The sequence below is a fragment of the Nipponia nippon genome, unplaced genomic scaffold, assembly GCF_047370975.1.
Source record: "Nipponia nippon isolate SJK-2023a ecotype South Korea unplaced genomic scaffold, ASM4737097v1 scaffold_2, whole genome shotgun sequence".
Lineage (NCBI taxonomy): Eukaryota > Metazoa > Chordata > Aves > Pelecaniformes > Threskiornithidae > Nipponia > Nipponia nippon.
The window spans coordinates 111,289,667-111,518,439 of NW_028262336.1; the positions used below are offsets into that span (position 1 = coordinate 111,289,667).

At 40.6% G+C, this 228,773-nt stretch overlaps 2 protein-coding genes and 1 long non-coding RNA gene across 4 annotated transcripts; 1 reads left to right on the forward strand and 2 right to left on the reverse strand.

Annotated features, from left to right (window-relative positions):
- Positions 1–4,834: 4,834 nt before the first annotated feature.
- On the reverse strand, positions 4,835–36,625 carry FGF9 (fibroblast growth factor 9). 2 transcript variants are annotated; one of them, XM_087758740.1, is made up of 4 exons: positions 35,543–36,625; positions 34,723–35,008; positions 28,149–28,252; positions 4,835–8,206 (listed from the first exon to the last, which is right to left on the reverse strand). In XM_087758740.1, exons 2-4 carry the CDS (start codon positions 34,997–34,999, stop codon positions 7,961–7,963), a joined length of 627 nt encoding a protein of 208 aa, XP_087614866.1. In that variant the 5' UTR covers positions 35,000–35,008; positions 35,543–36,625; the 3' UTR covers positions 4,835–7,960. The 2 variants fall into 2 exon arrangements, with proteins under 2 accessions (XP_087614866.1, XP_009475089.1); XM_009476814.2 differs by having other exon boundaries at positions 34,723–36,625.
- Positions 36,626–54,169: 17,544 nt separating this feature from the next.
- LOC148055922 (uncharacterized) lies at positions 54,170–63,304 on the reverse strand. The gene is made up of 5 exons (XR_015704625.1): positions 63,168–63,304; positions 60,907–60,990; positions 59,785–59,891; positions 55,640–55,754; positions 54,170–55,013 (listed from the first exon to the last, which is right to left on the reverse strand). It is a non-coding gene; the product is annotated as an uncharacterized LOC148055922 (long non-coding RNA).
- Positions 63,174–221,544, forward strand: MICU2 (mitochondrial calcium uptake 2). Its single transcript, XM_087756865.1, has 12 exons — positions 63,174–63,584; positions 148,851–148,998; positions 176,183–176,214; positions 176,323–176,398; positions 181,116–181,163; positions 185,262–185,344; positions 191,585–191,647; positions 200,613–200,710; positions 213,566–213,737; positions 214,027–214,135; positions 217,879–218,036; positions 218,323–221,544. The coding sequence occupies exons 1-12, from the start codon at positions 63,303–63,305 to the stop codon at positions 218,425–218,427; spliced, it is 1,374 nt and encodes a 457-aa protein (XP_087612991.1). The 5' UTR covers positions 63,174–63,302; the 3' UTR covers positions 218,428–221,544.
- Positions 221,545–228,773: the final 7,229 nt, after the last annotated feature.

Consider the following 228,773-nt stretch of genomic DNA (forward strand, 5'->3'; position numbering starts at 1 on the left):
ACAACTGAAACTATGACTACAAGTAACACGTCTTTGAATTCAAAATTTCAGCTCAAGAGTATCTCAGCTGATTTTTAATTGGTTATTTAAGTAATGCAAGAGAGGAACTGGAAATAAACTGGTTCGCATGTACTCTCAAGCCTGTTGTCCACCTAGATCTTTTTTTTTTTTAACATGTCACAGCCACCAAGTATATGTAGGGAAGAGAGTTACTGACCACTGAGACAAGAACTTTGCCTGTTTTCCACGACGCTGCTGCAGGAGAGTGGGGATACTCCCAGCCTGGAGTTTCCCACCTTAATCTAACCAAGCAGGCCTGTTTGTCTTAAAGAGAAGGCAGGCTACAAGATGCTTCTAGCCATCCTTAGGAGAAGATGCAGTGTACCTGTGTGTGTATGTACTGATACGAAGACAGTCCAGGAGGAAAACACCAGTCTGCTCACAACAGCTTTCTGGCATACACCAGCAGTGCAGTTTTCAGATAGATAATAAGGCCATAAAAATGGAAACATTAATTAAGTGCATGGAATATGGGCCGGGGTGGGAAAGATAAGAAGTGCAAATTCTACTGAAGCCAAATATGAGTTCCTTCATGTGGACCTGGAACGACCAAGGTGGTCTTTTTCTGAGGAAACCCCTACAAGAAACCAAGAGAAAGCATCTTCCTTTCTATACCAAGCAGCAGCCTGGCAGGAACACTGTTACAGAGGTTGAAACAAGCAGGAGAAATTCAGCTTGGAAAAGAGCAGGTTGATCTCAAGAAACAGAAATTGGCTGTGGCCACGGCAGTGTGTGGGAACAGCCCCTTAGCAGAGCATTCAGGGAGTTCATTGTACACAAACTTTATAGATATTGAAAAAAGCTTTTGATAGGATGGCAGAGAATGGCATTTGGAAAATAATGGGACATTACAGAACCCCAGAAAAACAATGAAGAGTATGGAAATCTCTTAAGAGGGATCTTGGCATGAGCAAGTTCACATTAGCTCTTCTTCAAACCCACTTGAGATAAAGGGTAGCATCATGGTTTTTTTCCCTTCACTGTTTCTTCCAGGATTTTTACTGGATAAAGACTGACCTGATTAGGAATGAGAGTACACTGGACCCAATCACAGCAATTACAAAATACAAGTTTCGTTGACAGTATCTGCCTCAACACCCAAGTACCACAAAATGATATTAGGAAGACTAAGGTGATAGGAAGAAGCAGCTAAAAAAAACTGTTTGGAAGACAATAAAAAGGAAAAGAGCTAATACAGGAAAGCGGGTGACACAGCAGGCCATTTGGAGTGATTTACATGCACCTTGAGGAGGCCAAAAGAACTGCTTTCCTCTGAAGGACAGCAGGGTGGACTGGCACCAGTGAGGAAAATATCATTACTGGAACTGAGGACATGTATGTGACTTTCATTCTTCAGAAAACTGTTCAGGTCTTACAACAAAAGTGACTGACAACCAAACTTTGCATCTTTAACACACATGTCAAATCATTATGATTAAATGAGTTGCAAACATGAAGTCATACAAAGCAGCTGATGAAGGTATTTCAAGCTAATAAGGTGATGTCTACAATGGACTTTAGATATTAGCTGATCTTAATGGATAATAAACAAGGGCTTACACAGAGCACTCTGTAGAGGGAGAAATGGAAATGGATACACCACATCTGAATAAACTGACATTATATATGGAACAACCTTCTAACAGGGGAGATAAAGACCCAAACCATCCTAAAGAGGAAGATACGAGCACTGATTCCATCTGGAGTCAAACCAAACAATGTCTCAAGGATGAAAATGCACAGAGGATCGTTACCAGCAAGTCTTCTGCTGCCCTGGAATGAAAAGACAGGACTCACAGTCTTACCATGGAGATTCTTTGTGAAGGTTTGTGAAACTAACTACAGTCCATGAATAAAAAAGACTGATTGTAGCAGGAAGAAGAGAAAAGAAAAAATAAGAGTCCTAGCTGAGAAGTTACTGCCTTGCCTGCCAAAACATAAGAGGACCAGAAAGAGAAAATTGGCTTAACCAAAGAAGACAGAGGCACATAATTTGGCTGTAACTAAGTCAATGTGTGTAGGACATTCATAACAAGCATGAAGGTTTCTAAGAAGCAATAGAAATTATATTACATAAGAAATATAAAAGAAAAGTATGCATTCAAGAGCACAGCTGTGAGGGAGTATTTCAAGACACTGTTTCAATGTTTATATCTACTCTCCCAACAAGGGTAGGAATAATTATAATTTTAATTAAAGCTACACTTTGTGGGAGGAGGGAGGAGATTGTCAATAAAATGAATGAGTTACAACATTACAGAAATGCTCTTTTCACCTAGACTTACAGCCTCCATCAGTAAGATATATGTAAATCCAGGCCCTCTGGACATGGAAAAAAAATCTACAGGGCATATTTTGCATATCACCATAATTTGATGGTCTGTGATTTCTCAAGAAAACAGAAATGTGAGAAACATGTTGACAGTTCAGTCTAATTCCAGAATTCTTTTGACTATGCTGTATTTGCTACTTGTGAGTACTGCACATAAAAATAACTTCCCTCGACGTAAAGAAAAAAGGAATTTTTTTTTTTTTTTGCTGTGAGGTGAAACCCCTCTGCATCACTAAGCAATATGGACCTAAATTCTACTTTCTACACTGCTCTCCATGACAGGATATTTGTGAGTGTGTGTTCAAGAGACAGATATGGGTTTAATAAAGCCTGCATGACTTGAGGATCATTTGAAAAGCTCTCTCCTATGATAACAACAGCATAAAATGTATTAAGGAACAAATAATGTTGTAGCTCTCTGTGTGATAGTTACAATAAGACAAGGTGATCCTATGGACTATACCAGCTACTCTGAGCGCAACAGCAGCATCTTTGTAATGCATGTGATCCCCTGTCCTAACCCAGGATCACATGGTGACTTTCCTGCCCTGGGGTTCAGACCAGAATAGCTCTGAAAAATTATACAAAGACAGCTGGACTTCAGAAGTAATGAATGAAAAATAAAAGAGTCTTTTCCAATATCATCAGGTAGAAGAAAATGCACACAAGCTATTGAAGATACATAGCCACTGGGGAAAAAGGCAACAAGACTGGGTTTTATAAACTTCTTTGCAGGTGGAACTTGATTATTATTCTCATTTTAAATTTCCTGACCATTAAAAAAAGCATTTTCTGCTTTCAAACTTCATGTCAAGCACACAACTGAGCTGACAAGACACCTTGCGCAATAGCATTTCTTTGTTTTTAATCACTGCCTGCCTTTTTTATCCTTGATGGCTAAATTTTATAAATCCTAAATTTTAGATGCTAATTAGCCATGCCCTGCTCACTTCACAATGTCAAGCTGTTCAGCAGCAACTCTAGGGCAAGGCAGTCCAGCTTCTTGACAAAAGGAGATAAGGTTATACTACAGGTACTTATTTAGGGGCCAGATGGCAAAACTACTTTTTAGTGTTATGGTAGGTGAAAGGTAACACCAAGGCAGGACAGAATTGACCTGTGAGAAACCCACGGAGAGCTCACAGTTCTCAGAGATAAAAGTCTGGAAAACAGAAGTCTTCTGGTTTCTATTCTCAGATCGGTAAATGGTATGCCGTGTGGAAAAAAACATTGAGGACGATTTTGTTGGTTACTTCTTCCCCCAGACTCCCTGCCACCAAATACGGCTGCCTACACATACACAGCTACAGGAGCAGTGGCTGAGTTTCCAAGATTTTGTCAAAATTTCAAAGAATCCGGAACCTTGCATTTCTGCAAAACAAACCGCAGTTGTAAGGAGTTGGCCATATCCCTGTCTCCATGTTTGCTAATGTTTGCTAATGTACCTCACAGGGACCTTGTGAGAATTCATTAGCTGGGACAGGAATTCACACAAAAAGGTATTCAGCATGACTCACAGCCCACCTCTTTCTACTCCTCTATAATCATGGCTAACAGAGCTAGACCTTATATTTGCTTCTTTATTTGATAGAAGAGTATGCAGAGAAGAGCATAAGCTAAGAAGATGATGCAAGGGACTCTGAAAGACATGCTGCAGATGCATCTTCTCTTACCTCCTGCCATATTCTGTCTCCAGAGAAACTTAGAGACTGCCTTGGGAGCAGACTCTTCAACTCCCTCATATTTGTGTGTTTATTAAATACACATTTATCTTTTTCCAGGGGGACAATAGCAATGCTTGACTTTTTACACCACAGAGTCCCATCTCCAGCCTCCACATGTTACACCCAGTCATTTAGGAAAGGTGTCTTTTTTCCCTCCAGTTTGTAGGCCGTTAAAGTTCTGCACTGATTGGTGACAATTTAAGACAATTTGCCTCTGATTTTTCTCTTTCCATTCTCTCCACTGCCCAGATCTGCTAGGTTTCATCCACTCCACTTAAGTTTGGGAGCGCTGCCTGACACGTTAGTAGATGCAGCCCAAAATCAGCCCATACAATAACATTGCTCTGGATCTCCACCACCTTTTTGCCCATGTTGCTCACCCAGATAGACGTGCTTCAGGTGAAATGCTAATGCAATTCTTGCCGAAAAGATACCCTCCCGCTTTTTTCCAATTTAGCAAAAAGATGTAGAAAATATTGACTGTTTTGGTCTTCCTGGAATTTTCTCACGCCCTTTCTAGGAATAAGAAAGGACATCTTTTTGCCATCCCATTATTACACATGTGTATGGTTATAAGAAAATGCTCTGAAGGGACATCAAGCAAATAATACCAATTTTCAAAATTCTATAGCAATGTATTTATACAAATTACAGAATTCTGTATGTATTTACACACCATTACAGAATATCAAGTAAATAACACCAATTGTTCTTTTGTTTTTCCCTCAGATTTTTCTTCAAGTGAATTTTAGTGCTCAAGAAAGGTGCCAGATGGACAGCACTAGAAAATGAAGACTTCTGTTTGTCCACGGCACAGGAGGAGCAGCACTGCAAGCCTCCCCACTTTGCCATGTCAGCTCTCTCCAGCCCTGTTTTAGCAGGATCACGTAAGGAGTGGGAGGGCATGCATACCCCTTCACGCCTTGGCAAAGGAGCTAAGCAGCACCCAGGTGACAATGGTTTTGCCCATCCCCCGCCAGAAAACAAACAGAAATAACTCATTTTACACAAGTGACTGAACAGAATCTGTTGTTTGCTACCCAAAACAGGCTGAATTTGACCCAGTGAACCCGCAGGGAGTGGCAAACTGCCAGCTCCTGGACCATCCAGTCTCGCAATAATGCCTATGTTAAATTACATGGTTTTGTATTTACATAAAGTCAGTATTTACACACCATTATGGGTTATTCGAGTAAATTGGTTACAGTTTATTTATATGGACTGCCATAAACTCATAACATTTTTCTTGGGTTTAATCCTTTCTTTAGAAAAATACAAAAAAATAAATTAAATAAAACATATTAACTAGTAGTAATGATTTGCCTATGACTAAAAATCCAAGTTGATTTAACATTAAGACTGAAACCGTGGCCTAATATTGTGGCTTCAACTCATAGTATTTTTAACCTTTGCAGTTAATTTCCCGGAGTATGTCAGATTTACTGAAAAAGCAGAGAGTTGTAACCTCCCTTCCTTGTGGTAGAATTGATTTGGTTAACACTGAGCAACAAACCCTAGTCCTCCCCAGAAGCTCGTTTTCTCGTCCTATGGTCCCGCATGGCTTTGCACTGCCTGGATTCAGTGATTCAGCACCTGGTTAACCCACAGCAGCCAAACTGCCTGCAGGGCTCAGCAGCTCCAAAGGGTTAAAAATAAATGCGTGGGCTGCAGTCAAAGGCTGTAAATTCCCAGGCAATAACAGTCCCTAGACAAGTATGTCTAATTGTACCCTACAAATCAACTAACATAATTTACATATCTTTATCATTCAAGAACAATTATAATAAAACGTCACATTTTATTTAAGGTTACTGATATCGCCAGTTGAGATGTGGCCCCTCCTACCTGTTCAAGTACAGAAAGGTCACATTCGTTCAGGACACCAAGCCAGAGGTTATTCCAAAACAGAATTACGTTTCAAATAATATATATCACATGGACAAGAGTGCCTTAGAGCAAAAATTACTTAATTACTAATAGCCTACAAACTTATGTATAGCTCCTCCAAAGTACATCTCCGCTCAGCCTCTGTGCCTCTGCGGACAGCCAGGGGTGTCAGGACCAGCCTCGCTCCCGACAGATCCAATGGCAAAGGTTACACTCAACTTAATAGCACCAGATTCAAATCCTAAGGGATACACCAACTACAAAATGCATTTGTCATATGGACCTTACGTGATTTTTCTCTCTTTTTTTTTTCCTTCAGGGTACTGGGGAATAAATGCTTCTTCCTAAGGGTTAATTCCCAAGTGGTAACTGCTTATCAACATGTTTGTGTGCTTAACAAAAAATGCTGCAATTCCTTAAATATTACATACTGTAAGCTCACTCACAGTTCATGAATATTTGAACATATTTTAGGAAAAAAAAAAAACAAGTCTAATACTGTCCCCCTCATTGTCATTATTGATAGAGATTTATTAGTTTCATTTTGCAAGTTTTACTTTAGGAAGGGTGCTAATATCATGTACTATGACAGTTCACACTGAAAGCAATTTTCCATAAAAGATGTTACAATGACCCCTATGGAACTTGTATAATTTCATAGTAGATAGTCAAGTGCACAAATAAACATGTTTACAAGAGTGATCCTGTTAACCTGGTTCTTGCCCTCTGAAACCATTATGTGCTATTTGAGGAATCTTAAAATTAGTACAATTGTTGATATTACTTATGTTGTTTCTGGCATTCTGCTTTAGGGGAAAAAAAAAAAGCATATTTATCATTTAGCTTTGGTATAATCTGCAATAGGTTTTAACAACTAGAATATATTCCAACCCCTATATTTTCCACAGCTGTGAAGTTTACAACGATGTAAGAAGTCACTTTATCAGAGAGGAAATATTACAGACACAGAAAAAAAGTTGAAGACCCAGTTTTCTCTTTAATCCTCTGGGGGTAAGCTATGAAACAAGCAGTCAGAAGAGTGAGGACTCAGTGTCATGAGTGGTGTGCATACTTGTACAATAATATGGGCACAAAAGAGATTGTCGCCTTTCGTACATGAGGGTCACTAGAATTTATTATTATTATTACCTTTTTATTGGTTTTTTTTTTCATCCATGCACCTTTATATTTACTTGCATGAATTTACCACAGGTTCATAGTGGCCTTTGCCATTTTAATGCTTACAGAGCCTAAAGCTTCCAAAATGCCTATCTGGCCTGTACATATTTCATTAAAAATAAACTCTATATAATAAATAAATATATAAAATAAATAAAATGTTGCCTTTGGAATTTCTATAAATAAATTTAACTTTTTATTTTTATTTTTTTTTACTAAGAGGTCTTTGCTTTAAACTCAGTAGGGTGAGACCCAGAGAGCGATTAACTGAAAAGTCTCTTGTTTAAGTAAGACTGCACCCTCCATGCCTTTGTAAAATGCAGCGTACACTTGAGCAGGCCACCAGCCAAAAATCCTGATGAATCAAAGTATGGCAGCTATGCTGATATATGACGAAGTACAACTGATCAAAAATTTAAAAGCGTGTCTATTCCCCAGCATGCATCAGGCCTTCCTCCTCCTCCCCTTGGCTCCTCTCTCTCACGCTCTCACTCCCATTCATCCTCTCCCTTTCTCTCTCTCTCTCGCACTCACTCTCTCGCGCTCCCTCTCGTACTAAATCAAGCGAGTGGGCATAGGCTCTCCTCCAGGAGGACAAACCTTTAAGTGCAGAACAAAATCAGCATGTTCCATCCAAGCCTCCATCATACATTATGCATGCGACAAAGTTTGGCAACAGTGGAGCTGATGTGATGACACAGCTAATCAATAAGAACCCACCGCATGAAACCTTTATAGTGGTTACTTTTTAAGGGCTCAAGTGAAGGAATTGTCTTTGTCAACTTTGGCTTAAAATATCCTTATATAGTTCCGGTACTTTCTCAGGGTCCACTGGTCTAGGTAAAAAATGTGTAAATTTTTGATGCCGTTTAGTCCTAGTCCCTTCTCTTGGAGTCCCATCTTTATTTAACGCAACGTAGTATCGTCTTCCAGTGTCCACGTGTTTATATAGATTTGACGAATATGTGTTATACCAGTTTTCTTCAAACTGCTCTCTGAATACACACTCCTGGGTTAATTTTTCCTATGGAAAGAAAAGAAAAGCAGTAAGGAGATAGATAGCCACAAAAATAAACTATTTTTAAAAGAATTACTATTTTCACGGCTTGAAATCAGTACCTCCTTGCTCAATTTGCAAAATGAACCATGTCAATAGTCCCAGTTTTAGCTAAGTAAAGCTGTATGGCTGGGTATTTTATTAAGCAGTCACAAGGGTGGATAACTCTATGTGAAGCAAAAATGGTTCTCCAAAAGCCTCATTGCCCAAATCAAAACAGCAACAACAAAACTGAAAACAGGTATTTTAATTTCTGATCATTCCCAAGCAGCTCACAAGATGCTACTGGACTTGTATAACTAATTGCTTCAATTGTGAGTGCAGGCATTCAAACAAACAGAGATAAATAAAGAAAACTAGAACTGGTTTGCAGGACTATAACACAATTTAGAGCCTTAAAATCTCTGTGTCCTTTCATTGCATGAAGAACTTGATGCATTTCATTAATTTAAAAAGATACAATTTACTACCCTTCATTTGATTTATTATTTGTATCACAGAACCACAACCCAAGACAGCTTCAAACAGGAGCACAAACCCCATGTGCTGAGATGAAGTTAGGTGAGGAAACTCCTCCAGGCTTGCTTTACTAGGGTTGTCCTCATGTCCTGTCCTACTGACGGGACCCACTGAAGACATCAACCATTCATCAGATCCCCCTGCCACAGACTCCCACTCCTTCCAGTTCACCCACTTATTCAGCCTGTGCGTGCCCCTCTACATCCTTTTGGTCTAAACAGATGGGGTTTGCTTAAAAAGCAGCCACCTGATAACTGGATTCCTTTTAGGGAGGACTCACACAAGTGACTGGGCAAGAAGACTGGAAAAGAGGTGATGAGCTCTAGCATGGCAGAGCTGATGGAAAGCTGGGAAACATAAGCCTGGAAATAGCTGGCACAAAAAATATAATAATGATAATTTAATGCATTTTTTTGTAACAAGAGTTCTCACTTGAATAGCACTCACATCTACCAAACTCAGCTTCCAGCTGAGGATCAATTTCTAATTATTACAAAGCTCCACGTGACACAGACTTCTGTGCATGTGTTTTACAGACATTAAATCTTAAAACAGTCCTTTTAGATAGATACACAGAGAAGGGAAAATGGAGACCAAGGCCCAGATGCAGCAAAGCATTTACGGCACCTAAGCTGTAAACGTGTTCCTGAACACAACCAAGAACCCACAGCTCAAGCTCCAGTGCCCCCCCAAGAAGCCACCATCCATGGCTTAATCCAGGAGCTTCCCAAAACCCACGATCACCAAAACCTGCAGCTTGCCCTGAGGTTGCAGGCACCCATGGGGCCACCTCTGCTGCTTGGGACTCAACTCACAGCCCTTTCCCAAAGTGATGTGCTTCAGCCAAGATGTTTTGCTGCTGCTTTGCATGGCAAGCATGCTGCTCCCAGGGTAGAGCTCCGCAGTCAGCCAGGGTTGGGGACCGGGGTCCCAGCCAGGTCCAAGGAGCCCTACGCACCTTACAGGAGTCACCCAGGAACCATCCCACATGGGGAGACCAACCCCTGCACATGTGGGGAGAGCAAGCCAGCACCCCTCTGCACCCCTACGAACTGGGTACTGGGCTGCAAAGCCAGAGTCCTCCTCAGTGCTTAAAGGTTTGGGATTTGGAGGTTTCTTCTGAATTCAATCTGTGGCAACTCCAATGGGCAAGAAAGGCGGCAAGCAAGCAGCTTCTGACTTTCTCTCTGATGGGCATTGGGAACCTCTTCACCCTTCAGGAAGGAGAAATGCACACAGGACCAGGTGTGGGACGTTAAACACCTGAGTATTCACTACAGCAGTGGCCGTGTCCCTATGTGGCCCCGGGTGGCTGCGGCTTGCACAGTCGCAGGAGCAGCCTGCGGTGGAGCAGAAGATGGCAGTCCCATCCCTCGCACCCTCTCCTGCAGTTCAACCAGGAGACTCCCCTCCCTGCAGGTCCAGCTGAGCAGTGTGTGCCAAAACACGAGTGTGTGCGTAGGCCAGCTGTATATAACAATTTATTTTAGAGGTGTTTCTGACTATAACATTTTTAATGTGCAAAGTAGCTCAAACACAGCAACACTCCATACTGGTTATAGGGAAAAGAAGCACAAATCTGTTTACATTAAATCCCTATCTATGGGTCAGATCCTGCAACCTCCTATTGATAATTGCCTTTATGTCCTTTGACAGCTAGAACCTGCAGCAGTAATGAATATTACTGGACCTCAGCACCAGCTGAAAGTTAGACACATTGCAGTAGCCCCCTTGTACAGCCCCAGCCTCCAAACTATTATAAAAATTATTCAGCTGCTATAAAGATTATCTTTAAGTAGAGCTTTCCTTAGTGTTTTATTTTGCATGAGGTTTAAAATCACTTTGTTTGCTTTAAGGCAGAAGCAGATGCTAAGGGGTATTATATGGTGGGCCTATAGGTCCATGGGGAAAGGGAAACTAATTCAAATTGTTTTCCTGCTCTCAGAAGGCAATAGGATCACATGACAAGCACTGCAGAAGCACTCCCTGCTAAAAATAGCAACATTTTAGGAAGATATTTCAGTCTTGTCTTGAATTCATTAATTATTCACTTCATCTGCATTTTTTTTAGCATCATCATAAATTTCTGTCTTCGCAAGAACAGTACTTCCCCGTGCCCTGAAGGAGAAATTTTAAAATAGCCTCTCTTTATCTGGCAGGTTTGATGGATCATGACAGTGCTGTGGTACACTTAACTAGCAGACCTTGAATAAGGGGGTTTGCATTGCACTGTGCTCTGGGTGAGTTCAATGGATTTCAAGCTTACAAATTCAATCTTTATTTTACAAGCTTATCCTGTTTTCACTTTTCATCCTCTTACAACACAGCTACATCTCTTTTGTCCTTCAGAAATTCATGTATAGACAATAGGCAAATACTTCAACATGAACTTGACAGAGCAATCGGGATGTAGGTTCAGATTTGTAGGGACACTAATAATCACACTTTCAGAGAAGTGAGATCATTTCTTTATGAATTTATCAAACCATTTCCTTCTAGGACACCTAGAAATTCTCGTTGTAGTCAGAGACCACTGGAGTGGTCAAAAGTCACCGGTGTCAGTGACTTTGGATCAGGCCCTGTAAATAATGTGGGGACAAAAATCCCAGTACATCCTTCTTCCCATGCCCTGGGAGATCCTTACGATAATGGCTCATCTAGTACCACGATACACAGAAACCAACATCCACTAGGATGGTCATCTATGTACTACCACAACACTACTTAACACTAGCTTACATTCACGTTTTGAGCACACATGCCTTTATTCAAGCCAGAAATTAGCATAACACAGGGGTGAGGCTGGTCCGTCCTGCCAACAAGCACATTCTTGCCTCACCAGCTTAGAATGGCAAGTCTTGCTGAAAGCCAGCTCTCCCAGTATGGGAAGGAGATGGTGTTCCCTGATCACAAGTGGCTTTCATTTCCCCTTCTGGCTGTGACTTCTAGAAGGTCCCTGTATGCACAGTTGAAAAACAAGATTTAGCCCTAGAATACAGCAATTTTTCCATACTGTTATTCTAGCAACTTTCTTTATCATTTTTCCTTGCACCATACATAATGTGACCAGACATCTTTGTCAAAGGCTGACACAAATACCAAACATACCCAATTGGAACAGTTGTGGAAAGTAACCTGCATTCCTGTGAAAGGGGAGGCTGCCTGCCTTGATCAGATCATTTAATTCAGGGGCCAAAAAAGGAGGTGACCTCAAAATTATATAAATCATATGTTGCACCACATACCACATGTTTTCTATGAGGACTGTTCATAGACTATTCCACTACAAAGTGATTGATTCTCATTTTACTACATTTCCACACTTTACCTGGGTTTTTTTAACCTGTTATTTAACTCAGAATGTTCAAATTGGACCTTGCAAGGTCCTGCACCTGGGTTGGGGCAACCCCTGGTATCAATACAGGCTGGGGGATGAAGGGACTGAGAGCAGCCCTGCAGAGAAGGACTTGGGGGTACTGGTGGATGAAAAGCTGGACATGACCCAGCAACGTGCTCTCGCAGCCCAGAAAGCCAACCGTATCCTGGGCTGCATCAAAAGAAGCGTGGCCAGCAGGGCGAGGGAGGTGATTCTGCCCCTCTACTCTGCTCTGGTGAGACCCCACCTGCAGTACTGTGTCCAGCTCTGGGGTCCCCAGCACAGGAAGGACATGGACCTGTTGGAGCGGGTCCAGAGGAGGGCCACAAAAACGATCAGAGGGATGGAGCACCTCTGCTATGAGGAAAGGCTGAAAGAGCTGGGGTTGTTCAGCCTGAAGAAGAGAAGGCTGCGGGGAGACCTTATTGCAGCCTTTCAATACTTAAAGGGGTCTTATAGGAAAGATGGGGACAAACTTTTTAGTAGGACCTGTAGCAGTAGGCCAAGAGGTGATGGTTTTAAACTATAAGAGGGTAGATTCAGACTAGATATAAGGAAGAAATTTTTTATGATGAGGGTGGTGAAACACTGGACCAGGTTGCCCAGAGAGGCAGTAGATGCCTCATCCCTGGAAACATTCAAGGACAGGCTGGACGGGGCTCTGAGCAACCTGATCAAGTTGAAGATGTCCCTGCTCATTGCAGGGGGGATGGACTAGATAATCTTTAAAGGTCCCTTCCAACCCAAACCATTCTATGATTCTATTCTATGATTCGAAATAATTGAATTGTGCAAAGATGCACATATCACAAGGGTGGAAACCCAAGGCAGATTTAATTCAGAAGTCTGCTAACACCTGGTCAGTATTAGCAAGCCCAGAATCCCTTTCCCTTCCTACATTCTCCACCATCTAACCAGGGAGAAAAATAATTATGTTATCCTATTTGCAGGTAGATTGATTGAATGTGAGATTGTAAATTAATAAAGTAGATAGTTACAGCCGTCACAATGAAAGATTTGGCAGCTTGTTTAAAAATAGATACCCCTGTGAAGCAGCTAATTGGAAATAAGTGGAAATAGGCAAAACACATGTACACTGCTCAGAGAATGGTTTCATGACTCTAAAGAATTGTAACACATTTAGTAGTTGAAAGCACAGACAGGGTCCTGTATAAAACATATCAATATTTTTTTTTAATAACCTTACGGAGCTAAAACTCCAATTTATTTTGTAACCTGACAAAAGGAAACCTCTTCAGACCATCATTCCTAAAATCACAACAAATACATTTCATGTCTAGCAAACTATTCTGTTCTATGCCACAGATAGTTTTCCCTTTTTCAGACTGCTACACTGATTCAACAGAGTCACTTCACAAGAAAACACCTAATCCAGAAGTCCAAACAACTATTAACAAGAAGTATATCTGATGTAGCCAGCACTTGTTACGTACCTGCTGCACGTTATCACCATGTTATTCCACCCTGTCTTAATAAAATCATGTTTAAATACATAGTCTCCTAAATAAGTTCATGCAAACCCCTCATTACGGCTACATGACATTAATAAAAACTGCATATGTAGTGAAGAGAAACAATAAAACACACCCCTATTCTCTTCTGAGGTGGTTTTCTTTGCGTTCTGCCTACAAACACACATTTTACATGCAGTTGGCCCTTCCCATGCTGTAATGCAAACAGCCTCTAGAACATACTACGTTCAGCTAATAATTAACACTCATCCAGAGTTGTCATAAATAAAGGTGTAGTTTAGCATTTGCCGTGGTGCTGTCTGATCTCCCATGCTAAGCCTGTTAGTCTCTGGCTGAGTGGACAACCTCCAGCCAACAACCAGAAGCCAAATACCGGTGTCTGAGCAGCGCCACTTTCCTTTCCAAGTTAGACAGCAGTGCAAGGCAAGCCCTGCACATTGAGTGTCTGACTTGGTGAATGTCACAGAGTTTTATTTCAACGGTTTCTCCAAGCAGTGTTTTTTTCAGAATGCTGTTTGTTTAATAATTTGACAGAACATGGGAAAAAAGAAGGAAAAAAAAGTCTGCAAAAAGGACTAGCAGACTTTTTTTTGTGTGTTTGTGTCAGTGCTTCTCCATGAGCACTTCAGAAAGACAGCTGGAAACCCTGCAGGGCCAGAAGAGAGACCAAGCAAATAGCCAGGCACCCACGCTGCCACTCACACGCATTTCATATTCCATGGCACTTTTTATAAGGTGAAGGAAATTAGACAAGGTGTCCTGGCAAAATCACAGTTGGGCAATTGCATTCTCTCTACCTGAGGTCACCTTGTACTTTCACAGAGATGGGGTATTCATCTTAGTTTCTCCTCCTAAACTTCTAATTAATTTGCATAAAGTTTTGATTATACATAAATCCCCACTTAACAAGAAAAAGTGTGACTGTTCTGTACTGCTGCCATGGAGCAGTTATGAGAGTGCTTAAAGATTAGTGTCTTTCATACAAAAAGCTTGTAAAGTTCCCAAGACCCAGCAGAACCTGGTCCCCTTGGGAGTGTTATCATCAAAAGCCACAGTAGCTACACAGATACAGACACCGTGGTGCTTCCACGTCCCGATAAAGGCGACAGAAAAGCAGAGCTTCCTGAACAAAGCAAAGGACTTCAGCATCAACAATAAAATCCCCAGAGACAGTGCAGCAGGGATTTCATTGCTTCTCCCTTTTGCCCCATTGCCCCTCTTTTCCCACTCCCATACCCTCCTCCACACCATCATGGACCTCCTCTGGAGGGACGAGACTGGGATCCAGCACTACGCTATCCCAGCGTTGTTTACAGAGCTCTTGTGACAGGAGCTGCAGGAGGATGAGATGCCAATTAGGCCTCCACCCATTTTTGCCATTGCCAAATCCACAGCTCTTGCTTTTACTGATATCCACTCCTTTGAGATTTCAAGTTTGCAGCATCTGTCAAGCTTTAAGCATGCCCTCCCTGGACATGAAATCATTATAGGAAGAGCAACCCCACTGTGTCTGAGCTCGCATCTGCCAGCACAAGCTGCCTACCAGCAGCCATGCTTCTGTCCATAAAGGTTTGATTTAGATCTGCCCAGCCAAGTGCATTAGATGAAAACTCATTTTCACCTAAACACCCAGGGTCTGCCCGTGCTGCTGTTGGAAGTCATGACAAAGCTGCAGGGACAGGCCTCGGGCCACGTAAGCTGTCACAGCACCATTTTTCTGGAAGCTGAAGAGCTTCCTTCTCCATGCCACAACGGACGAGGATTGTGTGGTGGTGCGGGATGAAGTCAACTCTTAAAAAGCAAACAAACAAGAGGTGTGTTCCCTGTTCCCCTTCCTTCCACAACAGCAGGACTGGGCCCACACTGTGCCATTTACTAGTCACACTTCTGACCTCTATTTTATTTTTGGTTTCCCTGGCACTATCAAGAATTGCAGTCATCAATGTTATCTAAGCATCTAATTCATAACGCTTGGCTGAACCCTTCCAAGAATCAGCAAGCAAGGTGGTATGCAATCTGATACGGAGGCCCGAGCCAATTTTTAAAGAAGACAGGATAAAAGTTCCCATCAGCTTAAATGGAACTTGGATCAGGCTTGCAATGATAAAAAGGCAACAAATATTTTAAAACACTAAAAGAACCATTTCAGGCATGCTCAGATTTACTGAAAGCTGTAACTTGACCTACCACGGCTCCTCACTCCACAAATTCTCTTCTATCAAAAGACAACCTGTATGTCAAACCAGGGCTGTTATCCTACAGCTACACACACACTCTTTAGCCTGAAATACTAGTTAAGCTTTTAACCGAATAGAGATTTTTAACTAAAACATGTTTTCCTTAAATACAACTAAGATGGAGCATAGCATCAAAGTGTTTTGGTTTTTACTTTATTTTGTGGTTCTCTAAGCACAGAACGACAGGTTAAAGGAAAGATAGCCCTCCTTTAGCAGAAAGTGCTGCCTTTTGCAGGAGCAGTGTCGTGATTTAACCCAGCAGACAGCTAAACACCGCACAGCCGTCCGCTCCCTACCCCCCCAGTGGGATGGGGGAGAGAATTGGAAAAAAAGTAAAACTCATGGGCTGAGATAAAGACAATTTAATAGGACAGAAAAGGAAGGGAAAATAATAATAATGATAAAAGAATAGATGAAAACAAGTGATGCACAATGCAACTGCTCACGACGCACTGACCGATGCCTAGCCAATTCCCGAGCAGAGGCCGCGCCCCCCTGGCCAACTCCCCTCAGGTTTTTTGTTCAGCATGATGTCATATGGTGTGGAATATCCCTTCAGCCAGTTTGGATCAGCTGTCCTGGCTGTGTCCCCTCCCAGCTTCTTGTGCACCTCCAGCCTCCTCGCTAGCAGGGCAGTATGAGAAGCTAAAAAGTCCTTGACTTAGTGTAAGCACTGCTCAGCAACAACTAAAATATCAGCGTGTTATCAACATTATTCTCATCCTAAATCCAAAACACAGCACTATACCAGCTACTAGGAAGAAAATGAACTCTATTCCATCTGAAACCAGGACAAACAGCTGAACTCACACACTGAAAGCGATAAAAGTACTTAACCTGCATGAGTCTCTACACTCAGTGAGTACCACGCAAACTGGATTTATCCATTGCTAAAGAAGCACCTTATCCCTCAGCTACAAGGTGTCACAAAAACAGCAGAACGCTCAAGGCCCTTCATAAAACACTTTGCCACAGGGACCAAATAATTATAATGCTTATATAGTGATGTATGCTAGAAAATTACTTCATGTTTTATTCTTTCAGCAAGATGATTTGGTCAAGGACTGATGAACAAAAGTCCATCTCTATATTTTGTTATTGATTTTATGCAAAGCTACCTGCTAGGTTCTAGCTCAGAGGACAGGGACATTACTGACCACAGTGTCATTCTGGATGGGGATCGTCAAATAAACAAAGCATCACAGGCTATCGCATTTTGGAAAGATCCAGTCCTCCTCACTGAAATGCCAAACATCCACTGGAGTCTTGGAAACCAATAAATTTGCCAGAGAGATTTTAAAAATCTACAGTGCTTTGGTGGGCAGTGCCACAAAGGGCTTTACCAGCCAAAGTCAATTGCATATTCGTTTTAAGTTGTTTAAAAATGAGGCCTTTCAATTTCTCACCTTTTTTGGACACAAAGGAAGGCCAGCATTTCAAAGAGCTGCTGCTGAAGAAAATATGTCACGTTTTCCCTTTTAGACAGCAGTGCTCCCCCATTGGCAAACATTTCTCATAAGCAGTCTCTCCAGAGATGACTCTTTGGACACCTCCCCCATTTCTTTTCCTAGAGGCAATCCCACCATAAACTAATGGACCTAGATACACAATTTTTAGTATTTCACTTTCTAAGTAGGACAAAAAATATTTCCCTAAGATTTCTCAGAAAATCCACGTATCTTTGGTGCTGCTATGCCCTGCCTTAGGTTCTCAGTGATACAGCTGACCCAGCCTTTGGGAAACACTGGAGGAAGTTGGGTGGCTCTGCTCCTCCATGAGCCCTCTACTTCTCACACACACATCAGTGAAGCCTGTCTTTCAATGGGTCAAACTTTAGCCATGCAGTTAATTTCAGCTTTGATGAAAGAAGTTGTCAATCTGTCTGAAAAAAAAAAATAGATATATATAATAACTTCAACAGAATTGGTGATTGAAGAGCTCAAAGACCAGGCAGCTGGTCTACCAGGTACCACCAGCACACAGACCTTCCAAAGAATTCAAAATTTTAAAGTATAAAGGAAAAAAAAACTGATTATTTGGTTTAAGCTTTACTACATTTGTATATTCTAAAATTACTTAAAGGGTTTTCCTGAAGTCTTCCGCATAAGTTTCCTGTTCTGAGTCCAGATTATATACTAGATGCTGTCCTAACGAAGGCATCAGCAGGCCAAAATTCCCTTGCTATTCAAAGGCAATAAACATTTACATGTTAAAAGACTGTCTTTAGATTGCAGACTCTTACAGGCAGGAACCCTGTCTAGATTAAGGTTTTAAAATGAGGAATACAGTAGAGCTCTTACCTTGATCAGGGTCTGCTGACACAACCATAAAATTTATCGGTGGTTTTACAGGAGCAGGTCCAATCCTGCTTCAATTAAAGTCAGTGGCATTTCAACCCTAACAGAATCAAGTCAAAATTTCTCCTGAGTCACAGTTACAGTGCCTCCATAATTGTGTTAAATTTGAAGAGCAAAGTTTAGCAGATTAAAGATGCGCAGCCTGGGCCAGACCTCAAAAGCACGCAGCATCCACACCAGAAGCCAAGTTTTTCCTCAGCAGCAGTCGTGGAACATGGATATAAAATCTGATCTTCCAATCAAAAGTAATGGCAGAGGTCTGCCTTTATGAAAGGAATGGAAAAGAAACCAAAGGGCTTTATAAAAGGGAAAAAAAATGGATTTTCACTGTAACAAGCTTTATTTCTTAAGCTTTTTGAATGTGACACAAACGAACTGCGTTACCGCACATCACCAAATCAGCCTGAGCACATTCAAACTGCAAAGCAAATCTCAACCTAGACAAAATCCCTAATGAAGTCCCTGCAGGGCAGACTTTTTCTACTCTGTCTTTGAAAATGATGAATGGTAAAGTGGGAAAGAGTGCCACATTCACATCCCACTGGCTCCTGAGTCAGAAACAGAGCATATCAGATCTTTATCTGATGCAGCGAATAATCCCCAAGCGTATCTCAGTATGTCACTGCTGATGATGCTCTTTTAGCATGTCACTTCAACATAGTATTCTCAGATCAACTGAAGACTCTGAACCTTTTCACACCTCTGTATTGTTAACACAGTTGGCTCCAGAAACACTCAGGGCTGCAGCAACTGGGGAGCTACGCAACTGCAAAGAAGTGAACCTGAAGATATTCAAACTGAACATGCCCAGCACTTGCTCACTGGGTAGGATCCGGGTTTGCGATGCAGTTATGCCACTCTAACAACTACCCGCTGCCAACAGCACCGTACTCAGCCCCTCTCCCATCCCACACTGCACCCGATTCCTCCACTGAGCGCTTGTCCTTTCCGAAACAGACAACAAGCCAGTTCAGGGAGCTAAACCAGCAGAGAAGCAACCCTACAAAAAAAAAGACAAGCTTTCTTCTGTGTCTTTAGATCCCTAAATTAGCCTCCTGACAGGTCAGATGAGTGCTGGTGTCGGGGCAAGGAAGGAAGGAAGCAGAAGCATGCAGTGGAGGCAGGGAACCAGGACTACCCTTTCTGGAATGGGGTATCTGCAAGGTGTTAGATCGCCTTGGCTGCATCCTCAAGCAGCACCTCTCATCTCCTGTTTTTGTAAGAATACAAAATTCCAGACATCTTTAATTAGGCAAAAGCAAATCATTAAATTAAGGTTCAAATAGGATCTTGCTTTACCAAACTTAGCTTTGTACACACACACACACACATATCTATATATCATTTACGTAGGAGATATTATAACACTTTCCTGTCCCAGGCATATAGTAAGAATCCAAGTTCAGCACAGAATTGCAGACCAAGGTAAGGACATCACTGAGGGGTTTCTCGCATATGAAATTATCCTCAGACCTCGTAAGCATCTGGAATGAAGTTCTCTGAGGAAAATCAAAGACCTGAGGAAAAGTGTAGTATCTATCCCACAGGGCACTACTAGCAGGTATCCCTTTTTGGTGACACGTGTTATAATTTGCGAAATTCTGATTTAAAAAACAAACTGAAATCTTAGTTTAGTAAGAACCACAGTCATTTCAGTTTCACACAGAGCTTCCTCCTAGATTAAGCTCCCAGAGCTTTCTCTCCAGTGTTAAGTGTATGGATTCACCTACCAATTCCTCCTGTACCAGTACCCACATCTCAAAAGACCTTTCTTTTCTACAGAGTCCTTGATACCTTGCTATCATTTTGCTGACTGGGTTGCAGTTTCTGGTACCTGTGAGGATCACCATTTAACAGTACCCAGCTTTCAGCAAAGCTGCCCATCCAAGTTCAGAGAGAGGCTATCTACAATGGTGAAGTAGATGAGGTTGTAGACAAATCTTCCCAAGTAACTAAAGCTTCAGGGTTTTTCTCAGACCTACATCTTCCACAAAGAGAATATCCACAATTACAAAGCTGTTTCCTACTGTACAGTGCAGAGAGAAAGCAGTTTATGCTTTATCTTCCACCTCCCTGCAAAAATTCCTCAGGCCAGCTCAAAATCTCACTTCCTCATGACCTGAAACTTCCTTACTATCCAGCCTAAGCTTTCTTGTGACCCATTCAAACCAATTTGTTCTTGTCCTCTATTTCAAGGCATTTTTTTCTCTCCTTAGCATTAAACTCCAGTGTATTTACAGAGGCCAAGAGCGTACCCTCTCAGTTTTCATTCTGCAGGCTAAATAAGCCAAGATCTTTAGACTCTACCATTTGATAGTCTTTTCATCCCTCGATCATCTCAGTAAGCCCTTTCTGCACCTGTTCCAGTTTCAGTTCATAATCTTTAACACACGTAACCATAACTGCACTTTGCATTTAGAATAGATCCTATCAGTGCCATATGCAGTGGCACCGATAGAGCTCTCCATTGAGCCTGACGTGTAAATATTTTGGGCACTTTAGGTCACCAAGTCCCTCCTGCAAGGCAGCCTTCTGTGCTGAAAATACTTCCCAACTTTGCAACATCTGCAAATTTCAATAACACGCTACTATTTTTTTATTACAAGATGTTTAATGTCCGTAATAAAAACAGGGAATAAAACCAGCCCAAGGACCAATCCATAAAAACTCCACTAATAGCTTCACTCCAGTCTGATACTTTTCAACATGCCCCACTGCTGTCTTCTCTTCAGTTCTTTCACTGTCTATCATACAAGTCTCCTAACACCCATTTTACCCACTGTCGTAAATGCTCTCTTCTGCTGGGTCATACCTAACACAGCCCTGCAGATCAGCGCAACCATAATTCCCATTTCTAGAAAAAGAAATTCCTACCACAAGTGAAATACTAGGCTTGCCTGAAACTATTCATCCAACTTCAGTACACTCATCTTACCTGTACTTTCAGGCCCTACTCTATTACTTCATTCAAAAGTGCGTTCCTACCCTCCAAGCACAACCCGGGTCAGACTGACAGCCCTGCAGCTTCCTAGGTCATGGCTCCAGCCAAACACAAACCACACGGCCAGAGGTCCACAAACACTCGAGGCTGGCAAACACCTGCATTGCCTCAGAAAGAAGCAATCCCTTCCTCACCTGGGCTTGCTCCCATCTTTACACCACATCCTGCAGTGACCTGGAGGGGAACCACTGTGGCTAAAGACAGCCCTTCTGCTTGGCCAGATTGCTTTCCAGTTCCCCGCTTCAATTCACCCGGCAGCAACAGAAACGCTTGTGCCAGCAAAAGGGAGGGGATGGACAGTTGGAGGGAAAATAGCCACTTCTTTTAGCAGTGGTGTCAGCTGCCCCCGCTCCCTTTGTTCATCTCACGACAGGGAATCCCCCAGCCCCGTGATACCACCCCACGAGTCTATCAGAGATACTGGCTAGCCCAGTTAGCAGCCACATTGAAACTATATTGCATTTACACTCCCGCCTGAATACACCGTGTTTGTAAAGACTCCTGTTCCCTTTTCATTTATATAGCTTAAAAAGCTTTGCCTTGTATTTTAGTATATGTTTCAGGGCCCCAGTCAGCTTTATTGCAGCAATTTTCATTTTATCACCGTGCTTCTACACCTCTAAGACACATGCTTTTCTGCAACCTGCCCTTCTCCCATTCCTTGCAGACAAGTGCCCACAGCCTATTAGTCTCCAAATCCTTTCCAGCAGTTTCACCCTTGCTGGGATACTGTTTCCACAGGATTTCTGCAGCTCTGACAAAGTTTCAAGTTTCCTTCAGAGCCATAAGCACCTTTTTGAACTGGTCCTCTTCAGATCACAAAGTTTGCCCTTTCAAATCAGCTCCAGGCTTGCTTCTTGCAACTCTTCTGCTTAAAGCGGATTTACTCAGGAAGACATGAGTTGCTGTGACTGCTAAAAGACACCACAGGGTTTTTGATCATGGGAGTGCCAGGTTTTCCTGAACAATGCTGCTCATGAGGAAAGCCTGACCACTCCTTGCAACTCAGCTGGCCCAGGAACTGTCCTCTGCCTCTCCACCATTTGTACTATTTACCAAAAGGCACCTTATTATTTTACACACAAGCAGAAGAGTGTTAAACCTGCTGCCATAGCCATTATCCCTCCTGGGATTTGACCACTGTCAGCCTAGAAGTCTGCGCCTTCACTCAGAGAAATTGCATTTAAATCTCCCTCCAAAAATTGTTGTGCGCTGCAACTGTCCTGTGAGTTTCCAGGCTCACCTCAGCCACAGGCACCTGCGTGTACACTGATGGACAGATAATCCAGATTACTAAAAAAAAAGATCAATCTGAAGCATATGGAATCACTTCAGATTGGAAGTGTTTAACACTAACAGGAAAGTGTGAATGATACTGCAGGGTAATTTATTTACCTATCCTATTCTTAGATATCTGTAGTGACCATATACTTGGCCCAAATGCTGTTCCGAACATGCACCTTCAACCTGTTTTTTTCTTCATGTTGTTTCCGTGCACCTTGACCTACCATTTGAAGGGCTGAACAATTCCCTTCCCTTATTTGCATGAGAACATAAAAGATATTTTTAGAATGCAGCAGAACAAATCGTTACCTACACCAAGAAATTTTCAGTAAACTCTGAAAAAGTATCCCTTTTTTGTCAAAAAAATTTCTGTTCACCCATATTTGTAGCTGCATAGTCCTTCCAGGACTGTGGGGACCCAAACAAAAGCACAAAACACTGCAGGTGCAGCCCTGCTGGGACAATAAAGAGGCATATCGTCACCTCCCCACACACTTACTGGGAAAACATGTTTCTTCAAGGACAGTTCTCTCCCTCTCTCCTCCTCCACCCTCTCTCCAGTAGATTCAGGAGCAAAAGGCAGGTTTATGTCCCAAAAACATTGGGACAAACAGGTTTTCAGTTAATTTTTTGAAGGACAGCAATTGATTACCCTGTTATAAGCAGTCCTAAATCTGACTTTGCTGCACACACCCTGTAAGTCTGAAACCCAGACGTGAGGAGCCTCCCTCCCTGGCTCCAGATCTGGCTCTTTGGCTCTGTCCCAGCTGCTCTGTGGGCACATGAAGCCTCTCTCTCTCTACTCTCCCCTCCCCTCTCCTTCCAAGCACTCTACCCCTTCCCCAACAACTCCACCATCTCCACTCTTGCCTTCCTCCTCCCCCCGCATGTCTCCCCTTGTAGCTGCCCCAGATCTTCCAACTCCCAGTTTTCCTCCTGAGCTGCCTTTTGCCACCTGCCAAAAACAAGGAGCAATGGAGACACCAGCATTTCATAGAATCATAGAATGGTTTGGGTTCGAAGGGACCTTTAAAGGTCATCTAGTCCAACCCCCCTGCAATAAGCAGGGACATCTTCAACTAGATCAGGTTGCTCAGAGCCCCGTCCAACCTAACCTTGAATGTTTCCAGGGATGGGGCATCTACCACCTTTATGGGCAACCTGGTCCAGTGTTTCACCACCCTCATCATAAAAAATTTCTTCCTTATATGTAGTCCGAGAAGAGGAGTGGGGCGGGTCCATGTCCATGGGAGATCGGTGGGGCAGGGATGCCCGCAGTGGGATGTAGCACAGCTCTCTACTGCAGGAGAGCCCGGGACAGCGAGGGCAGCTGAGGTGAGGGTGTCCCATGGTCCTGCTGTGCTCGAGGTAGCACAGGACTGCCTCAGAGGACAGCCTGCAGTGCGAACGATGGGCATCCTGTGGTGTGGGTGCTCATCACTGCCTGCCATGTGAGTGCCAACTGTTGATATTCCCAAGGGCAGCAGTGCAGGGCAGCGTGAGGATGGGGACAGCCCATGAAGGCGTGAAGGTCATGGGACTGATCAGAAAGACCTCCCTCGCTCCATGGCATGGCACTAAGGAGCACAGCTAAGACACATTTGCTAACACTCTTGCCAGAGGTGTTGGCAAGAGCCGTTTGGTACTCAGGAAGGAAAAAGGTCTTCATGTCTCCTCTTAACAGCCTTTGGGTCCTATCTGTAGTTTGGATTTTTCCTCCTCTCCAGTGACAAGCACAGAAGCTGTGGTGAAACATGATGAGTCATAGCTGCAGGCTGCAAGGGGAAGGCAAGGTAAAGGGAGAGCAGGAACAGAGTGAGATGGGAGGAAAAGCTGCTGCCACTAACCAGCCTCCAAGTCATCGCTATGTGGCTACCACTGGCTTCCCTGCAGTACCACATACTTATATCTTCAGCTTTCCCTGGCTAAATCCGTGGGATGAGGAGGAACTTGAAAACAGCCACCCTATGTTATACATTGCTGCCTGAGAGCAGCATGAGAGTCACTGTGCTCTCTTAACCAGAAGATGCAGTAGGAACTGCCCCCTGTAACAGTGGCAAGTTGGGAAAAGTTTGTCAGGCAGCTAATCTAGGAGGAAAGCAGCACTTTGAGAACACCAAGAGGAACATGTCTGGATCAAGATATGCTGAAACTGCCTTTCCTGTTGCCTTTCATGAAAATTGGCAGCGATCACCCATCCTGGCTGCTCTGCTTTGCCATATGTCCCATCTCCAGTGGCACCACAAATAGGTGCCAAATGTTTCAAACACAAATATAGAAGGATAGAAGTCTTTTAGGTTACTAATTTGATTCACACCTAATATATTTTTCATGAAGTAATTTGAATATAAATATGATAGTGTCATAGACACAGGGCATCTATTCCGGCAGTGTCAAGTGCCGCAGTATTAAATGCCTGCAGAAAGACACCTGCTTAGATCCACAATGCTGATGTAGAGCAGGATCAGGTATTTCTTAGGTTGCTATTCAGTTGTGCATGGGAAACAGTTTTTCCACCTTAGAAAACACATTCACAGCCTCATAAGTGTACCTGCTCCATGACAAAGCTGATGCTATTCACGGCCCTTAGTGAAGAAACCAAGACAGAGGGACCCACCTCCCAGCACAGGCAGCACAAGGACAACTTGCTGGTGCTACAGAACACTTCAACTCAAGTGACCGCTCCGCTTAATTCAGGTGAAAAACCTGAACCTCAGTCTATCATGTATCAGTCTCAAAATTAATTTCAGTTAAACTGATCTTCTTTTTTTCCAGAAAGATAATTCTGTGCTGGATTGTGCCTTGCTTCTGACTCAAACTGCAACGTTTATTCCCATCAGATAACTTCATTTTCGATTAATCGCATTTTTTGACCAAAACCAAAAGCAAAACACTGTCACTTAAAAATGTCCAGCCAATTTGACACGAAAATCTGCTCTGAGGCCTGCTTATCTCAGTGTTTCTATGAGAGCTGACAGTTGCTGAAATATAGGCACTAGGATTGCTAGTGTTGACAAAGCTTTAAAGCATCATCACACTGAGTAGCCATTAGAGGTTATATTTCATTGGAAGTAATGTCATTCAATTACCATCACTCTTTAGTATGTCCCATCTCTGGAAGCTGACAATAAGCCATATCATCCATCAGATTTTAACCTGAACTTTGCATTCTGGCCCTATAGATTGCCAGTTCTCCATTATGAATGGCTCCATATTTTTAGCGTCACTTCTTAGGGAAAAGAGGTTATCCAATTATATTGTACATCCATCTGCCTGCCTGTCTGTCCTTCCTTAGCTTCTCAACCAGTTTCAATCAGGAGGCAAAGGTCTTCAAGAAAATTAAGTTCCTACCAGTTTTGCGACTAATCAGAGGCAGGGTAAAGAAGAGAAAGCATTTGCACGTCCCACTTGGGAGTGGTAAACTATGTAATCCCTGCAAACTGAAAATCCGGTGAGCATGGACAGCTAACTCTCTCTCTTTCTCCATGCAAGAAACACAAAAGGCTGGGGAATTTGTGTTACTGCAGGGACAGAAGGTCAGGGAGACCCATGTCTTGGGCTGTGAGACACAAACCCCCTAGGAAAGCAGGCTCCTTTAGAACTGCTGTTCATAGAACAACTATTTTATTAACGCAGTGAGCTTAATAATGTACAAAGAATTTCTTGTGCATATTTCTTCAGCAAAGAATGTTTTGAGTAATTCACTCTGACAATCAAACATATTGCAAACACAAAATAAAAATTGCACAGAAAAGTGATGTAACATTTGCCTTCCCAAGTCTGTGCATTTAAGCTCTATCAATAACCACATATTCTTCTTATGAGTATCTAAAGTGTAGAGTAACTGATTCACTATGTTTATTTGTTTAAACGATTACTCTTACTGATGATTATCAACATTACTGATTCATATTACTGTTGTTGTTCTGCCTTTTTGCTGCCTAACTGAACCATAAAAGTACTCATGACTTCACCAGTTCTTTATCCCATTCATCAGCTGCACAAAGATTGTGACTTACGACAACTTACTCACTCCTCACAGGCAACTTGTTTACATCTGTCATTGCATCCATTCCCCTTCTCTCTTCCTCTCCATCCTTCCAACCTTCTCCTCCTCCATACTGCCATTTATGCTAAATCCCTTTTCTTTGGCCTTTCCCACTCACTGGTTCTCACCACCTCTGCATCTCCCCTTCTTCCATGTCCACACATTCTCCATGCCAGCCTTGCCCCTCATTCTACCACCTCTTTTTCTGCCTCCCATATACACTGCCATGATCTGTACCTCCTGACTTCCTCCCCTAGCCTGCTCTTTGCTCAGAAGACAGTCCCCTCCCCTTCTCTACCTTCCCTCTCTCACACAAAATGTTACTAGAAAGGGATCAGTGAACCTGGACACTCCCATAAAAACACTTCTGCTGGATCTTCCTGGTCTGGCTTCCTCACATTCCTCCATGGATCATGTATATGGAAGCTGGACTTCCCTCTCACTCCTGTGTTCACCTGCCCACTCATCACCATCTTCTCATGTTTCCTCCCACTCCCACTGCTGTCCCAGTCAGTTCCCTCCCCACCCTTTTCCCAGTTACCCTTACTCCCCTCTGACACAGGTATCTTCAGCTACACCCAAAGCCACTCTCTATCACTTTGTGATTGATAAACTAACTAACTAAACTGACTCTAACTCCTTTTTGAGTGTCTCTCTGCGAGGTTTACACCATCAGCCGACCTTTGTCACCTTCTCCTCCGTGCTTCTAATGAACCCCAGTGAATACGCAGCCTCCCTTCACTTCAGACATTTGCTTACCCTTCAAACCTGCCATCCTCTTCCTCAAATACAACTGCTTCTCTAGCCCTTGTCAACTTCGGAGGTTGATACTTTACTGCTAGAAGAGGTTGCCTTCTACTCTTTGAGGAGTTACCTGCTCGATTTCAGATCCCCCCTGCCCACGATCTACCCAGGGCACAAACCCCAGTGTACATGAGATGTCTCAAGTATTCCCAGGTAATGGTCACATTGCACACACACACACATACACACACAGGTAGGCTGGTTTGCCAGTCTAACCCACACCTGAAATACCAAATTTTACTCCTGCCTCACACCCGTTACTCACTCCTGCTGCCATCCCGCAGGGAGCACCAGCTGAAGTTTCAGGACAAGACCACCAAGCTTCTTGCCCTCGTTCCTCTACTTTTTATAACTTTTATCCACTCCTGTTTCTCATTTTCTCATCCACATATGCCACCCTTTACCTCCCCCTCTACTTTCTTTTGTCAACTCCTAGAAAGCTCTCTGCCTACATGCAAAAGAAAGCAACTTTGTCTCATTGTAGGTCCCTACTGAAAGGACAGTTTTACAAATCGTACAGTACATCCTTTAGTCTTCAGTGACCAGCTCTGGCCATCAGTCTCCATTGCTTGTATCTAAATTGTCATCCGTCCGCATTATTACTCGTTCCTGATTTTGACGCCTTTTCCCTCTCCCGTATTCATTATACCACCCACAGGGTCTTGTTTCTAATTAGACTGCAAGACACTTAAAGCACAGCACCTAGTGCAACAGGGGCTTGTAGGAGCTATCAAGTATTTTTCCCACAAAACGTCAGGATCATGACTGCCCAAGACAAGCGGGAACTTACCGAGCCATACAGTTCCCCTTTCTCATTCATTCCAAGGTAGAGTCCACTGTCGACTCCTCGGATGCTGACCAAGCCCACTGCTATACTGATAAATTCCAGTATACCTATAAAATGCAGGAAAAAACAAACAATGTACATGTTGTTTCCATTGAAAGGGTTTTTTTTTCAGATGTGACTGATCCTGGAGTAACAAGCAGCTATTTTCAAAGGTGTTATCCCATTTTCAGAGTTGTTTGGAGGAAGATGAGGAAACAAATGAATATATCTTAAAGCACGATACGTGGACAGTAATGTCCTTTGAGTCTCTGCTAGAATGATGTACTGCAGACAGCATTAACATACCAAATTAAAAGATTAATCTCAATATTTCTCATAATTTCTAAACACAAATCTAAAGCTCAGTCATATTCTGATTTGCACAACAAATAATACATTCAAAGAAAAAAAAACCAAGTTTTTAGATTGCCAAAATTAGCAGTATTAAAGAACCTATGAAATTTGTCTTGCAAAATAAATTCTGAAAAAATACATTTGAATCAGGATTGTGAGATGAAAACAATGTTACACATGGAACCAAAAGATTTACTTTCAGGCATCAATGAATCAGGAATACGTCGAAGGATTTACTCACAGTATGATCTTCCAGAAGCTTGAGAAATGAAAATCCTTAGTATAGTCCAGAGTCTCACACATTTCTGTCTAGATATTAACCATCTCTCTGGTGTGTTATTTTTTACTCAGCTCAAATTTGAAAATGAAAATATTCTAAACCTAAGTAATAGTGTATAAATGATTCTGTGCACGTAACAGCAAGTTCACACAGACATTTGTGCACTAGAGCTAAGAACATTTAGCAGAGAAGCACTGCTCCTGCAAAGCTCCTAGGTTCAGCATCGATGTGCACGGTACAGCAAGTGTCTGTATCAAATATCAGCTCATCTGGTTCTGAGGGTTTGGGGGGTTTTTTGGCAGCCTTCCCTGCAAATTGCTTACCTCCTTCAATGAGGATGCTACCAGCCAAACCTTGCATAAACCTAGAAGTCCTGTGGAAAAAAATGGAAATTGCTTCCTATTTGGGAGCGTTCGCGTAAGACAGTAATGATCTCACAGGAGGTATCCAGCAACGTTCAGAAGCACACTGCCACGTTACGCTACTTTCTGAGCCACAAAATAAAGCACAGAGTAGCATTTTCAAGGTCTTTTGTGAATTTTCATGTCAAAGCACACCACATAACTATTTTTAAACCTTATTGGAAACTATATTTAAATGAAATAATAAAATAACAGTATAGTAGGTGTTGAGCCTCACACGGCCAATAAAAAAGCACTTTCATGGATTTTTTGAACAATTAATTTGGCATCTCCCACAAAATAGTTGAGCACTAATCAGTAACAGGCATGAATCACATAAATCTAACACAGCACAAGTTGAAGCCAATAGGGAAAATTTATAGCCAAGCTAATGTAAAGATGAAATGTATTCCCTGTAAGGGACTATTGATCATTACCTTATATATTATTCAGTACTACAAACACCATAGTCTTATTGTTTTGATAACCCTGTTTTAAGGCCTAGGCATCTTAAATTATTCTCTACATATGCACAAATCAAAAATACTGGGAGGAAATATTTAGTAATTTTGGAATTTTTTTAAGTAATAAAAAGTGGTAGCATACTCTTTATCTGGTATATGTAGTATCTCAGATACAATTGATCCATTGAAACAATTTAAACATTCCATTATATCTGGACATGAAATACTTCCAGATTTCTTACTAAGGCTTCTTCTGTAAAGCTTTTACCAAACTATCATATCACCTGACACATATTGCCAAGCAATTTTAACTGAGGTTAAATATTACGTTAAGTGTGTAATATGCCATACTACAGCGAAGTTAGTAAGTCTGGCATCTTTCTCATCGGTATAAATGTAGATTTTAATTGCTGTCCTCATTTCCAATATTTGGGTGCATGCTGCTTAGCATGTCAAAAGAACAAAAAAGCACTGTCACATCCTATTGTAAGTGCAGAAGATGAATTTAAGGTACTTGGCAAAGCGCATCCACATATTTGAGATCAGAATAGAGACTTGTTCATTTGAAATAATCAAAAGCCTATTCACAGCAAGTTTTATGTGCCATGCTGTTAAGTCCTTCAAGAGATTATTTGGGGCCAAGCACACAGTCTTACACGAGTCTGGCCAGTTTAAGGACTGCATGATTTGGCCCAACACTCCTGCGGATATTTTAACTGTATAGTTTCTATAATATACAGAGAGTACTTAGGACCTGAACCAGATATTAAAATAGGTATTCCTCTTCAGAATGAGGCTGGACCAAACGAAAATCAGGACAGCTCCAAACTTTAAAAGCTAGAGCCCTATTTATAGCTAAAAAGGGGGGGGGGGGGGAGAAGGAAAGGAGAGAGGCAATAACTGTCTCAGCACATGGGATGCTGAATCTCTCTTGTCAGACACTGAACATTTTCTTTAATGAAATCACTTCAAGGCACTCCTCCACAAAGAGGTTAGGAAGAAAGTTTGGGGGAAAGTTATTCCTTACACATCCACATCAGCCCTTCACGCACCTTTTTCCACATGATCCAACTTTGACCATGCCAAACGGCAGGAGGACACCAGCGAGACCGTGAAGGCCAGCCCTGCTCTCCTGCCAGGCTCACAGGAGAGAGGAGGTGGGTCATTCACACTACGTGAAATTTTAACTTTCATCTAGTTTAGCTCTAGTGAAGAACAGACTTACAGAAGCGTTTGCCTTGGCTTTAAGCAATGAACATCTTTGCAACTACAGATCTTTTTGTTGCCGGTGTTCCGCCCTTTGCACATTTTTGTCTTCAGCTATATATAGGCTCTCTTTGTATTGCTGGATTGAAGGAGTTTGGCTTCCACTTAGCACCCTAACGCACCATCAATGAATACGATAAACAAGCATCTCTGCCAGCCACTTCTTCGCACGACTTCCCGGGGAAGCAGAGAGAAGGGAAGCGGCGGAGGAGCGCAGGCAGAGCGCAGGTCGCTGGAGCGGTGCTGCCCTGCATTTAGCAAGCAATCATTCACCCAGGGAAGAGCAGAGGGGCGAAGAAAGCAGAGCCCTTCATGGCTAAGAAGCTGCCGGGGGGTCAGCCCGGCGGTGGGGCGAGGGCAGGGGCTTCCCCGGCGCCCCCCAGCCGCCGAGGCCGCCCGCCCGCTCCGCGGGGCCGCGTCCCGCCTGCGGCAGCTGTCACCGCTCCGCCCGCTCCCCCGCATGATGCCAATTAAGAGACGGGAGCGCAGACAGCCACAGCCCCCCAGGAGCCAGCAGGGCCCTGCTTCAGTTTCAGGCTCTCCCAGCGCCCTCGCCCCCCGCATCCCCTCCCCTCCGCAACGCTCAATAGCGAGGGAGACTGCGGGGGCTGCTCGGGGCCCTTCCCTCCCCCTAAAACCTGCCCCCCAGTTTCCACTCCCGGGAGCCAGAGCCCTCGGCAGGCATCACCCCCCCGGCCCGGCCTGCCGGCTCTCCCCGCAGACAGCAGCCGAAGCGGCGGGCAGGGTCCCCCCCCCCCGGCCGGAGCCGCCCCCCGCGCCCTCCCCGGCGCTGAACCCGCCTCGCCAGCCCGGGAGCCGGAGCAGGCAGGGCGAGTTGGAGAGGCGGGAGGGCGGGCGGCTGCGCGGCTCCCGCAGATGATGAACGCAGCGGTTCCTTGTAGCAGCAGGTCCCGGGGAGCGGAGGTCACCTGCTGACAAGCTTTTTTTTTTTTCCTTTTCCTGCATGCTCCTATTTTTTTAATGCTGTGCATGCAGTACTTGTGCTGACGCACAGAGGCACGCCTCTCCGCTGTTACAGAGTTCCTGAATTTACAATGACTCCACTGTCTAGCAAATGCCCTAGACTAAAGGAGACTGCATCAAAAAAAAAAAATTTCTTTTGTCACCCAGGAGAGATAAGGCTTTGATCACCTGAGATCGCATTACGGGGGGGACCGAGCCGGGCTCTCCCGGGGAGCTTTTCTTTTAGAGATGGACATCTTGCTGCAGGAATTGCGAAATGCCAGGGCTCCCAGAACCGGGCGAGTATAGACACACAATATGGCTCGGTTTATTGTATGCAATAGGCACACATCCAACATAGCATCACAAAAGAATTACTCTTATCTGATGTCTCTCCAGAGGTGTGTGCGTGTGTGTGTGTGTGTGCGGGGAGGGGGATTCCCACAGGGCAGAGCCCAGCGAGGAGTTTACGCGCGGCCCCCGGGGTTTTCTCTTTGTCCTCCTTATTCCTGGAGGAAAACTTCCTTCTGACTCGTCCCCCCGCATCCACGCACACGCACACGCAGGCTTCCCTCACACGCTCAGAGGAGACCAAGTTAGCCCCCTCTCCCCCGGGCAGCTCCCGAGTTCGGATGCAGACCTTCCCAGGATAATCAAAAGACTTTCCAATCACCAGAACCCAAATAGCATCTGCTATTCGGTGACCTCCCGACAAACACAACAGCAATGTCACGGCACCGATACAAAAGCACCAAGATCCCTTCCCCGCCCCCAAAAAAGCCGGGAGCCCCGACGCATCCCACGGCTCTGCCGTGCCCGCTCCGCCCGACACCCGCCCGAGCAGGGGCATCGCCGGCGCACGCCATGGGAGAAGAGGGATCAGAAGGGTGCATCCTGGGGAGGAGAGGGCGATCAAACCGAGAAGGAAAAAATAAATCTATTTAAAGCCAAGGCGCTGCAAGGGCTGGAAGAGCTGCCCCTCGGAATCGTCAGCTTCCTACAACTGCGGCTGGAAAGCCATTTTTAAAAATAGACGCCGTGAATAATGTGGTCACCGCCGCCTTTCGAAGGGAACAGCTGGCGGCCCTCCTCCGGGGGCGGCGGGGCCCCGCGGGGTGCCGGCCCCCCGCGGCCCCGGCTGCCGGTGCGCCCAGCGGCGCGGCCGCCCTACACCTGCTGCCGGCGCCGCACCGCGACCCCCCGCCCCGCACCGCGGCCCCCCGCCCCGCACCGCGGCCCCCCGCCCCGCACGGCCCCCGCCTCTCTGTGCCCGCACCCGCAGGGGGAGACCTGCGGCTGCAGTTCAGCAGCTTATGCGCGGCGCCTGCCCGTGTCAAGGCCAATGCCCCGATGCACAACTCCCCCGCTCCCCTCCGCCTCAAACACTTTCCGCACTTTTTCTCGCCAGCAAGCGGGGATGTTGCGCCCCCGGGAGAGCCGCCACGCTCCCACCCCCCCACCCCGGGGACCCCGGGCGGCGTGGGAGGGAGGCAGAGCCTGGAAGCAGCGTGAGAGCGTCAGGGAGCAGCGGCTGAGCGGGGGATGGAGGAGAAACCTGCGACCATGCGAGCCTCGGCCCTCTCCCTTCCCCTCCCCTCCGCCCCTTCCCTTCTGCGCCCTTTGGAGATCATCTCCTACAACACCGGTATTATCTCAACAGCTTCACAAAGCAATAAAATACAGTTTAGATATGGTTCAACATCTGGCATTAAAATACGAAGAGAGAAAAAAAAATCACCACAGGACTTTGTTTTTACGACCGAATTTAAGTGCTGTCAGGTTGGTTCACTCACAAGTTAACTCCTTCCAACAGCTGGGAGCGTGGCGAGCTAACCTGGCATCTTTTCCTCACCCCTCCTTAAAAAAAAAACGAAGAATCAGCTCATCCAGGCTGTTTTAGTTACTTTCACACATTCAATCTGCCGGGCCTTTAACAGCAAAGAGGCTGCAGGCCCACTCACTCGACTCGCGTGTGCATGTGTGCGTGTGTGCATGCGTGCATGCACGGGCGCCGAAGAGCGGCCGAAGCCGTGAGCCCTCCAGCCCTCGCTGCTGAGTCACAAATTGCGTCCCCTGGAAATGAAATCCAGGGAATGCTCTTTCAAATTCCCTGCCAGCTTGACACGCCGCATAGCCGGGGAAGGGCAGGCTCTGGTGCAGGCTCCCCGGCGGGTTACGGGCGAGCACGGCCCCCACCTGCGCTCCCTCCCTCCCGGGGCGTCGGGCACCGGCAGCGCCGCACGGCTGCGGGGTGCGGGGTGCGGGGCCCGGCTCAGCCCCGCTGCCGGCCTCAGCCCCGCTCTGCCGGTGAATCCTCGCCGAGAAGCTTTGCAATTCAGGCAGTTACTAGGGCAGGTAATCGGCAGAGAAAACGAAAGAAAAGCCCTCGTTAATTTGCGTACAGGGCGACAGCCACTCCCTTCAGGAAACTCGGTGAATTTTAAATTGTGGTGGTTAATGATTAAAAGCCCTTTAAACTCGCGAAATCAAATCATTCCGCAGAAACGTCCTGAGCAAAAATTCCACCCCCGCCGCCGCCACCTCCCAGGACGTATCTGCGCTTAAGCAGAACTTGGGGCCGCACAAACACCGCTACCAAACCCCCGGCGACTTCGGCGAGGGCTCCTGCTCCGCTGCGGTGCTGCCGCTTGTCTGCATCTGCAAGCCCGGACGCTCATTTTCTCCCTCGGCGGCTCGGCCATCGGCACAAACCCCCTCCCCGCCCGCCTCGCACCCCCCCGCCCCCCCGCCCGCAGTTCTGCCCCATTATTTCATCACATGACCACTAAAGGGTTAAGGATAATACCTACCAAATCTGCTGTGGTCTTGCCTGGTTCCCTGGATAGTACCATTGGGGAAGATTTCTAAATGAAATCCAGTCCTGCAGTATAGCTGCCTCCGCCTGAGGATCCCCTTTAAATGGTCCAAGTCCGTGACCGCAGGCCCCCTGGGTAGCCCACCTGCCTCAGACTGACCCAGGTGGTCACTTAACAAAACCGGACTATCCACCGGCAAAACGGGCACATTCCCAAAGGGTACTGCATCCTGCACACCGAAATAGTTCCCAACTTCACCTAAGGGAGCCATCAGAAGATTCTGCTTTTAGAGAATAAGAATAAACAATAATGATGGTGCCAAACCCAGGAGATATAAGATTAGGTATATTCCACTCCTCTCCCCTCCCTAGCGCAGTTACAGAGAAAATGTTCTTTCTTCAATCCATTAAATGCATAAATAAAAGTAATATTCTGTTTTGACTGGTACAGGTTCAAGGTCAAACCAGTTAGTCTAAGAAACCACCACTTTATACTCACACACTGACATATTTATAAACATATAGATGTGTATATCTATATAAATGCATATATCCCCAGCTCTTAGCAAGCAATACGGTCTTCAGCCCATCCAACTGTAATAAAGAAAAAAATCCGTAGTTTCTCCATTTGGTTTAAGGTAAGAATGACCATAGCAACTTAAATACCTAGGCGTTATAGGGATTTTTTTTTAAGATGCACAGGCTACGTCAGGATTTATGGATTCTGACTCCAGAAAGGCATGCGCTGTTTTTACTCTATAACAGACTGCATACATCAGCATGAATCCTGCAAAGGGGGAGGGGGGAAATCTCACGTTGTTGGCTGAGATAAATCCAAAAAAAAAAAAAAAGAGGAAAAAAGAAAAAGGAAAAAAAAAACTTTTGACGTCCAAATCTATTATCCAGAATTCTCAGGAGGCTCAGCAGATGTCCACTGGTTTGGGATTTTTGACGATCCACAAGCAAAGCAGCAACATACAAGTGCTTGTGTCTTTCTTGGCTGGCTCGAAACAGGTGTTGCTTCTGCAGGGCTCCCTGTGAAATGTTGTACTCCAGCACTGAGCTGCAGCTCTTGACTGTGGATCTCCATCCAGCACGCAGAGTGGCGCAGGAAGAGGCATTGGGCTGGGTTTAAGGTAGTCCTGATTGCTGCTGGAAGGATTCTCCGAGGTCCTAGCGCTCCGCCCTACCTGCTGCAATACAGAGCCGCTTCCAACGCCAGGCACGGCGCGGAGCGGCTCTTACTGCTCTGCGGCAGCGCGGCGCACGCAGGCAAATAAATAAATAAGTGGGCGAAACTTTGGGGGAGGAAAAAAAAAGCGGCGCGATGCTAATTATACCGAGCCCGCCCGCTGCGGGAAGCGGGCTCCTCGGGAGATGCCCGCATAGCCCGAGTCCCCCTTGACATTGGCGGGGGAGGCAGGGAGGGCAGCGCCCCGCCAGCGGAGCCCGGCCCCGGCCCCGCCGCTCTGCCCCGCCGCAGGGGAGGCGGAGGCGCGGCCGCCCCGCAGCGCGGCCCCGGCCCCGGCCCCGGCCGGACCGCGCCTCAGGTAACCGGGCTGCCGCTGTCCCAAGCGGGGTTGAAACTCAGCTCCGGAAGGCGAGCCGGCGGGGGCGCGGGAAGTTTGGGACCCGGGGGGGGGGGGTCGTTATCGCCCACGCCGCATTTTTTTATTCCTGCTCCCTCCGGCCCCCCGCCCCGGCAGCCCGCAGCTCTCCCGCTCTGCCCCTGCGCTGCCGGGCGCCGGGCCGCAGCCGGCTGCCGGGGGGGCGGTTTCGGGGATGCCGCCGAGGGAGCGGGCAGCGCCGGGGCCCCGCCGCCGCCTCCGCCGCCGCTCCGGGGGCGAACCGCGGCTCCCCGACCCCGGCCCGAGTTTTCACGAGCGCGGTGGAGGGAAGGGAGAGGCGGGCAGCAGGTGGCATAGGGGGAGGCGGGGGTGCCGATGCTTAAGTACGTGTTCTCCTCCCCCCCCCGCCCCCCCCAAAAAAAAAAAAAAGAAGTTATTTAAAACCGCCAGGAGAGACCCGGCCAGGGGGAGAGGATTTCTGTTTCTTCTTACGATGCCGAGGATTGATGTGATTATGGTTTTGCCGCGCTCCGATATAGCTGCATTATTTAGCAAAGGGACAGAAAGGTCTCCTGCCGTTGCGGAAGGGTTGCTTGGGCAGAGCTCAAGGACCGGGCACGATGCGGAGGCTTGCATGAGGGAGAGGACAGCTCCAGCAGCCCTTTGAATTAAATGCAAAACCTGAAGACAGGCTCTTTTGGGGGTGGTGGGGGCAGAGAGGCAGGGAGAAAAGAAGAAACATAATATCTTGGGGGCTGGGGGGAAGAGATTGCAGGGTGTGAATGATGATGTGCATCGCTGAGGTGGTGGGGCCCAGGAAGGTCACTGGTGGAGGCTGGAAACAGAGCTCCGGAGAAGGAGAATTTTGCAAGGGGGTTAATTAAAAATAATTGACTCTCTGGATGTCCCCCTTCTCGGTGGGCATGGGGTGGAGGGGGCGGCTCTCCTTGCCTTCCCCACCACAAAAGCCAGCAGCCCAGCTCTGACTGGTGCAGCCTTTCTGCATCCCTCCACTTGCCACCGTGACTTAACACTTGAGAGGAGGGAAAGAGACTTCTAGTCTCCACGTCTACTGGGGAAACTGCAGCAGGGAAAGGCTGTGTCCTGAATCCCCACGGACCTTTAGGGAACTGACACGCTCCATGGCCGTGATGCACCAGCCACCTCCCTTCCATTTGACTCCATCGGTCTTTATTACTATTTGAAGGAAGGGATGCAGAAGCTTCAGAGCAGGGTCCCATCACACTAGTTCAGTGCAAACCCACAAAAAGAAACAGTTGCTGCGTGTCACTCCATGCATTTCGATGTGCACGAGCAGACGAGCCCCCCAGCCCCAAAGGAGGAAAGTCAGCGCTCCCCAGTAAACAGTTCCAAGCATTTACCCTGTGTATCGGGTTTAAGGACACTGCTCACACGTGCACGCTGGTTATATCAGCGTGAACAACTGCAGAATGACTTGGGGAAAAACTGCAGAACTCACCATGTCAAAAATCATTATTCTTTATCAACTGGATCATGGCAGTACCCGGAGGCCCCGTTGAGGGCTCCCAGTCCCATTGTGTCGGATACTGTAGACACATGTAATAAGAGAGATGGTCTATGCCCAAAGAGCTTATGATCTTAACCCATGATGAAAGACAACAGGTGTATACTACAGACCCATGGGGGAAGGAGAAGGGAAAAGCAGCCTGGAGAATAAAAAGCAACAGGCCTGGCCAATGACAAGTGTTTGGTGTCAGAAGGAAGTTTTAAGGAGATTTGAAGGAGAACAATAAAGGAGCTTTATGGTTATTAATGGGAAGGTTTTTCCATGCGTAATGGCTAACTTGGAAGAGAACATAAAATTGCTTGTTAGGAAATTGGACTGCTGAAAAGTGAAGGTTTGTGCTACTGGCAAAGCAGAGGGAATATTGCAGAGACTGAAGGGCCTGGCATCTGGCGTGCTCTCAATCTAGAAACAACTGGGAAAGAGGCTCCCAGCTCCTTTCCAGTGCTTTAAAATTTACATTTGCAGTCCCAGTGAAGAGTATTATATGGAATTTTAATTGTTTCTCTAGTCCAGGCTTCAGTATTTTCTATCTTGTACTTCACACCAACATACCTTATGAAAAATATCTGAAGGGAAAGAAGAAAGTATTGGTATAGTTGCTTTTTTTAAAGGAACTTAAATGAAAGCCCACAGATTATTGGCTATAGGAAGTTTAGTGTTACAAAAGTGTTATCTAAGTTGAGGCTTTGATGTCTGAATTACTCATAAGTATCAAAGCCACACATGAATTATGCAGGACATCCCCAAAATTATACCCATCTGTGAGTAGGTGGTGTTCCAACCCCGCTTCACATAAAATCTATGTGTGATGTGTAATGTCAAACTTACCCCTTACACAAGTTTGGCTTTACCGATAGCTGGGGCTGTATTGAAAACCTACACTTTTATCCCCAAGACACTGAGGCAGGAACATCCCTACCCCAAGCTCCCCTCTACTCGAGATTCACACCCACTTCCCTTATACCCTCCTGGAATTAAAGACTGCATCTGCCACAGTGAGTCATGACGAGCTTACTCATCAGCTTTATGCAGGATTTTAACTCCTGCGAGCAGAGCTGGTCAGAAGGATCCTGCATTTCTTGAGGAGTTCCTGGCACACGTTCTCCTCACAAGTACCACGCTAATGGGACACCTCTGGCAAGTTTTAGACATTAAGACTTTTTTTTAAAAAAAAACCTGTTTCACCTATACTCTGCCAACCAGTTCAGCTTTACGTGAACTTTTCACATATCAATTTTTGAGTGTCGTTTAAAAAAAATAAATCAGCTTGCCATAAAAAAAGTTTGTTTGGTTGGTTTTTTTTCATTCCTCCAGATATTGCATAATTTCACCACAAGTACAGGATCCTATTCTGGACCTACAATGTATCTAACTCATTTATTTCCCAGCCTTGCAGATGGAGAACTGGAAGACTTATATTATTAGAAAGAGAGGTGCTATGACTTTCCCATGAAACACATAGCATTTGCCATTTTTACTAAAATGTCTTGAGTCAGCAAACTTTTAAAAGCTGCTTTTTTATAAACCGAGAATAATATAGAAAGTAATGCTATTTTCAGTTTTCTTTACAAATAAGAATTTTAGGGTACTTTGAAGCATGATATAAACCTGGATATGAGTATTAATTTGTCTCACCTCACTTGAGGCTGCTACAATGGAGAAATGGAGATCTAAACTACTTCTTTAACACAGAGAAATAGGAGCAATTTTAGGGCACAAATCATCTGATCTATTCTAGGCGTCTACTTTAGGATGACATGACTCATGCTCTAAAGATGCTTAATTCTTCCTCGTGTATGAAGGGAGCCTATATTAGATGTAGACCTCTACATGACAGAGGTCTAGATAGGACTGGATGGATCCCACCTGCTGTGCTATACATGTGATTCAGCATTTCCCCAGAATGGCTGGTGAGGGCACTAAACTATTAATATAGCTGCACAAATTAATCCTCCAAAGAAAACTCATGGCATCTCAGTAACAAAAAGTTTTTGAAAGTCATGATTACAAAACATTAGATTGCCTGGAAATAAATAACACATTTGTGAAAACCTATGTGATTCAGGTTAACTGGATTAACATAAGAAGTGCCTACAAATTTAGAAAACATGAGCGAGAGGAATGTATTTGCTTTCTCACTTCAGAAACTGTAGAAAAAATAATAGTATTTATGACAAAAAAAATTACCTATAAGAATCCCAGAAGACAACATGAAAGGGCCTGTTTTCAGACCAGAGGAGTGTAAAACATGCAGTTTAGATGGAAAACTAGAAAACACAAGCATCAGTGTCGCCATGCGATACACAGCCACAGCAGGATATCTGACATGGATTTCTTATGGTGTTATGGTATTTTGCCGCATCCAGGAATTTTAGTGAATCTACATTAAATAGGCACTGGCAGAATATGATCTTTGTGACCGTCCTAGGGACGGAGTTACCAGGTTACATGTTTTAAGATACTTTAATTTAAGTACAAAAGTAATAATGCCATTATCGGTCAGATAGTCGAGTGCATTGACACAGGTGTTGATACAGTCTTTTGGAATGTGTGTCCTTGCTGGGGACACTTGAAGGTAGATAGGGTGATGTAAGTGTGAAAGCTGCCAAATATGTTTAAAATTTCTCTGATGTGTGTTTTTGTACATGGCTTGTATCTGCTGTTTTTAGTAATGAATTGATTGTCCATGATGTTGCAAGTCCCTCCAGCTCAAGAGCCAAAGTGCCATTGATTGGAAGGAGAAAAGGGGAAGAAATCAGAGTTGCCACGTGTGCAGGTGACCGCACGGGCCTCCGCATGGCAAGCGATTTGTGTGGCACGGCTGACCCGACTGCTCACTGCGAGAAGGGGTCTGCCGCTGCCCACCCTTTGCCTTGTGCACCTTTCCTGCCCAAGCACACACGGTGTCTAATCAAAGAGGTGTCTCCTGTCTTCATGCTCCCAAACCGTTGGCGCTCATCTGCGACTGCAGGCTCGGCAGGGTTTGCCAGCGGGCTGCAGGGTGTCCCTGAGGTTCCTCCTTTGCCTGAAATGCTTCCTTTGGAGATGGTTCACTACCTGACAGATGCGGTGGCATTTGTATGCCAACCAAGGCACAGACCCAGACCGTCAGCTGGACGCTACTTACCAGTGCTAGATGGAAGCTGCAGCCAGCAACCGCTCCTCGTCACCTCCCTGGGGGCAGGGAGAAGGTGCCTCCCAGTGCTTGCCCAGCTCGGCCGGAGCTGGGTGCGTGCCCCCACTTACTGCTCTGCGTGCGCTGCGGCAGGCGCAGCAGCCCGGTGTGCCTTCGCCCCGAGGGACAAGGTGGTCCACGCCAGCTCCATGATGGCTCCACGCCCGCTTGCTGGAATGGCCAAAGGCCTCGCTAGCTTTCTCGATGGAAGTGATTACCTCTCCATCTACGGCACCGTGGCCATCCGGGACGTTTCCTCCCGCATCGCCCACGGGAAGGCCTCAGGCCCGCCGGCTCTCACCTCCGCGGGGGCTCCTGGCCCGAGGAGCGGGCGGCGGGGCGCTCCCGGTTGCCGGCAGCCGCCACCCCGGGGCGGCTCCCCGCGGGGCCGCGGCGCGGACACCCCGGGCAGGAGCGGGGCAGGAGCGGGGCTGGGCGGGCGGGCGCGGAGGGCTGCGGGGCAGGGCAGGGGCAGCCGCCCCGCCGCGCTTGTGCGGGGCTCTCTTGCCCTCTAGCGGGCAAAGCCAGCGGGGCGGCCCCGCCGTGCCCCCCCGCCGCCGCCGCCGCCACCCCGGGCCAGCGCTCCCCGGGCCACGCCAGCGCCCGGGGCCCGCCCCGGAGCCCCGCTCCTGCACCGGGGACAGCCCGGCCACCGCACCGCGGCGAGCGGGCGGAGGGGGGCAGGAGGCCGGGGCCGAGCCCAGCCCCGGGCGCGCTGGTCCCCTGGCTGATGGGCGGTTGTGGTGCGGGCGGCGGGCAGCCGGGCTGGGGAGCGCAGCCAGAGGAGCGCACCGTGGAGAGCGCCTGTCCAAGATGCCACCACCACCGCTCGGCCAGCAGCGGGGAGAGGGACCCAGCGCCACGGCCCCAACGAGCGGCACGAAGAGCTGATGAGCAAGACCATGATGGGGCAGTCGGAGGCACCGTTGGTCTTTGATGGCTGTGATCCCCTCAGCCGGCCGTGGTGGCTGAGCGTGTCCCCATTGCTAGGACCAGAGCCGGCCGAGCAACGGATGGGCCCCGGGGAGCACAGGGCTGTGCACCCCCAGCTGCTGGGCAGACATCGGGTGCTGCTGCTGCTGAGGAAGGGAGCAGTTGCTGAGGTCAGGGGTGCCCCAGGCATGGCCCTGCCACCAGGGACCTGGAGGCAGGGAAGTGGAGCTGGAGGCTGTGTGTGGGGAAGGGAGGACGTCCGTGCTCGTGTGGGGTGTTCTGGCATACCATAGGAAGATCAGTTCTTTAAGTTGTCTAGCCTGTGTTTACTGAAAATTCTTTTTTGCTAATGAATTAGAAAATATTTCAGTATCGCCATCTCCATCGTCTTCTTCCTTCCCAGATCCAAGTCAGTAAAAACTTTGTCCTTTCCTACATTATTTTATATGTACTATCACCATCTAACAAAAGATCTTACACCATCACTAGGAATTCTTGCTTTACAAATATGTTTTAGAAAATTTGCATTTCTTTTTAAACCTGTCAGTGACTGACTTTCTTCCTGCAGTCTTCAGCTTGACTTTATCACTTTTCCCCGTTTTGTAAATCAATTTCATACTTTTGCTCCCACCCCATTTTAAAAATTATTTTCAATATTATATATTGCGTTTTTGCTCTGCTGTTGTAACCACTGAACCACAACAGGCTTAAAAGTTATGCTTTTTATGGAATACGGCTTGTTAGCCACCTAACAGAATTCAGAATTTGAGTTTGTCTTCTTCCTCTCTAAAGCTTTCCTTCTCTCACTCTCATTTATAATTTCTCATTCTTTGGGAAACCCTGATACCTCTGGGGTGACCGTCCCCTCTCGTTGTGGTTCCTTGAGGCAGGGTAGTGATGAGAAAGTCCTCCGTTTGCCGGTAGTGAATGTAGTTGGGTCACTTGGAATGCAGTCACTTGGAAACCTCCACTCTCTGCTACAGTTATTATAATCCTTTGTAATATTTTGCATGCCTGTGTCTGTTTCATTTGCTTAAACGCTATCCAATTACTTTGTTGATAACTAACATATTTTGCGGGGTTTTGCCTGTTGATTTCCTTAATCATTCTGCTGCTATTTCACCAATAACTCAACAGTATGTAACTGCACTCTGATTCAGTGATGTGAAGGGACAGAAGAGAATATAACCATATTTACCCTGGGTATGTACTAATGTTTTCCTTTTGACTGGCCAAGACAAAAGCATCTCTGACTAGAATCTCGGCTTGTTTCTCCTGAACTTCGTGCTTTTACAGCCAGACCAGAGACCCTTCCCTCTTGTACGGGGAGGAAAGGGCCTGCTCTGGAGAAGTCAGTAGTCGTGGGGAGCTGAGGGACTCTCAGATTACGAAGCCATTCCCCATAGAGGACTGCCATCTTCTGTTTAAGCTATTTCTGTTTGCCCAGTCTGAAGAAGTTTACAAAGGAACTGGGCAAAAGTATGAGAATGAATGCTTTACATTTCGGAGAGAGTGGAAGGTCATGGAAAATGCATGCCGTCTTTTGGGTTTGAGAGAAAGTGTCTGACCTGTTTGATTCTCCAGTTAACGTAAGAACATAAGAACATGGTTATAGCAGACTGGGGTACTACCTTCTCTGTAACAGTGGCAGTGGGAAACACCATTTAGGGAGTACATGTGTTGCTGGCCACTTTGTGCAGTCTGATCCCCTTGTTCTCCCCCAGCAACCACAATCACTGGATTAGGGATGTTAGAAGGTACTACCCGGCATACTGCCTTTAGTATCTGCTTGTAGACCTGCTGTCCCTGAATTTGCCTAACCCTGCTTTGACCCTGCCTCCATAGTCTCCTATGACAACAAACTCTCGAAGTTCATTACTCTCTGTGTAAAAAAGAACTTTCTTCTATCAATCAGTTTCAAACCAATCTCCTATCAGTTTTGTTGAACACCTCCTAATCCTTGTGCTGTAACTGTTGAGTAACAGGTGAATAATAGTTACTCATTCACCTGATACATTCCCTTCATGATTTTGTAAACCTTACTCTTTGCTCTCAGCCTTCTGCTCTCCGAACTGCAGAGTCCCTGTCTGTGTAGCCTCTCATCAGGCACCCAGGAGGTGCAAGGGTCTTATTTTCCCTTGAGGAGACAATAAACATTATAAACATTACTGAAAACTTAGGCAGTATCAAGCCAAACTAAGGGATGATAGAAAATGGGCTCAGTGAGTGGGCTTGTGTGATGTGTTATGTGCAGCTCACATGAGGCAGATTATCAAAATCATTTCAGCCAGAAGAATCCCAGGGACATGCTTTTATTTGCTCACTGTCAGGTCAGTTCTCCAGGAACTGGTCAAGGAACCTAAGTTTTGTGTCCAGTATGTCAAATGTTTTGTGGAACCAATCAGTGCTAAATTCCTTAACAATATCCACAATGTGACCATCATCACAGATACAGCAAGCAGTGGACCTTTCATATAATGGATCTTGTAGTGTATCAGAGAAGCATCCAGGTGTTGACCATTATATAGCTCTGGTGAATATAGTTTTAATCATGGAGACAGTTTCACAAGCTTATCTCAAGTCTTGATTGCTTGGCTAACTGTGCTAATGCTGAGTGCAACTAAAAATGTTTAAGTTTGACCCTAGTAGAAAATTCAGTGGTGGTCAAGACATTAACATGGCGGAGGGCTGATCTTCAGACAACAGCAACATCACACGCCATTAAATGATATCATTGGTTAGACTTTTTACGTTTGATGGTATTCACCATCTTAAGGCATTCAGTGCTCTTTCATCAGTGGCCAGACTATAGTCCTAACACTGCCAACTGCTAGCGAACTACTACACTGACAAGGTGAAGGGGGAGAAAAAGGGACTCTACAAACTGCCATCAGTGTAATCTTTTCACATGCTGTTGTGAGCTACCAGAAGCATTTTATATATTATCCCATGTGCTGGTGAAGAACTGGAAATGCCTGTGACCTAGCAACTACTAAGGTGTTTCAGATAAGCTGTTTTTCTCCTCCAGATCTTTGCCATGTACAGCTGCAACCTATGTTTGATATTACACAGGGAGTTAACCAACGGTAACAGTGGTCTCTTCCAGGTTTAAAATATGTGAAAAACAGGCTTTCGAGAAAAGGAAAAAGAAACCAACAACAGTGGTTCTGAGCTACTACACAGCCCTCAGTGTGACTCTCCCTCCCTCTCTGGCTCTCAAGGCACTGCTTTTATGAGGGTCACCAACACAATTCTGAGTACCAGGCTGTATCTTTATCCCTACCTGGGATACCTCCCTACGGAGGAGCTGAACAGAAAAGTCTCTACTCCTCTGCCCCCACCCCTCAAAATTCATACTGGGTTTCCACATCCTACCCTTCATTTCTCAGAAAAATGAGAGAAGGAGATGAAAAGCTCTTTACTGACAAAAGTTTGCTTCTCTGCCTTCATAGCTGCTCTTGATAAAAAACAGCTTTCCCACCCTATTGTTTAAAGATTTCATCAAAGTCTGTGAACCTGAAATCCACCGTGGGGATTCCAGTCCCCTCCCAGCAGCTGTTATTCCAAGAAAGCTTAGAAATTCACCAGAGGGTCTGAAAAATACATCAGCACTGGGAATCCACAACTAGGATTTCACACCAGAAATAGATCCTGTCTGAACTGCTTTGCTTTTTCTAGGCATTGCAGTGAAATCACTGACAGGCAACGGGGGAAGAAACCGTTCAGGAGGTTCCTGTGCTTCCTCCGCTTTAAACATTGCTCTAGGTTTGAGGAGAAGAATTACAATTACCGTCAGGGATTTTCAGGGACTGGCTTTATAGCACAACCAAGCACTGAGAACTCACTTCTGCAGATACAGACAAATTGGCTCTGACTACCTTGCCCTTACTGCAGTAGCACTGCAGCCAAGAGAACTATGCATGCAAATGGTGAGACATCAGGCAGACCTCTAGTATTAGGTATCCTGCTTTTTTTAATGGGGGATAGGCTTGTGAAGAAACACATGGCAAAACCGAAGGAAAATTATTTTGCCAAGCCTCGTGTTATGCTATTTGTGTAAATCTTGATATGAACAAGCAGAAGGAATTTGCTTGAACTTTCTGGAATTCATGCCTTGTCTTGTAATCATCTGATCGTTCCAGCTCTGTATCTGGGAACCTGGTTCTGCTGCCCTGCGGAGGGCTGCTAAGGAGAGCTCCGGCATACAGAGCTTGTTAGCTTGCTCCCTTCTTTAGAGTACGTGTTTTCTGGCTGTGTCTTCCAGTGGGGTAATGGTGACGATACTGCAAACCCCATTCCTCAAAAAAACTGGAGCAGATTCTCAGCTTAGGTAAACTGTCACAGCACCACCCTGTTGCTGGGGCTCTGACAATTCATATGAACAGAAGATAAGCACATTTGGGTCTTTTATTCCCTCAGGTAAAAAACCCTCTTACAGTTCTTCATTGCAAACCCTCAGAATTTGTGGGCCATTCTTGGCCACAGCTTCCATAATTATGGAAAACTGTGGAAGTCACCACAGAAGGATAAAGGAAAGCAAAGCCTGGGTACACCAAGCACAGAGAAATGAGTAAAAGATCGAAGAACTGCTTAAACATTTACAGAGTCACTCACTGAATTTCTGGAAAGACTGTTTGCAGTCCAGCTGCTCAAAATACTTGACTCTCAACTGTAAAAGTGTGAGGACTGAGTCCTTAGTAAACGTTCTTGAATAATCCTCTCTGACTGTCACTAAGTTTTTCCTGCATGCAGATTTTGGTCCAGTAGGCACCATATTTTATTTATAATTTGAGTCATATGCTGCTTTCATAATTTTTTGTCTAGTCATTTTAAACATCTTTGTACGGTATTCGGACAAGAGTGAACCTTGTAGCTATTATTATATTTGCCATTACCCTTGGGTGTAAGCAAAGTCTATATAACGCAGAGTCTATCAAATATTTCAAATTTATTGCATTCCAAAGCTATTAAAAAGTTGAGGCATTAGAGATGTCTATTAACTTAACAGTGAGAATGAAGCTTATTTCTTAGCATTTCTGAAAGGTAAAAATAAATCTGTAAGACACACAAATGCCACACTTGAAAAATAACAGCATACTAGTGATATGCTTGAAAAGAGTCGGTCATTTATAAGGATGTTTTACAAGTGGAGTCTCTCTTCGGCAACAGAGACTCAAATAACTTCCATTACTGGAATTTGAAATTATGCGTTTTATAAGGCCAAGGGCAAATATTCAAAAAACAGAGCCTAAGTTAAGACTGAAAGGCTAAGATTCTCAGAATTGCTCTTTGGTGTCTCTTTTTGGGCAATTACATTCAAAAACTCTGAAGATGCCTCATATGACTGCTCAGTAAGTGAACTTCAGAAAGTACATCCAGGAAATTAGGTCCATTAAGATCTCTTCAATGTCTTTAACTATTTACTTACTTATATCCTAAGTAAGGATAAGCATTTCAGTGCCTGATTTTAATCTCACACTGTTTTAAATTCTTTCTGTAGTGAGATTACACTTTCATTAATCTGCGGCATTTTTTTCACATGCGAAAATTTAAAATACTTGTTTTACATTACTTCATACCTCCTTAGCCCTTCTGAAAATTATGTCAACAAGTCTAAATCACTAAAGGTTTCCTATTTCATAGGATATATAGAAATCACTAAAGGTTTCCTATTTCATAGGATATACAGCTATGATCTTTGCTTTAGAGTTTTTGGGTAGTCACCGGGATAGTCCTGCCAGGTTATGGAGAACAGACATGAGCTGCCAAGAAGGCTGTTAAGCATGGTACCTTTTTATTCATGGTACCTTTTTATTCACGTGATTCTTCTTAAGCAAACTGAGAAGAAAAGCTGGTGCAGGCAACAAGACAGCAGCAAGCCTGTATGCAATATACACCACAAGACAAAGAACATTAATACTAAATTCTGCCTGTAACTGGTCTTGCAGCCTGACCTTACTAGCAATTCCTTTCAAGAGTAGTCCTTAGATAAACTACTTCTGAGTAGAAGGCTGTAAGATGACATTTTTTTTTGCATCTTTTGAACAGCATTTAAGCAGAGAGATCACAGACTTTACTCCTTTCCCTATTAAACACAGAACAGTCTGCCTCCTCCCCCCTCACTTTAGATGGGCAGCATGGGCATAAAGCTCGCAGCTATTGCGTGTTCAGGGACTCTTCCTGACTGGGGCTGAATGTGGGTGCTTTGACCCTCAGGACTTCAGCCACCCTTAGCAGCCTGCAAATTTAAATCCTGCTTCTGTCCACTGGGCAAATATTAGGCAGCAACCTCAAACCTCCTGGAGGGAAGCTTCACACAAGTGGCTCCAGTTGCAAGTGCTCGATGGTGTAGAATTGCATGAGCTTAACCAATTTCCAGTCTTACTCCAAAGGAGAATAAACAGCTCAACTCAAGGTCAGTTATGCCTGAGCTGGAGAGGAACTGTTCCTGACATTGCACTCCTTGAATATATTCACAAATGCAGGCACCCCTGCTAATCCTAATGCTGATATTTAGAACATATGTAACTGCTGAAAATTAATATCCATTAGGCTGCATTTACAAAAAAGACTGTTCCAGCTTCACTGAGGACCAGACTGGGTATCTATTGATGCATAAGAAGAGAAAAGCTAAAATTCCTGTCTAATGAGAGATACATGTCCCAGTCCACAAAACAAACCACCAGTTTAGACTGACAGGGAAGGATTTCTCTCACATTGGAGATTGCTGTCTCATGCTCTTCTGAGGACATCTGTTCCCAGTCACTACAGCCTAGTTGGTTCCCATCAGTTCCAGCATTTCAATAGTACCAACTGCTGCCACATGGCAATTACTGTTGAGTCTGCAGAAATCCATCCAATCTCTTTTTGCTGACAGCATAAGCTGTAAGATTGCAATGTCATGTGAGCTGTTTCCACGTCTTGTCCTCTGGATTTTGTTTTTTACCTCTGATTTCTTATAATTATTGAAAAGTTCTGACCCTTCCCTTCTTCTTTACCTCTTTAGGAAGGTGCAATCAATCAACTCAATTCAGTCATCTTTGATTTCATCTCCAGTTCTGCTCTCGGTATGGAGCTATCTATCTCATCAGCTCCACATTCCACTGCAGCCTTGCCTTTCATCTTAGTCATGCTTTGGTGTGGCTGTTTGATGACTGGAGCAAGAAATACTCATTCATGTATGCAGTCCTTAAGCTCTTAGTCACTGAGCATTTTTAGAGCAGAAATTGTAGTATTTTGCCGTTAATAAGTGACCTTGCACTAGGTATTACAACATTTCATCTTGTTCCTATCCTTCTGCTAAAAGTTCATGTAGTTCTTGTGTAACAATCTGATCTTCCATTTTTCGTATCAAATTTGTCATCCTCAAACTATGAGATTCCTGTGTATGTAAAACACACAGAACTATGTGTGTAAAACAGAGACTAAACAAATATGGCATTCTAGAACAAGACCCTGTATCTTTGTACCAGTTATGGCCCCTGTGCCATAACCTCTTTATCAGAGCTACCTTCACCACCAAGGGCTCTGCATTGTAGCATACACATCTTCTGAAATGCCAGAAGGAGTTAATGCATCCTCCTCCTCCCCTTCCTGATATGAACATTCCCAGCTATGGAGGGTTAGAGCTACAGCAGACCCAGGCTGACTTACCCTGTCCTGCCAATGATGTGCCACATCCATACAGAGACAATCCCCTTTGTGCAAAGAGCTCACTAGGAATGCTCAAACCTCAAGCTCTTTCTTCAATTAAGCTTTTCAAAGTCAAGCAACATCTCCTAGGCCTTTTGGATTTTCTTTTTTCTATTTGTGTGACCATTATTCCCAGTGTTTGCTAGGTGGCAACGTACCTTCAGGAAAGAAACACTTTATGGTATCCTGGTTCTCCGGAATACTGCTTTTTTAGTCTTCTTTAAGCCCTTTGCTAGTTTTAGTACAGCGAACATTCTTTAATAGACAATGAATCAAAGAAAACCACAACTTCATATTTTGAATATATGAAAGTCAGTAGAAGTCCTTGGGAAAAACAAAAACTCTGCTTAAATTGTGTACACAAAAGCTGGCAGCACCTTTTGGAATTAAAGATCTCCACAGTACAAATGCAACTAAAATGATCACAAAATAACAGGCTGCATTAACATATATCTGTAAATAAAATATGATCTATGTCACAGACTTGGTTAAGGGGGTTGGGAGACTGAGACTCAGAGAAGACTGATGTCAGCAACAGGAAAAGACTGCTTTTTGTGGGTTTTTTGTTTTTGAACAGGCCTTTTATTGAGCTCTTTGTGACATGAAAACCTTGATCCGGAAGCCTTCCAAGCACAAACCTCACCCAGCATTCAGCAGAAATTCTGTGGATGCAGAACTCACGGGATGACATCCAGTACACAGTGTACAGTGGCAAGTGCTCATATATGCACATAAACAACAGCATCTACTTCTCTAGCAGTAACTTACAGATTTGTAGGCAGAATTGCAGTGCTAGGTTATAAAGGCACACTGCAAGTCACAGAAAAATCTAAAAAGAGGACACTCCCCTCAACTGAAGCTTTGGGCTGAGGTTCTAGCCTTCATTTCAGCTTGTACAACATGTAAAAGATACAGAGAAAGACAAACAGAATTCCTCTTCCTCTTTCTCTCATCATCATAACACTCTTGATCACATTATTAGACATTTTTCAGGCTGCTAATTCAATGCCCACTGGCAATTCTGCTCTTTCCTCTTCAAGTACATTTTAATGGTATCTCATCTGAAATTCAAGTCTGGTAAATATAATAAATTTGACTGTAACTTAGATTCCCTAGTTATTAAATTAGCTTCTTTTCAGAAAGAGTGCTGAATCTAAAGGAGAAAAAGCTGCAAATTATACCTGACAGCTTTAATGCTCTTATAACTATGTTAATAAAAGATGTTGTGATTCATCATAGATAATATGTCTTGCGAAAAAAATTTGGGTGAGCTGAGAAAATAATGCTAACAGCTTTGCAAAACTACTTACAATTTAAAATAATTTGGGTGGCGGGGAAAATGTGGCTGATTCTGAAGACTACAAAGTGTTCCAAATTACATTAAATTTTCTCTTGCAGAATCTCTGGTTTTGTGTAGAACAATAGGAGTAATTTCTACTTTCATAACTGCCGAGGTAATATCAAATATGGAGAAACCAGACAAAACACCTTTTGTGAGTAAACATCTTACCATTTTTCTGGTTTGCTAGAATGAAAGATGTGGTTGACAGTAAACCCTTACTTCGTATTCATAAGCCTAACATATATTATTACCTATATGACAATAGGGTTGTGTATTGTACAGTATCGATATTATAACTCCAGGATTCATAGGAGAAGGCAGGGCAGATGATTTTAATGACATATTAAAGGACTCAGAGAAACCAGTGGAAATGTAAAGTACAAATAATGGCATTCCTGTCCTTTGGCCCAGAACTCAGTCACCTGAACCGAGCTGCATCACTTCTGTTTATGGATGTCCTGGAATTACTTACAGCACATCTAGGGGGAGCAACTTTTTATTTATGCCAATTAGATAGAAAGCTTGAGATAAAAAAAAAAAATCATTTGTAACTAGCAACAAAAAATTTATTAATATTATAATCTTCATACTTCCAAGATTTAATATAAGAAATTAAACTAAGGGCTAGACTCTATCATCCAGAACTTTTCCATTCCATTTTCATAGGGGAAGAAATCTTTAAAAATCCATTTTGTATCATTTGCACATCTATGTACAGACTTCATAGAATCACAGAAATTTAGGGCTGGAAGGATCTCAAGAAATCACTTTCTCAAACTACAGCACTGGGGCAGAATGAAATATGTAAAGAACAGTCCCAAGAGATAGTTAATTTGTCCAGAAAAAAAATTTCCCATGAAGGGTATTCTGCAGCCCTTCTACATAGCTTGTTCCACTGCTTCCCTATATTCATAACAAAAAGGATTTTTCTAACCTGGAAATTAAGCTGATTCTCCTTGCTTTTCCCTAAATGGCCACTGAAGAACAACTGATCACTGTTCTTAAAAAACTCTTTGCCATACTGGGAGATGTCAGCACTTCCCTCCTCTATTTTCCACTTTCTAGACTAAACTAAATTGCAGTTTTTCCTTTTGTCTTATACTGCTGCACTTTGCTGAACTCACTTCTATTTATTTATATTTTTTAAAGTTTAATGTCCCAAACTGGATACAGTAAACCAGTTCAGGCCTCTGCAAAGCATCTCATCTAGGCTTCCTTTCCTACGAAACGTTGGACCAGATGATCTTTCAAGGTCCCTTCCTACCTGAGCTGTTCTATCATTTGTAGTGGAGTATTCAATCTTTCTGTCTCCCTGACAGTACATATCATATATGAGAACTGACTCCAGGTCACACGATTGCATTTATGGATCTCATTTCATTTGTAAGTTTCTTCAGATCTATGGAGTCTTCTTTGCAGTCTTCCTGTCCCATCTGGGTTTGTTTTTGTCTCTTTTGCTTTTGTGCAATTGAGTCCTCCTTCACCAGTGTAAGAACCTGTATTTATTGCACTTGTTGATTTTAAGCCATGTCTGCAACTTGCAGCATTTTACCATTCTGATCCCTTTTCCCAGTGTATTTCCAAATTCTTCCAGCTTAACATAAACTTTGAAATTTATAAGCATATAGTCTAGTCACTCATCCCATCACATTGAAGAGAACTGTCCCTGAATTCCTAAAGCCTACATGAAATGCCATCTCAAATTGACTGTAAGCCACCAATAACCACTTTTCCAATGCAGTATTTTTTGATCAATTGCCCTCATCCATCCTTACTGTCTAGTGATTTCATCTAGGCCATACTTCTTTAGTACTTATAAAAAACAACAGGGAACAGAGTCAGAAGTCTTACTAAAATCTACGTAAGTAATTGTTCCTGCTTTATATGTATCTACTTGGCAATATACTGAAGAAGAAAATTAGTTTGGTTTGATATGGTATGTTCTTGACAGGGGCATGTCAGCAAGTTTTTATCACCTTATCATGTTCTAGGCCTTTAGAAACTGCTTATTTAATAATTTGTTCCAGAATCCAGGGGTGGAAGTTAGTTAGGCTACCTAGCTACCTTGGATTGTCTTCTCTCTCTTTTTCTAAAAACTGTTGTTTCCGTTTTTGAGTCTACTCTCCTCTGTCCTCCATGAGTTTTCAAAGATACCTAAAATACCTAGAAACAATTCAGTGCTTACTTGGGCTAGTTCCTGAATTATGTCAGAAGGTAGATGCAGGAAATGTGAATGTATCTATCTTACCCAAGTATCTTCTCTTTCTTAAAAATTATTTTGTTAAATATCCAGACAGCAGTAATCTTTCTGAGTTTTGAAGACTATCTGACGTTGGAGAAGTGTTAGATACTTTGGCTTGTCTGCATGATATCCATAATATTTATTACATGTGGACATCCAGATTAGCCAGATATGTGGTATGCTGGCTAATGAACAAGTTTACAGCTTTCAAAAAAGTAAGTTACCAAAGGAAGTGCTAACTAATTAAAATGTTCAACATAATCCTTAAGAGGCAATTGCAACCTAGTAATTTTTTCTAATACTACTACATAATGATCTGGGGTTTTGCTAGTTTGGGGTCAAAACATGATTCAGATCATGACGGGATGATACTGTTTTTGCAGAAAGGACAGAATAACTTTATGGAATCTAAAACCACTTCTGCAGGACATTCACTGTTTGTTCTGGCTAAGCTATTTCTAAGGCTAGGGGAAAAGCAAAGATAATGAATAAGGCAGGTTAAGTTTTAGGCTATTAAGTATATGTACAAGTACAAAAGATAAGTTCTGGACCGAAGCCCAGAATAGTTTTGCCAGTGACTTCAAGTAGATTAAAATCTTAGAGATTGTCTCAGTCTTAGGGAATATAAGGGACTTTTAACTTGCGTCATTTAGATACCAAGGAACTAGAACAAGGTGCACTAAATAAGGCATAAAGTTAATGGTAGAGGTTCCCACCATGCTTTAGCCATTGCTTTCTTACATCTTCTCGTTACTTGCTTTCACTGGACCATAGTCTGTCCTGTCTCTTCAGAATCTAAGTTACAACAAATTAGAATCAGTGGAGTTATAGCTAGGAAAATTTAAGAACTATGTGTAAGGTGGATTAAGACAGTAGAGGAGTAGTAGCATAAGACAGACACAGACATCCTTGGATTTAAAATCAAATGTGGACCCCAAAAGTTCAGTAATGCAGAAATTTTATTTTTTTTTTAATTTGCAATAATCAACTGGAAGCCATCCAAATAATGCAATATTTGCAGAAAATATGTTACAAATAGCTTTTGCCTTCAGGGATTATTTCCAGCTCTGTCACTGCCTTGCTTTAAGATCTTAAGACAAGTCATTTCAGCCTACTGTGCTTCACGGTACCAAAAGAAGGCAATTAACCTCTAGTGACCCTCCACAGATGCTGTAATACCTAGTTCTTGATGAGGTACCCTAACCCTTCAGAGTAGCAGAGTCCCCTGTTGCTCTCCCTGTAGGGAGTCTGGTACCTCCCCAACCACCAGCAATAGTTGAGTTTCTGGTGATCAGCAAGTAAACCTAGTTGCTGAATACACACAATATGACTTATAATAAAATAGAAATTATATAGAAAGAGATTAAGGGGCAAAGTAGACTAAAAAGAGGAGAAGAGAACAGATACAGATTGCATGGGCATTAAGTCATTTAGATCCTACCTAGTCTGTTACAGCAACTGCTAACATACTATTTATTCAATATAAAAACGCAATACTTATTCCTCAAACTTGCCTTCCACTTCGTCCATCCAGGTCTGGTAAGAGTAGTGGGCTGTTTTGGGTGCTGGGATGTTATCAGGTGTAACAGACAGCTGTCACGGATAGATTTGGGGTAAGATCACACCATGGATGGTCCCTGGTTTCCAGCAGGTGGCCTATAGGCTCTGCTGGTCCTCAGTCCTCCACTGCTGCCACAGCTTCCTGGAGCTTCTCAGGTCTTATGGAGTGGGAGGCTCCAGGCTGACCTCAGGTCTTGTGAGTCAAAATGGCAGTCTCTCTTGCTGCTGTGGAGAACAATAAACAGCTTGCTTCATCAGTCGTCCTCTCCCTGCTCAGAGAGCCCCACCCAGCTAAGCTCAGGGTCAGCCTAGCACGGTAAGCCTAGCACTCCTAAGTGCTTTCAGCTACCACAGACCAGTAGGCAAGTAGCCTCTGCAACAGTGGATCATCTGCCTTTGTGGGCTCTCTCTGACCTCTCTCTGTAGCAGATGATAGGAGTGATGTCTGAGCTGACAGAGGATACGCATATTTTTCATACAAGGCAAGACACAAAAGAAACGTAAATTCCAGTTTTCCCAAATAGAGATGTTCATAAGCCTAGTAACAAGTTAGTACTTAGGTAGGGTATCACCACTTCTCCATGCAACAGCAATAAGACATTCTTCCCTCAGCTGCACCTTGAAGTAACACATTCATGCTTCCGCCTGTCATCAGGGTGGCACCCCATAATCAAACCATGTCTGACTACCTCCTTTCCTGCCAACCCGACAGCATATGGGCCCAACAAGTTTGATATCCAGATCTGCAAGAGTTCCTTTTCAAGAATATCTGCAGCAACAGTAAGCAGTAAGTAAATAAAAGCAGCTTACAGTATTTACTGCTGAACTAAAATAATCTCAGTTCCCCTTACAGCCAGGAAGAGTGAAATGGGTACTTCTTTGGTTGAGATTCATCTGAGCCACTTCAAACATCTCTCTTAGGATGCGATGAATCATGATGCAGAGATGCATACTTCTCCCCATTGACTATAACAAAAGCATAAGGCCATTAATGCAGGTGCAGACACTACTATGTAGACATGTATTTTTAGCCAGACAAATTGTAGCCATGTCTTACATACCCTTGCCATTCTGCACAAACCTATGTTACACATGGCTTAGTCTCAACCAGTCCCCTTTCCTTAGAAATTAAGTTACAGCTGATTTGCTGTGGATCCTGACTAATACTGTATGGGTACATCTTCTGTGCTACATAAAAGACAGAGAGGGACTGAGCTCAGGGACCGGAACCAGCACCATACAGGTGTCCTGGCTGTGCTCTGGGCTGCTCCAACTCAATCTCTGTGTTACAGACCAGGTACAGAGAGGCCATACCTAGGCTGTGTGAACATGAAGACCCATGAGTGCCGTGCATGGGAACAGGAGACCCCCTAAGCCTTATGAACATGAGCCAGTCTCTGTATCTTGACTTTCTGCTCTTGGTATAGCTTATGCCTCCTTGGACACATGCAATTCAGATATTGCAGAGCACCAACTCCCTCAAGACCCTTGTCTTTTCTAGAGGAGGGTCCTGTAATGGACTGGAAAACCTCTCTGGGTGTACTCAGCCAACAGCTCCTGCCTGAATGGTGCCAAGTGGGGACCGTTCCCCAAAGAGCAGCTTTGTCCACAATTTCTTCAGGGATTTTTATTAATGCCATTATTACTATGCCTTTGTGAGTGGCTCCCACAGTCCCTTTTGATGTAGCTACAGACTAAGGAACTCCTCACTAGCAAATATACCAAGACTGCCCACAATATTTACACAAACAGTATAACTATTTTTCAGCTCTGTCAGAGCCAAAAGCAGACATCAATGGAAACAGAAAGACTCTGCTGACCACGATGAACTTTGTGTTAGGGCTTTCAACTTTTTAATGAAAGGATCGCAGAACCTTTTATAGAGAAGGTATGTGTCTACCACACACTCGTGCTATTAGCTTAGATCAGACCTTATACTAATTTTAGTTACTAAACACACATATTTGGAAAATAATTATGCCTTCCCCTGCTTATACAAAAATAGGTGCAATCAAAGATCATAAATGGTATTCTGAGCAAAAGAAGTAAACACTACTTAAAATAATGGAATACATTACAGAAAACAGTAATTTAGAGTTTTATAATTCCTTTCTTTTTCAAAGAAATAATTATATGCACTTCACCATCTTCAGTAGTATTAAAGATGCTATAATTTAAGATAACTTTCATTAATAATCACAGTAGTACTACAAAGTGTTATTAATAGTAGCTTTAGACAGCGATCTGGGAAAAGAAACAAGAAAGAAGCTATACGATGCTTATTCTACTTCAACATTTCCAGAAAACATATATTTTAAAAATATTTTACAGGTTAAAATACTGATAATTCTATATTTGTTTCTTTAGTAATACTGTAAAGTAATGTCTTTGCCATCTTTATTGTATTTTTTGAACTACATAACAATAATTATTTAAAATTATATCAGTCACATTGCATTTAAAAATATAGAGTCTGAGTCCCTAATAAATCTGTCTGGTTTTTCAAGTAACACAGATAAAACTAACTTTGCTAATCTTAACTTGTTTTATTGTACCCTTATGTACAATTTCTATCCCTCTCTCTTTTTAAGTACAGAATCTATGCAGTGAAAAGTGTTAGGCAACCTTAACTATAGTTATTGCTGCCAACTCTTCCTATAAAACTTAGGGTGAAATACTGGTATAATTAAAATTGATGGCAATGCTCACACTGGTTTCAGAGAATGAAAGAAAAGAGAAGAAACGCTCCCTGAAATACATTAACACACACAATATGGAATTTTATATTTACATGTGAAGCACTAGTAATAAGATTTCAGGAAATCCTACAATTAATATATTATAGGCAAAATAAATATATAAATGTATATATATGTGTGTATATAAAGATATAAGTAAAAAGTCAAAATGACAGGATTTCACTTAGATATGGGTCTATCTTTCTAATCAGTGCTAGTAACACTACAGAAGAATGTTTGGAAGGGAAGAAAAATGAAGTATAACTTATTCAGCTGGAACCATAAGGAAAATATTAACCACTAAAGCACATAATGTAATTCCATTACTTAAAATGTTTTCAGGGGACCGTGGGACCTCTATTATTGTTACAAAAGTGCCATGGGATCTTATCATTAAAAGATAAAACAGCAGTGGAACCACAGTTCTCGTCTAATAGCAAGCAAGTCCTCAGTCTTCAAAGATTTATGTATACAGTTAATTTTATGCAGTAGGAGTAGGCTTGCTTCAAACCACAGAACTTTTCAAAATGCTTAGAATTAGGCATAATATATGTAACTCCTCACAGAACTGAGACCTACAGCCTAACTTGGAGAGCCATAACGAATATACTTTTCAAATTAAAAAAAATGCATGTTCCTTCACAAGAGAGTATCAGTTTTGACCTGCATTTTTTTATTCACATAAAAGCAGCATCTCAACAGTCTGCGTACCATTTCTTTTATGAATCAAATATTTATCACAAAAAGGTCACTGCCATCTTAGAAACTGTATTTTAAAATCTTTCCAATTACATTACTAGTATCTTCAATTCTCATTTTTATTTATTTTTAAATAAGAATTTTGCTTTCAACTTTTCTCTCTGATTTTTCAAGTTGACTTAAAAAAGCAATTCTTCTGAAGTCTGAGGGAACTTGTTACATATGCCAGAAAGGTGTTTTTCAGCTAACTGCATAGGAACAGTGTGGGAAGACAGTTAGTGTGTTAGAAAGGTCAATATAAATTAATGCTATGAGAGGTATTTGGGGACACATATCTTAGATAAATTTTAATTCTTTTCCTTTTAAATGGACTCTATCATGGTAAGCTTTCAAGTAACTTTAGCAAGTTGAAAATATTTGAAGATAAGCTATATTTATGGCCTAGATCCTAAATGCAAAGATTGCTGTGAACTCTTATTTATGAGCTGAACAGTGTTATCTAGCCACAAAATGTTCACATTTATTTTCAGTCTTACTAGTGGATTAATGTTGACTGTCTGGTAATTAGTTCCATTTCCATCATCTCCAAAGCCTATAAAATAACTGGACTTTCTGTAAAAACAGCACATTGTCATCTTAAGGCTTCTTCTTCAGAGGAACGTATTTCAGCATCCTTGAAACTGATCTCTCATCTGTTTGTTGTTTGTTTTTTTTCTTGTGGAGGAGGGATGGGTAGAAATTATGGAAACATTCAAGGTCAGGTTGGATGAGGCGCTGAGCAACCTGATCTAGTTGAAGACGTCCCTGCTCATTGCAAGGGGGCTGGACTAGATGACCTTTAAAGGTTCCTTCCAACCCAAACGACTCTACGATTCTATGAATAATAAATAGTCTCTCTAGCATACAAAGCAGCTTTGGAAATCCCTGAAGTCAGCTCCCAGCCTTCACCATAAACAACCTTGGTACAGGACTTTTAAGACTCTGGACAGAGATCAAGATATCAGCTGGCCAACTTTAACGATTGTCCAGTTTTATCCAATCACCCTGTACTTTTCAAAGTGCACTAGGATTATTTCGGTTTATCACTTTTAACAAAACTTGTCCTCCTTGTGCTTGTATCCTTATCTGCTTCAGAGTGTTTTGCTTGTAATCATAGGCAGACAGATTGCTCTCATGTCTGTTAAATACAAGTGATATTCTTAAGAGGACCAATGCAATTTTGAAGGGGCTGAAGAAGGCTTGGTTTTGTGAGACCTTCCGTTTCAGTCTTCTGTCTGACCTTGGGCAGAATTTAATCTATGGCCCAGTTCTTGAACTACAAAACCAAGCAGCGATATTTCGATTAGCTTGTCTGTTCAGCTCCTCCAGGAAAGTATCCAAAGTATTGTTAGCACACTGCCTAGCCCACTAAAATCTTAATTTTGGTTGGAGCTTACTGTCAAATGTACATAGGGTAAATAAGTCAGACCACCCCCATGCTACATCTCGTGAAATGGGGTCATGTATATAAAACGTGGCTTGCCAGTCCCTCCCTCAATTCACAACTGGCTGGTCGTTACCTTCCCCAATCCAGTTTCCACAGTATTTGAGGTCCTGAAAGACAGATGAGCACGATGGGTGGCCCTCAGACTGGATGACTGAATCCATCTCTCAACTCTTATTCTATCTAAAACAGTAAGAAAGGGTTTAGACTGAATGTAACAGGAGTTAATTTAAGCTGTTACAAGAGTAAATGAATGCTGACACTAAGCCTAATGCTCTTGAGGGGACTGGAGTTCTAGCAGAGAGTGAATCCCTGTTGGAACTTGGCCTAATACTCTTAAAAGACACTGAAACGTGGAAGTGGACCTTCAGGCATATGGAGCTGTAGGTTTATTTGGTTTTGACTTTGTGACAAAACTTGGAAGAAATTAAGTTTCTGCCAAACATGATTTCCTAAGAATCACAGGAGTCACAAGGGTTTTATTTCATGATAGTGTGTTTTCATCTTTTGATGTGACTTCACATTATGTTCATTATGCCTAACAAGAAATGACTGCATTTAAGTATTGTTATGAAACAGTTCAGTGGAACATTGAATCTTACAGGAAAATTACATTCCTAACCATTTAAGAAAACATTTTCTTAGGCTTTTTATTTGCTTTTGCAAATTTTCAGCAATGCAGACATCTCTAGAACAAAGTCTGAAGTCAACACGTAGAAAACATTTGTTAAAAAAACAGGTATGTCAGCTTGATAAATGTAATGATTTCTGCTTACAAGAGCCACGAAAGAGCAAACTGCAGGATGGGAAAGGGAGCCTCTGAACTAACATTTTAGTGCCACGGGGAATAGTAGTTGACGACATTTGTCACCATGTAGCTCAATTTTTCTGATGAAACTCCTGTTATATTTACCAGACTCTCAGTGTCATTTACTATAGACTACAGTGATCTTTGCTTTCTATCATAAACTACCCTGCAGTGACACTGCGTGAGGCGAAACAGGGCTATGTCTTAATAGCCAAGAGTTTTCTAGCTACTTAGGCATACGTTCTAGCACCCACACACATAGCAGCCTGGTTACTGCAACACAGGTGTGAGCCACGCTAGCGCAGCAGTAGCTTTGCACTCCTGGACACTGCACACATGGGGTGAATTTACTGCAGGGAGAGAAGGGGTGGCTAAGGACACTTAACTTGCCCATCAGCATTGCGTGCTTGCAGTCATATGAGAACAGTTCTCCATTCACACTGCAGCTGTATCTGTTCCCATCAGGAATGTCATCTGAGGAAAGACAAATGACCTACTTATTCATTCTTACTCAAAGAAAAACTGAAAATGCCTGGCAGAGCACTGAACCAAACCTGCTTACCTGTGTTGTGGTCGTGTGTTCAACATCAAGGGATCTGGCATTCAGAATTCAAATCTCTCAGTCATCCTTTACAATGTTTCTGGGACGTTGCCAGCATTGATGAAGTGCTTGTTATTGGCTGACACAGAAAGAGAAGTACTCTTAATGTGTTTGTGCAAATATTCTGTGTGAAACTATAAGACTGGGATGGAAAATGTTTTGTTTGTCTAGAGGGAAGTAGAAATAGGGGACGGGAATTTGCTGCAAGTTTTACATCTCTACAGCAGAAGTGGGATTTTGCAGTGTGTGTTTGCATATGACGACAGAGGGATTTTGCCGCTATGTTTCCCCTCTATCTGCGGATTAGAAAGGATCTTCCTGTATGAGTTACTTTCTAGGCCTCTAGGGATAGGAAAAAGATTTTGCAATGTACATTAGTCTGTGGAGATGGAAATTGTTCACCCTGCATGTTGCACTATTGGGTGATTATGCAATGAGCAGCCATTTGTGTTCCCCAGAGAAGGTGTTTTTGAAGGGTTTGTATCCTGCTAAGGACTCAGGTGGCACATTCCTGAAGATGTCCCAAACACTCAACAGAATGACAGTGAACAACACATGCTAATGGAAGACTGGATAAATTCTGAGATGCCATTAGTTAGATGACTGAAATTACCATCTATGAAACTGAATTCATGACTCTGAATTCAGGTCAGGGAAGGAGAGTAAACTAAAATTACTTTAGTGGCACTGACAGATGATCCCTGTTTGTCAGTGGATAGAGGGGAAAAAAGGCATTTGCGTGTTTCAGAGCCTGTACCACAGCATTTGTAATGTTGACAACACAGTACTGGCTGTCATATCAGAAAGAGGTGAAAGATACAGTTTGCTAAAATGGACTGAGTACTTTCTGAAGGCCTTTAACCAAAGACCAAAATAATGGGAAATTGCATGCAGCAGTTCTTTCCCCAGTCTCCATTCACATGGAGCCACTAGGTGAAGTACTCTGGAAACATGGATACTGGCACTGCCAACCTGCAAATGACATTTAGCTTCCTCTCTGTGTCACTTCATGTGACCATTATTATTAATTCCCAGATGGCCCAATGTTTGAACGTGATCAACTAACTAATGTTTGAGTGTGATCAACTAACTCAATCTAGCCAAGGCCTAGAGAGCTTTGTTAAAACTATGGTAGTGGTCAAAAAAAAGCACTTTGAAGCATTCTCAGTGAATACTTGTCTTTGACACAAGTGATTACTGCTGGTCAAGTCAATCTGTAGTGCTTTTTGGTTATCACCTCTGCCATGATGGGTTCTGTAACCAATATCTTGTGTAATCTGTATTTCCTGAGAAACTCTACTCTGCCTTTGAAAAGGATGTTCTAAACCTATTCATGCTTTTGTTGTTCCTCGTCTGGAACATACGCAGAGCAACGCATCCATATACAACGTCTCCAACACTTAGAAAACCGCAGCTGCACAGCACATGGCGCCCGGCCAGCCCTGCTAGCGCAAGCTCACTAAACCTGCCTCGCTCTGTACACCCGGCTTCCCGCAGGGTTTCAAACCCAGTTCATGACCCATTGCTCTTCACGTACTCAGCAGTGGCTTAAAGCTCTGGAAGAGTCGTCACATCAGTGACTAACATGAAGCTGAGCTCTGCAGGTAGCGAGGGGCACCCCTGGGACTGGAGGACTGTTACAAGCGTCGCCTCTTTTCACTCCCCACCGCACAGGCAAGGCCTTCGGTGGTCCCTTCCCTGACACACAAGAGAACGCCTGACCCCCGGCCACCGCCTTCCCTCTCCACCAGCAACCCGCCGGGGGAGCCCGATCCTCGGCCAGGCCCTCTCCCCTGCCCGGGGGAGGGCCAGGGGCAGCTACAGCCCCCCGCTGCCCGGGCCGGCCGCGCAGGGACTCTGCCCGCCGACCGGCCCCTCCATTTGAGCTGTTTTCAGCGAAACGCTTGAAGCGGGGGCCCTGCCGCCGCCCCTCACCCCTGAGGGGACTGCCCGGCCCGCGACCGGGAGCCGGGCGCGTTTCCAAGACGGGAAGGCGGCCCTGCGGCGCCGGTCACTGCTGCGAGACCCTGCGCACCTCTGCCTGCGTTACCTCTCTGCCAGGACCGTCCCCTCCGACTTGCGGGCAGCTTCCCTCCCGCTGGCGGAGCGGGGCCAGCGCAGGGGACAACGCGATCGGGCCCGGCGGGCAGCGAGCGGCCCCGCGGCCTCGGCCCCGGCGCTGCGCATGCGCCCCGCGGCGCCCCGCGGCCGGCGGCTGCGACGGTGGAGGGGCCGGTTCGATGTCGGCGGCGCCACGGCGGCTTCCGGGAAAATGGCGGCGTGGAGAGCGGTGCTGGCGGCGGGCGCCCGCGCTCCGCTGAGGGGGCGGCTCGCCGGGCTGCGGCCCCCTCGGAGCCAGCGGCGCCCGCCCAGCTGGAGGGTCGTCGCCGCCGCCCTGGTCGGGGGAGGCTCCCTGGCGGCGTGTTACAGCGGGCGGCCGGGCGTGTTCCCGACGGTCCTGGCTCAGGTAAGGCGGCAGCTTTCCCACTCCGGCAGCCTCGCCTCCCGCCGGCGGGCAGGGCCGGGCGGGCCGCGGGGGAGGGCCGGGGCCTGGCGCCGGGGGCGGGCGCGGGTCTGCGCGTCCCGGGGGCGGCTGTTGGCGGGCGCGGAGGAGCGGCCCGCGGGCGGGCCGGGGTCCGTGGCGGTCAGACCTCGTCTGCCTCGACGCCGTGAGGCAGGACCCGGCCGCGGGAGCCCGCATCCCTCAGGTCGTCCAGCAGGTAATGCGCGTCCCCGGCCGCCTTGGCAGCAGCCGGGGTCAGCGCTGTGTCGCTTAAACTAATCCTGCCTCACCTCAGTGACAGGAACTTTGCCGTTTTCTTCAGTGGAAGAAGGCAGGGGGTTGCCTTAGCACCGAGCGTTTCCCTAGTTCGTTTGACAGCCCTGGTCGTGCAGCCTGGTCAACGTGTGTGGTTTGCACAAGCACACGGCCTGTACAGAGCTCCTCGTCTTGCCGGTAACTTTCAGAGCTTGTCTTCCTTCCGCGATGCCTGGTCTACATGTCAGGTGCTGTTAGGCAGTCGTGCGCCTTTTTTCCCCTTAAAAAAGCATGTTTCACAAAAATAGTGCTTTTATATCTCATACTTTGTCTGAAATGCATCACACGTAACAGTTAGGAAGATGTCCTCTTAGTACGTTCAAAATGTGTGCTATGGATGTTAAAATGTAGTTTGCCTTGGAGCATCAGTGTGCACTCAGAAGGTTATGTTCAAGGACAGATAGTCATTATTTACAAAATAATCTTTGCAAGTTCCAAAATAGAGTTATGCTTCCCAGCTTTATTCTTTTTATGGAGGTAGTGAACCTTTTTCCGTTCTTCCTTTGAAGAAGTTGTTACTGGCAGTTAGAGTTGGTTAGGTGTTTCAAGGGTGGAAGACCTAAATGTTTTTTAGGCTAGAGGGTTTAGGTGGGATGGGGGAGGAGGTCAGTGTATGCTTGCAGTGCTGTTCATCTACTTATATCTAGGAAGTTTGGGAAGTGTTCAACAGTTAGTACGTTTCGATGTCTTGTCTCTTAACAGATTTTGAACAGACTGAACTGCAGGCAGGTAAATAGCAACCTTTATTCTTGAGTCAGGAACAAAGAATGTTGGTTGTTGGTTTTTTTTTTTTTACATTACAGTCTTAATTGTGGAGAATTTCTAAGCTGCATCTCCCTAGGAAAATCCATTTTTTTTAAATAAGCATGTTTCTAAATAGATTAACTATTAGCCCTCATCCCTTGGACAGCACATGTTAAAACTTTGGTTTTCTGTATACAGCTCCTAGTGAGGAAGGCACCTGTTATTGCACTAGAAATGCTACTGGAAGTGTATCTCCTTGTAGTAAAGAGCCAATAGAATATGATTTTACATTTAGTTATGTGACATTTTTCACCAGCATTGCATTGTGTTTAAAAAGTCCTGTCGTTGAGACCAATTTCATCTATGTATGGGACTCTTGCGTAAGTAGACATGTATGTAGTTATATATAAAAAGTGTTAAATGCAGGAAGTAATCACTTTTAAAGGGTGTTGAGTGAAGTGATCTAGTTCTGGTGCTGATGTGTTCATGGAATAGCTTCCATGTAATGCACAGACAGTCCTACAAGTACACTTTTTAATTCTCTGGAGAAACTCAAAAAGTCTACAGCTTATTTAATTGGTTCATTTTTGGACTCTGCAAATGTTAAGTAGTTTATTCAATTTAAACTTTTCAGTTTTCCAGTAAAAAGACTGCTGGAGAGGCTATCGTAGTTACAGGCAAAAGTTCTCCATGTGTCTTGTACTCCATGTTGCTGCAATTAATGTACTGAGCTTTTTAAAACTACCTAAGAACTGGCCATGCCGAGCATGACACTAAGACCAATAAACTGAAAGTGGAACTGGATTGTAAAAGCTACAAGGAGCAGAGTGATAGAGCCAAAGTAGCATGCTGCGAGCCTTCTAAGCAGTTTAGATACTTGTGGCTTCTGATTGACAGAAATAGGAAATACTCAAAAGCTGATTGACAGAAATAGGAAATACTCAAAAGCTGATTGACAGAAATAGGAAATACTCAAAAGCAAAACAGAGTGTTGAAACAAGTATATCACCTTTATTTTATGTTTTGGAATGAACTTTTTTCAGTTCAGAGCTTGTGCTGTCCTGTTAAATGGAGCTACTTTTCATTCTAACAGTGGATAACTTTACTTTGTATTGTTATTCCTTTTCATTATAATTGATCTTAAGCAACCTTGCTTGAGATGGTGCTGGCAAACAATTCTGAACTGTTTGTTCATGTTGCAGTATGTTATGTAGTGGAAATGTTTGCAGCATAGTTATGTGAAATATTACAGATTAAGGCAAGTATTTGACATTAAACAGCATGATTTTCATTATCATTGTGGTAATAAAGGAATACGTAGTGGAAATGTTTATATTTGTCTCATCAACCAGGCCTAGCATTTGCTGTTGAGAATGCAGTGAGATTATGCTATAGTGCTTCCCAGTTTTCCTTGGTAATATAGTCTTTACTGTTGAATCACAAGAATGAATTGCTGCAAAACGGGAGTTAGTTATTTAAAATACTTGACAAAGTGAAGCTGACAAAGTGACAATGTATCTCCATGCTGTAAAGAGCCAACAGAATATGATTTTATGTTTAGTTATGTGACATTTTTCAGCAGCATTGCATTATGTTTAAAAAGTCCTGTTGGTAAGACCAATTTCATGTATGTATGGGACTCTGGTGGAAGCATAATACGAGCCACTGAGTAAATTCTCATTCTTGTCTTAAGTGAGGTGTAACAACCATTAATAGCTTTGTTGCAGAATGAAAGTCTTCATTGCAAATACTTGCTGTTTGTTTAGTTTAAGTAGTTGAAGTTGATAACTATTTAGATTTTCCATTAGTCTCAATAAAACTAGTCTCTATCAAACTAGTCAGAAATTTTTCAGCTATACCTTGTTCTAGACAACTTCAGAGATACAAGTTACTGTTGAAGCTGGCAAAGAACACGTCAAAGCTAAAGTTCTGTAAATTCAGTATTTATTCTTTTTTTCTTCTAAAGCTATTCGTTATTTTAAAATCAAAGACTGATACCTTTGGCACCTAGTTTCTTAAATCTTTATTCAATTTCAGTCCCTGTGTGCTGCTGCAGTGGGTTTAATCTTACTCATGTTGGTTGTTGGCACTTCTGACTTCTGCTCAGAGTGAATGAAATGAAGCCTGTCTACAAGTCTTTGCAGAATCAAAGGTCCTCCAGGGTCAGTCAATCTGTTTTCCTTTTGTGAGCAGTATGGGTAGTGTCTGTTTTATTTTATAGTGGCTTATGTTTGGCTATTGTGTTCTAATATAATTGTTGTTTATTCTGGCAATACATTTTCAGTTTGGGTTTGGTTTTTTTTTTTAGTCTTTTTTGGCCCATTTTTTTCTCAGCATTTTCACTGCCACTTACCTGATCTGACAGCTTACATTAAGTGGGTAGCATATTAATAATAAAACTTTCTATATTTAATGTAAGATTACCTCAGATGTAATCTTTTATACTGTCTCTTTAGAGCTTCAGTAAGTGATTTATGAGTGATTTTCATTCTCTGTCTTCATTTGCTGACCTACTGTTTAGAAACGTACAACTAATATACATTGGAATAAATCCTTAGTGCTGATTTTAGATCTCTACTGTACAAATATTTTTATAGCAAAATTAACATAATCTTCTGTTATTTTTTATAGATACCAGGTTTTAGTTCTATCTGAACTTGTTATTTACCAGTGAAGCTACACTGACAATATCCGAGACCAGATATAGCCTGTGCTGGGAAAAACTAGATAATTTTTTTCAAATGAAATGAGCTAGTCATCTTGTATAAAGGGGGGAAAAAAGCTGGGGGGGGAGTAAGAGCTTTTGTTCTACCAGTGTAACTTAGAATGGGGATTTATGCTGAAGTTCACTAAAAGCGTTTCTTCTCCTATCCAAACCAACACAGCCAGGTCAAAAATGTACACACTGCAGTGATACTATACAGGCTGCTTTTCTTCTTTAGTAGTGTAATTCAAATGACACAATGGTATATAATTTGTAACCTCGATCAGACTTGCAGTATTGTCTACCGTGTCTTTATTATCTCAGAGCTTGCAGTTTGCAGTACTAATGTGGCATTATATGGCCTAAAGCTGTTGGAATTCTTTGGTTAAAGTGTGCTGTTGATCGGAGTCAGCTTTGCAGTCAGTTAGGTTACCTTTATCAGGGTCAAGAATCAAGTCTGTGATAGCCAAAGAGCCTGCAAGTGAATGTGGAATGGCACACATCGGGAGGCTGTAGCATTTTGTGAGAGGCAATGACTCCTGCCTCCCCACTCCAACTAAATTTGGAACTTGCCAAGTGACTGTAGCGTTCATCTCGTACGCGCACAAACTGCAAATGATAAGAAAACTTTAAGAAGCAGCAAGCTGCGAGAGGCAGCATCTCCTGCCCCTGCTGAGTTTTTTATGGACATATTTAGTCACTAGCTTCAGAAAGAAGAATATAATTTGATTCACCCTTGAAAAGTTGCCATCCCTGCAGAATGTCACACTTTGTGCTGAGTCTAAGTCACTGTTTTCCAAATGAGACTGACTGGAGTTGTTACTAGCACATATATGAAGTTATACATGTGCAAAGCCCTGTCTCTTTGGTGCCGATACACGTGACTTTGTTTCAGCGTTCTTTTTCTAGGATTGTGGGAGCATTAGGTGGTGCTTAAATATTTGATACTGCTTACTTGAGGTAAAGAGGAAAACACAACTTACTAAACAGCATTTTTTTTTTGTCTGTTCCTATTAACACTTTCTGTTAGTGATTGTAGTCTAATTGGTTCTCTTTATCTTACCTTTTCTACTACTGCTTGTGTTGTATCAGCAACGTGCTACAATTCTTCCAGGTAAGAAGAGACTAGGTTTCTGTCCTGGAGGTCTTAAACAAATACATAAATTGTATTTTATCATACTGAAAATATTAAGATAATGCTTATAACAATGGTTAACAAACCATTTGTGCCGTTTTTTTGTGTGTCTGATATTTCTGCAATTCTTGTTTTATTTAAAATATGTTTTATTGAAACAGTCCTCTTTTGGACTGTGTTAAATGTTTTATTTCACCTTGAACTACATTGAGTGTTTCACCCTTTTCCAGTTTTCCAATGTTAACGATTCTTAAGAGAAGCAAAGATAGCCACACATGGTAGTGGTGACTTTTTGTGTTGCAATGATATGAAACCTGTTATTCTAAGCAACTGTATGTAAAATAAATCTAATGATCAAAACTGGAGCTTAAATTCATTTTCTGCGGTTACATGTGAAACCATCACAAAAATTTCTTTTAAAAATGTAAAATTTTGGAACTGATGCCTAACACTGTTTAAAGAACCCAGAATGCTGTAAAGGTTTCCCTGAACACCAGATTTGTTCAGGGAAAACCCTTTTGGTTCTGGCACTACAGAACAGGCAAAATAATCTGCTGGAGGACCTCTTCACAAATCCTAGGGGTAGAGAGAACTCGGGAAGTGCCATGGTTTTAGTAGAAGTCTCTGGACTCCCAGACTTGGAAGCTGATAAAAATGGTTTTAAAAGTTCTGAAGTTCTGTCTGTGTTTCTTAGTGACGCTTTGGGATGTGCACTGTATCTCCAAAGAGGGGAATGTTGAGTTAGAGTTGTTTTAGGCAAGTTCCGATGCATTGTGCATGGTTTTCATTCAGGTAAAATTTCCAACCCAAATCAACAGATGATTTGCAAAATAACGTCTACTGTAAGGGTGTTACCTGTTTAGCGTATTTTTACTTGATTGGTAACTCTTGGCATAAACGTGTAAAATATATTCGTGGTGTTGTCAGTGGCCTTCATTATATGCTTCCAAAACAAATGTAATCAGTTGCATGCATGTCAAAAGCAGCTTTTGTTTAAATCATTTGAAGTAATTTCTTCAGAGTGGTGGAAGGAAGAGGTGCATAGTTCTGGGATTTTGATCATTTTTTACACATCCCTTGTATCCAGGACCAGTTTATGACTTAAGTTGTGCTCACACTACTTGCAGCCCACACTTTCTCATGCAGTATATGTCTGAATATTTTTTTGTAATAGATGATGTTATTTAGGAAGTTAAGCTGTGCATATTAACTGCATGTGAGGGATTTTTGGTATTGGCAGATAAAAAGTATGTATGTGGCATTTGAATTTGGTCACCAAATAGGAAAAAAAAAAATTGCGTCTTTCTTTGTAGGAACCATTGTTTAACTATAAGTTACATGTAAGTGCTTTAAATTGTGAGATATTGCTGAATCTTGTTAGAATGGCAATTTTTGTGCGGGTTTCTTTGCAATCTGTTTTAAAAGCCTGGTTCATGCTGATGGAAGAACATTGCTGTTAAGATGAGGTGTCTTGATAAATATAGAACCCGGGATAAAATTGCATAAGGATTTGTAGTGATGTATGGAATCGCCTGGAGGGAGGAATGTGGTTCTAAAATAAAACCAGAAAGAATATGTGCAGTCTAATCTGAGAAATATACAGGAAGATTCTTGTGCTTACTCTGTCATAAAAAGAAAAAAGTTACCCACTTTTGTTGGATCAAAAATCCTAGAATAGTTTGTGTGTCCTAAGTAATATTTTAAAGTGTTTATCTCTGAGTCTTTATTTGATTAGAAATTAATTGAGAATATAAATGTAGCAGCACATATAATAGATTACTAGGATGCTCACAAAGTAAAATTAAGCATGTATAAAATAAGTCTGCAGCATAATGCTTTAACAGGCTTTTGAAACTTAATGCAAATGTTTCAAATCCACATCAAACATGCTACTCAGTGGTAGCTTGCAGGCCTCAGAGAAGCCTCATATTTGAATTCAGCTGGTGCAAACCTGACCACATGGTCAGATCATTAATGCTTAAAATCTATGCAATAAAACAAGACCATGTAAAAATCATTACAATTACAATTGCTGTTGTGGGTTGGAGCATCTTTAAGTAAGGATTATAATTTAAAAAAAATCTCTTCCCTGCTTTACCTTGTCCTTTCCTGAAAATGTTGACCTTCCCTTTTTTGCATCTTATTTTGCTCCTGACCATTGTTCTCGCTGCATACAGAACATATTACGCTGTATGGAGTGGACAGGGACGCAACACACAGAGCCAGGCAGTGGTCCCTGCCCAGCGCTACATTTCTGTTCTGGTTGTAGCACGGTTGGAGAGGTGTTTAGAGGATTCCTTACTGCATCTTCAGGCTGAGTCCTTGAACCATCTGCAAGATGGTGCCTTTAAATCTTCTTCCTGCTGAAGAATCTGCAAAACTGGCAGCCTTTGGAGGGGGGCCAGTTTGATTCCAAGATGCTTTGAACCCGTGACATTTCTGTACAGCAGGGCCCAGCGCAGGAGAGGCTCGTTGTTGAGGTACAGTGAGCCACAGGCAGTGCTCTTGTCACCGTGTGGTAGCATCCCTCTGCCAACTTCGTGTATTACTTTCCACTGTATCTTTACTGCTATATTTGCTGTCTCGATAAATATTACAAAAAAATGTTGTCTTAGATCATGACAAGGCAGTCAACTTTGTAGGTAAATTCATTAAATAATTCCTATTTTTGAACAGGAAATGAGTAGTCAATTTTTTATTTCATGACTGAGATATCAATAGTCTATGGCTATATAAGAGAGTTTAACACAATTCATGCGTATGCCTTCTAACTCTGGTGTATTGTGTGAATATATTCCTATTAAGTTTTTTCTTTATCGTGGACCTAGAAGTAAACTACAATATAATTGCATTTAAATGCCTTAATAACATTGTTGCCTCCTAATTCATCAAGAATGAAAGAGTTTCGGTTAGTAGTCCCAAAATATTATGAAAATAGTATGTGTTCAAAAAATGCATTTTAAAACAATATTCCTCCAGTTTTTAAGCATCAATAAATATGAATCTCTTCTGCAAGAAGAGCTCTTTGGAATTAGATTGCTAGCTCAGCCTACCCTTATCTTTTTTCTTAAATATACTTAAGTCTTTCTGAAACTGTTCTTCTTGCGCAGCCAACCAGGGTAACCTTAGCTACCTCTTGTTTAATTCTGTATTTCACTGTGTTATGGAAATACTGTATGTATCAGGTATCCACCAAGCAGTCTAAATCAATAACTGAGATAGTAAATATATCACAAACATCATTCTTAGCATTAGTGACATACAGACATTGTCATGTTGTGTGCCTAAAATAGAATGTGGTATAGAGAATATGGAATCTGTAGGACCATGATGTTAAAATTAATTACAGACTTAAATATTACTTATGGATGGGCATTTGTTTCTCAACTTTAAATATACGGTATCCTTTTCAGCTTTTTGAATGTGAGATATTTATATCCTGAAGTTTTTGGCTTTGAAAATATTTACATTTATTCCCTTCTCTGTGTGCATGCAGATTCTTTGTGCAGGTGTCTTCACTGATACTAAAACAACACGATGTCAAATGTAATCTTAGGGGTCGAGGTTAAAATTTAACTATCTTTCATCTGACCTGTCACCTTTTACTTGAATTTACTCTTGCTATATGACTTCAGTGATTAAATAAAGTCTAACTAACAGTCTTTCTAGGCACTTTGATACATGTGGGCAGATGGGGTGAGTTAAACCGCATGGTTTTGTTATGGTTTTAGCTACTGTTTTAACTGCAATGTAATAAAAGGCTAGTGTTTGAGAGTCTTTGGCTGTTTATGTTAGTGGACAAACATAAACAGATAAGAAAATAGCTTGCCTGAAAATCAAAAAAATACTCTTTTGAATAGAAAGAATTGCACAAAATAACATTCTGATTTTTAACAAAGATCCCAGAGAAGAAACTAATATTTATTTACTGAGGATACAAGACTTTTCATCCAGTAAATACTCTAGATGGTTTCAAAATAGATATTATAATGTTTCTTTTTTATCTGCTTTCTTAGATGCAAGCTGTGTTGGTTTTTTTCCTAAAAACTTTGAATATAGTGATAATTAGCTTTTTTTTTTTTAAAGAAATAATCTGTCGTGTACAAGCAGTAGCATCTATTCTCCTGTTGATGCTGTTTTGTACTGTTTTTCACATGTGTTTGCTGGATTAGCGCAAGAGCTCTGTATTGCACTTCCTTGCAGACCTTTGTGTAAAGACTATGGCTGGCTAAATATGGCTATTCCTAACAAGCGAGTCAGCAGCTTGGAAACATAAGGTAGCCAGAAAAAGAAGAAATAACTCAGAATCTAGTTGTAGTTGTGCTGTGGAGAAACTTCTATAGACTTCACTGGTGATAGCTGTAACAATAGCATGAAGGCTATTTATTCCGTCTCCTGCTTTTCTGTGTTGGGTACTTTTACGTCACTAAATTTTGGTACATTGTAATGTTGTCTAATTTTCTTTTTACTATGGTTCTTATAATAAGGCTACTTAACACAACTAGGCTTAATTTTGTTTGAATAAGATTCCAGAAAGACAATAGCGAAAATAATCATCAAAGATAAATGACAGATAAAACTGTGTGAAATGCTCGTTCAGAACACGTCTCCTTGCCGCTACTCCTGAAGGTTTTAATTACACTATGAACTGAAAGACAAGAGAAGGGAGTCTTGTCACCTTTAAACACCAAATAGGATTTAAAGTAGTTCTTCAAGGTTTGTGTCCCTTTCAGGGTAGGAGAAATTTCAAGAGTGACTGTCTGTCTTGCACTGATGGAGTCTATAAAAAGCAGTTATAGCAGATGTAGCTAATAAATATTATCTTATCAGCACTGATACCTTCCCTGCTCCTTTGCCAAATCAGCAGAGAAACTCTGTCGTCTGCCTCCAAAAACTACAGAGACTAACTCTGGCATAGATGAAAAATTTGCATGAAATGAAGGAAATCAGTGTTTCCAGAAATAATTTTTTTTTTCTTTCTTTTTTTTAAAAGTAGACATTTTCTTTGATAATGCCTGTTACTGGAGATACTGCCATTAATAATCTATGAACAAATTATAATGCAATATTAAAATAAAAGACATTGAACTGCATATAAAGCTATATACATGTATATTTATAATGTAAATTTATACTTTATATAAGCAAGCATATAATAGTATGCATATATAAAATATACTTAAAATACAGACTGTTTGAATGCAGTAATAAAATATAATACTTTGTTAATAATGAAGTTATGGGATTTATTTTGAAAGTTTCTAATCTAAATTGTCAGATATGCCCAGCATTAAAGGATGGATTCTGCCTGAAGTTCCGTCAGAGGCTCCTTCTGGTGGCCCTGTAAGAGGCAGACAGCTGCACGCTGCCAAGTCAGGCCGGGCTTTGAACTTGACTGCGTGCGCATGCCGATGTGAAATCTTGCCAAGGAGAAAAGTGGAAAGTTCTAAGCTGTCATATTGCTCACCATGGTGAAACGGACTTGGTAATAGTATTATATTCTCTCAGAAAGTTGCCAAAACTAACTTTATTTTTCAGTACAAAAGTCTTAACCATTACGTATTGACCACATTATTTGGTGGTCTGCCTCTCCTTTTTTAAAACTTTGAAAATTAGAAGACCACCAGAGCTTAATGCCATAACTGACAGAAGAATTGGTTTGGGGCTGCAGTACAGCTTCTGTACCAGTTCTCTCTAGGTTTGTTTTTGAAGAAACTGCGGACTTGTCTGGTAATTTGGTGGTTTTTAAGGAAATGCAAAATAAAAACCATACTTGGTGTGGAGACGAAGATGCTGCTTTTTAGCTTTACTTTATAACCTTAAATTGTTTAAGTGCAAAGTGACAGTGGTCTCAGTAGTCTGGAATTGTCACAAAATGAAATGTTTTCCCTTGCTCATTTACCTGAAGGGAAAGCATGAGAGTATGGTTCTTACTTAGGAATGCAGTAAAGCTGATTGATAAAACATCTGGCACCCTTTTGTACTGAAAAATACGCTTGATGGTCTTAGGCGTAAGGGAATACAGTAGTATCACTGCTATATTTGGGAATAAGTAAAAAATGACAGGCTTCTGCTGAAGATGTGAAACAGCAGGAATAACTATTGTAATCTCCAAAAGACCAAAAAAACAATACAAAACATGCATCAATTTAAAACCAGGGTTTCCCAGAGGAATTTAGATGCTTTTATCTAATGTAAATCATTAACATAAAATCTGTACTTTTCAATAGGGAACAAATGAGAATTGATACTTGATTTAGTTGTTCACATTAGATGGACTTCTGGTTCTTAATGCATAACTGTTCTTCATGAGATCCATCTCCACTGAAGAGTAACTTTTCTAATTTCTGCAGTGAGTTGTGTCCACAGTAGAACCCATATCCTGGGGAGTTGTTTCTGTTTGGGTTTTTTTTGGTGTTTTTTTTTTTTTTTTTAATGAGTTGTGGTACTAACATGCATAGATCAGAGAAAACATTTTTTCAGTGCTTCAGACAAATGCAAGATCTGGTTTGTCTTCCTGAAATTTTTGTGTCACTAATGTAATTTAGAGGAAGACTTTTTTTTTTTTAATGGTGCAGTTCAGCAGCTACTTAGAAATATGGACAAGTTTTAGTAAGTTTACAATCAGAGAAATGTCGTCTTTCATATTCTGATTCTACAGAAATCCTGTGGTTAGGCCAGGGATGTTTTAAGCACGTGAGAACCGAGTGATGGAAATAGAGCTACGTAAACAATATGCAGATTCTATTTGTTTGAGTTCAGTTGGGTGAGCTGTACAACACGCAGATGCTTTTCTTGTGCTGTGACTTATTTTGTCTGAAATTATTTTCTTCTAGCCCTCCACCAGATTATCTGACAGTGCATGCTGCTGTTTTTTCTTTACTTAAGTGACAATTTTTTTAAGCTTTGCAAACTCTTTTCATTTAAATTGGATGTAGCCAGACCTTCCCATATGGAAACTTCTCAATAAAATCTTAAAATATGTTGGGATTAATTTATAATAGCTAAACGTGCTCTCTTTTGTCATATACAGTTAAAATGTGTATTTTAATTTGCCATTCAAAGTAAATCAATTCCTGTATTATATCAGAGCTGGAGTTTGTTTTCATAGCTTCGTGGTTGTTGCATGTGTGTGTGTTACTGCTGCAGTATTTCTCCTTCTGGAAAAAAATAATTGTTCATTTTTTCACATAGGGCTGTAATTAAGCACTTCCATAAAGAAATTTGTGCTTGTCTGTCTTGAGCTTTCTCCCGCAACTTTCCTGAAAAGAGTACTAAAGACCTGAAGGTCATAAGTAACAGTATTGAGGCTGTGACCTACGGGAAGGACTCAACATGGAGAACAAAACCAGCAAAAACTAAAGCAGCTCTTCTGCTGGATTTTTAAAAAATCCATTAAAACTTTAAATATTCAGCTTAGCTGAAGAAACATCATGGACAATAAAGAGTGTAAAGTGTACAAAATTACTTTTCCTAGAACACAGTGTTTTCTTTTATTCTGAATATGCCTGTTGTATGGAATGTTCCTACTCAATCTCCCAGAAAAACATTGTAGGAAATTGCTGACATACTTTTTTTCCCAGCTGCTGTTAAATTTGGACAACTGACAATGTCATATTGCCAAATGGTGTTGCATTGTTACTCTTCAAGATTAATGTTCTTACTTCAGACTCAAAAGTGGAAAATGTAAAGAAAAATCTCAAGATTTAGGTATACCAGAAATGTTGCATGTGTTAATTGAGCAGACTTTGTATAGCAATAAATACTGCATTCTTTGTGTGAACACCTCTATAAAAAATGATGCGCTTTCATCTGTTAATATGCCATCTGTTTACTGAATGTTTATCATGGGTACCTCATTTTATAATTTGTGATGAAGAGGCCCCTTGACAGTACTGCTTCTTGAAATGCCAGCAATGCGATCAAGATGCATTGTCAGAAATAGCGATTCGTAGTCAGATTCCTTGGTGTAGAACTCTTAAAGCGGTATATAATGTTCCACTACAGATAGATTTTTCTTTGCACTGTACACTCATGCTCTGTGGCAGTGGTAGGAGGTACCACTTCCAGTATTGCAGAGCACTCGCACTGATAGCAAACGGGATGATTATCCTGAGAGTCATCACATGGCTGAATCCTTTGGGGGAAGGATTTGTGAGACTCTAGTTGTGGGAGTAATGGGGCATCTTTCTTGCTTCTTCATGCCCTAACTGCTTCTTAATTAGATCTTTGGGGGGATCTGGGGGTCTTCCCTGCAGGACTCCTTCCTCATGGCAGACGCTGCAGGGTGAAGTCGTGCAGAGTCCTGGGTCCTCTCTCCTTCGCGCAGCCTGCGGGTTAAGTCACTCTCCCTCCGTCTCTTCCAGGACCAGCAGACCTCACGTGTGGGGCTGCTCGGCACTGCCGCTTGCCAGCAGGAAGCAGTGCTTGCTCCTGCTCCCTCCCTTGCTGAAGCAGAGGGCTTGGGCTGGGCTGGGCTTTGAATACAGAGTTAGAAGGTGGCGGGTAATGGGAAGTAGACACGGTGGCTCTGGGCCAGGCTGTGTAGGGATTAAATTCTGGATGTGGTGTTAATATGATGGAATCAGACCCTTCCGTATAGTTCAGTAGAGCGTGTCTGTGATTACGTATCACCTCTATAAATTCATGTTATGTACATCTGCTTCTGGCCATCAGAAATACCCGATTGATCTGACTAGACCACCGCAAGTAAAGTTGCTCGCAGTTCTTTGAAGTGCATTACACTTCATGCATACAGTGTTCCTTGTCATCCTGGAGGTCATATCTGGGCTGTTATTTTGCCACTTCAGACCTGGAGATTGTCAAGCTTCCCATCACTGTGTGCTTGAGGGACCCTTCTAGCCCATTTGGTGTCCCTGTGAATGTGTTTGGCAAAACAAAGTTGATAGAGACAATATCCTTTATTAGACCAGCTGCTGTAACTGGGAAGATTACACGAGCTTTTGGTCACCACACCAAGCTGTAGAATGTGTCTTCTCTGTCAGTAAACTTTGAATAGACAGATAATGAGTCACTGATGATGATCAAGTTATGTTGAGGTAGCCATGAGACAATAGTGGTGTGCTTTTGACTGTGGATAGGGTATTGGTCCTAGAGGCCATACTTTGCAAAGAACAGAGTCCATGAACAGATTCATAAGAATTTAAACTTAACATGCTAGCAACACTCATGCCTGTACATCAGCTGAATAATTTTTCATATCAGATATTTTGCTGAATGTGAGACACTTCCCCTATAGACAGTCCATAAAAGGAGTAGTTCTGCTTTTCCAGTAAAAATGTCTTTTATTCAGTTTTGGTCCTGCAATCTTTCTATTTAATATAATACTTTTATAGTAGGGGATGCAGAGGAGGAGAAAGTGGATCTGCTCTCCTCCAGAGTTTGCTGTACTATATTTTTGGAACTTATGTATGCATAAGGCACCGAGTAAAACGCCCTGTGTTATTGTAGTTGTCTCAAAAATGCAATAAGTATATACAATAGCATAATTAATTTTCTTTTATTCATAAAATAAGTGTCCATGAAATGTCTGACATTCAAAGAAATGAAATTGCTGTTACATATATATTTGTAAGCAATTTTCCTACCACATAACCAACCTGTTAATGGTAAAACAATGCTTTGACAAGAGACCAAGTTGAACTTCATGGTAGGGTGATGTAGTAGTCATAAGTGTTCAAAAATCATAAATCAAGCCTTAAAATTGAACTGGCTGAAAATGTAAGGTTTTTATTTAAGATCATGTAGATTTTTTATTGGTTTTGAACCTCCAGGCTTGAAACTTCTGAACGGTAAGGGCTAGAAGTTTTTCAGTGAAAGCTGAGATACTTTCTCAGTATTATGCATAATAATGTGACTTTAATGATATCAAATGCTTTGCTGGTATTCATGACGAAACTAAGTGGCAGGATCAATGTATATACACACTTTGTATACCCTTGACTTGAGAATGAAGAGTAGCAAGAGTCTTGACTAGTTCTTTGGCATTTCTTAAATCTCAAGGTGAAAAACTTCATTGAAGTGCCAAGTTGCACTACTTACCACAGTGAAAAACAAGCCTTTAATAATAGAAAAGAGCTGTAAAAACTGATGACTGCTTTCATCTTGTGGAATTCCTAGTAGGTTATCCATGTCATATCCTATCTCCTTTCCTTATACTATAAGTTTGCTCCATATGGCTTATTTTCTTGGTTTGTTGAGGGCTAGTGACCTTCAAGTTCCTCCAGATGGAAACGGGGAAAGGATCACTTCCCACACAGAAGAAACTTGAGAAAATTCTAAGTTTAAAAAAAAGGGGGGGGGGGGGATTTTTCATTACATGGAAATAATTTATCAAACAAATCTAACCTTGGATTATCTTTGTGTCTGTTGTTTTTGTAGTCTTGTATGTTGAGATTGTTAATGACAGGGTTCTCATGCACTGCAGCAGAACAGATATAAGCGTATGTTACCTGAGCCATGAATTCTGGGTTGAATTTTGCTGGGGGAGTAAAAGCTCACCCCTTTTTTTTTGCCGGGGTGTAGCATTGCAATTCATTTTTCTCCAATTCTCTCCTCCTTATCAGCCTCGGAATAGCTGTGTTCATAATGTCAAGTTTGGTGTGGAATTTTAGCGGCCTTGTGTTAAAAGTAACAAGGCCACACTTGAGCATAATGATAACTATGCTAGGAAATCCTGGGCATCTGCATTTGAATACAGAAAGCTTCAGACTTCCTGTGGTAGTAAGTTTGCTGGAGAACTGACAGAGGGGTTTTTTCCAATTTTTTTTTTTTTCCCCACTGAAAACAAAGCAGGTTGTTGTAGTCTACATCATAGGAATATGTCTCTTTTGACAATATTAGAAAGATTTCTGCTGCTTAAGACAAGAAGAGAGAGGAGAGGTAATTTTTCAGAATAAGGAGAGTCTGAAGGTTGGGGTATGAAATATTTAGGCTCAAATCCATGATCTGGATAGAGCACAACACAAAGCTCAATTTGCATCTTTCATATCACAGGTAAGTGTCTTATCAACCAACTTATTAGGTGTTCTAGGACGATTTTTCTTTTTTTTGAAGTTGAACAATAACAAAAAAAAATCTCAGATGTACTGAAACTGTGATCCTCTTTTCCTGCCAGTCCAGATACTTCAGGACTTAAAACCAGTCTTATATTAAGTATATATAAGGCCAATTTATAAAAAGAAAAAGTTTTCTGGAGAGTTGTCTTGTTTTGTTTTTTTTAAAGTAAAAATATTTAGATTCTTATGGTATTGTTTAATCTGTGATAAAAATATTATTCTTTTAGGGCCAGAGTGAAAGTGAGGCACAGAATTTCAAAGGTACACTATTTCTCAACCAGATTTGGATATAATTGGATACAGCAAATACTTGCAACTGAAGAAAAAACAAATCAGTTTTGAAAGGAAATGTATCATCAACTTTTCTCTATCCTCTCAGTTTACCAAGAACTTCCTGAAGAGCAACTAAGTTTTTTCTGAGGCTTAGAGTCAAAATAACTGTTTTTATGAGTCAAAATAATTGTTTTTATGGAGCATTTAAAAGGTTCACGCACCAGATAACTTGGTATTCAAAGTACAGTTGGTTCAATGTAACTCATGTAAGCATCTGTGTGAACTGTGTCATTAGTTTATTTTGCCCGTTTTAAAAACAGTATTAGATTAGAGTTGGAAAGATAACGAATAATTTACCAAGTGCTAAACTGGGTTTAAAATCCTCCTTAATGGTATAGCCTGAAGTATGTATCTCAGTTGCGTTAAAGATATAAAAGTTAAAAATAAAGGGGAGGAGGAAAGGCATATCTGTGGTGTCAGCGAGGCATGTGGTAAGCTGATGTATAAAGGGAAGGTAATGGATCTGCTTGGATTCCAGCCAGCGGTGCCGGACGCGGGCATTCTGCCGAGGCACATTCCGGGGCATTAAGTGCAATCCCTTCTCCGAGCCTGCTGAGCCCTCTGCGTAATTCATCTTCCCTGCGGTCCACTCTGCCGTGGGCCGGACATACAGCTTAGCCAGTTTCATTACCAAGGCAACTTCTTGGTAGTCACTTTTTCAATTCAGGGCCGTGTTTGACTTCTGAAGACTTAGACGTGGGTAGCTCCGTTTGAATCTACTCTGCAGGCACTATCTTTCAACTTGCTGTTACTTTGAATAGGGTATTGGAATCTTGTTTCTGCTCTAAATTTCTGGTTGTAAGCAAATCGTCTTAAGAAGATGGCATTTTAATCTATGTTTTTTAATTTATAAGCACTGTTGGTGTTAGCATGCAAAATTAAGTATTTCCTTTTAACCTCTCTGTCATGTTAGCAACTTGTCCTGATACTACAGCTGTTTGCTACCTTATAGCAACACTGGAGGAAAAAAAACCTGTATGATCCATTTTTGTGAACACAAAGAGGAAGAACAGAAGGAAGAAGGAATTCTTCATCAGTGGAAGGCACCTGTATATTTTAACAAGTAATCAAGCGCTGCAGTAAAACTGACTGCCTAAAGGTGTCCAAGATGGAACTTTACATCCTCCAACCTTTGAGAAGCATCATTCCCATTCTCCCCACCAGCCTAATTTTCCACCTTCTTCCATTTTCTTGGCCATTTAAAAACAAGATGAAGTAGGCATACAACTCCCTGTTATGTCTCCTAGAGTAAAAACTTTAAAGACATTCAGAAATGTTTGCAGGATTGGCCTCCTGCTCCTTCCTGTGCTCAGAGGGATGGGTCACCTCAGATCTCCCTGATGACAAGCATACACCATTTTGTGAAATGAATTAGTCCGAGGTTGTCTTTTGACTACCAGGATTATTTGGCTGCTTGTTTTCCAGAATGACCAGAATGAGCCTGAATGTATAGACTGTAGCTTTGTATGTTTGATTGTGTGCAACCTGTTTATAAAAAAGAAATGTTACGAAAGCAGTTAAAATATAAATATTTATAATATTATAGCTTTTAATATCAACTTTTTGTGCTAATGGCTATGATTACTTTTCATTGTTATTAAAAAGCTGTTTTGTAACAAGAAGTTTCACATAAATATTTAATGACAAAATGGGCTGAAATTAATCTAAAGATATTAATATGCCCAAGGTAACTGTGACCTGCTTCATTGAGATGCTGTGCCTTGAAAATATAAAATGACCTGCATTTCTAGCACGAGTGTTTATATTCACTTTTTAAGATCCTAATGGCCAAAATCTGTTTTTAAAATAGCTTGTTTTTCTGACATTTTGGTAGCAATTAATCCTTATTCAAAGATGTACTATTACAAGCTAAGCTTGTTAAATTAAACTGTTTGATTTGCCTTTCACTTCTCCTGCCGCCTTAGAAAATCTTCCTACTTTAAGTGCTACATAATATTGTTTATAGTTGTGGGTGCAAAGAACTAGAAACACTGGACAGTGGAAAGCATATAGGAAGGGATGGCATTTTCCTTCTCTACCATTGGGAACATAGTGCACTGACGTCTGTCTTCCTCCATTCCCACAGCCTTGCTTGAAAAGAAGCCAAGGTCCAAAAAACTTGTGTTTAATTTGATGCTGTCATTTAACATTCTCCATGCTTCTGGAACAAAGCTATTTACACATGGGACCTAAATAGCCATTCACAGCTGCTGCCAGCTTATACCCTGGTGATGGTTATAGCTCCTCACCGTAACACTGGAGAGACTTCTTTTAAATATAGTATTTTGATGAACACTGTGTTTCTTGGTTAGAGCCCTTGTCTAACCCTGTTCATGTTTCACACATTTAGGAGAACTGACATTAAGCTCGTACCTGTTAAATGTGGGGAGCCATAAGCACTTGAGAAGACAAAGAGTTTTTAAGAACAAATAGATGTAATTCAGCAATAGTAGTGTGAAATGGTATAAAATATGCCTTACACTAGATAGTCTATTGTGCAAACAGGAGAGGCATGCTTCATTTTTGGCAAGTTTCTCTGGTTCTGATAGTAGACATTTTTTGTTATTGTAGTTGAACTACTCTGTGGCAGCTGTTTAACTGTACTTTTCTAGTAACTTTTACTGAGCTTTCCCAAGCATTTAGAGTATTGGGTATCTAAAGCTAATCCAAAGGCAGTAGTGTTTACATTAAGGGGGGGGAAAAAAAAAGTAACATTGAGAAATAGCTTGTCATCTCTTTCTCGACTCTGTTATCTATTCATTCCATAATCCTATATAAAAAAAAAAAAGATAAGAAAATAAATATCTGAATCTTATGTTGGTGTTCTTGTGTAGTGTAGATTGGGAAAACGGCCCACTGGAACTTCTGACCTACTGTTCTCTCTTCCCAGGTAAGAATTTTCTAATTCTTTTTTCCAGTTGGCTTTTGTGTTGCCGTCCTCTTGCCTCTAAAGAGCATCCTCAGCTGCCTTCTCCCCACTTTGAACTTCCAGTCTCTCTGTGCATTTTGATTTAAAACAAGCATTTATTTGAGGAAGAATGAAGAGCGGTATCCTATTCTGAAACTAAAAAATACCTATGAAAATTGAGTTAGAGAAAATGGAATTGTTTTCTTTCTACAGAAAGTAGTATAGCTGAGTATCATTTTAAAGAGCCAAAATATGTGCTTCAAGTTGTCCATGTAGTAACAAAAGCAATTAACTTCTTAAAAATCCTTGCAACTAATTTGTACAGATATTGCTGTACCAACCAAAATGCAGCGTTATGTGATTTGCAGGTCGGAAAGTATACGGAACCATAAACTTCAAACTTCTTTTATGATAGAATGAATAATGAGGGCTTGTGTATCTTAGTAAATAGGTACAAAATGTTTTAAATATAAATAATGAAAATATGCAGAAAATATTAATTGGAAAGGAGTGTTATTTTTTTAAGAATTACTTTGTGTTGACACTGAAAGTAATTATATACATTCTGTTTAGTTGCCTTCTGTAATGCGTTAGGGTTTTTAGGTGCCGTATAGTTTGGGCTTACCTCAATAGAAGCTTTAATGACTAGCTTGAAGCCATTTTCTTTTAAGGAATTAATATTTAGACATAACATTAGCTATGGGGTTAATTTAACAGGTTTAGAATAATTAATGAATAAAATTGCAAGGACTGTAATTTACATTGCCTAATATCAACTTTTAAAGCCTTCTTTAAAGGTTTTTGCTAATTAAAATGCTAAATTGCTTTTATTTCATGAACAGGATATGGAAAAATATTGGTGTCATTTCTTTGTAGGCTCCATTTGGCCTGACACTTCATTGAAATCAAGCCTGGATTAATAATTTACTACTTTCTCTAAGCAGATACACTAGAGGTTAAAAAAACCTCATTTGGTATTGCTTATTTAAAAACCTCTGAAATTTCATTTTATTTTGTGTTTGGATTTGCTTGGTTTTATAAGAAATAAATATTTCACCTTTTTAGTATGTATTGATGGGGAGTAGGGGAAGGAGAGAGAGATGGGCTTTTTGATGGGCATTTGAGTTCAGTTTTGTGCTGAAACCAGTTCCTCACAAGGGTGGAAGAAAGCCCTTTAGCTGGAACATCAGATGCTTGCATCATGGTTGGCACACTCCGTTGAGGTTCGAATTGAACTAAGTTGATAACATCATACCTGAGAAAAACTAGAAGCACAACAGATATTTTAAGCATGCGCATTGTACCTAACTTTCTGTAGTTTGTTATTCCTCCAAATTCATAATTGTTACTTAGGAAGTTCCCTTCTGGTCTTCCAAATCGTTATAAAAAATGGACATTGCTAACTGACGTGGGAGTGGCATCCCAAAGCTTCTGATCTCTGGTGTTAAATCTTTTGAAGTGGAAAAAATAATAGCTTAGAAAAACTTGATTGAAGATTACTTCAAGAAAAATGGATTTAGTAAGTGGTTGCTTAATTGACATGTGACCTGTAGGGTTAGAGATGCCAGACAGCAAAACTACAGTGAAAGAGCTGGGCTAAACGTTATTTAAATAATGTTTTCAGATGCTATTATACATACAGATTGTAATCAAAATGGCTATTTTATCTAAAGCCCAGGTAGAGACCATAAGAATTGGTACTTTATCATTATCAGTAAATTGCCTAGGCTACTGGTCAGCCCAGCTAATTGCTTTCCTTTCTATGCTTTCTTCTAATCAAAGAGGAAGCAAAACTATGACCTAGCTTAGTAATGGCCAACATTGTGTAGTAGGAGCTGTCACGCTCACTGGTGTTTCACCAGCAAAGCAAGTTTTGTGCTACCTGTCTGAATGAGGTGCTTTTGGTTATAAGGCAGTTATGCTCCTTGAATACTGCTGGGTATGGCAGGCCCGTGAGTGTTTATTTGGGGGATACCTCTTTCCCATCCCTAGCAATATATTGACCATTTGAAGTTGCTTCATTTGTAGAATGCCTTTAATTTCTGTGTATAAATGAAGTAAATTATGGGGGGGGGGGGGGGGTTGGGGGCGGGGCAGGGGGTGTTCAATCTTTTAAATATTGTCGTGCTTCTAAAAAAAAATTAGTGAGTTTTTACGATGTCATTCATGTTTTTACTTCAGGGATAAACTAAAAGTTCTTGCTGTTCTTGAATTACTCTGTCCATATGTGTCTGTACTTGATGCCTGCATCTTAAAAAGGATAAGGCTTGATGATTGCTAACATTTTATTAGCATTGTTGTGTGATGTGATGGCATGTAGCAGTTGTGAGAGAAGATACTGTTCTCTGACACATTAATCCTGTGTTATGTTGGGCCATTCACAGACCATTCACATAGTCTTCATTACTTACCATTAATCTTCCATGTCATACTTTCTTCAAATCTTTTGCCTGTGATCATTCCTTACTTGGAGTCCATATTTAAATATATGGAACATGGAATTTGTGAGTAATGTGGTGCCCAGGGAGGATTAATGCAGCACTCTTGGTTCCTCTTGATCTGGGTTTTCATCTTAATCATTTGATTGTTTTTTCAGACCAGACGGTCAAATTCTGTTTCCTAGTTTTTCACATAAAGTCACAAATAATTGCGGGCTTTCCAGACATCACCTATAAAATTATTTATGAAAGTACAGTGATTCTTACCAGGTTTGTGTGTATTTAAAAAAAAAATCCCAAACCTACATTGTTTTTACAATCACTTGTTCTACTTCACTCTCCTACCAACAGTTAATGGATTTAACTGGAATCTGTGAATTGATTTGTAATTTTTCTGTGTCTGTTCCTCATCCATTCAAAACCACTAGAAGATGGGGAAAAAAAATTGTGTTTATGATTAAATATGGAAGAAGTAATATGTATTATATCAATATCTGTATTGTATCATTAATACTGTGATTCTTTGGTGTTCCTTGATCAAATACCTCTTGCTGTGTTAGAAGACAAGAAATTGTTTTCTGTGTAATAGTGCTTTTATGAAAAGATTAATTTTCGTTGTAGCACATGCTTTTTTCAGTACCTTTAAATAACAGTGTAGATTGTTTTCTTAAGCTGTTAGTAGCTTAAATAATTGAAATAAAGAGTAACATGTAGGTGGTTTCATTTTAATTACCAGGAAAATTACAGTGCTTTCAACTGGTATGGGAGAAGGATGGCCAAAATTGGTGCTGCATGTCATTCCAAAGGACAAGAAGAAGCATTGATGCTGCTGTGTTGTGTTGTGTGCGCTTGGGAGTGAGCAAGACCTTTCTTACGCAGAGCACAGAATATGAAACTGGGGTTGTCCTTGTGTTGTGGAATAGGGGGGGGCAAGTTAGTGTTTGCATGGTGTGTGGGTTGGGTTTGTTTTATTGTTTGGGTTTTTGGTTGTTTTTTTTTTTAAATGCAAGGGCTTTTACTCCTGGTTTTACTCTTAGGAAGCAGTTTCAGTCATATCTTTTCTGATTGACAAAAAAAGACTTGTACTTGATTAGCATCTGTAAAAATTAGATGCAGAGATTTCAGAGGACTTAACCAAGTTGCTTGCTACTAAAGGCGTATTTAATTTTGCTAGTAACATTTCTAGGTATTTATAATTTTTGCAGATGTAATAAAATACGTAGATAATTTAAAAATAAAAATGATTCCTGTTGTATATACATAGAGACTTGTTATTGGTAAAGTACCAATGGTAAGTACCATTGATTAATAAGTTCAAAGCAAGCTATGGAGCAGACCAAAAAGTAAATGGTATGGATAATAAAATAATAAAATAATAGCAGTCTTGAGGTCTGTAATTCTTTCATGGATTAGATACATGATATTTTGCTGGCATTGAGTTCAAAAACCTGTTCCTTTACTATTTGTAATTTGACTTCAGTCATGCATAGACTTGTTGACAGCTATTTACTAGAAGTCTACCTTTGCAAGAGACTAGTACCCTGCTGTGTAGCAATAAAGATACCAACATACCAGCTGCAAGAACTATTTTTCAGCTGTATTAATATGTAAGCATTAGAAAATGGGAAAGACTTAGACCTTGAGCAGAAGTGTGCAAATGCACTTAATTTCTCATATTAATTGCTTGGCTGCCTGATGATGCTGTTTTCATTAGAATTGTGCTTTATCTTGCATACCTTTATTAAATATCAATATTCAAATTACTTTTTCAAGTTATCTATATTAAAAAAAATGTTCCTGCCTAACAAGTCCTAAGCTGTGTTTAGAGCCTGTTGTGTATTAAATGCTTTTGTTAGTAACTTGAAAAGACACAGTTTTGCCTGTCCACAGAGATAGATGTTAGTGTATTTGACACAGTGCAACTCATGGTATATACCAGACAATGCCATTTTGTAAAAGATGTTAGCAAAACTCTTGAGTTGGCATTAAATAAATGAAAATATTTGTTTATAAACTTTGAAAAGTTGTAATGTCACCATTAGGAGAAAGCTGTGCTTTTCTTACCTTCTGCCACACATATTTTGAGGCTACACTGATAACTGGGTTCACTTTCTCTGGCTTTCTGCTCCGTGGACTTAAAATATTAACCTTTCCTCTGAGCACGTCCGTCCAGTCTCTCTTGCTGTACTGCTAAAGTGGGAGACATGTCTGATCTGATGATTTCTTTTTTGGCATTTCCAGTTGAATTGGTTTTGGTAATTAGTAGAAGTTAATGTTCTCATTTTGAGGCTGCAACTTTTAAAAGTTTACTCATACTTTTCATCATAGGTTCAGAGCTAGGAACAGTAAACCTAGTTAACCTAACTGTTTCTGTTGCGTTGCTCTATGTGGTTTATTTGTTCTGTATCTAGAAGCTGACCCATACCTGTAATAGGCTTTGTCTTCTCTGTATCTTGTCTGGCTCTGCATTCACATTTTTAAGTTGTTGAAGAAGAATGATGAGAATTGCATACAGTATTCAGAAGTGTGGGTACACTAGTGACACAGTGACTTTCTTCTTTTTTCTTATTCTTTCATCATTTCCTGATGATCCTAGCCTTAGATTTGTCCTTTTGATGACTATTGGGATTTTAGCTGGTGTATTCAGAGAACCATGTATGATGATTCCATTTCCCCCCCCCAACTGCTAACAGAACTGGTATCATCCACCATGTGTAATTTCTTTTTCTATGTGCTTTCTTTTGCATTTACACGGAATTTTATCCTTCAATCATTTATACCTTTTGATCAGATTTTTTTTTATTACACCAAAAGATTTTGTACAATTAATAAGCCTTTTGACTTTTTTTTTTTTTTTTTTTTTTTAAAACCAGCTTTCTAGATCTTAGCTGTGCTGAACCACATTGACCCTTTAGGAGCTCTACTGGAAAAATCTCTCATATGAAAAACTGTTTATTTCCACTCTTGCTTTGCTTTGTTTTAATGAATTATTTAATTCTGTGAGGACCTTCCCTTTTGTCCTGTGTTAGCATGGTTTGTTTAGGAGTTTCCTTACCTTTTGTTGGGTAGCTTGCCCAAACTTCTTGAAAACTCAAATCTGTTCTGTCACTAAAATCACACCTAGGCAGCTGCTTATCAATCCTTCAAGTACTTCTAGTAGTAATGACTTCTGTCTACAAAAGTTGTTGACTCTTCCCACATATTTATCCATATGCTTAGTCTTGCTAGTTTTGTTATAATTTAAACTGTTTGCTTTGGTGCAGGCCTGACTTATCTGTACCACAATTCCCTGGCTGCTCCCAGAAAGCTGATTTTTTTGTTTAAATGCTACAATATTTGACTCTGTCATTGCTGTCTTATAGTGTAGTTTTAAGGAATAAATTTCACACCACAGTGGTTAGATAGTCGGTTTCATATTTTACTTTGGAAATTTTGGGTAAATACTGTCTGATTCTGATGACCTGTTGTTAATGGCTTTATCTTCTGCTGATGATTGCTTAAAATGCTTTCTCTGTTCTACCCCGCTGGAGAAAGACTCTGTTGCGGCAACTTACATCAGCTCATCTGTAGTGAGCATCAGGACAAAAAAAAAAAAAAAATCATCAATGTAGCTTTTCTGGTACTGTTGCTTGAGCTCTTCCTTCATGTCTCAATCACATATTTACCCTACTGATTCTTTCTTACCTTCGTGCTTGTTCTTGGAACACGTTTTAATTGTGAATTGAGAGAGTTAGTAGAACGTTGTGTTTAAAACTTATTTTTGTTCTGCTTTTTTACAATTTCTAGTTAACTAGCTGAAGTTTATGAGGAGTCCTCCCCCACCCCATTTTCATGGTTTAGGAGCAACATCCACTTTTTAAAAGATGCTTTTCTACCTAAAATAGCCTTCTCCAATGTTGTTTTTAATCAGGCTGGCTTTTCTGAGGCTTTTTTGTTATTTTTGCTGGCTTGTTTTTAATAAGTGATGTGTGTTTACTGGGAGCTTCTAACCATTTTGCAGATGATCCCTGTCACATGCAAGCATTTACCCTTTGAGGTGCTCCTTTTAACTAGCCTCTTCATTTTCATGTAGCTTGGTTTTGTGAAATTTAACTTTATAAGAATGGATATATTTTTTTTGTTATTCCGAAGAGGTTTAATATGAATATATTACAGTTACTATTAGCGGCTCTTTGATTCAAGATGTAACTGGCTTTGTGAACTGTTTGCTCCTGCATCAAAAGTTGTTTCTAGTTTTTATGACAGCTTGCAGAAGGAATAATTTATGGTGTTTAAAATACTACAGTTCTCACAGTTGTGTCGTATTTACATATCTAACAGTGAGAGATTTCAGCTACTGAGTAATTGCTTTTCTGCTTTCATAACTTCTGCAGTTTTCAGTAGTGTGTACTATTATATTAACTCTTAGCCACATGGTTTATAGTAGAGCTCTTAATTTTATGCTTGGAGGATGCTGTGCTTACAGACCTGTTGGCTTTCCTGTGGATTTGTGGATAGGGGAGAACAGGGGGAGCCATTTACTTCAAATTTTTGTGAGGCCTTCGGCACCGTCTCTTACAATATTCTTGCCTTCAAGTTAAGATACTAGAGTTTGGATGGGTGGACAAGATGAGTGAAAAAATGGTTGAATGATCAACCTCAGAGGGCAATGGTTAATGACTCATGCTTGACCTGGAGGCCAGTGAAAATGGAGTACTGTAGAGGTCTGTCCTGGGACCTGTCCTGCTTAATATCTTTACCAATGAACCAGAGGAGGTGACAGGATTCACTTGTCAAGTTTGCAGACAACACCAAATTGAGGGGAACCAGTTGATATAGAGAGCTGCCGTTTGGAGAGACCTAGATAGGCTGGAGGAATGGGACAACAGGAACCTCATGAAATTCTAAAGACAAACGCGAAGAAGAATTCCTTGCAGCAATACTGTCTGAGGAGCAGCTCTATGGAAAGGGATCCAAGGGTTTTGGTGGACAGCAAACAACATAAATTAGCAGTGTGCCCTGGCTGCAAAGAGGGCGAAATGTCCTGGGCTGTATTAACAGTAGATTGAGGGAAGGAAAAAGATTATCCTCCTCAACTCGGCATTCTTTAGACCATATCTAGAACACCACTTCTAGTCTTGGACTCTTCAGTACAAGAAAGGCATCAACAAGCTGGAGTGAGTTCAGTAGAGAGCCACCAAGATGGCTGGGGGCTGGAACACTTGCTCTGTGAAGAGACGCTGAGGGATGTGGCCTTCTTAAACCTGGAGAAGAGGCAGTCTCAAGAGAACCTGATAGCATCCTTCCAGTGCCTAGGAGAAGGTCATAAGAAGGTAGAGCCAGGTTCTTTCACAATGGTGAATGGTGGAGAGGACAAGACACAGTGGGCATAAACTGAAATAAAGAGGATTTAGCCAGATATTAAAAAAAGAAAAAAAATATAAATGTAACAAGTATGGTGGAGGTACACAGTGGGATTTTTATGGCTCTTGCATTAATGTTGAATATTTGGCCCCTTTACCTTTGAACTGGTTGACATGGTAATTCTAACATTCTTTTAACATTGTATTTCCTGAAATAAAAGGAACGGGTACTGGGAAAAGATAGGAATGTTTTGGGCTGCTGCTGTTGCAATTAGCTGGTGTTCCCATTCCATAGTACTTGGGTTAGAATGCTGTTCAAGATGTACAATCTAATAGTCGTGTTGGACTGTGTCTGGTCCTGTGGTTTTGGGGTTTGGTTTTTGCAACTTATCTGTCTTGATGCAGAGTAATAACATTTAGAATTATGGAATCCACAGGTAGTCATTATTTCAGCGTTAATGTTCCAGCTATTCAGAAAACAGATTTAGAGAGGGAGTTATGAATACAGACATGAAAACAGAATCTTAACAGAAAATATGTATAGGTAAAAACAATTCCTTTCAGGCACTTCCAGACTTGCAAAAGTGATGAAAAATATCATTAGATCTCAGTAAGTAACTTGGAGACGTCAAATACACAGGAGCCCTACCTTTATTTGTTGTGGAAAATCACACAATATTTAATCTTTCGTTTAATACAGAAACTTTATCCAGACTGTTCGTGAAAACTTGCTGTTGTCTGAACTGTTCTTAACTTGCAGAGGCGGTATTATTTCCTCCATTATATCCTCAAACACGTTTTTTAATGGGAATTTGGTACTATATGATAGAGCCTCCTGAGGAAGCTCTCTTAACTTCTGATTATAGTTGCACTAGATGGTAGCCTTCTTTTCTTAAACTTAATAAATAAGTAAGATGGGTTTCAGTGTTGTTCTTGGTTGCCTTAACAATAGTCTATCTCCTGAAATTATCTGCAAGGCATATTTTGGTTATTGGTAATTTTAAGAAAGTGACTCATATAGCTAAACTGTATCAAAGCTTTTTTTAATTTGTGCTCTGCTAGCTGAACTCCCTCACATTTCTGATTTCACAGTTGAGAAGTGATCTTTTTCTCATAAAAACATGAGAACAGCCATACAGGTTCAGCCAAGGAAGAACAGAGGAATTGGGCAAGTGTATATGGCACTTTTTCTAGTATTCTGGCTACTTGTGGTTTGGCAGCCTAAGAAGAAACCATCTTTGGCTCAGGATTTACTGGCTTTCAGGGTTTTTTTTCTTTTCAATGAACATATCCAGATTTCACTTGAATGCAAAAATTTTTAGTGTCTACAGCATAAAATAGCAGCATTTAACAGCTGGTTATGTCATGAACCATCTCTTATTGGTTTTGAGCATTTGGTATCCAAGACAGCTACCTCTTTTTAATGTTTCAAGTATAAGTCAAAATAGGAGCCAGAAACAGACTTTAATGTTTTATCCAAATTCTCTATTTGCAATTGAATACAGTGCGAAGTATCTGAAGGGTATGAGTATAAAGTTAAATTAAAAGCTTGTTTGTAACAGGAATGTTACCTTTCATAATGAATCCTATTTGTAGTAACTAATGGAATTGTGAATACAGAAATCTTTCAGAAATCTAGCACAACTGATTGCAGAAATATGCAACAGCAGATGTTTATGCAGCCTTCCTTTCTGCTTGTGAATGTACTTGTTCCATACAGGTTGGTTGAACATAACGATGTGTGTAGTCATTTCATCCTATCTTCAGCAGTTTTCTTAGAGCAAGAAATAACGCAGATTGCCATTGCAAGACAAGGTCACTTCTTGTGTTCTTTACACAACGTAGAGAAAATGATGGATTTCTTGAGGTTGGTCTACATTGTGATCCCAAAATTGCAGACTAATCAAGAGATGCAGAAGCGAAGTTTCAACTGGCTTTCTGGTGGCCCAGAATCAGTAGCATGTTTATCATCATAGCGTGACTGGTCCTGCTGAGAACCTTCAGCAAAAGATGGACTAGGGGGAAGTTTGATTTGTCTTTAATTGCATTTAACAAATGAAGAAACAGCTGCACTGGAATTGGGGAGTACTGTATGCTGTGCTGAAAACCTTTTTCTCTTTCTTTATATGGGTTAAAGGATCTTTTGTCCATCTGTAAGCTTTAGACAGCACTTGCCAATTTTGGCTCCAGCCGTGAATGTCGAAAGTGCAATAGCCAACATATTCTCCTTTTAAAAGCAGGTAATACGTTCCAGTTAGGCTCTACACTACCAGGATTCTGGTAGTTTCTAAGAGCATAAGTGTTATGCTTACTTTCAATTGTAATTTCAACAGAAATGTTCAAATAATTCTTAAATTTGGTAAAGATTTCAAAGCCAGGAAGGACTGCAGGTACCTGCAGTAGAGCACAGTTCACCTAGTTGTTTGTTAAAGTCAAGTTAACCAAACCTAAACAGTAAGCTTTCTCAGCTAAGTTGTAGCCTTGCTAATATATCTGCATTTGTAGGGGAAGCAAATATTATCATTTCTGTGTTGTCAGGTGAACAAGGATATATTATAAATTCTAGTCCTATTTTGAACATGTATGTGGCCCATGATCTGCTGCCTTCCTGCATCTGAGGGGTCCCTAGGAAAAGGGACAGCAGCGAGCACACTACACTGAGTGTAGTGATGTAGTCTGCCAAGTTGTGCTGGGCATTAGGTAATATATTCTTAAGGGTGTCTTAGAATTTGAGCTTTCTCTGTTGAGTGTAATGTTCTTACGTTGGTAAGTGTCAGTAATGGTTTCATGTTGTTGAATGAATGGTCTTTCTTCATAAATTTCTGTGAGCAATTTTCTCATGTTGTTAAGAAAGGAACGTTCTCTAATGTTAAAAGTGATGTTGTGATGCTGAGATTTCCTCTTTTCCCCAGTTTGTCACTATCTATATTTAAAAAAAAAAAAGTACTTATAGGGATTAGGGCCACCAGTATGCTAGAAAATTATTACATTAATGAAAAAAATCCCTGCCTTTAAACAGCTTTTCTACTAGATGAACTTATCTGTCATTGTCTATAGACCCAATTATAAACTTAGCTGCCCTTACTTCAATACCCAGCAATCTTAGTGCTTTTGCAGAACGCATTCTTTTTTTTTTTTTTTTTTCTCCAGCCCGTGCATTCTCTTTTTTGTTTTTTAAAGTGTCTTTTCTGTGTCCTGAAGCATGCTTTTTGCATTGCTCTTGTTTCCCCTTTCAGTGGCACTCCTTGGTCTGGCATTTGCTGATTATCAGTCACATTCCAAGGCATAACTTGTGAAGGGAAAGAAATACACTTAAGCTTACCTCTCTAGCACTGTGCATGATTCTGTGCAGTTTCTTCCATGTAATTTGCCTGGATTTTTTTTTTCTTTTCTTTTGTCAGTGATATTTAAAAGCAGGCTGTTGCTTGCACTGTTTTGTTGAATGTCAAAGCTATGAGGCTGCTGCTGCTATGCTACAGTTTCTGGTGACTAAAACCTGAAGCTCTTCAAAACCAGATATGTCTTGGGATGATTTGTTTCAATTAGGGGGTCGTTTGATCAGAAGTGCGGAAAGGAATCGCAGCTCACTGTGAAGCAATCAGCTCCTGAGGTGGCTGCATGGCTGTGCTGTAGTAGTTCTGGTCAGTTTGAGAATAGCGTACCTTTGTGGATCTTGATTAGCTGGTAGCGTACAACTTTCATAATGTATCGCATCTCTATTCTGTTTAAATAGAGGAGTAAACAAATGAATTGAATTTTCTACCTGTATTAAATTTTTGAGTTAAAATCAGTCCTTGGGTACATTGTTTAGCAATTCGTATTATTGGTAACCGCTAGTGAACCTTCTCTTTGTTCTTTCAGATCACTTAGCATCTCCTTTTCTTTGCTCTTTTTTACTTCTGTCTGCTTTGATGCATGACTTCCTTCCACCCTCCTTGGTTAATTTATATTGAGCTTATTTACATTGGATTTCAGCTGTTATAAACTTTTTCTTTTCCTTGATGTACAGTTAGCCCTAGCTTGTGGGAGGCATTAGAAAATTCATGTCTCTCACCTTATTGCAGTTTGGCATGGAGCTTATTTTTTGCCAAAATTATCTGAGTTGAAGAACCTGGCTTACATTGCTGGTAAGGGTTATGACCTGTGAAATTTCAGACATTTACATCTCTAGTCACATTCTTTAACCACCCGCTACCTACAAATTCTCTGTTTCTGGTATCCCTCTTGTGCTATACAATGTTTTGTTGCAGTTGTGTTTTTTATTTATTGTTTAAAACTATTGTGTTTAAAATTTTTATGCACAAATGTGTATCAGTGTTCATGTATTTCTCTACTATTTTTCTACCTATATAGAATCTTACTGTTCACTTATTCCGACTACTCGTATTACTTCGGATGTCTAATTAATTGATTTCCCCCTCATATTTCCCTCAAGATCTGTCCTAACACTTCTGAAGATCTGTTCTGATATTTTGGCATATTTCGTTCCTCAATGACTTCTAGTTTTTCCACTTGTCTTCTCTTTCTAGTATTGTTTGGTCTGATTTACTGCTTTTCTTTATAGCTTTTGGAATTGTTATTGCCATCGTTAATTCTGTGCTCCAGCAGTTCCCACTCAACAATGACAATGGTGTAATCAAATTAGAGTGGATAACGTTAATAGATGCACTCCCATTGTTAGAAGCCAAAGAAACAAAATTCAGTTTAGTGTCTTCATTAAATATTTTATGGTCCTTAAGTACATTTAGTCTGTCGTTGTTACTGTGGTTGTTTTCCAGACCCTCATCTGTTGTGAACAGATGACGCAGCAAAAATAATGTTTCAAACATATTTTCTTGCACATTTGCTATTTTTAGTGTATGTATCTTTGGAGAAAATTATATGTAAGTCTATAGTTTGGGATGTAAGATTATAGCAGTTTTATAGCAGTTAAAATATATAAGTTGCCTGGTCCTACAGTGAAGCGGAGAAGACAAAACAGATAAACTATACAGGGAGATCTCCAGGTTAGTGTTTTCTGTGGGATGAGTGTATGCTGGTGCTTGGATATATGTTGCTGTTCTACGCTTGAAATATTCTCAAACACAAATTCTCTGGGAGTAAGAAATCGCTGGTTCCCTTGAACAAAAGGGTGAAAAAACTTCTGCAATTTGCTTGTCGATGTATGCTACAGCAATATACATAGAGTCCATTTAAAATTCAAGTGATGTTTTGCGAAATGTCAGTTATAAAGAAATAGTATCAATATAACCTCTCTCTGCACTTTATTCTACAATTTTTATTTCTAATAGAATTTTACTTCTCTGTTTCAAGGGGTAGTTAGAAGGCAGGCAGATATTTTTAAATATCAGGGGGTTTAATTTTCCATGGTATGGAGGAAAAACCACACACGCACAAATACTTAACACGATGTACTTCATAAGCTGCTCATTTATACCAGTGTCGTCATTTTCCAGTTAACAGCATGCTGTGTACAGCTGTTTATATATAGCTCTTTGTCTAAGTGCGCTTGTGTTTGTGCATGTACACACACGCACACACAGAGTATCTGGCTGTATTTAAGTCCTCAAAAATAAGATAATAGTGATTTTTATCACAAAAGAATCCCTCACGCACTGTTTGTGAGGGGTATATGAGACCTCTCACAAGAGAGGCCTACTCCCAGGTAGGGTAGTTCACGGCTTAAGGCAGCTGCCTGGTGTGGTTCCAGCTGTGTGTGGTCAGCCTTTAGGCTGCCTGTGCCATAGTGCATCCAACATCACCGTTATGTGCAGTGATCGGCTCAGGCGCGTGAAGCTTGATGTTTCAGGCTCCTGGTCCTGGGCAGCTAGTCTGCATTAGCCTTCTAGATTTACAGGAATTTTAGCTCTTCAACCAGTTCCAGTGATGATCTTTTCCAGCATTACCTGTCTTAAATTATTTCTGCAAGGCATGAAAGAGCAGAGCAAGGTATATATTGCCATCTTAAACACCTTGTCATTTTTACTTGCTTGTTGTAGAGCCCGAGAAAGCCGTCTTCATTGCTCTTACAGATATCGTCAGTTCACCTGTTTAGTTGTTTATGCTCCCTCCCCAATCTGAAACCTGCATCTTTTTGTTGTTTAGTCTTGTTATGCCTGTAGATTATGCATGTCAAAACAAAGAAGCTTTAATATTTTTCTAGGTAAGAAAACACTAAAATAAATTGCCCTCTGATCTTTTCAGGTGGGAGAAATAGATTCAGCTCTAGATGTGTTTTACAAGATCGAATCATTCTTGTAGCTCATCTTTGAACCTTATCAGCTGCCCTTTTTTTTTTTTTTTTTTTTTTTTAATGAGTTCCAAAACGACACTCGAGTGTTTGTGGCTTCATGAGCTCATGTGTGAAGGCAACATGATATCCATATGCATAGTCGGGATTTTTCTTCTTTAATTCCCATTGGCAGAAAATCTTAAATTTATAATGTTTAGCAAAATATCTATAATAAGCCCTGAATCAAAATGTCAGATCCTGGCCAGGAAACTTTTCAATGCAAGATATGAAGAAGTGAATGAATCTAAAACTTAAAATCAGAAAGGTATAGTGTTTGTGCAGAATGAGAATAGTATATGTGGACACAATATGAAAAGAAGCGTTGTACTATGTGTGTGAGGTGGAAGTCTCTTAGTTACTTTTTGCGGTGCCAGATGACACTGTCAAATTTCTGCTGAAGTGATGAAGCAAGTCTAGTGCAAGTTGTGGACGATGGTCAGAGGCTCAGTTCTGGTGACTTTCTGTCCTCCTCCTACATCTTAGAGAAGGAAGGTAAAGATGCAACAAAATTAGGAAGTCATTGGTGGTAATGATGAAGATTTGGGGCTCTTCAGTGATTGGAAAGCAGTTGGAGGAAGATGACTCTTTGATGGTTGTGTCCCAACTAAATGCCTGAGGCAAATTGCTTCTGGATTCCAGGACAGAAGGTCCAATATAAACTAAGAGCAAGGAAGAACTTGAAAGTTTGAGAGAATGACATAGAAATTTCTTTGCCTGGTTTTTGTACCCTGGAGGAAGGAGTAAAACAAATGAGAATATAGCTGTAAAGGAAGAGATGAGAGTAGGACACACATGGCAGAAAGGAAGGAAAATATAGAAGCAATAGGTAGGTAAGATTTACTTCATGGGCAGACTTTCTCTTCGGTACTAAGTTTGTTGGAAATGTGGCCACCTCTAATGATTTTTTTCACCATTCGTCAGCTGGCAATTGCTCTCCCCACAGCTAAACTGTGTGAGCATTCCCCATCCTGCTTCAGGCAAAATTGACTACGTTAGCACATATCACTCGTGATAAAACAGTGATGAACAGTGGAACAGAGGGAAGGAAAATAGCCTCCTTAAGCTGAAACATCTGTTTGCAGAGTGGATGTCTGTGATCTTAATGAAAGGGCACTGTATCAGTTTCAAAAGAGAGACCTGCAATATCCATAGGCCAAAGCACAGAGTCAAGAAAATAGAACTAGATCTACTGGACCAGGTAAAGAAAGAGGTGCTAACGATACACAGTGAATTTATCTTTTGTGTATGAGGCACAAACTGGGGAGAGGGAAAGGGAATGGTAGAAAAAGTGAAACAATTTGGAAAGATCAGTAGATCTTTAGGAACCTGTAAGTTGGGTAGGGTCCCTTGGGACCTCAAATCTAAAACCCTCCTGTAGCAGGTAAGAGTATCCTATATAATTCAAGTCACAAATTGTTCAGCCTTCTTTTTAACTCATTATGGCTTGTAGCTTTTATTTTCTTAACCTTTTAATTGGAAGACTGTTCTAGAATTTCATGTTGTTTGGGACCATCTTATTTTTAAGCTACCTTTATTTCTCGTCAGTGTTTTGCCCTCACAGTAGCATTTTTTAAAACTATAGTGATTCTTCTTAATAACTGATACCTTTCTCTCAGTACTTCATATTTTTATATGGAATAGTTTTCTCTCTTTTAGCTTTCATTTTGCTAGGCTGAGGAAGCCAAACTTCTCTAATGTATTTCTCTCTCAATACATTCTTTGTTCTCCTGATCATAGTAATAGCTTAGCTCATCACATATAATATTAGAGAGTCTGCATTAGACCTTCAGGATTTATTTGGATTTGAATGGAAATAGCTCTTTGAGAAAGAGATACTAACAGAAATCACGATAGAATCATTTTCCCCAATTATAAACTGGCAAGCAAATGCTAATAATAATGGTAAAGCCTGTGTGTTCCTGGATGTAACAGCTGCCACGTTTTTTCACAGCGTAGCTGTGTGCCTGCAAAGGAATATGCTAATTGTAGACTAGATCTTGTTCAGTGAGGACATTGTAGAAGCTTGACTAACATTATATAGATGTAAAAATAAATTTGAATGGAAAATAATAATAAAATAAAAAATGCATAAGAGTTTTGGTTTGATTTAGTTTGAAATTCAAATACAAACTGTGAGAAATTAAATAAAGGTGTGATTTAAGAGCATAGAAGCTCAGTTATGGAGAAAGCACAGAAAATAATGGGAATTTTAATACCAAACATGAAAGAGAAACTTCCAGGGAAGGACTCCAAACATAAGGGAAAATATAAGCACCTCAAAAACCAGAGGACTAGAGCAGGAGCTTGACTACATAGAAGGTCAGAGGGGATAGTGAGACATGCCAGAAGTCAAGCAAATTAAGCTTTATGAAAAGTATTAAAGATCCTCCTGTCTGAAGCCAATGAAAAGGCTGGTGTTAGATATTTATAATGTTGAAATGAAACACTTGGCTAAAACTGAAGTGAAAATTTTTGTCTCAATTTTAGATTAGAAAAATACAGTCAGATGTGATAGAAAAAGCAGAAGGTCTCTATATGTATTAGCACTTTCAAAGTGGAAGCAAAGTTCAGATCTCAATCTGTCTCCGAATGCCCTGTTACCTGACTGTATGCTCCTAATGCTGGAACGTAAGGGGGAAAGTGGTGCAGATGGTTATAATCCTATTGGATTTACCTCACCACTTTATGATTTTCGGAAGATACTTAAGTGGAAAAAAGTCATTAAGAATATAAGTGCAGGTGAGACACATGACAAAACACAAGGAACTTACTGTGTTTGGATGACTTCAGACTAATGCAGTATTTTTACAGTGGTTTTACTGGGGGTACGGAGGCAAATAGACTGCTCCTTGGAAAAGTTCTGGCTTCCAAATTCCCTTTCTTGAGATTTTTTCCAGTTGGTGCCTAGATAGGAAATATGAGAAGGAAGGATAAAGCCATATTAACTCATCTGGGGGCAGTGCTGCCAACATTCGCTACTTGAGTTAACCAGATCACCTCCTAAGTCATCTAACAGCAGCCTTATCTTTGAGAAATGGCTCAGGATGGATTAAATACTGGAGGACTGGAAAGGATAAATGTACCAGTTGTCAAAGGGGGGAGAGGAGTCAAGGAGAGAGAGTGCAGTCATCTTAATATTGACATCCTCCCTCCAAAAAAAAAAAATTATCAAACTGTTTTTATTTATGTGCAAGGTAATGAAGAGATGAATAATTGTCAGGATGGGCTTATCAAGAATAAAAAACGTCAAACTAGTTTAACTTCTGTCTATGATGAAACAGTTGAACCTGTGAATAGAAACAAAGCAGTAGCTGTCATATATTTTGACTTTATTTAAAGGCTTTCATAAGTCTGTCTTTTGTGACATTTTCATAAGTAATAGAGAGAAATGTGATCTGGGGAAGAACTAGTGTACAGTAAGTGCAAAATTGATTGGATTAGTATTGCTATTGATTAACTGTCAATGAATTGTTCTCAAAATGAAAAGGTATACTGAGCAGGGTTTCTTTAGAGACCTGCTCAGAGTCTGGCTCTTCTTTCTGTTTTTTACCTAGTGAACTGAATGATAAAATAGAGAGTAACTGGAGTCCTTCTGCAGATGGCACAAAAGAAAGACTCAAAGGAGATATTAGAGAAACCTTTCTAAATGTCAGATTAATGAAGTAATAAAGCAGATTGCATGAGATGGCTTTGAATTTTTATCATTGCTAGGCTTTGAAGAGCTGGTTGAAGATGTGTAGTTATAGGTTTCCCCACTTTTGACAGTAAGGTGGAAATGCATTTTAAAAAAAAAAATTGTTTCCTTAACCTGTATTTTTCTAAAAGTTTCTGACTGAATGACTGCCTGGAACAGAAGTATTCAAGTTGAGGCAGGATAACATCAGCAGTTACATTTACATGGCCCCTTGCTTGAATTCACCTTCTTTGAGAAGGAAAGTGGGGAAGCCTTTTCTTCATTGAGGGGGAAGGGGGGAATTTAAAAACAAAAAATTGCTCCAAACTGTAGAAATCTTTCTTTCGGGAAGATTCTTATTCATATTGGCCAGTCAAACTGATGAACTTTTCTCTTTATTCAAACATAATATATTTGATTCAAGAGACATTTTATTTTGAAATATCCTTTTAATGCTCTAGTAGGAATTTGAATTCTAGCAGTTGATATCTTCAGATTAGCTTTAGACAATATATTAGTGTTTGTATAATCATAGCTTTCAGAGAGAAGTCTGTCCCTCACCTTTCTCTGATTTGAGTTTGAGAGGAATCTCTTCAACATGACTGTCAAGATTATTTTAGCCTTCTAAAACTAACTTTACTTTCTCCATTTCTTCAAGGATGGTCATCTACGTGGGTTTTTTTCTGTAATCTGTATATACAGAAGCAGCCTTGTATAGCTTAATTAAAAATTCATTACCATTTTATGTTTGACAAAAAGCTAAACAATGCATTAGACTAAATTGTCCATTACACTTTTATGCAAGACAGTGTAATTACGTGAAAAATAGCCTTAACATTAAGAATAAAATTTATCATAGGATAGTACTAATGCATTTGTATGCAATGAGAGTAGGTTAATTATAGTGCATTTAAGATTGGTATGCCAAGGGCAATAAACTTTACAACAACATATGAAAGTTTAATAAGCGTGAAACATCATAAGAACAATGCAGACTAAACCTTCCTTGCATCCGAAAAGCTGAAATGCAAAGAAGTTTTTATTTATTGCCTCAGGTTAAAAAGTCTGTAGAAACAGATAAGTGATGACAAAGCTTTGATGTTAATAAACCCAAATGGAAGTCAAAAATCAAAGTGTGTAAACGGCTAGGTTATAAAAAGAAAGATGACAGAGTTATACCCTGTAATTAGGTGTAATTTGTGCTTTTGGCACAGCTATTTGTCCTGCGTGAATGAGAGGTTGTCTTATGTTTTCTTGTCCCTGTATAATAGAATTGCAGTACGGGCACGTCCCACTTCAAACCTCCCTAGGTTTTTTTTTCAAGAAGTACTTGAAAGCAGCATGCATATTGATCCCCTCTTACATGAGTACTATAGTCGGTTCGCCCTTCCTAGTACTTGAAAATAATCATAAGCTGAGTGTTTATAAAACACTTACAGCTAGAAACAAAGTAATAATTCTAGAAAAATGCAACCAAATCGCAAAATTAGTTTCTACCTTGAGTATAAATCACAGACTTATATGTCATACAAGTAAATCACATCAAAACTAGAAAATTAATAATCCAATTAAATTATTTAATGAGTTGTTCTGTTTAGCAGCTGCATAATTGGCTGTCTCATCCATATTTTAAAATGTTGTAGAACAAATTGCTATTAATTAAATAATTTAATTTAATTGATTCCTGTCTTTGTTTTATGGTATCTCTGCATGAGACATCAGATTTTCAGTGCTGAAACCTATTTTACAACCATCTCTTTCTGCCATGCACTGTGAAAATTTAAAAGAAATATTTTTCTTCTACTTTCTATGTTGCAAAGAAACTGAAAAAGTCTATTGATTCAGGGAAAACTGCAGGTTTTACTAATTTCTATATATCTATACAGGTATCAGTTTTTAAACTTCTGTTTAGGAATAATTACTGGCTTTTTAGACACGCTGAATTCTGTGTCTTTATGAAACTGCCACAAGGTTTGATAGTGATGTGTGGTTTTAATCTCTCTGATGTGAAGTTCACAGCTCTCATTTGGTGGGATGTGAAATACCCTTGTAGAGCACCTTTCGATTAGCTGTGTTACATGTTTAAGGTTGTAAATCCATGATACGCAATGCAAGAATTGACTGCTCTGGCACTGCAAAGCCACTTGCTGAGGTTTATATTTCTCTTATACATGAAAACACGTGAAACAAAATGAAAAATGTGTATGCTTCTTTTTTATCTTGACCTAAATATATTTTTGCTTTTTTTTCAATGTCTCCTTTTTTATTTGAAATTCGAGTCTGACATGTTAAGAAGTTCTCAAGTGCTGCAGCGTGGTTGCATGTCAGTGTTCGCTGGTGGCATGAGGTGGCCCTCCACCTCATGTGGGTGTCCTCTGTCATCTTGAAAAGGTTTTTTTTAAATCCTTGAAAGGGTATGTGCTTGTACTGCAGTGCATAAATCTACCCCTTTCTTTCCAGTTGTCTGTCTTTTTCAAGAACTGAGGTTCTTGCTCTCTCTGGACTATCCCAAGCCAGGTTCAATTTTTACCTGAACCATCTCCAACGCCAGCCAACAGGGGTGGGGATATGAGGCAGGCAGTACATGGACCTCTTCTGAGCCTGGACAAAGCGATGATACCCCGGTCATGCCAACTGCCACCTTTGTGTCGAGACGGTCTGGTTTGCAGAAGGACAGAAATGCAGGAAGCGTGTGTGGTGGTGCATCCCCCCCCGCCCTTTCCTCTGGACCACCATACGACCACAGGGACCCCTGCCAAGGCTTGGCCTCTGAGCAATGAGTCTGGTGATCAGGCGCCCCTTGGTCGTACCAGGCACTCTTGCGTGGTTGAGCTGGGGAACAAGAATGCCTTGATCCCACCTGGCATAATCAGTTACCCCTTGACAGCTTGGGAACACCTCATTGTGGATCGTAACTCAGGCGGATCAGTATGAGAGGATCGTACCTGCCTTGCTGAGATTAATGAGAACTCAGCAATAACTGACCACACCTGTGGCCAGAATGGAAATTTACTGATGCCTGAAGTCAGTCATCTCACAACCCTATAAACAGTGGTACCACAGGAGACCCTTTGAGCTCTTCTGGACCGCAGCGGGCTGCAGCAGTATCTCCCTCAGTGTAGGACGCCTCTCAGAGCTGCGAACTCTTAAGTTTGCATATGGAGGCCTGGCAACAGGACCTGGGCTGATCTCCAGTGCCCTTTGCTCCTTGAGGTTCAACCCTTCTCCTATTGAGACAGTCATTGAAGTGAGTATTTCACTGAACTCGAGGCGAATTTTTGATGGGTATCTTTATCTGCACATATCAAACTCATGAGGAATTTTAAGATGTATTCTTTTATTAGGCCTATTGTGTGATTGTGTGTATATTATCCAAATACTGTAGTAAGCTTTATTTAATCACTTTGTAGATGCTAGAGTAACCAATGATTAGTTACTGCTAAATTCTTGTGATTCTCTCCTTATTGTGAATAAACCTAAATTGCTGCTAAATACATATAATCCTTAGACATAAACCGTTGACCAGGTCTGAGCCTAGGATTGGATCCAGCCGCACCTAGGCTCCTCTCTGAGAAGAAGTTTAGAAAGCAAGGGGGTCCATTTTGAACCTCGTAACTCAACGGGAGGGCCTCCTTTACCGCCCCCCCGTATTCCCCCCCCCCATATATTCCATTCATTTAATAAGTAATAGAGTGAACCTTGCCATTGAACTCTGTTAAATCACCCTTTTATAAATTTCTGTTAAAATCACTATTTACAAATATCTGTGGCGGTGATTATTAAGCGACCTAACCGCTCATTTGTGACAGCGCGGCTTCCTAGCCAGACACCATTGTTCTGCAGCTCTTCAAGTCAAACCCAACAAGCCTGTATGACTTTGGAGGAATGAATAATAATTTATTTGGGACTTCCAAGTAGTCTTACTGTAGAGAATTTGATTTGCCTGTCAATTGCCTGAATTCATTATGTTTTTTTCTAAGTTTTCTGTCTGTTTTGAGTTTGTGAGATTTCTCCCTTAAGTCCAATATATAAAACAGACCTTCTTTGCTTGTTTTTGAGTGGAGCCATTTCAAATTAAAGCATAATTAATTTTGACTTAAGAGTTGTTTTCTTTCAAAAATGAGTGTGTGGAATGGGAATTTAGAAGCATGCTTTAGTATGACTTCTGCTGCTTGGAAAAAATGCTAGTATGTACACCTGAAGTGTTGGTATTTGACAGCTGTGAAATTTTCATGTGCTTTCTTCCTAAATTGCTATATACACAGTATGATAGTAATGTACTCTGTTAAAACGGATTCTTTCCATTGTCCTCTTACTCTGTTGAGGTGCTGCTACTTGTTGAGAACTGGGAAGGTGCCTTAAGGTGAAGGGAGAATTGGGCTCCCTGTGTGCAGAATAGTAGCTTTGCTTAGAGACTTATGTTAATGTTTTATTAAAAAAAAAATTATAAGATTAATCTAGATATGTGGTTACAAAGATTTTTTTTACAGTGATTGGAAGAAGTGTATGTAGATTAAAATTAGGATAATGGATAAATTATCCTTTTTCAAATATTTAACTAATTACGTTAGATTTATGGATAGGAGAATCTTTCTACTTGTCCTCTCTCTGGAGCCTACATCAGTTCTAGAGTTCTTTGTGTCTTTTTGGTGGTCTGGTTTTTTTGAGTCATTAATTTGATGGATGTCAAAGCCTTGCTTCTGTTTAAAGTGTAATAACATCTTTATTTGAGAACATATGGGGATGTTATCATCTGGAAATGACGGAAGACAGATTTGTGTTCTTTAAAGCACTTTTGTTCCAGATGATAATGACTTTTGTTCTGAATGGTACTTTCAGAGTGCGGTTAGGTCAGTGGCTGCAGTCGTCATAGCAAATCAGTTCCCTCCAAAAGATGATGATTGCTGTAAATCAGACCTGCTTAGGTCATCATATCGAATAGATGGGGACTGCAGTCCCTGGCCCAGTGTAAGGGATTAAGTTATTCTTTGCCAGGGAAGCCTTAATTGGTTTAGGCCCAAGAATGGAAGGTGTGTACTTGAGGACACTAGCAGGAGTTGCTTACTAAGTGGTTGACTTACTAATTGTGACTCAGTGGTAACTTATTTTTACCACTTCAGATAGCTGTGGATTTGATGAGTAAAATTTGATTTCTACAGATGAAATTCAGATTTTTTTTTTAGGATAATTTCATGTGTTTTTTCTTTTCACTTTATCTTCTTTTCTGTAATGCTAGGTGTGCATTTGCATTACAGATTAAATAGTAGAGAAAGTGCAGTAAAAGTTTATTTGAGTAAGGATGCATTTGATAGTTTTAAAGTTCTAGATACGGAGTTTTACAGTTGAGATATAGTTTAGTTTTTCTGAAGTGTGCTGATAAAAAAATTAAAATTCTTGCTCTGAAGCAGATAAGCATTTTTGAAACCAGCTAGCAAATACAATTGAGAATTTTGGGTTATGTGAAGGATTCTTCCAAAATGTGTTGCAGTTTTTGAATTTTTTAATAAAATTAGAGATTTGAAATGAAATTGTGCAAAACGAAGTTGTGATTTATTTCAGAACATTCATATACTAAAGTGTTTGAGTACTATATAGACAATTCAGCAAAATCAATAAATATATATATATACACACACACACATGTATGTCTACGTATGTATCTGCTGATGCTTTCACATCAAAACCTGCTGAGAAAAAAGACAAGAAACTTGCCATGACATTTTTGTGTTGTCCCAGTAATATGCCTGCCATGGAGGAAGCACCTACCTAGTTGAGGATAGGTCAGTATGGTTGTCTTACCTGCTCCGTCTCCACCTTTCCTGTTGAGAAAGGTAACAAAAGGGCTAGGTTTTCTTTGTTTAAATAAAAATCCTGTCCTGTTTTAGAAACATAAACTTTTGTATGAAAGTTGTACCGTGTTTTTTTTTCGGTAGGCTATAACTTGGCTTTCTCATGCTTTGATGTCAGTGTTTTCCGCTTCCAGACTGTGACCCTGAATACAGTAAAAAGTACCGATAATAGTCCTTTCAGAGAGCCTTTTATTTGTTTTGGTTATGAGAAATTTTTTTTCACCGTTCCCAAAAGAAAGCACCTCTATTCATCTCTGTCATTTCACCTGTTCCTGTAGTTCTGTAATGTGTATATTCCAGTGTCTTTGGATAGAATCCTGGTGAGTTCTCATGAGACTTGTGCATCTGAGGTTATGATATCTAGGTCTTTTTAAAATCAGCTTTCAGAATTGGCATTTTACTGAGTTACTTGTATCTGCCAGTGTTAAGTAGGCCATAAGTATTCTATTCTGCTTTTAAAAACAATAACAAATTTTGTCCCTTTAAATGGAAATGAGAAAGGCATTATATAATTGCTGTTGTTTTTAGCTCAAATTTCTGGAGTGCACCACAAATAAAATCCTAGCTTTTCTGTGACCGTTGAAAGTGTCGAGGAAAATGTAACGACCGTGATGATTTCTGACAAACAAATGAGGATTACTTATGGCAAGCCAGCATTGTTGAACTAGAAGCTATATTCCAAGCCCGCTTGTAAGTCTTTACAAATCCTATCACAATGGAAGCCATGGAGTAACAAAAATATTGTGAAACAAATGCCTCCTGGGTGGCTAATTATTGGCATTCTTTCCTTTTTACTCAAAGGGAAGCTCTGTGTCTTCCCTGTAAAATGCTGTCTGACTCGAGAGCAAGAATGCTTTGGGGTGGGGAGCTGGAATCTCTTCAGTGGCTTATTTGTGAAGGATTTCTTATTTATGCTCTTACTTTATCGAAAAAAAATAGTTCTTAAAAGGAAGTGCATTAAATCCTTACTGTCACAAAAGACTGTTAATACCTTGGCTTTCTCCATTAAAATATCATGTAAACAATTATTGCATTATTTGTACTGGTTCATGGATGTTGTTCCAGTTTGAAATAAATGTTGAATTCAGAAGAACAGTTAATACACAATCTTAATTTAACATATTTTGTTTAGATGAACTAATGGAGTGAGAGGGCTTTTCAATTTATTATACTTTCTTTTTAAGTGAATGCCAAAGCTTTTCTGCTGACTTGAAGTAAGAACTGACAATCATATTACTGTTTGTCATGCACTGTAGAGGTTGCAATTATTTCCTTTCTCTGAGCATTCCTGTATCAGCTTGATTATTAAAAGCTTTAGATGCCATAATGTTAATTAGAAAATGGCAGTGGTGTAATTGCATTCTCATCTTCATGGAAAAGTGGCAGTTCTCAGAGGAGGAAAGAATAAAAGGCCAATATATGCCTTCCGATGTCTGCCTGGAGGTGGTTCATCTTATAGAAGTTTCTTGATGAGCATGAAAAATTAGAGCCTCGAAGTTGAGACAAATTTAGAAACATTATACAAAATAAACTCTCTCTAGGAAGTCTAAATTTGACAGAAGAAAAATAAGTTTCCCAAATTATGCTTTTATATTGGCCATGCAAGCCACTAAGCCCTTTCTTATTTAGTTATTTTTAATTTAATAGGCAATCGCTTGTGTTCCATTAACTTCAGTCCTTTACAGAATCTGGGGAAAGATTGCTGTAAATGTGAACAATAACCATCTCTGGTGATACCTTGATGGCCTGACTTTCTATTTTTGGCTTTCTTCAGTTGTGTTGTGCTTCCTAGGAGATTAGAAATTCATTATTGTGCATCTGTTCTTCCTTCTTTGTGAAAACTGTCAGTCCAATATTTTGATTAGGGTTATGATTTGTGGGAAGAGAGGATTTATTGTTAGGGAAGAGAGAATCTATTCTCTTCTGACCATGCTGCAAACAGGTTTTGTTACAGCATTTTTCTGTCATGATTTTCCAGCCCCCCCTGGAGAACTAACGCAAAAAAGACAGAGATCCAGCGTCTCTGACATTAGAGATGTGAAGTTTGTCTGTGTTTCATATAGCTTTGATACGTATTTTCAGCTTTCAGGGAGCCTTTCGTTGTGTTGCTTTTCTTAGTCCTAATGAGGAAGGGTAGAAGAGTTTTTTACTGCATGGTAACAAGTGTTTTTCTTGTTCCATGAATGTGCAATACTTGTCCTAAATCTATTTTAAACAAAAAAAGAAAACCCTCATGTGTTTCACAAGAAAAGCTTAGTGACACAAGTCTGATCACATCTCTGGCTTGTTCAAAACTGCAGCAAGGGCAGAGAATTTAGTTGTAACTTCACAGGGTGACGTAGCTCGCCTCAGCAGCAGAAAGCTCTCATACAGCAACAAAAACCTATGGCAGACAGCTATGAAAAAATGTTGCCGTTTCTTCCATGTTTTTGACATTAATGAAGTACCGGGTTTATAATTTAGAGGTAGTTGAATAGTTTAATCATGGAATATATAAGCAAAAACCCCCTCCTTAATTCAAACAATGGCTTACAGTATTTATTTTAAAATCCACAATTAGTTTACCATGTGTTCATTTTTCAAGACTATTAGGATTATTTTTCTCTCTTCCCTTAATAGTGTGTATCTATATATGTGTGTGTATATATATTAAAATAAAAGCAGCATTGCTTGTCCAAATATGTATGTTGTAGCTAAGGCTGGCACTTAGTAATCTCAGAGTACTAGTTCAAAATGAGTCAGGCTTGTAATTTTTTTATACATTAATAAAAACAAAATAGATTCTCTGATCTCTAATCAGGATAAATCCACTGACTTCATCTGAGTTTTCTGATTTATGCTAGCTTCATCTGGTTTACTGAAGAGAAAAATTGAGCAGAGACTAGATAGCAAAAAGTGGAAGAATGCAGATAGGACAAAATGAAAATGTCCTACAGTCACTTTGAAGATCAAATATAAAAAAGCAGAAAGTTGAGTCGGGAAATCGTGCTCCCTGACCCAACCTTGGAATGCAGAATATGGGGAAAATGCAAAAGTGGCCTAGGAATTTCTCTGGGCTATGTCATTTAGAGAGACCAATATGTGTGTATACACAGAGTATAGTTTTTATACTTCGTTTTCAAATGTGGTAAAACAACTCAGCTAAGAAAGCAGGCCAAAAGACTTTTTTGAAAAACAGTTCTTCAAATTATGCTTAATCCCTGTTTGCTTAAGTCTTGGTTAAACTAACTGAGCATAAATATGTCCATAAAGCCGAGCACAGATGTAAGTGTTTTGTCAAATGGAAGGAGACTTAAACAAGTTTTGTAGGTATTTAAATGTTCTGAGCTGCTGTGATCTACTGAGTACTCTTACCTGTATTCCTGAGTCTAATAAAAACACGTTCTGTTAGGTTAGAGGTGTAGGGTCAAAGATGTTTGGCTTTAATGTCTCATGTTCTCCTCACAACCTGTAGCAATAGGCTGCCTTTGTAGTATTAAAAAAGCGCAGAAATAGAAACCTGGCGAAGTGTGTGGTATTCCTATAAGCTGCTGTCCTCGACTCTTGTCAACTAAATTATCATCACCAAACATCAGTATTTACGGAGCTAAGTACAAAATAAGTTATTGAGTGAAAATTTTAATATCCATTTTCAGCTTCTTTGGCATTTAAATTCTTCTCTAAAAGAAAATTTAGGGAGCTGTGATTGCACACAAGCATTAGAGTTGTTGGTGAAGCCTGACGTGGGCAAACAGTCCGACTGAATTGCTTAGAGAGACGAGGTGAAGGGTTGGCATGGAGTTGGGAGCACATTCACAAGAAACTTGAAAAACTGTAATAATTTGAAGTTCAGGTAAATCATACTATTCCTTCAAATATTAAACCGATAAAATGATACCCTGTATTGGATGTTCCCCCTCTTTCTTTATCTGTACATGCGTGTGTATATACATATGTAAAATTCAGTACACATGTAGTAGTGTGTGTGTGTATATACACACACATATATGAGAATCCCAAACTGGATGTGTGTGGGTTTTCTTCCAGTAATTAAAATTCACCCTTCTGAGTCCATTTAATCTCCTTCTTGCCTCCCCCACCAAGTGTTTTCGTGCTTCAGTGTCACCAAATGAAATGTATCTAATCCAGGAAAGGGCAAGTACTGAAACCAATGATGATTGCTTCACAAAGTAACGTAACTGTCAAAAGTATTAATAATTTGTGGAGTATATCAGTTAGTTATTTATTTAGTTTCGACCTTTGGAAGTAAGAAATGGTGGTTATTCTGAAGAAGCATGTCTTTTTATTTTTAATGGTAGCATTTTCCAGACTCAATAGGAGCAAAAGCTCAGTTAGGAGCAAGACATTTAGAATATTTTAGTAGAAGTAACCGATTCAAGTGGATACATACTGTGAAACGTGGTGGTTTCACTGCCTCCCAGTCCTGCTTGTAGCTGCTGTTGATCATTAAAATTTATAACAAATTTCACAGCTGCTGTTGATGAGTTAACTAAGGTAATAGCCTGTGTTAAGCTGTAATTGGACTCTCCCTGTCATCTTCACTTGCAGCATTCTGAATTCTGTTAAACATTATTAAACTTGTGACACCCTGTGGCAGTGGTGAGCCATTGCATATCATGTATTGCTGCAAAAGATGTATTTTGGACACCCTTTTGGGGTAGAGGCTTCGCTTTTCAAAGCTAGACCAACTGCAAACTACTATTAGCCTCCCAGAACAGGCACTCCCCTGAGAGACAAGGGTAGAAATCCTGCTTATTTTGAGCATTCTGTGTTTTACAAATAAACTTATTTGCTGGACCAAGTAAACTTATTTTGAAACTGCCTATTTATCAGTGATGTTTCTGAAACAGCCTTCTGTCTGTGTGCACAGCAGCAGTCCAAGAAACAGCAAGGGCAAGCAAATGCTTCTAAGAGACACAGTCTCCATTGACGTTATTTTGTAAAGCAGCTGTTAGCAATAGTTGTATTATCAGCTAATCAAGTAAGGTAGCTAAGACACTGTTGTATGGACTTTTAAATCATTACACTTGCAGTGCTCTTCGGAGATTCCTGAAAGAGATTGTAATAACCACTTATGTCATGTGTTGGCAGACACTAGAGAATGAGTCCGTGTGGACAACTCTTACCACATCTTGAAATGTTCACCATAATGTTTGCACCTCTCCACTATAAAGAAGTGTTTCCCCACAAAACCATGTTCTTCTGAAGCAAGAAGTTAGTTTGTCAAAGCATTGTATCCTCATCTGCTGGTAACTATTTACTGGTAATTTAATGATTTTGCTTTATATCAAACCCAACAGAAAAGGGAATGGGATGTGCTTTTAGTGCCTCCGTGGTTAAACCCTGGTGTTCTGATACAACGTGGTAAAATACTTGACATTTTTTGCCAATAAATATTTAGCTTGGACAGAGGACAAGATAAATTGTGAAATTTTATTTATGTATCTACCCGCACACAGATGCTTACAGACACATATATGCGTGCTTTTAGGAGCTGGGGCAACAGTTGTGCCCCAACACTTGTATGGGGCAACGTAAAAGTTAATGGGCTTCTGAAGTTGCAGATGCTTACAGTTTCCAGGTAGCTCGAGTGGCTTTGCTGATAGATAAGATTACTCAATCTTTTTCTTTACAAGCCTGTTTCCAGTTGTTCACAAGTGTCAAAATTTCACTGCTCACTCTGAATTTCTCTGCGCCAGGAGTCAGGCTTAGGCTGAATTTTTCTGAAACTGTTCAGTGAAGATGAAATGGAAGGTACAGGCACTTTCAGGGAAGTGTCTTAGGTGCAGGAGACAGGAATGGGGCAGACTTGCATCAGGAGATGGAAGGATAAACCCATCTGCTGAGGTGGTAGCTGCAGGGTTGGTAGAGGGATCAGCAAAGGGGAAACTGAACAGCTGAGGGATGGGGCAGTGGGGATGGGGCAGTGAGGCAGGGCAGTCTCTGCCGAGTATGGGTTCTGGGAAGTCTGGTCTTGGTACGTTCCTTTGCTGTCTGTAAAATATGAGGGGTGGGGTTTTATTCCCCTCAGTCAATCAAGATAAGATCCTATTGAATCTACCAGTTACTCCCTCAGCTCAAATGGTGGAGGCACATGGTGAGGTGAGACTAAGTGCAGTTACAGAGTAAAGATGGTGCTATATAACAGAACTTGGGGGGTTTATTGTGTGTTTTAGAGTCATGAAACAACTGAAAGAACTTTCAGAGTCATATCAGTGCATTATATACCTAAGTACATATATATACATTGTATATATAACACTGCAGGCTTGGGGAAGAGTGGCTGGAGAGCTGCCTGGCGGAAAAGGACCTGGGGGTATTGGTCAACAGCCGGCTGAATATGAGCCAGCAGTGTGCTCAGGTGGCCAAGAAGACCAATAGCATCCTGGCTTGCATCAGAAATAGTGTGGCCAGCAGGACTAGAGAAGTGTACTTGGCATTGGTCAGGCCGCACCTCGAATGCTGTGTTCAGTTTTGGGCCCCTCACTACAAGAAGGACATCGAGGTGCTGGAGCGTGTCCAGAGAAGGGCAACAAAGTTGGTGAAGGGTCTGGAGCACAAGTCTTATGAGGAGCGGCTGAGGGAGCTGGGGTTGTTTAGTCTGGAGAAGAGGAGGCTGAGGGGAGACCTTCTTGCTCTCTACAACTGCCTGAAAGGAGGTTGTAGCGAGGTGGGGGTCGGTCTCTTCTCCCAAGTAACAAGTGACAGGACAAGAGGAAACGGCCTCAAGCTGCGCCAGGGGAGGTTTAGGTTGGATATTAGGAAGAACTTCTTCACCGAAAGGGTAGTCAGGCACTGGAACAGGCTACGCAGGGAAGTGGTTGAGTCCCCATCCCTGGAGGTATTTGAAAGATGGGTAGACGTGGTGCTTGAGGACATGGTTTAGTGGTGGACTTGGCAGTGCTAGGTTAATGGTTGGACTTGATGATCTTAAGGATCTTTTCCAACCTAAACGATTCTATGAATTCTAAGAGGGAAGGCTAAGTTGTGACTGAACTAGTAGTTATAATTAAGGCAATTTTTTGAGTCTTTAATTTTGTGACTTTGATGTTCAACAAACTGGACTGTTTGAGAATAGCGCCACTGGAAGGATGAAAAACAGTTACACTGTAAAATGTAGTTATTAGAAAGGTGAAGTAGCCCAGATGCTAGAAATTGAGAAAGCCGAAGAGTTGAGGAGATGACACTAAACAAAACATTCAGCGCAGATTCATGATCTTAGCTGTCATTTTCCTGGAGGGAAGTTGGGCAGCTCTGAATGTTAAAGGATAAAGTCCTTCCTAAACTGTGTCTATATAAAAAGAAAAAAAAGAAGTAGTAAAGGTAGTTGCCTGACATGAAAGACGGGTCTAGAGGATGTCTCCTCATTTGCAAATTTGAACAATGGGATTGATAACGAATGATGTAGGGAGTAGAATTCATCTTCTTATGCCTGAAATGACTCGGACCCAGCTCCTTCTCTACAAAAAGAGAGAATCTTCTTCAGGCATAAGAAGATGGGTAGACATCCAAGAGTGTCTATCAGAGGGATAGCCACTGAGCTGTGGATTGAATTAGTCAAGGTTAGTGGCAGAAAAGTAATTTATGCATCATCAGCATATGATGATACTTGAAGACACAATAGACAAAGAGCAGCTCAAGCATTTAACAAAAAAAGAGTGGAGGGACGTGGTAATTCTGTAGTGACAGAGGAGAGGAAGTGTCCGCCCTGCCTGTAGCGGACAGACCTCACCCAGCGGGCGGCAGGCAGTAGCCTGCTCACTGCCTACAACTAATACTGCAGGGAGTACTGAGCCAGGCATCTCGAACTCTGGGACTTTTCCAAGCTCCCCAACTTGACCTTTGCTTACAGAACAGCCATTATATACATAGCTTTTTATTGCTTTGTACCTTGTCCACCTATCCTGCTTTGTCAAAAATGTTAATACATCATGGATATGAAAATAATTGTGTGGTAAAAACAGTGTTTAGGAACAAAGGCCAGTTCACATTGAGATATAATTAAGAACACCTTGTAGGTGGTTGTGTGTCTTGCTGCCTTTTGGGATATGATTTAAATCTCCAAAGAGTAACCAGTCTGTTAAAACCCACATTTTTCTTTCAAGAATACTTTATTATGATAATTACATTCTGTTTCTAGTTTCAGCAGCTTAATGCTTTTTATTGAAGCATCACGCTACAAACCTGTATTTTCCATGTGTTAGTACACTGTTTTAGACAAAAGACAATTTCAGGCTATGATCCTTGCATAAGAGAATCTGAGTGTTCAAATAAAATGAGAAGACAGACTCCAGTTGTTACATACTATACTTACAAATCCTTTGTTCTGTTGTTAGCTGTGTTTGGTCCCTACTCTCATTTGGTCCTTCCAGTTAAAGACCTGGGACCAACTCCGTCAGGTTGTTGATTCTCCTTGTTCCTAAAGCAAAAGTTGTAGGTTAGGCCTGCTATACTAAAAGAAGACTTTTGGGAACCTCATTTGTTGCTTTTTCATCCTGATTGTAGATTGATTTAATTATCTTTAGGATTACTTTCGTCTCATGAGCAGAGGAGCATATTCTGTGTATGAGCGTATACAGCGACGTTTTCATGTTACATGGTTAACGCAATTGATGAACAGTTTTTCTGTTGACAAGTACAGAAAGATTTTACCATTTTTCTCCCTAAATATCATTTTGCCTATGATAGTAGGTACTTACAGGTGCATTAGCTGATGGTATAGCTGTGGTTTTGTCCACTTTTTCATATGACATGTTGATCACACAAGGCGTTCTTCAGATCTCATGAAAATGAAGGACGACTGAAGAGCAGTTGCTCTGAATGTAATATTAAAATGTCAGTTAGACAAATTAAGATAAAAGGGTGATTGGTACCTGCAGGGCAGAGGGACATGTTGACAGGGAGAGTGTTACTGGCTAGCTTTGAACAGGGAAGCAAGCAGTGAGTTACACTTGTGGTTAACACAACCGTAGGTGTGTGGAGGACTGTAAGTCATAAGACCAATGTTGATATTAACCTTGTTCTATTTAGTGTACAGTAAAAGTATAAATTTTAATTTGCAAGCTCATTTTCTGGAAATATTTTGTAAGTCTCCTTTGAAAGTCAAGACTGAAAGGTCAGAGACGGAGGGGTTCTGGTTTGAGGCTTTTTTTTTGTTTTGAGAAATGGTCTGCTGGCAACTGGCTGTTTCTGGTTTCATTTGTGTGAGTTTGTTCTGCTGTGCATTGGTTAGTGGGTTTATTTTATGGTCTCCATGAAGAGAGAAAGCATCTCTGTTGCATCTGGTGTGTACTCGTCTAGGAAATGTGAACTATGAATCTGTATTGGGAGGCATTTGTAGTGATTATTGTGGAGGCAGTGACAAAGATGGTTAATTCTTGCAAGATTTTGTTCTGTTCCACAAACCGTTGGAGATTTGATACTGATAATGAGTTCGGTGAGGCTGGAGAAGTCATAAGAATGGGGTTTGGAAAACAGCTTCCATCATACACCCTTTTGCAAGTATGTATTGGTTGTTCTCTGATACTTTTTGCCCGGTATGGTTTCCAGCATGGAGCAGTTTGACAGGCAGGGACACGTTTGCAGGAAGGATGTGAGGCAGAAATCTTCTTGTACTGCAGGAGGTTACTATGCAGTATCTGTGTCCTGTTCGAAGACAAGATCTTTTCCTGCTGGGATTATTTTTGTTGGGCAGAGCTTATCCTTAGGCTGGTTAGGGTGCAGTGAGTGGTTCTACTCAGAGCAGAAGTGATAAAGTTGCTGGTTTTATGTAGGCAAGTGTGTTGGGCTGTGGGCTCTTTGCTTGTAGTAGCAAGGTGTTGTATTTTGCGTGTCTGTTTTGGTGCCTAGGAAGCTGACCTTAGAGCAGGAGTGTATCAGAGGGTGTCCTGGTGAAGGGAGGAGGTTAATGTCTGCAGTAGGAATCATAGAATCATAGAACGTGTTGGGATGGAAGGGACCTTTAAAGGCCATCTAATCCATCCGCCCTGCAATTGGCAGGGACATCTACAACTAGATCAGGATGTTCAGAGCCCCACCCAGCCTGTCCTTGAATGTTTCCAAGGATGGGGCATCTACCACCTCTCTGGGCAACCTGTTCCAGTGTTTCACCACCCTCATTGTAAAAAATTTCTTCCTTATATCCAGTCTGAATCTACCCTCTTTTAGTTTAAAACCATTACCCCTTGTCCTATCGCTACTGGCCCTGCTAAAAAGTCTGTCCCCATCTTTCTTATAAGCCCCCTTTAAGTACTGGAAGGCTGAAATAAGGTCTCCCCGCAGCCTTCTCTTCTCCACGCTGAACAACCCCAGCTCTCCCAGCCTTTCCTCATAGCAGAGGTGCTCCAGCCCTCTGCTCATTTTTGTGGCCCTCCTCTGGACCCGCTCCAACAGGTCCATGTCCTTCCTGTCCTGAGGACCCCAGAGCTGGACGCAGTACTGCAGGTGGGCTCTCACCAGAGCAGAGTAGAGGGGCAGAATCACCTCCCTCGCCCTGCTGGCCATGCTTCTTTTGATGCAGCCCAGGATACGGTTGGCTTTCTGGGCTGCGAGAGCACATTGCCGGCTCATGTCCAATGAGGAAGTTTGTGGTTTTGATTCAGATGATGGAGAAGGTAATTTTGTGTGTTCTGGTTATAGCATAGTTTTGCTAGTGCAGTTACCTAGAAAGTCATTCTTGAGGTGGTCCATCAAGAAATGGCATATTGCAGGTTTGTTCAGGGGTCTGTGGTCTGAAGAAAAAGACCCTGGTTAATCTTTGATTGGATTACTGATTTCCATGCCTTAGGATGTGTGAAAAATGGCTTTTGCAGATGTGATAATAGAAGAGGACGACTGCTTGGCAGTAAGTCTTGGATGCCAAGAAAGTGACTCCCACCTATGAGTTGCACTCATGTACTGATGCAGTGGAAACCATAAAATAACTCTGATTTTCTGAGCTCTGCTGGAGATAAGCTGTATAGTGGTTCATTTTATTAAAATCTGAAATTACAAAGAAAAAATTACTAATAAACTGCAATGTATTACCCATCAGTTGCATACTCTGTTCTTGTTTGAAGTATCTTTAGCATAATTCCTTTCTTGCTAACTCTTAAGATTTATCTTTTGCTTCCTGTCTATTCAGGGAAGGTTAGGTTAAGTCACAAGGCTTCTCTTAGTTCCAGCATTGCTTTCCGATTAATCAGTATTCAACAAGATTACAGGCACTGATTCTGCTCTTGTATAGTTTCAGGCATGAAGTAACCTCTAATAAAGATTTAAATACTGATAACTATGAAGCTCAGAACAGGTGAACATTATTAACTGATACTTTACTTTTTTCAGCTATCAAATTGGATTTGTGCCTATGGTTTTAGATCAAGTACTGATTATTTTTTTAATTACTTTGTAAATAGTTGTTAGAGTTGAGCTTTTCTGAAGCCTTTTGTGAGTGTCTAAAGATTAATAATCACAGAAATTTTTAAAATAGCTAGCTGGCTTGTTTCTAGCATGCTTTCTTTTGCAGATGGCTTTTGAAAGCACTCTGTATTTAAAACCCTAGCATGGATTTAGAATGACTTTGAAATAGTTTTCAAGGTGGTAGAATAGAAGGAGTGTGACATGACTACTTAATCTCTAGCTGGGGCCAAGGGTTCTTTTTACATAATCCCATCATTCTTACAATATGTTAATGCAATGGATGGAGTAACTGACCAACGGTTGAAAAAAAAATTTACAATAAACCAATCCTCCATAATTTGGGACCGTAGTATACAAGTTGTTTTTGAGGAGCCTTGTTATTGGTGAATTTAAATGTGCTTGTCCTTTTTTTATTATTACTATTTCCTTTTTTTGTTACAGATGGCAATTAGGCTAACATTGTCTTAAAGGTGAAATATATATGTATAGCATTCATGTTCCTTCCACTAATTTTTACAACCTAGTAGCATGAACTGAGTCATCAACAGACTGTAAAATCAGAATACATATTTCTTTAAATAGTGTGTTGCATCTGCTATTCCATCACAAACATAACAAAATATTTATTTTCTAATGTAATTGTGACTATAAACTGAAATGTTAAATACTTAATTTTACAAATTTGTGCATTGGCATTCAGTTTAGTTGTGTTTCATAAATGTTTGGTTTGGCACAAAGGTCTACGTTGCAATTTTCGCCACACCTCAATCTTGACTAACTTTTATTAAAGTTTGTTTTGCCAGATCATTTCTGTGAATCTAGGTCAAGATTGGTAGGTTGAAAATTGTCTAAAGAAAAGAAATCCACCCGAACCTTAAAAATCAATTCTACAAAGGTGATTGAGTTTGTGCTTTTCCTTTAAAGATCAAACTTCCTGTAATAATTCCCATATAATCCCTATGTAGTTAAATAGCACAGTAGTCATAACATGCTTGAAATGTATGCAAGGCATCAGCCAAAAAGTTTAACTCTTAATAACAAAAGGATCAAAGAACTTCACTGACACAATTTTATTTTAAAATAAAACATGATACAGACATAAATGTTAGTCTGAGTAAAAGGCTTTTATAGCATGCATTTTGGATATTTTATATTGTAGATTAAAACCAGTTCTCCTTGTCTCAGCCACAGACAGAAATCTCGCACACCTTCATCGTCCTAAAACAAATGTTGTCGTTTCGGTTTGTTCACCAGTTGATGGGTCTGTGCTGGAGAATGATGCTTCTGAGAAAAGGGAGGCGATCTGTGACATGCAGCTTCTTTGCCTCTGTACAAAAATAAAGAGTGTATGTTTGAAAATGTGCTTTGATGTCTTAAAAAAATACTCTTAACGGAGGGATCTTGTGTGTTTTTAACTTGTCGTGGAACTCAATAATTAAGTAAACTTCCTTTGAAAGTAACTATGTTGCTGTAGGGTACTGAAAATAATGGAAGCTACAATATCCCATTAGTAATTTGAGTGAATTATAAGACAGCTCAATGGCTTTTTCCTGTACTGAAATTTGTCTTTAGAGAGCCAGTTGTGTGGGCTTACACAGTTGGCCTCTGGTCTTTAGACAACTCCTGCTAAGATGAAGTAAATCACAAATCTACTTAAACTGACTTTAACCAGTGTCCTTTTTTTGTTCATTAAAAGTGAGATGCTACATTTGTAGGAAGTTTGCATCCACTTCTCACAAGCTGGTGTACCAAGATGTCAAATTATGAAATAGCTTCTGCTGTGGTGAGGCGTATTTTGTCCCTATTGTTAGAGATATTAAATTTCTAGAAGTGTTCTACATCATTAGGCATTCTTTTTTTTTTTTCCAAGCTAATGCAGGGTCAGGTGTACATTTTAATATTTAAATTAAATACTTCTTATCAAACATTCAGAAAGCCAACTTTCAATATTGAAAGTGGGAACTGATTAATCAGTGTGGAGATTCACTTTACTGTTGATGACAAGCAGAATGGGTTTTTTTCTCTGTTTTACAAAAGAATATATTGTATATACACTATGATTAATTGCCAGGTTTTGTAGTTTAGTAAGTTTTTATTCTGCTAGAGCACAGTGTATTATTCTTATAAATAGTGGTTGTGTATGAAAAGAGTCCTAACAATTCCCAGGTACAAAATTATTTGCAAGGAAGGGTGGAAAGGATGTGAGTCGCTTGGAGTTCTTTATTTGAAATGATGCTATGTTTTTTGATACATACAAGGAAACACAGTGGTGTCTGACAGGCACATGAGTCTGATTTTTATTTTTATTTTTTAATTTTCCAAGCTGAGGCTTTATCTGCCTGTCAATTTTCTTCTCATAGTGTGTTTGAAAAATAGCTATTATTCTTCACTCAACTTAGCTTCCTGTGTTCTTCAGAGGCAGGGACACTGGTATGTGTTCATCAGAACTCATTTTTTAAGTAATCTTTTTTCCGCTTGCAGGAGATTAAAAATGTGTCGAGCTCATTTGGGGGAGGCACTGTGCCTGTGAGGTGTGCTGCTTCTCTGGCTCCTCTTCTCCTGAGCCCTTTTCGACACAGAGCCCTTCTCCCCCACCTCAGGCAGTTAGCCTCGCGCGTCTGCCCATCCTCGTTGCCTCCTTCCACGTAAGACCATCTCCTGCCTGACTCTGATCCAGGATTTGGAAAGCCTTAAGATAAGTGTGCAAGAAGAAGGACCTTTTCAGTTCTTACAGTATCTCTTACTAGTGGGGTTGAAGCCTGGCTCAGTCCATCCCTGAGAGGTTTTTTTTTTCCCCCCTTGTTTTATAAACAAAACGTTCTGTCTTGGGATGTTACAAGAATAACTTTTTATATGCCTGTTCACAAATTTAGGAGAAACTGCAAATGTCATGAGGCCTTCAGTTATAGATGGGAAAGCCTATAGATGGGAAAGTAATTGCTTGGGAGGAATGGAATTCATAAAACAGAAAAAATATGTTACAGTGTTTCTGATATGCAGTATTTGCCTGCGTCTTCTGTGAGCCCCTGGTAGACTGGGATCAGTTTCCTCTCACAGGACAGGAGAAGGATCAAAGCAGGGCCTGCGGTGCTTGTAAAATCTGCTGTCCTGCCACAGCTGAAACCACTGGCACGAGAAGGTTGGGGTGAGCTCTCGCTGATCAGCTGCACAGGCAGGTTTCCGTATTTCCACCAGGCCCATGGAGGTGTGCTGCTCAAAATCAAACTCTTGTTTGCAAGCAATGCCTTCTTTACTGTGCCACTATGTGTGAAGTTCACTTACTTGAATTTTTTAAAAATGAATCTTAGGGTATTACCCTGGTTTGATAGTTTTTTTTAAAATCATTCAAATTTTAATTAGTCAAACTATACAGTCATTTGGAGAGTAATTCACAGTCGGTGATGGGGCCCTTAGAAGCTAGTAAAACGTGCTGGCTCTTCTGTAATGTAACTGTTAGTAATGGAAACTAAATTAATGCAGAAAAATGGATTTTCATTTTTTAATTTGATATTTAACATACAAGATAAAAAGAGATTCTGTGTTCAGTATAACAGATATATATAAATTTATCTTCTTTTCTCTTGAGTAAAGGGGACTCTCTTTAGTATCGCAGCATAGTGTGTTCCTGTTTTTCTAGTAGGTCAAAAAAAAGGTGCAGCAACTTTTTCATAGTTAACAGAAATTACACAGATAAGGTGTTTTGTAATAGGGGAGTTGAGATAAAGCTTTAGAAAACACCACAGAGAAACCCTGCTTGGAGAAGTCAGATGACAGGATAGGTCCCTTCATTTCCTAAGCAGGAAGACAGATAGAGAAAAAACTCAGCATAGCACAGGGTCTGGGCATTTTAAAGGATTGTGCAGATAATGTGTAACATGAAACTGTTTCATTTGTATTCTCAGAGAAATCCAGAGGTAATCAAAACTGCTAACACAATGAGTTTTGTTAAATTTATTAGAAAAAAAAAGAGTAAAGAGCCCTTAAGACTGCTTTGAAGTTTTGCTCGCACACAGGATAGCATCGTGATAGCCATCAGGTGTAATTGGGACAAAAGGGACTTTGATCTTCTTGTCTTTCCAGAGCAGACCACCTTTTGAGGCAGAATCTCAGCTCTTCTAGCTTAACAGATGCTCAGAGAAGGGATTAGCTTCAAATTTATTTCCAGATTATACTGTCTTATTTCAGACTTTGTGCATTGTAACTGCATTGTCAGTTTTGTAATTGAAGACTTAGCTCTTTGCTACAATAAAATTTATGGTTTTCTGCTTTGGTTGCACAATAATAAAGACACTGTTCTTAGAGAAACATAATGTATGTATGACTGATGATATAGCAGAATCTCTCCAGTATAGAAAAGCTGAAATAGCTGCCTGACACATTATGTGTCCACTCTCAAAGTACTAGATGCAAAACTCAGCAAAATTCATTTTCACATTCTCAGCACTCATGCTCAGGGTGATGTCTATCACAAATGGTCTGTTGTTAGCTTTCCTATCACAGAGTGGAATTTCACTCATTGCAGTGTATGAGAAATGTTTAGTTTCCTTTTTGCTGCAATAAAATATTCAAATAACGACCTGCCACTGTCTTATAATATATACTCCACTACATGAAGGGTTCCCAAAATTGATACTAGTGAAAACTCAGATACCAGTGGCCTTAGGAGGAGTTTCTGGCTTTGTGCTACTTCGTGGGCATCCGCAGGAGGGACTCGTTGCTCCATGTCATCAGCACCCTGCTCTTCCAATTCAGGCCTACAAACTCATGCACCTGTACTTACCCTGATTTGTTAATGGGTGGTAGCTGCCAGTGTGAAAAAAGCTTCACCTATGCACTTCAACTGGTCCAGCTACCACTCGTGCGGTACGTCTGTCAGGTTGGGCCTGTGTTGAGGTAGTTGAGTTAATTCAGCATTTAAAGATTCTACCTTGATGCCAACAATTTTCAAATATATAGCTCACTGTTTCTGTTAAAAGTCTTACTCCCTAGCACTGCCCTAAGTTGTAAGTGGACGCAGACAGAGAGGCTTATCTTAGTACATCTCGTTCTGAAATTGTCCCCTGATACCACTTCTGGTAGCTGATCTTTATTTCCTCCTCGGCGTGTTTCCTTTAACCTGGTAGTTTCTTGCATCTTATATTGTGAGGGTTATCTGAGATTTATTTTCAAGTACTGATACCATTAGAGTTTGTATTGTTTACTCCTCCAGATAAAGTTCTTCGAAATGAAGTTTGAAAGCTGTATTGTCATGGCTTGTTAGTGTGTTCAAATAGTAAAACGTTCATTACATTTTAAGTAGCAATTTGTTGCAAAAGATGTGATGTAACACCATCTCTATCTTTTCAGCTGAAGAGTCAAAGCACCTTCCTCGTAGATCATGCTCTATAATATTCATTTCTATCTCCTATGACTGTGAAGAAAACCTCCAAGTATAAACATAAGCAATGCTCTGCTTATATCTTTCATTTTCCTAGATTTTCTGAAACCATAAATCTGCAGGAATGGTTGTTCTTTGTCATTTAAATGAAGTGCTGAATGCTGAAAATGCAAGTGTGGGTGATAACTATGTGGTTGCTGATCAAAGCGACTAGAAAGGAGTGCAAGTCCTATAATGACTCAGGTGATATTTTTTTGTTATGAAGTCACCAGGAGCCCCAGGCTTAGTCGTGCAAGATAACTGTACTTTGAACAAATGTAAACTCACCCGGTGTTTTCCATTTTGACTTTTTTTTCAGATGCACCTAGTGGTACATGAAAAGATAAGCAAAGGACTAGACTTGGTAATCTAAGAGGTCCTTTCCAGGCCTGTATGTTCCTAATTTTTCTATTTCTCTCCACTGTTAGATTTTTCTTCTTTTTCTCCTTTTGCTAGAAATGCTTCAGATGGAATGGAGATTCCCCTCCCTCTCCCTGATCGTACTTTACTTTGCTCCTTGGGTTCTTTGGGGGTTTTTTGGGTTTTTTTAAGACAGAAATGCACTTGCAAGTCGTCATGCTAAACAAAGAAGGAGTTCCTCTCCAGTTTTTCACCCGTTATAAAATGTTAATTGGCTACAGAAAAGAATTTAAACACAACGAGTAAGTCAATCTTAGCTCTGTCCCTTGGGACTTTGGAGGACAGCAATGCTTTCTGCACTATGCACAGTCTGTCAGATTTTAAAATGCGAAAATGCATTGTCATTATTAAAGATTAACTAGAAAGGAAACAAAATACACTATTCAAAATAATCATTATGGTGTATCCTAATACATGTTCTCCAATGAAAAAAACACATAGTAAGTATGCTTTGATGAAGTTGGGTATACTTTTAGAGGCTTGGTAGAGGGCAATGTCCTGCTAAGTGAGGTGTTTCAAAGCCATTTTTTTGCTTTCAACAGCATCCTATTTAAAGCAGTCGATTCCTTACTGAATAAGCTGTAAGTGCATCTATTTTGATAATGCCATAGGTGTAACAGCAGAATATTGTCACTGCATTTCCAGATACCATTGGAGCAATCTCACTCAATAGCTGGACCTGAAAAATCCCTGAAGTCAGTCATACGTGAAGCTTGAAATCTGTACAGCTACTTTGTTCATAGTTACAAAACCACAGTGTGAAACAGCGGGTACAACCCAGTGTCTGCAGTTTGCATGGTGTCTACTACAGCTAAGACGGGGATAAGTCCCGTTGCACAGTGAGCAGTGGTACCACCCATCTGTCAGTGGGTCTCTCTTCCTTTCATTACCTGGGTCCCTGGGGTGGTAGTACTCAGCGGGGTGCAGTGATCTTGTGTGCACTGTCAGGCTGTAATTGTGTCAGTCCGCTGACATCTTCAAGTTTGGAAAGACAATCATCATCTGCATATTCTGCTGAGATGTGTTTTACAGGGTCTTGTTCAGACTTCCAGCTATGCAGTCAAAACCAAGCATGTTGCTTGGAGTTGCAACTGATGGCCATGATAGAGAGTTGTGTTTACTCTGAGTTCCAGACAAATAGGGTCAAATAATGAAAATGAAGACAACATTTTAGTCCAAGACATAGGGAACATTTATGAGCAAGCATCTGAGAGAAAAGAATTACAAAAGAGCAAATGACCCAGTATTTCATTTTAAGGAAAAAAAAAAAAATTATGTTGACCACTATGATTTATTTTAGACTTTTAGAAAATATATGCATGTATATGACCTTAAAAATAATAGTGTAAAAAAAACACCACCCCCCCAAAAAAAAAACAAACCAACAAAAAAAACCCCCACAACTTTCAGAAAAATCAAAACTTTCTGTTTTTCTCTGCATAATGATGTAGGAGTTGATGCAAGATTTTCTGGTGGGTTTTGTTAACTTTGAGATTCGAAAAGTAGAGGACAACATTCATTCCTGATATTATTCCTTTGGTTTTTGAGTAGTGCTTGCTTCTAGAATGAGTCCTCAGTTTACACTTCCATAAAGAAAAGCAAAACTAATTTTTAATGCAGGAACAGGTTGGAATAGGCATTTCTCATTTTCTTCTCTGCCCGCAGAGCTACAACTGCTGTGATTGCTCTGAGCCAGGTATTCTAGTCTTTTTCCTGAGTTATGTCAAGGAAATGATAGTGCTTGTGATTTTTATTTTCCTCAACAAAGGTTTCCTGCCTTTCCCATCGGTTGGAGTTATTCATGTGATCCATAGGCTACATATGAATGTTATTGCTGACTTCTGTGCTCTGTCCCATTTTTTACTACACCTGGTTAGCAAGGAGTTAAGTCAGACATAGATTTATTGGAGGATAAATCAAATTTTAGGTGTCTGAATACTATGAGGAGACACACATCTTTCTCTGCTGAAGCCGAGAGGAGTCTAAGGTAACAGAGTTCTCACTCTTCAGGCTGGATCTGGGAATGTCATGAGCATGTGGACAGTGATCTGTGAACGGTGTTCTGGGGTCTGTGAGCTTAGGACCTGTCTGTCATCCCAGACATACCTTGCTTAACTGCTGTTCAACATCCAAAGAGAAATTTAATATAATCTCGAACTAATTAATTTCTCCTTGTTTGCTGCAGTAGCCAGAAATGACTGGCTCTACCTCCTCCCCTTATACTGGGGAAAACTGTTTCATCAACTATCAGACAATTGACTAGAATTATAGTCAGATGGCTCAGATTCTATAGCCTTAATGGATTTCTGGCAGAAACCATAAGTAATAATTAAAGAAACTAACCTCTAAAGTATCTTTTTCAGTCTGTTTAAGCACAGACTGCTATTTCGTATTTCTATAAATAAATAGCAGAGCACATTTGATTTGGGAGTTGAAGATCACTATTCTGCAGCATTTCTGTAGCATAGGTAGAACTAGCATGTTGCCAAGTACTGATGCTCCACTGCAAAATACTGATGCTCCACTGCATGCAGTCTTCAAAGCTAATTCATATCCCACACCATTTTTGTCAGCAAAGCAGTACAAGTTTATATCAGGTTTTAGATTTACCTAGTATTTGTTCTTTTAAAATAATTTTCTTGTAATGCCACAGGAATAGCATTGGAGACATATCATTTATGGTTCTTTAAAACATGTCTTTGATAGTCTCAAGTGTAAAACTACAACAGCGATGTTGTTTTATGAAAGAGGAATTAATGGCAAAGAACAGGGATTGGATGGAAGAAATCATGGAAACCTGCAAGTTCCGTTAAAGCTTTCTCTGAGCTGATAGCACGGCAAGTAACAGGCGCTGTAGTACCGGTAAAATGTTCCTTGACTTCATAGCCTGAAGAGTAGCAGGTGCTTCAACTTTGTTCTTTCATGCTGGAAGAAAAGGGTGATTATATAGTGATGCTGGAGGCTTTCAGCTACTAGGTAAGTTCAGTAGACTTGCCCAGCCCATTGAGGTAGAAGGTGGTAGAGCATCATTTAAAATATGAGTTGTAACACCACAAGCTTTGACGTGGAAATATTTGTTGCACTAATGCAGTGCAGAGTTCTGCATCAAGCTTCCAGAGTTTGAAATTCATGAGGAAGTGGCAATTTAGGACTTTCTTTAGAGGAGGAGCAAATGTACGGAAGGGCCAGGCTGTACGAGTGCTAGCAATTTAAGTGATTTTCTACCCTCCCCACATACACACACTGAGTTGGTCAATGTTCTGAGTTAATGGTGTGAGATGAGCAGAGACTCCATCAGTAGTATAATTAGGAAGGAAAATTAAAATCTTCTAAGTATTGCTAAAAATTGTCTTATAACACACAGTATTGTTGTTTTAAATTCTGGTAGTTTTCTTGCAACTAGAATCTGGAAACAGCTGTTGGGTGTCTCTTAAATAGGCAGAGTTTGTGGATGTTTGGTGAACCTAGTTCCCACCTCCATGCTCAAGGGTTCACAAGAACAAGCCATGAATCTGTCACAGATCCCAGACAGAATATCGCAGACTGTTCAAGACTGAATATTGAACTTCAGGTAAGTGTGATTTGAAGTGGTGGGATTATATTTGGGAATATAAAAGGGGTTTTTTTTGTGGCAGGTTTTTTTCATGGCAGCTGTATGAAGCTGCTCAGAAGTGTGGAGTGCTCGAAGTACTCCCAGCAGAGATGGATTATTGGAAAAATGCAAGTGCGGTGGGCAAAGCTGCCTGATGGATTGCAAAACCATATGATAAATTATACTGATCACATGCATATGGCCCCCATATAAGTAATGTATATTTGTGCACAGAGATTTATCCTCCCCACCACCTTTTTTTTGTAGTAAAATTCAGACCGGTGAATTAGGAACGATACAATCAGATATAAAAGGATTTGGAACTGTTTAGGTGACTGGGCCAACAGCTGGCAAACGCAGTTCACTGTGGAAAAATGTAAAATAATTAGTCTGGGAGCAAGAAACCAAAGGAAACATAGTGTGTGCTGCAATGGAACAATCATTCAGCATGCTGACTAGGAAAGGATTTGAAGGTTATTGTGGAAAAATCATTGAAACCATGAGGCTTGTGCACAGCTGCAAGAAAGTAAGTTACTAGGTTGTATCAGAGGGATAAAATACAAAATAAGAGGCGATACAGTTACAGGAGTGTTAGGCTCCATCTGGAATACTGTATATAGTATTGGTCACTGTGCCACACAAGGAAGATATTGTCTGGGAAAGAGTGCAAAAGGAGTAACAAAGCTAAGTATTTTATGTGTAAAGATTAGGGAAGATGATCTAGTAGAACAGATACGTACATCATTTTCTCTGTATGAGATTAAAAATTAGGAGTAATCTTAAAAATGGGGAAATAGAAATGGACAGCTTAGAACTGCACAGAGTGAGTGATAAGGACCTGGAATAAATTATTTCAGAAAGTCTGTTGGTATACCGAATTTACATAAATTCTTTGTAAAGATAATTAAAGGGAATGACAAACAGTGATAAAGCTGTGATTGAGTTTTTAAATTTGAAGCAGGCACGTTAAGCTGTTTTTTCTTCCCTCCCTTCTTAAAGGTTCGTGACTTGGATGACCATAGTTTTCAGACTTACTACAGCTTGTAACTGGGAGGGGGGCACACAGTTTCTGTCTATGAATTATGCTTCTCTGTCTGCTAAGACTGTTTTTAAGTACACTGGGGAGCACCCAAATTCTTCATGCTGTGTGTTAGCAAGAACATGTTCATTCCGCCTGTGCTTTTCTGTATTCCAAAGTCCTGCAATTAGAAGTTAAGGCTGACTGTTTAGTGCCTCTGTAATGCCGTTTCAGGATAATGATGCACTTAATACAGTATGCCATAGGTTTGGAAGTGTGTTTTAGAGTGTGTGCTGTTTTGTCAACCTTGGTTCTTCCATTAAAAAAATTGGGGGTGAGAAAGCCAAGCATATTAAAGAATATGGCATTCAGAGTTTATGTAAGTGGTAAAATTATAGTTAAGATGAGAAAATATGCTAAAGCAATTAAACTATTTTAAGTAATAAAACTCCAACTTTTTTTTCAGGATTCAGCAGTTGGCTGGGTGGGATGCTTAGCTCCCCTCCCCCCCCCCCCCCCCCCAATGCCTAGCTAGCTGTTGCAAGAGCAGTAAGACAGTATGTGAATAATATAAGGGATAACTCCATAGACTTCAGTTCTGTGGAGAAAATTGCTGCATAGATTTGAACTTAGCTATCTGCATCTTTGGATCCAAACCAAATGCAGTGGGTCACTGGACAGATGTTTGAGAAAGCAACTTGTCAAAGTTAGTGTAAATTGTTAACTCCTCCTGGGAACCTTTTCCATTTTGGTATCCTGCTTTGAAAATTTTGGAGTTATTTGGTCCCAGCTGCTTCTCTGTTGTCACAGGACTGTGGTGATGAGGACGGTTCTGCTGTAGTCTTTGTGTTCAGCGTGCTGCGGCCATTTCTCTTTCAGGACTTCTCTGGAGGTGCACAACAGAGCCCAGCACTCAATATTTAATGTTGTTATTCTACTTTTTAGGTAGATACTCATGCGACTGGAATAGACTACCTCTGAGGCAGGCACCCAAATTCCATATACATTACATATACGTTACCAAGGGAGTGGAGGACCTCAGAAGGAGAGTAACGAAGCCCGCAAGCTTTGTAGACAGCAAAATGAAACCAGTGTGAATGGCAGTAGTGCTTCTGCTGTTAATTCTGAAGGATAGTTTGCTGCAAGTTGGAAGGTAGCCTCTCATTAAAGCAAGTTGCTGAGTGCTGACCTGTTCTTCTCAGCTCCCACTGACTTCCAGACCACCAAAGAGCCTGCCGTACACATACTGCTGACATATAGCAGTATGTGTATGCATGTTAAAAGAGGTCTTGTGGGGTCACAGAGCTGCTTCATCTCACAGCTCTATGCAAGTCCTGCCGTGTGTCAGCAAAAATCTGATCGGGTGCTGCTCTGATTGCTGGGGTGTGACATTGCCTCTTCACTCATCTTGGCTGGGGTGGAGTGGCATAGTCACAGACACTGATTTGCTTATGGATGCTGGGTGGCTCCTGGCAGCATGCAGAAACAGAACTTGAAGGACTTCAAAAATTAAACAGCAACCTTGCTATCTACAGTGTAAAGGCCTCTTCAGCTTTTCCTCACAGATCATGGTTTCTAGACATGCTTATTACTTTCAGTTTTATTTCCCTTTTGGTTTCCGTCATCCAAGTCACTAATGAAAATATTGGTTAGAAGAGGGCTTAGGGCATTTATGTGACGGCTCCTAAACTGCCAGTGAAGTCCTCAAAAATAACCCAAATATATTGCCTTTCCGTGCTTAATGCTGACATAGACTTACATGTCACGAAGAAGGTTCTTTGTGATGTTGTCATCTGTATCATAAGCAAGGTGTCACTTTTGCAGTAAAAAGCTGCTGTTGACTTCTCTGTAGGCTGAGCGGTTTGCTTCCCAGTGTTGTTCCTCTGCCATGTCAGAAATCTGCTTTTAGTCATCTGACCAGGAACTGTCAGCAGATTAATTTGTCAATGGGAAAAACTTGGTGCTGCATATTAAGACAGTCTTGGCAACCAGATCGTATTTACAGTAGCTTCATATATACAAATGTTCGATTTTAGGATTGAGGATAAAGTTAATGTAAACTGAATTCCTGTTACATTTTTTCCTCTTTATTTTTTAAACTAGCAACTTTTACAATATGGATTTCTAAATACAGGTAGAATCACTTTAAAGCAGGTCATTAAAAACTTTGTGACTTGCCAGAAGCAAAGTCGAGCCAGTAGTACCTTTGTTTAATTATTCTGTATCTTTAATGGTATGTAATGATGGGACAGCAAGTCAAGCATGGTCTGAGAGGGAACCATCTGCAACATCTCCTGTAGGAGGCTCCACAAAAAGAGCAAACTGACTTTATTTGAATAAAAGCTAGAAACTTAAACAGAGAAAATTCAAGCAACTAGGGGAGACAAAACAAAGATACTTGCACACAGATCTCCTTTGTCTTCTGGGTCCTTGCAAATGGGGTCCTAGCTTTCAGCAAGCTTGATTACCAAGAAGCAGCAAGCTCTGCCTCTTCCCTGCTTAGTCCTGAGGAAGGTCTATCCAAATGGCCATATCTGTGCTGTTTTGCACTACTCTGACTATACTTTAAAACATCTCTGGCCAACAAGAATTTCCAACATGAAGTCTTGAGCCCTTCTGGGAACGTGTTATTATGTTCATGCCATTGCAGGCACAGTGCTGAATTAGAACTGCTTCTTTACCTAAGGTTCCCCTGGTGAATGTGTCTTGATACCCCAGAGTGCAGTCAAAGCCTTGCAGAAGTTTACTATAAACTGGTAGTGTGTGAGAGATTCATACTACTTTACTCATCTGCATTTATATACCTTTAGATACCTAACTGAGGAACTTGGTCTTTAAGTCACTCTGGAATCAGTGGGAAGAAGCAGTCTCCTGCTGAGGATCTCTGCAGTTTAGATACCAAAAATGTATTCTGTTATTAACACCCCTCCCAATTAATGGTTGAATTCAGGAACAAATCTAAATCAAAGATATCTTTTAAAATGTTAATCTTGAATAATTAAATACAAGAAAACCTGTTTTTCAACCACATTGCTTTTGACCCACTTTTGAAAGCATTTCAGGCTGTTTCCAAGAGCAATAGAAGAGTGGCATATATAATCATTAGACTCAGGTCTGAAGAGCTTCAGAAGTTGCTTTAAAAATCATTCAGCAATCATAAAACTGCTCTACCTGAATCAATGACACCAATGAAGTGTGAAAAAATAGATCAGTTTTGAGTAAAACCATGTATAGTTTAATTTTAAGTGTGCAGCTGCAGTTTTGCAGAAAACAAAATATATAGCAAGCACAATGCTTTTATTCAGCTTAAAGTTCAAGCATTTTTTTCCAGCTATCAATTTACAGCTTAAGATAATGGATTTTGGCAGTGTGCAGAGCTATTAAGTAATGTTTATTAAAATGGATAAGAAAGGACTTAAGAGGTGGCCTGTAAAAGAGAATTTTTAAAGGACTGGTTAGTGGAATAAAGAAATAGCATTTTCTCCTAGAAGTAAAGTTCTATGTCCCTGGGTAGGTCATTAATGAAAAAGATTGTGGTGATATCATCTTATTATTTAGTACAGTTTGTGAAGTGATATGGAAACTGTACTTATGGAGGTTTTTTTCACCTCTACTGTGAGGCTGAAAAACTTGAGTGTTAAATATCTGTCCTGGAGAGAGAAATAATCAACTATATTTAAGTTTGCCTCAGTCACAAAACTAGCATATAATTTGACATGAACTTGACATTCACAGGGTCTATTATCCATTGTGCAGTTCTTCACAATAGGCAATAGATGTGTGAAACTCCATGCCAGAAGTCATTAAAGTCACTAAAAGTTTGCATGGACTCAAGGAGATGTTGGGTAAATGCCAGAAAGTGATATAACCAAGGGTAGTTAAATACATAGAAACCACATCCAGCTCAGGATGTCCCTGAGCTCAAAATAGATTAATACTGAGAGAATATTTTTATTCCTTCCTAAGCATTTGCTTATGGCCAGTGCTTGAATTGATGCAGACACACTGCTATTGGATCTTAAGTAAAACATCTGACTCATTCAGATGCTCTGACCTTGCAGCCACAGACCATAAGGAAGGGGAAAGAATGTTGGATGAGGAGGACTTTGGTCTGGCCCAGTGCAGTCATTCCTCCATTCTTCTGAGACCATCTCTGACCAAAATCAGGAAGATACTTAAATCTTTTCTAAATACTTTCAAGATAGGGCTAGGCATATGCGTGAATTCAGCTCTGAGCATGAGCTTAAGTCCTACTGTATATGTGTGCATTTATTTTTCTGAATGGAAGTGCTTTTGAAATCTGTATATCTGCTAACAGGTCACAAAACTGAAATATCCTGACTGGCAAGTCGAGGCTATGGAGCACTACAGAGCCTTGGACAAAGGGGTGCTAACTTTCTGCAGTTAAAACAGGGCATCTGTGTAACTACTTTAAATGAATATTTTATAATGGAATAAGCTTTAATGTCATATATATCCTCCAAAGATTTCCCCATTAAAAAAGTCTAAATATTACTGAATTTACCAACCGATTTTTATTTGGACTGACTTTTATTTTCACTCTAATTTTCATGAGCAATAAAATCTCAAGACATGATGCCATCCAAGCTAGCTATGGAGTTTATGCAACCCGCTATGCCTGTTTGCAGTAAGGGGTACCCTGGGACCCTGTTCTTCCTTGCAGATCTTCCCCAGAGGTCACCTGCCTCAATGCAGGTGCTGGCAAGGAGACTTTGAGCTTGACTGAGACCATGCCCTAGATACAAACCTAAGCAATGTGCATTTCTCTTTCATTGTCATTGAAAATGAAAAAGGTGTTTCCTAAGCACAGCAAGAGCAACTCTGTAACTAGTTTCTACCCATCTCACTACTGGCTTCAGTGCTAATTTTTCCCCCCTGGAACTGTTTTCAAGTTTGGTGGTTACAGAATAAATAGCATCTCCCTATTCTTGACAAATATGGGGCACCTGTGATCTTCTGACATCAAGAAGCAGGAGTCTTAGATGTGCAGAGAATGGGGCGGTGGGGGGGGACATGACACGACTAGGTATATTGTCCTCTTTTTCCTTTCTTCTTCCATTCAGTTGCCTGGCAAATGTGGCAGACTGGCAGATTTAACAGAATGAGCATCTCTGACAGTTGGTCTCAAGAGCCCAGTGTTTGATTTCTCTGCAAAGTTTCTCTGCAAACTGAGACTGTATTTACTGAAGATCTTAATGTAGGAACGTTTGGCTTCCTATTTTAAATCTTAAAAAGCTGAAGCTGTTGTGCAATGTGAGATTGAGCACCAGTTAGCCTTACCTCCTTTCTTTTTTTCTTTCCAGTAAGGAGATGGTGGGGAAACCATGGAAAAGAGGGGCTCAGAGAAATAAACTTACTTAAGTGAGTTGCATTGTAAAACCTTTAGCTGAGCTGTTCTGTCTGTCCAGAAGTAATTCCTCTCTTAGTAATAAGCCAATTAACAAAGGCCAGAGTTGGATTTGAAGAGCTGTTTGGTGGTGTTGCTAATAACATACTGATTGCATTGTCACATTTTAGTATTGTAAAAAAGAAATGGTATTACTATCTCAGATGCTATAGATAAATACATAATACCCCTATTTTTAAAATTAAACCAATTCTGCATTTTTATGGTTGGTCCAACTAGCCTGGTCTTTGCTCTTAACCTGTTCTGGGCTCTTTGTCTGTCATCCTGAAATTTTGTGGCAAATGAATTAGCACACAAAAGTCATTCTCTCTGAAAAGATATTGTGGAGAATTTCAGCAGCGTCTTGAATTAGAAAATATGTTTAGCATGGTAAACATTCTGGCTTCATTGGTTGTGTGAGATATTTCCAGCGTAAGTTTTATAAGACTGAAAAAATCAGTGGAAGATTCAGTATGTTCTTTTACTTAATGCATGTTGGAATAGGTGTCCAGCTACAGATCGAGAATGAATCTGGTTTTCGAGAATGATGGTTAGTACTAGCTAGAAATCAAGTCATCAATTTGTACTTGGAAATTATGAAATTATAGTGCTGGCTAGTGAATCTTCTCAAGCAGAGCAGGGGAAAACTAACTTGCATTATTTTTAGTTACTACTGTAAACATTTACAAATAAGCAGTCTGTCTTTGAAAAATGTAGGCATGCCTGAGTTCTTAGGATGTCTGAGAAATTGTTTTTTATTAAAAGAGGTTGGACTCTAGCATTAGAGTTGGAATTTGACTCAGTCTGAGTTTTACACAATTTCGTCCCTCTTGAATTAAATGCTGTAGTCAAAAAATTTCACAAAAGAAGTCTGAGAGAAAGATAATCTTAAAAACTTTGAAGAGGAGGAGAAGAGAAAATTGCATCAGATGGAGTTCTGGACCTCCCAAAGAAATGTAATGTTTGTGCTAATAGTCTGCTTCCAAGAATATGGCAGCTTTGATAAATGAAGCAACACTGATAACCACGGAGGTCTTGAAAAAGAAAATCAGCAGATACTTGATGACCTGCTTAAATGGTACTACAACCCCTGCAAAAGCCGTTTAAGGTGTAGCCAGGGTGACTGAAAACAACTTTATCTCCAGTACAGAGGAATGTAGCACAGAAAAATGGATGACCTACCACGGACAGGTTTTTGCTAGATTCAAATGCTGCAGAGAAGAAAATTGTAGTGCTGCTCTGTGACCTTGCAGTCTCACTGAAGGTGCAGCAGTGATGGGCTTTTGAAGGGAGGATTGAGAAAACATACTTGAACTTTCATTGTAGAAGGGAAGTTCAAAATTAGAGGATGGAATTTATAAACACTAGTAAAAAATGAAGGGTTATAACAACTCTGCTGTAATCAGGAATACACTGGTTTTACACTCTGCAATGGCTCCAATTAAAATAAATATCTGTCAGCGTTACCGTATTCACAGTGTTTCATACTGAATTGATTTCAACTTTCAGGATAACTGTTATTGAAATGACTGAATGTAAAAGGGATTTTTTTAAATTTCTCTGATGTAAATCTAATGTCCTGGACAATCAGCTCCTTCATGCCCAGTTTAGAGGTAGTAAGACATTTTCTCTTTGCAAATAAAGTGTGTGTATAAATTAATGAATGCGAGCTTCTGTTACCTGCTGTTGGTGCCCTTAGCTTTTTCTCATCTGTTCAATTTTCTGTGGTTTTTCTGTTAGAGGTTGTTAAAAACTTATTTTAAAAGTTCTGATCTACACAGCAATCTGCTGGAACTTTTAAGATCATTCTTACTAATTTTGAGTATGGTACGTTTTACAGTCCATTGAAAACTTAAAATACTACACAAATTTTTGAGTAAATAATGCATGCTTGGTTCAAAGTAAATATATCTATTTGAACAAGCAGAATTCTAAATTTCTGAATTCTTGTTTGGAGTATTTTGAGTTTATTGTGAACGTTTTAGTTTTGGAAAAGGATGTTGATGAAAATGTTCAATTAGAAAATGAGAACATCAGAATTTAGGTAAAACTTTCACTGTGGCTTCTGTTTTTCTGGACAATGAGTGGCACAGCAGAACCGTGCGTCATGTGGGTTTCCTAGCTGTCTCTCTTCATCCAGTCTTTCCATGTGTAATCTCTGTGTCAAATGAAAATGCTTTAGAAGAAAAATTCTGCATAGGTAGAAAGTTTAAAAAAATAAGCAGGACTAGGAAAAATATGTCTGGTCATTGGTAAATATAGTGTGTTTTAAGACATGCAAGTTTTACACATAACATTGTCACAAGATCATGGACTCCTACAGAAAACAAATCATTTGTTTAGAAGTGAAGTCAGCAGCTTTATGGAGAAATAAATATAATTTTACAACTTAATTACAGTATAAACATTTCTTGTGCTTACAATGACTTTGTTGTTATTGTTGTATTAATCTTACAGGACATGTGGATATTTGTTTCGGGTCCCTTCTGGGACCTGCTAAATCCTCTGAGCATAACTCTGACCCCTCTTCCAAAGATCTTAACTTGTTAGCCATTTTTCATCTATGTGACTAAACCGTTAATAAAAAAAAAAAAAAAAAAAGAAAGAAAGGAAAGCTTTAAAGAGATTCTGTTTTCTTTCTTTTACATGTTGTTATTGTCTGATTAATTTATCTCTGTGGAAGTTTTATCTAATACTGTTAGTTCACTGTATTTAAAGTGAAGAATTTCACACTTCCCAGATGCTGTTGAATGCTTTGGGAGGTTTGGTGGTGGTAGTCTTTTTCTATGGCAACCTAATCAGTCAACTCCCCATCACTTATGGCACCTTTTTAAGTACCAGGCTCTCTGAGAACTGAGAAAACGTCTTGGTGTAACATAGGTAATAATGAGGTTTAAAATCTGATAGACTTGTTGTAAAGAGTGTATTGTGACAGATTCAGCTAAGTATTTGTTTTCAGTGTGGTTGCTTATGCAGAAGAACCTGGAGCATATCTGGCTGCCTCCCTCTCCCCTGCCCCTGTTTCTTTTTGCCATTTGAATGTGTCTTTAACTTGGAAAATTTCGTTATAAAAGGGCTGGAGAAAAGCTTAGAAAACATTCCGCCCCCCGGAAATTTTCAAGCTTCTGGGGGAGCAGTAACGTGATGTAATGTTCACGTTACGTCCAGATCTGTAATGTTCACGTTATCGCTGAAGGGAATTCTTACTCTTTCTGAACACAGTTTTCCTGTCTTTCCAGAAATCTGTCACATCTAGGATTCTTACATATTTGTTCTTAAAGGAGTATTTTTTGAGTATTGCTTACTGTTTGGGCTCTTCTTTATTTTAAATAGTGAATTTTTTATTTTTTTGAATTTCAGAATATTTATAGCAAGTACTTGTGTAGTTGCATGCCCTCTTCTCTTTTGTTGTGTTTTGTTTTTTGTTTGATTTTGTTTTTTTTATTATTATTATTATTATTATTAAAAAAAAAAAAAACCACCCCAGCAAACCACAAACTGTAAAATTCCTAATTCCTTTACCAGTGAATGTTTTTATGTAGCTTTGCTGTGTAAAGGCATCATACCAGTGTACAACTGGTATGTGCACTGGTAAGATGTACCGTGACCTGTGATACCATTAAATACACCTGTGGATTAAAACAAGAGCCTTAAAACACCACCTTGTAGATCTTGTAAACCAAGGAAAGATCTCTTTCCATGAAGAATAAATTCAGGGCTCCTGTCTCAGTTGAGCACCAGCCAATGGAACTTTCTTCCAAGATTCACCACGCTTTTGAACTATCTGAGTTTTCTTTATGTCAAAGCCTTTAAAAAAGGAGACACTGAAATTTGAATAAATTCATAACAGCTACAAGTTTCTGTTAAAGTATTTGCAGGCTGACTCAATAGAAGCACTCATTTACAGAGACCGCTGACAGCTAGCATGTATGATGCTTTCATATTTAAGATTGTCATCTTTTTTTTCATTCTCTGATAGCATAATATAAACATTTTTAAGCCTTGTGTAGGCATCCTGTTTGGTTTGGTTTGAGTTGTATTTACTCTTCTATACAGAAACACAGTTCTTTGTTCAGGAGGATGAAATCACGGGATATTTCTGCTTTGGGCGTTCTTGTCCTTGGTAAAGAAGTAGTTTTAAGTCCATAGGTTCTGCAGCTGCCAGATTGGTTTTGATCAGTGCTGCATTCGCCTGGTCAGCAACTGCAACACAGGGTGTATTTCCTGTAATGAAATCCCAGTGTTGTGATGAAAATTCCCTGGGACGGCAAGTCCAAAGTACCTAGGTTAAAAATTAACAGGATTCGCATTTTAATGCGTAATTATATTTGGCACATGGCACGTTTCAGTGAGTGATACGACAATCTAAGGCTGTTCTACATCTACTATTATGGAAGGCACTGTGCGTTCAGCCACTGTTTAAAACATTTTGGATGTGCAAACATGTTAACAGCAGCGCTTAAACAAGATTGGCATTCTGAAACGTGTTTCTAAAACATGCGAGCGACAGTCTTTGATGACAGGGAGGCAGTTTCTTTCACAGTGTTTTCTCTGAAGCGCATACATTGTAATATATCATGGTGGTGTAATGCCTTTATGGGAATGCTTTTGGCACGTTGGTGCAAATGTGGGGTGTACAGAACTATTGGAAGTGTGTATCACCATTGACAGAGGCAGTTTGAAGCTGCTTTGAAAAGCTTATAAGACCAATTCTGGTACATTTCTGGTGGTTTTTTTTTTGTTTTGTTTTGTTGTTGTTTTTTTTAACTTGTCTCCTCCCATTATCACTAAACTCTCTGCTATCTTAATTCTCATTCCGTTGTATTTACCACTTCTTGCTCAGCCCTTACACAGGTTGTGGTAGCCATCTTTCTAGTCTCTTTTATTCATACATGGACACGGATGTATTTAAATCTGCACAACCATTAAATGCTAACACAATGCATCTGTTCAATTACAAAAAAAATTCTTGAAAATTTAACCACTTTGGATTTTTGTTATGCAACTCTTGACTGTCTTCTTACATACTGCTGCATCAAACCTAGGTCCCTGATCCTCAGCTTTTCATCTCTAATTTTCGTTTGAACCTGTATTGCTTACTTTACCTATTGGAAAGTCATCTTCCCTTTTTCTCTTCTTCTCCCAGTCTTGGTTTTGGATATGTATTCTCTTAGGTCCTTGTGCTTAGGTCTGTCTACTACATCTATCATTAAAGTTTATTTTCTCCTTTAAATTTTTACTTATAAGCAGAGAGTCCAGAATTCATTTTTCCTCTGGTTCAGAAGAAAAACTGCTCTGGCATTCAACTACCTGCTATTAAAGCTGTTAACTTTTTTCCTGTCTGTACAGTTGTTACAGGACCACGCACTATGACAGTACAAAGCTTTTAAAGCTGTAAAGCATCAGGTAAATATAGAGCACCATGCAGTTGGCGTGAGTTGGACTGCAAAAATTCCCACAGTTTGAAGTTGTACTTCTCAAACTCAGACATGTATAGTTCCATTTTGAAGGGCATGCAGTTAAACTGAACTGCCATGTAATAAATGGATTATCTCTTGACATAGTTCAGAACAGATCAAGTAGACCTACTATCTGAGGTACCCAAACAAAGCAAAAAGCTATTTGAAAAGGGCATATGGTTTCCTTCTACAGCACAAGCACACGTAAGAGGTAAACTCCTATTAACAAGAAAAGTCCTAAAGATCTGCAAGCCCAGGGTAAGCAAAAAGTTCAGATGGCTTAGAGACTCACCCAGCTCCTCCTGAGAAGGTGTGCCAAGAGACACTCCATCTATCACTTGAATTGAGAAGGAGGAGGAAAAATGAAGATGATACGGCATTTTGGAGGCAAATAATTAAGCTCCATATATTGATGACACATCTGCACATAGCATCTTTCAAAAATATCTAGCTCTTCTTACCTTTACAGGTAAATGTATTTGTGTCTTCTCATTTTAACTGCACTTTAATGTGCAGTTAATGTGCAGTGATTGACTGAAAAAGATCAGTGAGAAGTAAGTACAACACATTTTTCACTTAAATCCACTGACTGACAATAGCAGTGCAATGAGCCTTCAGAGAAAGCTGTATGAACGTGGTTCCTGGGCGTGTTGCCTTTGAGGTGTCTATGTGGTCGCCCTGCTGCTCAGTAGGTATTTAGTACTTCTGCCCCGGTGTGTTCGGGCAGTGTGTCAGCCTTGGTAGAGGAACGTGTAAGCAGGGCGGTGTGATAATTTGCAAGTTGAGGTGTAAATGTATGGTTTGTCAAATGAACTGGTTCTCTGGCTTGTTAGTGCTTGGGCACCTTATCTGCCTTCGTTATATTCTGTTAGTGGAAATGTGTTGGTTTCTGACCTCTTTTTAAGTTTATGTTTAAAAACGAGCTCTGCTACGGCTGAAATTTCTGGAATTGAATAGTGAAATTAATAAACCTTACAAACTGTTTTCTATATTATCCTTACATTTGGTTTAATTCTCCATTTGGTATGGGTTCTAGTAACAGTGGAAGACCTGCTCTGTGTGCACCAGTTTAGTCAGAACTCAGTGAAATACAGAATGGGAGAGAAAAATTAAAACCAAAAATGTCAGGGGTTTAGGTGCAAATAAACTGTTCAGCTGCTGCTTCAAATGTAACCGTCACTAATTAGTACTAGCAGAGCAGAACTGTCTGAACAGCTATTTGAAAGAAAGAAGGGGAGTGGCACCTGTTAGCGCATAGAAAGGGCTTCATCTAATTTTGGCGTATTTATATTCAGCAGCGTTAAGAGCAGCCAGACATAAGGCTAGTGCATTCTCATTCTCCTCTTGTCCTTCTTTTAACAGTCTGTTCTGTCTCAGAAGTAACTTCTGAAAAGGCATTTTAATCTTTCGTCCGTTTCAAATTTAGGGATTTCAAGGCTGTTAGAGCTTTTAGTAACCTAGTTTATTTAGTTTTGCATTGCTAAACAGTCCTTCAAATACTTAGAACTTCTTTCCAAACAGAAATCAGTAGGTTTTTTCCCCCTTCTTAGAAATCAAGTAGGTTTTTTTCCCCCCTTCTTTCCTGGCTTACTTTATGTCCAGGCTTGCAGTTTGATCTGCAAGGTCAAAAAATACAATGTTGAAAAAAGTAATACAGATCAATTCACTTCATAAGAACATTTTGCTTCTGATCTTATGTCTTCAACTTGGTGCTGGTAACTAGTGCATTTGATCAAGACTCTGCGTAATACATGGCTGACGTTCTTTATTGTGAAAGCACAAGCTACTTTTGTAAATACTCATACAAGCTTTCTTAAATATTACAATCTTGAGCTTTCTGTAAGTCATATATTTCTATTAAATGGATTTCTTGTCAAAACCCTTTTTCATCTGTAAATTATTGCATCATATGAAACTTTCAAACCTTGAGCTCCAAGCGTTATCCTCGTGCATTCAGCATGCATGCTGGGTATGTTAACATGTGCAGCAGGGTTTGAGGTTAAGTTACATTTTCTGTTATTTTGATCATTTCAAATTGGATTGAGTTGAAATTGAGATACAATAATGACACAAGTTAACTGAAAAGTTTTCATCAGTCTTACAGACATCTGATACAGAGTTGCTAAATCCATCTGTAGATCTAGTGTGAATTAATGGATCCAAACCTAAGGCTCCCAGAGAGCCTGCTGGCACCAACTGGATTTTAATTACACACATTGGTTTAGTTATCCTTGTAGCAGGTAAAATGAGTGGTGCAAGTTAACTCTTCCAGATCAGGGAAGGAAAAAAAAAAAAAAGCATTGATCCCTCTTTTCAGAGGTGGAAAAAAAGAAGTTTTATAGCTTAATTGTTTTTCCAAGGGAAAGTTGAAGAAGGTGTCTAGATGATGGATGAAAGAAAGGCAATGAAAGGATACAAAGAGGCAAAATAAGTAAATTATGTAGAAAGGAGTAGAGTGAAGAAAGAAAAATTATATTGGGAAAAATTAACTGAAGAATGTAGACTATTTTATAAGCAGAAAAAATTAAGATGGAAAACATATAAAAGGTCGAGGCATATCAAACCACCAAATTCTGTGCAAAGGGAGAAAAAGTAAAATGAAAGAAAGTGGAAGGCATAATTTTAAATTTAAGGGAGAGATAAGTGTATATGCTTATTTTAAATAATTTCTGACTCATAATCAGCTGCAAATATTTGAGTTTGTACACAAGTATTTAAGTTTTGAATGGATGCAGAATTTGCTTAGCAGTGTTACCAAAATCACATCACAGTGATCAGCAGTGTTACAAAAAATCACAGGTAAGGGTTATCAAGGTTTTATTTATGTAACTTTTCATTTTTATTTAATGTATTTTTTAAAAAAAAGTTCAAAGATACAGTAAATATAAGGTTTTTACTTGACTTAAGCTTGCTATTTTTCATAAAAAAAAAAAAAAAAAAAGCCAAAAATTGAACACCATGAATCAGCATCCTAAATGAAGAGACTGGTAAACAGATTCATTACATCAATCTGAAAATTAATTGTAAGAAGTAATGTTGTTGCCTTTAGGCATTTCCAGTGCAGGAAGCCAAGAAGGAAACCATAGTCTTCGGTAATGCTTGCAGACGCCAGTGGCTGGTCAGCCGCTAATCCCTTGCCATGTCGACTGCAGAGGAAAACACTTGCATCCTTCTAGAACCCTTTTTATGTCATTCAATTCTAATTTACCATCAACTATCATAGCTTTACCATGGACATGCTCAAATTGGCATTGGAGGCTTGACATAAAACCACAAAGGCAACTAAATTCCAAGTTAAAGCTGAAACTTCATTCTTAATTCACTCGGTTGTGCAGGAGTGCTTTGGAGTATGTGGGAACACCCAGTGTTTGAAGCCCTGGCTGTACCCACACACAATAGAACAAGTTAAGGATGGAATTTCAGCCCGAGCCTTAACGTTAACGCAGCATAGCTCTTTCTGGTTTGATTTCTTCTTATATGGCACTGTTAAAGACAAAAATAAGCCCAAGTCAATCTCAGAGTCATTTTAAATTATGCTTACAAGAATCTTGTGCAAGCAATAGTAATAGATTCTTCTCACCCATTGCCTCACAGTAAATTTGAATTTTTGTATCCTGCTTGCTTTGAGTGTGCACTGTTGGAAACTGCTGAGGTGTTAGATTACAGATACTTTAATATCTGAAGTCCAGCCTTAAATACGTAATTGTTCCCTACAGTATACCTGTCTTTACTTGAAACTCATTTTGTGGAATAGAATTAAAGAGGAAAACTCTGCTTTTTGCCCTGTACATGCATTTTTATGAGCAAAATGAGCTTTGACAGTGTTTTTAGAAACGTCAGGAATGTCAAATCTTTTTTATCTGAAGCACTCCTTGGATGACTCAGGAAAAAGTACTTGGAAATTACTCAGGACTTAATTGAAGTGGGAAGGATACTGAATTGTTGAGAGAGAGCTGGCTGCCCTATGCATGCTTTAGAATGGTACTTTAAAAGAAGATCAATCTTAAAATTAAGTGATTGAATCAGCCTTTTCTTCAAAACATAATTTTTATTCAATCTTTGGTTAGGTGTTTGGAATAGTGATTAGAATAGTTATTTGGTCATTTATCCCTTCTCAGAGCAAATGAGAGTTATGCTTCTAATCTTTTTTCAAAAATCCGTAGCGCTCTACTTCTTCCCATGTATTTCCATCCTTTACCAACTGTCTTCAGCGGGTCCGGCGTCCCTGCTTGCTGAAGACATGGAGAGATATGTATTGGTGAAGAGAACAACGGTGAAGGAGGGGGATACAGCTTTTAAAAGTACATGTAAGCTGCTATTGTAAACTTGTCTGCATTTTACGCTTAGCCACAAGCCATGGCCTGTACCTACCTCAGGATGCCCGTGGCCCCTTTTCAGAGACAGTAGATCTGCTTTTGCTCAGGATTAGGGACTGTCCTAAACCACAGTTTCAGGAATAACTTGATCACTGGCAAGAACAGTCCAGAAACAGCAAATAATTTGGTGGAAAGAAGTGATACAGTTAAAGGAAAGAGCTTGGTAATTGTGCTCCAGAACACCTTCTGAAATCACTATTTTGATTTGGAGAATAATCATAGTAAAGTGTTACGCTCATATTGTTTATTTAAGTTATGAGAGTGGTTTTGTGTGGTGAAACGGAGAAGAACTGACGCAGTATGAGGGTCGTAGTTGGCAGTGTGGCTAATGAAAGTGTGATGACCAAAATATGAGAAAGACGTCCCTCAAAGCTTAATTAAATGCTGGCAGTATGTTTAAGGAAGAAATTAAGAACAGTAAGAATAAAATCATCAGTACTGATCTTTAAAGGGCAAACATCCAGCTACGTTCAATTTAATTAAAATTGCGGTAATAATTGTATTGAATATTTTTGACAAATTGTAAATTATATAGCTTACACCTGAAGAGTCATCATTTTTTCAATGTCGTTACAACTTGATTGTGAATTTCTAGTGTCTCCTGTGAACTGCAGCAGGTTCAAGTCCTTAATTGATATTAAACCAATTTGAACATTATTGTTGGTTTTGGAAAACACTGTGAGAAAGATGGCAATTAAAAGGCCTTGCATCATCATGATGTGCTATTTGGGTATGCGACCACTGTTCCTTCACTCTGGACAATAAAAATCTCCATGTTCCTTACACACTTTCTATTCTAGCTGAAGTGTGTAACACCCCTGCTGCCACCTCTTCTCCTCTGAGCTTCCACCTTCCGATACCTTTGCCCAGATTTTCAGTCTCTTATGCAATGAAATTGTGCAAATGTGTTTGGTGGGAAGGAAGATCAACTTTTTTTGTGGTGTTTGATCCCTCCCTACATCTTCTGAACTGTCTGTCCAGACAGCTAAAAAAAGTCCCTGTAATTGCACTGCAGAATTGCCATTCTTGCCACTTGTTATAAAGGGGGCCTGGATTAACCGCGTTTAATGGAGGTGCTGATGGTTCAGCTGTATGAAGCTCCACTGGAAAGCCCAGCTCAGTCATCTTGAGAACTTCTGCATAGGCGCTGGGGGGTTGCTATTAGGTCCCCCTGAAGCTTTCTCTTCTCCCGGTTGAAAACGCCCGGTTCCATCAGCTTCCAGATGTTCTGTAGTAAAAAGGATCTTAAAAAAAACTTGCAGGTTATTTTCTTCTTAGGTTTTGTGCAGATTGCAGAGTCACTTGTGAAAACGTCAGTCTTTATTCTCATAGCTGTAGAGGGGGTAAAACTTCTTCAGCGTTTTTGAAATATTTTTTATTTTTTCTGTACATGTTTCTCTCCCAGACCTTCACTGAGGTCTGCCTTGTGCTCCTCCATAAATTAAAGTGCAAAATAATGGGATATGACATAATTGCAAACATTTTGCTTTCGTATTATGCTTCTGCACTCCTGATTGTTGCACAGTCTTTTTTTTTTTCCTTTAACATACTTGGAGTACGCTGTAGAGACTGTCACAGTAACTGTACTAAAACGTGGGGGGAAAGCAGAAATAAAGATACCTTGTCATCATAAAGGTGGCGGGTCAGCTTTGTAGCTGGTATAAATTGTTTTACTGCCATGAATTTTCAGTCTGAGGGCCACATGCTGTTCAGAAGTAGTAAGCAGTTACACATGAGCAGTTGAGCTCTAGCGTAGCTCGTGCTGAGCTCGTGCTGGTGTCCAGAGGGGTCTGAGTGCTTTTAGCAGATGCTGAGCTTCTCATATAGTGACAGGATGTCAGGAGTTTTGCACAAGCTTTGAAAACAAAGTAGGAGGTGGCACAGTTGATGCATTTCATCCCATAAGGTTTGCTTATCTCATTTGTGCTAGTTTTTGAAGTTGACTTTCATAAGAAATGACCTATGTTCCCAAGGCTGTTTTGCAAATCAGGGATGCTTGTTTCCTGAAAAGAAAGGGAGTCAATGAATCTCTAGTCACGCATTATTGTAATTCGGATGGGAATACATTCTCTTCCAAATACAAGGCACTCTTCAGAGTTAATATGTGAACTTGTACCTATCTATTTCAGTTAAAATTGTGGATTGCTGAAATTCAATGCTGTGATATCACTAACAAGTTTAGCTTTAGACAGAATTCAGACAAATACTGCAAGACTTAAGAAACTTGAAAATCCAGTTGGTTTGAAGAAGTAGGATTAGCTCTTCTTGTCTAAACTTCTTTGGTTTGTATTTGTGCAGAAAGATTGCTTTTCATTCCATAATTTTAGTTATAGAACAACTGTGAAGCAATTTTCCATTTTTTTTTTAATTTGCCATCAGGCAAAAATTGCTCATGTTATTATGTGAAGGAGATGATTTTAATAAGAATGCTGCATGTTAATACCCAGCAACTATGAACTATACATTTGATATCTGCAATGTTTGTTGAATCTTGTTAACTACGGAATTACAGAGTCATTTGTCCCCCAAAGTTTTAAAAAGAATAACGCTAAAGTTCTCATTATATTAGATTTATTTTTAAACAGTGTTTTCCAGAACATACAGATCTGAATTACAGAACAGCAGCAGTGCAGCTTGTCTTGTAGACCGTGATGAAGCTCCATGGCATGTAAGAAGCTTAAAGCAGTGATATTGATACGAAATGGTCGTATCTAAAACAAAGGAAACCTTGGCTTCAGATACTTAGAAGTAGCCCTCATTCTCCTTGCATATCAGAATATAACTGTTTTAATTCTAAATTATGAGTATTTAGGGGTTTTCTTGTTGGTCCCCTCCCCGCTGCCTTCATCAAAACCCGAGGTTTGAGGGAAGCAAACATGCTACAAGGGGAAACTAAAATTGACTATAACAAGGTGCTTGTATCATTCAGTGAAGTATTTTAACAAGTGCTTAATGCTAATACAGAGGTGCAAGGCATGGGATTAAATGGCAAGTTGCAGCCTTCTATTTACAACTATAATTAAGTATAATACAATTATTACCATCATATATATTATATCCAAGCTACGGCTATACATTTGCCAGTTATACCCCTTGTCTTGAGATCCCCAAATTGTACAAACATATGGTCCCTATATCCAGTTAGGGACCATGGTGGGTAGAGGAAACGGAAACCCAATGACACAACGTTGAAGCGTTTCATCCTCTTTCTGATGTCTCATCGTCCACTGAACTGTTTTTTTCACGCTTTCTTCGATGGACTGGTTATTGGCTTGAGGTCCATCCTCCTGTTCCCAGTGTGCTTCACTTCGAAGGAGTTGGTCATTACTGTCAGACCACACTGGGTCATGTTATTTGGAGCTGCCTGTATCAATATCAGTCCTCCATCTCTTTCTTCTACCTCATAAGCCTGACACTAAACCTAATGTTTTTTATTTTAACTTCAGAGCCCTGTCTGAGAGCTAGAAGCTATCGTCTCAAAACAGCTTGTATGTTCATCGTATCAGCTAGCTCCCCTGCTGTCTTTGCCACTTCATACCAAAGTCCTGGCATGTTGTCAGCTGGGTGGAGGAAATGTAACTGCTAGCGCTCGTTTCTGCAATTGTTTGAACTCAGCAGAGACTGAATTAGCAGTCCCCATCCTGGAGGAACAGCAAGTTAAAACTAAGGTGTCAGAAATCTGATCACAGCTTTTAAGTGGTTCAGAGTCCCATTCGCTTCTCGCTCGCCCACTCCCTGGATGTGTGCACACAAACACACAGGCACCCCATTGCCTGCTACGCAATTTGCAATTATCCGTGAACGTTCCAGGTTTTCCTAACAACCTCCCATGCAACTGGGTGCCTGTTACCTTGCCTGTCGCTATAACCAGTGCTGGCTTCAGCAAAACCAAGCGAGGTGTTCCCGCTGGTCTCCCCCCTCCTCCATTCTCATACTGTCTGCCTGTCTGTGTCCCACAGTTGGCCCCATGAACACACTCAGCACAGCAGACCTTGTGTTTTAACACCAACTGGTGAGACCTTTGCTGCACCTGCAGCTGGTCTGAGTGTAACCAGGAGCCGTTTACACTGCCCTGTCTCAGGAGTAAGCCAATTAGCAAAATGCAGCTTACACCAGCGCTATACTGTACTGCTCACATGCCAAGCAGTCCATAGGAATGATCCAGAAACTGAAAACTGCATAAACAAATAGTGATTGTTTGCTGGAAGATGTGATGCAGCACCTTGGTAGACCATGCCCTAGGTGGTACCCACTCATCTGCATCACCCGCTGAGTAATGCCATGGGCACTGACCCTGCTGCAGATTCGTCTTGCTGCTTACTGACTTGTTTCAAGTATGTTCAAGTTGGGATCTTGGTACTTAGCCTTGGATTTTCTTGCTTTTCCTTCACTTTCTCACATCTTTGAACAGTCCTAAAATTGAGTGATGCTGCTGGTGGAAAAATTGTTCCGTGGTTAATGTTCAAACACACACAGTGTGTTCTGAATTTTAGAGTGTCTCATTTTCCTGTTGTCACTTACTATCTCTGAAATCCTAAAATGTAAACGTCTCTGTTTCACTGTGTCTGTGTCCTCTCTTGCTGCCAGTAAGTGCTGTTACTACTCATCAGAGTGTTGTCAACTTGTATGATTTCAGTCATGAGTCTGTCAATATTTAAGGGCGGGGGGGGAGTCAGAAGTTTTTTGTTTGCTTGACTAGCTGAATCTTTGGGTTTGGTGATACCATGTCTGACTCTTTTGTTGGTGTTTTCATTGCTTTTCTAACTTCTCTGAAAGATAGGCCCATACTTAAAACTAGAGCATCGTTATTCTCCCATCTTAGGAGTTGGTCCACAACTTGATACGTAACTTCAGGAGTGGGTCATTTGCGCGGATGCAGAGCTCGTTTCAACCTTTGATGAGCCAGTCACTAACCTGCCAAAATACTATTTGCTGTTTGGTCAGTTTAGATTTTGTTGAGTTAGCGAGCTGAACTTAGCTCAGCAAGGGTCCAACAAGTAGCAGAGCTGGCATATGAGGAGGTGCAGGACCATATGGCCAAGAGCAGGAGAGTGGGAAGCAAGGGCAGCCTTTGGTGACAGCAAGCCATTAATTTGGCTCAGCTGTGTTGTTAAGGCATGCTCTCAGTGAAGCCAAAAAATACTTCGAATGTCATATAAGCAAGACATTCATTAAGACTGTGCCATAAAAGCTTTGATTCCTGGTAGTCTCTTCTTGTGGCTACCCACAAAATATTGAGGTTAATCAAGATCTGGGTATAGGATTCTTTCTAATTACAGAGTTGGTCTACAAATGCAACCATCTTTTTGCATGGATTTTTTTTTTCTGTTTCAGAAGGAAGACATCATTAATGCAGAAAGGGACGAAAGACTGTCTCTTCGGAAGCATCGCTTCATGCATTTTGCATCATTGGAATATGAAGGAGAATATTACATGACACCAAGAGATTTCTTGTTCTCAGTAATGTTTGATCAAGTTGAACGTAAGTTGTTTTCTCATCGTTGTATTTGTGAAGGAAAAGAAACTTGCAGGTCCCCTTAAAGATGTAATTTGCAAATCACTGGGATAAGATCCTTTATCTGACATAAATCAGCAGAAGCCAATTTATAAATGTTGTGCGTATGGAGTCTCACAGGCACCACAACTCTTTACACCAGTGAAGTGAGGCTGATGATTTAGAAATCTGGTGACTTGATGATGACATCTCTGCATAATTTGCATGTCTGATCAGTATGTAGTTCCTCAATTACTTACATTCCACAGAAAATAGTAGGACTGTAATATAATAGTGTTCATACCATTTGTGGCCCTGTTACGCATCTATCCACTTCACCAGTAAGTACTCTGTGACCTTTTTACTTGGAAGAGGCAGTGATGAGAGTGACATGAATGGCTGTAATGAAGCATTGAGCTCAGCTCTAGGTTTCTGGTTTCAAATCTCCTCTGGTTTATACAAAACCTAATTAAGAACAAATCAAAATTGTATGCATGTTTTTAAAAAAGTACTTCTAAAAGCATGCTTTCTGAGGAGAAGATAGGACCCACACACAAATAAAAAGTGCGTAGGTTGTTGTCCTCCTTTCTTTCTGGTTTTCTGGCCTCATTAGCTCTGCCCCATTCCTTAAGCTTCTTTTATCTGTCTTTCTATCATCTTCTGTAATTTCCACGTTACAGTAATCTTTTAAAATTATATATGTTTTTTCTCCAAAAATTTGGCTTTTACAACTTTCCCAAGAATTTTTTTGCTTTAGAAAGTTCTCCAAGTTTCAGAGAGGATCATCACTCAGAGGACAAATACTCTGTTAGTACATCTGCTGAGGGAAAGAGGGGGAAATCCCAACTTTAATCAGTTTGCTGCAGTCTGCACATATTAACCAGGGGAACATGTTGTCTTGCAAAAGCCGTTCGTAGCCTGGGATGCTCTGCCCAGCTAGCAGCGAGTGTCCAAGTGACTTGGGGGTATTGAACAGGAAATACAGAAGGGAATTAAAGGTACTGTGGAAAGGCTTGAGACACAGGGAGGAAGAAGGAGACCTGAACGCACTTTGATTCAAGCCTGTGGGAAACCTGGGGCAGAGCAGAGTTTACTGAGCTGCAAGTGGTCAAAGAACAGGACACAAGAATCTGTAATAAAAGAAGTTTTCTTGTGTTTGCCAAAAATCTATAGGTGATAAGGATACATGGCTTCACTGCTGACACACAACTTCTAATATTATACAAAGCTGAATATAAATCCTTAGAAGGACTTTATGACCTTGATGGTCATGGAGACTCTCAAAATAACTTTTTTTTTTTTAATATATGACTAACAGAAAGAGTTCTTTCCCTTTCAAAACTTAGGTCATTAAGTTAAAAACCTAGAAGGGATTTTCTTTCCAGTTTTCCAGCCTGAAACACTGAAAGACAGTGAATACTGAAATTTTCCGTTTTGAAGGTGTGGGTTTCAGACAGTTGTCTGTGAAAGCAACGTTAGAGAAATAAGTGTTTTTCAGTCTTAGCAGTTCATACATATTAATTGGTTGCTCCAACTATAATAGTACACATGCAGATTTTTAATGAAGTGGTATGTGGATAAGATTTATTTGTAATGCAGCCAAGTTAATTTCAGTCACTTTGCTAATATGAGTAGGAAACAGTATTAAACAGAAAAGGAAAAATAATGACAAGAAGAAACACGTGAACAAAAAAAATCTTTGCACTAATGCATATTTAGCATTTCAAAATGAGGTCAGGCTTACAACAATAGCATCATAGACAATTCATAGGACAATGTTAATGCTTGAATCTAATGCTCCTAAACGTTTTTTAACCATCATTGATGTGGGTTCTTTGGCCAGTAGCATAAACACAATGGTGAGCAATTCTCTTCAAGTCATATTGCTTGGGATTTTAGGTTTTCTTGTAACTGCAAACAGACATAGTATTTGTTAGCAGAGAAATATGGTGGTTTAAGTATTTTAAAGGCAGTGGTTTGTTCATTGTGTTTAGAAGAGTTTCATATGAGGAAAACAAGCAGACCTATCTCAAGTGTCTGTCCAGGTATATTCAGAGTAGGTCAAGATGGTGAACTTCATAGCAAAGCAGCGATTACTTTTGGAAACTTTCTGCTTATATCATAAAATTAATTCTCTTTCACCCTGAACCGTGGTTTTAGAAAGGAAAACAGGCATGCCACCACTAATCCTAGAAAGCCTTTCACTTACTGGCATACTGAGATGCAATTTTAACATGTGATACTGCATACAAATGATATCTTATAATGCTGAACTTAAAGCTGTAATGATTTGGTTATTCTCTACCTATTTTTGATAAATCACTAATTAAAAAAAAAAAAAACCAAACAACCTCTCAGAAAAATTTGAAGGACCCTGGCAGTAACCATTCATCTTCATAAATATATGCTTGGAGTTTGCCAATTGGTTGCTCTGTATAATATGGAAGGCTTAGGGCTGTACTAAAGTTTTGTTTCTGCTGTCTTTTTAACAGATAATAGGCAGGAACATATGACCAGCCTCACGAGCAATTTAGCTGTGTACACCAAAAAGTATTGCTGAGGTTGATCACAACATTCTGTTGCTTTGTTCCTATTCAGAGATAAACACTCCCAAAGGGGAAAAAGGCAAGTGAAAAGAGAGGATGAGAAGCAGTTATGGGTTGGGAATAGGGGTCCTTGTCCAACAGCCTTGGGGTTTTTTGCTCACTGGTGATTGTCATTGGAGAATTACTTTGAAATCTCCTGTTAGTTTTTAAGCATAATGAAATTTAGAAGAAAGTAAATGTGGTGTTGTGTAAACCAGATGAGTTGTTGGTGCTAGATCAAAAGTGCTGATGTTAGAAAATACCAAAATATTTTAGCTATGTCCAGATTGTCAAGTGAATTCCTGTACAGTTGGGTGGAATTTATTACTGAAGGAAAAATCTTAGGTGTGCCCTTTGACAAGGTTGCAAAACATGCAATAAATTATGATTTATTACAGAACACTTTCCCAGATAAGAAAACAGATGAACTGTAGTGCAAATATATCAACTGTCATCCAACCCAAGTGATCTTGAACCCTGGTTGATAGACCTTAGTTCACTAGTTCCGCTCCTTCGTTTCCTGGTGCATGGGTTTCTCTATTACTCATTTTCTTTAAGGTAGGCCAAAAATTGTGAAATCATGGCATTCCTGTTGATTAAATCACACCTGCAAAGTTATTTACTGTCAGGGTGATAATGAAGAAAAATATTTACAGTCCTGCCATCTAAGGAGAGTGAGCTGATAACAAATGCAGAGTTTCCTGACAGACTTATTTTGTTCTGCATATTGACAAAGCAAAGAGCTCTATAAAGGAAGAAAGGCACCGTCCAAAAAAATTTGCTTGCTTTTAGATGCAGTGTTTCATACTGGATTACCTGTGTAAATATTTGCCTCATTCTATTACTGTTAGTTATTTTATGGAGGGAAGCAGCCACCTCTTCATAAACAGTGGCAAACAGCAAATGAGACGTGGCAGTGTGGCACAGCATTTGTGCTGGTACGAAACACCTGCAACAGTGTTTTGTACCAGTTAACTCAGCGCATACTGAATGCACCATTGGGGTTTTTTGATTCATGGCTGTATGCCATGTAATCTCGTGTTAAAACAGTGTTTCCGCACGGATGTGTGGCAAACCATTGCAAAACCAGCCCAGTTCTTCTGGGTAATCTGTGGGATGTTCATGTAAACTGTCATATCTGATGCAATGATAGTTTAGTGGAAGAGTGTTTTCTGTTACTCTACTTATTGTGATGTAAAAACTTCTCAATGCCTGGTAATATCTAATAAGAATAATATGAACTTGCCGTGTTGCATTAGAAATTCTAGCATTTTTAAGATAACAGGTATAAGAAGGATAAAGCTTAGCTGACTTACACTGAATTTTCATTGCAATGCAGGAGTATTTTTAAAAGACCCTTCCGGCTTCCTGTAGAACTTGTGTTTTAAATAGTTGTGCATACTTAGGTTCATATTCCAGATCATACAGCCAATATTGTGTTAGAGCTTCGCCGTGGAAATATCATCTCTGGTGTGCTGTTGTTGTAGAACATATAAGAAAATCTGTATTAAATTTTGAAAAGGACTATGGATACAAGAATCCTTCAGAAAATTAAGATTTTGCAGTACATTAAATCTGGACTGTGCTTATATTCATTTTTCTGGAGAAGATTATTCTATTCCAGAAGTATCTTCCTCTTTCAGGTAGAAGACAAACGTTCAGGTTAGCTTGTCTGATAACGATTGACACTTGGTAAATAAAGATCTTGATCCTTCTGTATATACGCAGTCCAGATTTAATGTATCATAGCACCTTCACATCCCAAACCACTCCTTTATCGGCAGTAAAAAAGATTTTCCTGTGTTCTATAGCACCAGGGTGCCAGAGGCAGTATTTCCACAGAGTAGAGTCCTGTCTGTCAGTGAGTATTAGTGTGTTGTAAGTTTGCTGGGAGAAGTTGTTTGAGTTAGTTAAGCTTTCTGTGAAAACATGTTTGGCGCAAGGTTGTGGTATGTTTGCAGGTTTGACATGATGGGTGGCTTCATGTTGTCACAGCATCAGCGTGGTCATGACTGTGAATGAATCTGAGGAAAGGGCACAGTGCAAGGCTGCGATGGCTAGAAAATTGAGTTCTCCGTTGTCCTTAGTGGAGATCAGTGCTGGTGCAGTGCGTGGGGTTTGGAGAGCCCACAGGGACCAGCCAGTAGATGGGCACTTCAGAACAAGCTGAGTCAGTATTTTTGTTTCTGGACCTTGAGTTTTTGCCTCTAGTGGGAGTTCAGATGCCTATACTTCAGTGTCTTCCTGTTGACCTGAATTTCATATACAATAACTAATCAGACTGATATGAGTCATGCAGATCTAAAACCTAGGATTCGGAGTCAAAGACTAAGATTTAAGCTTGTGTAAGTGGTGAAGCTCCATATGGGAAGTGAGGATTGAAATGTTATGTGGGGAGCCATTGGCACAGCTGGGAAATGAATTTAGTTCTTCTGAATTTCTAATGTGTTAACAAAGGGATCGTTTTCTCTCTGTCTCTGCATTTAGTATTTTTTAGCACTGTTAGACTGTTGTTGCTCAAATCCTCCAAACACAGCAGAGAACTCTGCAAGCTGGGATATGCAGGACAGAGACGACCCCTTGCCCAGTGCTAGATGAAGGAAGGTAAAGCAAAGCAAAGGCGAAGAAGCAGCATGATGGTTTAAGGTCATTATATGAATCTCTTCTGAGTTTTAGAAAAATGAGACAAAATCAGCCATTTCTAGCCAAAGCTTCGTAGTCATCGTTTATTCATTTCTTAAAGTGGGGTTCTGAGTGAAGGGAAGTAATGTTCCTATTGAGGAATTTGCACACATAAGCCAAGATAAGCAGATTGCTGAAAATTTCTGCTTCTGTAACCAAACCAAATCAGCATTAGGAAATCCTACCACAGCCCTAAGAAAGTCCTTAAAGTAACATATTGTACACATTCGACCTTTTACTTTTCCTTAAGTGTCCAAATACAACAATAAAATTGATGTTCTGGATAAAATACTAGATTGTTTTGGATAAAATGTTGTATCTCAGCCAATTGTTGGTAAATAGATGAGCTAAATAAGGTGGGTTTTTTTCTTCTTTTCTCCTCGGCAATAGTGTGTTAACATTGATAACTTAGTTACATAGGCTGTTTGATGCAACACCGATGATTTTCATGGGATTGGTTTATCTAAAAATTAATTTGAAGGGCAACAGTTATTTATCTAGAAACAGTAGAAATACTGCAGAAATTCCTGTCATCTTGATAATGTGTATTTATGTCTGGACATAAGCTTCCTGGTGAAATCAAAATAAAGACTAATGCAATTTCATAGAAGTTGCATCATGAGGTACTACGTAACAGAATCAGAGATGGGATTGTTGAGGGGAAATAGGGTCTTCCACCCCACAGCAATCAAATCTGGTCTGTTGGCCAGGCTGCTTTTTTGGTGTATTAACCACTGGCCGCTGCACTGACTTATTTGTTTGCTCTCATTTTTCAGAAAAACTTGTTAGGTTGAGAGTCTGAAAAATAGATGCCAGAGGTGCTGCGATTAGAGTAGAGGTGTCAGGTGAGAGCTGGCTTCCCGCGCTGTAGCCCCTGCAGCTGCAGCAGCAAGGAATTGTGCACGGTCGGATGGGGCGGCAGGAGGAAGGGCTGAGCGGTGGTGTTCGGAGGAAGGGGAACCATGGAGCAAAATCACTTAAGAAGCAGCAGGTTTTAGCATATCATTGCACAGGGAGAAGGTGTCCTTTATATTCCCCTGTTCCATTTCTATGCCTTGAACCATGTTACGAGACAGTGCTGAAGGTACCTGGGATACATTCCTTGTAAGGTCAAATAGGAAAATATATTTTTGATCCTTAAAATTATACTGACATTGTATTAAATACATTTGTATTTTTGTCATTATGTCTGCATGAGATGACAGTAAGGTTATAATAAGCTCATGGCTCTGTTGTGAATAATTCTTATTTTTCCCTTTGTGGCACTGCTGACTAGCTGGAGAATGACGCAGAATCAGAGTTCTTATCTCAATTGACTGCAGCACTTAATGATTAGGTAAAACCTTTGGCAAGATGTTATGTTTTGAAAATACATTACTAGCTATTTAGCTTTCTGAAAATCAACTGTTGATGATATATTGCAACTTCTCAATGAATGAAAGCAATTTTTTGAAACTCAGCACAAAAATAGTACCAATAATAAAACTGGTCAGGCTTCAGCAGAGTGGTGAGCAAGAGGCAAGTGGTCTCAACACGCATCTTGAAGGATTTTGTTATTTAAAGTGTGAAAGTTATTGGTTATTTAATGGCATCTGAATGGAAAACAGATTCCTTGAAATGAATGAAAATATATTGTGTGCATACAGAATACTTGTAGTACAAGTAATGGAAAGATCTGGTTATTAATAACAGGAGTCTGCTTGTTGTATAAACATCGGCTGCCTTAGAATTTCAGAAGTCTTGCAACAGTTTCTGCTTTAGTCAAGTGTTTCAGTTTTGTGACATGCTACTGTGATATTTAAAATACTTAACAGAGAAGTCACTTTTCTTTTTTTTATACATATGAGCAAATTTCAAGAACTCGTACAATCATTCTTGGTCTCTGAATATTTTTCCTATTTGTAAAGGGTTTTTATTTTTGTAGAACACCACACACTATTTCAACTACATTTGTAACATACTGTCGGCATACCACAGAAAATATCTCTGGAATTTTTTCTTCCACGGGTTCTGAATACTTTTTGACAGACTACTTCAGTATTATTTTTTAAATAAATTCAGTGGAACTTAATCAGTTCTGAAACATCCTGCTTAACTGACAATTAAGTCTTAACAGATGTAGCGTGAAAATCAGACTCAATGAATTTTTATCACTCTTAAATGTATTTTAATTTCTTGCAACATATGTCCTTAACACAGACAGGTATTGGTTTGTACCTAAGAAGTACAATCTGTTTTTAAAATTCCTTGGGTTGCATTCAGATATTTAGAACTGATGGGGATCTGGCGGACCCTTGGTGGAGGATAGCAGGTGCCAGGAGTGCAGGTCAGGCTCCTGCCAAAATCTAGCATGCATTCTAGCCTCACATTTTCTGTTGCTTGTAGCTCTTTCAGTGTTGATGGTTCTGTGCTTTTCCTTAGGCCAACGCTGAATTTTTATTATATTAAGTCATATGATTTGTCCTTTTTTGCGTAATCTTGATATAGACTGATTTTTTTTCCCCTGCATGTTCTCATAAGAAAGGTTACATTATGGTGTTTTTTTAAATATCTAAGGTAGAACCAGCGAGTATCAATCACTTTCCTTCTAGGCAATAATAGCAGCGTAGGTGTGCAGCCTGCTTTGGTAGATGAGAGGAGCTGTCCTTACTTGCCAAACGGCTGGGATCTCCAGGGAGACCTTTGAGAAGTTCCACTGTTCCCTGTTTGGAAAACACTGGCATTGATTTCCTAAGGGAGAAACTTATCCGGGTTATGCTCTCTTTTTTTACTCCCCAGCCCTGCACCTGCAGTGGGTTATAGCACAGATTGCGTTCAGTAGCCTTTCTCATCTGCTGTGAAACAAAAGCAAACACCGAGCTCAAAGACTTTTTTCCATGTGTAAAACATACAGGTTTCTCTTGTTAGAGCCACCTGCTTACATGGCAGTGCTCTCTCTTGGGCTTACCAGCTTCGTTACTGCAGAAGAGAATACAGCCAACAGCCAACTTGTAGTAATCTAATCCATCTTCTAGCATTGTCCAGTCCATCAGAGAGCTCTGATCCTCACACCACCATCCATAATGCTGGTGAGCACCTGGTCATTCTGCTGGCTACATCTTTAGTTAAATATCTTTCTTCTCAGGCATGGAAAAGACTTGTGCACCAAAAAGCATAAGGATTTTTCAGCCATAGCTAACAAAAGATACACTGTTTTCCAACAAATCCTGCCTTGCTTCCTACCAGATGGAAGGTAGTTCAGCATCATTACTAGGTCCAAATGCATCCTAATTGGCCATTCTTGGTTTTTCTAGTTAGCTTATCACTATACAGAAAATGCCAGTATCCTGGGACTTTGTTCACCAAGAGCTGCAATCCTACCTGGCTTAATAAAAATTTTAAAATGGGCTCCTTGTATGGAATTTGAATATAAAACATGGCCAAGCCAGCTGCCGTTTGACTTCATCCAGACTATTTCCATTGTCTGTCAGAAAAGCTGACATTTGAAGCCTTCAGTATGACACAGGTCATTTTCCCAAGTGCTAGCTTTCTTCTCAAGCCTTGAATTCATGTCCTTTGCACCAATACCTCTGGTACTGCTGGAACCACTGGGACAGTGGAGTCTTGCTGCTGCACTGGTATTGGCAAGCTCCAGGTCAGTCACGCATCCCACCGGAGAAACTGCCAGTTCTAGAAAACAGACGACTTCTGTCTTTTTTTTGTTCCTCTCCAAATGTTTTTGGTTTTGTTTTTTGTTTTGCCTGGGGAAGAGTGAGATGTGTTTGTTCTTACCTGTGGACCGGATCCAAACAGTTGTGAGCCTGGCAGAGCAGATTCTTATAATAGAGAATACTAAAATTAGTCATTTTGTCTCATGTGGATGGACATCTGCTTTTCCATTGGGACTGTATTTATTTACTGTGTCTGACAACTTCTAAACAGTCACCCACATCCTGACATAGCAATTATTTCTTCTCTGGGGATTTTTTTAGTGATAGGGAATGTGAGAGCTCACTTCTCTTTTGCTCTCCTTTTCTTGGGAGAAAATATAAAACCTAATGTTCAAAAATTTCATCTGCTTCTTTGGCTTTGTTCGAATTGGCAAAAGAGAGCAACTATTTAGCAGAAAAGAGCAACGATTTTTGTGATGTGTATGGTGGTAAAGGCAGTCTCTGCTGTTGAAAAAGTAAGAGGGGCTTTTAAACCAGTATGGTCAATTTAGAAGTACAGTGGGCAACATAAAATGACTTCACTCTTTCACTAAAAGAAAGCCATCTATTGTTTGCTTTTCATTTGCACTCACTTTGAGAATTGTAAAAAGCCTGCTTAAAATTCGATGCAAATTTTAATGCATTCTCTTTCCTCTGCAGCTAAAATAAATACTCATTTCAGGAGGACAGTCCTTATTCTTTATGTCCAGTACTGCTGTAAGGAGGACAAAGGATGTCTGCTTAGCTGTACCATTGTAAGAACAATTGTATTTATTGCCACAGCTCACCTAAGTTAACGCGTAATACCTTGTAATGTGTTTTTAAGGATTTGTATCCTCTGTTAGGGTGATACATAATGGCACTTGGTTTTAGCATTTCATGGCCAAGTATGTCAAAATTTATCTCATATATACTAAAAGTCAGCTCCTGTTTTAGCAGTTTAAAAACTTAAAATATAGACCTTTTATAAATTTTTCATGCTCAATTTAAAATCATTTGTAACCACTGCTTATATTGGAAGATGGTGAAACAGCATCTCCTGTGTTGCTTGAAAACTCTTCTGATATCCAACGTAAAATTAATCACTAGTCTGTTTAAACCTGCTTGCTCTTGTCCAACATTTCCCATTACCTAAAATAGGTTGTTTTTTTTTCTTTTCAATCTTAATCCCATGATGCATTATAGATAATTATATTGCCACTCAGCACTGGTCTTGTTGGGTTAAGCAAACCCAAGCTTATTTTTATCTCCTCTGGCTGGGTGAGGCCATGCCTTCCACAGCTTCATGTAGGTAGCTTTATTCCATGCTTCTCTGAATTTGATTTCTTTTTATAAAGCCAGCTTCATTCCCTGGCTCACAGCACAATCTGCTAGCAATCATTATGGCCTAAGGGATGGAACAAGGATTGAAGTCAGGAACTTTTAAAATTAATACTGTTGCTGAAACATCTGAATTGTCAAACTGCAGCTTCAGTCAAGGAGAAAAGTGGTACAAAGCAATGCTCACTAGAGCAAAACACTTAAACTCGTTTAGCCTGTGCTTTACTCACAGTTGCTACATGCAGAACAGCTTCCAGCACCGTGAGTGCTTTGGTCCTCATTTGTAGCTCCACGTGTCTGCTAGGCTGAGGGTAGTACAGTAGAGCAAATTATCTTCTGTGTTCTTAGGTGAAGAAAGTTTTCATGTACTCACGGAATCGTGATTAAGACAAAAAAGGAGAGATCTGGCAAAGAACATCCTTTTGGGAGGTTAAGGGCTTGATGCCCCCAGGTAATGTACACCTTTGCACAGGAACAGGAAAATTTTTTCATTTTTTCAGTCCAAGGTTGCTCTTGGAGGAGCAATTAGTTTTGTCAGAGAAGCTGAGTATGGCAGGAAGGAGACCATGCAAGGATAATTAGAGGCAGCAGTCACAGAAGCCCAGTATACCGAAGGCTGATACAAGTTAAATGAGAAGATGTTAGTGGAAATTTTGATATAAAGTGTATTAATGCTTTTAGATTTGTGTCCTCCGTTATCTTGACTGAACAAATATTTCCACTTCTGTTGTGACAGACTGTCGTGGTTTAACCCCAGCCAGCAACTAAGCACCACATGGCCGCTCGCTCACTCCCCCCCGGTGGGATGGGGGAGAGAATTGGAAGAGTAAAAGTGAGAAAACTTATGGGTTGAGATAAGAACAGTTTAATGGGTAAAGCAAGAGCCCGCACGCACAAGCAAAGCAAAGCAAGGAATTCATTCACTGCTTCCCATGGGCAGGCAGGTGTTCAGCCATCCTCAGGAAAGCAGGGCTCCATCACGCGTAACGGTTACTTGGGAAGACAGACGCCATCACACCCAATGTCCCCCCCTTCCTTCTTCTTCCCACAGCTTATATACTGAGCATGACGTCATATGGTATGGAATAGTCCTTTGGCCAGTCTGGGTCAGCTGTCCTGGCTGGGTCCCCTCCCAGCTTCTTATGCACCTGGCAGAGCACAAGAAGCTGAAAAGTCCCTGACCAGTGTAAACTCTGCTCAGCAAGAACCAAAACATCAGTGTGTTATCAACATTATTCTCATCCTAAATCCAAAACACAGACCTCTACCAGCTACTAAGAAGAAAACTAACTCTATCCCAGCTGAAACCAGGACACGGACTTAATACAGTGTTTTCTCTGGTGCTTAATAAGATCAGAATTCTTTAGAAAATCTGAATATAAAATTAAAGCTATTTAATGGTTTCAGTGTAAAGCCAAATGTCTTTTTGAGGTTTGCTTCATCAGATGATTTGAATTCAGGGGAGGGAGCTTTTTTCACTGGGGAAATAAGACAATTCTAGAAAACAATAACTTCTTTTTTTTGAAAGAGACTATTGATCTTTGTCTAGATTTTTTTTTTTCTTTCTGCCAAACTTTTTTCTTTAGAATGGGTGGAGTTTGAAGTCACAGGGTCAAGAGATGGCTTATATTTGCTTCTCTTATTCAGTCTCCAAAGTTCACCCCTTAGAGCAGAGGAGGTGTTCCAGTTGGTGCACAAGACTTTTTTTTCTACTAGTAGGGAAGGCTGGTGGACATTGTGTCAGTAATTTATTATTAAATGTACTATTGGCAGCATTTATTTTTTTCTAACTTGCAAATTAACCAGACTGTTTTAGCCACTGTAATAAGGCACGATTAACATCTGTTTTTAAGCTCTTCTATGATTTCTTATTACTTTAGTTCTCTCTGATCTTTTAGGGGAGTTCTCAGACTTTTCATGATTCTGCTTCTCTTTCCGTTACCACCTTATCTCCTGAATAAAGACAACGTTTCAAATTAGGTTTATGTAACTAACTTCATTCTGATACTCTCAGAAACTAGCCAAAACTAGATTGCTCCAGTAGTCTTTTTGTGTGGCAAAAATAGGATAAACCTTTCTTAGCTTAAAATACAGGAACATTCTGTTATCACTTACATACCCTTGGAGCCCCTGCTGTAGGAAAACTTCCCAAACATCTGTTAATTGCTGTGTGACAGATGTTAATGATGTATAAACAAGTCAGACTCAGCAGGGGCTGATACTGGTTTGCTCAGAGCTTCTGTATTTGCTAATAACAGAATGAGCTAATCTTAGAAGTAGAAAGAAACTCCTGGCTAATTTAAAGGTAAAAGCGAGAATGACGTAGACTGTCAACTGAAGGAAAGCAAGTCAGCCACTGAAAGGAACTCTGATTAAGCATGAGAAGGAAGGAAGGAAGGAAGAAAGAAAGAAAAGCTAGAGATTGCAATAATGCCTGAACCTGGGGAGTTATGGAAATAATGAAGTAGGGCTGTGCAGGATCAGTAAAATGCCCAAAGCAGTGGTCATTAGAATGTCGTTATCTTCTCACGGTGGCAATTGGAAAAAGTACTGTCATCACTGGGGTCATCTGCATTAAAATGGCCTTCCTAAAATTTTCATGTAAGGTTGCACTTCAGAGCCTTATAAAGGCAAAAGGTTCCTCTGGAAATTCTGACATGACAGGATCAGCTTAATTCAGCTCTGAATAGCAATTCCCTTTATCACTAGTCATCCTTGTAATCTCCAGGAATCTAAAATATCTGAAGTTAAGTGCTGCAGTACTGCACCTATGCCAAAAGCCTCTTCCCCTAAAATAGCACTTTTATTCTTCTTTTTTTTTTCCCTTATGCTGATTCACTAATCACTAATGGGAATTAGTTGCAATTATTACAATTCTGCTGAAAAAGTAAGTGATGCATTAGGTTCTATTAGAATAGACATCCGGTAATTCAGTTCATCCTTTTAATAAAACTAATTGCAAAATGGATGTGTTTCTTTGGTGAGTGTTTATTCACCCTTTTCTTTCAATGGATGATGGCCGGAGAGCTTGGGAGGATGAAGAACAGATGGATAATATCACCAATTGCAAAAATACAAGTATCTTGAGTAAAACCATAGAATACTAGCGAGTGGATCCAAAACAATCCTGTGAACTTTCTTTTGTTTAGATTTGTCCTATGTTTTAGAAGTTCTACTTACCCACATTCAACACAGGTGGTAATTAATTTACTAAAGCATTTCCAAATTTCTAGTACAGAGGGTGATTTCATCCCTTTTTGTCCTCTTATACAAATGTATTTGTTGTTTCTTCAAGAAAAGTCTGCTGCAAAGCAGAGGTGAATAGGAGCTAGAGCTGTAACTAGCCCAGGTCACGCCATACAGTAACTGAACACCATCTAGTGGGTGTTCACTTAATCCTGTCATTCCTAAGCGGAATTTATATTGGTTATAATTTACAAATTAACTGTTCTGTAAACTCAATAGCAATGCCTTCAGACATCTAGTCACTGTAAATTGCATGTTCATGAATGGGGCTTCTGTTCTGGAAGATAAGCATAATAAGGTTCTGAATTTTTTTGGTGTTTACTGTGCTTTGGACAGAAGACAAAATGTCCCAGGCCTTGAGCTTAAACACAGAGCTCTCATTAATGAAATTACCAACATAGAATTATTTCCTTTCAATAAAATGCTGAAATTTGCTGTTAAATCCAGTACTTAGTGCTCTCATGTCTTGACAAATAAGGCAAAAATGCTGTCTCTTCCTTCATAGGTCATCGGTGAGAAATGAAGTCAGCATAGTCTTCAACTGCATGAGAATGTTGTTGCCTTTGATATAAGAAAGGGGGAAAAATCCTAAAACTCCGTGTGGAACCTAACAACTGCTGCTTGTATTTCGTGTTGGTGTAGATTACAAAAACACCTAAACTGATACTTTCCTATTTTGAAGTTGGTCAGGTGACTGTATTAAATTAGAGAGATGTCTTATGTTCATAACCCTTCTAGAAACAAATGTCTGCAAGCATATTCAAAACCCAATGGGACGTGGTCTTGGGCAACCTGCTCTGACTGACCCAGCTTTGAGCTTTTTCTAGTTGTCACTGTGAGATCATAAAATCAGAGAATCATTAAGGTTGGAAAAGACCCTTAAGATCATCAAGTCCAACCGTTAACCTAGCACTGCCAAGTCCACCAATAAACCATGTCCTCAAGCACCATGTCTACCCATCTTTCAAATACCTCCAGGGATGGAGACTCAACCACTTCCCTGGGCAGCCTGGTCCAATGCCTGACTACCCTTCTGATGAAGAAGTTTTTCCTAATATCCAACCTAAACTTCCCCTGGCGCAGCTTGAGACCGTTTCCTCTCATCCTGTCGCTTGTTACTAGGGAGAAGAGACTGACCCCCACCTCGCTACAACCTCCTTTCAGGTAGTTGTAGAGAGCAAGAAGGTCTCCCCTCAGCCTCCTCTTCTCCAGACTAAACACCCCAGCTCCCTCAGCCGCTCCTCATAAGACCTGTTCTCTAGACCCTTCACCAACTTCATTGCCCTTCTCTGGACACGCTCCAGCACCTCGATGTCCTTCTTGTAGTGAGGGGCCCAAAACTGAACACAGCATTCGAGGTGCGGCCTCAGCAGTGCTGAGTACAGGGGCACTCTCACCTCCCTGGTCCTGCTGGCCACACTATTCCTGATGCAAGCCAGGATGCCATTGGCCCTCTTGGCCACCTGGGCACACTGCTGGCTCGTGTTCAGGCGGCTGTCAGCCAACACCCCCAGGTCCCTTTCTGCCAGGCAGCTCTCCAGCCACTCTTTCCCAAGCCTGTAGCGTTGCATGGGGTTGTTGTGACCCAAGTGCAGGACCTGGCACTAAGCCTTGTTGAATCTTATACAGTTGGCCTTCGCCCATCGATCCAGCCTGTCCATGTCCCTCTGTAGGGCCTTCCTACCCTCCAGCAGATTGACACTTCCACCCAATTTGGTGTCATCTGCAAAATTACTGAGGGTGCACTCGATCCCCTCATCCAGATGATCAATGAAGATGTTGAACAGGACCGGCCCCAGTACTGAGCCCTGGGGAACACCACTCGTGACCAGCCACCAACTGGATTTGACTCTGTTAACCACCACTCTCTGGGCTCAGCCATGCAGCCAGTTTTTAACCCAGCGCAGAGTGCACTTATCCAAGCCATGAGCAGCCAACTTCTCCAGGAGAATGCTGTGGGAGACAGTATCAAAGGCCTTACTAAAGTCCAGGTAGACAACATGCACAGCCTTCCCCTCATCCACTAAGCGGGTCACCTTGTCATAGAAGGAGACCAGGTTAGTGAAGCAGGACCTCCCTTTCATAAACCCATGCTGGCTGGGCCTGATCCCCCAGTTGTCCCACACGTGCCGTGTAATGGCACTCAAGATGATCTGCTCCATGACCTTTCCCGGCACCAAGGTCAGGCTGACAGGTCTGTAGTTCCCCAGATCCTCCTTCCGACCCTTCTTGTAGAGGGGCGTCACATTTGCTAGCTTCCAGTCATCTAGGACCTCCCCGGTTGACCAGGACTGCTGATAAATGATGGAGAGTGGCTTTGCAAGCTCCTCAGCCAGCTCCCTCAGTATCCTCGGGTGAATCCCATCTGGCCCCATGGACTTGTGCACATCCAGGTGGAGGAGCAGGTCAGTGACTGCCACCTCTTCAACAACTGGGACTTCACTCTGCATCCTATCTCCATCTCCCAGCTCAGGGGCCTGAAAACCCCGAGGATGACCAGTCTGACTATTAAAGACTGAGGCAAAGAAGGCATTAAGTACCTCTGCCTTCTCCTCATCCTTCGTGGCAAGATTCTCCCTGGCCCTCCTTTTGTCGCTGATATATTTGTAAAAACATTTTTTGTTGTCTTTAACGGCGGTGGCCAGTTTAAGTTCTAGCTGGGCCTTCGCCTTTCTAATCTCCCTGCATAACCTCACAACATCCTTGTAGTCCTCCTGAGTCACCTGCCCCTTCTTCTAAAGGTGGTAAGCTCTCCTTTTTTTCTTGAGTTCTAGCCAAAGCTCTCTGTTCAGCCAGGCCGATCTTCTCCCCTGCCTGCTCGACTTATGGCACATGGGGACGGCCTGCTCCTGTGCCTTTGAGATTTCCTTCTTGAATAACACCCAGCCTTCCTGGACTCCTTTGCCCTTCAGGACTGCCTCCCAAGGGACTGTTAATCAGGCTCCTAAACAATCCAAAGTCTGCCCTTCTAAAATTCAGGGTAGCCGTTTTGCTGGCCCCCCTCCTTACTTCTCCCAAGAATCAAAAACTCTATCATGTCATGGTCACTGAGCCCAAGATAGCCTCCGATCACCACATCGCCCACCAGGCCTTCTCTGTTTGTAAACAGCAGGTCCAGCAGGGCACCTCCCCTGGTTGGCTCACTTACCAGCTGCGTTAGACAGTTATCTTCCACGCACTCCAGGAACCTCCGAGACTGCTTTCTCTCTGCTGTGTTGTATTTCCAGCAGAGATCTGGTAAGTTGAAGTCTCCCACAAGAGCAAGGGCTAGAGATTGTGAGACTTCAGCCAACCGCTTGTAGAATACTTCGTCTGTTTCCTCATCCTGGTTGAGTGCTCTATAACAGACTCCCACCAGGATATCTGCCTTATTAGCCTTCCCTCTGATCTTTACCCATAAGTACTCAACCTTGTCATTACATTCGTTGAACTCTAGACAATCAAAACACTCTCTGATGTACAAGGCTACCCCACCGCCTCTCCTTCCTTGCGTATCCCTTCTAAAGAGCTTGTAGCTGTCCATTGCAGCACTCCAGCTGTGTAAGTCATCCCACCATGTTTCCGTGATGGAGACTGTGTCATAGTTTTCCTGCTGTTCAATGTCTTCCAGCTCCTCCTGCTTATTGCCCATGCTGCGTGCATTGGTGTAAATGCACTTCAGCTGAGCTGTTGATCTCTTCTCCAACACAGGCATGCCACCCCTAGGCTCATCCCTTATCCGTAGATGATAAGGACATTCTAATTACCATGATGATCTCCAGAGCTCCCTTCCAACTTCTGCTGTTCTGTGAATGAGGCAATTTCCCTTACCTATGGGGGAGCCCAACTTCATTCTCACAAGCTTCTCTGAAACTCCTGAGACCATCTTTCACAGTCACCCAGAAGGTGCTCTTTGTGCTATATTCCCTAGAATTGTTACTACTGGGAAGGAAATAAGAACAATAAGGTGTTGGAAAGGATGTGTGTAGTCTGTGGAGGATGTAGGGCAGCCCTAAAGGAGTCAAATTCTAGACATTTGATGGAAGGACAAGGCAGTAGGAGAATGAAACAGGAGCAACGATTGCCACCATCATTAGGATAGTGCAGTAATAGAAATCAGGCATCCCGCTAATGAGATTTCCAGATTTCACAATAGCAGTGCAGAAGGACATCAGACATCTCTCTTCCTTTTTATTTTTTTTCCCCTTCCAGAGGTCTGACTAGGGGTTGCTGGGATATGATGAACGGAAGTTTCCCAAGCTGATACTTCTAGCAAAATTCCATTGTACTTTTTCAATCAGCTGTCACCTCTGGAAGATTTTTTGCAATATTTCTAAGAACTTTTACTGCATGTTGCTGTAGTGGAAGTAAATTAACCTTTAAAAGAAAAATACTGTTTTAACAAAAAAGAAAGCATTAAGGATGGTGTAAATAATTTTGATATGCGATAGGGTGAAACAGGAAAAAAAGTGAGCTACTATATAAATTGGATCTAAATAGCTTTTTATATTTACAGGACTCTTGAGAATCCACTCAATTTATGTGAAATGTCAGTGCTCCCAGATACTTACCCACTGCAGTAATTTAAATTGGCTTGATGCACTAATATGTCAGCTATTTACTGCTTGGACACAAGTGCTATAAATGCCCTACATCTGAACAGAATTATGGTAAGAGCACTGCATTTTTCATGCTGATACCACGAATAACTTCAATTTTTCAAAATATTTCCAGTTTTGCTTTTTAAATTATATCAAGTTATTAAATTTTATTTTTTTCTGTTCCACTAGGAATAAGCAGTATCAATAGTACACTGGAGTTTGTATTTGGATGAGTAAGTTTAAGAAAAAGCAAACTATTTTATAAAAAAAGCAGTTGAAGTAATGTCACTGTTGTCTTTTGAACCCCAAACTACAGTTTAGCATTAATACTATCTTTCGAATGTGCAAACATGTATTTGTGTGCATGAGCAAAAGTCTGTTGGGAGCAACAGGACAAAGTAGGTGACCCACGTGATCGTTTCTGGCCTCGTTATCTGTAATTCTTGCATGTTGGAGTGTTTGTTACATATCAAAGTGCAATAAATGAACCATACAGTTACTTCATATAACTTGACACAGTTTGATATGATGTGCAGTTCCTGCTTAGGGGGTAAAAGCAAGAAGGTGAAAAAGATAGTCCTCTCTGAAACATGCCTGCTTTTTCCTTATTCCAGGGTTCGTAAGGTAGCTTTGTGCTAGTGATAAATTCCCACACAAAGGATGAATTCTTCACCTGGCACCTCAGTTATGTTTGCCAGCAAGTGAATCCAATTTGTAATCATTAACAGCCTTTAATATTCTTGTCCTTAAGTCTTTAACTGTATTACATTTTTTTACATTTTTAAGATGCATGTGAAAAGTAACAGTTTGTCATTGTACGGAAGATCTTCAGATATATGGAAGAACACAAATTGTAAAGGAAGTGGCTGAATGAGATATGATAGGGATAGTTGCTACAGTGGTGATGGTGGCTTTATATTGAGCACATAAGCTTAAATCAAGTCTTACACAGTGAGGTAAGAATGAATTTCTGGTGCTGTTAAGGTGTTGACCTTTTCCTTCATTTTGATTGTGGGACAATTAATTTGTACACATTTTCGTTCTGAATTTAAATTAATCTCTGCTTACAATTAAGAGGCAATTTGCTCCAGTTGTGCATGCAGTTAGATTTTTAACTGTGTCATTTCATTGTTGTTGTTCTTATCCTACTTTTTTTGTTCTTCTAATTTTTGTTATACTTATCTTCTCTAGCCGTAAAGTAGATTACAGAGCCCTTAGGCCAGGGATCATGACTTCTAACACCGTCGAGCAGAGGAACAGAATTAAACCTCTAGTGCTACAAGGCTATCATAATAGTTTATCTTCATCTGTTGTTAGTACCTTAACCTAGCATGTGCTCCAGCACTATAGTATTTAAAAAACTAGTCTTTCTTAGCAATGGGAGATGGCAACATAAAGCATAACGATGCTACAGAAATCATCTCTTCTTTATTACTGGGTAGGATCAAAGTTCATTAATTTAGTCTTCTTGAAGGCTTAGTCTAGCTTATGCTGTTCTCTTTGCTAGATGAGACTGACTACCATCTCAAGCCTAATACTAGGAATTTTTCTTGAGTTGAGGCTCTGCCTGCCTGCTCTTTGTGGAAGGTCCATGGTTTTGTGCAGATTCAGGAGATGACATCCATCCCAGAAGTCTGAACTGCATCATGTTCTCTGTAGGTTGGCAGGAGTCGTTCTCCACCCTTCTGGTTTCAGAAACACATATTATGGATACAGCTCCTTCCAGGTAATCTTAATTGTCCTTTATAATACTGTATTGCTCCAATTATGCAGCCACTCTGCCTCTTGAACTGTAGTACACTTTGCCCTTGTATCTGATCAAGTTCTTAATAAAACAAAGAATACATGCCCTTAGCACTGCTAACATTGGGCTGATAGATAGGAGGTTGGAAAAAAGAGATTACAAATATAACAAACACAAAAAGCGGTCATGGTGTGAGTTACCTGGTTGCATGCAGAACGATTTACCTACTCAATTTAGATACATAAAAGCTGAATGTCAGGTCAGACCGAGTGATTGTAGCATCTCTTTAAAGTTAATGGAAGGAAACAGGTAAGTCCAGGGCCTGTATTAGACACCTATCTCAACCTGGAATAAATTGCGCTTTTCTGGTGTCTGTTTCTCTCTCTTGACTATAAGGGGAGCCTGGGGTCATTAGTCAGGATGATGTTTGTAGACAGAGATAGTATCTTTTATTAGATCAGTTGCTATAAGTTGGAAAAATTAGACAAGCTTTTGGGCATATGAGCTCTTCTTCAGATCTGAAATAGGAGCAGCAGATTTCAGAGTTAATTATAAACCCTTTTCTACGTATGTCCTTACACCATCATAGTTTCAGCAAAGCACCATAGAGATCACTAACTCAGATTTAGGCATCTAATTTTTAGATATCTAAATGAAGCCAGAGGAGCAAAGCATGAGGTGCTTATTTGGAAGTTTGAGGACTTGCATTTCACATGACACATTTTTCCTCTGGATGCTCCCTCCAGTCCTGAGCTCTGAACCAGCCCAGAGGGCTGGCAGCCTCTCCTGCTGGGGAGATGCTCATCTGCAATTGCACTCTCTGCTGGGCTTCTTGCTGCTTGTGTGTTACACATGAAGTCTGAACTCACATCACATGCTCCTTTTGCAGCCAAGGGCTGCCATTACACACCTGTTAGACTTTTGTGGTGGTTTGGAAGAAATAACTTTCTGTATGCTGTATATCATTGCAAGTCTTGTGGTAAGCTTGGAAGTTTGAACCTATTCTCAGCTTTTCCTATCTTCAGTTTGTATATGTTATTAGAAAGAGAGCAGATCTGGGAGCAAGTCACTTTCCCTGGATAATACCTAAAGAAAAGTTGTTCCCCTGCTCTCCCTACCATCCCCACAGACTCCTGCTACAGTCCCAGTGAGGACTGAGCTGCTTGCATGCTCTGTAGCAAGCACCACAAAATCTGCTTTTACCCTGATGCCTGTGGTTATTTTGGAACTCCTGGCACCGCTGGTAACTCGGTGCCACTGTCTCTTTAACAGTTTTTGAAAAGTGGCTTATCTTAATTTTTCAGTCTGTTTCAATTTCCTAAAAGACTGTGTCATCCTTTGATGTTCTCTCCTTACATCAGCATCCCACCCTTTTTACCCCGGGCTGCCTTACTCACAGAGAAACCTTCCGGTATTGACTGGCTCTGATGCAACTGCTCTTCTGAAATGGAGATTTGCCAGTGCTGGCATCAGCCCAGGACTGTATATTTCTTGTTTCCTCAGAGGAACGATTGCTCTAAATAAAGAAGGACAGATGCAAAGCTTGTTTTGTAAAGCTTATCAGAAGCTCCTATTATTGCAAATTGCCTTTTCCACTGGGCATACTTGGATTTTAATTCAGGTGGTTCAATTCACTAATTTATGTGATTGAAATGACTTTTATCAATTATCTTTCAATGGAGCAATGCACTAGTTCAGTAAAAGCTTTCTAGCTGAAGTGGATTCTTAATTCATTTAAATGGCACGTTCATTTATTATTCAGATATTGGTTTGCCAGGAGCTATCATAGGAATCTGACCGCGTGGTTTGTCATGCTTTCAAAAAGCTTTAATTTTTTTGCGGCCCTTGTTTTATCTCCAATATCACCAATATTTCAAAAGGAGGCCTTAAAGAACTAATTACTGGCTTGAATTTTTGCCTGTTATGTTATTGGTTTCATTAGCAGTAAGTACTTTATAAATGCATAGAAGAGCTTTAAAGAGCTGAGAATGTAAATAAGGTGGGTAAACAAAGGACACCTTGTTGAGATAAGGTAACTTGTCCAGTATCATAGAAAATATCTGAGAGAGAGCTGGGAGTGAAATACAAGCTGTTGGATTTCAATGATCTTCTACTTCAGGGTAATTTAAACAAAAATTTTAACAGGGTCTCCCCAAGGAAATCGACATACACGATTCTTATCTAACACGGCTCGCCAGGGCGCAGGGGCAGGATTCTCAGAGTTCAGCTTGTGTGAAAGCTGGCAGTTGGCTAAAAGGGAGAAATACAAATTTTTGTTCCCACGGCAGGCAAGGCTTGCAGGGTGGGCTCTGCTGTATAGGCCACAGCATCAGCTGCGCACAGTGGGTTTAGTTTTTAAAATGCCCTGATCCTCAGATTACGACTGTGCTGAAATCGCGTCCAGTTTAAAAGGTTCTTTTCACTCATCATTTTGCGGAATCAGAATTTCATTGAATTGTAGCATACCTAATGCTGTTCTCTCCTTAATTTTTCAGGGAAAAAAAATTGGTTTCCTAGTACCCCAGTATGACTTTGAACCTGCCAAGCTTCAGCAAAGATAGCAATGACTGGCATCTAAAATTAAAAAACTGGGAGGACAATTTTTTTTTTTTAATTGTTTATCACTGTGTCTATCTGAAATGGAGCTAAAAGGAGATCCTGGTCAAACCATCTCAGTGACTTTGCTGATAAAAGGGACAGGAGTTTGTTGTCCTCCTAGGAAGAGATAGCTATTTTATACTGTTATCATTTGAAGCTAAGGCTGTGGAGAAAGATTGTTTCAAAAATTAATTTTCATTTCCATGTTAAAAAAATAGAGCAATCTTGCAGACATGTAAAATTATGCTTTCTGGCAGATAGTAGTAACTTCTCTACTTTTGCTTTGGCATTTGATTATTGTTGTTATAAGAGTGACATTAGTTAGTGATTTTGTTCATTCTTTGGCTCTAAACGTCTTTTATCAGATCTAAGCTTTTCCTTAGCTATACAGGTGTAAATGGGTGTTCCTGAGTGCAAGTGGGTACTTGTTTAATTCAGCCCTTTCCTAATGTTAATCCTAACATTGATGTCGAGTCCATTCTACATCTTAGTGTAAAAAACTGATAGATGATGGAAACACTTCTATTGTAAGAAATGTATGTGACAAAATACCCAGGTTTGCCGAGGGCAAATTAAAGCTGACGTAGCTGCTCTTGGCAGTGTTTTCTTAATTACAGTTGTCAGCCAACTTTCTTGGCTAACGGCACAGAATTTGTCTGCTTCTAAGTAGACTCTCTATTCATTCAACTTTAAAAGCTAAAATGGCTTTTTGTCCGTGAAAGGTGTGTCTGTACCTCGCTGTTGTTTCATGGATCCGCTATAGATGGTGAAAATTAGATGATAGCATCTGTAAAATATGTAAAGACCCTTGAAAATACTTGTTGTCCTTTAAGCCAGAATTCCATCACAGTCTTGGCAGGTCTGTAGGAAAAAAAAAGTTGTTTTTCTTCTCATTCATTCACATTCAAAACAATAAATATTCCAAGTTTCTTTTTCTGATACCAAAGTAAGAGTGTTACTACTACAAACAAGTTTTCTAATATGTCATTAGTTTACCTATTAGTAAGAGTCTATGAAAGTAAAAGAATAAAACTATAGAAAAGTGCATCATACTGATCTTTTACTTATTAGATGAAATAGTTCCTAATAATTATAACCATTGCCTGTATTCCTCAGAGAGAGAATTAGATCCTGATATATTTGTAGTCATGTGTCAGGAATGACAGCACGAAGATTTAATTGATAGAAAGGAAGAGGCTTCTTTTTTTTCAGTGTCTGAACTGGCTAAGAAAACTGTTCATACCTTTGGAGTGCATCTTCTGCAAAGAGGAGTTAACCTTCTTTTCCTAATTATTGTAGACAAGGCCTTAAAGGATGTGGTTCCTCAGAGGGCTGCACATTTGATATGGTAGTGTGCGCTATTAACATAGCTTTCCTTGTTGGTGTTTAAAGGGATCTCATTGTTAGGAAGTGAATAAATGGAGAGAAGAAGCACCAAGAGCTAAATTAGTATACAAGGAATATTTTGAGTACTCAATAAAAGTAGCTAATGTTTCCAAGTGAAAACCGAGATTTGAGTCTTCACAGATGATTTTATATGGTGACAGTACCAATAGAACATAACTGGATTTAATTCTTAGAAAATATTCAAATAATTATCAGAGGGAACTCCTTCTACAGTTTAAATTATTACATTATTATAAGATTGTATTCTAATATTTTACACAAATAGCAATGTGAAAAATAACACTAGTCTCCCAAGTGTCTTTTTTTTTTCAAAAAAGTTCCTGGCCTAGCAGTACGCGCGCTTGCTGACATCTGTATGCAATTTTCATTTGACTAGGTTATTAAATCTTTTGATTTTGAAGCCCATTTGAGAAGAGCACCATTAAAGGCTCCACATTTATTACTCTTATTTACTACTTAGAAAAGTAGAAACGCCTTTGAATGTCTTAGAAATGTCTTAGAAATGTCTGTCCCTTTCCTCACTGCCTTTTTTTCTCTTTTGTTGTAGCAGCAGCCCCTTGTGCAGTCAGCCGTGGTAGGGACTGACTCTCACCCACCTCGTTCTGCCCCTCACCACATCCTGGGGTGATGCGACTGTCCTCCTCCTCTTCCGCCCCGCAGCAAAGGCTTCCTCTCCTCCGCTAGTCCTTTCACCCATGCCAAGATTCCCCACTCAAGGGTAGCATGAGCACCTCTGTGTTGTTGTTGTTACTGCCTTTTCATCTCTGACACAGGTCAGTTAGCATGTCAGCATCTTAAACGTCCTCTGGAGGGTGGCCATAGCTGAATGCGAGAGGGCAGATGTTGATGGCTGCTGCAGCTATTTGCATGAGCTCTAGGCAGCTGCAGTTGTGACTGCAGGCTGGTGAAAAGAGGGTTCACATGTCTGCAACAGATTTTCCTTCCCTTTCTTAATTTTTATCACGCTAGGGTAATTTTCATTGAGGATATGTTCCCAAAAACCGGGTAACTGAAGTGTTTCAGAGTTACTGTGCTGAATACAATATGAAGAAGAGAAACACAGACCTAACCAAGTGTAGAGCCTCACAAACTTGGCCAGTTAGTGTCTCAGCTGTAGCTCCCAGTGCTTTCTCCTTACCTTGCATCAATTATTCATGCCTTTGCAGTTCCAGCTCGCAGAGTTCAGCTTGTCTCCCTTCATCATCCTCCTACATGCTGGCAAAAGGCTACTGCCCAGTACACTGCTGCGGTAGCAGTTGCTGTGCCAGAGGTGATGCTCTTGGGATCACCAGGAGAAAGGAATGAGTGAAGCCGCTGTTAACCAAATAAGAGTGCATGGCTGACTTCAAAACAGACAAGGAGAGCATTTACAGTGAAAATCACTGCAGGGTGGTTTTCCCTTTTTTCTTTCAGAGACTTTTTTGCAGACCTACAGCCTGACTCATTCCCTCTTGTAAGGCTTCTCGCCATGTGGGTCTCCCAGAGCCGAAAGAGCTGCTGTAGTTTAATTCCACGTTGAAATGCGCTGTACAGAGATGACATTTCAAAGCTGAGATCTGAATCACTTAATTTCCTAAATAGCCATTCATTAAAATGCTCTGCAGCAGTGAACAGTGTTGAACCGTGGTGTTACATCAGCTGCTCAGGACTCAGCCTTGCTGGATATAGGGATTTTTACTTGCTCTCCCAGACTGTTATTAGTCTGACTTCTTTTATCTCAAATGAGGCAAAGCAGAGGATTTCATACTTCCTTTGAGCTAGAAGGTATCTATCTGTGTAGCTTTATATATATATGTGTGTGTGTGTGTGTGTGAATATATGTACACGCACTGCACAAAAATGTATTCATCCACAGTAACAGGTGGTGCTGGCAACACCTGTTGCTGGGGTCACTCAACACTCCAGTATTAAAACCCTAATTTTAGTTGCTTATAACTTTTGTCAAACATTTGGGTTGCAATGTTATGTGCCAGGTGTCTGCCTTAGGCTGATTTGGGGGAGCAGGGTGGGGAGAGGAATTTATCAGCAAAACCATTACTGCCAGTTCAGGGAGCAGAGGCCAGGGCACTGGTTTGCCTGTGCTGAAAAATGAACTGTTGCTGGTTGAGGTGTTCCGGCAGCTTCCCTCATCCGAAGCCAAAAGTTGCCAGTGGAGACCCCTTGCAGCTGGGCACATCTTTTGCCAGCATTACAGAAATTCGCTGGTTTACTGAGAATGCCTCTGTCTGGCTAAATCATGGGCCTGTGAAAATGCTTGGTAGAAGTTTGTTGACAGCTGCCCACCAGGCTGCCTCCATCCTGTCCGTTTCCAAACAGCCATGCTGTGCTGGTGACCCTTTGGATGCAAGATGCCCATGAAGCAGTAGAGTAAGCCTTGGAGTCTGAGCATGGAACAAAGCAGGCTGCTGCGCACAAGGACACCGGTCCTCAGAGCAAATGCAAGCATCTTGGCTTGTCCTTACACAGCGTGAATAAATAGGAGGGAATGGCTGGCTGGAATCCAGAGGAACTGGTGATGAAGGAAGGGAGTGATCGGCTGAGAGTGGCAGCAAGAGTGAAGGACACAGGGTTTTAAGAACTGTATGAGGAGAAATGCTGAGGAGACAGACTGGTGTGGTAGGGCAGATAGACTGAGAAAGGACGGAGTAGAGCTCCTGCCTGTCCATGACTGCAGGATTTCCATGGTCCTTGCCTACCCAGCTGAAACGTTCCACTGATAATACATCGCAGCTCCTCAGATGGGTGATTTACACAGGAATACAACCTATACTGCTGCCAGTGGCTCCCCTATTTGAGTGTACACACTTGAACCTACTAATAAACACTTAGGACTTTGCACAGTTTCATCTGATGCTGTTTCAGGAGTTGTTCAGTTTATTTCTGCTTAATAGAAACATCAACGTTTTCATTCTTTTTTCTCTTTTTTAGTATTTCTTAGCTTTTGCATACTCAACCAGCACTTGAAGGATTATTATGTGTGCATGCAAATCCCTTTGTAAATACTACAGTTGTTTCTTACTGTATAATCTTGCTTTGGAATCTGTACTACATTTGCAGCTCACACTATGCAAAATCACACTAGTAAGTCAGTCATAGATACCAAAGTGGTCTGTGGTTGCAAGAACATTTGAACAGACTGCTCATATTATTTTTAAATGTTGTCCTTTCTTGATCATTGTGGGAATTAGAAACAAACTGTTGCAAAATACTCTGTTTCATATTACTTAGCATTTTCCCATAAAAATGTGAAGAAATGCCTCAGAACCTGATCAAAATTTAAAGTCAGTTTGTTATTGAATGATAATGATTTTTTTGTTATAGGTAAAGCCTCAGCCAAGAAACTGACAAAAAAGGTAAGCAAAATGTTCCTTTCCTTCTTCAAAAGAACTTGTGTTCTTTCTGTCGCTCAACCAATAGACTTCTCTTTCAAAACTTGTATTTTCTTGTTTATGTCTTTAAAGGAGGTAGATGCTGCACTCCTGTGTGTTGCCAAAGCTAAACCAGGACCGACCTTTTTTAGAGAGCTTGGTGATAAAGGTAATGAGCACTTCTGATACTGAAAAATACATCTTGCTTTTTATCTCATTATATGGTATGAATTGAGTGCATTTTTAAAGAAGATTTCATGGATTTGACTTCATCCCCATCTAGCCAGTAGCTGCCTCCTTGGCAAATCTCTCGGTTATGCAAGAGAGAGTAAAGAAGCAGGGCTGGGAATTGAAAGCCTTCTGAGGTGCGGGAGGAGACGTGAAAGAAATCGGAAAGCCTACTTGGAGAAGAGAAAGGGGCTAGAGGGATGACTTCCACACAAAATGGACTTTTAAGACTTGTTGTTAATAAGCTGCTATTTCATTATATAACTTAAATGCGCGGAAACTAAGAATAAAAATAAAATTTGTATCTGCTTATGTAAAGTGACATCCCCGATTCCAAGAGCAGTTGAACTTATTTCTCTCTCCAGGAGGTCGGTGGCCCTTCACAGCACTGATGTGCTTCAGTTTCTTTTCACCCAGCATTTTCACCTTATATCAGGCTACATAAAGAGAAGACTCTGGGATATTGTTTGTATAACAACAGGGAATTAAAGAACACTAAATAAACACCTTGTTAGCATAAACTAATTGAAGGGAGAAAACAAACAAGAGCACGAAGGCAACCAAATAGATGAGTAATTAACCATTTTACCAGTAACAAAGACTGAAATCCCCAAACTAATGAGAAAGACCAACAGCATCTATTCACAAACATTCTGTATCATAGACTCCAGACCAAATCCCTTCTCCTGTGGACGTTTCTGGAAAATAAAGCTGCCTTTGCACTGCTGCAGTTCCTTGGCAGGCGCGAGCCACGCTCTCTCCATGCGCAGCAGATCCCCAGCCACGGCTGGCAGCTTGTGCAGGAGAGCAGCCCTCGATCTCAGCCTGCAGCGTTTCGCCTGCCCTTTGGCCTCATGGCCTCTTCTGCGTGCGGTTCATTTCTTGCATCCTTGTGCAGATGTGGAGGGGTCTTCAGCTGGGTGCCTTGCTTGTCAGTCCACTCCTGCAAGGCTCAGCATACCCCAGCAGCCCTGAAACATCTCTGAACAAGCTGAACAATTTTTTCCTATTATAGGGAAGTCTTGATTTTGTATTGAATAGTCATTCCCTGCCTTTTCAAATTACTAATCATAATGTGCTTTCCCAGGATAGGGTTTAAAGGATTCCCAGTCTTTAATTCTTGGATATTCTTTCTCTATCCCTGCTTTTTTAGAGCCTTTCTTTATCTAGTGGTTGACACTGCAAATCCCCAAAGCACTCTGCCTGGGAAAACCGGGAATCCACCAACAGAAAGTGAAAACATAGCAAATCAGCACAGCCTCCTTTTCCTGCACCTCTCCCAGCTGACTGCTTGGCAGAAAGTGGCTCCGTGATATGCTCAGCCTGGCATCTTTTGCATTCTAGACAAGGCATTGGGACTGTGGGTCCATATACTCTGTCCTTCAAAGGTCAGGTAGGAGTTTGAGATGGTGCAGGAACATTGAGTGCAGTCATCCATATGTCTCTACAATACACAGAGTTTTTACAGTTTTTGGTCATGATGCCTCTTTAGTGACTTACATGCTTTTGCTTTAAAGATACATGATTATTATATTTTTAAAATGTCAATATTTATGTATTAAATACCGCTTTTACAAGTACCAGAATAATAAATCTACACCTGTTCCACTGTTTAGCCGAGATTATTTTAACTACCTTCAAATTGTTATTTAAATATTGAGTAGAAGGGAAAACTGTCATCAGTCCAGTTTGTAAAACATAACGCTAGGGAATTCTGCCTTCTAGTGGGCAGTTTTAAAATTCATGTCATATTTTGTGGGTATACTTATGATTTATTCAGCAATAAGAATATTGTGCTGTCAGCATTTGCTATAAAGTTTGAGGGTAGACATTTCCAGGGAGGGATAGGGAAGGCTTATTTAGTGTTAGAAAATGACAGTATTTTGCCAACACTAACTGCAAATACTTGGCTGCAAGTATGCTGAGTCATTCAACAGTATATGAAGCTTTTATCTTTTAAAATTTGCTTGGACATGAATGAAATTTTCTATGGTTTGGTTTTTTGTTTTTCTTTTTTTTTAATTTGTTGCATTGCATCTTTTAATTTGAGTAACTTTGTAATGAGTACTGTAGAATAAAAATAAAATTACCAAAATATTTAATTTACTTTATAGATAAGGTAAATTGGCCATTCACTACAGGTAGTAAAAGGACAATAAAATTAAAAGAAGAATTTTTATGGAAATGAGGCCACAATTTAAAAAAATCTTATCTCCAATTATTTTAGTATAATCAGTCTGCCAGAAAATGTCAGACAGGCTGTGGATTTGCTTTAAGGCACTGAGACAGATTTTAAAGTACAATCAAGAATTTTTTTTACGTATTTTTATTATATTTACCTTTTTGCCTGTTTCACTGTAGTGACTTTTCAATCAGCTTACGATCAGATGACGATGAAAACAGAGTCTGTGCCTCGCCCCTGCCACTTCTTGCAAGGCTGCTCTTTCCAGCCCTCTGCAATTTGAGGGAATAGAGCCATCGTGCTTCTCCCTTGAGCCAGTAAGCAGGGTGTTGTCTTTAAATTGGTCTTTTCTTTACATCCTACCATCTCTGTATAAATTTTGCAGATTCTTTCTGCGAAATTTTATAAGGTACAATGTTCCTTGTCTACCCCTATAGCTAAAACTCTTCAGGCACTCAGGATTTTGTATCGCAATTATTATGACCTTTTTTTTTTTCTCTGACTTTAACAAACATAATCTGCCATGTTAATATCCTTTCAAATGCTTTGATAAAGATGTTTTTCTTACATAATCCTTTGAGTGTGTCCTGTCTTCTTTTGTATCCCAACACTGGGTTCTCCTTGTTCTGTTTTATCCAGCATAAGCTGCTTGTCTTCACCTTCCAGGTCTCCCCTAGACTATCCCTGTGCAGCACATCTCCAGACAGCTGAGAGGCAGACTCCCATTTCTCCTTGGCCAGGGATGCTGGCCTTCATCATTTGCTGGTTAGATTTTCAGGCAAGGATCTTTGTGCTGATACCATTGCAGTGCACAACTGGGAGGTGTTTTGTATATAGAGTTGAAAAGTTACCTCCTTGTCTGTCTTTATATTCTTTCTTTAAACATTCTTTTGCAGTGACACACACAAAACAAAATTAGGGAGCAGGAATCTTGATCACTGCCCATCACATTATTTGCTTGATTTCTTTTCCTCCCCTATTTGTTTCTATCATTTTTTTAAATTTTATCTTATATTTAGGTGTATAAGCTAAAAAAATGGGGTAGGAGTTCTTTCTCTGTTTGGTTTTCAATTTGTAGAAATCGTGGACTCTTTGTCTAGGAACATGATTCCAAGTTTTACAGCAATGCAAATAATAATTTACGTTCTTGCAATGGCAGTACCCCTAAAACTTGTAAGCAAAACTAAATCTTTGAGATGAAAGTATTTTTTATTTCCACAGTGTATTGTATGACTCTAGTACTGTGCTGATTTACACATGATGCATGCTGGATGATAGGGTGAATAGCCCTATTTTGATGGAGAAGAAAACTGAGATATGGAGAGTGAGTTGGCAACAGGATCAGCATTAGACCTGTCTTTAGCTAAGACTTGTTCTCAGATTTTCAGACTCTTACATTCAGCAATTTAGTATTTCTAAACTCTGGTATTTCAAACTTAAAAGTGTTAAGTCACTGTCTGGGGTCAAATACAAATGCTGTTGGCTCTGCATAGTAATTTATCAGAAGTTAATTGTTTATCACTGAAGCTTAAGTGGATTCCTTATCTATCAATTAACTAAATATAAATTATAAAAAATAGTTTATCTTTGCACAGATAGGCATGTCTGAACTTCATTACTTTAAGCAGCTTCAGCATTATACAATGTTTAGCTCACAAGTTAAAAGTAGCACAGTTATTTTGAAAAGTGATTTATAAAAAAGCCCTTTACATTTTTTCTCCAAACATTATTGCAGGGCAGATGGTTCAGATTCTGTTGTTTAACCACCCTTGTTATGCTCTCTCTATCTTTAGCTCGTACGCTCTATTTTGACGCTATCACATCTTTTTGTTTGTTCAGGCTTTTCACTTAAGGCGGTATTTCAAAGGAAAACACTGGAATTTTCCTTCAAAAGGGGGGAAAATACTTTCACCTTGTAGAAAGGACATGTTCCTATTTTAAAAAAAAATAGAAGCCTCCTCTTGGCATGCGGCCCAGCAGTACTATCAGCACAATCTAGCAGCTTGGCAGCTTTGCATGTTGCCATGTTCCCCTTGAGAATTAGAGGGAAGCTGTTCTCCGCCTTCGCAAGCCTGCCAAAGGATGGAGGACTTTGATCCTTCAGGGTAACGTTAGAGTGGTTCTCCTCCCAGGTACTAAATGTGACAAAACGCATGTAATTTATTTGCCTTTTATATAAACAGTGAATGTTTTCAGTGAGAATCCAAAGATTTAGTGTAGGCCTTTTATTAATACCAAATAAACCTTACTTTCTTGATTAGACGTGAACATTGATGAGTCTCTGGATAGGGAATTTTAGTTTCAGAGCACTAAAAACAGAAGTAAAAACTTTATTAAATAATAATGTGGCTTACTTTAATAACCTATTTAGTACGATGTCAAACTACATTTTTTGTATTTATAAGAGTCAATCTTTCAAGTCTTGCTATAAGTATATTTTCTTTTTGCAAGTAATTTTTTAACTCTCTTATTTCAGGGTTGATATCTTATGCAGAGTACCTATTTTTGCTGACAATTCTTACGAGTAAGTATTATATATTTAAAATACATACGTATAAATACTGCTAACAGCTTTCCAGGAACTTTTTCTGATATTTTTTAACTTCTAAATTTCTATATTATAGTAAAATGTAAAGAACTATTGAATATAGAGTGATAAAGCATTAATATAAATGGATATAGCTTTAACTGATTGCAACTTACTTCCATAGTGTCATCATTGTCTCTCTTTAGGAGAGAGAGGAGACATTGGTCACAGGACCACATAATAAGGGGAAGAACAACAGTGGGGGAAGATAAATAATTTGTCTTCTGGATAGTAGTTTTAGTCATTTTGGACAATGAGACATTAACATTATAGCTCACAGAATGGTGTAAAAAGCTGTTGTGTCTGAAAGGTTGTTGCCTATTACTCATGTGTTCAGATATGCAATGGATGATATACCTAAACAGCAGACTTCTGCAGTGTCTTTTTGTTTGAGTTTTTAATCCTTTTTTTTTCCCTTCTGTTCCTTTTGACTTAATTTCCTCCAAGTATTTTGCATGTATTTCTGCCCCCTCCTTTGCCTCCTTCCTTTTTCTCTATCAGACACTTTTTAAAAAAACTTTTTTGTTTGGCACTTGCTGTATCTGCAAACAGCAGGCATTTTTTGATTGTATGTTCATCTTGGATTTTCTGGGTTTCCGCACCCACACCTACTCTGTGCCGTGCTTGCCACCTCTCTGTGCTGTTCTGATGAAACGTCGGTGATGCTGGAAAATACCAATTTGAGATAAGATGCATGCAATTAGCATTACTCAGTGAGACCCATAGACTAGTAGTGAAGTAGTCCACATGCATGTCCATGTAACAGTCCACACACAGTCGTGTTTGACTGACTTACACAGGTCTAACATATTAAGCAAGGGACAAAACCAGGCGTACGAGATCTCATGGTATCAGTGGGTGGGGAAGGTGAGAAGGAAGCAGTCATTCTTATCCCGATGGACTGTAGATGCTTGAGCCTCACCACTTCCATGTCTGCGAGGTCCATGGCAAGGGCTTAAACAAATTGACAATTTTCCCTGCTCTAGAAATCCACTCTGTCACGGTGTAGTAAGAACAAGTAGAGTTGGTCTCGAGAGTCTAGTCTTCACAGACAATGACTGTCGGTACACACCTCTCACACAGTTTAGGTAGGCCTTTTGCAGCTTATGACATTTCTCAGCAGAACTGCATCAGTTCCTCCTAGAAATTTCAACTAGTACACAATATTACTTAACATATATAAATCAATATAACCTATTTACCATACAAATGTACTGTTTCACCGGTAGTGACTGTCCAGTGCTACACACAACTTTAACATGAGTTATACCGTGTGTTCCAAGTGCTTTTTAAAGTCAGAAATAATTTAAGAGTCTAGCCCAGTTAGAAAGCCGATCTAAAAATATTTGTTGCAACTCAAAGAAGAGGGATTTTTTTTTTAAAAAAGCACAAGCACATTATAGCTTCAGAAGGATACCTTAATTAAAGTTGCAGAAATAGGTGCCAAAGATTCTGTTTCTTCAAAAATCTGTGGCAGCTGAAAGTAAATTCATGCTGATTTATTGGCTGAAACAATTAGAAAATTGAAGCAGTATCAGAGCAAGTTGTTCCACTTTTTCAGACAATCAAGTAACATTATTTTTTACAGAATTGGTATAGGAATGTATTGAACTGCAAAAACAAAGGCACCTTTTGATGCAGGATAAAAATGCAGTGCTAATGTCGCTGCTTTGGTTACACAGAGGGTTATCATACCGATCAGTTTGAAAGCAAATGTCAACAAGTGTTAGTGCCTCTGTTTTTGCCTAACAAGTATCCCATGTTATTCAGCCCCCAGTTACACAACCTGTCTGTCTCGCTAGTGAGAATTAATGTGAAATTTCTTAAAGCAGCCATTAATATTTAAATGACTTCTTCTAAGTCACCAGCAGAGCAATAGGGAACAGGTCAAGAGTCACCAGGTTTCCAGAGTCCTAGTTCCAGGACACTGCTGACCAGACCATGCTGCCTGTCATACAAAAGTACGTCTGTAACAACATTGAACTTGAAAATGTAGTTTTGCAGCAGACAAAGGCTTTATTTTGCCCCCTGTGATCCCCTTTTCTCTTTTCTGTGTGCCTTGTATCATTGTTATCTTTTTTCTTCCAGTGCTGTACTGAATTTCATTTCTAGCAATTGGTTAATGGAGCTTCTGGTGAAGGAGCTCAGGAACTGAAATATCACCTTGACTCAAAGCTTCGTTTCAATTAGCCAGTCACACAAGTTGACAGCTTGGTCAACGTAGGAATGGTTGCAGGGGAAGCACCTAAGTCTAACCTGCACTCACAGCTAGGATGAAGCTCTTCTGTTCAGATTTTGGAATTTTGCCTGATTCTAATTAAATACAAATATATCTGAGGTAGTCTTTGAACTATGCTTATTTTACGAACACGTGCCTTTGGGGTTACATCATATCAGATAAGTATGTCATCTCTGAACAGTATAAGCAGCTTTAGATCCTATATTTTCAGTAACGGCTCTCTTATCTGAAAATTGCAAGACAGATGGTATGAATTACTATTAAATACATCAATTACTTTTGTTCTCTAAATATGTTATAGGATGGGCTCTTCTTGCTTTGGTACTAGTAGCACAAATTTAGCGTGTGGCATTTCCATGGAAAGGAAGCCAGTTTTGATTATTACAGCCCAGTTGCTGGGGAAAGGCTCTGCTGTGCAGATTGCAACGGTATTTATAAAATATCCCTGCATCACAAAGTTGCTCCACAGAGAACATTAGTTGGCTGCTGAAGACGTAGTTACTTCTAAAATGTAAAAATAGTACTTTCTTTAACCATCTTGTTATCACTTAAAAGGAATGGGATATTTCTTTAACTTGTTCCCTTTGCAGGAAGATTTTCTTAAAAAAAAAAAGCAAGACTTAAAACTTTCCAGGATGGAGCTGGAAGAATGTATTTCCAAAAGAAAAACTCTGAAGACATTAGAGTTTTTCAGAGGTACTGCTTCACTGCCCTCATGAGTCCAGCATTGTTCTTGGAAACAAGAATATATTCTAGAGACGATAAGTCCGTGGCTTTCATATTAACGCCTGACTTGACTGGGTTGTGGAATTAATTCACCTGCTCCAGAAATTACTGGGATAAGTGCTTGCTACTGCAGTGAACTGTAACTACACTTCAGCAGCATGCTGCTCCTGTGTGGGCTTGCTAATGAGCAAGGCCACCTCCTGTAAGCAAAGTAAGATCAGGAGATTATGGGAAGGAGCTCAAAACACACTGTGTTTTTATAGCGCCTGCAAGACTCAGAACTCATTACATTTTTTGTGTTGAAAAGAAACATCTACTCGGTGAAGGAAATGCAGGGTAAAATTGTATAAAATTTCTGAAAAAATCAGCTTGATGGGAGTCATACAAGACATGCTTTTGTCCAAAGAGGCCAGAAAGAGTGGTTTATTACTTCTCAGTAACATTTGAGTACATTGTTTAGGGAGGGAGGAGAAGGGAAGAAAAAAAAGGCCTGGGGCTAAGAGCAGGAGCGGGAGCCGAGAGAGCTGGCTGCGATTACAGGATCAGTCTGTTTGCTAGGGAAGACTGCAAATACTGGCATACAGTAATGCATGCAAGTACCTGAGGAGTACACTAGCTCTTTCACGCAGTTTGGGAGTAATTATGGGTTTCTCAAGGCACTTTCCAGTCTTCTCACCTGAAAATGAGCTCTAATAAACAAGGCAGAGCTAGACTTCAGAAGCGACATGGCATTATGGAGACATGTATAGAGAACATCTAAGACCAGGGCAGTAAGACATACAACGTTTCACAGTCGTTGGGATCAGATGGACATTCGTGGCTGTGCTTAGGCACTGCTGCCATTTCTTGCTTTGCTATTGCATCAATTATCCCTTGAAACAGTAGTAAAAAGGTGTTCAAAAAGTTTGCTTATACTGGAGGAGGTACATATGGTTTACTGGAAATATCATGTACATGCATAACAATGGAGAACTGAACCATAGGCAATATTCCTTTTGCATTAAATATTTAAGTACGTGTGTGTGCGTGCATGTGTGTTTACAATAAAGTTCTTTTACAATTTGTTGCAGAACCCCAGACTGGATTTCAGATTGCCTTTAAAATGTTGGATACAGATGGCAATGAACAAGTTGAAAAGAAAGAATTCTTTAAGGTATGTGTATTTATATGCATATTAATTTTAAAGCATTTAAATAGTTCCATGGGTTATATTTGCTAAATGAAGATTCATTAAAATCTTCCAAGACTATTTTTCAGTCCAACCTGTGATCACATACTTACTAAAATACTTTATATGAAAGGAGCACATACCAAAGCATTGCTATAGAAGTGCTTCTTATATTTAAATCCACTTTTATAAATGTCATCTTTGACTTGTATCTCAAAATCTGTTACTGGAAAGGTAGGAGTTGATGTACATCCCTTAATCCCATGAGCTAATTTAAATAATCATCTGGAAAAGTCTTTTATTTTCTAAATATTTTGAATAATTTTTTAAATTCACCATCCTCTCTTGGTTTTTATTAATTGTGTTTGCTGTTGCACAAGCCTTTTGCCAATTCACACTTTGGAGAGTAACAGCAGTTTTTCCTGTATTTTGTATAAAATCTGGGGCAGAAAGGCAGATGCTTAAAAAATGAAGAAAATCTTGCTCTGATGTTTTAAAGAATTGGCTTAATTATATACCTTATTCAACTTTTAAGATTTAACAGGGGACCGATAACTAAATACTTCTTGTCAAAAGTTGAATGTAAAATTAACAAACATAGTTTTTAATAGACTCTCTCAGCTTAATTCAGATCCTTCATTCATATTGGAGATGACTACAGAGACAATTTTATAAGAAGCTGGAATGGCTACTACAATGCAAATTGTTTTCTGTCGCTAGGATAAAGTTAAAGACGATGGTTAATGCAACTACTCTAGAGAACCATAGAATCTAAAACTTATAAAGATGCATCTGTTGATAGATAAAATACCAAAAATTTATTTACGTGTACTTTCATAGCCTTAAACTCTGAATTAATGATACAATAGCTGTTAGCATGTGTTTTGCAGATATCTGTGTTTTCAGTGAATTGTCTCTTAGCAAGATTACAATTGATGAGTCGTACTTAAAATATATTTTAAAATATTTTTAAAATACTTTTTGACTTAGTAGTGCTATTTGAAAATAATACTTGACATTAGACCATTTCCCAAGACAATGTTCCCAGAAGCCCCTAACTGAGCCTCCAGATACCCTGCACTCGTTTGTTGCTACACAAAATCTTTTAAGCTTGAAGAATTTTCTCTGTTAAAATGTCAATTATTCTGCTGATTCAAAAGAAATCAAATTCTAACTAAAGCCTTTATTTTTAACCTACTAAACCTGGTACAATCCTAGTGAATTGTTATCAGAGTACCAGTGCCCTGATTGCCGAAATATGTCTGTTATGGCTGTATTGTTCATCTACAAAACAGTATGTTACAGGGGAAAGTAAGTCCATGAACACAAGTGAACGTGTTCAGCCTGTAGTGCCTCTGCACCAAAATGCCACATTAGCAGTACTTGCTTTAAATAGGTACTATGTCAGTTAAGCAAATAAGGAGATTCTTGCAGAAATACAGCACAACTGTCTTTGGGAGATGTACAGTATGTCTTATATTTAATATCCATTACCCATTTCAGGTAATTCTAATTGAATAAGCCAGCATGAACAACAGAAAGTCATCAAAAGTAGAGGTGAAAACATTATACAAATCATGAAAAATAATTTGATTCCTGTAGAGGCAATCAAGTTAAACAAAAATTATTCTAGTTGATTGTTACTTTGCATCTCCTGTATGGGCTGTATTGATAAATTAATGTAGAGTGGTAAAATAAACCCATATAAATTACAATGTCAACTCACAAGAATCATTAAATTCAGAGTCCCACAGGATGGAAGCTAGTCAAAAAAGATGAGTTTTCTCACATGACTGTTTACTTAACATTTATAAGTGGTAACTATTTTAAAGCAAAACTTGATTTTTATACGTTAGGTTTAAAAATAAAACTTTTGGAATGTAAGAATGTGGAAAACCGTGTGCGCATTAATCTCTCTATACTCTAGTTCTGTATGCATCATAGAAAGCTCCTGTATATCTAATAAATCAGTAAATTGTGTGGCTAATCTGTCACTTGTCTTGTCCCAGTTGTCATCTCAGGAAAACACATCTGAACTATTCTATCAGTTATTTCCACACTAAATTTGACAATAAAATCAGGAAACATATGTAAGGAAAGGGCAGTGGAAGAGAGTAGCAAAGAAGCAGTAATTAGGAGACAGTTACTGTAAGCAGGATGTGATAGAAAGAGAAATTTCAGTGCTACTTCATTCTCTTGCTTTGTCACCTCTTCTTCTTCCTACTTCTGTCATCTACTGATTAGACATCTGTGTATGTCTACATTATCTGTTGCTCTAGACTGTAAATTCTTTGAGGTAAGAACTTTGCCTTTTTGTTTGCCAAATGTCCATCATTCTGTGAATTCTGTATATCTCAACTCTCACGTGTTACTGGATAAACAGGCGCAAGATATGTCACGTGAATCATTCAGGAAAGGGAGAAGGGTGACAAGCAGACTGCAACCCAAGTCCTTAGTGCCCTGCAGCACATGATGGAGATAGGCTGTTCAGACCTGTATGGATCAGATGCTGAAGGAGTGTGAGATGCAGGATTTCCCAGTAGCTTCAGTGCTCTTCCCTAACATAAATGAATGTTCAGGAAAGGAGATCTTGAATGCAATTCAGTGTTTTGAAGGAGAGAGTTTATCTTGCCCTCCATAGCCTTTCCATTTCTGTGCGCATTTTCCTCCTTTCCAGTAGGAGTTAAAAGTCTGTCCCTTCCCAGGGACAGACTCTTGTTTTCTCTTCTCCCTACTTTTTTGTATTCAAGCCAGTGTATTTTTAATTTCTGCTTCATCCATGTTTCAGTGGTAAACTTTTACAATACAAGAGACATTTCAGTATTAGGGCCCAGAATCACAGCAATCTGTATTTTGAGGTGAGCATCCACAAGGATTTGTTGCTTTGCCCTGCAAGTCCAGGGTGAAGAAGACATGGTAGAAATGGCATGTTCACAAATGTCAGTTGCCATCCTTTAATCAGTCCCTGCCAGAGTGCAAAGAATTGTTTCTCAGAGCCATATTAGGCTGGGGGAGGAGTGGCTGGAGAGCTGCCTGGCAGAAAGGGACCTGGGGGTGTTGGTTGACAGCTGGCTGAACACGAGCCAGCAGTGTGCTCAGGTGGCCAAGAAGGCCAATGGCATCCTGGCCTGTATCAGGAATAGTGTGGCCAGCAGGACCAGGGAGGTGATAGTGCCCCTGTACTCAGCACTGCTGAGGCCGCACCTCGAATGCTGTGTTCAGTTTTGGGCCCCTCACTACAAGAAGGACATCGAGGTGCTGGAGCGTGTCCAGAGGAGGGCAACGAAGCTGGTGAAGGGTCTGGAGCACAAGTCTTATGGGGAGCGGCTGAGGGAGCTGGGGTTGTTTAGTCTGGAGAAGAAGAGGCTGAGGGGAGACCTTCTTGCTCTCTACAACTACCTGAAAGGAGGTTGTAGCGAGGTGGGGGTCAGTCTCTTCTCCCTAGTAACAAGCGACAGGATGAGAGGAAACGGCCTCAAGCTGCGCCAGGGGAGGTATAGGTTGGATATTAGAAAAAACTTCTTCACCGTAAGGGTAGTCAAGCACTGGAACAGGCTGCCCAGGGAAGTGGTTGAGTCTCCATCCCTGGAGGTGTTTGAAAGATGGGTAGATGTGGTGCTTGAGGACATGGTTTAGTGGTGGACTTGGCAGTGCTAGGTTAACGGTTGGACTCGATGATCTTAAGGGTTTTTTCCAACCATAACGATTCTGTGATTCTGTGATTATCTGCATCTTTGTGAGGACAATAAGATACTTCTATGAACTCTGCACTTCCAAGACATTCACATGAGACTTGGTGAGGGGGATTTCCAGATGTGCACATAATAACCCATGCACATTAATCTGAGACCTCCTGTTGAGAATAAGGCTACCAAAGATCCTAAAATCCCCAGCAAGTGAGGAATTTCCCTGACTCTGTCCTGATGAAAGATTTCTAAGTAAAATTAATGACAGTTCAAAACTCTTGGGAATAGAGGTAGAGTAACTCTGATGGCACATGTAAGAGCTATGTGATTTAGACTTTCTAAATAGACTGTCTTTATACACTTGTCCTGGACAACAGGTACCACGAAAAACTTCTGGAGGTTCATCTGGGGCTGAATGAACCAGCACCCGACACTGTCAGCAGTAGTGGTGCTTTGGTACAGAACACCTCTGCAGTCCTAGAACATCCACAAGCAGCAGCTTCTTTTAAACAACTGGAAGATGCAAAATCACCTTTTTTTTTTTTTTTTTTTTTGACTGATATAGCCTTTCTGCCAGCTCTTGTCTTCTTCAGAAAAAATTACCTCTTAGTATGTCTTTAGTAAAGGGGCGTCAGTTGTGCATAATAGGTCTCATTATCTTTGAATTAGACATTAGTATCTTCCCGTGATGAACAGATATAAATATTAAATACAGATAAATGTTATATGGAGCAGCTGAGTATTAGAGTCCATTTCTTGAGGGAAGAATTCTTCTTCCTCTGTGAGTAGTTGCTGCACTATGCTGGAAAAAATGTGCAAACCTACTGGAAATAGTTTCAAGCACTATAAGGATTTACATACAGTGTAAGAAAGCAATAAACTAAATCTTCCAGAACACTTGTGAAAAAAAATTATACTGTGTGTCTATGTTCTTTAGTAGTCTCTGTAGATTTTTTAAGAGTCATTTAAAAATAAAATCCAAAAGAAAAAATCATATTTTCTCTTGTTTGGAAAGTATTTGCAGTTGTGTTTCTTGTGTGTGAGCAAAAGATGGATTTTTCAGGTAAGAAAAAATGTAATTTTTCAGTGAGAATATGGATGAGTAGTTGTGTTTTTATCCAGAGCTCTGTATTGCTATTTTGCCATGAAGAAATTCGTAGTGCTTTTACTGTACTAGTCAATTGTTCTGTAAGTGACCAAAAGTTAAAAGAATTTGGAGGAACTTGGAAGAACTGGTACTGTTTAATTGTCTTGTTACAGTATTTATTTTGATAAATACTATCAAGGCATGCCATTTAAAAATAATAATAGAAAGTAACCATCCTGAGGAACTCAAAAACTGAAGCTATTAAAAAAACAGAACAGGTGAATTAGTACAAATTTTTTTCCTACTCACAAGTAGGAAACAAGTTCTCTGAACAACATACCAAAAAAAAAGGAAAAAAAAAAAGCCCTAAGAAGAGATTTGAAAACCCCACAAAATAATGGCTATGCAAATTTGGTCATGGATTTTTTTTCCCAGTTTTAATGGGCAGGGTAAGAAATCACCCTGAAATGTTTGAGAAGCAAACCAGCAGCTTCAAAAACCCTGAGTTTTAAAAGCATCTTTCCTAAAGTCTCCAAATCCAGAGTGCTGGGTGTAAGTCCATATCTGTAGCTGAAATGTAATAACCCCTTGTTCTTTCATTTTTGCTGTCCTTTTGAGGATTTATGCAAATGTCTGTGAAAGGTAGGTATACCTTGTGCTATGTTAAATCACTCATTCTTGTGGCAGTGTTGACCTTGCGAGCTAAAATACAGTCAAAGAAACCTTGCAGCTGAGATATACTTGAGGTGCTGCAAATGAATGCACTTTCTATATTACCTTAAAGCTCTACTTGGGACAGTGGAAGTTATGTTTCTAAATGTGAGTCATTTCAGTACTTCTCAGCTAACACATTCAAGATTCATTTATTTGTGGAGTGGAGGGGAAACTCAGACTACATTCTGCTTAATTGCAGTTCTGAAAATGTTTTGCAAAAAAAGTTTGCTTATTTAATTAAATTATTCTTTGTTGTTAGTTGTATAGTATCTCATTTGAACAGGTATGTTTTTCATGTCTAGAAGATCATGTCTGTAGCAGAACTATGTAAAGGTGTCTAGGACGACAGCATGAAAATCACAGGATAATTTTTATTTCCCGAATGACCCTTGATGTTATACCCCTGAGTTTCAAAATCTTGTGGAGTGAATGCTAAGCTTCTAGTGCGAGAAAATCTCTAAAAATAGAGTAAGCACTGGGTTGCAAGAGATAGATTTGTATGCTCTGCTTGGCTGTATTAACCACAGTAGATAAGACATTCCTGGGAAAAAGTATGTCTGAATAGCAAAATATCCTTAAGTATGCAAATATTTTGTCGTGACTAGAGAACCTTGCAGAAATGTAATGACTTTGTAATTAAGAAAAGGTGAAATTAATGCAAGTTTCTGAAAAAGGAGACTCTTGTAAGACCAAATTTGTAATTTTCCTGTGTTTTTTTTCATGTTTTAACAAATACAGCTACAGAGAATCATTGGGAAGGAAGATGATTTGAAAACACCTGGAGATGAACGAGTATTTCGGGTATGAAATAGAGATACATTTTTCTTTACAAAAGCGTTATCATATTTCCCATTAACTTTGTTATTTTTTCAGACTTCTTAGATAAGTATATAAGCATCAGTATTAGTGTGTTAAATAAATGAAAGTGCATGATTTGTCAGCTACTTTCTAACTGGGAAAGAAAAATGTTTGTAGTTTCTGAATCTCCTGATGAAATGTATGCAATTAATGTATTTTACTACTCTGTGGTCACTCCATTATTTAGTTTCTGTAAGCCACTGTTTCAAAGTAACTCTCTTCTATTTATGAAGAACTCAGAAAAAAATTCTGTATCGCCATATGAGAAAGGATGGCTTTCCAAATAGAAACTGATACCTTAAACTTACCTAAGTGCTGCTGTTGCAGTAATATCAGCTTATTCTGAGTTGGTTTGAAATGTAATTGCTGTCGTTGAGGTGACAAAGGCAAGGATTACTTACTTAGGTTCACTTCCAAAAAGAAATGGCTTAGATGCAGACCAGAAGAAGAAACAATCTTAGAGTATGATCTTCCAACTGGATTAGAAGTTTCACTGAACCATTAGCAAATGGCAAATACAGCTCATCAATGAAAGGAGCAGATAAATTCCTGCTGTCTTCTGACTGTTTTCCCCTGAATCCTGCCAGTGTAACCTATATTATTCCCCAACTGGAGTCTTTCCTAGCTGCCATCTCTTCTTCAGTCCCTAGTTAGCACAGAGACAAGATATTCTGTAGCCTGGATGAGCTTGAATGAGACTGAAAACAGAGAGGGGGAAGTCCTGAGCATACTGAAAACACCTCAGAAGAAGCTGATGAACGAGGACAAAGGAGGGGGAGAGTATAGATGGATTATCTCCAGCTATTACTATAAGGTGCTGCTTGCACCAGCAGCACTACTTTTGTTGCCTGCTGAAATTGGATAGTGTAGCTGAAGGATATTCTTCTCACCACAAACTTGCTTTCAGTTGTAAACTGAAAATGGGTAATTAGGCATGGGGCAGCAACTGCTCGTGTTGGAAGCATTCAATAAGAAATTTGTACAGGGCTGTCCTTTATAAACCTATCATGCATCAGCAGTTTCTACAAAGAGTTGGTCCAGCTCGTGTTCTTTACTTTTTCACCTGTTTGGGGAAAAAATGGAAGTGGCAGTATTGCTAACACCTTTCATATTTACTAGGCATAAACAAAAACTGTCTTCTGATGCATAAAGGTTTTGCTCCCTCAATATGCATCCAGAGTTCAGTTAAAAATTGTTTGACTGACTAACAACCATCTCCTTTCTGGAATCTTTTCATCAGTCACCAGATTAAAATAGCTAGGATTAATAGGGTTGTCTGCTCCTCAAAACCAATTTCAGTTGAGACTTAACTGCCATGACAGTGAAATAAAAAGGATCTTTATTCTGCATGAATACACAGCTATAGTATAAAATTTCCAGAGGAACTTTGATACAGTTGAACAGATTTAGTTATAAACACGTGAGCTTATTGGGAGCTAATTAAATACCTGAGTCTGAATGTCTCTATTTTGTTTTTCATCTTGCTTCAAATTTTGTCTTCAGAATTCTCCATTGAGAAAAATCTGAAGTTACTTTAACCAGAAAATAATAATTTAATATGGTTTCTTAGCGGATTATAAATGGAATTATAGTTTGTTCAAAAGAAGAATTAAATAGCTTTGGGGAGTACAGCTATCTTTAAATTCTTCTGGTCTCTAAATTTCTGCTCGGGAAAGTCCAAATTATCACTTTTCTTCTATTTTTTATTTTCTTTACTGTCTCTGCCTCACAAAAGAAGTTGATTATAAGCAGTGAATCTGACTATACAATGTAGTCAGTGCGTATGTTTTTACCCCTTATTTTTAATAATTGTGGCAGTCATAGTATTACTTTCGAGCAAAGCCGATAAAGCATAAAAATACAGATTTTAAATTGACTATGTGCTTTGAAAGCTGAGATACTGCAACAGAAGTTTGGTGTTTGGGACAGTTCTTTATTTCCACACCAATTTCACAATTTGCGTATGAGTTTGCTGTTTTTTCAAAGTAATCCCAGTCTCTGATACCAGATGGAAAATAACTGACTTATGAAAACAAGTTATAAATGGTAGTGTGCAACTTCATTTAACTACCAGGTATATCCAGGTATGTTCCTTGTCCAGTGTGTAGACAGAGGTCCCAGTCATTCATTTACTGTATGGAGATACCACTTAATACTCATTGAGATACTGTATTAGGAAAAGAAAAAGCAGTTCATTTGTCGGGCTCCCAGGGTGCTTCTATCTCTGCCTCTTTTACTGAGACTTTGACTTACACATCTCAAATTCAAAATTTCACCACTTAGTAATGGCCCTTGAATGGGATTGCAGTGGACTTTGTTATCCAGATAAATGTATTTCAATTGAGGGATTTTCTTTTTCCAATATTATAATTGATGCTGGAAGAAAAGCAAAAAAATTTGCCCAGCCTTAACCGACCCAGTCTTCTGGGAAGTTCCTTGCTGAGTTTTGCAGAGCAGGCAATCTGATTTACTCATAGCACAGGCATGCATGCCCACAGTGAAGAAGAGATGCAGGCAGACTTATAAGACTGGCAACCTGGTTATTTCTAACTAGACTGGAGAAAATGGTGCAGAAGTCAACAGAGGCGGTGACTGTCTCACCTCACCCATCTTCCCATAGGGCAAAGGAAGTGCTGCACCTGGCTGCCTAGCACAGCTGTTCTGCTGCAGGTGAGACATCCAGCTGAGTATTTAACCACGCTTCACGGACGAGGAGAGGCAGACTCCTTGCCTCGAAGCGGTGTAGAGTGTTATAGAAAAGTGCATGAGCTAGAAGAGTTGGGTGTATTTTGAAAAAGGCGTTGCCCAGTGAACAGCACTAGTTGCTTCTGTATTAATGCCCTGAGTTCCTTAAAAGGATACTCTAATAGTGATATGTGCATTAGCATTCTTGTAGTGAAAATAATGATAATGGTCACAGGTATCTACTGTACAGCCCAGACGTCTAGATCAGGGACTTTGCTCTTGCACCCTTCAATTTAGATTAATGAGTTATTAAGTAGTTTCAATACCTCTAATTTAATATGCTTTGTGTAATGGCTAAACTTAGAAGTTAATTTTAGCTATTGTTAGGAAAGGAATGGCAATACAGAATGTTCTATATTTGTTCTTAAAATGGAATTCATGTTGGGAAAGAATATATGCGTTGTCTCATTTCTAGATGATTAAACATATGCTTCTGGATTCCATAATGAACACATTTTCATACAAAGTATCTCATTTACATGTTTTTTTTAAAACATTTAACTAGTACTTGGGGTCATAGCTGTTAATCTCTTTTAAACAGAAAACTTTTGAACTAAAATTCCATCTGACTATAAGCAGTATACTTTTAGACCCACACATGGATATTTTCCTATTGATTGTGTATCAGTTGTTTTAACCTGTCTACTTTTCTTTCTTCATTATTCATTCACACATTTATCACCACTTAGCTGGTCAGCACAAGGTTTTACACTTGGACCTTCAGACATCGTAGCATTGTGATGCATCTCCTTAACCACAGAGACTGTGCAGGCCATCATAACCTGCCCATCTGCTCCCTAGAATTTCTAATTAATTTAAAGTTTTCTACCCATAGCTTCAAAGTCTGTAAAACCCTGGGCCCAGAATAACTAAAGACTGCCTAAGCTAAAGGGAGGAGGATGGTGCTTGACAGCTATGCTCTTCTAGTGCAGTAATACTGTGTAACAGAGGTGCAGCATATCTGTGCAGCACATTGAATTTTGCCAGAATCTGGTCCAAGACTAAAATTAATATCCCTCCCCAAAAGAGCGTGTCATTAATCTTGTCGCCTCTCAGTTCATATGGAATGCACATTAATGTGTATGTTTTGTATCAGCAGATTAACATTGAATTCTATTGAAAAGCTTTTAGATACTTTAAACCAAGGAGTACTGCAGCATTCCTGCATGCTTTGAAGGAAGCTCTCCAGGCAGGTAAACCCCATAAAGAACCAAGCCGTGTGGCATCAAAATATTAAGCTATTAAAAAACTGATGGGTCATTGTTTGCCTCACAGACAAAGAAATTATTTTATTTTTCCACATGATCTGATGACATTATAACCTCAAGAGAGACAGAGAAACATGCTTTCTGACATCTTTCTAGGTGCCTGTTTTGCTAGTACATTGAATTTGGCTTGGATAGCAAAAGTCTCTCCCCCAAGGAATTCATCTGGAAGCCTGTTGTGGTCACAGTAGCGTTGCTTTCCATTGCGCAGATGTGTGAGACAAGGCTACCGCTTTAGTCTCTGCTGCTTAACCTAGTCTGAAGCACTTTAAATTATGTAGCTAGAGAAGCCAGATAGCAGTGTGGGCTCCTGACAGGCCAGGGAAAAAAACACTATTTGGCTTTGCACTAACAGCTCTAGTCATTGGTTCAAAACAGTAAGAATCTGGTCATAATCTCTGAAGGCTATCTAGTGCATTTGCTTCTAAAATTAATCAGAATAAACTGGAAATGGTGCACGTAAGCATGCTCACTTGGCATCTTGTGATAACTGAAACTTGGGAGGGCAGCCGGAATGTGGACTGCCTGGGGACGCGTTTGGACAGCAGGGTAGGGGAATGGGGCACAGTCCATCAGGAGTCAGTTTTAGCACTGAGAGCAAGGAGGTTTGCACATGTTGAGAATGGGTATGCTCTGCCTTTGAGGCCACATCCACATTAATCAAAAGAGCGTGCTTCACTGAACATCATACCTCCTGAGGGGGGTCCTCGTTAGGAATTCTCTACTTTTTACGGAAATTAATATTTTTAAAGTATGGCGTGAGAGGAAGGTAGGGCCTGTATTCTTGTGCGGGGCTGTCCCCAAATGTGTATAGAAGCTGCTTTTCCCAGCTGCCAGCAGTGCACCAGTCAGGCAGCCTCAGGCTTCACAGTGCAACGGTGCCATTCCCTGACTGCTTGACGCAGCAGGATTTGGTCCCTCTCAACCTGCTGGCAACAATTTCCTATTTTTTCATATTTTTCCTATTTTTTTCATAAAGTATCTCCTACAATGTCTGCTCCCAGATTAGCTTTAGCCCACTTGGCTGGAAACCATTTTTATTCTGTACCTCCTTGTGAACTGACACAGAACCGCGGGTGATGCACTGAAAGCTGAGGACATCCATGAAGTTACATCTTCTTCCTTGCTAGAGTCACTAACGGTACAGCGTAGCAATTCTATGGCATTAGTTTTCATTAAAAAACAACTAATCCCCAGGTAGTGGGAATGCTGGATGTTGTTGAATGCTGGATATAAGCTGTTTATTGCTTAGAAAATGCTCCATCGGATTTCTTCTCAGATATTGTCTGTTATACCCTCTATAGAAAAAAAAATGTGCACAGTTTACCCTGTCTCTATCAGACCCAATGTATTCTTGAATCCTATCTCGTAAAAAAGTGCCTTGCAAAACATTAAAAACTTCAGTATGGACTTACATGATTAAAGCCGATTCATCATAAAATGATATATTGTTCATTCTGGTGTCCACTTGAGGCTGTCTGGGCTTTGCCAAAAAAGACTGCTTTTGGAGATCCGGATCTCCTGGTCTCACTAGGTTGCCTGTTCACAGTTCTTTTGACTAGCTGTACCTGGAAGAATTCATTTCATAATGGATACATCTTTTAAACCTTCTTCCCAGAACTGAGTTGTAGGATATATCCCAACTTCTTGGAGACTCAAAATGACAGAAAGGTTGATGCTTTTAAGCAGTGTTTGAGGTTGGCCGCTTAGATTGAAGTCTACATTGCCTCCAGGGATAGGAGCCTGGCATGACGAATTGACTGACCTAGCAGCTGAAAAACAAAGAGCATTTCGGAGAAGTAGACTCAGAAAAATTTTCAAAGATTTAGTCTTACCTTTGGAAAGATTTGGGACATCACTAGCAGTCAGAAAGTAAGATATTGTTCTCCTTGACCCTTTTCTCTTTTCTACCCCTGTTCTTCATCTATTCACTCTCCTTCTACCTTAACCAAAAAAAATGTCAGTCCAAAATATGTATTGTATTTACAATTTCTATCGAAACAAGACATTGCACAGCAAATACCATCTCCCAGGAAGCAAGTAAAAGAACAAGGAACGTATTACAGATTTTAATCATGATGAATGCTTTCCAGTCATGCCTCAGGCAAATTCTGCAATGAAAGGTGGTAAGAATCTAGAGACAGTAAGTCTATTAACATTGCAGATGAGTTTTGAAAATCAGTTAGGTACATTATTCTGAAAATCCTGTCTCACTGTGTGATAAGTTTCTTCTCAGTGGCACTTGTTGCTACTTGCTGCAGTATCAGGTCCTAAATGTCAGAAGCTCAGTGGGGAGCTACAGGATTAGGTAGGTCTGTGCCCATGACTCAGTGTTTGCAGCATCAGGCTTCTGTGTTCACAGTCTGTGTAATGTAATAAGGAAATAAATGTTGTGTTATCTGATCTTGCTTAAAAAGGAATAGTTGCATAATTCAGCAGTTCATGGTGCTTTTGAAAACTGTACAAGGTGTTAACATTACTCTAGGAACATAAGCTTATGTTTGTAATACGTACACAGGTTTGTTAGTTCATATAGAATTGTGTGGCATCAGAGCTTGGTCTTTGGGATTCTTTGTGTGAACCATAAGTCCCAGGAACATGTCTGAGCTCCCCAGTTGAGATACGTGTCCCTGCCCCATCCCATGCGTGTATCAAGATGAGACTCAGAACATTACCATCCCTCCCTCCACTCTGTGCCTCAGCTTTCTGTAACGCACACAGCCCAAAAGGGTGCTGTGCTGCACCCTCCCCAGGCTGAAGCCACCAGATACACCAGAATACAAACTTTCACTCAATTTAGATAGTAGCTCTGTGACTCAAAGCTACCAGTCTGGTCCTTTTTGCAGCTCCAGGATTAGGTTACCATTTCATTCTCATTGCCAAGAGAGACATTCCAAACATAAGTTATTCTTTTACCTAAGCTCAGGAGGGTGAGGTGTTGGAAATATTAATAGAGCTCTCATTATCTTCTAACAAAGATTTGTCATGTCAGTACTAATTTATACAGTTCAGCAGTAAAAGCTCCTAATGATTCTGTGGACAAAAAGGAATTATGTACTAACATGTACTTTAATTTAATAGCATTAACTCTAGGAAAAGCAATTTTTTGAAATTTTACCCTTAAGCTGTAGTCTGTGGTCTGCTATTGCATATTCTGTTTTAAAGAAATGTACTGTTTTGTAGTTTTAAAATACATTTAACTCTCACTAACATAGTGTTTGGACATCTGCCAATTCCACTTTGGAATTTCAACCGATAAAGAGGGTAGCCAACAAATAGGTGCATATTTGTTATAAATCCAGGGATAGGCTTTGTCATCTTAGATAAGATGAGATAGACATTGTTTGTATGTCGTCTTCTAGCTTATAACTAGAGAAACATGAATAGAAGAAAAAAAAACTTTTTCTGTCTCAGACTTAGTTTTTAAAAGGTTGTTTTAAACCTTGTTCTTCAGTTTGTTCTCAATACAACACTGACTTTAATACAGAGTAATTAAATTGGAAGCCTTAAATTGCATAATCATGAGTTCAGTTTTAAAAATTACATTAGCAAATTTGTTTCTTGCATTTTTCAAGTCTTTTTTACACATGTAAGCAAAAAACACAAAAAGCAGATTAGAGCAGTGAGAAATATGTGGATTCTTCTCTGTTTCTTCTTAGAAAACTTTGCATGCTGATATAAATAGTTTGGGTTTGAATTTCAAATAAGCATGAATGTTTGACTTTTGACTTTCAAAAAAGCATATACCAATGTTTATGCATCAGTCTTCACAGTAATCTGAAGTGTTTAAACTTTAGAAGGATGGATCTTGTGGGTATTTAAATATTCTTTGCCTGCAGTTAAATGATAAAGTTCAATAAATACAGTTTGTGTATGGCTTGAAAAGTTTTTTTTTCTAGGTTCACTCATACATAACTCGTATCACTTGCATTTCCTGAATTGTAGCTTGCAGTAGAAATGAGGAATGTTACCTCTAACTATAAAATAACTGTGTCACATATGCAGTAAGCATGAAACACACAGTGGGCTAATGGGACTTGTTATTGATGATGCTGAAAGCTAAATAACCATTAGTATTAAATCTTATGAATAGACTCTCGTCTTTCATCTTACCTCTTCAACCAGATAAAAGACACAGAGGCTATTTAGATGTCATAAGAATAGTTTGTTGAAATCCCTCCAGACTTACAAAAAAAAAATATCTCTTCATGTTGCTTAGTGTTTTGTTGCGTTCAAAGAAATGCCAGTATGCTAGTGCTGAAAGAAGAATAGAACAGAAATCCAGCATTATGTGTGGTTTTAGGCTTGTTAAAGATGCTGTTGAGTTGAAATAATGTGCATCCTTTTTCTGCAGAAATCTCTTAATCAGATTTATAAAATATATAGAAAAGTCACTAACATTGAAAATTTGCAAGAAGCCTTGTAAGACCATATTATAATAGAGCACTCTGAATGTTTATATTTTTCTAGTTTTGTTTCTCAGGCTATCATGAAAGTTTTTAAATGGCTGTATCAAATTAGAAATACCTGACGAAAAACTTTTTTACGAAGATGTTAACTTTATTTAAAGCCTCTACTCACCTAAACATAAAGGGTTTTAAAGATTTAACTGGCAGCTTTCTCAGTTCTAATAATAAAATACACTGAAGGTGGCTGTAAATTGTACTCATCTTTCATACAGAATATTTAGAAGCAGAACATATAGTCACTGTTACCAGTTGATGTGAAAGAATGATTCAGCTCTGAGAATCCTGTGTGATAGCTTTGGGAACAGTAATTAAGTTGCAAGTATCTTTTGTGAAATTCTAGTTAAAATAAATATTTCCAGATTTGTGGTGAGTATATATTAATAATCATACAATGCATAATAATTAATCATACAGTTTTTTGTTTTATAGGGAGCAGAACTGGAAAGCTCTGGTGTTAATACCATGTTGCTGGTACATTTCTTTGGAAAAGAAGGAAAGGAAAAACTTCGCTATTCTGAGTTTTTCAGGTATTTTTTTCAGCTAGGCAAGCCTAACAGCAACCAGTCCTGTTCATACCCCCTCTACTTTGCACCAACACTGGCATTAATCTGACCTCACACTGAACTGATTCAGAAAGTTAAGCAGGTGATCAAGCAGGAGATTATTCATGATTTTGCCTGTTTAAATTTCTAGTTTTGCTCCTTGAGTCTGCTGTCTGCAGGAGGAGTGGAGCACCATGATAACTCCAAAGCAGCAATGGGGGGCTTGGAGGCCACGAGGGTTGAGACTGCCATTCTTGGCAGCTGTGCAATAGCATACCTTTAAACAATGTGATTCATGAGTATTTTTCTTTTTCTTGATCAAATCACCAAAAAAGTGACTGCTAATCAATTAAAAAAGCTTTCCTGAGCTGAGACACCCCCCGCGCCATTACAACTGTCATGGTAGGCCACAAGCAACATCTCTGCTTGTTTCAAATTCCATCTTCTGTTGAAACTGTGTCTTTTCTTTTACCCTTGGAACTACTTTTGCAATGGGACTACGCAGATACTTTGTGTCACTTATGTCAGAACTGAGAATTAAGTCATGGCAAACACCACATCAGACTGAAACTGCAGTGGAATACCAAGTGGCCATTACTCCCAGAAACGAAGCATTTTATACTCGTATATTTCACTGTAAGCTTTGCAAAATCAAAAGTGAATAGAAAGTTCTAAGACTGGTGTAGGGAATCGTACAGTTTATACGTCATACACGTGTCAGAAAGATGGTGTAATCCTACATCAGAGTAGGAAGTTCTGCAGTGGTTGCTTTCAACTTGAAAACCCAACCAGGTATCAGCTGTTAGTGTTTTAATTGAATGACATTCTTTCTTCCAATGTTTATTTCAATCAGTAATGATGACCACCACCTACACAGGATCACAACTTAACAGGTTAAAACTCACTGTTACTTGGGAGATCAATTTCTCCTGTTAGTATGAACTCCAGACACATCTGGCTATGTGAACTTGGGCCCAGAATCCAAATGCACAGTCTTTCTTTGAGATAAATGGAAGTTAAGTGCCTAAATACCTGTGTGAATCTTGACACATGTCTTGTAGCACAACATCAAGAGAAGATTATCTACATCAGTATTACCTTTTCTACAAAAATAATCAGTCATTTACAGACTGCAAAAATAAATTGGGATAATATGTTTTACTTCAATTTATGTTCAGAAGCAGGGGAATCTGTGTCAGCCCTATTAAAAATGAATGTTGTTGCATTCAGTAGATGTTTGGAGAAAGCCAGAGTAGAAAAAGAAGAGTGGCAATTTTTCTAACACTAAAAAGTGTTTGGCTCCACCAGCTGTGACACACACCAATCTTCAAATAAACAAAATTTCTCTTTTGAAGACCTTGACTCAATAGGAATATAAGTGAGTAAAATAAGTTTAAGATGCCTCCAGCTCCCTTTTGTTTCATTGAGAGGATCTATGGTATTTATAGAAAAGGCAGAGAGCACCAGTAAAAGGTTGTGTTTGCATATACAGTGTAAACTGAAAAGCCTCAGGTTTTAGATAAAATCCTACATTGACCCAATGAGGCATGACATTGATGAAACTACGTACCTAGTACATTCAGAACACATAGGTTAAAGACCTTTGCCTACCACACAGATAGAGGCCTGTAATCAAAATCAAACTCCCACATCTTGCTCTTAAAATTTGTGGGATAAGTGTAAGGTTTAATGCAGGTAATTTTTCAACAGTGGCAGTTATGTTTCGTAGAGCTGGAATGTGCCTCTTTATCACTGCATAGACACTCCATCTCAGTTGCAACATGACAGTGAAGTTTGTTTAACACGCAGAAAGGTGAATAAAAGGATCACTGTCTTTTTAACCTGTGTGAAGATATCACCTTTCACATGATTTTATTTGCAAGTAAATCAAGCACATCATTTCTGGGTTCCTATTGTTCAGACAAAATGTGATTTCTATCTGATGGCCTCTCATAACATTTTACCTTACGCAGGAAGCTATTGTTGGCTGTTTGATCAAAGTGCCATGCTGTTTTTACAAGAGATGATTGATGAGCTGTACAGGCATAGATCATTGTCAAAAGCAGAAAATAATGATGGCAAATGCTTTTATCATTTTCCAAGTTCTTGCCTAGAAAGCTTTTCCATTGATCAGTGTAGTACCTAGTAGAAAGTAGGGGTGATTAGGTTTGATTAGGACACACTAAAACTTGTCACATTAGTTAAATACACAGGTATTGCTGTGCTGTAGAGTCCTTGAAACTGAAAAAAAAAAGGCAGGAATGCTTTCTTTGTGAAATTTCTCTGTACTTACATGGGAATTCAGAAAGCTGAGACTAGTGTTCTCACCTCATTACTTACATGTATTTTCCTCATGCTTCCTCCTTTTCAGTTTGGCTGACATTAAAAAATCCTTTTGTAAGTGTGCAGCCATCTGTGTCTACGTGTACACCGGTGATGCCCGACCCTTTTAGCCCACAGTTGAAACATTTCAAGCATGTTGGACAGCCACAGTCAATGTATCAGGGCAATTAATTTGCCTTGTTCTCCTTTCTTTGCATTCAGACGGCACACAGAAAATGGAAAGCGTCTACATCTCTTTAGGCAATGTGGAGCTGATGTAAGCCAGCTCTTGGGCCTCCCTTCCTACTGCCCTGAACACAGGAGGCACACTGATTATAGGGAGGGAAGATGGTTAAGCATGCTGTGCTCCATCTGTCTCCACCCGGTGCATGGTTCTTTGGAAATCATAGGTAGGCAGTACACACAAGGACAATCCTCAGGCGGTTTTTTACTGGACATAAGGAATGAGACTGTGAACAGAATATCGGATCACTTTTCAACCTTTCTTGGGCTGCTGGGAGCATGAAAGTAAAGTAGTAACCTTTTCACAGGTGTTTTATGACACCAGTCAAGCTCTTTTCTCACTGTCTTCCAGAACGGAGTCAAAACAGCAACCAAAGCTGCTGCCTTTCATTCTCTGCTGAGCAGTGGTGGTGGGACTCCCGCACTGTTCTGCAGGGACTGCTTAGAAGTAGTGGAAGCAATCCAGAAAGCACACCATCCTATGTCTTTCCCATAGTAACAAGGTGATTTCAGAGATCTTAAGGTAGGACTCAAAGAACACATGTTCAGCCCCAGACTGCTACATGATTTCTTGCCAGTTGTATTGTCCTTAACATACGGACAATATGATAACTATTAATAACAATTCACAACTTCAAAAGCGATGTCTTTCCCTGGCAAAAGTTAGGAAATTTAAATCTAAATTATTCTGGAGTATGTTTATGTACATCACTGGTAAAGGTGGTACCTCTTGGTCAAATGCAGCTGGAATTATTATTCTCCTGTATCAGTTTAAGAAAACATAAAACAATATGCAGCAAACCTAAAATCATGTAACAGAGAAGGGTAAATTCAATACAAGAAGCTGTAACCAGGTGAGAATTTCTTCTCAGAAGACTGAACACATTTCTGTTTCAGATGACCACCACTCAGTTTTACACCTCAACAATAATGTCATCTTCTAATACCAGGCCCCATCTTAGAGAATATCAGATTTTAAACATGAAGTCAGAAGTTCTTTGGGATTCCAGGTTTTTTTTTTTTCTTATGCATAGCAGTTTCGCCTGATTTTTGAGACATAAATAATTTTTGGTCTTTTCCTTCCAAAAAATGTTTCACTTGTGCTTTAATTTCCAGCTATATTGCATGTACTGTTTTTTATTCTGAGTAGAAAACTATTCAGTTTTCTAGGTATAGGAAATATTTCTTCTTGGCAGCCACTGGTTTTTTCCCTGAAAAAGTCCCTTACTTATCTTGTTTAAGTATGTCTGATCCCAAATAAAAGAGGAGACACTAATTCACTCCCTAAGCAGTTTACGACTGCTATTATTTTTTTTCTGTAATCTGTCCCCAAGCAAGCTTAAATCTCTCACAATCTCCTTGAAGGAAAAAAAAAAAAGAAAAAGTGCAGAGAGTATGGAAAGAATATTCAAAAAACTTTCTGATTGTTGTATTTTCTTTTCTGGGATGGCTTACAAAAAAGTGCTTCCCAGTATGGTTAAACAATGGGCATCTTTTAATCATATAAGGAAAACTAACATTTCAAATCCAGTTTATGGCATTTTCTTATCTGATTTGTTGCTTCCAAATTTCTCATCAGTTAATAGAATTTTGCACCAGGAATAATCTTTAATCGTGGTTTTTTATTTTCTGCTTTAGCTTGAAGGTCACGAATTGTATAACCATACACAAAACATGCCTTTCCCCTACCTGTCCTGCTTCTTTCCTTCGGTATTTTGAATTCCTTGGTACATTTCGTTTGAAACCTTTCATTTAAGGAACCAGAATGATCCAGGCTGAACCACACTGCTAGTGCTGACATTTGTCTGGTGCTGTCCTGCGTTTGTGCCAATGCATGGGTGCAGGATCTCTTTCAGGTAGCATCATCAACCAGTAATGCTTTTGCTGTGATGATAGCTCGTACATTTTCAATGATTTTCATCTAGGGATTTGGAAGTGCTTTGCAGAAATAGACTACGATTGCGTCCTTATTTGTCTCTGTACCTACACTTGTATCTATGTGTGTGTGTATGTACATAGACCCCTAATACACGTAGAGATTACATCTTGTGCAACCAGGATCAGACAGTGAGGAAGTGGGGATGGGAACAAAATCTGGCTTTGTGATTGTGTATTCCTATCATAACTGAATCTGAATATTTCCCAAATATTTACTAATGATGTTGAGAAGAATCTCTGTTTCTTCCTTTCCTATATACTTAGCTTGATTAGTTTCTACAGAATGAAAGTGAGTAGTTTTGTTATGTTTGGTTTGGAAACACTGAGGACAGTAAATCAAAGGGGGTTTTGCCTGTAATTCTGAAAATGGTGAGATTGATTAACTGTCTTACCACTTGCAAAACTGAATTTACAAGCATAGATCTAAACGTTCTCTAAAGGTTAATGGTCAAGCCCTTATTAAATTTTCTATATTCTGTTTTGAAGGTCAGATTTGCAAAAAGGCAACCTTGCAGCTGGTTTGCAACAATCCTTTGGTGCAGAGAGGGTTATCAGGTCTTCAAAAGGACTTCAGTGTCCAAAGAGGGGCCGAAGCAGAGTACAAATGCCATGGTGGTATATCCACCACTACCTTTGGTGTTAAGTTTCCTTCCTATAAATCAGTGCAACAAGAACTAGTCAGTTCTGTATTAGCATATTAAAGCTCTACACAGACTTTCAGTTCAGGTCAAGAAGTACAGGAAGGAAAACTTGCCCTAACCTTTCCTTTTGTGTTTCATTCTACTGCTTTGTGTTCCTAGCACTCCATTGCAACATCTCAGGTTGGAGGGGGAATAGCTGCATTCCTGAGGTCTCCCCACTTTTATTACATTTTCACTTCTATTAAAGCTAAGTTGCCAAAAAGTCCTGAGAGACTCCCTCTTTCTATAGATCTGTAAAGCACATTACAAAATGAGGGATAAATCCTGATAAGGTTTCTGGATGCTGTTGTAACATGATAACAAATTTGGCCATTGGCCTTCCACATGGGTGTTTTAGAGAGTGTGGATAAAACAGGCTATCTTAAAGAAAGTGCTGTCTGTTCCCAACCTTTTCCCCATCTTATAAATTTATGATTTACCTTTTCTTTTTGTTATTTGGAAACTTAGGGCTTGCTTTTATTCTCAAGCTACTATAGCATAAGAGTATTCCCAGTGTAATTATTTTTGAATTGTAGAGTACATCCACAATCAGAATCCTGCTCCCGTAGCTGAATTATGGCTCCCTTCAAAGTCCCCAGCCAAGCTCCCACTGACTTTGGGAGAGCAGGAATTTCATTCCTATGATTGTTTTTCCTAATATCTGGAGAAATTTTTAAGGAATTTCCAGCTGAAACTCATCACACTGTGATCCAGAAGACACAAATGCGAGTATCCCTGGTGGTGTCTTGGCATTTAAGTATCAAGTTTTACTTCCTAACCTGAAAGTTATTTTTAATAACTTTTAATAACTTTCACTTAAAAAAAAAAAACTCATTAGGATTTTTAACTCTGACATCTGGGAATAAGAGTGACCTAGAATGCTGATGTGATGATTCATAGTATTTTAATTTTTGTAATATGGGAGACTACCACATATAAATTCTAAATTGCACATTTCAGCTGCTGCTCCAAGTACCGTTTGGTATGGCAGGAAATCTTCCCACTCTGGCTTGCCAGGAGCAAGCCTACAAGTTGAAATGAAATATCCATTAATTTTTTTTTTGTACCTAAATAAGTAATTCCCACTTCCGTCCCTAATCTGCACAGTGCAGCAAGATGCACAGCTCTTGTGCCACAGGAAAGGTGCGGTGTCATTGCCCCAAAGCAACTGGAGGGGACAAGAACCTAGGCCTGAGAAAAGGCAGTGGAAAACCCATGGTGGGGCTGGGGAAATGTAACACTTCATTTGCTGTCCGACTAGAAGAGGGTGCAGAAGCAAGACCACATCAAAAATGCCACAGCCAAACCCTTCACTTTCCTCTTTGGCTTTGCTGCACCTGTCAGCTGGCTGACGTGCGTGGCTGGGTGGGCCACCCGCTCCTTCCTTGGCGTGTAGAAATGCTTGGTCTTTCAGCTGTCCTGCCTTTACTGGGTATGGCTAGAGTGCAGGTCACTGAGGGTTTTCTGCTTAAGGAAATGCAATATTTAGAAAAGATGGAAGAATACTTAGTTTGTCATCACCTGCGGCTCCTGCTCAGTACAGCAAATGACTGAGCATTAGCTCCCCAAGATAAATAACTCATACTTTCAGTAACAGACCTTAATTCTGTTGCAAAATGTGTCCACCTTTCGTAGATTAAAAGTCAAGAAATTAAAACACATGGTGTCTCGTTTCCCTACATCCATGTTTTAGGCATATTTTTGAAAGTGACCTCATTTTCAGCAGCTTCTCCTCCCCCAGACCAGATGTTACATGGGCTGGAAACAACAGTCAAAGATGCAGTTACTGTTCTGCATGGTCTCTGCTGTGACTTCCAGCCACACACAAGCCATACATCCCAGATACCATCTACTCCTTGCCATTGATGGGCACTCCCAAAATGTGGCCGAGTGGCCCTGGTCAGCCTCTGCTGGACTGACTCCACGCCTGGTCTACACGCCTGGTCCATGCTGTCCTCTGCCCCTGCAGCTTGACCTCCTTTCCCAGGATCCAGGCAGGCTCTTGCAGGCAGTGTGGCGGGACTGCTTCTGCCAGCCTGCACTGGCCGCTCTCCCTGGCACATGCCAACTGCTGGGCTGGCCAGAGGCAGCAGTCACCTCACCAGTTACAAGGACAGGAGCTGCATCTGAAAACGGATGAGTGGTTTGCAAGCTGTGCAAGTAAGCCTTCACTGGTCCATAAGACAAGGGGCCTCGCCTTCACACTGGTGGCACAAACAGGTCCTTTGGTGTTTCATCCCCTTGTGAGGAGAGTTGGGGGACTTGAAAGTGAGCCAGGTCTTAAGGTGGACTGTGGAAGAAGATACCTCAGTGTCTGACTATGCTGTGGAAGCCTTGTAACCCCCTTTACTGCACCAGAAAAATGCCCATATAAAATGTGAAAGCATATCATACCCCTCCTCATACTCTAATAAAACTCTAGCACGAAACTTAAAATCACTTCCACTGTCAGGCTTTAATTTACCTGCATGTCCTGAGCCATGAAGCATTTGTTGGCCCTTTATTTGCGTGTGCAGCTCTAATTATTAGAGGAAAAAATACAAGAGAGGACTTATGCTGCAACAGCAGTCTTCAGCTAACCCCTTATAGACTTCACAGAGCTTCGAGCTACTAATTGTCCAAATGATCTCATTAAAGAACTAAAGATAGCTGTGCAGACTAAAATGCCATAATTTCAGGGGAAAGAATTCAAACCCAGTGAGACCGTGTAAACACTGATGAGCAAATGAGCCTCTGCTGATATTTGCTACATAGACCTTTAGCTGTCCTCTTCTCCAACTAATTGCTTTGTCCCAGTCATCATAGAATCATAGAATACCAGGTTGGAAGGGACCTCAAGGGTCATCTGGTCCAGCCTTTCTTGGCAAAAGCATGGTCTGGACAAGATGGCCCAGCACCCTGTCCAGTTGAATCTTAAAAGTGTCCGATGTTGGGGAATCCACCACTTCCCTGGGGAGATTATTCCAATGGCTCATTGTTCTCATTGTGAAAAATTTTCCTTGTGTCCCATCAGAATCTCCCCAGGAGTAACTTGTACCCATTACCCCTTGTCCTTTCGATGTGACTCCTTGTAAAAAGGGACTCTCCATCTTCTTTGTAGCCACCCTTTAAATACTAGAACGTGGTGATGAGGTCTCCCCTAAGCCTTCCTTTCTCAAGGCTGAACAAACCAAGTTCTCTCAGCCTTTCCTCATACGGCTGGCTTCACAGCCCTTGGGCCATCTTTGTGGCCCTTCTCTGGACACTCTCTGGCCTGTCCACATCTTTTTTGCATAGCTGGGACCAAAACTGAACATAGTGTTCCAGGAATGGCCTGACAAGCATAATGGGATAATGACTTCTTTATCTCTGCCGGTGATGCCTTTGTTGATGCAACCCAGCATCCTACTGGCTTGCTTTGCCGCAGCAGCACACTGTTCACTCATGTTGAGCTTCCTGTCCACCAGGACCCCCAGGTCCCTTTCCACAGAGCTGCTTCCCAGCCAGGTAGATCCCAGCCTGTGCTGCACTCCTGGATTATGTTTTCCCAGGTGCAAGACCTTACACTTGTGCTTGTTGAAATTCGTAAGGTTCTTGTTAGCTGACTCTTCCAGCCTATCCAGATCTTCCTGCAGGGTGGCTCTCCCTTCCAGAGTGTCTACTTCCCCACTCAATTTGGTGTCATCTGCGAACTTCATCAGGGTACACTTAGGAAGATATTAAACAATGTTGGGCCCAATATCGATCCCTGGGGGACCCCACTTGTGACAGATTGCCAGTTTAAATGGAGCTATTTACCACCACCCTCTGGGTGCAGCCTGTCAGCCAGTTCCCCACCCACTGCACAGGCCACTTGTCTAGACCGCAACACATTAGTTTCTCTAGGAGGAGGCTGTGGGAAACCTTATTGAAAGCCTTGGAGAAATCCAGGTAGACAGTGTCCACCGCTCGCCCCACATCAACCGAGCAGGTTACTTTGTCGTAGAAGGCGGTCAGGTTTGTCAAAAATTATTTGCCCTTTGTGAATCTATGCTGGCTTTTCCCAGTCACGTGCTTTATTTGATTTGTGATAGCCCCCAGGAGGATTTGTTGCATAACTTCCCCAGGGACTGAAGTAAGATTGATGCGCCTGTAATTTCCTGGATCCTCCTTTAAGCCCTTCTTGTAGATGGGGGTGACATTAGCCTTCTTCCAGTCTTCTGGGATGTCCCCCAATCTCCATGACTTTGCAAAGATTATGGAGAGTGGCCTCACAACGACATCAGCCAGCTCTCTTAACGCCCTCCGGTAGATAACGTCAGGGCCTGTCGATTTGTAGGGGTCAAGCTCCTGTAATAGTTCACATACCAACTCTTCTTTCACTGACAGTGGTCTGTGTTTGCATCAAGCAGGATTTTTGTTCCCAAGGCCTGGGGCCCAACAGTGCTGGTAAAGACAGAGGTGAAGAAAGTGTTGGGAACCTCTGCCTTGTCAGCATTGTTGGTGACTAATTCACCTCTCCTGTATAACAGCAGGACAATATTTTCTTTCTGCTTCTGCTTGTTGTTTATGTACCTGAAGAACCCTTTCTTGTAGTTTTTGATGTCTCTGGCCAATTTCAATTTGAGCTGAGCTTTGGCTTTTTTAATGGCATATCTGCACACCTTGGCAATGCCCTTGTAGTTCTCAGTGGGTATTTGTTCACTTTTCCATATCTGGTACGCTTCTCTTTTGGTTTTGAGCAGACTCAGAAGCTTGCATTTAAGCCAAGGGGGTCTCTTGCTTCACCTACTTCCCTTACCTTTAAAGGGGATGAACTGTTTTTGTGCTTCCAGGAGAGCCTTCTTGAAAAACTCCCAGCACTTGCTAGCTCCTTTACCCTCCATGGAAGCTTCCCACAGAATCCCTCCCAACTGAGCTCTGAAAGAGCTGAAATTTGCTCTTCTAAAATCTAAAACCTTTGTCTTAGTACTAACCTTCATTGTGCTCAGCAGCATCCCAAACTCCACGATATTGTGATCGCTGCAGCCAAGGCTGTCACTAACCAAGAATATTACAAAGCAGGTTTTCTTGGTTTGAGAGTAGCAAGTCCAGCAGTGCCTCGTTCCTGGTTGGCACATCTAATATCTGTATGAGGAAGCAGTTCTCTACACATTCCAGGAACTTGATGGTTGACGTGAGCTGCTGTATTGTTCTTCCAACAAATGTCTGGGTAGTTGAAGTCACCCATAAGAACCAGGTTCTGTTGACCCAAAGCTTGCTTAAGTGACTCAAATATTGCTTCGCTGGCCTTACTGTCTTGGTTTGGAGGTTGGTAGCAGATGCCTACTGTAAGATCCCCCTTGGAGATGACCCCTCTGATCTTGACCCAGAGGCATTCGATAGGGCTTCCACAATCTCCGTAGTTGACTTCTGTACATTCAGGGTTCTCCTTAACGTAGAGCACGACTCCTCCTCGTCTTCTTCCCTTCCTGTGTTTATGAAACAGCCTATAGCCATCCATTGTGATCCTCTGGTCATGTGAGTTGTCCCACCATGTTTCAGTTATTCCTATGATATCATAACTTTCTGACTGGGTACGGAGCTCGAGTTCCTCCTGTTTGTTCCCCAGGCTGCGTGCATTGGTATACATACACTTGAGGTGGTTGGTCTTCTGGTTCTCATCTTGGGAGGCAGCTAAGGAACATTTGTCACTGCTCTGGTTGGCCTAGCTTATTCCCCAGTTGGTTGCAATGGCGTGAGTGTTGCCACTTTGGACCCCGTCCCCTGAGTCCTTCAGTTTAAAGCCCACCTCACCAAGTTGGCCAGCTTGCTGCCAAAGATTCCCTTGCCTCTTCTAGACAGGTGGATCCCATCCCTGCCTCACAGGCTATAGTCATCAAAGAATGTCCTGTTGTCATAAAAGCCAAAACCCTGACAATGGCACGAGCCACAAAGTCAGAAGTTGATTTGCATTATACATCTATTTCTGGCTGCACCCTTTCCTCTAACTGGTAAAATAGAAGAAAAGATAACTTGGGTACCAGTGCTTTTCGCTTGCACCCCCGGGGCTTTGTAGTCTCCCTTGATTCTGCCCAGGTTCCGGCTTGCGGTGTCATTGGTGCCCACATGAAAGAGTAGCAATGGGTAGTAGTCTGTGCTTATCTGTCTCTGTCTTGGCCTCTCTCATACTGCTGAGCCTTTTAACTGTTTCCTGCAACTCGGCCACCTGACACAACAGATCATCAACCTGTGCACATCTTTTGCTGGTACTTACCTTTTCTCCAGGAGGAGGGTCTGGGCACTCGTTGCAACCTACCGTCTGTACTGAAGTCTTCTTCCTTACCAGTTCCGTCTGGGTGGAAGCATCAGACATCTCAGGGGCTTTCTCTGAAGAAACACTGATCTTAATGTTGAGGCGAGTACCCACCATTATGGCTGAGACCTAGAGCACTTCCCTGGGCTGTGGGCCTACAAGCAGGGTGCACAGCCCTTCTCATGAGCCCTTCTGTGTGAACTGCTGTGCCCTCTCGATCCCGGCTCTTGGTGGGGCTCTCTGCTCTTCCTCAGGTTTCCCTGGCTCCAGGAACCTCCCTGTACACCTCAACCTAGCACTCGGCTACAGAACTTACCATTGCCGCACGTGCATGCCTCGCCGACTGAGTATTTCATTCTCTCCTGTCAATAATTTTTGCAACTCAATAAAGCAGGGTTCTTTTGAAGTACTAAAGGGATTCTGGCAAGCATCACTGTGTTTTAGCCTTTATTTATATTTTAAAATTATCACTTTTTGGATTGCCCCATTTCTGAAATGGAAATTACCAAATGGATCACACAGTATTGTCTTTTACTTTCTCAAAATTCGTATCAGGCCAGAAGAAATGATAATGGCCACATAGACCAAACTGGGGAGACTCAAAGCTACAACTCTGCTTACAGTTCTAGCTCTGTACCTGCGAGTTGTTACTTGCTTCTTGTGCTAGGTTGGTTTTTTTTCTTCCTAAAAGAACAGGTGTCTCCTAAAAACCTTGACGGTCACCCCTTCCTTTTTCAGACAGCTCTCTTGGTACCTTCCTGACCACCTGCAACATCATTTACTGTGCTCTTCCAAACTCTGTACATGTCAATAGTAACCCTCTCTAATCCATCCTCTAGTGAGTGCAGAACTGATTTGCCCAACCCCTCTTTGCCATTATAACCTTTGAGGCGTTTAGTCATCTTTTCCTGCAGTGATGATTTCAAGTTTCCTCTTTTCTTTCACTTTTGTGATTATTAAGGCCTCATCTTTCTAGGCACTTTCCAACCTTGTTATTCCTGTCTTATTAATATTGAAATTTCATAAATCATGTGTCAGGCTTTTAGTTACCATGTCCTTTTTCATTAATTCATTATAATACTGCCTTACCAATCATTTTATCTCATTATCTGCACATTTTTAAACATTAGTAAAAACTGTATGCCAAGTGTATCTGTAAATTACCTTAGCAGTAGCAGTCTATGAATGCAGACTTAGAGAGCACCCTACCGGTATCATTATTGAAATGCAGCCGTGGAAACAAATCTGCACACACAGGTAAAATTAAACCAGTGACATTTTAAACAATTATGTCGATAGTATCTGCGATTAAGAGTTAGTGTCTACTGCATTGAGTAGCTAAGGTAGCAGTAGTGATGCAGTGATGCAAGTATCAACTGTTGGATAATATCTGTTTACACTTAGATTCATGGAAAATCTGCAAACAGAAGTCCAAGAAATGGAATTCATAAAGTTTTCGAAGGGTTTGAATGTCATGAGAAAAGAAGACTTTGCAGAATGGTTACTGTACTTCACCGATGAGGAAAACAATGAAATTTACTGGCAGAATGTGAAAGACAGAATTGAGGCAGGAGAGGTTGGTACATAAAGCATGCTTTGTTTGCTTTTTTGCTTCGTCGTTTGTATGTACAGGTTTTCATTTGAATATGAGTATCTAACAATGTAACTAGTTTCCAAGTGAATTATTGTAGAATCTGAATTTTGTGCTAATAAGAACAATGATAATTTGCCAACTGAGAAATACAAATATTGACGAGTTAGCAACCACACCTAAACAATAGATCCCACCAGATTTACTGAAATAGATTTACTGGGGTTTTAATGTGTTATTCATTATATATCATCTGAATTCTGTGATACTCTAGAATATCAGTTTGGAAGAATTCAAGACTTTTTGCAAGTTTACAAACAACCTGGAAGACTTTTCTATTGCCATGCAGATGTTTACTGTAGCTAATCGTCCTGTTAAACGGGGTAAGCACACCTTTCGTATGTATTTTTTTAAAAAGAAAAAAATGCGGTTTTTTTACAGAATTGATGTAAATAAGTTATCCCAAAGTAGCACTATGAGGTCCAAAAATAGTATATCACTCTTTGTTCTGAATTAATTCTATTTTGTGGAAAAAAAAATAATGTAAAGTTCCCAAAATGTTTTGATTTGTAAGTTCTAATTGCTATCATATGCTGAACCACTCACAGCAGACTAAACCGTAGAATCATAGAATGGTTTGGGTTGGAAGGGACCTTTAAAGATCATCTAGTCCACCCCCCTGCCATGGGCAGGGACATCTCTCACTGGATCAGGTTGCTCAAAGCCCCGTCCAACCTGACCTTGGAACACTTCCAGTGATGGGGCATCTACAGCTTCTCTGGGCAACCTGTTCCAGTGTCTCACCACCCTCATCGTAGTAAGTTTCTTCCTTGTGTCCAGTCTAAATCTACTCTCTTTCAGTTTGAAACCATTACCCCTTGTCCTGTCACTACAGGCCTTGGTAAAAAGTCTCTCTCCATCTTTCTTATAAGCCCATTTTAAGTATTGAAAGGCCACGATAAGGTCTGCCTGGCGCTTTCTCTTCTCCAGGCTAAACAACCCCAACTCTCTCATCCTTTCTTCACTGGAGAAGTGCTCCATCCCTCTGATCGTTTTTGTGTCCCTCCCCTGGACCCACTCCAACAGGTCCGTGTCTTTCCTGTGCTGAGGACCCCAGAGCTGGATGCAGTACTGCAGGTGGGGTCTCACCAGAGCAGAGCAGACCAGAGGGGCAGAATCACCTCCCTCGCCCTGCTGGCCACACTTCTTTTAATGCAGCCCAGGATACGTTTGGCTTTCTGGGCTGCGAGAGCACATTGCCGGCTCATGTCCAGCTTTTCATCCACCAGTACCCCCAAGTCCTTCTCCGTAGGGCTGCTCTCAGTCCAGTCTAAATTCTAGATGAGGAAGGATTCATTGAAACAGTACATGCTTCAGCAGCAGTTCATGGTAACAAAGCTTTTTCCTCATAGTGAAACTAGTTTTCTGAGGAAACTAAACAACAGAAATCTCTTCTTTTACAGACTGTAGCATCTTGCTGCGTTTTACTTATGTCTCCATACTGCCTTCTCCATGTGCTTATGTAGCGTTATGCAATCATGGCTATGAAAAATGTAGTGAAGTGATTTTTAAAATAAAGATTTGGAGGAGGGCAATTGCTTCTTTCCCATATAGTAGAAATAGGAGCAAAGCAACAAAAGTTTCATGGACATACAAATGCTTTTTCTTATAATCCTGAGGTTGTTACTTACTTGTTATACTTGAAAGACAGCTATCATAAGTTATTTGAAAATAGTAATGTAAAATGCTCCTAAGGAAATTTGATGAGACATTAACATTCATTGAAATAAATATTTGATGGGCTCATGTGAAAAAGGTGAGAGATGTGAGAAGAGAGGAAGAGAATTCAGTATTATTGAGAGAGAAATGTGAAGATCGTTTGAACCAAGGAAGGCCAAGGGGGAGTTTACAACTTGTGACTTTCATGACTAGTTAATCCAGCCTTCAGGAAGAGTTTCATTTCCACAGCCTCTCCGGGCGGCTGTTCTAGTGCTTGACCACTCTCATTATGAAGACTTTTCTGTGTCAAACCCTTGCTGCAACTTACAATGATTGTGTCTTACCTCCATGCACCTCTGAGAAAAATATGGCACTCTTCTCTGTAACCCCTTTTAGGTGGTTGAAGGCTGCAGCGAGATTCCCCCCTTAAGCTTCTGTCCTCCCCAGCTCCCTCAGCTTCTCTTCTTCGATCATGTGCTCCAGTTCCCAGCTGGGTTCCTGCCCCTCCTCTGTCTGGTTTGACAACATCTTTCTTCTGTGTGAGGAGACAGATTTTATTTGCACAAGGTGTACAAAGAGTGGAGAGGAAAGAGGATGAATTAATGGTGAAATAATAGTCGTAAGTGAGACACGAGAGTTTAGCTCACTTCTCTATTAAATATCCCATTTTTAAGTGCCAAAGGATGATTAGGCCAATAGTTGGTGTTGACTCAGGTAATGTTTCTTTGTAAAAATTCATTCCTAACCAACAGGCAGTTGGGACTCTGTTTATGTACTGAACCGTACTGTGATCGAAAACAGTCAGCTCCTGAGGTAACTCATGGATGTTACATGTATACATGTCTAATCCTTTCCTGAATCTCACTAAGTTCTTTGTCTTGCTGTTTGCATGTGTGTACATGTGTGTATTGACACACATAAAGAATATTTGTCTAAAAATAAGACAGTCCTTTAGTCCTTCCTTTTATTCTAGAGTTTTCTTTCTTCTAAGTTAGCAGCTCACTTTTCCTCTCTGATAAGGTGGCCCTTCTTGGTTTGAAGATTATTATGCTCCACCACTTTAGATCTTTCTCCTTTTCTTCATGTTTTGCTCAATAAAGTGCAGTGCCATCTCTGGATTTATATTTACCTTCAAGAGCTGAAACAGTTAACATCTTTTTGAAGACAAAATTAAGACTCTACTATAAGCATCCCATATTTCCTGTGCTTTTCAAATTGTGGTATATCCTTTTACAGAAGGATTTTCAACTTAATTATACTTAAACCAACTGTAAATTAATCAACTGCATTTATACAGGAACTGTTCAAAGAGGCAAAGATGAGAGCTAAGCCGGGAGTGCTCTTTCCTTTAGTAAGCTGCAGAACTATTCATATTTATAGCACTATTTATAAACAGCACTTGTTTATGAAAGCAGAACCACATTATTACTATATTTATGGCTTAGTTGGACAACTTGCTGTAATAATCTACAATACTGCTATACTTTAATAACCTCCAGTCCCTCCTTGAAATTCACGTTTCTGTGATGCCTTCAAAAATGCATCCACTTCATGTGTTGTGATTGTGCTTGCTGTAATAAACAATAATGATTTCACTCTTACTATCTGCTGTTTTACGGCAAGCCCACATATTTCCTCATCTTCCTTGAGTCAAAACTCCAAATTCTTTACACCACAAGACCAAAAGTGGGGATAGTAGGTATTACCATAATGCACATGGTACAGTAAAGAGAGAAGGCCAAAAAGCTGAAGAGTGAAGTAGATCTCCAGAGAGGTATGACAGATTTTTCTGCCATAAATCCTCATAAACTCTTCCATGATAATTTAAAAGAAGGTAGTGTACTTCTTTAAAACACAGAACTACAGGTATATAAAGCCATGTGCTATGAACAGTCCGATGAGTATTTGATGGCCTGTGTTTCTACAGAGTTGCTGAGGGGATTGTCGGTTGAGGTGGAGCATATTGTAAAATAGTGTTCTCTGAGAAGAGTTTTCTTGCAGAATGAGTTGGCATGAAACTGGGTTGAGATAAAATGGTAGTATGTTTTATGAGACCGTAGTGAGGCAAACATTTGTCATCCATATGCACAGGTATCAGCCAAAAGTATGCAAGTTTTCAGCATGCAGCTATTTCTAGCAAAAATTATCACTCTTACCGTTGCTTGAGAAGTAGTGCATTTCAGAAGTTTATCATACCATTAATAAATGTTGTGTTATGAAAGATGAAGCAGGCTCAAGAGCACATGAACCGAGGCCTCCTAGTAGTTTACTAGTTCGCACATCCCAAATTCTTCAGTTAGGATACTCATCAGACATTGTAAATTGTACAGAATCCTGCTATTTATGTGCTTTCCAATTTCTTTACAAGTTTACAGTCACTTATGATGTAATATTATGTCTTTACTAGCTGAGTTCAAGAGAGCAGTGAAGGTGGCAACAGGACAGGAGCTCTCAGATAATGTTTTGGATACCATCTTCAAGATTTTTGATCTAGATGGAGATGACTGCCTGAGCCATGGCGAGTTTCTTGGAGTCCTGAGGAACCGAATTCATCGAGGTTTGAGGGTAACGAGCTGACATCGTTGTTTTTAAATACCACAGATGATTGCTACAACTGTCTCCTTAATGCTTGTAGAAACACAAATAGACATAGTGACTTGAAAGAAGTTATATTTTAAACTGAAAATTCCTTACTGCTCACGAATCTGAGAGGAGTGCTGCCACCAAGAGCTTGTTATTATGCATGTGAACTATGGGAGCAGCAGCGTTGCATTACATATTATATTTACACAGTCTGTGAATAAGAGTCTTTTTTGTGTAAATACTAAACATACTTTAACTTTATCAACAGGTACCGCAACAGCAAGGCATTCAAGGTTACTGGAAGTGTGTGAAAAGAGAAAGCATTAAAGGAGCCAAAGAAGTGTGGAAGCAAACTGGGAAAAGTCCTTTTTAAAGCAGTCCATTGATCTTTTGCTATAAATGTTGTTATTTAGGGGGGTTTGTCTGTCCTGTTTACATAATAGCTGAATCAAAAATACTCTTTTTTTTTTTTACTATAGTTAAACTTTAATTAACCCAGTTTCTAATGCAATAATTTTATATCATGCTAGTGCAATCAGTTTGGTTTACAGAACTGTTATCCCTTTTGACCTCCATACGGAAGTGCTCTTGTTCTAGGGAATAGTGTTGTTTACTCCTCTGTGGAGTCTGACCCTGCACTGTAGCACACAGGATACGGAGGATTTAATAGTGGCCGCTGGCAGGAACGTCACAGCAATATCATCTCCTGTGGGAAAGAGTGGACATCATCTCAGTTAGCCACTAACACAGCAGTTCTCTTTCCCTGGCAAGGGTAGAGGTCCAAAACGCGAAAGCGCTTGCACAATCCATGCAAATCAAGTTATCCTAAATCAAAAAGGAAAATTCCCATGGTTCATGCCCTCTTCACTGTGAACTGCTTGTGTGCTAGTTCCTGGTGAATGATTCCAGCAGATCCTGTGTGGGTGTCTGGTTTGTCTGCTTTCATGATGGTAATATTAAACTGGAAATACAAGACTGTTGATACAGGCTTTAAAAATTGTACATTGATCTATGAATGTGCATTGAGTCTCTCACACCTCTTCAACAAATAATGTAAATGGGAAGCAAAAATCCTCATTCTATCATAAACAGCAGTAGCTACAATTTGAGTCATAACTCTGTTGCTTTAATTGTATTGCAGAAGGTGACTGTGTAACAAATAGTTGCTTTATCTTAGTAAAGGTTGTGCCAGGGCATGCTGCAGTATCTCAGGAATTCAAGGTTAGAATAAGCAAGTGTCGGGGGAAAAGTACGTCCAATAAAAAGTAAATAAAAACGTTTCTTATTCCAAAATGCAAAGTTAGACATAAGATCTTAAACGGTAAAACAAGGAACACATCAAAATTAACATTTAGCAATTATAGATGAACATTTTTTAGCTATAACATAGTGTGCATCTCTGTATACACAGGTGTGCATGTTAACGTTTTTTCTTTCTTAAAGCCTTAGGAGCCAATAGTCCCAGGTCCAGATCAGTCTTCCCAGCTGGCCAATATATAGAGGAGATAGACTTACCTTTAAAGCCCTCAAGGCTCTTCCTCTTTCCCCCTCCCAGCTGTCTGACTTGTTTTGGCTGGGGTGAAAGCGCAACCTTTCAAGACCGGTTTGTGATAACAGACTCCAAAGATGGACTGGGGACATGTCTCAAGAAAAACAACCAAGAAATCTCACCACTCTGAGGAAGTATCCATCCTTTTTAAGCATGACACTAGCTATGTTATTCTCAAAGTTGTGTATAAGCTCAACAGGAGGTGTTTTGTTGTAATTTCTTTGGGGTTTGATGGGGGGAGCCTTGAGAAGAGGGGAACCTTCCATGATAGATACCAGAGCAGGCCTCGCTCAGGTGAGGGACAGGAGACACTGCGTTAGGAAACCATAACAATGCCACCTAAGGAGTACTGAGATTACAGGAAATGTATTTGGTATGTCAGCAGCTGTCAGGCAAGCTTGTGCTGAGGAGGAATCCTCCCGCCTGAGCCTTGGCACGGTGGTCTCACGTAGGGAAACAGAGTGACAAGCCAGCAAAGCAGCAGTGTGCCACTCCTCCCTCCACGGCCTTCACTTGGAGCTTTAATTTAAATTGCGTTAAAGAGAAAATGCCTCTATTCTCGTCATCTGTGGGCAAGAACCCGCAGTCACCCACCAGAACAAGAGCATGCCTGTGTGGGCATCCTGAGACCTGTGTAGAAGATCAGGCACCGGTGACCACCAAGGATCCCTTCACTTCCCCAGGAAACCATCAGAATGAAATAAAACGCAGTAAACGCCTCAGCCTCCCCCCCTCAGACTGAACTCATGCTCTGCTCTGGGGGCAGCGGGAAAGTAGGTAGCTGCTTTACTTCGTGTGTTTGGAAGTTGCTTGCTGCTTCTGGCGATGGGAGCTACGAGAAAGAGATAGCTAATGGGAGCAAAGGTGGGGCAGTGGGACTGGCACCGAAGTACCGCAGCCCACGTCACGTCACCAGATAAAGGGCGCAATCGAGCAAGACACGTCTGTATCACCAAAGTGCGTGTGGTCACCCAAAGGGCGCTTTGTTCCAGCTCTGCCTTTAATGCAAGGCTGCCTTTTACTTGATGCTGTTAATATTTTGGCAAATCATTTTTATTTTGGGATGGAGATTATTCTTTAACATTTTATTCTGTGTATTGTTAATAGGTTTATGATGTTCTTTATTGCTTTTGTGGTTTCTTTTGTTTACCAATGACTTGCTTCCTACAAGCTGTTTGGTTTTCTTTTGGAAAAATCAATTCATTTAGCTTTAGTGTATCTAGAAGTTTAATTCCTCATTGCTCATTTGTATCTGGGTTTGTGCAATCAGCAGTATCTGCTTTTGGCAGCAAGCTACTAAAAATGGGATTTCAAGTTTTATTTTTTAGCAAAAGCTTTGGTGTCAAGTTCAGAGGAAAAAGAGAACAGATATGCTTTTTTTAAATGAACTTTGTAGTAAAAAAAGAAACTAAATTATTGATTAGGAGTTAAAATACAGTTATGAAACATTTTCAGAAGTTATCCTGAAAGTACAGCCAGGAAGGAACTCCTCTGAAGGCCAGAGAAGACTTGTCCATCAGGCCTGAAGAATCAGACTGTTTAATTTTATAGTCTATTTTTGTTTGTCTTAACTAAAAGGCTTTACGAAACAGTCTTAAAATAATTTCTCATTTCTCATAATCTTAGGTTGAAAGAGCTGTTTACGTAACTGTTCAGATTGACCTTGTCTTTTAAGGAATCCATCAGAGTTTTAGCATTAGATGGTTTAGTTCCTTTTAGTAGTTGTGTGGTATTTGCAACCTGTCTGTCAGCATTACTCAACACAGTTCAGTTAAAAGTTTATGCCAGCTGCCCATCTATCAGTTAAACTTAGGACTTTTTTAATGTTAGGAACTGTTCCTCTGAACAGAAATATGGAGAAAATGTTAATAAAATTAATTTTTTAAAAAATCTCCAACATTGCATCTGAATGTTATGTGGAATAAAGGTGAATACATTGCACATTGCAGAAGTCTCGAATATTGATTTAACATATTTCAAAAGGAGACACAAGGGTGACTACAAGCCATTACAGCATATAACTCAGAGAATTTTAGTTGTATCCCCATAACAACACTTCTTACATTTCTTTCAGTTTGTTTAGTTTAAGATATTTATTAAGAACATTTATTCTTCATTTCTAAAAGAAGCAAAGGCAAAAATGCAGTGTGATATACTAGAACTAAGAGAAACTCATTGGTTGTTTCTAGAAATTAATTCTGATGTCTCAATTTATGCAAGCCTCTTTCTAAAAGCAAAACTTCTGGAGTCAAACGAAGTTGGTGGGTTTTCACGAAATATGCAACAACGAGGAGTATATATTCTGCGTATAAGAACTGAAAAAGAAAAGTTTTATCATGATGTTATATGGCTGTGTCAAAAGCAAATCTCTGATTTACTCCAGCGCCTGATCGGAACTCGGGTATCCTCAGGATCTTGGCTTGTCTGTTGGACCAGGTATTATTAAAAGGGTGAACAATATGTTAATTTCAAGCTTTTGGTGGAGAATACCTAAGGTTTTTATAATTTTAGGAATTATAAATGTCTTGTCTTTGGACTCCAAGGTGTCTCAGAGCTCATGGAATTTTGGGTGTAGATACCAGACCATGTCTGGTATCTTCTAAACTGAAGAGTTTACAGATGATACTTGAGTTATCCAGAAAGCAGAGATGGGACAATAAGAGAAACAAGCCAGGCCATGGATTGTGGTTTCACGGCACTTCACATGTCCAGTGCACGTAACAAAAAAGGATCACTGCCCAATTAAGGGTTAGAATGAGAACAAACCAGGTGTTTAGAGGAAGTATTTTAAAATTCAGGCATATTGACCATACTTTGACTTAAGCATAGAAATGGATCAATAAACGTACATCGGAATTTAAAACACAGTTTTCCTCTCATGCAAGAGTTGTCATGGAAGAGCACAAGCATCTCTTGTGCCTTCAGATTTAATCTTTCCTATAAAACAGTCACAGCTGGGTCAGGAAACTACTTCAATGCAGAAAAAATCTTCAGTCCTGAACAGAAAATACGTGTCCAAATGATGTTGTGGCCTTTTATTAGTGAGATCCAAGTTGACCAAGCAACAGCTCCTGTAATGCAGCTGGTCTCAAGGGGAGCGTGAAGATGTAGGTGGTGGGTGCCGACACAACTGTTAGCCCCCAGCGGACCACAGAAACTCCTCCTAGAGAAACTGAAGATGTCACCCAACACGAAGTGGAAAGCCCTGTTCAGGCCAGGAACCCTGAGCGGCTTGAGCACGCACAAAAGTAACGGGCAAACAAGTGCATGTCTCTTCGCTCTCCTGCTATTTGAAGGTTTCCTGCTGGCTTTGTTGATTAAACAATTCCTAGTTGGTTCAATAATATAAAAATTACGCAACATATGCAGAGACAGATTTCCCATTAGGCTGGTATTGGCTTAGTTAATGTTTTTGGTTCATTAACCGGAGTGCCCTAGCACAGAGCTCCGCTCACCGTCCTCGGGAGCCACGCTGCTGCTCCCGCGCACCAGCTTCCACCGGGAAGCTGCTTAAGAGTGCGCACACCTGCATGGTTTTAGAGAGAAGGCCTTGTGCCCTGAAAAGCAAAAAGCCGTGTTTTTCCACACCCGCGTGCCCGATGTGAAGCTTGTCCCTTCCTCTTCTGCCCCTGGCTGAGGGCGGCCTGCCTTTCCACGCTGATCGGGCGGTGGAAGTAATGTGGAAGGCAACAGGCTGTGGGAGCGCGGACGCCGCACCTTGCAAAACGTAGGGTTTACGTTGGCCCCATTTCGGACGCGCAGATTTGAAAAGCTGGGGGAGGGATACTCTAGTTAATGCCGAGAAATGCGTGGGGTTTCAAACACCAGCTCGCTGCTCTGACACGTCCTCTGGAGGACCTGGCCTTTCCCCGTGAACGGCAAAGGGCGCGCAGAAGATGAGCTTCACGGGGCTAAACTGGTACTGTGTGAATGCTGCCTTTCTTCCTTGTCTGTAATGGCCCCTGACTACGAGTACTGGCATTTGGACATTTTTTGTTAAACTGGTGTGGTATTTTATGTGAAGGGTGAAAACTCTCAGAGAGGAGCTGGTTTAAAACTCCTATGAATTTGGACCTAAAGGAAGTCGAGTCTGAAATCAGAACCATCCCGCGAGGGATTTCCCGGAGAAAGGAAGCACCACAGGGCAGTTGTACTGCAGCACCGTAGCCTCAGGTCCGCTGCGTAGGGGAAATTTGTCGGTTTTAATAGTACCCCATGGAGCAACTAGTAGCTCTAAATCACCCCTGAGAAAACCAACTGTTTTTAAGACTTGTCAATAAAGTGTTTCAAAATTATCTTCTTTTTTCAGGATACAGGGTTTTTTTAAATTATGTGGCATCTTACTGCATTTCAATCTACTTTGAAATTGATGCTATTGGAATGAGTGAACATTACTAAAAATGTTGTGTGCATCTCTCCAATAATAAACAGAAGGTATTTCTTAGAGCAACGGTAGCTGAGTCACAGGACAGATGATTACATTCTCTGTTGAAAAGGAAGGATAACAAAATGTGATGCTTTGCCACTCATCTTTAGAGAAGGGGATTTCAAAAGAAAAGAGGACTAAATGATAGGTCCTCAAGTTAAAAGAAACAAAGCTCTTTTAAATGCTATTAGAAGAAAAAATAATTTAGGAGACATGAATATGACTGAACAAAAGAACACTAGGAAAGCAAGGAATAAAGCAATGTGGCTGAAATGAAGTTTTTCAAGATGCTGTTTGCGCAAAAGCTCGTCTTCACGATTTAGAAATTTGACCTAACGCAAACAAGGGCAACCACTCACAGTTGGTGCGTACAAGATTACATGAGCTGTACTGGAATGTGAAGTGCAAATACTTAACACAATCTCGGTTGGTTTTATGTTTATATCAGAAACATGAAGCCTCCAAAACATTGATTTGTCTGCTATTACCAGGAGTGAATAATCAGATTCCTGATGAGACAAAATATCATTTTGCATCAGTCTCCATCTAAGAGGCTGTTGGGATGCTTCTGCCTGGGGTTTGCATGTTCCTGGAATTTAAGATGAGCTACTCTGAGAGGAAAAAAATACAGAAGCAAAATGGAGATGGAATTGTTGTAGATGATGAGGTCTAAGTAGTACAGACAGAAATTCTGAAAAACTGGAGTGTTTGCAGTGTCTTGCTCTAAGACACCTTTCCAAAAGCATAGCAAATGTTGGTAGCTGTATTTTTAATGAAAAAAAGTTGCAAGGGATGATGCAGTAATTTACAATGCAGTAAGTTTTGCCACCTGTTCCTGCCAACCTGCACAAACTATGTATTGCAAATAGACAACAAACATCTGGAAGACCATGCAACAGACCCTAACTGGTGCTGCAAGGGAAAATGTTTCAATTCTCTCATGCATTTCTTTCTGTATGTTTCTGTGGCTAAAGCAGGTGGGCAGCCAGAAAGGGAGGTGTGAAATGTGGAAATGGACAGGGGACAGCTCTTTTTCTTGCTCTTTTACAGCTACGGGATCAGATGCGAGTGAGGTGAGCAGCCATTCCCGTGACACAGCATTCTCAATTGCTGTTGAGCTTCCCAGAGTTTGCTCCAAGCATCGTCACTTGTCCCTCCCCACATCTGAGGCAGCGGAGATTGCACGAGCTGCAGCACGACCATTTGAAGCCAAACAGGCGCTCGGTGATTTCTAGCAGAGCTTCCTTCCATCCTGCTTGGCTTCTATTCAAGGAGCTGGTTTCTTCTCAGGAGGTCCTTGTAGAGATGTCCCAGGTGGCTTTGAGAAGTGGGAGATGTTAGCTCCTGCCAGCTGTGCCAAGGGGCTCCTCGTGCAGCGTAACTCCTCGGTGGGGGTACTGTCTGGGGATGAATAGTCCCTCTCTGCCACCTTACGACCTTGATGTTGTCCTTGTTTTATCCAGTTTCACGTCAGTTCCTGTCAGCATGGAACCATTCCACAGAAATGTTACTGGACAATACCTGGTCAAAAAATCATCCGTCCTGTCCTAGGTTTATGCAGCTGTCTCTGGCTTTCTGTCCTACCCAAGGCATCTGACCCAGAACAGAAATACTGGCCATGCCACGGCTTCCAGCTTTGCCAGCGCCAGACCCCTTCCAAACCACAGGCGGTGGCTGTTCCTGCAGCTCAGTACTGACACGTGCCAAAAGGGGGTCGTGCCAACATGCACGTGGCCCTGCCGATACCCCCGTGGCTGAAGCTGGACTCGGCTTCAGCAAGGAAGACTGGGGTAGGGAGAGTCATGTTGGATCACCTCACGTCTTCCCTAGCACGGTGAATCATTTACTAGTTAAGCCTCTTTTTATTCATGGCTGCTCTTCTTAGTCTTCATGTTAGGAATTGTGCTTACTGTGAAGGGTCATGGGATTTTTGTTATGAAAGCTGGCGGGAGCGGGGCCGAGAGGAGGGTCAGTGCACAGTAACAGCCAGCCACACACAGTATAAGCTTGGTAAAAGCTGTTTGTAGCTTTACTTCCCAGCTCCAGCTCCCGTCCCTTTAGATTGCAGGCTTGAGAGTCCAATGTTTATTCACTGAATACACTACTGAGAAACTAACACAGCGATTAAATGCTTAAAAGCACACACAACTCTAAAACTAATTATCATGCTTAAAACTTGCAGATTACACCCAATGATACTGCATTGCAATCCTATCCTGGTTGCCTCCCCACTGCTGAGCATCAGGGTGCAAGCCTCCCCCTCCTCACTCCACCCTCCCACGCCAAGCCGTCTGGGCAGAGGGCTGACAGGCAGTCTCGCAGGTTCCCCCCGTGTCCTGCTGAGTTCAGGTCTGCAGGTCAGCATCCCTGCAGCATGGAGGCATCCACACTCCTACCGTCAGAAGATCCCCCTCTGTTGTTCTTACCTTTCCTCATTTTTTCTATTTCTGGACCCACTTTTTCACTGCCCTTGTACCATCCTTTCTCCACCCAAACTCCTCCCAGAAAAACACTTGTGTTATCCTCCCATGCTACCACTAGCAGCGAGGCAATGCACATACAACCCTTGCTGTAATCAAAGACCACTGGAGTTCCCATTCTGCCTCCTTCCCACCGACACACGGTGATACCCACAGTGCTCCACAGCATTCAGTAGGCGGTGCAGAACATACGAGCTGTGAAGTTGCTCACTTCCAACAGTGGCTGGTTAGGCTTAAGGTCTTACTATATGCACGCATTCCCCTCATAAATCAGGTTCCCACAACCCCATACCCATGACTTTCAGTAGGCTAATGCACTGTTCACGCCCCTCCTTTAATAAGTCCCCAAGCCACCATCCCGTCGTTGAAGATCCATCCCACTCCCAAGACAAAAATTGGCACCACTAATGTGGTGACCCTCCAGACACAGGATGTCTCTGCTGTATTGCCCATGAGAAAGGAATTAACTCCTTGCAAAAAGCACCTAACCACTGGTTCACTGTTTCAGTTGCCAGCAGTTGTGCTTGGTACAGTAAATAGCCAGAGATACTGCTCAATTGAGCGCCTCACAGGTATTTTCCATTAAATTGGCAGTCCCTTTAGCCACATGCCACATTTAGCTATCCCGAGTGGTTACTGTTGTTGCTGCATCAAATAATCATCCCAGGTTTGTTACTGAATTACTTTGTGTGGGACTGAAAATTTCACACCCCCCGTCCCCATCCTCCTGAGTTTAGCTGAGAGCATTTCAATATTAAATGAATTTAGGACTGTTAAATGTCAGATGTGCCCATACCTTCTATATTGTTTCCATGATGTTTGCCCGGCAGCCAGGGTGCCAGGCAAGTTTTGCCAGGCAGGCAGTACAGAAGGGGCAGACTCTGAATGTAGTCCAGAATAATTAATTTCTGACATTCCATATGTCATTCCTAATTTCATCCCATAATTTACAGGATTATTATGCTCAGTGGCCCAAACTAACCTGCAACATATATAGGCTGATATAACTGCATCCCTCTACTATCACTTTGGTTGCAAAGGTACCGTGTAGACTCCATGAACTTCTGTGCCTGCCCCATATTGTGTTCCAATCCAAAAAACTAATTTATTTGTCCCATTTTTTTGTTCATTCCAGACCCCTTCAAAGGTAAAACTGGTTAATTCTGAGAGGGCTATTAACAAATATTCATTACTAGGACACTAAGCATTTAAATCCGTTACCATTGCCTTGAGGCTAAGTGTTAAAACTCCCCTGAGATCTTGAGGGAAAGCACGTGCCGACAGCTGTTGCATGTTTTTACACCTTTAACAAACAGAATGAAGATTAGAGGAGCTGGAATACTTTAACAATATCCCTGACGTGCTAACCAGCACATCAGCCCAAGATTTGCTTAGCTCACATTAAATCCAAACCGCTCTATCCTTGTTAGTACTTCTCTAGAGTGACTAGTCCCCATAGCCAAGATGCCACCCATGTAACCAGTCACTCCCCCCACGCCTTCCAGCTCTCCCCTAGGAGTGGGCCAGGCCAAGCCGTTCCGCCAGCTCTCTCCATCTCCTGCAATCCCTTTCGTTAACAGCCCTTGCATTACGATGTACAATTTCGCAACCCCCTTGCAACCCCTGACCCTCCTGATCCTGCTCCCATGTTCTAGCACGCCCATACGCTTAGCGTTGATCCCAAACTGATCTCCATCTTTCTACGGTCCCTGGGCACATCTCCCGGCTCCACAGTGGTTCTGTATATGTCAAGATCAGCGGTCACTGCTTCCTTCCTCTGCTTTAACACCCCGATGAACACACACGCGCGCGCACAGTCCCACACATACAGGCTGCTGCCACCTGGGCATTTGTCCGGGGCGTCCCCTCCCTATGAGCTGTTAGAGGTTCACAGCCTTCTGAATTCTTGATCACCCATCTTTCTTAGTACTTTTTCCACCACCCCATCAGCAGGCAAGGCCGTAATAATTGCCCCCGCCTTCCGTCAAGGCAACCCTATCGCCGTGACCACCCGCTCCGCCTGCAGGTTCTGCCCACCCACACCAGCCGTCCCCCTCGCTGTTTTTTCCAAGCCTTTCGGGGCACCCCTCTCCCAAGGCCGCACTCCCGGGCTGCCCACGCCTTAGCCCTCGCCCCATGGATTTTCTCTCTGCAGCGGCTCCCGGGGCCGCCTCGGCCTGGGGCCGGGCCGCCTCGGCCTGGGGGCGGTCCCGCCGGCCCCTCCCGCCGCCGCCAGGTGGCGCCGCAGCCCCGCGGGAGCCGCC

Bases quoted from the DNA above. Each gene is read 5' to 3' on its own strand.
- MICU2 (XM_087756865.1), top strand. From the start codon at position 63,303: ATGCGCCCCGCGGCGCCCCGCGGCCGGCGGCTGCGACGGTGGAGGGGC. The intron at 191,648-200,612 runs GTATGAAATAGA...TTTGTTTTATAG, and splicing joins GAGATGAACGAGTATTTCGG to GGAGCAGAACTGGAAAGCTC. The intron at 218,037-218,322 runs GTAACGAGCTGA...CTTTATCAACAG, and splicing joins GAATTCATCGAGGTTTGAGG to GTACCGCAACAGCAAGGCAT.
- FGF9 (XM_087758740.1), bottom strand. From the start codon at position 34,999: ATGGCTCCCTTAGGTGAAGTTGGGAACTATTTCGGTGTGCAGGATGCA. The intron at 28,253-34,722 runs GTAGGTATTATC...TGCATTTTATAG, and splicing joins GCAAGACCACAGCAGATTTG to GTATACTGGAATTTATCAGT. The intron at 8,207-28,148 runs GTAAGTTCCCGC...TTCTTTCCATAG, and splicing joins AAGGGGAACTGTATGGCTCG to GAAAAATTAACCCAGGAGTG.